This window comes from Paroedura picta, chromosome 11 (genome assembly GCF_049243985.1).
Source record: "Paroedura picta isolate Pp20150507F chromosome 11, Ppicta_v3.0, whole genome shotgun sequence".
Taxonomy (NCBI): domain Eukaryota; kingdom Metazoa; phylum Chordata; class Lepidosauria; order Squamata; family Gekkonidae; genus Paroedura; species Paroedura picta.
Window position 1 is genome coordinate 22448170 of NC_135379.1, and position 242528 is coordinate 22690697.

Consider the following 242528-nt stretch of genomic DNA (forward strand, 5'->3'; position numbering starts at 1 on the left):
TAATCGCCCAGTTTTGGTGGCAGGAGCCCCTAGCTGTACAACTAGCAGAGGCTTTCTGTGCCAATTCTCTTTGTGGGCTGATTTCTCGTTCATGATCAGGCAGCTGAGGGGAGTCCCGTCTTTCTCAGAAAGAAGAAAACAAGGAACAAGCAAATGTAGTCAAGTGATGCTATGCCAGACAAAGAAGAAGAGAAAGAATTGGTTCTTATATGCTGCTTTTCTCTACCCGAAGAAGTCTCAAAGTGGCTTACAATTGCCTTCCCTTTCCTCTCCCCACAACAGACACCCTGTGAGGTGGGTGAGGCTGAGAGAGCCCTGATATTACTGCTCAGTGAGAACAGCTTTATCAGTGTTGTGGTGAGGCCAAGGTCACCTAGCTGGTTGCACGTGGGGGAGGAGCGGGGAATCAAACCCAGATTGCCAGATTAGAAGTCTGCAGTCCTAACCACCACACCAACAAATTCTGCTGTTATGGCCAGCAGAGCCTTGTCCAGGGCTTGGACTAGGGAGCTCATCCTGACATGAATTGGCCCTCAGGATGTCCACTTATTACTATTTCCAGGCAATGTCTTTACATGAGTCTTCATCTATCTGAGTGTTTCACTAGAAAATCAGTGCAAATAGACAGTGGTCCCACACTTGACATCAGTAAATACATTTATGTTGACTAAGCAAGTGAATAGAGGAGGGTTCAAAATCTCTGGGTTTTTAATCTGTTTTGAGGTAGTATAATAGGTAAGTTAAAGGTAAAGGTACCCCCTGTGCAAGTCATGTCTGACCCTTGGGGTGACACCCTCTAGCGTTTTGATGGCAGACTCAATACAGGGTGGTTTGCCAGTGCTCTCCCCAGTCATGACCGTTTACCCCCCAGCAAGCTGGGTACTCATTTTACCGACCTCAGCCGGCTGCTGGGATCGAACTCCCAGCCTCATGGGCAGACAGCTTCAGACAGCATGTCTGCTGCCTTACCACTCTGCGCCACAAGAGGCTCTACTGGACCCTTTAACTCTTTATTATTCATTTTCCTGATTTCTCATGTAAATGAGGTTTGCCCATTGGTGGGCTGTGCAGAGGGCTTCAATTGGCCTTAATCCAGCTCTGTGGGGAGCCCTGCGTTCAAATCTTCCCTGAGCAGTGAAGCAAAAACTTCCCTTTCTCTCAGTCTAACCGAGTTCCCAAAGTTGTTTGGAGGATAAAACAGAGAAGGAAGACGATCCCTGTAGGCTTCCCTGAGCTCTTTAAAAGTGGGATGGGCTGAAGAAGTAATGCATCGATTCCACGCATGTGATTTAAGTTGAAATTTGCTTTTTACTTGGCTTTCTGTCACTCGATCTAAAAGTTCACACAAGGGGACTGTGCTAGCTGAGTGGGATTTTTTTCTTTTACTTTCTTCCTTAGAACAGAAGATCTCTATTGTTATATCACGTACTGGTTTTGAAACTCCCCTCAGTTTCAAAAGTAGTGACATAGGTGAATATTCTTCAGAAGATGAAAGAATATAACCCCATAGGGCTATAGAACATACGAAGCAGCCTTAAAGTTTTGTTTTCTCTATCAGGAGCTGTCCAGGGTCTACTGTAGAGAAAGACGCCTTCTGTCTGAAATGTCTTGAGACTTTCCACCAGATAACTCTTTGAGGCAGAATTTTACAGCTTGGCTCCTTAGGATGAGACAGCACAGGATACTTAAGGTGTTTGCGTGATATTTGCTGTATTAATAAATATACCAGCAGAACATGTGGTAGCAAAGGGACAGATGGACAGCTTGTTCTGGATCAGGTCCCTGGAGACAACTGCTGCATCGACCAACCCTCAGCTCTGTCTGTCCCTCTCTTGCTCTCTCCATCAGGGCCAGTTCCAGAATTCCCAGATTTCAGGGGGGGGGAATATTCACAGTCAAGGTAGTTCAGCAGTGGAATAGGCTGCCTAAGGAGGTGGTGAACTCTCCCTCACTGGCAATCTTTAAACAGTGGCTGGATAGGTACTTATCCAGGTTTGATTCTGCACTCCCCCACATGCAGCCAGCTGGGTGACCTTAGGCTTGCCACTGCACTGATCAAACTGTTCTGACCGAGCAGTGATATCAGGGCTCTCTCAGCCTCACCCCCCCCCTCACAGGGTGTCTGTTGTGGGGAGAGGAAAGGGAAGGCGATTGTAAGCCACTTTGAGCCTCCTTCGGGTAGAGAAAAGTGACATAAAAGAACCAATTCTTCTTCTTCTTCTTCTTCTTCTTCTTCATCTTCTTCTTCTTCTTCTTCTTCTTCTTCTTCTTCTTCTTCTTCTTCTTCTTCTTCTTCTTCTTCTGTACTCACAGCCACCTGTGTGGCCAGTAGCCCTTCCCCTAAAAGCACATTACAATGAGGCAGCTGAAAGATGGCCAGAAACATTGCCACTTACTACCATCTCCACCAGTAGGCATTCCCTGGTGGCACTGGTCAGTCTGTTCCACTGGGAGCACAGGGGGCATTGGCAATGTGTTTGCAACCAATGGGGGGAAGGGGCATATGCACGGACAATGGGAGTCATGTGCCCAGGGCAGTCTGTGGCCATGGGCTCAACTGCAAGCCTTGGGTCCCAGCAGCTGCCCCACTGTGGGGTATGCTGTCCTACTCTCCTGTCCAACTCGTGCTTCTCATACGCCACTGACAAGCACTCCTCCGGCCTCCACCCCCTCCAAGCAAATTGTCAATTCAGAGACCATCCAGAGCCATTAAGAGAGCATTAACAGCCTAGTGTCAAATCCCAGACTCTCATCAGAGGCTTGGCCCATTCATGGCAATCAGACAGCAAACTCATAACAATACAATTAGCGGTTAATACTCTGTGTTGGTCTCTGCGGCACACAAAGCGAATGAGACACAAATCCCAATTCTCCCCAGCAAATAAATTCCACCGTGGGAGCAGCACCAGCGAATTGTCTCCCTCCATTACCCTCTCCAGCCCCAGCAGAAAATATTGCAGTATTTTTAAAACTATAAAGAATGGGTTTTAAGACGCGATTGCGTGTTGATGTATTACTAGACTAGTCTAAATTGACAACAGCTGCTGAGGGCATGTGGTTTAGGTGGAATAAAGCAGGTTTAGGCTAAACAAAATGCTAGATGTGATTCTGAGGCAAGGGCATGTCCAAAGGTAGCCATCTGGTAATAAACTCCTTAATATTCTCAATATTACTGCACTTGGTAGAGGTAATGAAGGCGGACCTTCTATTATTTTGCTTCTGGGATCATTTCTATTGCATTTAAACACACATTTAATCATTCACTGCATCTAATCCTTCAGTCTAATCTTCATCTCAGGACAATTACTTCTCGGCAGTAACTCAGCAGGAAGGGAGAACCGCAAAGTGGAAGCATGCAACCCAAACTCACATCTAAGTACAGTCTTTAGTTCAGGGATGCACCAATCTCCATTAAAATGTTACTTTAAAAAAGTAAAGGTTGGTATCCTCATATCTTTAAAGATGTGCCAGAAGAATGCAGGAAGACACACACACACACAAATGGGCAGGAAAAGTGCTCAATGGATTGAAAGCACCGGGGGGGGGGGGGGGGGAGGTAGTCCCTCCTTGCCACTACTTTCTCTAATGGTACCCCGATGCTTAAGGGAGAAAGCAAAGGGCTTTTGTAATGGAGGGTGGTGGCATACAACGTATTAGTCCATTTTGTCTCTAAGGTAAACTGACGAAAAGCATTCTAATCTACAAACGATGCCCACAGACTTCTGGCTCAAGTGCCAAACCGCAACAAAAGACGTCAGCCTCCTAAGTTGAATTACAGCGTTTTTCATCCAATTTACCCTTCCCGAAAGATTCAGAAATGGTAACTTGGCAGCTGGAAGAAATGACATCTTTGTGAGCATAGCACATTACAACTATCTGAATCAGTTGGATGAGACACGCGACAGGTCCACTTTACAGCCAGCAATTTGTTTTCACATCAGATTGGGAAATAATGCTCTTAAACTCCCCTCCCCACCCTTGACAAGCCGTTGATTCATTCGTTCAATATTTTAGGATGACGAGCGCCATTTCTGTTGTAGCAAACCGACACATCAAAACTGCAAATAAGTTGAAATGAAGAGATTTGTCATGCTCTTTTTTTTTTGTAATGAAGAAAATAAAATTCTAGCCTGGAATATGCACAGCTCAACCTGAAACAGGAGGTGTCATTCATTTCAGGAAAGTGGGAGGAATGCCAGAAATCTGGAAGTGGTTCACTTTCTCTGATCAGGCCAAGAGCCAAACTGGATGAGATCCAGAGAGACCCATGCCTGGCTTCCTTTTTTCCTTTTTAGTTGCAAGCCACCCTGGGGTTCTAGAAGGTGTGGGGTGAACCACATAGTGTCTTTCTTCCTTGTGGAGCATCAAAATCACTAACATCACACACACAGCCCCGGCATGTTTTCCCCATGAAATTAGCCTGAGTGGGGAGAGGCAGCAACCCTCCCTTCCCCTGCAGTGCCATTCTGCACCCATTTGGGTTTTCCACTCTCTCTTTTTAACATGAGTGTAAACAAGTGCCATATGGAGGATGGATCAGAATTGTTCTCTCTTGCCCCAGAGAGACAGACCAGAATGAATGGGATGAAATTAATTCAAAAGAAATTCCATCTAAACATCTGGAAGAAGTTCCAGACAGTTAGAGCGGTTTCTCAGTGGAACGGGCTTTTTCGGGAGGTGGTGGGTTCTCCATCTTTTGAAAATTTTAAACAGAGGCTGGATAACCATCTGACGGAGAGGCTGATTCTTTGAAGGCAAAGGGGTGGCAGGTTACAGTAGATGAGCGATTGGGATGTAAGTGTCCTGCATAATGCAGGGGGTTGGACTAGATGACCCATGAGTCCCTTCCAGCTCTATTGTTCTATGATTCTAAGTGAAGAAGAAAGGTAACGTATTCTTGACCCTTTAATGAAAAGCAGTGATGGAGGCCTGGATATGCATGGAGCTCGGAGGCCAGAGGAAGGGGGTTAAGGCCACATAAGGCTCTGTACACTTTCCCCCATGGAGCAAATAACCTCTTCTGGGGGCAATTTGCATTAAAAATCCGGAGCTGCACCCTTCCCTCGTGCCATAGACCACCATGAAGAGATCTGGTCACAGATCTCCTTTCATCTTATTGAGTTCAGTGCTACATGTGGATTCTGGAACATTCTGTTCATGCTCTTGAGATTATTTTTTATGTTTCTGGCACTGGCAAGTCAGCCCATCTTTGAAGCAAGCTTCTCCTACTTTCCAGGATGCAGGGGGAAATTTAGAAGGGAATGATTCCACATGATCTTTGCTACCCAGTGGTGTATCTTGGGTATGGTGACCAGGCTGCATGCTGGGGAGGGTTGTCATGCAGCCCTCCAGAAAGCCTCCCACCCACCTCCCGGTCCATGGCTCTCCAGCTGCTCTTGGTGCAGCTACAGAATGAGGCAGGAGCCTTGCTGCCTGAGTTGCTCTCATTGTGCATGACCTTCTCCCCACTGGCCTGGTCAGTCACAGCCAGAAGCAGCACCAACTGGCCAGTGGAGGAGCCTTCCTGCCCTCACCCTGCACCCTGCTGCTGCTTCCTCCTCCTGCCTGGGGAGTGAATGGGGAGGCACCATTGACTAAGTGAGCTTTGACTGCGGGTAATGCCAGACAATGGGAGGGGGGTTGGTTGACTGTAGGGTTGCCAGCCCCCCTCCAGGCCATCAGTAAAGGATGGCGTGTTCCCAGCTTCAGCTTAGGAGACTCGTCTGGAGGTTGGCCTCCCCATCTGCCCTACATCACCAAGCCCCACCCACCCTAGGCATCAAATAGGCTAGATACACCACTGCTGCCATTGATGTATTGTTTTCCCACATGGGCTCTTTATCCAAAGCACAGTCGCCATCTTGTTTTTATGCACCACCCATCAGTTCAACAAAATGGCCACACGTGTTCCTTGAGTTAGACTTTAAAATAAAACTTGGGGCATGGAAAATGTCTACAAACTGTAAGATGCTGCATGGCATCTGGAATAACTGACTTCATTTTGTTTCTTGTTTGCATTTCACAGCATATGCTTTGCTGGCAAGGATTTGAGAAATGACAGGAATGGGGATTAAATATATCTAAATTGGGCACCTTGTGGACCTTAGAAAAGGAAAAAGGTTAATGGAGGAAGATACCTACGAGATTACATTGCTTCTAAAAGAAATATGCTTCATATTTCATACTCCAGCCAGCCAACAGCTGACATCTTTCTTGATTCACAATGGCACTTAAGCTCCCAGGAACAGCTTGTTCAAGGTATCACATCAATAGTTCTGGAGCTACCACTGCATAAGGCATTTGTGCCATTTGCACTCACAATCACCAGCTCTTAGTCCCAGTCCAGGGGGCGGGGGAGACATTTAGACCGTTTATGCACTGGAGGTTTCATGCCGAGCTGCAGGCTGGAGTTTTAGTTGTGGCAGGTTGCCCCACCTCTTTCTGCACCCACATGGGGGAGCATTTGGCCTGGTGCACCTCATCCACCCCCTATCTGTGCTCCTGATGGGGGGGGGGAATGGGACAGTGAAGTTCCCAGTGCATAAACGCTCTTACAGTGCAATACTAAGAAGCGTTACACCCTGCTAATCCATTGACTTCAACAGAATGTGCATAACTTTATTTAGGGGTGGCTTGATAATTACTTCATCTCCTTTTCAAAAAGCCAAAGCCATTCTTCTTTTTCTTTTTTAAAACAAAGTATGAAAGTTATTTCATAAGCAATCTTTTTCGGTTTTGAGCAGTAACTTTGACTAGATGCAAAGTTTGACTAGATGCTTTAGGATGCTTAGGGCTGATCCTGCATTGAGCAGGGGAGAGGGTTGGACTAGATGGCCTTTATGGACCCTTCCATGATTCTGTGATTCTAAGATTCTAAAGTGAAAAGCAGCAGCTCAGCCTTCCCTGGATCAATGAGAGCCAAGGCAGCATCAAGAGAACAGGATTAACTTGGACCAAAGTAATTCATTAAGAATTAATTCGTGAATAAAAAGAAACGTACATAAATGACAGGTATCTTTTCTGAAAAAGACTGACTGCCGAGAAAGATTATCTCATCTTTCTAATGGAGAAGAGTTTTTAAAATAGAGGCTATTAGTATGGAAGTCCAGCATCAGTTCTGCTTTCACTGAATGCCAAAAAAAAGGATTTTTCCAAAATGCTGTTTTGAAATATGTAATTGAATAGGCCTCACTTTTTTGTTCAGTTTTAGTCTCTAAACTCATAGAATCATAAAGGTGGAAGAGACCTCCGGGGTCATCTAGTCCAACCCCCTGCACAATGCAGGAGACTCACCACTACCTGCCCACCCACAGTGACCCCAATTTCATGCCCAATGAACATCTCCTCTTGCCCTTCTGTAATATATCCGCAATAGCATTACTCCCAACGCGCTCTCAAGTTTAACATACCCAGAAAATAATTATGCTCCTGACTGTAATTTACAGCTCCCACAACAACAATCATCAGCATTAATAAAGTCATAACAAAGCTCTTGAAAAGCTTGCAAGAACAGCAGGGCCCCTGGCAAATATTTGCATTCCAAATTGTGTACCTGTGAGAAGAATATTGACAAAATGAATGAAATCAATTAGGAAAGTAAATACATCAGAAGCAGTTTCTTATTCTTTGCAAGCAAGCAGACTTCTTTTGTATTTGACCGCTGTTGGTTGCTTTCTCTGTACAAACAGGGGATGCAAAAACAGCCTATCCTACATGCCATATTAAACTGATGTGCCTTTCAACACTTTCCTGTTGAATAAATTAACCGGAGTCGTTATCTTTCTGTAGTTTCCAACAGTCATTATTTCATACCATCTTGTTGGCCGTTTCTGATTCTCTGACAATTACATTTCGCTTTGTAATATTTACTGCCTAAGGTTTGATATTTTGTATGCCAGATAAGCTGGTTATTCATTAGCCAGTGTCCTCCAAGGCGTTGCTGTTGCACAAGAGAAGCTTCCTTGCTCAGAAGATGCAAAGTGACACATTTCACTGAAGTTTTGGCCCACACGAGGTTATTATCAGGGCCTCCCTGAGAACCCTTTCTTGGGATTAAGCCCCACTGAATAGGGTTGGTGCCTAAACAGGTCTACTCAGAAATAAGTCTCATTTTACTCCCTGCAAAATGTATCTAAGCTAAAGCAAAGACAACATGGATCCCTCCCCCTTCCCCTTCCCAACCTCAGGTAGAAGAAAGTTCCTGGCTCTATCTCAGACTGTAGAGCTAGAGAAACGAGAGGACGGGGAAGACAGGATTCTTATATCTTTGCTTCATTTGTAGCATTTGGGCAGGCCTGAGGCAAGAGCCAAACAGAGGTAGTTTGCCATTGCCTGTATTTGCATAGCTACCCTTGATCTCCAAGTAGCAGCCAGGTTCCACCCTGTTTAACAGCTGAGATCTATTGAAGGAGGGTTAATCTGGGCCATCCAGGGCTGGAAAAGGAAGAAGCTATACCTGGTGAAATCCCCTCTTCTGCATAACTATTAATGGGACAACCCTTTCTTCTTTTGTATCTAGTCAGCCTGCAGAAGACCTATAGATGGTGGCAGCCACCCTACCACTCTGTACCTCTTGGCACCTCTTGGCACCCCCTTGACTTGTGCCTCAGCTGCATGCACCAGCATTTGTGTGTAATAATTTCCCACATGCAGGCAACCCGGAAGGTTTGTTGGCAGGACATCCTGCTCATTATCCTTGAGCTGCTCATGGTAGTCTGCCTGTCTTATAAATCAGATGACAATTTCTCCGCTTCCCATAAACCACCATGATTTAGACAGGCTTGCACACCCTATCTGTATGACAAGAACGGCTCTGAGATTTTCCTCTGAGTAGATTCTCAAAATGACTTCGTAGCCTCCATGAAGAAGTCATCTGGCCGCCATCCTAAAGTCATGAGTATTTCACAGCAGAACAGGGAGAGAACATAATTTTATTTTGGGAGGGAAAAATTTAAGTCACTGTGGGGAAGTATGCTGGGGGTTCATCATACCAAGTCTCTATTGGTGTAACTTATTCTGTTACAAAGAACACTATTTTGATACATTTTGAGATCTCTTAAGTACACACAGCATTTTTTTTTCATTAGCTGCATTCTGTTCTATTGTGTTTGCCTTTTCCTATAATACTGTTAATCACAACAGAACTGCAGTAAATTGGCCAGTTGACAGATTTATGAGTTTTGTATGACTTAGGTTACCAAGGTAGATAATCGTATTTCCTCCACTGGGGTTGTATTCCTTCATCTGTTAAAACTATTCTGGTACATGCCATTTCCCCCCAAAAAAACAATTGAAGAATAACCTATTTATTATTATTATTATTATTATTATTATTATTATTATTATTATTATTATTATTATTATTATTATTATTATACTCATAGACCACCACTCTCAACTCGGCCGGCTTGTGGAGGTTTACATTAAAAAGTAAAAACATAGACCTAAAAGCATAAGACCTAATAAAACCCACAGTACATCCAGAATGGTGGCAGCAATCAACAATCTAAGATCCCCCCCATACCCACCCTCAACCCTTCCACTAGCATTCGCTGTTACCCTGGTAGATGTTTGCAGATAATGGTTAGCCAGATGATGGTTAGACTATAAAGGCTGCAGAGGCTACAGAGGGAGGGACCCAGTCTTACTACCCCAGCCTCAACCAAATGCCTGGTGGAAGAGTTCCATCTTGCAGGCCCTGCAGAATCCAGAAAGCTCTGTCAGGGCTTGCAACTCTTCTGGGAGAGCATTCCATCACGTCGGTGCTGGGACCGAAAAGGCCCTGGCCCTGATCAAGGCCAGGGGAACTTCCCGGGGGCCCAGGACCACCAGCAGATTCATACCTGCAGAGCAAGGAGCCCTGCAGGGGGCATAAGGAAATAAGCGGTCACTCAGATAGGCAGGACCCAGGCTGCATATAGCCTTAAAGGTTAAGGCCAGAAGCTTGAACCTGTTCCGAAAGCCAACCGGTAACCAATGCAGCTGTCTCAGCATAAGCTGGGCATGGGCCCTCCAAGATGACCCAGTGAAGACCCTCACAGCCGCATTTGGCACCAATCGCAATCTCCAAGTCAGAGACAAGGGAAGGCCTGTGTAGAGCAAGTTACAGAAGTCTAATCTGGAAGTGACCATTGCATGGATTGCTGTGGCCAAGTATTCCAAGGACAAGTAGGGTGCTAGTAGCCTAGCTTGGCAAGATGGTAAAACGCCATTTGGGCTACCTTCGTGATCTGAGCCTCCATAGACAGGGAGGCATCAAAGATCACCCCCAAATTCCTGGCTGCAGCATAAACCCACAACCAGCAGTACTCATGTGATGCTCTACTGGCAGACTACCTGTTTCCATCTCTGGGCACTATTGAATAGAGCAACAAAGTCTAGGCTTTTAACAGAGAGCCATATTTCTAGTTGGGATCTCAAAGGGATGGATGGGAAAATCAGGGATTTTCAGAAAACATGCACACACACACACTCATCTTGCCCTCTTGTCCAGCCACAGTGATGCAGGGATTGCTGAGATCTGTTCCTATTGTGTCTACAAAGAGATTTCCAGAAAACTATTTTGGGTGGTGAATGTCCAAAGTAAATCTAGACTTTTGTAATCTTCTCCCTGAGATGGGTTCACTGGTGGTTTTGCAAACTTGCCGGCTGCTACTTAAAAGGCAGAGTCGGTTTCAGAGTTCCAAACTTGTTCTGTTTTCATCAGTTTTTCAATTACATTCCAGTGTGGGTGGAGGGCAAAGTGAAAGCATGCTCATAATGGCTGTTGAAAGGCAACTAGGTTGTTTTTTTATACTGTAGCCTTTTAAATGGCTTTTTTTTTTACAGTTTTGTTGTTTAATTGTAAGCCACCTTGATACAGATTCTGAAGAGATGGCATAGAAATATCCTAAATAAATACATACATAAATAGGAGACTCTGGGTCTTTTGCTGGCTGGGGTTTCACTTGTCTCTCTGGGAGACCAGGATGCAGGATTTATTTTTATTTATATATGTATTTTATTTATACTCCACCATTATGGCTCAAGAACTAGTTTGCAAAATTGCAGTTTAAAGCATACAAATATGACCATAAATCTTCATCCACCATAATTTCACACATTTCGTTTTTGCATGGATGGGCACTTAAAGGTAAGAATCATGTTCATAGCTGCTGAATCCAGCCTGCTCCCAAGTGCTCAAACAGCAGCTGTGACGGGAAATGCTTTTAACTGAGCTCAGGCTATTTCCAGCTCCATCCTTCCCTGGATAAAGTGGGTCTGGCCATCATCACACATGCCAAGATGTGTCTCTATTTTTTATTTTGTCTTTAAACACAGCCTCAAAGCCAAGCCAGGATGCTGACTTCCTATCCAGCTACCATCTTGTTTCCAAAACGAGCCTGGATTGATTAAGATCTAGATGTATCGAGATACTACCAACTTTTTAGTCAACATGGCTTTCAGCCGTGGTATGCTGCTGAGACCAAACTGGTGGCCCTGACCAAGGAACTTCATGGCAAATTTTCTGGAGGAACCTTACTCATCTTGACTTTGCTGCCATTGATACTGAGGGATCTTGTAGGCATTTAAGCAACTGCTGGCAAGTGGTACTGTTCACCCTTAGCAAGAAAAACTCAGAGGATGGCTGCTCATGTGCCCATGCAAAAAATAAGAATTCCCAGCCTCATGCGATTATATTTTTTAAACCCATGGGATATAATGAATGTTTCCATGCATGCATATTGGTTATGCAGAGCTTGCCCTTCTCCCTCCTCCAAAATGGTTTGTGCATGGTTGGATTACAAGAAAAGGATTGTGGCATTTGACCCCAAAGTATGCTGATCCATTGATAGGAGATGCATTAAATAAAAACAACACTTTACGATGTGGATATCCTCCAAAGCCCCATTCACTGCATTAAGTCACAAAATTAATAAAAGAAAGAATGGATAGTTAGCATGATTTGCCATTACCAAACCTTTGGGATATTTTCCAATAGAAAACCAATTCCTGGCATAGCATTCAAAGGAGTACTAAAGCATGGGGGTAAGACTGTAAATTGTGCAATTTTGTTCTATTTTCTTTGTCCCAGTGGACATTCAGTTTGTCACAAGTGGTGAGGGGCTTTCCATTGTAACAAAATGCTAAAGTTTACCTCTCAGAAAGCCTCGTCTGGAACTGCTTAATCACGTGGGATTCCTTATAGAAAACAGAGGCATTTCCCCATTTGGCAATGTGTAATTTTCTCAGGGGAAGCTGCTGTCCATTTAGGTCTGAGAGTCCCTATATGTAATTAACTGAAATGTAAATAAGGAAAATATACTATTGACAAAAGACTGGAGCAAGAAAGAACAAGCAAGAGTTAGCTGGAAGAGTAACTTCCAGTGGGAACAGACAGAATCTCAATCTTCATTAAAGCAGCAATTTAACAATTAGAAAAGAAAGCTATGTGTGTGTGTGTTGGGGGGGTGATCTTGGGGGAGGCTGTTGTTTAAAAAGAAAAGACAGAAAGAAAGAAACAGATTTCCTCCTTTTGCTTTTTGTCTCTATCTCCCCTCATTCTTTATTCTCTCAAAACAGGCATTATTTCTCTCTCCCTCTCCCCTTTACTTTCATATCATAAAAGGGAGACAAATTGTCATGTTCCAAATCACAGTATAAACTTAAAGATCCAGGTAGTTTGTCCAGCATGAAGCACAGGATGGGTTTATGTGCTGTGAAGAGATTATGGATCATGCTGGCCAGACAAGCAGAAAGTGCCTGCTTACAGTCCCCGCACCCAGGGGAAGGGAGAAGGCAGTGCAGCTGAAGGAGCCCTCCCATGCAAGCCCCTAATAAACACAATCACTCACAACGTTTGGGATAAAATGGCCACAACGTTTATGGGTTACAGCTGCAAGAAGTCTTGGCCCAGAACGGGGCAATCGAATCCTGGTATCGACTGACCCACCTGCCAATTGACACACCTCAGCCTGCCTGCTGGGAGGGGGTGGGGGGAGACCATGTGATAGCAGGATGTCAGATTCCACAAGGGCAATTGTCTCTAAGTTGTCTCTCGTGCCACTTGAGCATGAGGGTAAGCCATTGGCAGTCCCCAAGCTGGGCATGCCCCTTGGAAACCCTCACCCCAAGATCCCTTAAGGGGATCTTCACACACCAGGAAAACAGGCACACAAGCTGGCTTTCAAAAATGGGTCCAGTCTCAGGCTGATACGACCACTAAGTCCAGGTAAAGGAGAGTGGTCTTGTAAGGAGACCAGAATGGGAATGTAGGCACAGCTGTGTCAAAGTAATGAATATCAATGGCATATGTGGGCCAGGTGCTCTAGGGCAGGGGTAGTCAACCTATGGTCCTCCAGATGTTCATGGACTACAATTCCCATGAGCCCCTGCCAGCGTTTGTTGGCAGGGGCTCATGGGAATTGTAGTCCATGAACATCTGGAGGACCACAGGTTGACTACCCCTGCTCTAGGAGACAGCCACCCCAGGTGAGATTGGACCCCAACTTCTCTGTATCCTTTTATGACTACTGGCTTTTATTTATTATTGCAGTTATTTTAAGAATTCTGAAATTCTGGAGCTAGGGTAGATCTGCCCAACAAAGGCAGCCATTGACAGGCTGTCTAGTGCAGACTGCCCATGAAATACTTTAAAATATTTTAATAAATAGACCAGCCATTTAAATCCGCTAGTTAAACCCATGCTGTTGTCTTGTGTCTTTATTGGGGGTGGGGGGCAAGGAGCAACTCCCTCCATGGCAGAAGAGCAAGTAAATCAATTTACAGCACAACATACACATTATAAGAAGAGAACTTGCTGCCTCCTGGCATTTTTTTTTACCCAGTTTACAGTTCCTCTGCCAGATTGCTCTGCATCACTGTCTTCAGCCTTAGGGATTCTTTAATACTCTCTGCTTGTTGAGGTAACACAAGAGCCCCCCAGAGTTCTGTCAGCTAATAATAAAGTAGTAAGTTGAATCAGTCTGCCAGCAGAGGCACCTTAATAACTTGCACACAGTGTTCTGCAACATGAAATAGATTAATTCTTCTTTTCTGCACAGCTTGTACATGTATTGGATATTGGGATCCGGCCTGTTCTCCTGCAGGTGAGAAGGGAAGGCAGGATTCCCTCTGATGACCCCAAAGACTTATGTTGGGGAAAAGCCATATGGAACAGGGGCTGTATAAGGCAGGGGTAGTCAAACTGCGGCCCTCCAGATGTCCATGGACTACAATTCCCAGGAGCCCCCTGCCAGCATTTGCTGGCAGGGGGCTCCTGGGAATTGTAGTCCATGGACATCTGGAGGGCCGCAGTTTGACTACCCCTGGTATAAGGAGTGGATTTGAGAGTGAATGAAAACCTTGACTGGATGCAGCATTTAGCGTTGGGGTCTGTTTAGCTTCTGATACTAACGGAGTTGTGGCATTCTGCATTGACTGGATTCTCCCAGTTGAGTTCAAAGGACACCTATGCAGAGTGCATTGCAGTAGTCTCAGGGCTGCCATGTCATGGATCTAGGCTGCCAGACCAGCCATGTTACGGAAGGGGCCTGGTTTCAAGCTAGACTGAGTTGGAAGAAACCATATTTAATCAGTACAATCACTTGCTTCTCCAGCAGGAATATCAAAACCAGTATAGCCAGCAAAGGTCAGCTGTAACCCATTGACCCTTTGAGGCTGGTCCGCAAGGACAGATTTGAACCAGTTCAACACACATCCCTTGATGCCTTCTTCTGCCTCCACATGCCTCAGCAAGGTGGCAGGTCCACTACCATTACAGCTGCGGATAAAACTGATTGTCTAAAGAATTCTCTATGTTGTTGCCACAGCCTAACGCCATCAGTCATATTTCAATGAATCAGTTTGCAGGAAAGTAATGGAATAGAGTCTGTGGCTGCAGAGGTGTGAATACATTTTGCACAAACGGATATCATCCACACAACTTGTTCAACATGGAATGGATCAAAGGAGCTACCTCATTAGGGAGGCTTACGCTGGCTCCTGTTATTAGTGGGAGAAAAGTGACAGCACAAATCAGCACGATAGCAATGTGCATCAGAGGTGCGGACAGTGCGCCTCCATATCTCCTCCTGGACTGCCCAGTTAAATTTTGCAGTCAGCACAAATTCCCTAAACCAGTGGTCCCCAACCCCCGGTCCGGAGACCGGGACCGGTCCGTAGTTCAGTTGAAACCGGGCCATGGCTCCTCCTCATCCTCCTCCCCAGTTGCTGCCTCGGGGGCTGCTCTGCCACTCTGCCACTGGCTCACCTTTGGTGCTCTCCAGCTGCCGCCATGGCAGGGGGTCCCCCTCGGTGTGGCACTCTGCAACTGCTGCTGGCAGTGCCCCCCAACAGGGGCTCAGGTGGCGGCGGCGACGTCCCTCGGCAAAGACTACGCCGTCCTGGGTCTTGCCTGCTTTAGGGTCTCCATTGCTCCGTGGAAGGGGAACATGGAAATATCCACATTCCCTTTCCCCCCGCAGATGCCATCAGCCTATGGCATCCCACAAAATGTCCCATTTGGCTCCACGATTCTTCATGGTTCCACAGGGCTGAATGGGATATGTATATATTTTTTTGCAAGAAGGTGTGATTGTGTTGTCACACTAAGAAAAGAAAAAACCCACCTCCCCTGCACAGTGGAACCTTTCCGCCCCAGCTGCATCCCTGGGAGTGCAGAAATCCAGGGCAGACCAGGTCCGCTGATGAAATTGGTCCCCCGTGGGACGCAGGAAGCTGTGGAGCATGGTGCTCCACCACAACACACCACCAGCGCCCCTAAGTGGCCACCACCATGTGGAATCAGTGTCTGTGTTGTTACCTCACATCAGTTATGAGAATTACATAGGAGGAACACTGACTGCTACCCTGGGAGGCTTAGAGCAGGGGTAGTCAAACTGCGGCCCTCCAGATGTCCATGGATTACAATTCCCAGGAGCCCCTGCCAGCATTCGCTTATCCATTGAATAGCATTCGCTGGCAGGGGCTCCTGGGAATTGTAGTCCATGGACATCTGGAGGGCCGCAGTTTGACTACCCCTGGCTTAGAGGAAGGTCAGGATAAGCAGTGAATGTAAATGATCTGGAAAGGGTGCTGCACAGCTGGAAGGAAACCTGCAGTTGGAACATTTGCCATGGCAAATGTTATGAGATCTGCCTTTGCATCCACTCCAGCGGCAAAGATCTGCTTCTTGATAGGCAAACACATGGGCTGCTGTTGCTTCCTTGCAGCCTTTTTAAGGCATTTGAAATGCAGGAACAATCCCTAAGTGGACATCAGCACAACTAAGTGATCTATAAGCAGCCTTTTTCATTTAATGAAACTTTCAGTGGGGTATCGTTTGAGCTTTTCATTTCTTTGCTTAACATTAATGCCCTGCAAACAGCGCCTGTGCACGTAATCTATTTGGACGGTCTCTTCCCTGTTAAATGTAATTCACTACTGAGGAGCGCCCCCTGTAGAATTTTTTTCTTAACTCTGTTGGAAAGACACTCCCATCAGGCTTGGGATTCCTCTGCATGATGGCAGATGGAGGAGACAGCTACATTGTCTCCGCTCGGTTTAATCGCCCAGGCTTGTAGACAGTGAGGCCACGGAGAAGCCTTGCTTTTATGGATGAAAAACAATGGAAGTGTAAACTCTTGTGGCGCAGAGTGGTAAGGCAGCAGACATGCAGTCTGAAAGCTCTGCCCATGAGGCTGGGAGTTCGATCCCAGCAGCCGGCTCAAGGTTGACTCAGCCTTCCATCCTTCCGAGGTCGGTAAAATGAGTACCCAGCTTGCTGGGGGGTAAACGGTAATGACTGGGGAAGGCACTGGCAAACCACCCCATATTGAGTCTGCCGTGAAAACGCTAGAGGGTGTCACCCCAAGGGTCAGACATGACTTAGTGCTTGCACAGAGGACACCTTTACCTTTAAACAATTACAAGCAGCTGAACTAGAATACAGTTGTTTAGAAGTGAATCTGTAGTGAATCTTCCTTTCAACTTGTGTTGAAAGTTGACCTGCTGGATCACACTCACAATTAATATACAAGGTATCATGTATTTTCAGCTTGGGAAGCTTTTAATGAAATTACTGTGAGCATTTCCCCCCACCCCTGAATGCTTCCCCGTTAAGAATGACTAAGATTAAATCATTAAGGGGGGGGATGTAGTATTTTTTTCTTTCTGGAAACAGAGTCTTGCATTTGGGCAGAAAGTTCTCTGACCTGATCCAAGTAACCAGCTTCCTCTCTGGGTGAGTCTGGTGTCCAATTTTGAGCAAGGGAGAATTGTTGCATGGTGTAGTTTTCTAAACAAATCTGCTCCTGCTTGCTCACCATCAGTGTGCTCTGAACCTCCAGCCCTAGCAGAGACAACAGGAGCCGAGTGCTTTTGGAACACCCTTTTTTGCCTACATGGATACCCTACACTTATCAGCTTCTATAATTTCATAACTCAAGCTGGGTGGAAAATGTGAACTAACAACATTGAGGATGCTTGGTTTGACCTTCGGATACAATAAAGAGCACATACCATTACCAACAATATCTACTAAGCACTTCAGAATGAATCAGAAAATCTTTTTTTTTGTAATGCTCTCCTGAACATTTCTGTTTTGCACATTCTGAAGAATGACAGGAAGGCCATTCCACAACATGTGAGCCACAGCAGAGAGTGAATACGAACAGGCAATTCCTGATTTTACCCATTCACGGGGTTGCAGTTCTCCAGAAAGAAATGAGTGAAGCTCTTGTAGCAGCTTATAGAAGGAGAGGCCCAAGGCCATTAAGGCCATTAAGGACTTTGTAGGGGAGAACTGGAAACTTGAACTGATCTTGGTAACTAATTGGTAAAAATGAACTATCTGCAGGTCACCCAAGGCAGAGGAGGACTTTCTCACTAAGTACCAACTATACGTCTACCACAGCAGATTTGTGCTCAGAAAATAGCTTCTACACACAAACTGCTAACTTTGGGCACCAAGTTCTCTTTAACTTCTTTTTAAAAAATGCTTTGGAAGGCAGAACTGCAAGAAGTAAAGGGGATAGCATAAAACATGTCTCAGGCATCTTCTTTACCCTAGAGCAAGGCTGTCTGCACATCTCAGCTGATGCTGGCTTATTTGATGTGGGAGATCAAAAGACAGTGCCAGTTGGCCAGGTCCTGATGAACAGGATAGTTTAGATCCCTATAAGTGCTGGGGTCCTGCAAAGGAGGGGGATGAATATCATGGAGAGAGGGAGCAAGAACAAAGGAGAGGGAAAGAAAAACAGAAAGAACTCAAGATTTTAGAAACTTCCTCAGATTTTGCTCCAAGAAGTTTCATGCCCTTACCTAACCCACTTTTCCACTTTGGTTGGTGGGTGGATTATGAATTTTTCATCAGTGCCAGAGAAAAATATCACTGCATCTTGAATCCCAAGGTCTCTTGTTCTCTTCCTTTCTACTTGTTACATTAGCGTAACATCACTGATTTCAACCAACCTCTTCTGGACAGTTTCCAACACAAATATTCCATCTGCCTGTGCTCATAGCTCTCAGTTCCTTCCAAGCAGGGCCACTGCAGCTCAGGGACCGACTTCTGTTCCCTTTTGTTATAAAAAGAAAGAGCATGACCAAGCATTCATCCTATTTTTAGCCTCAAATGCCAAAAGCTAAACACCGCCAGCCTCAACAAGTCAGCTTTATGGATCAGCTTAATGTTATTAGTTGTGTAGCTCTCATAGGCCTCACCTGGATTGTGCCATTGGTATTAGCATGGGCAAGTTATGGTGCCCATTATGCCATGTGCTAGTCATTTAAAAAATCATTTTAAGGTTAAAAGTATCCCCTGTGCAAGCACCAGGTCATGTCTGACCCTTGGGGTGACGCCCTCTAGCATTTTCTTGGCAGACTCAATACAGGGTGGTTTGCCATTCCCTTCCCCAGTCATTAGCATTTACCCCCCAGCAAGCTGGGTACTCATTTTACCAACCTCGGAAGGATGGAAGGCTGAGTCAACCTTGAGCCGGCTGCTGGGATCGAACTCCCAGCTACATGGGCAGAGCTTTCAGGCTGCATGTCTGCTGCCTTACCACTCTGCGCCACAAGAAGCTCTGTTAACTTATACTTACCTTCTAAAAATCCCTTGGAGATTAACTGCTGTCTTCATATCCTCCAACTATGTGAGCACCGATGGGTTTTTCTAGAAATTGAGAAACCCACCAACCCCATCTTCTCCTCCATGATAATGTTTTACTGTTTTAGGAACTTTGCTTTTAATCTGTTTATTTTTATTTGTTTGCTCCCAACTTTAATACTGAAGCTCATTGCAGTATTCCATTTATTGTAGGGGAAAGGGGGAGAATTCAGTCCCTGTCTTTGAGAAAGGACAGCAGGTTCACAGCCTGCTATCTCTCTCCACCACTCCCACCAACTCATCTCTCACGTTTCAACCTGGAAGGAAGGGGCGTATAGCCAGGAGAGATCAGGGAGTGCAACACTCCATGTAGAACAAAGATTCACCCACCGAAGAATGTCAAAAAACAGGCTGTTTGATTTGAGGCATGGTGACTTCCATCTGAAGAACATGATCTTGATTTTAGCACAGGCAAAAGAAAATGCTTTCCCCCCCTATAATACCAATGAGGTTGGTTTCTTCCAAAAGGATGTGCTCCAAACTCCACATTGAATTGATTGAGGGTCAGGATTAATTGTTCAAGAGCACACCTTTTAAGCCCACTACACCAGACCAGCTTTCACACCTCTGCATTCACAACTGAACACAGAAAACATTTGCTATATGGAGGCAGCCTAGGTGAAAGAATGAACTTTTGCTCATTTAAAGATGTCTTGGAGTTCCAAAGAATCTCAGGATTTAAATTGACCAGTTGTAATCTTTCTTTCCTTCACATATTCAAAGCTTACTGAACTCTCTCTCTCTCTCTCTCTCTCTCTCTCTCTCTCTCTCTCAAATGATACTAACAGTAAGGTCGTGATATACTGTAAGTAGGTGCTAATTGCCATCACTTGGCTTACTAAAAACTGCTTCTCCTAAAAAAGAAATCTCAGTTTTCTAAGAGTGAATTTATTTTCCTTTTTACTGAAGCCATAATTGCAGTGGTTCTTATTAATATCAGAATAATCATAGCACTCAAGAAATGCTTAGAGGCTTTCTTGTAACAGAGTGGATTTCATTGCTTCTTGTCGTCTAAAGTATTTCTTTTGTGGCAATTGTTTTGCAATGAACAGTGCTGTTGATTGTTCTCAAAGCCTCTCTCTTTCTGGGACTGTAAAAGTAGATTGCAAAAACACCTGTATAATTTTACAGTTGTTTTCAAGGACATGCTGTAATCACCATCAAGCACAGAGCCCGTCACCCTGTTGTGGCTCTTGCTGGGCAACACTACGGTATCGTGAGGCTTCAAGCCGTGGTTTCCACTAGAAAAAGGCAGGAGGAGGGGTTCATGCCCTTTTCAGGCTGTTTTGGTGTTTCAGGGAGGATTCATTGAAGCTAGGCCCAACAGCAACCATGAATGACTTGATACTATGCAATTTCTATGACTCACCCAAGACTGTCTGCTTGCTGTTGCTCAACAGCAGTCACCCCACAAAAGAAAACAAAGAGCTGCTTTCTTGCACTCACTTTTTACTGCCTGATGGAGTCTCAAAGCAGCTGTAAGCCACTTTGAGGCTCCTCTGATAGTGAAAAACAGGGTATAAGAACTAACTCTTCTTCTTGTACAATCACCCATCCTTTCTCTTCTCACAACAGATACCCTGTGAGCTAGGTGAGGCTGAGAGAGCTCTGAGAGAACTGTGACTGGCCCAAGGTCACCCAGCTGGTTGCATGTGGAGGACTGGGGAATCAAACCTGATTCTTCAGACCAGAGGCCACTGCTCTAAACACTTCACCATGCTGGCTCTCATGTAGTGTTCAGGGTTGCCAGGGACATGCTGTCTGTCATCGTACTGATGCACAGCATCACTTAGCAGGGGTAGTCAAACTGCGGCCCTCCAGATGTCCATGCGTTCGCTGGCAGGGGCTCGTGGGAATTGTAGTCCATGGACATCTGGAGGGCCGCAGTTTGACTATTATTATTATTATTATTATTATTATTATTATTATTATTATTATTATTATTATTTAATTTTTAGACCACCCTTCTCCAAATAGGTCTCAGGGCAGTTTACAACATAAATAGTTAAAACACAATAAAATCCCCATAAAAACCCCAATTAACATCAACAACAAGTCACATATAACATATAGCGGCGGTGGTCACAATTCTGATCTTAGTTACCTGAGTTCCCCCCAAGTTCAGCCTGGTGGAGAGAATAATATTCAGAAGAGGGTGGCACCAATACAATAGATCTAACAATGATCTCGATGTAAGAGATCTCAATATTGGAGGGGATCCTCTGATGGATTAGTGGGAGAGCTGCCCTGGCCTCAACCATATGCCTGGCGGAAGAGCTCCGTCTTGCAGGCCCTGCGGAAAGCTGGTAGATCCCCTGACTTACAGTGTAAAACAGGATCCCTTCATAGTCTGTTGTTCCAGGCCCTTTTCTTATTTCATGTTTTACTTCAAGTGTTGGAGTCAGGGATGGAGAAAATGTCTTGAGAAATGGAAGGCTGGGAGGGAAGACCTTCACCCACATGCTCTGTTTACTATTATGTTAACACACACACACGTACACTTTATCTGTGGACAGGACAGACACCATGACTATCACCAGCGGTTTTGGTATTGAGATATTCCTGGCAAAGAGCTATTGTATAAATATTGGACCAGCCATCTATTAGGATCATCAGGTGACTATGGATGCCATCTGTCTTAAACGGCCTCCTGTCCTTGTGCTCCTGAAGAAAGGCCAAAGGCAAACTTGGCCAAAAGCACAGAAAAATCAAGGTAAGTAGCTGTCAATTTAGTTTGTCCTGACACCATTATAATAACTGAGAGAACACTGAGAGCCGTGTGTCCTTGTGAAGGAAGACGGGTAGGAGTGGCACTGAACTGCCTGAGTGAGTTTCACGAAGGCAAAAATATAACATTTCAATAGCCTAACAGTAAATGTGGGGAAATTAAGCTGCCTACTGAAAATTTAGGACAAGTAGAAATGAAGCATTAATGGAAACAAGTTGGAGAGAAGTCATTAAGGAATCATTAAAAAAAAATAAACAGGAAAGAAGAGCAGAAGGAGGAATGAAGCCATCATGACATTCCTCAAAAGTACTTTTGAACTTACTCTTGCTAATGTGATAGTCTTTTCTTAATAAGATGATGTAAAAGAAGCTTTGAGATAATACTAATAATAAGAGCAACAACAACTACTACTTTATTTTTGTAGCCTACCATTCCCATTTGGCTTAGGGCAGTTGACAACAAAAAATATACAAAATCATAAGCTTTACATAATTAAAATAGTATATAAATTTAAGCTCTTGTGGCGCAGGGTGGTATGGCAGCAGAAATGCTGTCTGAAGCTGTCTGACCATGAGGCTGGGAGTTCAATCCCAGCAGCCGGCTCAAGGTTGACTCAGCCTTCCATCCTTCCGAGGTCGGTAAAATGAGTACCCAGCTTGCTGGGGGGTAAATGGTAATGACTGGGGAAGGCACTGGCAAACCACCCCGTATTGAGTCTGCCATGAAAACGCTGGAGGGCGTCACCCCAAGGGTCAGACATGACCCAGTGCTTGCACAGGGGATACGTTTACCTTTACCTTTTAAATTTAAGCTTAAATTACATTCTTAAAGGGTTGGGTGATCATCTGGCTTTAAGGACTGGAGGATTTACTCTGTGATCCATTTGTCTGAGAAAGTATGTATGCACTCAAAAGCTCACACCTTGAAGAAATCTTTGTTGGTCTTAAAGGTGCCATTCAGACCAACACGGCTATCCAACCTAGTTTTTGTGTTTGTATTTGTTTTCCATAGATATGCTGTGCATATTGCTTTTAAGGGAAAGATAAGATCTTTTAAAACGAATTACACTAATAATAAAGGCTGATATGTTGTTTGAACACATGTAGAACTATGCACATTGTTAGAAGTAGATTCCACTTTGTGATGAATAAAAAGAACATTTATTCCCCATGTTATTCAGGCACCAGATAAACAGATGGTTTCAGATTTGTCTGACCTAAAGGCCACCAGTGTCTCCCAGAAGAGAAAATGAACGTAAAGCCATCTGTTGTAATTTGACACCTTTAAGACAGGCAATGTGTTCTTAGTTTTGATTCGTGTAATACTTACATTAATCTGGAATATAGAATTAAACTTTCAGTACATCAAACTTTCACAAGATAGACGTATCCATGGTAAGCTTTGAACTGTAAAGCCCCAATGCTGGCGTTAACATCCAGAGTTTGACTCCAGAATTTCTGCTTCACAATTAATTCACTGCCACAAGATGTTGTGATCAAACACTCACATAAATGGCTATTTTAAAAGATGATTAGGTCAACTGTGGAAGACGATTCCATTAACTGCTGTTAGCCATGATGGCAAAGTGGAACCCCCATGTTCAGAGGCAGTGTACCTCTGAGTACCAGTTGAGGGTGCCTAAACTGGAAGAGGCTACAGCATCTGTTCCTTGCTTGTACGCTTTCCTGAAGTATCGGGTCAAACCGTGAAAAACTGGATACTGGTCTAGATAGACCTTCGATCTGATCCAGCAACGGTCATAGCATGAATGTTATGTGATGCTTAAAGATTATTTAAAATTTAGCCTATACACATACAGTAGGAATGTTATTTTGATTTTGGATTTCAAAGATATTAATTCTCATAGTGTTTCAAGTTAGGACAGACTATTCCCCTGTGATGAAGCACTCAGCTTTGAAACAACTACAACTACGGCTGCATGTGATTTGCCTGTTCAGCAATGGAATATAATTAGCAGAAAGTAAAGTTTTGCTAAAATCTTTGATTGAGCAGGAAATATTCCTCTTTAATGCCTCACCATGCTTTGTTACATAAGACGTGGTAACGCAGCATGACGTTTAAAACTTTAAAGATGCCGTTTCATTTTTAGATCAGTTGCTCATTCTCAGTTCAAACAGAACCTTCTTCAGTGAGAATATTCACTGCTTGGAGCAGTTCCTGCATGAATGAAAGATGATATCTCAGCAACGTATGAGAGACCATCGTGATTCAGAAATATGAATGCAGCGTAGTTTGGCTTTAAATTATACAAGAAAATAACTGACTTCAGATTACTAGGACAAAAGACGTAGGCATTTAGCCAACCATCTCCTTGGATCAATCATGCAACAAGAATGGGGTTGTTTTTAAATGTCAAAATAGAAGTATTTTACTAAGATCTTCATAGTTTAGTTACTCTAGTTGTGTATGTAGTGAAGAGACAGACAGACAGTAATTTCTTTGGTCATGGTACAAAGTGGTAACACAGCATACGCACACAGAATCACACACACAGAGCTCCTATACATCAGGGGTAGTCAACCTGTGGTCCTCCAGATGTCCGTGGACTACAATTCCCATGAGCCCCTGCCAGCTGGCAGGGGCCATTGGGAATTGTAGTCCATGAACATCTGGAGGTCCACAGGTTGACTACCCCTGCTATACATGAATTAAGACAGGGCATTTTCTCTTTGGTTGCTAACATACATAGCCCATGCCATAGCAATAAGTTTAAAACCTGAAATCCCTGGATTTTTAGGCTCCTGAAAATTTAGCCTATACACATACAGTAGGAGCCCTTCGCAGATCTTCAGTACAGTCTAAGCAGATTAATTTCAAGGGATTTATACTGGGCAAACTTTGCCTAGGGTTGCATCTTTAAGTATGCAGGACATGCGTTCATAGCAAAGGGAGTCTGATCATGGTGACGATCAATTAGTGTTAATTGTTAGGAGATTATCCCCTGGCAATACATCGCCCCTTTTAAGACTGGAGCTATGGACATGCTTCATTTTCCCAAGAAGGATTTATATTCAACTGGAAAATCATTAATAAACTAAAAGCTAAAAATAAGAGTGAGACAATGACAGGTACAAAAGAGACATTAGAGAGAAGGTAGCCCCGGATAGCCCAATCTAGCCTGATCTCAGGAGATCAACAAGGCTGATACTTGGATGGGAGACCATTAAGGAAGACTCTGTAGTGGGAGGCAAGGGCAAACTATCTCTGCTTCCCACTTGCCTTGAAAGCCCCTAGGTGTGGTTGCCCTAAGTCGGTTGCGACTGGACTTACATATGCCTGAAACAGTTGACATCAGGCTAACTAATATTGGGCTAACTAACATTGGACTAAGACTGGACAAGTAAAGCCAGCAGGACTTGAATTTTTGGAGTTAAAAACTTACAGAAGGAAAACAAATTGAGCTTCTCAAACATTACACAGAACTGAAAATTGAGAGTCTCAATATCCCCACGACACTAATGACCAAGAAGAGCTTTCTGCAAGTATATTATTAATCATCAAGATGGTAAAATAAAGTTATTAAAGACCATTATAAGGAAAATGCTCACATTCTAATTTATCCCATTAATTGTGATGGATCAGGTCCAGTATCTCTAGTGGGCCTGTGAAATGTAGACAGTTGGGGTCACTGTGTATGTGGCAAAAAATTTAAAAATTCATATTGGTAACAAAAGAATAAAAGCTTATTTAAACCCAATCAAAGCATTTTACTCTTATGCAGAACACAGAAAGACTGAAAGTTAACATAGTGGTACAATCAATATAGCACGTCTTGGTCTAAAAATGAGACACTGTAATTTACCTCCCCAGCTCTTTATTTAATACTAAAAGGTTGGGAATCGTATGCATCTGAAGATCGGTGGGGAGTAGATAAAGGCGAAGGCGAAAACAGACGATGAAGATGAAGATGAAGATGATGAAGATGAAGAGATCAGGTCCCTGTAGGACCTAACATAGTTCCACAGGGCCTGTAAGACAGAGCAATCCCACCAGCTCTGCTTGAGGCCTATAGACTCACCATCAACAGCTGGCCTCCCTACAAACAAACACAAATAGGAATCTGCAGAAATAACATCTAGATTCCACCTACTGACAGCTACACAGCACTCAATTCCCAGACCCCACTGGCATAAGACATGGAAACAAATTTGATGAGCTTCTACGTTTTTAATAACTGTTTTAATGCTCTAATGATTGATTCTAAATTTTAGTGTGCAAAAAAATTAACTCTTTTACCACAAAGCTGCCCTGAGCCCTCTCCCCACAAAAGACACCCTGTGAGGTAGGTGTGGCTGAGAAAGTCCTGAGAGAGCAGTTGGTTGCATTTGGAGGAGTGGGAAATCAAACCCACTTCTCCGGATTACAGTCATGAAAGTTTAAATTGGAATAAAACAGGTCAGTCTTCATTGTGACGCTTGATTTATTTATTCACTTAGCTATAACAGAGCACATGGCTACTCTTTTGAATACTATGAATCATGCACTCTGAAAGTGAAAGCACAACTGAGTCTCCATACAACAGAATACTGTGGTCAGGCTGCTTGAGAAATGAGTTCACACACACTGAGGCGTGTCAGAAAATAAACAGAAGTTCTTTATTGTAAGAGAATCCCATACCAGATTGGAAAGGCAGGGTGAAGACTCTTAACTAGCTAATGTAGGATTAAAAGCGGCAGTAGAAAGCATGTCCAGCGCTCATGGTAGACAGCGAAAGAAAACACAGTTTGAGTCCAGAGGCACCTTAAAGATCAACAAAGTTTTATTCAAGATAGAAGCCTTTGTGTGCTTAGCACACTTCAGCAGACATGATAACTTACACTCCGAATACAACTTTATAGGTCTTAAAGGTGTCATTGAAGTTAGATTTTGTTCTGCTGCTTCAGTACCAATATGGCTGCCCACTTGAATCTATCTTCAGAGAGAGGAGAGAGGAAGGAAGGAAGGAAGGAAGGAAGGAAGGAAGGAGGAAGGAAGGAAAGGAAGGAAGGAAGGAAGGAAGGAAGGAAGGAAGGAAGGAAGGAAAAATAGCTTTCTCAGTCACAAAGCAAAGAGAGAGGCAACAGGAAATGTTTTTGGAAAACATGACTTTCAAAGCCACAAGATTGTTATAATAAATGATACTTGATTCATATCCCTATTGACTGCATACAGAATGGTTCTACGTAATATAAAACAAATTTGCCTTGAGAGTTCCTATCAGTGTGCTTTAAAAAAAATTAGAGAAGCTCTCGGGCAAAAATGTACACATTTTCTGGCGCAACAAAACAACAAGCAGCTCAGTCATGCACAAAATCAGAGCCACAGGGAAAGCTGGGGTGTTGGTTATAATCATTTCTTTTTGTGAAATCCCAGAAAAAACTTTGTGATCATTGCCAAAATAACATCTAAATGTAGCACGTGACTTTGCTTGCATCTTCTAAAAGATCACTTGATTTATTGAAATGCTCTTGTGCCAGGTTGGGAAGGCTACAAATCATTTGCCCAAGACAACAGTGCTGCACTGTGGAGTTATTTGTGTTGACATCATGATAATTTGCTTTCGAGAAAGCCCAGGCGGCCCACAGGGGGGCTCCAAACTTCCCCCCCCGGCTCCCTCCCAGCAGGAGTGTTCCTGTGGGCCACAAAGCCCTGTTGCTGCCTCTCCCCCCCGAGGGCCACAATGGAGGCCGCAGCCACAAGACTTCTAGGAGGCAAGGAGGGAGGGTAGGAGCTGGAGGGGGAGGGCCAATCAGGGTGGACCTGGACGGACAGGGCACCGGACAGTCTCCTCCCAGGAGGCTTTTCCCAAATATATAAGGGAGCGAAATAGTGTTAAGAATTATGATATAATGTTTAATGGCAGGCCAGTTTGCTTGAGCCTTCTAAAATGGGGAAAGTGCCTTTTAAAATTAAAATGGCTGCTAAAGAAAACCTCCAGATTCCAGAGGCCATATATGAGGTGCTGGGAGGAAGCACCATTATGTTTGTGAGGCTTGCTATTGGAAAGGATGCTGAATTAGAGGACCACTGATCTGATATACCAAGGCAATAATACCAAAAGTAACTTCACCATGGCTGTACTTTCTAAAATTATGTAATTACTGAAGTCACCGATAATAAAACAGCAGCGTGCACTCGTAAAAGCCAATGCGCACGGCGTTATTACTCACTATCTCAGACACAGAACGGATTAATATTTGAAAGGTGGATGGGGGAAAATGTGCCTGTTATAACAAAATGGCACAAAAGAAAAACAGGCTGTGTAACACGTCCGGATTTATAGACCTACCCTCCCGGAATCCCCATTCCTCTTTGGATGAAGTCAGATATAGAGTCTATGCAATGCCATCCTAAACAGAATCACACCCTTCTAATCCCAGGGCCTCCCACAGATTTAAAGGGTTATAACTCTGCATAGGAGCGCGCTGATCTTTGCTTGGCATCCTTGGTATAAATTCCCCCGCTCTGCCTCGTGTTGGCATTCAATAATACATGAAGACTTTAATAAGTAAAGATCTGAGTCCTTCATTGAGCAGAAAGGGCCTTTAACCAATGAGGAGAGACTGAATCTATTTTACAGATAATCTGTTTCCGTCTCACTCTGACCGGTTCCAAAACTGTGGCCCTCATGCTCTCCCTCGCTGCCCAGCCATGCCATGTCATCTTCCTCTAAGCCACTGCCCCAATTCAAACTGCAGCACGCAGGATGTCACAGACATTCGTGCCCTGATTTCCAGCTCATCTGTCAGCAGGCATAAAATCATTCTTGCTTTGTCTCCAATAGGGTTGCCATTTAAAACAGAAAGGTGTCATGTAATTTTTAAAAAAATGGGTCTTTGACAGTCGTGACAAGGAATCTTCTCTACTTCCTTCGTTGGGGAATTGATGGCCACTTAATGAAGGCACTGCCCAAAGGGTAAAGCATTAAAAAATGCATTGCAAAGTAAATGTATGCTGGTACACAATACTTCATACGTTTTATGTGACATTTTTCTTTGCATTGCTTGTGGGGGGGCCAAGTGTCCTATAATGGAAGGCCTCCCACCCCTGACCTCTGAGCCCCTGCTGCTGACCAGAGCAGCACGTTGGAAGGAGAAAGGTAACATGTCATTGTAATTATGTGACCAAAGCTGCAATACGCTAGCAGTTCCTCTAAGCTCTATGGCAATTTCCAGTCATGTACCTAGAAGTGACATTACTTCCAGGAAGATTTGGAGCAGGTCTGCAGACACAGTACAGGCACCTCAAATTAATCAGCTTCCAGCCCAGCCAGAAACAAGCAGAAAGGCGTTGGAGATGGAGAACACTCACCCAGAGGCAGTAAGTCAAGCTTTGGACACTGACAGCTCTGACTCCTCTCCCAGCTCATAGGTGCAGGTGGAAGCTTAGAATAGCCCTAGAGGAGAGGCATAGATCTGCTTGCCTGCAAAGCCAACATTGTTTGCAAGACGCAGGCTCTGAGTGATTGCAGAAGCAATATCCAGGCAAACTTCAAACTGGATTTAAGGCATGCCCAGGAAGAAAGTGGCATAGAAGCAATATGCATCAACCTGTAACAGCCTGACTCCACTTGTCTGCCTTGAATTTTCTGATGACCCCGGACTGGAAGCCCGATCTGGAACTTGGAAACTGGCATCTTGATTACATGGCTCTGTATTATCTGCTTGCTTTTGGACACTCCCAGCTCTGGTAATCCCCAGGTGTTGACTTCTCTACTTGTTTCCAACTCTGCTAATTTGGATACTCTTTTCAGTGCAGCCTGTGGCTGCAGGAACTCCAGTTCCAATTCAGCAGCTGTTCCAGCTCAAGGTCTCTCCTCTGAACCAGCACTGCTGCTGTGGCAGCAGCACACCTGACCTGCCCAGCCAGCACAGTAACCTGTGACATTACTTCCATTATGCAACCACAAGTATGCTGTAGCACACCTAGCCTTGCCCTACAATAGCGATCCCCAACGCTATCCCCAATAGCGATCCCACACGTGGTCCGTCGACTAATTGGAGGTGGGCCGCGAAGGATGTCTTCTCCCCCCCTCCGGGCACTTTACTTCATTCCCCCCCCCCGGCCATTTACAACACACTTTGGGTGTCATTGTCTCCCATCACTCCCAGATGGGACTATCTCGTTGCAGAGAAACAAGCTCAGGGTTCCCATTGATTTGTCATTGTCATGAGTTAAAATTTCCATGAAAATAAAAATGTTCCTTATGTTCATTGTTGTGGCGTGTCTGTATCTTATTTTGAAGGGATGTTTAAACATTGCCATAGCGATCAGAGAGCGTTAGGGCAGTGGTTGAGAGTAGAGGAGTAAACTACCCCCCTCCCACCGGGGACCACTGCCCTACAACACCCTGTCCTTGTGGGCTGCCCTTAGCTGGCAACTCTAATTACTAGCCCCACTGCAGAAGATGCAGAGTTGCTTCTATTAAAATTTACTGCAACAAAAGGATTTGGTAAATTATAAACAGTAGGTAGAACGCACTGCAGCTCCCCCTAAAGTTCGAATGGACTAAACACACTTGGTGTTGGTATTTACATCAATCAAACGGCTTGCTTGCTGTCTCCTCTCCCTCAAATATATGCACATAAGAATCAGGCTACATTAGCAAAATAGGTACTATTACTGGATATGTACTCAGGAGGGACTCAGTGATTAACCTGTTGAGTTATTTAAAGCATGTCATTAATGCTTACGATAGACCTTTGGAACTGCAAAAGTGATTTTAGTCAGAGTGTGAAAATTGATCACGATCCTGAGAGAGAAACGTGGGTTAAATATTGACCAGAAAGTGGTTTGAAATGGAGAAAACAATATACCTAAAACGGATTGAGCATGAGGGACGTTTTAGAACGATAAAATGCATTAAATGGCAATCAAGGTTTACACTCTTGAAGGAAACAGGAAAAGAGGTAGACCCAAGATGAGAGAGACTGCCCTCATTCTGCAGGATATGAGAAAGGTTTCTAAGGAGAGGACGTTTTGAAGGACATGGACTCATTGGGGTGCCATAGGTTGGAAGTAACTCGATGACATTCGACACACATGGTTTGCAATGTATTGGAATATAAAATTTGGCAGGTGTATTTAGTTCTATAAATTGTGTTTTCCATGATGAATGGCAGAGGGAATAAGGAACTGGGGATTTCCTCACAACCCAATATCCACCCTTCAGGATATTATAAGCTCTTGAGAGCTTCAGCAAACCCACCCTTCCTCTGTTTGTCCTTTGGTTCCCCCTGTAGTTGACGCTCTACTAGGCTTACCTTTTGCAACCACCTGCCCTTGCCCTCAATCACTGGAGTAGCAGAAGGGGGGGTTATGTCACCATCTGCGATGGTCCCCCTCCTTCCCCCACAGGGTTCCCAGCCTAATATTCCACTGGCCTTGTACCTCTAGAGCACAAACCCTTGATGGATCCTTTTTGAGTCTATTGCCTTCTTTGTTTAATTTATGATGCAATAAGATTTGGCGTTCCCAAGAAGAGCTCTAAATAGGCCATAAATCCTACTTTGTATGTAAGAGACCCCTTTCCCATACCTAATGATTTTCACTCGACCAATGAACTTCAAAGTTATAATTGTACATATAAGGGACCTGTGTGGAATTCTGGGCAGGGAGTGGTGAGCCAGTTTTTCCACCTCCCATGGTTCTGTCTTCTCTTTAATTGGTTCTGAAGTTCTGCCAGTATCCTGAGGTAATAATCTCACTCCATCACCATCAGGGTCTCACAGGGACAGGGTCAGGTTTTTTTTGCAAATGTGCAATTTTATACTTTTTTTCAATGCCTAGCATAGCCTCCAATTATATAGAGCCCAACTTGGCTTACAAGTGGCGCCTTCCTCTTGCTTCATTAACATTTGCTGTTGATCTTAAACAAATAGAGAAAAAACATCAGATTAGATCAACTGAAAAGCCAGTCTGAATGGGAAAGTCTTGCGACATGTCCCAAAGAGAGACAAATTGTCATGTTGTTGAACATACCAAGGAAGGATATTCCTAGTTCTCAACCACAAAAATGCCTGACTCTCTGTACTCCTTTGCTGCTCTGAAAATAAGACATGGCCGAAACAATCAGGAAGATAATCTTAACTATTCAAAGTAGTGGTTAAGAGCGGCAGTCTCTAATCTGGAGAGCCGGGTTTGATTCCTCTCTCCTCTACTACATGCAGCCAGCTGGATGACCTTGGGCCATTCACAGTTCTTTCAAAGCTCTCTCAGCCTCACCTCCCACACAGGGTATCTCTTGTTGGGAAAGGGGGGGGGGGTAGGTGATTGAAAGCCACTCTGAGACTTCTTTGGGTTGTGAAAAGCAGAGTATTTTTTTTTTAAAAAAACAGCTCTTCTTCTTTTCCCTGTACGAATTCATGCCAGAATGTAGGAGAGAGAGGTAAATAATGGGCCATTTCCACACGGAGGGGTAAAACACGAGTGACTTCCTGCTGGGAAACACAGGATGGTAAATCTTGCATTTGTAGCTCTCCTCATGGGGAGACCCCTCCCGCATTTTTCCCTCTGCCCCATAGAGGCTTTTTGCCTCCTGACAAGGCTGCAAGGGAAAACAAGCCAAACTTCTCCCTCCACTCCTTGGCTTGTCAATCATAGCAAGCCACCAATCACAACACAGCAGTTCTCTTGTGGACTGAAACTTTCCCCCGCCAGCCCCCCAATTTTTATAAAGGTACTTTCACGTTGCTATGTGGTAATGCCACAACACAGATGCATCTTTAATAAAAATCAACACTGCCCTGTTGCTATGGAGAAGTGCCAGAACGATACAGCAGTCTCCCCCTCCCTTTTTGGAATTCTAGTGTTTTCTGCAGTTTATTTCTGTCTGGGTGGATTTCTAAGATGTTGAACATGGTCCTTGTAACCCAAGAAGACATTTTGTCCTAATGGTTGGCTTTAATTCAAACTATTCAGACCCCTGTATTATTGGGAGAAGGCATCCAGATCACACACACCCTTCCCCAGCTCATTCCCCACCACCAGAAAATAGAAACAGGGTTGTATTTTGCCTACCTGATCTTAAGAAGACTGTGGACACTTTAAAGAAGATTTTACTTCACCTTGGTAGGTTTGCGGTCCCGCTTCAACACAAATCGCGCCTTTTAAAAAAATTACTCAAAGCAGGAAATGAACAGGGGAGGGCAGCAGCAAGAGTTGGACACAGCTGCCAAAACTATCATGCATTTCCCCCTCCATATGATCTTATCCCTGGTTGCTCCCTGGTTGCTCACGGGTGGTTGAAGGGATTTAGGGTAGTAAATCCAGTTTCCTAGATTCTCGAAATCATGATTTAAAAATAGCCAAAGCATGACCCAGCTACTGGACAGCTTTGGGATGTTGGTAACATCATGTGGAGGGAGCTCTATATGCCACCAACATGCGAAGGCTGTTCAGGAACATTTTCCTCATGTGGACATGGCCTCGGACTTCTACACTGCAAGGTATTTTCAGAAAGTTATCTTAGTGTTGTTTCACTGATGAGGGCCATGGGTTAATGCAAGTTTCCTGCTTGACTATGCTTTCCTTTGTGAAAACTGTTAGTAGCTACTGCCAGGCTCTGAATGAAATGGCTTGTCTTGAGGGGAATATTCAGCGTCCTGACAATGCACCCACTGGAAATGAGCCACGGATAAAAGCGTGCAAGCCATGCTTAAGTAGCCTTGAACATAAGACAGAACAGCTCCCCAATCTGTAAGGAAAGAGAAGTAGCTATTTCAACGGAATGCCATATTTCTCATAGAACTGTCACACTGGGAAAAATAGCAGACAGGTGACGTTTGGTGTTAGAGCTACCAAGCCCATGACAATTCATAAAGAGAACTGAACCACGGAAACTGTTTCATAGGCATACACACTCACTTTTCTCACTCAAAGACTGAAATATGACAAGATGACCTTCCTGCTCAGAGAGATTTGAGATCCATGATCGTTCCCTCAAACGCTGTGTTGTCACAGGGAATCAGTTCACACATTCAGCTGCAAATCACTGAGTGATGTACAGGCATGCATGCAGTGCCCTTGAGCTCTTGAAAAAGACATATACAGTATTATTATTTAACATGTATGTTGGTGCTGCATACATTTTCATGTTTAACAGATGCTTTGCAGGCAGGAGATCCCAGGATCAGACCCTGACAACTTGAGGAGGAGACCTGTTGCCAATCAGAGAAGGAAGTTCTGAAACAGATGGACCAATGGCCTGTCTCTTCATGGGACCACTTCATACGTGGAATGGACTTTGTAGTGATGTCATCAGAACACAATGCAAGCATTGCCTCTGCCCCCCCCCCCGAGAGTGCTTCATTCACCAAACACCAACAAGCTGGTGGTCTGTGGCCCAAGGAAATCCCACCTGGCCTCAACCAGGACCAGGGCCTTTTTGCTACTAGTACCTACCTGGAAGAATGAGCTCCTGGAAGAGCTAAGGGCCCTGACGGAACACTCTCAGTTCCACAGGGCCTGCAAGACGGAGCTCTTCCGCCAAATGTTTGGTTGAGGCCAGGAGGTGATAACTATCTAATGATCCCTCCTCTATATAATAGCACCCCCCTGTTATAAAAATCAGAGGACAATGATGGAGAGCTGAGGGGCATTTATTCGTATAAATACCCAAGGCTGCTTCATGTCTAGTAATGTAGAACAATGTTTTATTTGCATTGTTTTTGTTGGAATTGTGTTGGTTTGTATGGTTGTGAGCCACTGGGAGTGGCAGGATGAAAGCCTGAATGAATGAATGAATGAATGAATGAATGAATGAATGAATGAATGAATGAATGAATTGAAAAGACAGCAATAAGTTACACTTTCCGGGTGAGAATGGCAGGGCCAAACCAATCCAAATGGACTGACAGCCCTCTCCCCAGAGAAACCAGAATATGTAGAAAGTCCGTGGTCATTGGGATGGTGACTAAAGGATCTACAGCCTTTGAATTTGTCATACCTCACTGCCAACAAATAGAAGGAGACTGGTTACACAGAATGTTCTTGACTTGATTGAGTGCTATTCTCCACATTTCAAATGTGCAAGAGTCTCTGCAGAGACACGCTAACTGCAAGAACATGACATGAACTCCTCTCCAGCAAAACAGCCCCTCGCATTCCTATTCTTCTCCAGGCGGCACTGCATCAAAGAGCAGCTGGGGTATTGCATGATTGAGTGATCCATAGACAGACGGGGAGCTAGGCTTTGTTTTATTCAAAACCTCTGTGCACTTAGGAAATTAGCATGGAGAATGATTCGAGCCTCGCCTGTTCATGAGGAATGGTCCTACAAGCACCCCTAAAACATGTAAAATTGGATTTGAGGATCAGAGCTGGTGTCGTCGGCAGAGAGAGAGGAAAAGAGACTCTTTCAGCCAGGAGTCTTCTTTTCACTTGGGAGTTCCTTTTCTCCTAATAGGACTATTTTGTTGGTATAACAATCATCTCTTGCTGCTAATCACACCCTGGGCCGTAAAGCGTAAATTACTGTCAAGATCATCTCCTTTATGGCTGCAAAGAGATGCGGGAGAAGCAGGAACAATCTGTAGATCAAGGCAGGTAGTCCGGCTCTGCTTGTCTCACACTGCTCCCACCTGCCCAGAAAACCTTTTGGAGGGAGTACCTTAGAGGTCTGACTCATAGGTTAAATCAAATGGGGGTTATTTTCTGACTGCCATCAATCTGAGGGGCAAAACCCCCAAGGAGATAGAATGAATGCCTCAGTGACAAACAAAATACACAAAGCTAAAGTTGTAATCATGTTTTGCAAGCTGTACAAAAAGTCAACAGTCCACAAGGAATCGGGGTTCGGTCAATCTCCGTTCTATGCTCTTAGATATTTGCCTGTATCCTGTTCAGAGTGGAAACAGAGAGCTTGCAAGGATTTATTTATTTTATTTTACAAATTTATACCCCACCCGGCCACCCTCATAAGGGCCACTGAGGCAGCTACTCTTGATACCCTGCCATCAAGCAATGCCATCCATATATGGTATCAGGCTACCTAAATCCACAATCCTGGAGTGCACCAGGATCCCAAATTACTGTGCCGAACAAGTTTCACTTAGTAGTCCTTCACCATGGTTCCTAAAATCCAAATTACATAAGTGAAGCTCTAAAAACCAGTTGTTGGGGAGGGAGTCTAAATGTGGGATACAGCACTGGGGAAGAGGGTGACTTCCCACTGGGCCACTTCCCCAGTCAAAGGTGCCCCTGCAGGGAAATGAGGTATTAAGCAATCTGGGGGCATTTCCTATTTAGAAGAAAGACACATATCTCCCCCCTTTTCACCATGTCACAGCCTTAACCAGATGCAACGCACATAGCTTTTCTGAGGCTAAAATTCACAGCCATAGAATCATAGAGTTGAAAGGGGCCATACAGGCCATCTAGTCCAACTCCCTGATCAATGCAGGATCAGACAGCTTGGTATAATGGTTAGGAGCACCGATTTCTAATCTGGTGAGCCGGGTTTGATTCCGTGCTCCCCCACATACAGCCAGCTGGGTAACTTTGGGCTCAACACAGCCCTAATAAAGCTGTTCTGACTGAGCAATAATATCAGGGCTCTCGCAGTCTCATCTACCTGACAGGGTGTCTGTTGTGGGGAGAGGAAAGGGAAGGCAAATGTAAGCTGCTTTGAGACTCCTTTGGGTAGAAACAAGCAGCATATAAGAACTAACTTTTTTTCTTCTTTTTCTAAAGCATCCAGGATAAGTATCTGTTCAGACGCTGCTTGAAGACTGCCAGTGAGGGGGAGCTCACCGCCTCCTTAGGCAGTCAATTCTCCTGCTGAACTATTCTGTGAATTTCCCCCCTGATAACTATCTGGTACCATTTGACACCCAGTTTCAAGCTATTACTTCAGGCCATATCATTTCCTTGCCCTCCTCTAAGTGGCAACCTTTCAAATACTTAAAGACAGCAATCATGTCCCCTCTCAACCTCCTCTTCTCCAGGCTGAACATTCCTGAATCCCTCAGCCTTTCCTCATAGGGCTTGGTCCACAGGCACCGGATCATCCTCATCGCTCTCCTCTGAACCCTCTCAATTTTGTGGCAGTATACAGAGGAATTATGACATCTTGTGATTTTGATGCGATGTCTCTCTTGATACAGCCTTTGCCTTCTTTACTGCCACATCTGCTCATATTTAGCTGACAGTCCACAAGTACCCCCAAGATCTTGTTCACACACACTGCTACCCAGAAGTGTATCACCCATAAAGTATGCATGCTTCTCATTTTTGTGACCCAGATGTAGAACTTATTGGATTGCATCTTGTTCTCATCTGCCCGCCTTTTCAGCATGTTCAGATCTTACTGAACTCTATCTTCCGGGGTGTTTGCTACTCCGCCCAATTTGGTGTAATCTGCAGATTTAATGAATCCCTCCATCCCCTCATTCAGATCATTGATAAAAATGTTGAAAAGTACCAGACCAAACACTAAGCCCTGAGGCACCCCAATGTCCATCTCCCCACAGTCAATACCATTGACAACCACTCTTTGGGTGCAATTTTCTAGCCCGTTCCCTATCCACCTAGGCATCTGAACCCCCATTCTACAGTCCTCCAGTTTACTCAACAGAGCATCATGTAGAACCTTATCAAAAGTCTTACTGAAATCCTGGTAAACAACATCGACTGAGATTCCATGTTCTAATTAGCCCGACACTTGGTCAAAGAAGGAAACTTGGTCAAAGAAGGTTGGTCTGGAAGGACCTGTTGGTGACTTCCCCGGATCAACAAATTGTCCTTCAGATATTTACAGATTGCCCCCTTTAAAATCTGTTCCATTATCTTCCCTGCAATTGAGGTCAGACTCATTGGTCTGTAGTTTTCCAGGTCATCTCTCCTCACCTTTCTAAGGACTGGGATAACGTTCAGTCTCCTCCAGTTTCCTGGCACCCCTCCAGTCTTCCAAGACATCCTAAAGATGATGGACAAGGGTTATGCAAGCTCTCCAGAAAGTTCTTTGAGCACTCTTGGGTTCACCCCATCCAGCCCAGGGGATCTGAATCCATCCAGTGCAGCCAGGTGCCTCTCAGCAACCTCATTGTCTATGTTAACCCACCACCCAGACACTATACCCTGCCTACTACCATCCTTAGATGTGTCCATATTCTTTGTGGGAAAACACAGAGGCAAAATAGGTACTTAGCCTCTCTGCTTTATCTCTGTCCTCATAGTTACTTCATCTTCACCCAACTGCAGGGCTATTGCCTCATTTACCTTACGTTTGCTCCTCACATATCTGAAGAAGCTTTTCTTGTTATAGTGGGCTTCTCTGGCCAGCCTCAGCTCACTCCCAGCTTTGGCCTCTCCAATGGCTGACCCACAGTGCCTTGTAACCTGCAGATACTCTTCTTTAGGGGTCTGTCCTTCCCTCCATTTCTTGAACATCTCCTTTATCTTCCTTAGCTGCTCCTGAAGTTCTCTGTTCATCCAGATAGGCTTCTTGGATCCCCTACCATGTTTTCCATCTTGCTGAAATAGTCATGGCTTGAGCAGGCAATGGCTCTTGCTCCTTTCTCTTTCAGCATTCTTGTCCATGGGATGATTCTCATAATGTCTCTGAATTTATTAAAGTCTGCCCTACAAAAGTCTAACATACACATCTGACTATGAACTTCCTTGCCCCACCCCCAGTCTCAAAAGGAATTCTAGGAGGACATGGCCACTCTCCTCCCAGGGTCCCCACCACCTTCACCCCATCCACCAGCTCTTGCCTGTTGGTCAGTACTAAGGTGAATATGGCCAAGCCTCTTGTAGGTTCTTCCACCATTTGATAAATGGGGCCTGTTGTGGGGAGAGGAAGGGAAAGGTGTTTGTAAGCTGCTTTGGGACATCTTGAGAATAAAAACCAACTCTTCTTCTCCACCCACTCCTGTCTAGGCAATGGGCACCTTTGGCCAGAGTTGTGGCCCTCGCTGACTGAGCGCTGAATGCACCAAAGGCTGTCCCTCAACTCACAAGCCACCTGGCCTCGATTTCTGGAGTTGCTCGGAGTTCTAATCTGCTGCCAAGTCCAGAGGGGTCCGGCTGCCCTTTGCCAATCCATGCTTCCTTTTAGTCATGATATATTCTAGAAAGTAAAAGGAGATTCTTTGACGTGTGGGTTCCTTGGAACTGAGCAGAGAGAGGCCTCGGGGCGCTGCTTCAAACCAGACCGGGTCCCAGACCCTCCGGATGCGTCACTGGCTCTGCTCGGATGACTCAGCCGGAGCCTCCCGGGACAGGGCGGCGGGAGAAAGAGGAGGGGACGGCCCGCCATGGGCTGGCAGGCAGGGAAGCCCGGAGGAGGGGACCCCCCTTCCTCCCCCCCCCCTCCCGCGGGGCCACCTGCAAGGCGAGGCTGGAGGGCAGGGCAGGTGGCGGGCGCTGCGGGGTGGGGCGCTGGCCATGTGACTCACATGCTCAAGCCCGGGACCCCGGCAGGCGCGCCGAGCCCTCCCCGTCGCCAGGACTATAAAGCGGCGGCGTTTCCCCCGAGTGCCTCCAGCCGCCCAGGCAGCAGCCGCGCAGTAAGTGCCCGCCCGCCCGCCCGCCTTTCGCGCCCGGAGACTGCCGAGTGGGTGGGGGGAGACGCGCGGGTCGGCGCTTGGATCTCGGCTGCGCGGAGAGCAGCGCGTGGAAACCCCCGGCCCGGCCCGGCCCCCTCCCCGCCTCACCCTTCTCTTTCTGTCGCCGCAGCCAGCAGGCGAGGAAGGGACTGTCCGCCGGACGCTCGACGGCTTCGCTCTCGCGGCGCGCTCTGCCCGGACGCCCCTCGACGGAGACCCGCCGGCGACCATGAAGCTCTGGGTGGCTCTGGCCGTGCTGGCCCTGGTGTTGGCGCAAGCGCTGGCCGACGAGCTGGGAGACAACGACCAGCTGGGCTACTTCGCCGACTGGTCCGACGGCGACCAGGACAAGGTGAGGCAGGGCAGCGGCAGGGGGCTCGTGCAGGCGGGCCAGCGAGAGGCAGGGAGCCCCCCCCCCCAGACCGTGGTACTTCTGGGTTTGGGACGGGGACGGGGGGTCTGAGGTCGCGCTGCTGTTGGACCGTCCCGTCGGGGAAGGTTGTTGGGTTCACCGAGGTGCGGACTGAACTGGTCACAGCGAGGCGCCTTGGCCCCGGTGGGTGTTGCGGGACGCCTCGAGTCCAGCCCGCTCCGCCTGTCCGCCTTGATCAATCCAAGCCCCGTTTCCCCGGGACGAGAGCGCCGTCGGAGAAAGCGCCTTCCGCCCCGGGAGAGGAGCCAGGGGGTCGGAGGTCCAAGAGGGACGTGAAATGGCGGGCTGGAGATACTTGGGCTTAGGAGGAAACGGACGCCGAGCGAGCTAGCTGTCGAACAAAGAGGCAGGCGATCGGACTGCACAGCTGCCGTCAAGGAACTGGGAAAGTAGTTATTGCATATGAGTGGGGAGGGAAAGTATTTTAGAGGAAGAGCTGCGGGACCCCCGACGCTGCACTGAAAAATAAATTCCCATCCATAAACATTCCTGCCCCTGTGCTTGTGGGTTCCCCAGGCTTCAGTGCCCCCAATGGCTTCTAGGCAGGGAATATGCCCAGGAGGATTGCAGGATGAGACCACCAATCAACCAAGCGTCCCAGGAGTCGAGAAGGGTCCCCACTGCCCAGGCAGGTCTCCTTGGCAGGGCGGAGAATGACCTGCCTCTCCAGGAGCCACACATACTCACACACAGAGAGAGACACCCTAGCATCTGTTTGCCCCGAGGCATCTGTACCAGCCAGCTGTGAAAGACCAGGAGGCAAGTATTGTCCGGTGGTTCTTTCCTGGTCCTCCTTTTCCCCTCTTGGCCACAGCATAGCCCCACCACAGGCCTCCATGCAGGCAGAGAATCCAGGTCATTCTCAGGTGAAATCACACCTCCACTTGTGGGAAGGCTGGAATGGGACTGAGGATCAGTTTGTCTTCTGTGCTCCAGAGCCCAGCTCCGCTGTTTTTCCCAGAAGGACTCTCAAGTGCCAGTTCATACAATGAGATCCCTCTCCCATCCAGTTCTGTTCTGGAGGATTCCCTCTGGACCACTGTGCCGTTGCCAAATTCTTCTTGGGCAACTGCCTGACAATGTATAGTGATTCGCTTTTCCTCTCACCAGGCTTTTCCTCTCCCATTCACCTCTAGGCAAAAACCCAAGTCCTGATTTAAATTTCAGCTTGTCAGTGGCTTCACTGACCCTGTGAAGGTAGACATTTGTCCAGGCTATCCAGCTGCAGGTTCACACTTCCTAGTGGGGATCTCTTTTGCTTTATTTTGCTGATTTGTGCTTCAGGTTTCTCCCCAAGAACTGAACCCTGCCTTTAAAGCCAGGCTTGGGGGTTGGGGGGAAGGAGAACCTAGAGGTAGCCAGCCTTCATCCACTTCTTCTGCAATCTGGGTGTAAATTAGAACCAAACTCATAGCAGCCTTTACGGAGGGCAAAGCCCCACCTTGAAATACATGGATATTACCGCTGAATTTCACCTGGCAGGTAAATTTATTTTTATAGAAATTATAGATCTTGGGGGATTTAGGTAGCTCCCTTTCTCTGCATCTCATTGCCTCATTCCACAGATTGGCTGAGTTTACATAGCCAGCCAAGTGCACGCAGGGGAAACATACCCCACACATGCTTGACAAGGAGATGCAGCGAATTTAGTGTGCTGATGCATGAAGTTGTTAGGCGCGACACATCACCCTGTACAGAGAGCCAGTGTGATGTAGTGGTTAAGAGCGGTGGCTTCTAATATGGAGAACTAGGTTTATTATTATTATTATTATTATTATTATTATTATTATTATTATTATTATTATTATTATTATTATTATTATTATTTGTATACCACCCATCCCGGTAACCCGGCACTGGGCACTCCTCCACATGCAGCCAGCTGGGTGACCTTGGGCAAGTCACAGTTCTTTCAGAGCTCTCTCATCCCACCTACCTCACAGGGTGCCTGTTGTGGAGAGAGGAAGGAAGGTGATGGTAAGCCACCTTGAGACTCCTTAAGGCTCAAAAGTGGGGCATAAAACCGACTTTTCTTCTTCGACATATGCACTTTAAAAAGCCCTTGGGTATATTCTTAACAGCCCTGACATGGGTGGCCAGGCAAGCCTGATCTCATCAGATCTGGGATGCTAAGCAGGGTCAGCCCTGCTTAATACTTGGATAGGAGACCCCCAAGGATGGCTACGCAGGGGCAGGCAATGGCAAACCACCCCTGTTCTTCTCTTGCCTTGAAAACCCTACAGCGTCACCGTCGTTTGGCTGTGACATGACCGCACTTCAGATATACATATGTAAGGATGTAACGGGAGAAATGTCTTGGGGTGTCAGGAAATCTACACAGAAAGGAGTGTGCAACTACCAACTCTTCCTATTGAGCATGGACTTTGGGCTTAGTCCCTCATTGTGCCTTCCTACCAAAAACAGACATATGAATAACATGGGACTAGAACGTCCAATCTACCCTTTTCAAGGTTGCATTTTGGAGCCCCTGCTGGGACTGAATCATGAATCTTGTCTTTGCTGGAGCTTGTGCCTTGCATGTACTTGGCCTCAGACTGAAAGAGAAAGATTAATGGGAATCCTATGGGATGATGAATTGATAGGTTGTCCCCCACAAGTGGATAATAGCTCCATCCTTTATAGCTTCCCACTCCAAGGGTTTCCTGCCAGGGAGAAATGGAGTCAGGGCATATTTCGCCCTCAGCTCTTCTGGAGAGTGCATGCCTTCTTCTTCCCTCCCCCTTGTCCCCTTGTATTTTGCCACGTAATTGCCTTTGCTCCCTGCATTTGAGGACCACACGGGCCTTTTTCTCCACTGGTGGTCTCTCAAAGACATATCATCCTGGCAGCCTTCCCGGCACTTCCCTCTTCCTTTCCCCCTTGCAAAGGCAGAAGCAGATAGATTACAGGGGTAGTCAACCTGTGGTCCTCCAGATGTTCGTGGACTACAATTCCCATGAGCCCTTGCCAGCAAATGCTGGCAGGGGCTCATGGGAATTGTAGTCCACGGACATCTGGAAGACCACAGGTTGACTACCCCTGAGATAGAAGACAGGACCGGATTTTAACCGTGGGACTGAGAAGAATAAAGAATCGTCCAGCGCTTCATGCCCCCCCCTACCATTATTTTAGTCTTGTTTTACCAAGGTTACCGGGGTCTAGAGAGGGCGAAACCCTAACTGGAAAGAGGATTCTGTTTCCTCTCCAGTTGTCATCCAGACGATCGGAAATTGGAACAGCTGTGGGAGAATACCGTGAGGTTTTGTACTTGCAATTCAGCTTTCGGACTGAATTGGTTTAGGAGTGTCTCTGGAACCAGTTTTGTTCCTTGTAACTTGTTGAAAGAAATCGGGAGGGTCTTGGCGGGAGTGGTTCACTCCCTAGTAATTTTGTGCAGGGAGCCAGAATCCCAGTCCCCTTCTGTGAGCAGAAAAAGGAAAGGGACCAAAACCCTCTTCTGACTGTCGGAGAGGATGCGAAGGACTAAGAGCGCTGGCAGATGGGTTTTAAATATAACTTTAAGCATTGCATATACTCAAATTGAAGACTAGTTTCCCCCCCCCCCTCCCACAGGCACACCATCAAAAGGTAGAGGGGGGGGGGGGCGCTTACATTCACCTAAGAGTTACAGTTATAGCCAATAATTTTTTGTGTATAGCATTTTTAAGGGGGTCATCTTACATTCTGGGTCGTCTTCCTTTTGAGTAAATATGCCACTACTCCTCCAGCGTGCTGATCTTACGTTTGGTGGGGAACCCATTTGCTCATTCAGTAACAGGGCTTATTTCATGAAGGAGAAGCAAATCTAGGGATTCCAGTACGTATTTAAGTGCCATCAAATTGCAAGTGAATTCTGTGGACTCCAGCAAGGGGCTTTCAAGGCAAGCGAGAAGCAAAGGTGGTTGGCCATTGCCTTCCTCTGCAGAGTCCTCCTTGACGGTCGTCCATCCAGGTACCATGATCAGATCAGATGGGGCTATTCTGTGCCATCTCCCTTCCTTAGACTCTAGTGTAGGGGTAGTCAACCTGCGGTCCTCCAGTTGTCCATGGACTACAATTCCCATGAGCCCCTGCCAGTGAATGCTGGCAGGGGCTCATGGGAATTGTAGTCCATGGACAACTGGAGGACCACAGGTTGACTACCCCTGCTCTAGTGCATCTTGAGTAGTGAGAGCCAGTGTGGTGTAGTGTTTATGGTGGATTAGGATCTGGGAGGGCAATGTAGTGAGGATAAACGAGGAGGGAGGGCAATGTTGCAAGCATTTTGTGGTCTCCACTGGGGAGATCAGCAGGATGTAAATATCTAAAGAAATAAATGCTGCTCCTTATATTTACTTGTACCCTGGAGTAAATGCATACCAGGTCAGGAAAAAAAATCATTATTATCTACTGACCAGAAACAAGTAGTTGCTGAAGGAAGAGAATTGAGGTTGTCTGAATCAGTCTTATTCTATGGGAAAACCTAGTTCGGTTTAGTTTATTTGATTTATTGCCCACCACTCCCTTACGGCTCGTGGCGGGTTACAGTAACTGGGTAAACCCCATAAAACCCCCAATTAAAACCCCAATTAAGATCCCAGTATAAAACACACACAGTAAAAAGCTCACTAATGATGCGCGGTGGAAAAAACAATATCCTCAAAACTCAGTTTATCCCAGTAACACCGAAGTAAAACCCAATGTCCCAAGTCCCTTATTACATGATTCCTAAGATTACTTTGTCTTTTTCCTAAACGTAATTTCCTAAATTTCGCCCTTTTAACCGTAATTTCCTAAATTAGTTTGTCTTTTTCCTAAACATAATTTCCTAAACATAAATACTTGAACACACACATAGATACTTCCTTGTACTGCATCAGTCCTCTGGTCTGTCAAGGTCACTGTCGTCTCCTCTGACTGGCAGGGATTCTCCATGGACTCAAGTACAGGCCTTTAACATCATTTTGCCAGGATATGCCTGTAATTGAACCTGGAACATTCTGCATGCAAAGTGGATGATTAGTCATGGCACCACACACACACACACACACACCCCAGCATGAGTTCATGCATACATGTTCAGCCCTTGAGGCACGCAACTTCGGGATGACTCAAATACGTGAAAAAGCCATCACAGAAGAAACATCTTTCTTCACACCTCAGATGCTGTACACTTCGATGGAATCAGTCCGTACATTGAGCTGAAAGACATCAAGTGACAACTGACTAAACATGAGATCACAAGTGACATGTGTGCATGTGTGAGTCAGCCCATTAGCCGGCTCAGAAAACTCTCCCCCCCCCCCACCACCCATTGCCAGTACTCTGTCAACGCGAGGATCACAAATTCATTTTTAGTTCAGTTTTGCTGCAACGACCTTAGGAAAGAATCTGACAAAGCTTGCACTGTATTTGTAGCTAATTTAGGACCTCCCCATTAAAACCATCAGTGTTACCTGTCTGTTTGGCATTCTAGGTGACTTTCAGCCGATCACTCCTTCTCAGTATAAACCCTAAAGAGAGTTGTGAGAATAAAAAGGAGAACTCTTGGGTTTGTCAGAGGAATGATGGGTAGGGCTGCCGGATCCAGGCAGGGAAACTCCTGGAGATTTTCGGCTGAAGCCTGGGCAGGACAGAGACCTCAGTAAGGAGCAGTGCTATAGATTCCATCCTCCAAAGGGGAACTGATCTCTGTAGTCTGGGGATGAGCTGTAATTCCAGAGGACCCCCAGAGCCCACCTGGAGGCTGGCATCCCTCATGGTGGGGCAGAAAAGATGGTTGACTGGCCATTCCAGCCATTTCAAGAAATGAACAAGGGCTTTGGTACCAGTTGCAAAATCAGACCTTCTGACGATATTATGTAAAGCAAATAGGCTTGAAGTCATGTGGGCCGGAGCTATGAAAACCTTAAAGCAGATTATATGAAAAATTCAACTGTTTCGAACAGTGGAAGAGCGTTCAATGCTCGACTCCTAAATGCACGACCTTCAGCGGGCATTATGTAAAGCAACCATCCTGGGGAAGGTTATGCTGCGCGGCAGAGAGAAAAGAGCCACTGCGACGGCTGTCTCCATTTGCAGCACAGGCATGAGTTGGTTATCCCTCCTGAAGGTTTGTCCTTTGTGTCACCCGCTGCTTTTGAGAGAGAAGTTAAAAAGTCACCCAGAATTAGAATCACACAGAGCTGGAAGAGACCCCAGAGGGCCATCCAGTCCAACCTTCCACCTTCTTGGGACTTAAAATCATACATTCCTGACTCTCTTCCAATGCTCTTCCAATCTCCTCCTAAAAATCTCCAACGGAGGAGACTCCACCACCCTCTGAGGCAGCATATTCTATCTATGAACAACTCTCACCATCAGAAAATGCTTTCTAGGATTTAAGAGAGACCTCCTTCCCCATAATTTGAACCCACTGCTCCTAGTCCGTGTCTCTAAAGCTGCAGTAAAGAAGTCGGCCCCCTCTTCATCATGTCTGGTTTTTACATAGTTAAACACAGCTGTCCTTTCAGCCCTCGCCCTCCTCTCCTCCAGGCTACCCAACCCTCTTTTCCAGCCCTTCAACCATTCTTGTCACCCTTCTTGGAACATGATCCAACTTATCAAGATCCTTCTGGTCTTAGCCCAATTCTTCTCCATTGTTGTGGCTCGACAGACACCTATTCAGACCCGGTAGTTTGATGGAACAATGGTTTCATCATCATCATCATTTTTTTAAAAAATGTTTTTTTTAATAATTGTGCATAGCGAGGGCTGACCAAAATTGCAAGCAAACTATCTGGCCTGCTTCACACATGCACGTAGATCACTTGTTGAGGAATGAGACCCTTCAGGGGTTTTGCTCCTCAAGGGGAAATAGCAGCTGCCGAATAAATTAAGGAAAAGGAGCAAATGTATGCATACTCCATGATTTTGGATAATTCATGTAGATCACAGAATGACTCTCTCTTCTACTTTGCACACTGAATCCTGTTTCCATTGGTACCAAATTGTTGTTGTTGTTGTTGTTTAATATACACAGCTCTGCTTCTAGATCTTGAAAAGGACCAGCTGATACAATCTTATAAACTATGGCTCAATTGCAAAGCTGAAACTGATCTGTAGAAATGGTTGTTTTTAATGGCTGGGCTCCATTCTGGTACATATGAATTAATTATAAAAGGAAGCCCATTTTGGAAATGTATGGAATGCCTCTTCCCCACTATTGATTAGCCACACCACACATTTGGGGTTGAAGGGGAAGTTTCCAGATTGGAAATTACATTAGTCACGTCAGCCCTGTCATTTTAAAAAATATATCAGTTTTCTAGTTCCTCTAAAGAATTTGGTATGTTTAAACTTTCATACAGATGGCAATCCAACAGATATTTGTAATACTACTGAGGATGTGGCACAGTGGACTGGCTTGTGGCCTTAACGTGTGCTTTAAGACAGCTGCTTGTGGGAATTCTCAAAGGTTTTCTTCCCCTGAGGCCCAATTCTGCATGTGGCAGCTTGAAAACAACATTGAGCCCTGACTCACTGCCTGTTGCTTCAGCCCATCAGGAACATGCCACGAGGGTGGGACTGGGGCACCTTAGATGTGCCCCCCCACACACACACGCAGACACTTCTTTATCTGAAAGTTAGCTTTTGATCCAAGCAACTCAGTCCTGCAAAGTCTCCCTTGGCTACAATGGACATGACATTTCTTTTCCACCGTGGGTCCCACGTCAAGAACTTCAACATGTGCAACAGCAGCTCCAAAGTGCCTCTATCACCAAACTGCAGTAGAGTTCAAGGGCCGAAACCCCAGACGTGTTATTTGGCTCTTAGAAACAGCTGGTTGGGTGGGGTTGATATAGAATACAACTGTGGTGCTGGGGATAACACTTTCCTCACCCTTTTCCCATTTGCAGAAGTTTTCCCACTATTTAAAAACCTGGTTGGAAGAAAAAGACATACATATAGTGCTTATGTAGTATCTATAGTGCTTTTCCCCTTGATGGGGGCTTAAAATGGGGAAAGGCATTGGCTGTCCTCAAAGCTGTGGGAGATGTCATTTTTAAAACTTTCGGCCTCCTCCTGCAGCTGCTTTTCGGGGCAGGTTGAACAGCTGTAGTTTTACAGGGCAAATCCTAAAGGGAAGGATGGCTTAACCTACTGAAGTTAATGAATCTAGAGGGTGCAGTTTTATGCTGCCAGCCCCAGAACTCTAGTATCAGGAGCAATTTGACACGAAATGTCAGATTCATTATTTTGTTCAGATTTATTTATTCATAGTTCACCTTTTTCACAGGGACTTAAGGCATATTGCACCAAGTGAGTCAGTATGATCACAAAAATGCGGCGTTGAGTAATCAGTGCGCTGGGATTTTAGAAGTCTGGCGCTACTAGAAAGAACATGGTGCAATAAGCAGTACAGAAATTACATAACAGGATCCCCCCTACATCCCCATGCAGTCAGCTGGGTGACCTTGGGCCAGTCACGATTCTCTCAGAGCTCTCAGCCACACCTACCCTGCAGGGTGTCTGTTATGGGGAGAGGAAGGAAAGAAGCTTGTAAGCTTCTTTGGAACTCTTTCAGGTAGTAAAGAGTAGGATACAAAAAAAGCAACTCTCCTTCTTCTCTTCTTACAATAAGCTATAAGGAGTGGTATAGACCAGGCGTAGTCAACCTGTGGTCCTCCAGATGTTCATGGACTACAATTCTCAGGAGCCCCTGCCAGCATTTGCTGGCAGGGACTCATGGGAATTGTAGTCCATGAACATCTGGAGGACCACAGGTTGACTACCCCTGGTTTAGACCTCAATCATTTCTTCAAGTAAGTTTGTGAATCCTTTTGTACAGTGCAACCCTGGGACTTGTGCAGGAAAGCTCTCTTGCATAGTTTAGGAAAGGCAGGGCGAGTGGGAGCTTTCCTGACCTCCTTGGGCAGGCTGTTCCAAAGGGCAGGAGCTACAACGGAGAAAGCACGTGCACAGGCAGTTGTTGATTTTGGCCACTTGGCACTTTCAGAAGCCCCTGCTGATTTGAGTAAAGTTGTCACGGTGGTGCATTGGGAGACAAGCTATTCCACAAATAAGAGGGGCCAAGACCATGCAGGGTTTTGACTGAGGCAGCAAACACCTTCAGTTGGGCCTGGTTGCAGATGGTTGAGCCAATGGAGCTTCTGCAGACTGGAGGGGGGGCGTTACAAGCATGTTCCATCTCACTTCCACTAACATTTGAGCCATGGCCTTCTGGACCAGTGAGAGTTTCTGAGTCGCTTTTGAGGGGAGATAAGTATAGTGTAGGAGCCTCTTGTGGCACAGAGTGGTAAATGGCAGAAATGCTGTCTGAAGCTGTCTGCCCATGAGGCTGGGAGTTCAATCCCAGCAGCCGGCTCAAGGTTGACTCAGCCTTCCATCCTTCCGAGGTGGGTAAAATGAGTACCCAGCTTGCTGGGGGGTAAAACAGTAATAACTGGGGAAGGCACTGACAAACCACCCCGTATTGAGTCTGCCATGAAAACTCTGGAGGGCGTCACCCCAAGGGTCAGACATGACTCAGTGCTTGCACAGGGGATACCTTTACCTTTACCTTTAAGTATAGTGTGCACGATCCCTTATGATTCTTCTAAAAGCAGCCATGGAATTGACAAGGTGTCACTCTCTTGAGAAAAATATGCTAAATTTTATTGCAGTGGAACTCAGCATCTCACAGGTTGTCTGAGAGTTGTAGTAAATGTAGTAAGATGTGTGAAAAATGTGGGTAAGGCACAGGAATACAGTCCTGCAAAAAGTCTAAAGACAAGAGACAATGCAGATAATTCAGAAACAATACTGAGAGCTAACTCAGTAATTTCCTTGTTGATCTCTTTGCAATCTTCCAGAAATGTCGGTGTTCATTTGCCAGACAGATTTTTGCAAGACTGAGTTTTGTAGCACGTTGGTCAATGCCAGAGATGCCTGATTGGAGCTCTTCAGCACAGCCCCTGTGGGCACCATGGTACCTGTTCATGTGCTTCCTGGTACCTCCTCCCCCCCCCCCCTGAGTTCCAGGGAATGGCTTTCGATGGAGCAAAAGAAAAACAGGGATCTTCAGGCCTTTCCTTGCCAGCTGGCTGAATACCAAAGAGCCAAGCTCATCCTTGGCAGGTGCATCAGAAGCTAGGGATGCCTGACCATCCCTTGGCATTGCTTGGAGTGTTAGGGTGGGGCAAGGGGCGGAGATGACGACCTTCAATGTGTGACATCATATCCAAGCAAAACCCCAGCTGTGTTGTTAGTGCATATAGGGTGACACCGAAAATCCCCAGAAACCCGATGGTAAATGTCATGGGGGGAGCCCTCAGCATCACCTCACATACTGATGTCACTGAACAGCATTTCTGCCCTGGGGATTCCTCCCACTGGTCCAGTAAGTGAGGATGGTACACAAACTTTCTGTTATTTCTGGGACTGGCTAACTTTTCCTTAGCTTCACAAGGAGCAAATCCTCCATGTTCTTTGGAAACAGTAAACAAACCTGGAAGTGGTTCAGGATATCCGGAAGACATGAACTTTGCATCTACAGGGAGCACCCATTTCAGGGGCAGCTGTCTTCAGCATAGGAAAATACTTGATTTGGAACCTCCCAACATTGTGGGGACCATTTCAACCTTTTATGATCCGCCTGAGCCCCCTTGGCAGCTATTTCGTATTGGGCCCCATCCCCATGGCAACCATTTTGTGACTTGTTCTGCCACCTACGTCAGCCATTTTATGAGGGTGTCCGCAGCCCTTTCTCATAATTCCAAAACTGCCTGCAGGCTCAACACATGCATAATCCTAGGCTGAGACAATGGTTTGTTAAATTTGCTTGCATCTAATATATGAATTTAGGAGGTGTGTTGAAAAGTCAATAAATGTAGGGCAAAGTGGAGATGAATTAGGTTGTTGGAGAATTCTCAGCAAAACAGTATTCATGGTAAACTCTTGTAAGAAACCTTATTTCCTCTCTTTTTTTTAAAGAAAAAGAAGCCTGTTTCTCTTTCTCTGTATTGTTCTCTTTGTATTATTACTGAAATAATAATTTTAAAATAAGATAACAGCAGTCACAGGGAAGGGGAGGGGAAACCAGACCAAAGCTATAGCGCTGGCAAAGAAGTATGTAGCCATTGGACCCCATGCCACTTACTAGTTCTGGTTGACCTCCCTCCTCCCCCTGGGTATTTTATACATGAGCTGAGAGACAGGAGGCATGAGTCTGACCTTGCATAACCACAGTTGTTGTGATAGTAGCCTGATGTGCACCGAGCATCTTCTCCAATTTAAAGCAGCAAGTGTGGCACAGGATTTGGAAGGGAGAGTTGCCTTAACCCTCCACACCCAGGGTCATTCTTCCTGACCTGTTAGAGCAAACATAGAGCCATATATGCAGAACCTGCACCTTCTAAGTAGGGATGTGGAATAGTACAGTATCAGCTGATCTCGTCCTGGAAGCTAAATACTGAAGCTAACTTTCAGATAAAGAAGTGTGTGGGTGTGGGGGGCACATCTAAGGTGGGTGGTAGATGGGAGACCACTAAGGAAGACTTTGCAGAGGTAGACAATGAACCTCTGCTAAATCATTTGCCTTGAAAATACTATGGGGTGAACAGAGGTCAGCTGCAACTCAATGGCTCTTTGTACTTATATCCATCTTTTCTCTAATGGATAAACAGTGGCTACATTGGGCCATTTCAGTTTGGAAGATGAACCAACCAACCAATGCCCCACTCCCAGATCTTCAGTTGCATTGCAGCCCTTGTCTGAATCCTGCTGATGTGGTATTAAAACGCATGCACGCACGCACATATGCTTATACATGGAGCTCCCAGGTTAGCGTTTGTTTCAGCCCAAGACGGCAGTTCTTTGTGTTTTCTGACTCTGTATTTCCACTGCCCCCTCGTGGTCCCTTTCTAGAAGAGCAGCGGGGTTCTGATTCCCAATTAACAGTGAAAAATTGTATCTGGATTCTGCCTCGTTCACGATCTGGACTTGCATGGAAGATAATCCTTTGGGAGGGCAATAGAACAATCTCTTCCATGAGATTTCAGAAAGGAACAGGTCAGAAAAGCGAGCAGCAGAGGCCACAAGGCCTACGTGATACGGGATAACCGCAGGATTTACGATGCCCTGGTCTGTCTTGCTCCCTTCGGCCATAAGTACCGTCAAGTCAACTCATCATGCACCGCTTCTATTTCAGGAGGAACTGCCCTTTCCCTTCGAGCATCTTCTCCAGAGAATCGCCAGGCGACCCAGACCTCAGCAGTTTTACGGCCTAATGGGAAAGCGAGATGCTGGTGAGGCCCATTCGGGATTCTCTCTTTTTAAAAACAGCTCGGTGGATTTACTCTGCGTGGGAATCTTGGCTTAGAGGTGCCGCTGCTGAGCCACATTCTCTTTTAAATTCTCCTCTCTGGAGAAGACTGTGGCTTTTTCCCGAAAAGAAAACCCTCCTGCTATTAGCATGCCACATTTATGAAGTAGAATCAGGGTGCCCAGAGACAGGCAAAAGACAGAAGCAACTGATTTCCTCTCTGGCCAAAGGATTCTTCTTGTCAGCAGTCCCGGGGTGGGGGGAGGGGGGGCTGCAGTCATGCATTTTCTTTTCTTCTCTCATGGGCAGGTCCAGACTTAGGCCACATCGACAAGCGGTTCAGTAGGAGAGGCAGGCTGGAGACGAGGGATTGAGAAATCCCTGGGAAGAACAGTTATTATTCGGCAGCCTGATAGCCCAGCCTAGGCAAGGTTCATCAGATCTTGGATGTGAAGCAGGGTCAGCCATGCTTAGAGCTTGGGTGGGAAACTACTGTAAAAGAAGGGGCTGCTACACGGAGGAAAGTATTGGGAAGCCACCTCGGCTCCTCTCTTACTTTGAAAGCCCCATCATCCTGGGGATGCCATGAGTTGGTTGCAACTTGACAGCACACAGTTATTATTCCTGAGTTGCTCCTCCTGTCATGTTGTGGTTCCCAAACAGAGTGCAAAAGACATAACGGAGCAATCTAGATATGGCCAAGCTGGGTCTAGTCCATGCTTTAAATGGGAGAGAGGTAGCTCCTGACAGGGGTAGCTCTATCGTCTGGACAAGTGAGGTGATCCCATCAGGCATAGGGTTTGGAGAAGCAGCAGTTTTCCTGGATGCCCCCCTTTGTGCACCACCTCGTTGCCCACATCCCAAACCAGGAGTGGAGAAACAGCACATACCCTATAGGGCTTGCCGAACTCTCAAGATTTCTTTCTCAAGTCTCGTGGGAAGAAGGACTCTTGAGTGAGCTTAGGAAGCCCTCCGACATGCTCAGATTGTTTGGCTTTTTAAGCAGCAGCAGCCCGGGAGCATGAGGAGACATAGAAGATGAGATGCCCCGGTAGCACAGCTTCAAGCAGCACTACGGCTTCAGCTGGCACTGCCTCAGGGGAGCCCCTATGTTCACTGCCTTTACTTCCCCAGTAGAAAGTTCAAATAGAAATGACATAACAATAAGAGAATCCAGTGGTTGGAATATTTCCACCCTACCCCTCCTTCATTCATAGGATCTCCAGAGCAGTTTAGAACAAAGCAGTACAAAGCTATTAAAATTTCATGTAATAGTTCTGTCAGGTAGGGTTGCCAACCTCCAGGTGGGGTCTGGAGATATCCTGGGATTACAGCTGATCTCCAGACTACAGAGATCAGTTCCCTTGGATAAAAGGGCTGCTATGGAAGGTAGACTTTTTGGCAAGGTGTCCAACTGAGATTCCTCTTTGCCCTAAACCCTACCCTCACCTGGCTGCCTTCTCAAAACTACAAGAATTTCCCAACCCAGAGTTGGCAACTCTAATGGATTACGGCTGTTCTAGAAGCATTCCATTGAACTACGTGGGACATTTCCCAATAAATATGTTTATGGTTCAAGTGGAGTTCTTCCAAGAATTGTCATTTGGTCTCTCCATGAATCAAATCCTCAACACGATTATCCCCTCAGTGATGCCACTCAAGCAAACTGGTTTGCACTTTAGATTTATTGCGTCAAGAAGGCCAGACAATGGTGTTTATAGCATTGTCTCTCCTAAAGCAAACATGAGGAGTACAAGAGACCATTCTCTTTTTCTAATTCCGTTGGGCAGAGTCCAAAGGACATGTCAGCCCAAGGACTGGTTTGTGCCTCGTAACCGGCAGTCCTCTGTTTGCCAAATGCAGAAACAACTTTGTCAGTGGAACAAACGCAGAAGACCCATCGCCGGCCCTGAATGGCTGGGGCATGGCAGCCCTCTTTCTCTAGGAGGTGGTAGCTGGATTAGGCCTCCTTCAGAGGATTATCCCTCTCTAGGTCCCTCGCTGCTCCTGCCAGGCAGCCATGATGGCTCCCTCCCTGGACAAGGCAAGGTCTCTGCCTTCCACCCGGTTGCTCAGGCGAGTGGGAGAGAGCAAGCCCTTTGGTGGACGTTTTCCTGGCATACTGTGCCCCTTGTGACATGGCCATGAATTTCTCAGGACTGTTGCAGGCAGTGGAAGTGCCCTGCAGAGAAAGTGATCTGCCCCCCCCCCCCCACCTCCAGAAATGACAATAATACAATGACACTGTTTGAGCACCAGGCATAGCTAATGTCTAATTTTTGCTGTGTTTCCTTCTCAGGATATGGCCCCCTGTCTCACAAAAGTAAGTTGACATACGTTTATTGCTTTCCCATTTTTCCTGCCCGTTCACCCATTTCAACCTTCTGGCTGCCTGACACCTGATTCTGAATGCTTGTCGGCCAATGCAGCCGTTGAAATCCTGCTGGGTTGAGCATGAGCAAGAATCACTCTGGGTCAGGGACTCTGCGTAAATGCAGCGGGACTGTGTGCCAAGAACATACCCCAGCGAGTGACCAGGGTTGTCTGGGAATGCCAGGGCCCAACCCAGCGAAAGGACGCAGTGACTTGCCGTGCAATCCTAAACAGTGTTGCGCCCTTCTAAGCCCAGTGATCTTAATGGACTAAGATGGGGGGGAGTGTGCTGTGGGTTGCACTGCTGAGTGAGGTTGATGTGACATGACCATTGGTTTCATGAGCCTCCTAAGGAACTGTTGTGTCTCTGACAGAAGGCTTCACCTTAAAGGGAAAGGCTGTCAAGGAGGAGAGAGGGGCTTGCCCTATTGATCACAGCCCTCTCAAGCATGCTTGGCTTCACTAAGGGAACCTGATGGGTACCTTGGGTTGCCAGCTCCAGATTGGGAAAACTCTGATGACTTTGGAGGTGGAGTCTGCAGAGGGTGGGGTTTGAGGAGGGGAGGGATTTTGACAGGGCAAAATGCCAATACAAGTCATTTGAAGGGGTAGGGAAACTGAGGGATTTAATGGCTCACAGTCATTTAAACTTAATAGCTTGGTGATTCAGCTGGTCAGCTATTAGATTTAAATGGCTTCTAGCCATTTAACCCTTCTGTTTCATTTTCTACCCCCTTCGAATGGCAGAGAAAGAAAACTAAAGGGATAAATGTCTGCTAGCCAGCTATTTAAACCTAATAGCTAGCCAGCAGACCCTTCACCACTCAGCTGTCAGGTTTTAATGGCTGGCCCTGAACAGCAGAGCCAAAAGGGTTACAAATCTGGTAAATGTTTGGGGAAGGCACCTTCCCTGAACATCAGTTCATGAACTGGAACTGGCCCCAACTTGGGCTGAATTTCAGTTTGCGAACTAATTTGTGCCCATCCCTACTCACAATTTCTAAAGATGTCCTTTTTCTCCCTCCTTTCAAATTGTTCCATTTACATTGCCAACCTATGCAGAGTTGCTCCAGTTGCTCCAGCGCACAATAGGTTTAATATGGAGTCACTCTGCATGGCACGGCACTGGATTCTGACTTTATGCCCACTGGTTCCCATTTTAGAATTTTCAGGCTCTTATGTAAAACACAAGATCATCCCTAAGTATAACTCTTTCCATCCTCATCTGTGAGAAACTTGGCAACCACCCCACATGTACGCAAATGTCACCGGGTTTGACTTCATGTCAAAATCTAAATCCAAACTTGAGCTAATCATCATAATTGAATTCTCATATGGGGCACACAAGGGATGCACAGGCTATTACATAAGCCCGTTCAACAGGAGCTTGGACTGTTCCACCGTATTTCCCCAAAGAAGAAGCACATCAATAGTGACACGTCAAGCATATTTCCCCTGAAGCTGCTTGGAGCTTTCAGATCAAATCCAGAAGCTGGGATTCCAATATGACTGATGTTGCCAGACAGACATGTAGTATTATGCAGCACCAAAGATTAGAAGGCTCCCGGAGTTCTTGACTGGTGGCTGTATTAAATCCTTAGATCGCCTTCTAAACACTTGTTAAAGCTGTCTCATTGAACTCTCCTCTCCGTACCTCCTGGCTCCTGTCAAAATGCTCGTCTGCGAGAGATCGTTCAAATACAAAAGAGGTTTGAGCCGTGAAAGCCTTGGCATTTATTCTGTATTGATTGATCCTGTTGATTGGGCAAAAATCTCTGCTGAGACAGATGCCGTTGCAAATCCGAGCCATTTAAAAAAGAAAACAGCAGAGTCTTTTCATGTTTTGTCATATTAATCCAGATGAATTTTCACAGGGTGCTTCCTCTGAAGAACAGAAGCTCAGAGACTGGGGGGAGGGGGACTGGGTATGCTGAGCAGGCAAAAGGGGGCAAAAGCAAGTGTCCCAGCAGGCAGCACCAGTCAACTGCAGCATCGGAGCCTTAGAAAGTGACCACGGTAATTCCTCACCCTTCAAAAATAGCCCTTCCAGCATCACTACCAGAGTGCAGGGAAAGTATTGAAATATAGTGAACAGAGGTGGATTCCAGTCCTTCAAACCAACATTTTCTTGCCACATTCAGTTTTCCACCCGTCTGATACTAGACTGTATCAAATTTAAAGGGAAGACAATTTTGCAAGAAGAACAGTAAGACTCACAGAAATAGGACATATCGCACATAAGTCAGCGATGGTCATCTCCTGCTTTGCTGAATTTGTGGCCATGAAGCCTTGGCATGACCTGGCTGTGCTTCAGCAGGGAGGAAGTGAGGCAGAAGGAAGCCAGGGGCAAGTAGAAAGTTGGGAGGACAGAGATGGCACAGACAAGGGGGTGCCAGTCACTGCTGTCATGGTTGCTAAACCAGCGCATTGCCAAAACCCTGGTGGCTGGTGGGGAGAAATATTCCCCGGGGTGCAAGAGCAGCAATCAGAAAGATCCCTGACCCATCTCCTCTGCAAAGAAATGGGTGGAACATGTTGGATAATGCTCTTTGAATATGCTTTTGCAGCTGGATTTTCCTGCGTGAAACAGGAAAATCTACTTCTAAAGTGCATTTTCCAACATTTGCAGAAAGAGATGCTAGCATGGGTGGTATCCTGCATCTGCTCCATCGCTGCTTAAGGTTTTAAATTTTTGTCATTCCTCTATCCTTACAGCAACTCTCATAGGTAGCCTCGGACACGCGAAGAGAATCTCATCCCTCTGACAGAGACACAGTTTGTGACTCTCTTAATACAAGAGGAAGTTAAACTTATCCTCCCCAAAGGACTCTGAAATGGAACACATTCTTATATGCAGTTGAATTACAAAATGCCTTCCCTGTGAAGTCTCTTTGGGCAGGGGTTGTCAACCTGTGGTCCTCCAGATATTCATGGGAATTGTAGTCCATGGACATCTGGAAGACCATACGTTGGCTACCCCTGTCTTAGGGGAGTGCAATGCATGAACCAAGCTCTTGGGCCCATGCAGCTTAATTGAGAAGCAGCTCCATATAAGTGAGGGCCCATCCTCTCTATTGATAGAAACAGAGAAATCCTTTAGGGACAGGCGTGCCAGGAGCCTATTTCTGAGGCCACTAATGGTCATAGGATTAGATAGTTGACCATGAGAAATGGTAGAGAAGCACACCGCTCAAAAAAAAATCCAGGGTACTTTAAAAGAAAGAAATATACCAGGTGCCTCCAAGCTCAGTCACAGGTTTTGATCTCTTGTTACTGTTCAAAGCCATTTTAAATAAGTGAAAATTGGCAACTGCTTGTTCAAGGAATAGATCAGAGCCTGTGTGCATGGATGGGGAGACCTAGCAAGGGAGCAAACTGGATCAGTAGCTCAGTTTTTTCTAGCACCTGATTCTAGCTCATATTCATGTTGAAAACCCAAAACCGCACAAAAAGGCATATTTTAAATGTTTTTAAATACCCCAAATATATTTTTCAGGACATAAAACAGATTCATTTGTTGGACTCATGGGCAAAAGATCTTTAAATTCTGGTATGTATGAACTACAGATAAGTCTTAGAGTTCAACTTTTTTAATGTACTGTTTTTATTTTTCTAGGGGTTTTGAGAATATATCCTCTGACAAGAAAAGGGAGACTGATATTTTGGGAGTAGATGAAATCTTGAATAGTACCCACCCGAGTACAAACTCAATCTCATTTCCTCAAAGTGCCTTTAGTCCAGTTTCGCCTATTCTACTACCTTTCCCTTAGCAGATGTCATTCTTCTGAATGTCTTTGATACCAGTACATACCTCTATGGTTAAATCTAATGACACATTAACCTGGTATTCTGATGATACTATTTTGTTATGATTTAATTTACAAATGTAGAGTATGAGGACTACTGCTAGTCCACAAGGTATTTATTTAACTACACCCCTCAAGAGATTATTGACAAACATGTTAAAAAGACTATGAGGGAGAAGTGAATCTCCATTATTTCTTTACTAGCTTCAAAGCCCGTTCCTAAGAATGGGCCTTGAAAGGGTCCCCTCCCCTGGAAGGCAACTTAAGGTGGCTTTGGGCCGCAGCTCGCAGCCCGATCAAGTGGGGTGGGCAGGGGCTGGCCAGCTTGTTAGCAGGCCCAGGACAGAGCTACTTAGCAGGCAGTAAGCAGGCCAGGAGGCCCTCATTAGCAGGCCCTCCACCACGACCCTCTGCCCAGGGCCCTCTCCCCTTCCCTGCTGCTGGCTCCAGGCACAGAGGTGCATATGAGAGCAAAGAGGCTAGAGTCCAGGGACGGAGGGCGGGAGCTGCAGGGGCTTTGCTGGCTGCACCCTGATTAGCCCTATTCCAACTTGGACAGCCGGACACGTTCTACCCACCAGGCTGTTTCACAAATATATAGAGGAATCATGGATAAGGATGTGGATTGAGGAGCCAATCACCTAATGGAACATCTGGAACCATTAATCTTGCATTGGAGATAGTTTTTTTAGCATTACAACGCTTGGTGACTTTATTCTCAGCCTACCTGCTTCCTTCCCTCAATAGTATATATCCTATTTAGTTTTACAAATCACCAGCAATTGTGTGAAGGGTTTATTTGGAGAGGAATAGCCATTAAGATGATTGTATACTCGGAAATACCAACCGACAGACTCAACTGGGATTCACTTTCTGTGATGATGAGTTGTCTGAAAATATAAGACACAAGATATAAACACCCGCTTTTTAAATAAATTCTTATTCTTTCAGAAAAGCTGTAATGGATATAAGAATTTCTAGCTGCTCACCTGAAGTGAGCATGAATAATTCATAACCATACTAAACTACTATATGCCAGCCCTCAGACTAGGGCAGGGGTAGTCAAATTGCAGCCCTCCAGATGTCCATGGACTATAATTCCCAGGAGCCCCCTGCCAGCAAATGCTGGCAGGGGGCTCCTGGGAATTGTAGTCCATGGACATCTGGAGGGCCGCAGTTTGACTACCCCTGGACTAGGGTTTCCAGGTGGTGTTTTTTTTTGGGGGGGGGGTTGTTTTTTTTTTTTTAATCAGACTTACCAAGGCCCAGCATGGAGCAATAATTGCTGCAGTGTCATGCTTGGGTAGGTTGCCAGTCTCCTGGTGGGACCTGGGGACCCCCTACCATTATAGCTCATCTCCAGGCAACAGAGATCAGTTTCCCAGGAGAAAGTGGCCGCTTTGGAGGGTGGGCTCCACAGCATTATACTCCACTGTGGTTTCTTCCTGCCCCGAATCCCACCCACTCCCAGATACACCTCCAAAAGGCATTTCTCAACCCAGAGCTGCCATCCCTAATGTCACCTCAGCGTGATTTCCTGAAGGGGTGTGAACTCTGAATTGTGACCGAGTTATAAATTCACCAGGCAAGGTTAGCGTTACCAGTATTTCACTGGAAACATTAAAAAAAATACCTTGAAGTCCCTATTTCTGAGTCATGCCATAGGACGTCAAGGACAATGTAGTATATTGCAAATGTCAAAAGACTCCATAGTATCATTTTATCTAAGTGTATTTTAGAACATTCTTCCCCCACCCAGATAACTTCTAACTGAATTCCCAACTCTACTTGGATATTGTGGATATTTTGAAAGGGGGGGGGGAGTTCCCATCTGTGCTCCTCCCACCACCTGTTCACATCACAATTCCTGAAGACCACCACTGATTGGCTGTGATGGACACTGGCTTGAGGTGCATCTGGTCCAGCACGATATCCCTAGGAGGGCTCCCTTTTTTGAAAAGGCAGATTCATGCCTGGAACAATATCATGACAGGCGGAGGGATGCTTCATTAACCTTTCCCCGTCTGCTGCTGCTTCTCTCCGAATTTCCCCGCCTCCTGCAGAGTTCCAAATACATTTTTGCCTCAGTAATGAAGGCGGCATTAGGCTGACCCATTTATTGCCTGTCTGAAGTGCCAATGCCTCTGAAGAACTGCAAGTCATTTGATTCAGTTCTTTTTCATGTTACGGATCAAATCCTCTTAAGATTGCTTGGGAAACTGAATGCAGCTTGAGCACTTCTTGAGCGCTTTCTGACTGATTTATTCACTTGGAGAGCTTGTAAGTCAAGAGCTAATTGTGAGAACATCTCTTAGCAGGGGAAGGCTTGGCTGGCAGCACAATGCCGAACACCTTGCCAAAAAATGTTGATGGAAATCGTAACTATTCCGGAAATTCAGAGTATTCAGGGAGCTCAGTGGCTCTTTGCGGTTCTTGTGCTGTATGAACGTCCTCTGGTTTTTGGCTCATGTACCTTTTTACATCATTAATAGATATATGGATTCAGACCACTTATGTTTCACCCTTATCCACCTCAAGTGTCTGTGTCCTCACAAACATGGATCATAAGACTTATTGAAAAAATCCACCTAGGTCCTAATCATAAGCATAGATTCAAGTGGGCTGTGTTCGTCTGAAGCAGCAGAACAAATTCAGCAGCACCAACAAAAGGTGCTTTGTTGGCACCTTTAAGACCAACAAAGTTTTATTCAAATTGGTAATCTTATTAACATCACTCATCTCTATTTATGAATGTATGTATTTATTTACTTAAAACATTGGTATACCACCTTTCCATCTTATTAGGGCTCTCAGCAAGTGTTTTAAAAATCAGCTTTTAAGGGCAATTAAAAACAAGCAAGGAGGAGGATCAGTCATGGTATCCCAGATTAACCAAATTCCTCACCTGCTGGTTGAAGGCCCAAAGACAATGATCAAAGAAGACAGAGAAATCTCCCTGAGGAAATTATATAGCAATGCTGTTTGGGAGAAGGGATCATTCCTGTTTAACTAAACACCTTGAACCACTGAATGTTTTGACCTTAGACAAACTGATACAGCCTTTAGTCATTGTGACTATCTGTACACCGCCCGTGGCGCCGCGGGCGCCACGGACTAAATAAAATAGTAAGGGGTTCTGGGGCGGGATGTGTCCGGGATGAGGAAGGGTCCGGATTGGACCCTTCCTCATGACAGACAATCAGAGGGACCAATCGGCAGGTGCTTCGCGCCTGCCGATTGGTCCCTCTGATTCCCAGCCGTGGCCTCCGAGAAGCAGCAGAAAGAACCCACCCCACCCCAGCCGCAGAAGATCAAAAAAACGCAGAGGAGCCGCCGCAGCCCAGCGCACCATGCCTGGGACTCCCCACCAAAAACCTTGAGACGCCGAGGAGCCGCCACCCGCCTCCTCTTTCAGGTAGCCTGTCCCTTGCTCTGTCCCTCGCCTGCCGCTCGCTCTGGTCCCTGCCTGCTAGCGCCCATTGTCTTCTGGATACAATGGGCTTTTTTACTAGTAGTGAATATATTTCTTAAATTAGGGAGGAAAAGATCAGGGAGATTTCAGAAACTGCTCCCCCTCGTTGCATTTTTACTCACTGAAATTCATACCATTATGATGAAAAATAAGGAAAGGGGGACTAGGAAGAGGCAGTCTGAATTCTTCTTAGGTTTTCTGCCCTTTGCAGCTCTCATGGTCATTCCCCCTTGTAGACTTTTGAATATTCGGTAGTAATAGAAGGCAGTTTGCTAAGGAGGAAGGCAGCATGAGCAGCAATGCTCATGTGGAGCTGCTTTTCCTACTTCAGACTGAAGGTGGGATGTGCCACTGCAGAAAAGGGCAGCAGCATCTAATGTCAGAGGCCTTTTGCGTGACAGGCTAGTCCTGAAACAACAAGGAGTCTGTAAGGCAGGGAACAAGGAAATTGCGTGCCAACATTTAATCTTCCCTGCCCCGTCCTGTCGTGCTATAGCCCAGCCAGTTATCCAGCCAAAACAGTCCATTTACCAAGCAGGAGTGCTCACAGTTCGAACATATGGTAACGAATGCTGTTTGCGCTAGTGGAAAACAAATTGGAAATTAGAGCACAGTATGAAAGAATGGGAAAATGCGTACATAATAAGGACTGGCAGCTGCTCAGGTTTTAATGATAGAGCAAGGTGTTTTAGTGCAGGGGTAGTCAACCTGTGGTCCTCCAGATGTTCATGAACTACAATTCCCAGGAGCCCCTACCAGCGTTTGCTGGCACTAGCTCGTGGGAATTGTAGTTCATGAACATCTGGAGGACCACAGGTTGACTACCCCTGGCCTTTGAGGACTATCAAGCCTATACTAGTGACATCCGTGAACTTAGAATGGGGCAACTTTGTCTGGGATTGCACAATCAGGCCCTTCCTGACTCTAACATGAGCCCTCCTCCTGCCTTTATTAACTCTTCCCACTTTGTTGTCATGTCTCTTCCTTCACAGGATCTTCGGAATGGAACACAGCACAGATTTACGAAAGGAGACGCAAATGAGACCATTCCTCCCTCCCTGCTCATTATTTATTGAACTTTATTTGTTTAAATGGCCAATTTAGTGTAATATAAAATAGCCATTGTATGGGAGAGTTCTTTATTTAATACTGGTCATTGTAAATTCAATAAAAATTATTTTTCGCCTCCTACTGTGGCAGCGATACATGCAACATAGAAGTCATGTGGTGGGTTCTGCTGTGACAACACCTGACAAAATACAGAAATCGGTTGGTGTTTCACAACAAAGCACATTCTTTGATATGGTCTGTAAAAGAGATGTTCACCAAATTCTTTTTTTTTTTTTAAGTGATAAAGAACTGATTTTTTTTTTTTTGCTGGTTTCAAACAATTATATCTGCTTCACTACCAAGTTAAACTGGTTAAGAGTGCCTCAATTTGTGTGCATAGCAACAGTGTACTGTAATTTCGGTAGCCAAAATATATTTGTATCATTGCAGCATGAGTTTTTATTTTTGTTTTGTGCCAATATATATAAATATATGGGCGGGTTTCGTTTTTTTTAAAAGAGAAATTTAAATGTGAATTTAGACGTCTTCATGTCATTGACTGGCATTTTACAGTGTCTAACATTTTCAATATTAAAAAGCTACTTGGAGGATTTTTGCAACATATATTCCATGGAGAGATGAATGAGTTAAAGCAGAAAGACACTTGAGATAAAGAATTGAAACATGTTGGTAGTTTGTATTTATGTGTGGCAGATCAGATATCAGGTTGTTTTCTCTTATCTCTTGACAGTGCTATAAAGACACAAAACATTATGGATGCAACAGACATCACAAAGAAGGCAGATCTCTGTCAACATATTTAAAAAGTAAACTGTGTACAGAGCTACAACACAGACTGTTGAAGATTTAACCCTTTCAGACCCACATGGTTCTGCTAATTCAAAACCAAACATTCATAATCAAAATGCAAAACATCCTACAATTAAAACTTCCAGTCCAAGGAAATAGCACAGTGGCAGCCAAGATTGAAATATACAATTGTAAGGAGCCCTGGAATAGGTCCCCCTGAGAAGATTGTCCCCTTCCGTTTGGCTCCACATCATGATGTTTTACACTTTCAACTAAAGACTCAAAACCCCTGGAACTTGGGTCAAACCCTAAGACCTAGCAATGGTCTAGAGACAAGCAGGAAGTAGGGAAGTCACCTTCATGGGGGACTAGGGGATCCCCTGGAATTACAATTCATCTCCCGACTACTGAGATAATTTCCCCTAGAAAAAAATGGATGGTGGACTCTATGGCATTGTACCCCACTGAGGTCCCTGTCCTCCCCAGACTTCACCCCAAATCCCCAGAAATTCATCACCCTGGATCTAGCAACCCTACCTCCTTATTCCCCTACCAATGGCCAGGGTGGCGGCCTGTTGTGGTTGCTAGGGAACTAGAGAAATCAACAGGTGGCAGTCACCTTCCAATTAGCCCTCTTCTAAAACACATCAAAGTGACCTGGCCTGATTGACCCATGCAGTTTGAGGACAGTTGCTTGGCAACCGATCACCAAACTCATTTACTCCCACTGGTTTCAACTGAATGCAGGCAAGGATGGTTAGGAGTTAAGGGAATTAAATGTTACAATTTGAGTAAGCAGGACAAAAAATCCTGACTTATCTGCTCTTTTACCTCAGGCAGTGATCTGTAAATGACTCAATGAGGAGAGCATTAACCCTGAATCTCCAGCAAGAACTTACATAAACCGTCATTATTGAACCAAACCTTGAGAAGAACAGGTAGGTTCAGTCAGGAAGCAAAACTTTGACAACCCACTAGCCATACAGAAGCAGAACAAACAAAGCAGACTATTAATTTACAAGAGGAATATTGTTGGGCTAAGGATCTGATTCAGTATAAGGCAACTTCGTGGGACAAAAATTCCAACTAAAAATTCCAAGGCCTTTATTGCTACCTTTCCAAAACCTCCTGATGCTTGGGCAAGATCCAGTGGGAATAGTGACTTGTCTTCAGCACATGCTCTTTTCACCCATAGAGGACTAGAATGCTGAACCCTCACTGAACGGCAAACAAAACCGCATGCTTTGCTCAGCACGCATAATGCAACGGATGGCATCCGGCTGTCCTCCACATTTTGATTCTGCTGATCTGAGGATTTCAACTACAACAGCCAGACACTGTGCTAAGCCTTTCTTTCACCACTACTGGAGAGTCACTAAGAACCTATTCACTTCTGCAAAATGATTTTGTGACTTCCTGGTGCATAACAGAAAGAATGTAAGCCTCTTCCCTACCCACATTGATATTCCACTCCGCTCGCCTTGGAAAATGCTTTCATTGCACATTGATTTTTACAGTGTGGGCAATGACTCGGCCAACTCTTTTTTTAAAAAGTTTACATGTGTTCAAATTTTCGTGAAAACACTCTCCTCTCCCACAGATCTCTAATCTTTCTAGTAATGCTGGTACCATGGATGGTTTCATTTTTGGGAGGGTGTTGCTGACAGATGCATCTTAAAAGTTTCATGCCCTGCTGCCATCAGATCTTCCACTGTGCAAATTGTCACCTACCAAGACAGCGCCCTCGGTTAACTACTGACAGGTAACATCACTTCCAGCTGTGTCAATTCACATCCCTGCCCACCTGCAAAATGAGGAAGGCCACAGGGAGCAAAATGACAAGTCATTTGAGGGGCTGTACCCTATTAGTATGTCCAGAATGGGTGGGAGGCAGTGAATGGCAGAGGAGAAGGGTAGGAAATTAAATAGACAGGGCATTTCAGAACTGAGTTTAAGCACCCGCACAAGAAGCTTGATTCTCATTACTCCGAGGGTTAAAAATATTCCTACTTTAATAGATCTTAACATTGTGGAATGTTTGCCAGATTGGGAGGGGGGGGCTTAAGAGTTAATGCAGTGCAATTCCCCCCAAGTATAGGAAGCCAAGGTATAAATCATCCTGAGTGCAAACAAAACAAAAATAGTGGACTTAGCTGAGAATATTCCGTGTTGTCTCAAGTAGAAGAGAGGGGAAAGAGCCACAATGGCCTGCAATGTGCTCTAGAGCAGGGGTAAGTCAACCTGTGGTCCTCCAGATGTTCATGTACTACAATCCCCATGAGCAACTGCTGGCAGGGGCTGATGGGAATTGTAGTCCATGAACATCTGGAGGACCACAGGTTGACTACTCCTGTTTTTAGAGTGGTGGCGGCGGCACGTCCCACCTTTCAGCCCATGAATTCTGGTCACCTTATTCTACATTAGAAGTTCAAGGACTACATTAAGTGGGAAAGAGAGGCTGAAGGGGTGGAGTTCCATGTGTGCATTAGGACTTTACCATCTAGGCATTGAGGCTTTTATGCTAACTAAGCTGTTGACATGATTCCAGAGCATATATCAGTTTATTGCTGACGCCAAAGCACTAACATTCAAACAAACAAAAGCATAAAATACACATCACAGTAGGCAACAAATAACCATAGTCGTGCTTCGTCCTCAACACAGAGTGAAAATAGAATCAGTTAAAAGTTGTGAAACATCGCTAAAAAGTTACTATCACAAAATAAAAAGATGAAATGAAAGAAGAATTATGCATGGCCTACAGTGAGGATTCCTCAGCCGTACTAGAAACAAACCTTTTCTGAATAATGACGGGCGAGGAAATGGACTTTGCAACCATTAAGGTGACAGGAGGGAAGACGTCTGCCAAAAGCAATATTATTTTATCTTCATCGGGGACAATGCTGTTGAGCATGTATCAAATTTTAAAGTGCCTGCAAATTAAAAAGTGACCTGCAAAACTGACTTTTCAGCACCCGTTCTCTAAGAGACCTTGAAACACATTTTTCCCGTATGAAAACAACAATTGGCAGACCCATACAAACAGCAGTTGCTCTTGTGGGTAAAACAGAATCGCAGAACTATCTTCGTCTAACAGCTACCGGCAGGCTCTTCGGCTGTTTGTATTAATGCTGCACTCTGGGTCACTTCCCATGAAAAAGCTTTCTGTACCTTCTGAGCAACCAAGGCCACTTTACCGCATGACTGTTCTAACAGTCCCTTGAAGATGCTTCCATTGTCCTTGAGATCAGCTGACAAAGTGATTAAAAACCGATTTTACCAATAACTAGCTAGAGAGAGAGAGAGAGAGAGAGAGAGAGAGAGAGATTAGCTCTGTTTCTTAATTGTTTTCTGTTCTGCATTTTCAGCAACTTCTTCATACTCCCTCCCCTTGGAGGTGAGAGAACCACCATCCCGAGTTGAATTATGTTCCTTATACAGGATTAGACAGATCAATGGAGGGAAGGTCTATCAAAGGCTACTAGCCGTGGTGACTAAGTGGAACCTCCACGTTCACTAAGCCTCTGAATCCCAGAGCTAGGAGGCAACTCTAGAGAAGACCCCAGTCTCTATGCCCTGTTTTTGGCCAGTCAGAGGAACTAGGTTTTGCATAATAATTTCGCTTGCCAAACTAACTGAATATTTTTGCTTCATTGTCTGCTCTATGCAGACAATACGCTGCTGTTATCATGCACTCTGCTTGGTTGACATAAACTATAAAAAGCAAACTATTAAAATAATACTGTGTAAAAGGACTAGGCATAAATATGCAAAAATAAAGAAGTATGGTGTTTGGTAATCTTATATCCCCCAGTATATAATTGAATCATAAAAAGGCAAGCAATTGAACAGGTAAAGACATTTGGTTATCTTGGGGTCATCCTTCAATCAAATTTGAGCTGGAAATTTTATTGAAAATTCAGTATTAGATAGTGGTCCAAAGCGACGGGCTGAAAGCTGGAGAAGCAGGGTTGATTCTTTGCTCCACTACATGAAACCTGCTGGTTGATCTTGGGCCAGTCACAGCTCTCTTAGTTATCTCTGAGCCCCTCCTACTTCAGCAGTGCAGAGATGTGGAAAAAATGAGTTATAGGTATCACCAAGTTTTGCTTCATGGGGAAGTCCTCCAGGTTCCTGTTCTGTGGAGAAGGAAGGGAGGGTAGGGAATTGTAAGCTGCTTTGAGACACCTGAAGGTAGAGAAAAGTGAGGTATAAAAACCTACTAGACTCACCAGTAATGCAAGTCATTCTTCACTCAAGGTAGCAATTGCAGAACAGGTGCTATTCAGGTCTTCAGTGCTGTGGTAGTATCCCAACAGTTGTATTGAATGGTGATTTTGATAGAGGTGGTGAATGAATCATTAGATCACCTTCTATGACAACTTAGCCACAAGATTTGTTACATACAAACTGCTTCTAGTCTTGCTCTTAGAGCTGAATTAGCCCAGAATTCACTGAAAGCTTGTGTGTGTATCTTGGTAACTACATTAAGGTAAAAAGTCACCAGTGGGAAGAAAGGGATTTTTAATCTTATTAAGACAAAGCCCTGGAAGGTGAATAGACTCCAGTGGCTAGGATTTGATGATAAATATATGGACACTGTGAAACAAAGAAAGCTCAGGACTGACTTTAGATAGAGCAAGTATCTTATTGTGGGCATGATGCCTATGTTCACGAGCGTTTCCTTCTCTTGTGCAACTCTGGACTACTTAAAAGAATTAAGGAGCCCTGAAGAACATTTATGTTCACTTGGTGACAGCGCCGCCTGCCGCTGCCGCCAGCACATTGCCCCCCCCCCCCCGGCGCAGCCAGCCAGAAGCCACCGCCACTGGAACCTTTGGGACCGCTGCCACCAGCTGTGCCCTGCCCCACGGACCAACAGCCACCCAGCTCCTGCAACGCCAACACGCCAGGCACCAGGCCCACAGGACGACCCTGCCCTTGCCGAGCAGGGCCGCACAGCCCCGTCGCCCTCATGGTGCGCCCTGCTAGTGCCCACTGTATTTTGACTGCAGCGGGCTTATTTACTAGTACCTACACAATACTGGCTGTCTCAACTTAACCAACCATAATGTTACTGTGAAAAATGAAGCATAAAAGAACTATATAACACCCTGAGCTCAGCAATCTTGCCCTCCCCCAGGTCAAAACAGGTAACTGGCCCTCTATGTTTAACAGATTTATTATTCTAATCTGGGTGACTGTCAGTTCTTGAATGGAAGCTTAATGGGTGATGAGGGAGGGAGGGAGGGAGGGAGGGAGGGAGGGAGGGAGGGAGGGAGGGAGGGAGGAAGGAAGGAAGGAAGGAAGGAAGGAAGGAAGGAAGGAAGGAAGGAAGGAAGGAAAACTGATGCTGTTCTCAATCTGATTTCTAGCATAAACTCTGTAGTTGGGCAGAAATTTGAGCATGAATGATAAAAATCATTTAAATATATCCAGGGTGCCATCTTGTGGTTTCAGATTTCATTCACCATAGAATAGCTGAAAATAGCAGAAAACACTTTTTAAAAAAATTGCATTTACATTAAGATTTGCATTTTCATTCTCTCGGGTTATTTTATTAAAACATGGCACGGTTCCTTTGCTAGATTACAATTTAAGGCTCAAAACTAACTTTAACTTCTTAAAACATAAGGTATCTATAAATCATATGTAGATTTCACTAGCCCTGCACATTTTAGAGGGAATGCTCATACATGTTGTGCGTACGCATTCACTAGTTCGTAAGAAATGAAAAGAATGAAAATGGGGGCCAATACTTGGGCATATGTGCAGTTTCCACTACACATTCATCTGTTCATCTTGAATGCAACCTGAAAATTATTCAGTACATGTACAAAGAAAAGTGTGTACACTGTACATTCATTGTAAGTTGCAAATGGGGCTTCTACAGTCACTACTATCAAGAAAATTGCATTTCTATTGATAAAATCAGCACATCTTCCAATAACATACAGTAGAAAGTGCAGTGGTCATTCTGACAAGTTATTCAGTTTGTCCTTGAAGCAAGAGATCCATTTCCAGGCTGCACTTCCCCAAGGTCTTAATGGGGGGGGGGGATTTGGAAACAAGAAAATCTGAACATGTGCAGTGATTGAGGCAAGTAGATGCAGTAGAAGAGATCCTGAATTTTTTAACAACTACGTCAAAAGGAGAACTCTAGTGCTTGATCATGCCAGTATTTTTTTTCAAGAAATACCATACTGACTAAAATATACTTACCTAAACAACTATTTAAAATTAGGGCACCATTATTTCCAAACACTCAAGACAAAACAACCTCCTATAGTAAAAGCACTGCTCGGTTTATTAAAAAATGTGTGTGTTTTGCATTAATGATGAGAAGACCAGATTATGACTACAAGCGCCTAGATGAGAGATCTGACTATGAGAAAAAGCTATGGTACCACGGCTATGGTAACTAGCATGTAAAAGGCACAGTGATAGTTGCAAAATTGTACTTAGAGGCTGCAATCCCACACAATTATAATGCAATCCTAAAAATGAGTTCTTGTAAATAAGTTCCACTGAATACACCCAGTAAGATTCTGAGCAGACCTATTTGGGATTGCTCTCTTAGGCTGCTTATACCACCTGTTTATATGTCACTGAGATTTAAACACAAGACCTGTAGGTTACGGTTGACAAATGCACTTTAAGCAGAAAATGGAAGGAGAAGAGTTGGTTCTTATATGCCGCTTTTCTCTACCCAAAGGTGTCTCAAAGCGGTTTACATTCTCCCTTTCCTCTCCCCACAACAGACACCCTGTGAGGTAGAAGTAGTAGAAGAAGAAGAGTTGGTTCTTATATGCCACTTTTCTCTACCAGAAGGAATCTCAAAGTGGCTTACATTCGCCTTCCCTTTCCTCTCCCCACAACAGACACCCTGTGAGGTAGGTGGAGCTGAGAGAACCCTGATATCCCTGCTCAGTCAGAATAGCTTTCTCAGTACTGTGGTGAGCCCAAGGTCACCCAGCTGGCTGCATGTGGGGGAGCAGGGAATCAAACCCAGCTCACCATATTAGAAGTCCACGCTCCTAACCACTACACCAAGTTAGCTTATGACATGCTAAGGCCCTGATTTATGTTTAAGAGGAGCCATAGCATTATCTCCTTCCCCCAAAAAAGTAAATACTTTTATATTATATCTTTGTATTGAGAAGTTTTTCATAATCTTAGACCCTAAACTGCAGTTTATTAGTTTGTGCTGAAACCCAGCCTTGACGAGAAGAAACCTCAGCAGTGTTTTAAATCAACGATAAAGCCCCCCTTCATCGGAAAGGATCAGCCCATTTATTTATTCTTAAATCTTTGTTTGCTTGTTGTCCTTTTGAACCCAAGAGAGCCACACAGTAACCAGCAGGTAAGAAGGAGAAACTTTTGAAAAGTCTATTCCTTTGGAGCTGACTTGTAATGTTGCAACGTGCGAGCCGATGGGTCGGTGGCTTTGATCCATCTGGGCATCCAGTAGTGAGGGAGCCAACTGGAACTTCCTGGGTAGTGCTTCTCAAAGATTTGGCGGTAGTAATATCCTTCTTTTGTTCTGGGGGGGTTGAATGGAAACTTCTCCGCTGCCTTCTCCAACAAACTGTCCTCAACCTGCATGTATAAAAGGAAAGGAATCGGAAACTCAAAAACTGCGCTGTAGAATCACAGAATCATAGAGTTGGAAGGGGCCACACAGGCCATCTAGTCCAACCCCCTGCTCAACGCAGGATCAGCCCAAAGCATCCTAAAGCATCCAAGAAAAGTGTGTATCCAACCTTTGCTTGAAGACTGCCATGAGCTACAAGCAGAAATACTGTCGTCTCCGGCATCCTGTGCATGGCTCCTAAAGGCCTGAGGCATGTGACTTTGTCTCCCTCTTGAAACGGAAACTCAGGGATGTTACAGGAGAGCCATAAATGACCTGTGATGTTCTTCCTTGGCAATTCACATCGAGACACTCTTTGCCAATAGATTTTAAAAGGTTTGGTTCCAGTTGTGTTGTTTAAAGAAGGAAAACAACCCTATTATTACACAGTGGATGAAATTATCTCCTTGATATGCTGCATTTAACCCAGTGCTTGTTTTAGCAGGGTGCAGGGGAGGAGAACATGCCAGTAATCATGTATAAGGCTGCACTGATTTCCAGAATTTCTTCCTCAGGACTTGGGAGAGCTCCCCTGCCCCGCCAAAGGTGCCAGTCCCAAGTACTGGGGACTACCACCACAAAAGAAGCCCCAATTTAAACTGTCCCTCAGATGTCTTTTTAGTTGCTGTAGCCATCACTTCTAGCACTGTTATTTTTCTAAAGTCCTCTTATAATCGCAGCAGAGCACCTGCTGCTCCAGAGCCCGATGTGTAAGGAAATGACATATATTTAAAAGGAAGTAAGGTAAAGGTAAAGGTATCCCCTGTGCAAGCACCGAGTCATGTCTGACCCTTGGGGTGACGCCCTCTAGCGTTTTCATGGTAGACTCAATACGGGGTGGTTTGCCAGTGCCTTCCCCAGTCATTACCGTTTACCCCCCAGCAAGCTGGGTACTTATTTTACCGACCTCGGAAGGATGGAAGGCTGAGTCAACCTTGAGCCGGCTGCTGGGATTGAACTCCCAACCTCATGGGCAAAGCTTTCAGGCGGCTGCCTTACCACTCTGCGCCACAAGAGGCTCATTAAAAGGAAGTAAAACCCCCAAATTTTAGAACCTCAAAGAATAACAAGGCAGTTCACCTTACATTGCAGCAGGTTTTTGCCAAGCTGTGTTTACAGACATAGAATCTGTGAGCATACAGGAGAAATCTGTGCAGGTGCAAATCATATAATCCCTTCATGTAACACTGACTCAATTAAGAAAGAGGTTATACTGGATCCAGCATTACTACTGGAGAAGTTAATACAGCAGCAAAAAAAAAACCCTCGTTCTTTCTTCCAACTTAGAACATGATCCCTCCATGCTGACTTGGCCAGTCTGGCTACCTTGATCCATGCCAGGGTAAAACTGAGACTAATCCCCTGTATGCTTACTACACAAGTCTTTCCTTGAAGGCAGCTCACAGACACCAGAGCTGGTGCAGAATGCCACAACTTGGCAATTATCTTGAGCTAGACAGAGCACACATATTACACCCATTCTGCAAACAGTCCTTTAGCAGCCCTTGTTACCAGGTTCAGTTCAAAGTATGGACTATCATTTACTAAGTCCTTCATGGTGTTGGACCCTCCTATCTGTGGGCCCCCTGATGTCCTATGTTCCACCAAGACAGCTTTGCTAATCTTATTAGGGCCTCTGCAGATGCCACCTTGCAAACAGGCAAGATTAACCGCTGCCTGTACATGTGGTGCCTCCCCATAACATAGTCTGTGCTGCCCCCTCTCCCTCTCTGTGGTGCCCCCCCCCCCCCGACATGGTCTGCCTGATGAGGTCAGGAAGGTTCCCACACTCCTGATGTTCCATGAACCACACAAAATTGAATTATTCATAACAGCTTTCACAAAGGTAATAGGGCTATATTACAACAAATTGATTCAGGACAACATGGTTGTGAGTGTCCTGCATAGTGCAGGAGGTTGGACTAGATGACCCATGAGGTCCCTTCCAACTCTATTAATATATGATTCTATTATTCTCTGACACTTTAATAAAGAGAAAAGGCCCATGGATTATACTATTGTATATAGTGTGTACTCCCTCTTGCTGTATATATTATCCTACCATGTAATTTCTCATTGCATGTCAAGTTAATATTTATGCTTTGTTTCAGATGTCTCCTATTGTTTATTGGATGTTCCATCCAGTTGACTGCACTGGGTAATCTGTCTGGAGTCTCAGAGAGAAAGACAGACTTTAAATAAAAGGAAAACCAAAATAATTTGTCTGCTGTAATTCATGATGTATGTTACGGAGCATTGCACCTAGCAGAGAGACTGTCTGCTATGATCTCAAGATTACCATTACACACAAAGGCTAGAAGTTATATGGATGCAAATGTTATCATCCATGGAAGCACAAATTCCCTGCCTTCCCCCTCCTGCTGCAGCTTAAAATGCCGCTCCTAGGGACCATGAGACCCCGGGAATAGCCTTGGAGGAGAAGGGAGGTCCCAGGTCTGCCACAGGAGGAGAAAAGTGTCATAAATGTAGGACCCAACCTATTATGAATCCCATGGATACACTGTAAATCCTTAAATGTTCCTCATGAAGTTTACACTCTCAAAACAATTAGAAAATATATTCAAATTATAACATTGTACCTGAAGGTCAATATAATCTTGGAGTATTGAGAACCAGGATTTCTTGACAGAGGTTAATCCATCACTGAAGGCTTCTTTGGGTCTCCAGAGGATTTCTTTGGGTATTAAGTTTGTATCTTGAAAGGCCTCTCTCAAGAGATGCTTTTCAATTCCATTCTGTTAGAAGACAGATGCAGAAACTCCATCAATGTTGGCCACTGAATTCTGACATTTTAAAAATTATTTTAAAAAATCCGATCCGATCAGGAGCACCTAAACTACATAACACTACATTCAACATAATAAAATCTTGATCCGCTGGTGAGATACAGATTCAGATCTAAAAATTGCCCCAAGACAGAAGGCATGACTTTGGGCCAGCCTTCCTTTTTCTGCCTTAACCTATCTGGCAAAGCTGGTGCAAGGATAAAATGGAAGAGGGACAACCATGGCTGGATCCTTTCCAATATTTAATGAACAGAAAGATTTCCATAGGTGAAAATATTATTTCACCTCCTCCCCTCTGCAGCTCAAAACACCCCCTGAAGTACTGCTCCAAGGGGAGAGTCAGAACTCGGCTGTAGGAAGGGGGAAATCAGGGATGGAAAGCCCTTACATGCAAGAAGTCCAGCCCTCTTGTAGGAAGGGCAAGATATAAATGCCACTAAAATAAAATTGTGAAGTATGGTTCATCCATTATGCCCTCTGAAGCCAATTTCATCCATCATGGATGAGTCTACTCAGAATCACCACCTTAGTTTCCTACTTGGTCAGGCAAACAGTACATGACCCCTGCATTGTTTTGGGCCCAGAATCCTTTGAGGATCGCCTTATCTCCCCCAGACATCTAACTGCTTATTAAGGTCATTCTGAGAAGCCATGCTTCATATGTCCACATCCCATTCCTTACTTCTCAGCTAGTGTTAAGGCTCCAAAACTAATGTGGTTATTGTTGTTGTTGCTGCTGCTATTATTATTATTGTTGTTGTTGTTGTTGTTGTTAGTTATGGTGATCTGTTGTTCAATTTATTTGTTAAAATTTACACAGTGATCTTCCTAACCTTTGTTAGCTGCCATATCGATCGAGCATCAGAAAGACATGGCAAGAATCTTTTACTAAACACAATACAAAAAGAGTTCACCTTTGGTATTCTGAGTTCCGCAGGCAGAGACAGGTAATAAGAAGTAAAGCGGTGATCCAAAAACGGAACTCTCAGTTCAAGGCTGAACACAGAAACAGAAAATGGGGAAGGGATCAGACTGCTGACTCGCAGGTTGACAACTGCTAATATATTGCTCCAGTTCTAATGGTCTATTTTTGCTTCTATATAATTTATAAAGTTCACTATCCGTGAGTACAATTACAAATAATCCTATTAATGGAAAGCCCGAGGAACCAATAAATCTTTGCTCATCTTCCACAAAGAACCTCAAGATCTAACCACTTAACTGACATTCAGGAACTAATTTCACTTGAAGTCTAAGCAGGACCGTGATGGGTCTCTGTAATTTGTAAGATTAAAGAGAGACTGAAAACAAATATATTTTACTAAAAGAAGCTACTGATCTGGCGACTGGGCTTTTAGTAGCAAATGCAGCCCATTCCAGTTTTTCCACTTGTAAAGGTGACTTATGCCAAGCCGAATCCTGGACTGAATGGCTCAGGCTGACTGTATCTCATCAAATCCCAGAAGCTCAGGTGACCCCTAGTTAATGTTTGTATGGGAAACCAGGAAGGAAGTCCAGGGCTGATTCTGCAGATTGATTTGAACTCGGGTATCCCTCTATCCCCCCCCCCCCCGAATTGAAACAGAAAGTGTTCAGCACTTGATTGGGGAAGCCCAGAACAGGGAGGGGAGCCAATTGCAGCAGGAGTCTCTTCCTTTCTTTTCTTGAATGGGGGGGATTGGAGACAGCAGAGGAGAGGAAATAACAAGAGGCAAATCTCTGCTGAGAGAAGTTAGGTTTTCTGGAGCACAGTCACTTTAAGGGAATCCTTGGAAGTAAGCAGGAAGTCTTTGAACTGACGACCTGGCCAATCAGGTAAGATTGCTTTGCTCCAAGGCATGAAGCAGTGAGTTAATTTGCAAAAAGCAAAAATCTACACATTTACTCATGGTGGTTTTTGAAATATCAAGGCTTATATCCACTCCAGGATATCATGGGGGAAAGGTAGGGTCACCATGAATCAATCATGCATGTTGCAAAGGGAAAATTTAAAGCGCCCAAGTTCAAAATGGAAATCCAATTCAGTGTAGACTGCAGGGATTCAGTCTATCTGAGAGTGGGTAAAATGCTCCATGCAGATTACACCCAGGATTGCTACACAGAAGGGGGCAATGGCAAACTACCTCAGAATGTCTCTTGCCTTGAAAACCCCACAGGGTCACTGTACGTCGGCTGTGACTTGACAGCACTTTGCGCATACCCATGTCAAGCCATTGATCCTAGCAGCTGTTCTCCGGGGCCTCAGCCAAAGAATGTGTTCCCCACAATTTCTATCTAGAATCCTTTAGCTGCAGATCCTGGGGGTCGAACCCGGTGATACATAACGTACACCACTGAGCTGCTGTGCCTCTCAACATCCGTGCAGCACCCAGGAGCCTACAAAGGAGAATTACCCATGGGCAGCAGTGGTTCTGTCCGCACGAAGAACATCAAACAGGTAGAGTTCTTTGAGAAGTCTCTCGCTTTCCTCCACAGCATCTTCAGGTGTGGGTGCCTGCCACAAACACACGTACGGCACATAGGTGAACATGCATACTGAGACTAAGGAAACACTGCAGGGAGACAACAACATTCCTTCATGCTGATCCAAAGGGCAGTTATTCTACTGCAAGGGCAACATCATTGCTAGTCCCCCCCCCCTTGAACACGTGCAAGGACACATTTGATTCTCAGGCCAACTTCTAACACACTCAATAATGTGCAACTGCAGAAAGCAGCCTCCCCAAAGGGAGAATCTTACCCCTGTAATAAAATCTCCCAAGTTCCACAGAGACTGACTGACACTTTTCACCTCTGATATTTAAATCAGAATTAAATAAATCTCACTGGGATTTATTTTTGGCCTTGGCCCCAGCCTGGTGGAATGCTCTCCTTGGTGAGATCAGGGCCACCAGAACCTTCAACCTTTATGGAGGGCCTATGCTTGAGGCCAGGAATTTAACACTGAGGAAATGCTGGCCTCCCTGCCTAAGAATCCCCACCCATAAACTTTCTGACTTTCACCTAATCTACCCTCAGTAAGGTTTTTAAAGAGGTGGTTTTTAAAATAACTTAAATTTTTATATATACGTCAGTATATCATTTCTATGTTATATTTTGTTGCAACCTGCCCTGAGCCAACTGAGAAGGGCAGGCTATAAAAATAAAATTTATTATTGTTGTTGTCATTAAGATGATTAAAAGGATTCTATCACTTATAAGGTTTAGTCCCTAGACCTTTTGATGGAAATGTATTTAAGATTTCCTTAAAACTCTGAATTCAGCAAGAACTGGAATTTGCTCTAATGAGCCACATGCAATACTGGAGTGTAACACCTTCAGTGTAGGTTTTTCTTGTTAAATTCAAAGCAACAAAGGGACTAATGTCTTCCCATTTATGGAAACGCTCTTTTCCCCAAGAGACTCTTCTTATGGCATGTTCATACCCAAGGATAACCATCACTATCTGGAGAACCAAGTGGACTTACCTTATGAAAGTAGATATAGCCTTGGGTCAACTCATCTGACCCTTCTCCTGAAAAAATGACCACACTATCTGTGTTCTTTCGAATGTACTTGGAGACCAGATACATACCTACAGAGACAACGTAATTTCCAAAGTGATTTTGTGTGCAGAGGCAGCCGTAGGCTTACAAATAAGACAGAGGTGTTTTACAACTTCTTATTGTAGTATACATTTTGTTAGATGGAGCCATTCCGCAAAGAATTTGAGAAATATAAAATGGTTACAATATAGAGACACGGGCCTATTCTGCACAAATAGATAATGCGGTTTCAATGCACTTTAGAAGGAGATTTTCCTGTTCTGCACAGGAAAATCCAGCTGCCAAAGCACATTGAAAGTGCATTATCCTATCTGTGCGGAATGGGCCATGGTGGCTTGGATACCACAAAAGATCCGGTCCAAGTGGAAGACACGTCCTTCTTGGGCAACAAGGGCAAGTCTGATTTCTGCTGGCACCATCAGCCACCCATTTGGAGGGCTGCCCTAAAACTCAGATTTCCAACAGGCACAAGGGGAATTGTGCTCACAGTTCATACAACACAAGCCAAAGGATTTAATGCAATAATCCTTTGAATTATTAAGTCTTATCCAAATTAAGCGAGCTATTTAACATGGCAAAATATAAGTAGCTTATTATTTCGAATTTAAGGATTAATGCTATGTGCACGACCATGTTCAGCTTAAGCTAAGCATTCCCTGGATGGAATGCAGAGTAGAGACAGGGGAATGGAAGGCTTGTAAAATGCCCCTCCCCTCCACACAACATGAGCTGAATAGTTTGGAAGTGGATTTTAGAATATATGTTACAGCAAATTAGTGCATTAAAAAAAACTGTTCATCATCATCAACTCTTGGAAATCACTTACAAAAAAGGATTCATATTGCAATAGCACAATAATCCACTTTTCTGTTTAACCATATTTTATGCTTCTTATTTACTACTTTTTACTCATTTGATATTTGTATTTATTTAAAGTATTAAATTAAACCTGCTTTCCCCTGGGGACTCACTTATTTTATTAATTCTATTTCAATTTATTGTAAGCTGCTTCCATCATAAACATATGGAGAAGTTACTGAATAAATCTGCCAACCAGTTTTCTAGGGAATGACATTATGCTCTCCCCAATCTCAGACTAGGATTTATTATGGGCAACATTAGAATTTTACTTCTGAAATTTTAGTTTAGTTTCAGATTGCATTTTATGTAATTTTAAATATGTTTTAATCCGCCTTGAGTGATCTGAGACAGGGTGGAATAGAAACTTAAAGAATAAATAAATTAAATAAATGCGCAACACAATTATGACTGGACTGGGGGGAAGGGAGGGGATTAAGAGCAACAAGTAAGAATCATGTACGTTCCCTGCTCCTTTGCTCATCACGTAAGAGCAGAAATGAAGCTGCCATTGTACAGAATCAGACCACCGGTCCAGTAAATACTGTCTACTCAGGCAGCAATTCCCCAAGGTCTAACGGGGAAGTCTTTCACATTACCTACTTCCTGATCCTTGAACTGGAGATTGAACCAAGCAGATGCTCCAACCATGGCCCCTCCAGGTTTCATAAATTCACTTACAAAAGATCTTACCTACTGAAGCTCGTATGGTTGTGATGTCATACGTTTCCAAGCAAATTATAACATCTTCTAGTACTTGAATCCCTTCTTCAGAATTAAAACTGACCTCATGGTGTTCACTGCCAATGTGAGCTGCCACCTGCCCACAACAATTTATATATTAAATTTGCAAAGAAGCTGGTATTGAATTACAGAAATGATCCTGCAGCTGTGCTAGACTATAAACTCATTATTTAGTAAGGCATTATATATTCTGGCCTGAAAATACAAATACAATTCTGCTTCAAAATAGACTCAATATTGACCCAAGGAAAGCTGTATCCTGTGATTTCACACCCAAAAGGTTGAAATAAAACTATGCTGTCTGCTTCCACTAGGCATAAAGGTAAAGGTAAAGGTATCCCCTGTGCAAGCACTGGGTCATGTCTGACCCTTGGGGTGACGCCCTCCAGCGTTTTCATGGCAGATTCAATACGGGTGGTTTGCCATTCCCTTCCCCAGTCATTACCGTTTACCCTTCAGCAAGCTGGGTACTCATTTTACCGACCTCGGAAGGATGGAAGGCTGAGTCAACCTTGAGCCGGCTGCTGGGATTGAACTCCCAGCCTCATGGGCAGAGCTTTATAGACAGCATGTCTGCTGCCTTACCACTCTGCGCCACAAGAGGCTCTTTCTACTAGGCATAGAGCAGGGAAATAAACATGTAGAGGCACTTAACTTCCACTCCTAGATTATATGAAATCCTTTTCAGCCTTCGCTTCCAGATTCTCTGGTTTCATGAATCACTCTGCCTTTTCATTCTTAATGTCTAGAACTTGGTCATGCAAATATAAAAGCTATGGTTCCTTTTTGCCTGCAGCTGCAACCCACAAAGAGCCCTACCGGGTGAATAAATACTTGTTCTTGAAAACACCATTATACCTTTCTTGCAGCCAGAAGGTCAGGACTATCTTCCATTCCAATGGCAAAGGTCTGTAAGGGGTAGGGAATGTCTGCTTCTTTCATCAGTTTAAGAAGCACTGCAGCAACCAAGCTAGAATCCAAGCCACCTATTAAAAAGACATTGTTTTTGTGTCAACCCAGCAGGTGTTGTGCAGATTACAATACAGGGCTTATGTTTTAGGTGAACACACTCTCCCTAATGTGTTTGTGTGCATCACAATCTGAAACAACAGAAACAACTATCATTTCTTTTCACAACTGGGAAAGCGTCTGCCATTAATTACTAACCTTGACGTTTTTATTTTTCCTATGTTTTTGTGAACTACAACTGAACCCAAAGGACTGATTAGCTTTTTTAGCAAAGAATTACCATACTGAATAATTCGGATGTTATGACACAGTTTACTAATCTGCTACTAATTTACTTTTCCTTTATATCTGTACTCTTATGATCCTTGTTCCATTTTGTCTGAGGAAGACTGCATGGACTCGAAAGTTCACACCTTGAATAAATCTTTGTTGGTCTTAAAGCTTGACAATTTTACTGAGCAGCAAAAAGTTTCATAGAATGCATAGAGCGCAAAAATAGTATTGTAATATATATTTTTTAATTTCAACATAAGTACAATTTGCCAGGTACCCCCAGATGTCCCTCCAAAAATGGGACAATCTGGTCACCTTAACCTAGACAATAAAATCAGAGTCCAGGAGCACCTTTAAGACCAACAAAGATTTAATCAAGGCGTGAGCTTTCGAGTGCAAGCACCCTTCGTCAGACTATGATCTTCTTACATGACAGGAAATATATAGCAAAAGTCAGTTCTGTTACACCTGTGTCACAACCAGATACAAAGCTAAAGGCTGGAGCCTGAGACTCACTTAGCAGAAGGAGCTTGTAGAATTCAATTTTTAATTCTTGTGTGGTCAAAAAAGATTATGCTCAAGTGGTTACTAAATAAAATTTGTCACAAAACAAATAGCCTAAAATGCATCCCAAACATCCTCCAGTCAAATGTACTGTACTAGAGAAGGCAAACATATTGGTGACTATCACTTATTTTTACCTGACAAGAGGCAACCAATCCTTCTGTGAGACATCAGTCTTTTCCTAACAGCATTTTCGAACAAAAGACGAATGTTGCTTTTGACCGTTTCAATATCAAAACCTATCAAACAGCAAGGGGTGAGAGAGAGGGGCTTAGAAAGAGCAGGCAAAACAAGAGCACACAATTCTTTATCCAACAGGAATGATTTCACTCAAAGTTATTCAAAATGTAATCTATCCACTATCATGCTGAACCCCACAAGGTATCAGATACATCTACCACACAATCAGGGATGTTTTCACACCAGGGTGATATTCCATTATAGCCCAGTTGCTGGTGCAATTCTGCATTCAGCTGCCCTTGCAACATATATTCCAGACAGCAAAAGGTAATCAGTTTTCTCTCCACTGCTAGCCATGGTTTCCCTTTCACACCTGATATGCACGGAAGCCCTACCCACACTGTGTTATTACGTGGCCTTCAAGAGTCTCCACCCACTCTCTTTTTGATTTTATTAATTTTGAGGAGTGGGGAGAATGCAGTGCTGCATAAAAATAATACAGTATTTTTTGTATAAACTAAAAAACAAACAACCACATATTTACAAAGACACCTCCAACAATCATTCCCCCCATCTCAAAAAGGCAGGCTGAGATGTGGGCAATTTTCTTCTTGAATACTGCTAAATAGGAATAACACCTTTATAACCCTTTTAAAAAGTCATCCTTAAATGATACCCTCTGCTATCAGTTCACAATTTTTTTATTTTACAATTTTTATTGAAATAAAACATACACAAAATAAAAATTGTTGCAGAAAACTAAGCATCTAAAGATCCAGCAACAGATCTAAGAATTTGCTTCTAGTTCTTTTTAGGTTGTCGTAAATAGACTGATTTAATCATTACGTAAATGTCTTTAATCGTGACATAAATTTCTTTAAGTTTATCTGTTGGTACAGTATCTAGCAAATGCAACCCAAGCTGCTGTAATTAGACTTAGCAGAATAATTTGAAACTTTCTTGGAATCATAGAGAAGTTATTAAGAAGCAGTACTTCTGCCTTAACAGAACATCTAAACCATTACCCAAGTTTAGCTTATCAGTAACTTCATTAGTGACCACCTGCCACACATATGAATAAAATCAGCATTTACCCTTTCCCTCTGCCTAAATGGCAGGTGATCCCTTTCTGTTATGTTTAACAAATTTGAAAAATATATTCAAAATTAATTCCCACCCATTCAGGAAATCCTTCCACTGCAGCCAAGAAACCCTGCTCTAAGAGAAAAAAGCCTGCTCTGAGAGGTTACAAAAGGTTACAAAACCTATTCCAGGTTCACAGTTACCTGAGGACAGATTTTGTAGTGAATCGTAATCAGTGTGTAGAGGCTTATCTTTAGGGCCATGAAATTTTACCAGTTCCACTGATCCAACTTTGCCATTTGTCTTTAGATCCAGCACTTCATAGTGTCCTGGAAGGAAAGGATCTACCTTTGGAGCAAAAGACATTGAGTGCTTCAAGTTGATTAGACCTATACAAGGATAGCAACAAAATAAAGAGTGACAAAAACAAATAGTAGTGAGTTTTTAATCAGTGAAGGAACATCCACCATAACAATATTTAAAACTACCTACAACTACAGTACAACATGATGTCAAGTTGCAATCTACTTGCGGTGACCTCAGGGCTGCTTGAGATTGTCAAGGCAAGAGGTGAACGGAGACAGTTTCCACACCTAGATAACACTAAAGGCATTTCCGCACATCTTTATTGAAACACCTATGCATCTAATCATAGATGCATAGTGATTTTTGAATTCCACCCATTATGGAATGACAAATCTTGAAACTTAAGAAAAATAACCTCGTTCCTGATTTTGGGGAGAGGGTCTTTAGAGAGACATGCTTTGTGTGACAATTTTGGGAAAAAATTATTTTTGGCTTTGCCTGCACACTTGCACACCTATTCATTGCTCCAGGTAGTTCACTTAAAAAAAAACAAACTCCCATTCCCGCGAGAAGGGAGAGGGAGGCGGATGCAAAGGCGGGACATTGGAGGCGGAGATAGTGCTTCTTTGCCTCCATACATTTCTTTGGCTGGTGGCCTGCTGGGTGCTCGCCTGTAGCCCGCGCTACATAGGTTGGGGAATCCACTTTATGCAATTCCCCATCTACCACTATAAAATGGCGGATATAGCGAGACACTTACTGCCATAACGCGGGATGTGGTTGACGTCATGCGAAACGCTAAAAATGTAGCGTCTTTGAAAGGAAGGCGTTACACTATATTCATGGCGTGCAAAATGGCCCTAATTTTCAGAAGAACATAAATCTCAAAAAAACCACCTCTTACTAGAGAATTTTAAGAAATGTGAATCTAACTGAGTGCTGACACAACAATATTAAGAAGGTTTACTAGTGGAGTTATCTGCTGAAGAAAACCTGGAAGCAAAGGGAAAAGTAGAAACTCAGAAGTCTACATAGACAACAATCTGAAGATGTGTGCTTCTTAACAAGCCAACCAACTATTTGGCCTACATATACTGGATCAAAGCTGCCAAGACAGGGAATATTTTTATTCCATTAAGACAAATCCAAGATGGAGGTTACCTTTTGCCTCAGAACAGGCAGCAAGGAATCCATCATCAGTCAGCACCCTGAACAGTGGACGGACTCCATATGTATCTCTCCCCAGAAAGACTTTCCTGTTTGCCGTGTCCAACAGAATGAATGCAAACACGCCGTCAAGCATGGAGGCCGTCTGCTCTATTCCTCCTCTGTTGTAAAGATGAAGGATTACTTCTCCATCTACCAAGGTCTGGTAATCGAATCCAAATTGTTTTTGCAACTGAGGAAGAAATATTTTTTAAAGAAACTAGTTAGCATTCAAAGATTGGCCTTGAAAACAATGCTTATTTTTAAAGTGCCTGAAAGGTGGCTAGTCAATGCCAACCCTTCAGCATATGATCTTACCTTATGAACAAATCATACAATGAATGCAAAGGCATTCATTACATCAGGATAATGCCTTTGTTCGCAAGTTTCACAGCAATGCCGAAACCAAGTAGTCAAAATGTTCTGAATATGACTGGAAGCACTTTAATGTTAACAGAACGATTAATGGGGAAGAACATGTAAACTACAACTGGAAGATGATGATGGATCTTTCTCACTTCCCCCAACAGCCCTCTGCAAACCCATGTCTGGGGGACCCTTGTGGGAAAAAAGCTACATTGGTTGGTGAGCTGTAGTGAGAAGGAATCTAATGAAATTGGCCTTACTCATCCTTCTTCCCCTTGTGGACTCTCCTGCAACAGCAAACGGTCCATTGGCGAAAGAAGGGAACAATTTTGACCCATTCCGTCTCCTCAGTGAAGCCCTCCCCAAAGCGAGGCTTGTTGTTCACAAGGGTCCCACAGTCTCCAGCGTCAGCTTTCCAAAAGCTGCAGAAGGCTACTGCGGGGCGGACAAGGGCTATGCTAGCCACCCCAGGATCCAACCCATATTTTTACTGATATTCACCAGAATCTCATGGGCCCAAAGCCAAATAATTTCTTAGTGTGATCGAACAGGTTTTCCAGAAAATGCCTCACATTTCTGCTTGAGAATTCTGGTTCCCAGAAGGTAAAATTCCACTGGCTTCAGCTAAAGAGCAGTGAAAGAACGTGAAGTATGTATGCAGAAGCAATCTGCATTGTGCTCTTCTGGCTTTGGATGTCCTACATCAAGTAGGGAATTTGACTATTCTAACTCTGTGAGCTAGCCATATAAACTAGGATTGCCTTCCTCTCTGTACATGGTCTACCTAAGCTACCTTAGACTGCTTGTTTTTCACAAGTTATTTGCTCCCAACTTTGGTCAACAGATAAACAAAGCCAATTTTTCTTGACTGTTTTGTTCTCTCTTCTCAGAGATGACCCAAGAGCATGAGCGATCCTTTGGGGATTTTATTTGCATCCATGTTCTGTATTAATTTAAATTTCCTAAATTACCCACACCCCCATTTCTAAATACTGAGTGTTTAAAGCAGTGATATCACAGATTAGTTCACTAGACAGAAGAGGCACAAGAAGTTCTATAAAAGGCACCTGGGTGGACATAGCTTCTATCTGTTTTCACCTGTTTGTAGTTGTAGATTTCTCCATTGTAACACAGCCATAAGTAGGGGAACTTCTTCACCCGTAGAGGCTGCATTCCATACAGCTGGTCAACAACTGCCAGGCGGTGGAAGCCAAAACAGCAGTTGGTGAATCCATTGACATTTTCAAAGCGAAACGCGTCTGGGCCTCTGTGGCCTATTTTCATAGCACTCAGACATTGAATGGAGAGGCATTCATCACTTCCAAACAGGGCCCAGATGCCACACATGGCGGTTTCTACTGGATGCTGTAGAGAAATATATAAGAGGAAGGGAGAGTGTGTTGTTAGGGAAGGCTGGGGCATAAAAGTAAATATGAATTTAAAAATTAATGTAGTTTGTTATAGCTACATAGATTAACCCGACCTGGATAGCTCAGCCAAGCCCGATCCCATCAGATTTCAGAAGCTAAGCAGGGTTGGCCCTGGCTAGCCCTTGGAAGGGTGATCTCCAAGGAATTCCAGGGTCATGACACAAGGGCAGGAAATGACAAACCACCTCCGAACATGTCTTGGCTGACAGCCAGACCACCTTAGGATCTCCTGGCTCCACTACACACAAGCCATAAATAATAATAAATAAATAGGAAGATTGCTTTGTCCAGCATACCTGGGGGACTAGGAACTTCAGCATGTATTTAAACGGAACAAGAAGTCCCCTCTGACCACCAAAAAGTCTGTGCCAGAGGAGAAATCTGCAAGGATGAAAGCCACGTAGGACAGGGGCTAAATTCAAGAGGAGAACTGAACAAGACAGAGTGGGGGGAAAAAACTGGCTAGATCCAACTCAATGGACTGGCTCTCGTGGATCTGTCCTCTGGTGGCAAGCCTACAGTGGCAAAAAGAGATATGCCAAAGAAGGAAGGAAGCAAACAATTTTCTGATGAATTACATAACTGCACTTCGTATTCTTAAATTTTCAAGTTGCCAAGGATAATTTGCACAACTACTCCAATGCAACACACTCTGGCTCAATACTGACCTTATTTGATTTCTATGCAACACCATAAAGCAGTAGGCTGAGTTGTTTACCGAAATTGCCCATCAACAAAGGACCAATTGATCCTTTCAATCCAGCAGCTGTCAATACTCACTAGTTTACATAGGCTCTGTTATACACATGTAAATAGAGCCACAAAGTCCTGGGATAACGCTAGAAAGATTTGAGGAAATTTGGGGAGCTGCAGAAAAATCCTCTATAAAAGATTTTGTGGAGTGAAATGCCTTTAAAGATGAGGTTTTACTCACTCAAAATATGCAAAAAGAAAGCATTTGGGACACTACAGCATTAGATTACGATAATTCTTATGCACACAACACACTTTCAAACATATGTCTGTTATTTAAATGTGACTAATTTAAATTTAACACGATAGCCAAGCATGCCGATAATCTTTCTGTAACTGTTTCTGTGCTAATAACATAATTTTGTTTGCTACGAAAGGGTCTCCCCTCCCATTTTCAACTTTTACTTTTTCCTGCTTCAGGAAAACAAAGATACATGTGCTACAGAAGCACCTTCTGTTGACGTTCTCTGCAGGCAGCTCTCTCTCCCATGCATTAGTTATATGACCAAAGAGTAGAAACACCCAAAGAGTACAATTTAGCATGCTAACTTGTAAACTATGAATGTTTACACTGTAAAGCAGTGAAAACCAGATTAATTGTGATAAGAAACATGTATATATTGCCGTTTTCCCCCCAAGTTTCTATTTTTTTCCAGGAAAAAATCCCCCATATGGCTTCACAACTTGTTGATTTCATATCTCCTATATAAGACTAACAAAAACTTTGCAGGCTACAAAATATTTTTTCCCTTTCACACAGCAATGCTCTATATCTATATATAGTGACTCATTAGTTTTTTTAAAAAAAACATTCCTTGCAGGGTTCATGACACATAATCGGTGTTCTACACAAGGTGGGGCTGCCATATTTCCAGGGAACAAAGCATAGCCACAATCAAAAGAAACCTCTACAACCCTGTCACAAAACTCATCCATGAATGGCTAGTGTCCAAAACCTACCCTGTTTAAAACCCGATTGCCCAGTTGAGAAAGTTCAGGTATTTTATAGCTGTGGTCATGCTGTCAAATGTTTCCACATTAGAAAAAAAAAATTAATGGCCTGACGACTTATTTATTTGCTGGGTGGCAAAAGTAATGGGGGAGGGGAAATTTCTGGAATAGATCTTAATCTCAAAAGTGAGAAGAGCACAGCTGGTTGGAAGATGCGGTAGGCTACCTGGCATCTTACCCACTTGCAGGGGGCTGGCTGGGTGCCTCTTCCACCCGGCTCCCTTTCCCCACCGGCCAGAGGAGCGTGCAGGACTCCTGCAAACTCCCCCGTTCCCCCTCCCGCCCCGGATCAGCGCAACGCCGTGCCAGCCTGCGCGGTGGGACTCACACATCCATGGATACGGAGCTCTCCACAGAGATCACTCAGCGCCAGGAATATCCCCGGGAAAGCGAGGAGGTGATCCAAGGATCCCGACACCGTTTCTCCTTTTACTTATCTATTTTCTCCCTCCCTAAGGAGAAGCTGTCACCTCAGCGCCTTTAACAGATGCGCGGCCAGAAAATCAACAGGTGCAGCTTTTGTCCCCAAGAGAGGAGGCACAGCTGCTGTGCAGGCGGTAACCGTTGGCTGGCGGTCCGACCCCGAAGGCGGCGGCAGGAACAGCAGCGACCTCCCTGTCCCCACCCCTGGCGGCATCCCTAGGCGCTCCGGCTCCCCCGAGGGCAAGGCTACCTGAGCGGTGCAGAAGGGTCCCAGGCCGGCCGCCTCTGCCGCTGCCGCTGCCGCGCGTGGTGCCGCTGGCCGAGCCGAAGCGCAGGAGGAATCCGGAAGAGCCCAGGCCGACCTCGTGCAACGCCCGGCCGGATTGCATCATGCGGCGCTCCGCCCTCCCGCCCGGGCTGCCTGGCTGCTTGGCTGCTGCGAGCCTTGCGCGGGTTTGGCGCTCGCCCGCCTTGCCTCCGCTTCCCGGCGCTCGGAGGGCTTGCGGGGCCAGAACCGGCCCGATCCTGGGCACGTTCCTTTGGGAGCAATTAGTCGTCGGAAATACTATAGAGGAGGACCCCAAGATACCTCCCCCCCTAGGTGGCAGGGCTGCAAGGGGCTTGCCGGTTTGCCGGGCTCCCACTGGCCAATGGAAGAAGAGGGGTGGAGGGTAGGGTTGCCAGATCCAGGTTAGGAAACTCCTGGAGATCGGGGGATGGAGCCTAGCCAGGGGGCGGACCTCGTAGGGATGCCGACCCCGAGGTGGGAGTTGGGGGTCTCCTGGAATTACAGCTCATCTCCAGGCAACAGAGATCAGGTCCCCTGGAGAAAATGGCTGTTTAGAAGGTGGAATGTCTGGCTTTATGCCCCCTCAGTCCCTCCCCAAACCCGACCTTCTGCTGGCTCCACCCCCCAAATCTCCAGGGTTTTCCCAACCCGTAGCTGGCAACCCAAGCAGAATGCAATGGCCACAGAGTCCGCCCTCCGAAGCATCCATATTCTCCAGGGGACGAGACCTTTGTAGCCTAAGTGTCATTCTGGGAGATCCCCAGGTCCCACCTGGAGGATGGCGTCCCTAACTATCAAGGGTTGGCTAGAAAGAGGGTGGTGGGACCATGAAAAAAATAATTTGAATGGTATACTAAAACTTACATGGAGGGGAATTAACCCCACTGGTCTGTGTTACTGGGTTGCCAACCTCCAGGTGGGGGCTGGAAATCTCTAGGAATTGCAGCTCATCTCCGGACTCCAGAGATTTCTCCCCCTGGAGAAAAGGCTGCTTTGGGGGGTGGGCTCTATGACATCATGCCCAGCTGAGGCGTCATCCCCTCTCTGAACCCTGCCCTCCTCAGGCTTCCCACTCAGATCTCCAGGAATTCCGTCCTCCACAAGGCACACAATGTGACAGCTCTGAAAATATAATAACAAGAACCTGGCAAAATGGTAAACGCCTTGCAGCCCTGCCACCCAGCAAAGCGTAGCTGTAAATGGGTGGGGGGAAATCTGGAGGTCTCACTCTATGGCAGGGGTAGTCAACCTGTGGTCCTCCAGATGTCCATGGACTACAATTCCCATGAGCCCCTGCCAGCGTTTGCTGGCAGGGGCTCATGGGAATTGTAGTCCATGAACATCTGGAGGACCACAGGTTGACTACCCCTGCTCTATGGTATTTCCCATGAAGAGGAGGTTGAATTGTGTGGATGAAATAGTGTGAGGAAGGTTGCTAGTCCTAAATTGTCATCCCAATATCATGACAGCCCTTAAAGGTTTTTGCCAAAAGAGATGTCACAGGAGCCTTCCCAACCCCCCTGTAGTGAATTTCCTGCCAGGACAATTCTCCATAAAACCCTTTCCTCCCCATCCGCACAGAAGGGATTATAATATTGTCATACAGCTATTTTAAAAGACAGACAAAGGGACAAATGCTGTTTCCTTTACAGTGAGCCTGTCCTTTCATCTATCATACACTGATGAAATATCTCACTACAGTCTCTGAAAAGCAGTCTATAATATAATTGGCATATCAATATACCATTAGCTCTACATTCTCTGTTCTTGAATTTTTAAAACTAAGCAGAGCAAAGCCCTGGTGGTGTAGCAAGGGCAGCTGCTATGGGGCCTGGGGCTGAGCAAATGGCAAAGAGGTGGGTGGGACTGAGAAGATCCAGATGTGCAGGAGGTCAGCTGGTGACCAAATGGTATAACTTGTGAAGAATTGGTGTGATGTCAGCATATTGGAATGCTGATGATTCTGCCCCCTTGTTTTTCTCCTGCTGCCCAGCTGAGTGACGGTGGGAAGGGGCTGCTAATGGTAGGAGAGATCCTGACCCCAGCTGGCAGATGGTCATTTGTAAGGCCGTTTTATTTGTAAGGGCTTTGAATGAGTTTCGAGCTCCAGGCATTTTCTTGCATCAATGGAGTTTTACCATATTTTGTATGTTCGTAGTGTTTGGAATTGTAAGGCACCTTGAGCCACAAGGGAAAGGCAGGGTATAAATAATAAATAGGTACACACTATACAGGCCTGTTCCATTATGTTGCCATAGACCACAACCAACTGGGTAGTTGATGGACCACGAGATTTTTTAGAGCCCTGGGTTGCAGTCGCCACATTGTCCTACATAACCTCAAACATGCCTAAATTTATGATGATGACAAATTATGGAGGCTGCACACACAACTAACTGGAGCATTTGGGATCACTGTGTAGGTTTGCAACTGGGGGGAGGGGAGGATCCCTAGAAGCACTCATAATAATAATATCAAAATTGTGACCCAGAGGAGTGGATGTATATGACCTGTAAGAAAAGAAGCAATTACCTTGTTCAGTCACAAGAGAGAGCTAGTGAGGTACTTGCTCCAATTCAGCTGGTGGAGAAATAAATGTAATGCACCATGTAAAGTGTACATTTCCAGCAATCTGATGCAAAAGGACTTGCAGTCCACCGTTTTAAATAAAAAAATGTGCAATAATTTATGCCAGCTTTTCTCACAATAATTTTTTATTACTGACCCAATGTATTGGGCAGCAAGAAATGCTGAAATGCTGAAAGCCAAGCTGTGTGTTGTGTATGTGTTACTATAGTGTGGCCTTTTTCAACCTTTTGACCATGGAAATAAATTATCAGGCTTTGAGGACCCCCGGAAGGGATGCCAGCGGGTAACACCTCCCAGCCATGCCCCTGTTAGTGACAAAACCCTTCTCCTTCCTTTTGCTCCCTCCCCCTGCCTTTACTGCTACTACAGTGGCTTCACCTCATGTAGGCCAAAAGAAGGGCAGGAGCTAAGAAGACAGCCCTGACCACCACCACCCCATACCACTCCGTAACCGACTCCCTCCCTTTGATTTTTACAGCCCGGGCTACTCACTGAGCCCTTCAGGTGGCAATGGCCAGTTCCCTAACTTATGGCCAAATTCATTAAAGCAGGAGGGGAAAGGTCACGGACCCCCTCTGGAGTTCTGTGGATCCTTGCTTGGGAATCCCTGCTCTAGCAGCTCATTTTTAAGTTAGGAAATTATTCTAGAGGGTGGCTGAGAGTGAAGAAGTGTAAATTGAACCCTTCCTATGGCCACTGTTTCTCAATCACAAATGACCCCACTTGATCAGAGTTTCAAACTGCATGTTTGCTCTCAGATGCGCTCTCCATTTCTCCCCCACCTGCTTTCTTCTCAGTTGCATATCCCAAGCGGCTTTTCAGCTTTAAAAGGGAGAATATGCTACAGTTACAGACATTTGGGGCTGGATGTGGGTACAGACCAAATAAATCTTTGTCCTCAGGTTTCTGTGAGTAAAAATCAAATATTTGAAGCTTACTTCACAGGGATGGCCATAAAACAACATTTTCCTTGAAGAGAAGGGAAAGTGGAAGTTCTAGAGAGCTTTTAAACATTCTTCTTATAACTCCTAGTGCAGATTTAGGAAGAACAGAAATTTCTCGTATTATTAGTGTACATACTAAAATACACATCATTTGCTGAACAGCTCTCAGTGTGTCTAGCCTCATAGGATTGTTCTGCTAATCATGAATTCAGTTCGATCTACGTTTCTAAAGTGCTGGGCAATCTTTACGTCTGATATCTGCGTAGTTTAGCCAAGCATGATAAATTCAGGAAGTAGCGTCTGTTTGATTGGGGAAATGGATAAGATCTTTGGAACAAACAAAGGGGAAAGGGAAACTTTACTCACCCCTAAATCTGATAATACTGCAAGCATCAAGCTACATCAAATAGAATAATATTGAATTAAATATTTATTATATGGAGTACAAAGTAACAAAACTAAAAGCATAGGGTTTGAATATCAGGTTGCATTAGAAGTCAAAACAAACTTCACATAAGCTTGTCAAATGACCAGCGTATGCACTTTGGCTTCAAGGACCTTCAGTGGTCAGTAATATGAACATTTTCAAAAAGATACACATACAGAAAATACTATAAATCAGTTCTGACCACTGATTCAGCTGGCCCGTGCCGAAGCTGAGGAGTCAGGGCGGAGGTGGGCGGGGGGGGGAAGTCTTCGGTGCAGCCACAGGCCCGCCACGGGGGAGACCCAGCGGCCCTGCTCCTTGGCCCGCGTAATGCCGCATCAGACCTTTTTGGGGTGGGGGGGCCTGCCAGGAGGGCTGCCCGGGGGCCGGGGGGAGGAAAGGGGATGCTAGCGCCCATTGTATTCACAGATACAATGGGCTTTCAATCTAGTAGTAACAATCATTTAATAAGTATCCAAATGCACTTTCCTTATTTATACAACCTTTAGAATGTAATAAAGGGAGAAGTTTTTTATGAGGAACCTCATGAAGCTGACAATCTAGTATGAGGTGTTGGGTTGAATCCAGTAAGTCTGCAGAACATAAACATCACCACTCCTGAAATGGGACCTTCTAATGTCTCCCAGCTGGTTCCTTTCATCCTCGCCATCATGAAAGCTCTGCACTGGCAAGGGTTGTCAAGACTGTAGAGACAGTGAGCCACCTTACATGATGAATTTGTAAACCACACTACACTTGATCTTAGCCAAAAGGCCGAGAAGGAAAAAATTTTTCACAGTCAGAGTAGTTCAGCAGTGGAATAGGCTGCCTAAGGAAGTGGTGAGCTCCCCCTCACTGGCAGTCTTCAAGCAAAGGTTGGATACACACTTTTCTTGGATGCTTTAGGATGCTTTGGGCTGATCCTGTGTAGAGCAGGGGGTTGGACTAGATGGCCAGTATGGCCCCTTCCAACTCTATGATTCTATGATTCTATTATTCTAAGAAAAGAGATAACTACATGATAGATTACATGCCTGTAATGGTTTGATTAATTCTATTGTCCCTTTTATCACGCTGATAAAGACTAGATTGAATTGAATTTGTAAACCAAAGTGGATAGGACAGCATATATGAGGTTGAACAGGAAAAAAATCTGAGTATTCAAAATCTAATAATCTCTGTTTCAAAGCACAAAATATGGCTGATTCATTTGAAAGTAGGAAAAAATCTACTGAAAATCCAATTTGGGCAATTTCAGACTCAATAACAGAGAACCAGTTGGCACAGTAAAAATCATTTTTCAAATGAGAAATCAAACAGCTCGGAGGAAGGTCACTTGAAATGAAGTCTCAGGTAAGCAGCACAGAGAAAAAGCCTAGAGTGGATCTCTTCACAGTGTTTTCCTCAATCTTCGGGGGGGGGGGGGGAGGGCATGAGCTGCTCTGCAGCAGCCAGACTCCTACTGTAGTACAAATAAAACAGTTTAAGCTAAAAGTCCCATCCCATCAGGCCTCATTCTGCTTGATCCAAACACTTTTCTTAGCAGCTCCTTCAGTATGCAATTGCACAATATGTGTTACTGTGAAAAAACATGCCGTTTACATTCCCCATTAACTGTATTTTCAGTTAAGTGTGTATTTAGGATTTAGTACATGACAGTTTTTAGTCATCATTTCTGTTGATCCCATCCACTAGAGTGCTCAAAAGGCTTACAGCGGGGCTCATGTAATTGAAGTTTATTCTGCTGCGGTTTTGGAATCTGGCTGGCTGTGGACAGGCCTGTCCTCCAGCTAAACTGGCAAGCCTGGAGAGAAGGAAGGGCCTCCATTGAGAGAACATTAATGGTCTGTAACAACTGTGGGTGTTCCTTCAATGGGCACTAACTGTTAGGTAACAGCTCTGTTCAAATACCCCTCGGCGTTTGGTTCCTCCCAGTTGAAGGGAAAGGCAATGTTGAATAGTGCAGAGAAATGGAACGAGCTGGTGGATTGTAGGCTTGAAGCGGAGTTAAAAGTCTTCTAGCAAGGCAATTACAAACAAGGCTGCTCAGAAGCTTACTGTGGTATTCTCAATGAGGGCCTATGCCCAGGGAAGTAGATTTAAGATTGCACCGTATATCCACCTAAGTCAATGGGCTTAGAAGGGTGTCAACACTATTTAGGAGGACAATGTTTGAGTCCGGCAGCACCTCTAAGACAAATAAAGTTGTATCCTTGAGTATAAGCTTTGAAGTGTACATACACATGCACATGGAAGTTTATAGCCAGGAAACAACTTTGTCTTAAAGGCGCCACTGGCCTCAAACTTTGTTCTGCTCCTGATCAACGCAGCCACCCACCTGAACCAATCTGCTATTAAGTATTCTGATGATCAGGATCTCTCTCTTATGTGAAGCAGCAACACTGCTCCCCTGTGCAAGTATTCGTCTCTACCTGAGTTCCACTTTGGAAATGCAGAAACAGAAGTCTCCGGTGTAGAGTTCTTTGAAGGGAATTGACCCAAGAAGCACCACCTCTGGAACTAGCCATTGGGGGGGGGGGAAAGGCTGCATCCCTCCACCCCCTCATCCAGATCATTGATAAAATGTTGAAAAGTACTGGACCCAGCACTGAGCCCTCTTGCACCCCAGAGCCAGCTCGGTGTAGTAGTTAGGAGTGCGGACTTCTAATCTGGCGAGCCGGGTTCAATTCTGCACTTGCCACAGCATTGATAAAACTGACCGAGCAGTACTATCAGGGCTCTCCCAGATTAGGGAGTTGCAGCACCTTCCTTATGGCCAAAGGCTGAAGAGTCTGGGACATTTCAGTTAAGAGATAACTACATGATAGATGTATATGGGTAATGGGTTTAAACTACAAGTACAACGATATAGGCTAGATATCAGGGGGGGAAAATTCACAGTCAGAGTAGTTCAGCAGTGGAATAGGCTGCCTAAAGAGGTGGTGAGCTCCCCCTCACTGGCAGTCTTCAAGCAAAGGTTGGATACACACTTTTCTTGGATGCTTTAGGATGCTTTGGGCTGATCCTGCGTTGAGCAGGGGGCTGGACTAGATGGCCTGTATGGCCCCTTCCAACTCTTTGATTCTATGATTCTATATAAAATTATGCATGGGGCAGAGAGAGAATTAAAAGAATTTTTTCTTCCTCCCCCAAAATACTAGAATTTTAGGGCATCTCATGAAGCTGATGGGCAGTAGGCTTAGGACAGGTAAAATGAAATACAATTTTACACAGAAAGTTATTAAAATGTACAATTCGCTGCTAGAGGATGTAGTGATGGCCGAAGGCCTCAGACTCCATGCCCTGTTGTTGGCAGTCCAGACCAGCTGGTTGGCCTCTTTGGGCCATTATGCACGGCCGCCGAATCGGCGATTTCGGGTCGCATGGAAAACGCGGAGGAGGAAGATGCGAAGCACACCGGTTATGCACGGGATGGGGCACGGCGGCGGCAAAACCCAGAGTAACCAATTATGCACATGGTGATCCCGGCGCCGCTTCTGGTTGAGCCCCGGTCACCCGGAAGCTGCGCTTTCTTCCGCGTTTCGCTAACGCAGCTTTTTCGGCAGCATGCATCGAAGCTGCGGCCAGTTGCAGCCGGCACCGTGCATTATCGGTGATTTTAGTCGCCACCATTCCACCCCGAATGTGCGTTATTGCCCCCGTGCATAATGGGTCTTTGTGAGACAGGACACTGAACTAGATGAACCAACGGGCTAAGTCAGCAGGGCTTTTTCTTAACAAGCTTTCAAAATAAATGGATCTGAAGTTGGAGCGTCTCCCTGCAGTCAAACCTTCTGCATTCTTATGTTAATGAACACAAGGAACTGAGCTGTAACTGTTGACCCACTCTTTGCTTGCCACCTAACATTACATTTCAGGAAGAGCTATAAGTAAATCTGCCCTTAAACACAGTTCCGGTTTTACTGTTGATTCATAACAATGGCTTCTCCTTTGCTGGAAAGACAAACAGGATCTAGATAAAGAAAAGTTTACAAAAGGTTAATTAAACAGGTAAAGATAAACATGGTTCGCAATGCCATTTTATTTTATTATAAACTTTCCTTTGCTAGACAAACTGTAGATATCCTAGTACACCGAATTGTGTTACTTTTGGCCAGCTCTCTGATGCTGAACCCATTTGATCCTCCTGAATTCAGTTCAGTGTGACTTGTCTTCATGCAGAGTTCTTAAGACTAGGGTACATGAGAGGGTTCCCACACTTCAAAAGAACATAAACTTCCACCATTTACATGGGACTGATTTTTGTTTGCTTGTATGTGTGTTTGTCTCTTTAAAAGCTGTAAGAAGCCTAACAATACAACATTTCTTGGCATGCCAATGTAGCAGTTGGGGAGGCTGTTGAGATTTTGCCTTTCATACATACTAAAGACTCAAGCTTGGCAAGCATCAATGTAGTGCATTGATGCACTCTAGCATGGAGAAATGAAGTTAAATACATCAAAGCAAAATAGAAACCTGCCAGTGCACTCCTGTGCAGTTTAGGATCCTATGGTAAGGCTGCCATTGTGGCCCAAGTCTGGGGGGCTTTCCGCACCGGGATCCTTGTAGCAAATTGTTTGCTGAACGAAAAATCGCCATTTAAAATAGTGCAATTCATCATTATGCATACCTCACTTTGTAGTGGAATCCAGTTGCGTTTCTATCGTTTCCCACAAGCTTCCGGTCTCAGCAAAAATCGCTAGAAAGGAAGCGCTATTGCCGAGCTCGTCCCGCCCCTGGCCGTCAAGCAGCCAATGGACAGCCATTAGCATGCTCCCAAACAGCCCCTTTCCCTTTAAGAAAGGTTTTTTTTAAAAAAAAAAAACACCCATTGCAACAAATATGTGTTGATTCGTTGCAACGGAGAGACCCATCAGCTGGTAGGTGTGTTTGAGCTGTCGTTTCATCGTTGCCACGCTCCCCCCAAGTGAAAAAAAAATCCCCCCCCCTCACGGGCCGGATTTTCGGCCGAAAACAGTGTAAAAAATAAAGGGAAAATACATCAGCAAACGGGCTTCTCTGTTGTTTGTGCTTAGTGACTAAACAGCTCTGGGGAGGGACTGAAGCCGGGGAAGCCTCTAAACAGGCTTGCTGGTGGGTTGAACTTCGCTCGCTCGGAGAAAAAAAAATGGCGATCGCTTCGCCGGAAGATCAGAGGAGAGAGCCAGGGGGAGGGACTTTGTAGAAACCACAACAATGGTAATGCACAGAACTTTCCCGCTAGTGTTGCAGATTGGTTGCAGGAGTGTAGCGCTTTCCGGAGGGTGAATCCACTTTTGGGGATTTCCCTGAAAGCGCTACAACGAAGCGCTTTTTGCGGATCGGTTTCAGGTGTGTGGCAGATTGTCAACGACATTGTGCATAATGGCAAATCAGTAGCGTTTTCAATTGGCAACCATTGTGCGATTTTGAAGGCGTGCGAAAAGCCCCTGGGTTTTAACACTGAAGAAAAAAAAGGGTTGGATTTCTTTTCACCTCATCCACAATCTGCAACTGTGCCTTTCTAAAAAACACAGCTGCCATTGTCATGGTGGATGGGAAGCAAATGGACAATAGGATCATTGCCAGCATATTCTCTCACTCTGCAGTGAGTGAGTGAATGTGTTTGCCAAGCTGAGCAGTGTGTTGCAATGGCAGAAAATGACACAACAGAGCAGAATTTTGGAACTTCAAGTGCACTGGAAAAGAATCTGTCAGGATGCAGGCTTGGGGAACCCAGGCTGCCAATTTAGCATGTAGTTATTTAGCTGCCCTTGCCCGTTCACCTCCTTCCTGCTTTCAAGACACCTGGGCAACTCATGCTACATTTCTCTTCCTTTTCCTGCAACCAAGTCATTACTCATTTCTGCTTTCTTGGCAGACCAACAACATTCAGTTGAAATACAAATGGATGTATTCCAAGCTGTCTTCAATGGCAGACTAACATAAAGTGTGTTGCAGTAATCCATTCTAGTGTTACTAAGATGTGTAACAGCGCACGATCAGGCCGACTGGAAAATGGTGCTATGTTTCTGTGTTTGAAATGCTCAGATCTTTTCATTCCAAGGGTAATGCTAGCCAGAGAAAATGTAACCCTAGTACCAGGAGTAAAGCAGCACCTTTAAGACCAACAAAGTTTTATTCTGGGTATAAGCATTCACGTGTATTGTGCATCTGATGAAGTGTGCATGCATACAAATCAAACTTTGTTGGTCTTAGAGATACCACTGGATGCAAACTATGTTCTGTGGAAATTTTGGGTTTGCCTCACGTTCAGTGTATGGGACGATTAACTTCAGTAGTGGGATCTGTCCTAATTACACCTTTATACCTTGCAAATTTAATCAAATGCAGATCATTAAGTTCCTCTCACCAGGCAAACCAATGTTGCCAGTAGCAAGAAGGAATACTTGCCCGACCAGCTCAAATTCCAGATAGGCAACATTGCCAGTTTTTTAATTTTGTTTTTCAGATTTGAAACTGACTAAACCAGGGGTAGTCAAACTGCGGCCCTCCAGATGTCCATGGACTACAATTTCCAGGAACCCCCTGCCAGCTCCTGGGAATTGTAGTCCATGGACATCTGGAGGGCTGCAGTTTGACTACCCCTGGACTAAACCATGGGTCTCCAAGCTTACAAATGGCAATGCCCTTTTGCCAAATATTCGTTCATTTAGATTTAGATGCACTTGGAAACACACTTAGATGCAACTGCTACATCCCCACGGGTCCTCTTTCAGCTTTGCCATTGCTTGAAGAAACCAAGAGAAGGATCATTTCACCATCTGCTCTGGTATCAATTGCTTCTGACTGATTCTGCTCTTGCCAGCAACTGCCTCTGCCTGTGAGTTTCACCTCTGATATACACAGCGTGCCCGGCTTCCTCTGCAGTTCGGAAACCCCGACGGACCCGGCTGCTAGGAGCGAAAGCTGACCGTGCTTTTAAAAAGCACCATAGCCCGATCCCGTCAGACCCGGGAAGCTAAGCAGGATTGGCTCCGGTTTGGGTTTGGGTGGGAGACCCCCAAGTGCTACCAGGGTGGTGCCTACGGGGTCGCCAGAAGGCAGCTGTGACTTGACGGCACTTTGCACCACCAGCAAACACAAACATGTCTGGCAAGGAAAGCGGCCGGATATGTCCTCTGTCGCCACCCACGAGTCGCCGAGGTGTGAGGCGACGTTGCTGACTAAGCGAGATCGTCTGGCGGAGGGACGTGCATCGGGCTGCCCTAGTTGCAGGCACGTTTCCAGGCCTCCTGGCACCCTCCGCGACTCACGGCGCCATCACGTTACTTGCACACGGCCATTCAGCCCCGCCGCTCCGTGCACTCCAATCTTGAACGTTAAAATCAGAGTCCAGGAGCACCTTCAAGACCAACAAAGATTTATTCAAGGCGTGAGCTTTCGAGTGCAAGCACCCTGCGTCAGACTCGAAAACTCACATCCTGAATAAGGCTTCGTTGGTCTCCAAGGTGCTCCTGGACTCTGATTTTATTGTGCTACTTCAGACCCACACGGCTCCCCATTTGGATCGATCTGGAACGTGTTGACATTGGAGTCGATCGAAGTACATTTTACTTTATTCAGTGTTGAAACTCCGAGGCTCTTCGGAGGGCGCCTTTACAGTCGCCTCCCTCCCCCTGCCCACCCGCTTAGGAGCCAAATCCCGGGCCCCGGCTCCCGTCTTGGGGCAAAGGCCGGGCTGCACCGCCAAGCCGCTGAGGCGCCCTTCGGCTCACGGCGACCCTGGTCCTCGCCATGCAACCTGCTAACCTGAGCTCCCCGCCCCAGCTGGACACACGCGGGCGCCCCTGCCGGGCCCAGCGCTGCCAAGGGCCACGAGGCCCCCTGGACCTCCCCCGCCGCCAGTGGCTGGGGTCCCTTCGGGGACGGGCCCGGCCACGGAGGTTCTTTCCTCCCGCCCGTTGCTTGGGCAAAGGCCTGGCTGGGGAACCTTCTCCGCTGCGCCCTTAAAGTCCCGCTCCAAACCAAAGCAGGAGGGCAGCGACAGGAAAGGGGCGCTCGCCGCCGCGCTCCGGCATTCTTGTCCACGGCTTCCCGCAGGTCATCGGCGGGGAGTTCGGCCTCCGCAACCGCGTCCCCCTCGAGCAGGCCTCGGGCCGGGCCAGCCCCCCGCTCTGGACGTGGCGCCGGGCCGGCCTGACAGGCGCCTGCCCGCCCGCCTCCCCCCATCCCCCATCCCCCGACCGACGCTGCCCGTTATTTTCCGCCCTCGTCGCGGGGTCGCCGCTCCGCCTCCTCCTTCCCGGCAGCCGGCGGCGGCAGGGGCTGGGCGGGGAGGCGGGCAGCCAAACGCCGCCCGGGCTGCGGCCCTGGGCCCAATGAGCTTGAACGGGATGGGCCGGGCGGCGGCTGGAGGCCGAGGATGGGCGCCGCGTCGCCGCTCGCCCGCTTCGCCTGGGGACGGATGGCGCGGCTAGGAGCGCGCGGAGCCCGGCGGCGTCTTCCTTCCTCGCCCGCGGCCGCGCCTGCCAGGCTCCGGGGCGCCTGAGGGCCGGGCCGCCGGGGGGCTCGCCGGGCCAAGGTGAGAGGGGCCCGCGGGCCTGGGCCTGGGCCGGCCGGCTGCGTCACAGGGGGGGGAGGGAGGGGGGGACCTCGCTGGGCAAACAGCCCCCCCCCCACACACACACACGGAGCAGAATGCCTGGGTGGCGCCGCCGCATTTTATGCTGGGGGGGTTATTCATTATAATTTTATTATAATTTTATAATCATTGATTTTCCGCATGGGGGGCCAGGGGGGTGGAAGGCAGCGCGGTGCTCAGGAACCGGAGTCCGGGCGCGGGAGGCCCTTTGCTCAACCCCAAACCGGAAGGCGGGCCGGCCTTTTCACGCCCGCGCTCGGCAGCCACGGGCAAGCTTTCGACCTACCCAGAGCCCTTCGTCAAGCCGCGTTTGCAAGACCAGAATGGGTTGGGGGCTTGTGTGAGGCCAGAAACTGCCCGTGTGACAGACAGGCCCGTTGGTGTGCTGCATTAAGTGAAGTAGATTGTGGCCGGGCAGAAGGGTGGCCTTACGATGGCTTTTGTTTTAACTTTCCTTCAACTTTCCTGTACGTTTTTGGAAACTGACGTTTGCTGGTTTATGTTTTTCTTCATAGAACTATTAACATTGGGACCCTCCTCCCCAGTCCCGCACACACAAAACACTTTCTTTTCCGTTTCATTAAAAAAATTGGGGGGGGGAGCCCTGTCAGCTTCCGTGGTGTAAACGTTGGCCTTCCACCTACTCTGCTGTTTGGGGAAATTTAAAAGCCTGAGGGGAAGTATTGTCAGTTTCAAATTTGCTTGCCTGCCATTGCTGCTCTTCCCCAAGCAGTGAGAAACAGTGGTTGTTTCTCAAAAAGATGTGTATGAGTTCCTGTGCTGGTAAATGCAGTAGTGTGTCAGTTTTTAAAAATAAGAAACTGGCAAAACCTTTCCTCCCGCCTTGTCAGTCTCACTGGGGTGCCCAAGGGATGCTGAAGGAAACAGTTGTGAATGGATATCTGTGGGATTGCGTTAGAATGTCGTCATGGAGAAATAGAAGCCAGCTTCCTGGTAGGTAAGTAAGGGAGTGCCTTTTCCTCTACTAGATGAAAGAAGTGTATTATATGGAACAGTGGTTCTCAGGTGATAATCAGAGCACTTTAAAATACAGGTGCGGCTTGGGCTAGAGACCATCTTCAGCATGTAACACTAAAAGGCCTTTGAACACTTCTCTAGCAATTTTTGTTATGTGTATATAATTTAATGTGGCACAGACAACAGGAGAGAAATTGGGTGGAGGATCTAATAGAAGTTTAACATTTGCCTCATAGACAAGGTTTTTTAACGTTAAACTTAGAATCATAGCCAATTTTAATTTTTTTAACCAGCCATAAATAGCAAATCCTCACCCCATTACAATTACTACATAAGTTAATAATTTTGTTTATAGAGATAAGATATATAAAAATACATATCTCTAAGTAATACACATTTGAACACTGATTCAGTAAGGCACGTGTAAAGAATATTCTGATTCATAATTCATTAAGACAAGCAGCATATAAATAAAATTTGCCAACTCTCTAAGCTACAAATCTTGATTAACTTGCCCACACAGATACAAGAAATAGTCATTTATTACAGTTATCGACGAGTACAGATACAAGAAAAGTATATTATGAACATGGGCCCATCATAAGAAAAAGAAAAGCAATATCTTGTAGCTATTTTTGTTTAAAAGTAAACAATAGTTTATAATAACATTAAATCTGTTATCCCTTAAAATATAAATACCACACAGAGTAGCTGATAAAAAAACATAAGGAGAAAATCCTTCTATAGCCTTATAATTCCAGAGTGTTATGAGCGTAGCATGATAAGATAACATTACATAAACCTATTTGAAATGTCAGGAGATTTTCTTTATTCTTTGGTGGTAAGCTAATTTAATAAGCAGTACAGTTTCTGAGACAGAATTCAGCCAGTCTCTTGGAACTGGAGGGTATGATTTTTTTGCATCTTATCAGCAAGGATTAATTTAGCAAGTATAAAGAAGGGTTAAGACAGGCTCAAAGTCTGACAAAGTGACATAGAATCATAGAGTTGGAAGGGGCCATACAGGCCATCTAGTCCAACCCCCTGCTCAATGCAGGATCAGCCCTAAGCATCCTAAAGCATCCAAGAAAAGTGTGTATCCAACCTTTGCTTGAAGACTGCCAGTGAGGGGGAGCTCACCAGCTCCTTAGGCAGCCTATTCCACTGCTGAACTACTCTGACTGAAATTTTTTTTCCTGACATCTAGCCTATATCGTTGTACTTGTAGTACATAATATTTAATATAACCTAATATAACATTTGGATTATAACTAATATTTATATCCTTAATGAAGTGGATTACAAAAAAATAGCTATTTTAAGATAAAAAGTCCATTGTGGATTTTCCAGGAGAACAAAAAGCATGGGAACAGTGTGTAGTTTAAGAACAGTTATGGTCTTTCCACAAATGTTTCTCCTTTTCTATAAACTAAGCATTTTGTTATTTTTCTAAAACATCATTGAGGTGCATGCCTGAATCTGACTTCTGAATTTCTGGATTTGTTTTATGATACTCTGACATCTGGCTTGAGAAAATATGAGTCTAGTAGAAATAAACCTAGGAAATTTGTAGCAGGTTGGTTTTGACTTAGGTAGTTTACTTTTTGCAAAGAAGTATGAGGACCATGTTTGAGTAGCTGTGAGATGCCATACTAGCTTTTATTTGCACCTTCAGTTAAGTTGATACTCTGTTACAGTTTTCATTTTCTTGGTGAGCACTTTTAGATCCTTTTTTCTTGGCATATTATAAGATCCTTCCGTTATCCCAAACGATATATAATACTATGCAGTGGACAGTTGAGAAATTAATCTGGAACAAATAGTTGAATCTAGCTTCATATGTCTCTATGCTCTTTGAATTAGAACATTAACATCAGGTTTTATTTGTTTGGATTTTCACCCCACCCATTCAGGGTTCATCCCAAAAGACAGCTATTCAAGTGTATGCCGGTGAATATAGGATATTAGAGGGTTTTTTTTAGAAACATGTAAGCACTATAAAATATTAATTATTGAAGAGCCTTAATAGAAATGAAACATTCCCGCGCTTTGAATCCATAAATTCCCATTGTAGAGAGCAATCCTGCTCAGATCAATTTATTGGGGGTTACTCCCAGGAAAATGTTTGTAGAATTGTATTTCTGGTCTCAAATCCAAACTAACACCATGCGTGCCCCATATACTATTTTTTAAATTTCTTCCTAAGCTTCCTCCTAGAACTAAAGGTGGAAAGTATAAATTCCCTGTTCTTGCATTAACAGGGGGTTATGGGGTGTTGGGGGAGAAGGTTCTACCAATTCCCTTTCCCACTGTAGCACTCAATGCAAAATCCATGCTTCCTGAGCATCCCCTGAGCCTCAGAGTGTTTTCAGGGAGATTTAGAATTCTTTTGTGCTTATTCCACTTTTTGTGTGTCTCCAACCCAATCTTTAGTCTTCTTTGAAGGTAAGGTGTTGCACAGGACTGTTTCCCCCCCCCCCCCCAGAGTATTCTGTTTCAGTTCTTGATGAGACTTTGTTGTTAAGGTTGAATGTCAAAGTGAAATGTTATATTAAATTATGTTAATATTTAAATTACATAGCTTTCATCTGGGAATTTTCCAGTTTAATGAATTTGCCTGTTTGACTTATGTTAAGAAGTAAATGTCATTGCAGTCAGGTGATCCAGACCTCTGTTGCCATGCAAGAAACTATTTAGATGATGCATTCATTCATTTTATTTATTTATTTGATTTCTATACCGCCCTTCCATATGGCTCATGTGCTTAATTTGACAGCACATATAATCTTGAACAAGGGTACCAGCTTTCCTCCAGGATGGCAAATTCAGCACTTCTGCTACTTTAGCTAAGAGAAGGTGCAAAATAACCAAGCAATAACCCAGGCACTGTTTCTAATGCTCGTTACGACATGTTCCTTATTATAATGTGATAAAACCTTCCCAGTTTGTCAAATTTATACATTGACTCAAAACAAACAGGAAACACCACTTACGAAATAGCCCTCACTGGAAATGACTACACAGGAGGAAGTATATGCTTGACTGTTGAGCACTTTAACAAGGAAGTTTCACTCCCTCCCACCCCCCAAATGTGATGGAAAACTGGGACTCCTGGTGTGGTTGCTCAGTGTCATTCTTTTTCTTTAGGGGAAGAGCTGTGACTCTGGTAGAGCATCTGCTTTGTATGCAACATTCCCAGGTTTAACCCTGGCATCTCCCTGTTAAAATGTAGTAAGGTACATAAAAAACCCTCACGATCTGCTGCCATTCAGAGTAGACTGTACTGGGCTTGACAGAGCAGTAGTCTGACTGTATAAGGTGGCTTCATGTGTTCTTGTGTGTTGACAGCTCTCCCCTCTCTCTACAGAAACTCTGTACAGGAAATGGCCATTCCTAAATCTTTGCTGAATTCCCTGACCTTTATCTTTGGATCTGCAATCGGATTTATCTTATGTTACATGCTATTCAGCTTAGTACTGGAGGAACAGGTTAAAACTGAGCCTCGCATCCTTTACAACAATCCCCATGGACGTCATTTAGATGATGATGATGATGAAAGTGATCCACTGAATGGGCAGATGAATTTCAACGCAGATGCCGGGCAACATAAAGGTATGTTCTGTTAGCAGCAGCTTATTTTATTGCTTTTCTTCACAATAGAACTTCATGTTCTTTACTGACACATGTCACCTGAGTATCTTTCCATTCTTTACAATCACTCTTGGACTGCCCGGTTGGGCAACTCAGGGCACAGGGTTGGATCCAGTGGCTCCCTTTGGTGAAGTGAGCATTGCTTTGTATAGGGTGGTGGTTGGTGTTAGTGGAAAAAGAGTCCATACTGTGTGCAGTATTGTGGGAGATTATGATTTTAAAGTTTTTATTAACAATGACTTTTGCTGACTACTGATGGGTTCAGTTGTCTGCAGTCCTTTTAGCTAAGAAGAAAACCATGCCAATTGTGTACTCCTAAAGTTGCTTCCTAGGCAGTAAGTCCCATTGAGTAGGATTCTGAGTAGACCTGTTCAGGATTGCTCTCTGAGCTCCTGCCAGCCTTGGATACAAACTAGAAGAGGAAAGTCACCGATTTAGCTTGTCTTTATGGCTGGCGTTGTTGTTGGCTGTCAATTTGACTCAATGGTCCCCAGAGGGAATTTTAATCTCTCATTGAAGATTCTGTGTGGATGTAATTCACAACTTCAAGCAACTTTTGCACAGAAAAAAGTGAAGTTATCTCTTGATTCCCATGGCCTCAGTGCTGCATACTTGATTTTGGAATGAATACACGCATAAAACATATTGTCTTATGCACAAAAGGCTTCTAAATAAGCATTTTTACGTTTTGTTAACCTACCTGAATGTCTCATTCCATGAATAAAACCTGGAATTTAATTATGGTGTTTGGAACTTGATTTCCCCTCCCTAATAGATGAAGACAAAAATATTGCCGAAGAACTCTACCAGAAGGTGAAAGTCCTTTGCTGGGTAATGACTGGTCCTCAGAATCTGGAAAAGAAGGCCAGACATGTCAAAGCGACTTGGGCCCAGCGTTGCAACAAGATGCTGTTCATGAGCTCTGAGGAAAACAAAGACTTCCCAACAGTGGGCTTGGAAACCAAAGAAGGTAGGGACCAGTTGTACTGGAAGACCATTAAAGCTTTCCAGTACGTCTACGACCATCATCTTGATGAAGCGGACTGGTTCATGAAGGCAGATGATGACACATATGTTGCACTGGACAACTTGAGGTGGCTTCTTTCGAAGTACAATCCTGAAGAAGCAATTTATTTTGGAAGAAGGTTTAAGCCTTATGTGAAACAGGGCTACATGAGTGGAGGTGCGGGCTACGTGCTGAGCAAAGAAGCCCTGCGAAGGTTTGTAGATGCTTTTAAAACCAACAAATGTTCCCATAGTTCTTCCATCGAGGACTTAGCATTGGGCAAATGCATGGAAACCATTGGTGTTAAAGCCGGAGATTCCCGGGATACAAGTGGCAAAGAAACATTTCATCCTTTTGTGCCTGAACATCATTTAATCAAAGGTTACCTACCCAGAACTTTTTGGTATTGGAATTATAACTACTACCCTCCTATAGAGGTAAGGCATTTGCAGAGACTCTTTCACTATTCTTTTTGCAGCCTAAAATGTCATCTAGAATATTATCTATTAAGTTTGTTAATAGATACAATATTTCTAGTAGGATCCCATAGAAAACATTTGCTAGTTTCCCTCTTCTTCCCCTACTCCCACACTTTCTTGAGTCCTGACTCCCAGAAATAACATCTCAGAGGGCATTTTGCATTGCAGTGGAACATGGGAGAAAATAGGGATGGGAAGGGAAGAGATGAAACATTTTCTAATTAACCTTCTTGATGGTTTTCCAAATTCCTGGAGTTGTACTTGCTAATACTTAAAAAGAGCAACCTGTCTTGGCTTTCATTTTTCCCCCTTCTGTTTTGCTTTCCCTTTTGGTAGGGCCCTGGATGCTGCTCTGACCTGGCAGTTTCTTTCCACTACGTTGATGCTGCCACCATGTATCAGCTGGAATACTTGATTTATCATCTCCGCCCCTATGGTTATCAATTCAGGTACAATCCTGACTTTCTTAAGAATTTAAAAAAACAAAATTTAAGTGACACAGCAAAAGACAATGCAAAACACAAAGCCGAAGGTCCTCCAAAGGCCTCCAAATAAAATGACACCCAGTGCCCTGAAGAAGCCTTATGGAATGATCAACTAACACACCAAGCCCAGAGATGACTAGATAGATTTATTTTTTTAAGAGTCCCTTCCAGTGGCTGCAGACCGCGGATGGTTGCCTAAGATGTCAAGAAGGAAGTTTCACATGCCCTGAAGGCGAAAGGCCAGATTTTTTTACCCTCCGTGAGTTATGAAACCTCTTTGGTGATGTATGTACATTGGCTTCCTGCTTCCAGATCCACATCATTATGCAGTATTGTAGATCTCTGAATCAGCAGAGTCTGTTCTTGAAAACTTGGACTACTTGAGTTCATTGCATCCTGAGAAACATCTCAAATGGATTCATGCATGAAAATGTATTTCTAGAAAATCTGTTAAATAAACTGTCTGTTTAGATGCTGAGGTTTGAATTTTCTTCTGATGTTCTCTAGAGTCAGTTTTAGTTCAATCTGCAGAGAAAGTCAGAGTAGCCTTTGGCAGGAGGATTGGTGGCAACCTTCAAGAAATATTCTCAGCTCATGATGACGAGAACGGGCACTTTCTAATGAACAGATTATAGATCTGTGCAAAATAAATTCCCCTTGTGCAGCTTCTAGAAAGCTAGTTGCAGAATTAGTGTTAAAGAAAGTACAAAGACTTTGATGGCCCTTTGTTAATGCTGATTAGTTGTTGGCTCTTTATTTACATTTTATCTTGCTTATAGAACTGGATAGGTTCAGGTGGGTAGCCATATTGGTCTGCAGCAGGAGAACGAAGTTTGAGTCCAGTGGCCTGTCCCCAGAATAAAACTTGGTTGGTCTTAAAGGTACCACTGGACTCTGCTCTTCTAGGACTGAAGTTATTTTGCTTATAGAACCAGCATAGCTCCTGTTTGATTTGGAACGGGAGTTGTTTCTTGGCTTACATTTTGAACATTCTTTGTTTCTATGCCTAACTGGCTGTAGCGTTTTAATTTAGCTAGTACAGTGGACTTCTTTTTTGTGTGGAGTCCCTTTAAAACATCTTTTGTGTATCTGGTTTTTATCTCACTGTTGTCTGAGGCCATTGGAAAGCAGATGGAAGAACTCTGTGCTAAAGTGTGAATTGTAGTACTTTGTAGCTATCACGTTCCTCCACCTCCCTGTGCCCTACATAGAACTGAGCTGTTTTGTATTATCCCTGGTATTCAGGCTTCTTGTCACATGACTGTTCTACTTACAAGTGGTCAACTAAGGGTTTTTGTTTTTTGTTTTTGCTTTAATTCATCATATTGATGTTTGAAAGTATTTACTCAAGTGTTGAGTGAGCAGTTGTCTTTGCCAAGTATCATAACTGGTTATGGTGTGCTCTCTAACCCCAACAACTCCTGAGCTAATAGTGGTGCCTTCCTCCAACACAAGGAAGTCTCTTTGAGCCTCTCTTATTGGAGGAAGGTTCCCAGTGCTGGAGGAGGGTGCTGCCATTAGCTCAGCAGAGTGGTAGGATCCATCCCATTGAGGTGTATCCTGCTGCTTCAGTGAGCAAAGCCTTCCTTCAGTCGCTGGAGCCTTTCTCCAGTGGCTCTTCCTCCAACCTAAGATTTGAATCCATATAGCTATCACACAGAATCGTTGCTTCCCATGCAACCTGTCCCTCTATCATATCCAACCATGGGTATCTTATCTCTCCCCTCCGCACACACACCACACACACACTCCCCTCCGCACACACTCCCCTCCACACACACACCTGGTTGTATGCCCTTCATGAATGCACAGTATTTCCTCATAGAGAAGCAGGGCTTACCTCATTAAAAAAAAAATTTAACTGAACTAGCTGTTTTCTTCTTTGTTGACCTGTGGGGAACTTCTATAAACTACAATTACATTGAGAAGCTCAGCTCTAGACTAGAAACAATGTTAATGAGTCAGACTTGAGGACAAAAATGCAAAAAATAGTTACGCCAAATTGTCAAAACACCTTAGTGGCAGATGAATGGTTGAGAAAAGCATTTTACTTATCAGTGGATGAATCTTAAGCTTAAATGGAGTTTAAGGGGGTTTGTTTAGTTCATTTAGATCTCTTTTCTTCCCAGTGTAGGGCTAAAGTGGCTTACACCATTCTCCTTATTTTATTCTCATGACAGCCCTATAAGGTAGGTCATCTGAGAGTGTGTGACTGGCCCAAGGTTATCCAGTAAGCTTCCGTGGTCGAGCAAGGATTTGCCCCCTGGGTCTCCCAGATCCTCGTCTGATACTCTAAACCAGGGGTAGTCAACCTGTGGTCCTCTAGATGTTGGCAGGGGCTCATGGGGCTTGTAGTCCATGAACATCTGGAGGACCATTGGTTGACTACCCCTCTCTAAACACTGCACCGTGCTGGTTAATTGACAATGTCAAGCATGTCCTGCAGTTTTTTGTTCTGGTGTTTTATGTTCATTATTGCTCATGACATCCCTCCATTGTATCTACCTCAAATATTTTGCAAGTACCTGATATAAATTGTCAGTGCTGCAGTGAACTGTGTGGCAAATATAGGGAAAATTTTGACTGTTCCAGGCTTTTGACATTGAAGTGTGAGGAACAGTACATTACAAATTTCTTTGAAAAATGGGCTGCTTTGTCAATCATTTATATTGGCATGGCAACCATAGCACTGTCTGGGACAAGGTTCTCTTTTACTCGTCCACTTGTCTCTATTTTGCGGACTTTAGGACTGAGGGCTTAAATCCTGCTTGTGGCAGATATCCAATTACCCTCCTTTCGCTCCAGCTCAGTGTTGGCAGCGTTGTGTGCCATTTCAGAGCTTACAGAAGGGGGAGGGGTGCTGAGGATTGTGGTGGTTAGGAAGTCCAGTATATTCTTGGTGGTACACATCATAGCTTTTTAATATTGAAAGCAGAAGGAATAACTTTTAGCTGAGCACTTATTTTCTGATTAGTCAAGAGGCACAAGATACCATCTGAGAGCAAAATTAATCTTTGGGATTCAAAGATTTCCTTCTATTCCTAAAATGTAAGTGTTGCATATTATATGGAGATGCAGTAAAAAGAAATCTGTCAAATTATTCTTCTGGACAATTGATATCTTACCCTGCACCTTGGATTTTTTCTCTCCTGGAGACTGTGTTGGCGATGATGATGTTCAATCAAAAGTCCAGAATTTTTAATATCTAAGAAAACACATAAGTTTCTAAAAGCCCTGAGATTAATCCTTTTGTTATTGTTGTCTATGTCCAAAGTGCTTTTGAGTTGTATGTTAGTATTGGATATAAAATTATCTAAAAATGGCTCGATTGAACTTTTGAGCTGTATAATGTATTGATTATTTTGTATAATATATAATCTGACTGTCCTGTTTGAATGATCAGCAGTGTAGCTGATTATCTTATTTTCATTTGTCACCAAATACCTTGAAGATTCCTGTTAATGGGGAGGGGTATTTTTATATCCTCAGTTAATTTATAGTATTCACTGTTATGTTAAAATTTTCTCTATATTGTGTCAAACTTTCTTCTCTGATTCCATTTAAGTACAGTAACAAAGTTTTTTTGTGACATCTCTTTAATTTATCTATGAAATGCTGTAAGTGGTTAAAAGCTGCCATATACAACTCATTGTAAGGCTTATTTTTTATCTCATGTTAACAATAAATGTTGTGAACTCATATACAAGGCAAATTCAGTTTAATGTATATTGCATATAACATATGTAGTGAATCTCCATGGCCATACATTTGAAAAGACTAATTTTGACTGCTGAGCAGTATGTTAAAACAGTGAATGTTTTGAAAATTTGAGACAAGGGAATACTTTCTTTCACAGGAAATAGTGGTTGACTTGTTCAACAGATCAAAAAAAAATCAGAAATTTTGGAGAGAAACTCTTAAGTGCCTTTCACCAGTTTTTTTTTAAGCAATTAATTTAAATGAGAAGTGCACAAATAAAACTAATTTATCACGATTATAAAATGTCTCTTGTCGTTGTGAGCATTTGAATGTCTTTGGATTCAGTAGGGAATGGGATAGGCGTGTCATGTTTAAGCGTGTGAACACATGTTTGCCAGACTTCTTTCTTAGATTTTTTTTTTAAATAAAGGAAAACACTTTTCTGGAACCAGGCTGAGGTGTTAATCTGCTCAGATGACTGCCACAGTTCTTTGCAAGTCCCTCCCACCTTGGAGCCTTAAACAGAAAACACAAGGGATTGAACCTGCTTTCTTCGATGAGCAGAGAGACACTGAGCAAGAACAAAAGGTGGCAGAGTTAGGTATGTGTGTTTCACATATGTCATGAAGTCTAAACACATGCACATCAGCATTGTGGGAAGCAGCTCCTGGATTATTTTACCATCCGTATGCTTCATTTCAAAATTACTGTGAACTAGACAGAATAGTTTAGAATCTGCTCTGGTTAGAAATGAAAATGCTTAAGAGTGTAACCTAAGCAGAGTTGTACCTTTCTAGGCCCTCTAAAGTGGTGTAAACTGTTTAGGATTGCATTAGCGTCTGTTCTCATCTAGTTCAATTGTTTGCGCTGCTTGTCTAGGATATTGCAGTACGGGGTTGGACTTCACTCATTCATCTAAGCAACAACCTTCTACGCTACGTCCAGTGTGGTGATGGCAAACTTCCTTGCATGTGTGCTGTCTTAATTTCGTTAAAGTGGCTTATCTTTTTGCCGTGTCTTCATTAACATTCATTAACTGGGATGCCAGCCTGGGGGGGGGGGTACTGGGGATCCCCCTGGAACTACATCTACAGAGATCATTTCCTCTGGAAAAAATGGATACTTTGGAGGGTGAATATGGCATTGTACTCTGAATTCTCCAGGCTCTATTCCCAAATTTCCAGGAGTTTCCCAAGCTAGATCTGGTAGCCCTTGCCCCCTTGTTCCCTGCTAGAGGCATCTGGCAACCCTATTATGACCGTTTATGCCCTGGAGGTTTCATGCTGGGCTGCAGGCTGGAGTTTTAGTCGTGGCAGGTTGCCCCACCTCTTCCTGCACTCACATGGGAGAGCATTTGGCCTGGTGCACCTCATCCGCCCCCGATTTGTGCTTCTGCACGGGAGCTGGGGCAGTGAAGTTGTCAGTGCGTAAATGGTCTATGTGGAGAATTAAGCAGTCTTTCCAAATAAGGAACAACACCTGTCTTGATTATATGACCAGTTTAATTGGTCATCAATTTTAGCTTATACAGTACATGTGTAGGGTTAACATTTGAAAGGAAAACTTAGTAGGAAAATATACACTTTTATGTACATCATTCAGTGCCTTTTAAGTTCCTCTACAATGTTTACTAAGTTTTATTTCACTCTTTTGTACAAGAGCCCTGAGACATAAGAATGTGTATGAATGTGAACCTCTCCAAATCAGTTAAAAATACCTGGCCCTGATTCAGTAGAAGAGATCTGTGTCTGTAAGCAGTCTTTGGTGGGTGTTTCCAACATAGATGTATGACCTCATTGCGATACTCATCTGAGCCTTGCTAAACTGGCTGGTTTAGTCTTCTGCTGTGCACAGGAATGCACAATGGGGCCCAGGGCTACCTGTTCTTGCACATGGGTAATTGCCTGTTGTGTCAACTGTTCTGAGGCTCCTATGTATTTTCAAAATGTTGTTATTTTATTCTCCTTTGTGTAATATTTAGCTGCTAAACTGAATTTAGCTATAATGGGAATACAGGCTGCTCATAAATCAGCCTCTGAGGTGTTAAAGGGTTGCATTTTTTACTAATAATCTAAAGGAATATTGAATGGGAAAAAAATGGTTTTTAAATTTGCACCAGTTTCAGACATTTATTGTGTAGAATTGGGGTGGGATTGCTTTGCATGATCTAATAACAAACCCTGTTCTAATTAAAGCTAGACAGTAAAATCCCTGGTATTTGTTTTGTTAAAGTTCCTGCAATACTAAATAATAAAGGATGTTGCCTTACGTAAGCAAAGCCATCAGGTAAATACTCTATCAAATCTATATATATATGCCTTATTGTAAAAAGTGCAAGATACAGTACACAAATAGTTCTTGCATTAACACAGCATTTGGAATTCATTGTAGGCTCCTGAAACTTTTGCCACCTCAGCTGAAATCCACTCTGCAAGAGGAGAAAAGGCACAGTTATATTAAGCATACCTGCATGTTTGATGAGAAGGAGTATATGCTGCCCATTCTAACAAGAATGCAAAGTTTGCCACCTCTATACTTTTAGGGACTACTTTTTCCAACCCATATAGACTGCCTTGTAAACATTGTCTGTAATTATTCAAAGCACACCCCCACCCGCAGAATAGGGAAAAGTTCTTCTCCCTTTTTTAAGGCTGTTATCTGATATGCAGAGAATGTTCTTGAGCAAAATGTCCACTGTTGTCATTACATACTTGCTTACTCTTGAATACAAGTCGCCCGGCATTCTTGTTCTGTCTCAAACCGGTTATGGGTACCTTGACAGCCACCATACCAAAATCGGGCACAAGAATTGGCATCCTTGTCATAGTACCATTTCACTTGGTAGTTTCGACAGTCACCAGGCCTCATAGGTTCCAAGCACCTAGGAGCTGCAAACAATGGAAAAGAAACTGCTGAACTTCTACAGATAGATGAATCATCAGCTGTGTCTAAATTACTATGGTGCTGCACAGCAGTGCCAGCGTGAGCCAGAAAAAGAGCTCTGCAGAGTCATGCAATTTGATCAGAGCCAGTGTTTTTTCTTATTTCTCCCTCGTTGGTCTTGTATTTCATTACCACCATGCTCAGGTCTAAATAGGTGGTGTGTGCAGCTAGGTTAGTTTGAGGTTTACATAGCTGATTGTGTTCAAACTGCTTTTTCAAAGTCTTCAGTGGTCCTCAAAGGCACACTGGTCCCCTAAAGCAGTGCTGAAGAGAGTCATCCAAGCCATCTAGTCCAACCCTTTGCTCAATGGAGGATCAGTCTGAAGTATCCCTGACAAGTATTCGTACATCTGCTGCTTGTAGACTGCCACTGATGAACTACTACTACTGTAAAGAAATTTGTAAAAATCCCTAAAACCCATCAAGTATCTTCCTGACCGTAATTTATATGCATTATTGCCAGTCCTATGCTGCCAACAGGAACAGCTCCCTGCCCTCCCCAATTATTTACAGAGAACAGTCATGTTTCCCCTCATCCTTCTCCAGACTGAACATTCCCAAGTTCCTCAGCTTCGTTCATCAAACAAAGAATAAACCCTGCAGGCAAAACACATCAAGGGACATGAGTCTCCCTGACCCACCTTCTACCTTCAGGAGAACCTCCACATACCTTTTGCTCCACCTATTACTATCCGAGGCTGCACAATGGCTGTTGTCGGCCGCAAAGTATGAGTTAAATTAGGTGAAAGAGGAGTTGCTGGAGTGTGGGTTCGGGGTTCCCTATAATCTTGTCTATGAGTAACCGGTGTATGCCTAGGAGAAGTTGTAGTGGCACTGTGTTCTCTATGTGTCCAGGGAGGGTATACCTATGAAAAAAGAATAAATACTAGTTCAGCTTAGATACCACACCAGATACTCAGACTGGGCATTACTTCTGTTGTATAAGCTTCCTTATACAAAATTTCATAGTTTGACCATGTTGCATGTGGAAAACGGCCTTTAGCCTTACTCCCTGTGCCATGTTCACACCGTGAAACAGTTCCAGTAATGCACTGTTTGGACACAGACTCTATCTGTGCTTCATAATGTGCGCACTGACCATATGTACTTGCCCAGTACTCCTAGCCCAGTCAACCTCTGTATTGCTCCAGAGATGTCCCTAAATAACATAAGAAGCCCTAACTAGGAACTTACTCAACAGAGTGTGCCAATGCCTAGCCAATCATTGTTTCAAAAAAAAACTTTGGAAATCGTCCCCTTACAGATTTTTGTGTACGTAAGGACAGGTCTCTCCAAATTTCTCATATTTCTGCTGTAGAGGAAAATTTAAAAACTTGCTGCTCCTTTAGTATATTTCCCTGTGCTTATCCTGTCCAGTGAGGATAAGAACTGTTTCTTTTTGTACAACAAAACTTTGAGTCCAATGGCACCTTTAAGACCAACAAAAATTTATTCAAGCTGTGAGCTTTCGAGTGCATGCATTCTTCCTCTGACAAAGAAACAAGGATCTTAAGAGTATAGGTATAAGGAAACAGTACATTAGTAGCAAATTTATAAACTCTCATAACATCCAAGTCCCTTGGGTTCACTAATGGAACAACACTACATTTGAGTAAAAAAACAGACTTCTTTTTTAGCTCACCCAGGAGTTGAGAAGGCCTTCAATTCCAATACAAAGACAATCATTGAGATTTACTTACATATTCTATTTCGGGTTTGGATGGCGGGATGTACGGCTCTGGAGTCTGTGCTCGAGCAAACTGACCCGTCCGTTCACCTTCAGGGTAAAGTGTTGAGGATGAACTCAGCACTTTCTTAATATGGTCAGCAGAAACATTTTTACAAATTTGTTTGAAGATCTTTTCCTCAAGAGCTGAGGAGACGGCAAGAACAGTATGGTCAGATGGAAATGCAGCAAGGTGCAGAATAAAGTACTGTCATTTAAAGCTACATGTTAACTGAGAGAGGCCCATTTTTTCAAACCCATTTTAAAATCACATATAAAACTAAAACAAAGGGGGGGATTTTTTACCGTCAAAGGGTGGGCATGTGGATGATGCCGAACCCTTTATGCCTCTGCTATTTATCTTCCCATAAGTCTAACCAACATCCTGCTTGAGTGTTTTTCCCCAGCTCAGTCGACAGTTATTATTAATTAATTAATTATTGTATGGCATTTTCTGGCAGCCAGGCAAGGGATGTTTGGAGGTGGTTTGCCATTGCCTGCCTCCACATCAGGACCCCTAGTGTTCCTTGGAGGAACTCCATCCAAATCCTTGGATGTCCCCCATTGAAATACTACCAGGGTCAGCCCTGCTTGGCTTCCAAGATCAGACTTGCCTGGACTATCCAGGTCAGGGCTAAGTCCACATGATTAGTAGTTGACTGAGAAGAAAAGGACTGGGGGAGGGGGGGCGAACCAAGTGAGAACTAAGCACTGACTTGGAAGAAAGTTCAACTTCCTCTTGGTTGATTCCAATTCTAAAAATTGGACCCCAGCACCCTACTTTATATTTATGTAGGCAAATCTGAATTTACCCATCTCCTACCTTCACATCTCATTTGGCCTTTAAAAAATATTTTGACACATATATACAAAGCAACAGAACAGTACAGTACAAATGAAATCTAAATGGATTGCATGTCATGTACCTGTCCTAGTAATTAAAAATAGGTTCTGTCCTATTAATTAAAATTTTTATATCCCACCTACTTTTTGTAACTCAAGGTGGCTTTCAATATCAAAATGTAAAACACACAGAATACAATAAAGCCCTCATTAAGCTGCTTCTCAAAACAATGTCAGTAGCTTAAATCCCATTAATAGTGACTGCATACAAAACAGCCTTACGGCATCTCATAAAGATTTCTTAAAATGGTGCCCACCCCATCTTATGAGATAGCCCACCATGAAAGATGGGAACCACTATAGAGAACGAATGTACTCTAGCAGAAAATAAAGCAAACTGCCTTATATTAGGGACCAACCAGAAGCCTTACAGTAGACATTTGATATGCATTTGATTATGTGCCATGTGCTTACAGCATATACATTACCATTCTCTCATGTTGCATTTAAGTACCATGCAAAAGCTAAAGAGCAAATATATACAATATTGTACTAGTATACCAGAAAATCGGCTTTTAAAAAGGCAATTTAGTCTTACATCGTAAACCGAAGAAATTATGTATCTCGCAGATATGGTCGCCGTCTGGGTCTGTAGCAATGAGCTCCATTTCTTTCCGCATATTCTTATAATTGGAACTATTCTTTTGTACCACTCCAATTACAAATATTTCGATGCTGCGGTCATGTGCATGTATGACTACATCCTCCAACTTTTCATCGCGAACGTCGGCTTGCCCATCTGTTATGACAATGGCCACTTTTTTCACCTCCGGTCGGGCCTCCTGGAACATCTCAATGGTTTTGTTGAGAGCGGTAGCTGTGTATGTGCCCTCTCCTAAATAATGCATTTTATCCACAGCGATATTCAGGCAGTCCTGGCTGGTGCATTGTGGCAATGTAGACACCACGTATGCTTTGTGGCTGAAGTTGATTATGCCAACCCGGGCTGCCACTGGATCGACTCGGACTTTGTCAATGGCTGCTTTTACAAAACGTTTGATGAGGTCAAAATTGGCGGGCCCCACGCTTTCAGAGCTGTCAATCACAAATACAAGTTCCAAAGGACTGTCCCTGCAGTCAAACCCACAGCCTGAAATAAAGGGATACACACTTTTATGATAAATTTAAGAGGTCTGGTAACAAATATTCAATGGTTTTCATTCCCAAGCTCCAATATCTGAACTAACCCTTATAAGTGTATAATGTATTTCCCATCCCCATAGACATGAACAGTTTGTGTCCCAAATTTCTGTAACATCTTTAAATTCTGCGGCTCTAGGGTTCCCATAACCCTCAGAAGCAGCTTTTAGTGGGGAATGAAAATTAGAAAAAAAAATTCATACATGTGTACCTATTTGAATCCCAGCCCGACCAATCACATCCCACTTGGAATAACTGTTCCATATTACATATGGTCTTTTTTTTCTGTGTCTAATATTCTCCACTCCACCAACACATGGGGATGTGTGCAAAAGAGTATACCAGGCCTATTTCAGTAATGCATCTTTACTGACAGTGCCAGCAAAAAGGCTAAATTACGCATGTACAAGAGCCCTTTCCAGACACCCAATACCAAACATTTTGTTTGTTACATCGTTTATACATGTATCCAAGGTAGAAGAAACTAAGCAAAAGCAGCCCCAAATGACACACACTAAGCCATCCGTAGTTCTGTTTCTATTGTTCAATAAGCAGAACAAATCCTAAATTTTAGTTTCAATGATAGCTCGATGGTATGTCCCATTGTTAACTGCATGTAAACAGCTTAGCTGCATGTACTCCCACTAGCTGGAGAACGGTTTGGATTCTTTTGTCAAAAACCAATTAATTATTTTCTCCCAAGTGATGAACCTCAAGATGGGACATGGGGTTCTCCTGTAACTACAACTGTTCTCTATTAAATTCCGATGGAGGAAATGCCAGTGTTCAAGAGCAGACTCTATGATATAACATAGAGTCTAGGAGAAACAAAAGTCCTAGAGTGATACTACATCTCCATGAGCTCCCTCCTCTGCTCAAACTCTGCCCTCTCCAGATACCCTAAATCTCCAGGAATTTCCAAACCTGGGGTTCTAGCCTCTCCTTACATAGATCTTACCACATATTTCCATTATGAGCTTGATTATGTCTTCTTTCTGCAACAGAAAGTATCCATTTGAGTTGGCTTTTCATATTTGGAAATACAGTATTAAATCCAAATTTTCAAGGATGGGTTCATGGGGGAGGAGTTTGCTAACTGTGCACATTTGCTTTGCACGACACAAATAATTTAATTTTGTAAACATTTAATACAGATACATTTTCTTATACATATAATAAGATAATAAGGTTCTCATCTGATATGATGCACAACAGAGTTTGTGAGAAGTGATACTTTTTACCAAAAAATGATCTGATATTGTATTTGCTGTCAGGAAATGTGACACAGATGAAGAGCTGACTATTATGCACAGTTATGCCTTCTAAGTCCATTAAGTTCACTAGGCTTAGAGGGGTGCGACTGTGCTCAGGACAGCTCTGGAAAAGATCCAGTGGTGTTATGTTAAGTAAGCTTGTTCCTGTGTTACCTTGCATATCACTTGCATCCTGGCTACTTGCAGGCCTCCAGTCTCTTTTTTGTACCTCATGTGATGTCACTGTGCTGTTCAAAGTGAGCAGGCTTGATCAAAGTGACTATGGGCCCACCCTCAACAAACAACAAGTGCCCGAGCCAACTGCTGAAAGAACACTAGATTGTAGCTTATTATGAAATAATATTATCATCCACTATGGGAACCCCTAATATAAATGCTTCAATAAATAAAAGGAAAGCATTTTAGGCAGTGAGATGTATGGCTTCTCTGTCCTAACTCCTCTAGTTCCAGGCTGGCTTTCTAAGGGCTTATTGGTCAAAGAGGATCTGTTGAATTCTGATGACACAGAGAAGAGGAGGAGGAAGAGGAGGAAAAACAGGACAATTTTGGCTGCCCTATAGGTCATACAATGGGATGGGTAATAGAAATTGGTTCATTGCTTATTTGACAGCAAAGTTCAACTACCACAGTAAAAGCAATGTGACATTTTGCAAGGTACATGATTCATTTGTTTGTTCCTATCAAACCAAAACTGTGATCAAGCAGCAGGGTTGACCTAGGAAAATCATGCTTAGTGCTGTTTGTTTTTCTCTTCACAACAGTTTGGCCAATGTGATAAATGATACTCTGAACAAGGTTCTCCATTCCCAATCTCCTAAACTAGGAGAGCCTCCTCATCCTGGTGGCAGGAAAAGAGAGTGTGGGACATCCCAGTATGCTTCACCTTGTGGCCTCACTCATACCCAGCTCCTGGTGGTGTGCGTGTTTGTGGGGGTGATGGGGCTTACTCTATATCCGTTTTCTTCAGCAACTGCAGCATTCAGCCTGCAACATTAGAAGCAGGTTAGAGCTTCCAAAAGAACCATAGCTACATAAGAAAGACTGATGTTGCTTTAAAACTTTACCACACACAATTTTTTTAAATAGAGCCTATGGTTTGGATTCTCTCCACTTTTCGTTTGTGGAAGAGCTCCTTTTTTCACCAGAAAGGCTAAACCATGGACTATGAGACCCATGTGGACAAAAGCTGTGTGGAACAGCAAGTTCAAACAGAAAGTGGCAAGAATCCAGTCCTACCATTTAATTATAATTAAATCATTGAGATGTACTTACAGTAAGACCAGGTTCACCTTTAGCTCCTAAAAATCCCTAAAAGGTTATAAAAATGAGATCAGTTATTGGTCATAACATTAATTTTGTACAAATTATGTTTACAGATATTAGGACATACCCTTGGTCCTGCAGGTCCAGGTTCCCCAATCTCTCCTTTGTCACCTCTCTTTCCTTGATCCCCTTTATCTCCATATTCTCCCTAATTAAAAAACAAACAAACACACACACATACATGAAATAATGAGAAGACATCCTTTGGTAAAGTCATTTCTCCTAAACTATTCCTCTCAAAAAGATATAAAAAACTCTGGCTTTGCCATGCCAAAGTGTGCTTCTGATCCAGGACCCATTTGGATCACCCTTCACACTGCTGGCCGGTTGTGTCATCTCTCTGCTTCTCTGCTCTCCAGGATTGGTAAATATGTTCCCTGATTCCTTGCAACTCTTTTCCCTTTTGAATTCCCTGTCCGATATTCTGTTAATGTGCCTTATATATGTTTTCTCTATTTCTTTTATTATTTTCTTATAAATAAAGATTGGTTATTATTTTATTACTATCTGTTGTCTGCCTTGAGTTCTAACGGGTTCAATTACCTGGTATACATAGGCATTCAATCCTTTTGCTACATTACCAACCTCTCACAAGCCATTCCCCATGCTAGATGTGTCATTTACGTAACATGTCATAGTCACATTCAATGCAGAACCTGATCGGATTTAGTGTAAAGAGATGTGTTTTGTATAAGCACAGGAACCCTTCTCCTAAGGTTACACTTCTCTTATGGAACTACAGATTATGTGATACTTTGTATTTTGGGGAAAGACAGTTCTTTCCTCAGGTAGCCAGCCTCAGAAACTGCAAACATTATGCAGAATGTGGTTGTACAAATGCCACAGATATCTGTTGGATATCATATATTCTCTGTTCTGTGTTAATGTTATTTTATTCTGTTTACTTGTACTGCAGCATTGGTTCATTGATGATGTGAGCCACTCTGATTACCTTACAACTGGAAATGCAGTTGATGCCTTTTAACAAAAACAGTGACAATAATAAAAACCCACAAATAACTGGCTCAATATGACGGTTGAGAGCCATTTTGCTTCTTAAACCATTATTTTGAGCAGATAATAAAAAATCCAGCTGAAATAATATTTTAGCTGATTTAATAGTAATAAGGTACTTTGGGATACCATTCACTACCTGTCTGAATACAGAGGTGGTCAAGCAAGGGCTATTATACATGGTACTCACAGGATTGTTATGCGACTGTTCTAATAGTGCCATTCTAAGCAAAGGTACAACCTTCTAAAACCATCGACTTCAATGGATTTAGTGGAGTATAACTCAGGTTAGGATGGTGCTATAAGTTTCCTTTTCCTGTGAAGGCTCAGGGCTTAATAAACAACTTATTACTGCGGGGGAAGTGGTGTTTTCAGATCACACTAAATAACCTGGAACAGCTTCACATTTTGCTAGCAATTCAATGACTGCTGTGCAATCTGAAATCCAAATCTTTAGGAGATCACAATCAGACAGAATTCATTTCTCTGTGATACCTAACCTCTCACATAAGATCACAATCAATAGTACTCTTGAAATTGGAAGAGAGTTGTCTGGAACACCCACTGCTTGAAGCAAGTTTTTCTGATTTTTTAAAATCAATATTATCATCTTCTTCAGAAAACTATGCTTCTTGTTTATGATTCTGGTGAATGGGTGGAAGGAATCACTAGCTGTTTTTAAAAATTGACTTCATGCTGAGAATCTATCACATGTCGCCCTTCCTTTCCTCTAAGCAGCAAGCTCAGGTTGGCATACAAGGTTGTCTCTATTTGACCCCCCCTTGAATAGAATTACGCTTGGAAGAAAATGAGTTTTGTGTCTAAGTGGAGACATTAACGAGTTCTCTCCAGTCCTAGGCCCATTATGCACACCTAGATAATGCACTTTCAATGCACTTTAGAAGTAGATTTCCCTGTTCCACTAAGGAAAATCCAACTGTCAAAACACATTGAAAGTGCATTATCCAACATGGAGGAAATGGGCCCTAATGGGCCCTAAAGTAAGCCTCTCTTTAAGATGTAAAATTTGATGTTACAGGATTTTCACACTGATGTTACAGGATGATCACTATAAGTTAATGATCAAGACATCTTATTTTAACATTTAAACTTTATTATTATTATTATTATTATTATTGCAGGCAAGCACAAACTCACCTTAGGGCCAGGAATTCCAAGCCCCATGGAGCCTTTTGATCCTGGCAAACCTTGAACTCCTTGTTCTCCCTGAAAAAAATACAGAATAATACAGAAAACTTTATTTATTTATTTATTTATTCATTCATTCATTCATTCATTCATTCATTCATTCATTCATTCATTCATTTCTAGCCCACCTTCCACCTAAGACTCAAGGCAGATCACAATATACCCCCATAAAAACCCCAATCCCTTAAAACTAGATTTTAAAACATCACAAACATCAAGATGGCTAAAAATCCTCCTGCCTCCCCATAGTCATCCAAAAGGGGATTCACTCAATAATATAGCTTTGCCATTGATCTTTAAAACCCGGCCTCAACCGAAGACCTGGTGAAAGAACTCCATTCTACAGACCCTACAGAACTTTGACTGCTCCCCGTCAGGGCCCTCAGCTCACCTAGGAGCTCATTCCACTAGGTCAGGGACAGGACCGAAAAGGCCCTGGTCCGAGTCAAGGTCAGGCATATCTCTCTGGCGCCAAGGACCACCAACAGATTAGTGCCCGCAGAGCAAAGAGCCCTGTGGGGGGCATTAGCAGACCGAAAGCTTCCCAATCATGACTTGCACTGCAACATTCAACAGACTTAAACTGATATTATTCTGTTATTTAGATTCCTTTTGACAAAAAAACAGACCTCATTCATATATCTATATCTATATCTATATCTATATCTATATCTATATCTATATCTATATAGATATAGATATAGATATAGATATAGATATAGATATAGATATAGATATAGATATAGATATAGATATATATAGATATATATATAGATATATATATAGATATATATATAGATAGATAGATAGATAGATATAGATATAGATATAGATATAGATATAGATATAGATATAGATATAGATATAGATTAGATAGATAGATAGATAGATAGATAGATAGATAGATAGATAGATAAACATATATATATGTGTGTGTGTGTGTGTGTGTGTGTGTGTGTGTGTGTGTGTATGTATGTATGTGTATACACATATATATATATATGGGTTTGTGGATGTAGATTTATTAAACATACAGAAAACTAACATATCACTACCGTGACAGATATTTAGCTTCAACATCAATCGTGGACTGAGTCATTAAATTCAGCTGGATCCCCATTCCCAATCCCTCAGGCTCATTCTGGGACCTTAAGCAGCCATAAAATGTTTCCCCAGCAGCAGTGTTTATTTACTTTGCTCACAGACATGATGATACCTATAATGACAATGTCTCAAATGACAGGAAATAACTAGCTGTTTTAAAATTCTGGCTAGCCAAACCACTGAGCCCTGGAGTTTTAGACACACAAGGAATGCCATAACTGTAGTGTTTGCTTAGCCAAATTTTACAGGACTTGCTGTCCAAATTTTGGAACTCTCTGCAGCAGCAGCAGAACCCACCAACAACGATAGGCATGTTCATAAGCTGAACTTTCATGTTCCTGCCTCCTTTCCTCTCTCTCTCTCTCTCTCTCTCTCTCTCTCTCTCTCTCTCACACACACACACACACACATTCTGAATACACCACATTCTCATTGTCACCACAGTTAGCATTTCTACAGCTGTTTTCAAAGCATTCCACATATATTGGTCTGGGTTCAACTTTTTCGATCGATTTCATCAAATTCCCCTCCTTACTACACACCCAACCACCATGAGGTGCACCGGGCCAAATGCTCCCCCGTGTGGGTGCAGGAAGAGGTGGGGCAACCTGCCACAACTTAAACTCCAGCCTGCAGCCTGTCATGAAACCTCCAGTGTGTAAACAGTCTTAGGGAAGAAAGTTTGTTTCAGTGAGAGAAATATCCTGTTCCAGGGCCCTATAATCCTAACTTGCCTGTGCAGGTTCTGCGAAGGAGAGCTCTGTGTGGTAAAAGAGAAGCCTTGGATCTGTTGTGGTAACCTGACTAGAGAAAGGGGAATTTAAGTTTCCCTTCAGGGTTTATTTAATTTACTTAAGAGCCAGTTTGACTTCATATATTCGTCATACAAATATAACAGTTACATTATTAAATACTTGGTTGTCTGTTAAGTTTTTTTTCATTTCCCCCTGCACTGTTTACTCAAATACCTAAGGAAAAGGTGGTTTCTATTTATCTCACAAATAATTACAGCCTTGGTTTCCAAATAAGATACCCTTAGGGACCACACAATTTATCTGCTGTCAATCCTTTAGTTAAAGCTTCTTTCAGCCAGAGTGGTTGGTTTACAACTTAAGCCAAGGCGGTTTACTATTTAAACTGGAAAATATAAATTAATTTTCTGACCCTTATCTTTAAACAACTGTTATACAAATCAATTGTATAGCTAAGGGAAAATAAGTTATTTTTCAGAAAAAAGCTCCTGTGTAATCATTCTTACCTTACTTCCTTGTGTACCATATCCAGGAGGGCCCTGTGGCCCAGGCAAGCCTTTCTGCCCCATGGCACCCTATTAGAATAGCCCAGGGTAATAGAAGAAAGAAGACATAATAATATGGAGTGAATTCCAAAGTGAAGTAGAATTTCTTGAGGTTGAACAAAACTTTGTGTCCATCTCTACCCATTCCAAATATAAAAGATAAGTCCCCACCTCCAAAAAAAGCCTTTTTATACTATACATATTAACAACAGGATTCATAGGACAGTGGCTGCCAGTCAGTTCAAGCCTTGAGTTCATGTATTTTTCTCGCCCTCTTGCTCGCTACATGTCTGTCCACCCAGTTTCCTTCTTGACTTCAACCATTTCTGCACTGGCTATCTGCCTCAGGTTCAATGCTATTGGGAACTAGGCTTTTTCCTGCTCCCTACAGCACCATGGTACATTCATACACCTCCCAGGATTTTCCCAGGTTTTCTCCAGTCCTTCTCAAACCTGCTTTGCTGTACAGTTTGGGGAAAGATCTCAGTAAAGCCAGAATGGCGGCTCTATGGGTGGGAATGTATGGAGGTGAATGTATGCCCACACAAACATTTCCCTGAATAAAGAAAAATAGCATCACAGGACTAAGGCTTAGCTGACCCCTTCTTTGTGGCATGCTAGTTTTCTATGTATGGGGAAGTTTTTTCCCTATAGAGAAACATGTTAAACCCACCCACTGCCTGCCCCTGCAGCAGCCAGAATGATATATCCAGGAGTTGATTCTCTTGATTAAACAATCTCCAAGTAATGGCAACAGATAAGCACACCTGTATACATCCAGCAAATCAGGCTCCCTGGCTGAGATAGACAGACACAGAGAAAAGTAAACATTTACTTGCAAGATAGCTACCAAACAACTATATTTAAACCCCCTCAACCAAAAAGAAAAGAAAAGAAAAACCCAAGAGGATACTGAGTGTCAGCTGCTTTGAGTATTTTTACTGCAACACAGGGTATCATTAAAAAAAATAAATATCTAAATACAAAAAGGGTAAGAAGTAGACTATGGTGACAACTCTAACTGCATTGGATTTGGGGACAATGTAGAGTTTGCAGACTTCTAGAAGAGACTCTCACTAACCTTTGGCCCAGGTATTCCGATTCCTGGTTGCCCAGAAGGCCCTGGGGGTCCTCTTGTTCCAGGTTCTCCCTAAAAGGAGGGGGAGAAATCCAATATGAGCACTGCAATCATCATTTTATAATGCTGACCTCTAAGGATTTTCTTACCTTTTTCATCCCTTGCCAGCCTTTGTGTATTAAGGACAACATATAATATGGGGTCAACTGAGTACCCCATGCCAATGGCTGAAATAAACCTAGCATTTTCAGTGGAATGAAGCACAGAACACCAAGTATTTTCTGTGGAATGAATAGAAAATGACAGTGCCGAAGCATTGTCCTATTATTTTACTCACCTTTGGTTTGCAAGTATACAAACCAAGCATAGAGCTTGCCTATCTGGGTACACCTCCACCTCAGCGAAGGTCTGCTTGGGGGAGGGATTTTTAGGCCGCCAATCTTCTGTGGCTACAGGGGGCTTAAAGTCCCGGGTATAATACGTTTTATGTGAGGATTTTATGGGGGGGGGGGGGATTGTCATAAGCCATCACGAGTCTTTGGAAAGTGGTGGGATATAAGTTCAATTAACAATAACAATAACAATAATTTCAACTGGGAAAATTTAATATATCATTAATAAATCAAGTTTAATTACACCAGACAGCTTCAAAATATGGCAAAGCAAAAAATAAACCCAATAACAATTAATGTATAATAATTAGTCTGGTAAAATTAATTTCATATCCTAACTTTCCTTACTCTACTGCTTATATCTGCCAAAAGGAGCTTTGACTCTCAAAGGCTGGCGTTGATCTTGAAAGCCCTATATGGTTTGGGACAACCAACCTGAAGGATTGTCTGCTCTGTGAAATACGTCATATTGACTGTAAGCAAGTGGTCAACTGCTATATTGTGTAAGAAAACACAAAGAGCTGGATCCAGGAACTCCCTTCTGCTGAGTGAGGGTGGTTTGCCTCCAATAAAATAAGTGTTCTTTCAGCAATACAAGCCTCATTCCAAGAAATCATGATACTTAACCTAGAGGAAGGTAGTATCTGGATCCAACCCTCTGTGTGTAAAGAAGGAATTCGCCATTGTACATGTGCTACCAGAAGGTGGTGCCAAAGGATTCTAGAACTTCCTCTACTTTAACTTGGTTTTCATAACTCTATGCATTTGTATCTTCAAATCTGCCAAAATTTAGGCTGCAGACCTAGACACAATTATGTTAAAGTTAGCCTCAGACATCATCTCCTGCTTATGTTATATCCAATTTGGGTCATTTAAAAGAATATTGTGGATAAATATTTTTTCCCTTAACAACAGACAGGCCAAAAATGCTTGTAGCTATTAAGGATATGTCAATTTTCTTCTTATTCAGTTTGCTATCATTAGCATATTTTTAGGGAATGTTCCACTCACCTAATTCCCTTCGTATATAATAGGTAGCTATATACTTTACCCCAATTAGCAAGTCTGCCAACCAGAAGCCATTCCTTATACATTTTTCTGTATAATTTTGTGCAACTATGGAGGGGGTACTGTTTGCCCCATCTTTAAATCGCCCGTGGCGCCGCGGGCGCCACGGACTAAATAAATGGTTAAGGGGTTCTAAGGTGGGATTTGTCCGTGATGAGGAAGGGTCCAGATTGGACCCTTCCTCAGGACAGACAATCGGAGGGATCAATCGGCAGGTGCTTCGCGCCTGCCGATTGGTCCCTCTGATTCCCAGCCCCAGCAACTGCGAGCCGCGTGCAGCGCAGCTCGCAGTTGCTCCCTTTCCCGCCGGGCTGAAGCTGCATAATTTGTAATTTGGCCTTAATTTTACATGGGTGCTACTTTGATGAGGGACACAGTAGGTAGAACAAGAGGGGCTTCAGGTATATTTTGGGTCCAGATTTGGCCCAACAGCTTTCCGTAGCTGATTTTTATTATAGAGGTTTCAGAGTAACATTCATTTGCACATATTTTCCTTCGGCTTTTTATCAAAACAATGTGTAATGTACACTGTGATCTTCAATATGAATATTTTAGTGCTTAAGTAAAGGTGAGTACAAAATTAATTTGTACTTAATTAAAGCCCAGCCTTAACATGGCCTTTAATGGAAAGCGTTCTTTAACTCTAATGGGATTCTAAACATAGATTAACAGAAAGTTTTTTGGCACCTTAAAAGCTTATTGTGCCATACATTTTCATGATTAATGAGATTTGTTATTTATATACATATATATACACAACATCTCCCAATGTCCACCTTATGTTTCTGGCTCTTTTGATAAATATACTTATTATTATTATTAACCATTATCGATAAATGGCTGTTTGAACAGCCCAAGGAAATTGAGCTCGTGGGTGGTAACGGTGTAGGACCAATAAAACAGCGAGAAACACCCATCTCTGTGCTGGACTGAAGCCTGAGTTCTTACAGGCCAAGATTTTAGAAAGAGACGCTTCCTGCAGCTGGCTGTGTCTGGACCCTAGGGACCATGTTGGTGGTTTCAGGCTTTGCTCTGTCCTTTATAATTTGAATGCTGGAGTGGGTTGTTCTTGCTGCCGTGGCATGCAGGGCATGGTTTAATTAAAGCCCAGCCTTAACATGGCATTTGCATGCATTTTAGATACAGTTGTGATTATAGCTCAGTCCCCTTTGCCCTTAATGTCTACCCTACACACAACAAGAAGACTGCCTATACTGAGTCCCTCCCACGGGCAGCTTGGCATGAATGAGGCCTTTGTTAACACACAAGCCCTCTCCTTTGCTGTTTGCATGTGCAAGAGATCATGCAGACCAGAACACTGCTCCAATTGAGCTTTAAGGAACATTCCTCAGTAGTGGGATTCCGACATCAGTTGTATGTACATTTATTACTTGGAGGGTCTTTGGTTAAACAAAGCTGTTTTTAAAATACAGTAACATTTTTCATTTAGAGTTGTGAGTTCCTGCATTGTGCAGAGGGTTGGTCTAGATCAGTGGTCCCCAACCTTTTTATCACTGGGGACCACTCAACGCCGGGGACCACTCACCGGGGACCACTCAACGCCTTTTATTGAGGCCCGGTGGGGGGGGGGGGTAGTTTACTCCTCTACTCTCAACCACTGCCCTAGCACTCTCTGATCGCTATGGTAATGTTTAAACATCCCTTCAAAATAAGATACAGACACGCCACAACAATGAAGTGTGTTGTAAAGGGCTGGGGGGGATGAAGTAAAGGGCCGGGGGGGGGAGAAGGTGTCCTTTGGGGCCCACCTCCAATTAGTCGAAGGACCACATGTGGTCTGCGGCCCACAGGTTGGGGATCGCTAGTCTAGATGACCCTGGAGATCCCTTCCAACTCTTTGATTCTATGATTCAGTAAAGTATAGAAAAGAACCGAAGGGCTTTTTTTTTTACTTTCAAGCTATTCATAATAATAAAAATAAACGAACATGAAATCTGCATCACAACATGTTCTAAATGCTTCATAGACATTATCCCAATTATATATTAGCAATATCCTGTAAGTAAAATGCTAAAAAAAACTTTGTATTTATTTCATTACAATTCTGTAATACAAGAACCAACAGGGATTCTGCAAGCAGACCAGTCTATTTTCCAGCAGATGCTTGTGTCCCTCAAAGTTAAAATGCATCCCGTACATGGCACATGTAGGTTGCCAGTTAGTGTCTGGCAACTGGTGGGAGTTGGCAAGCAGGGACATGGATGGCGCCATTGGGCAATGACATGCTATTACTTCAGGGATGAACCAGGAAATGACATCATGCCTTTCAAGGAACTGCTGGAGGGGGAAACAGTTTCCATCAATTTCTAGACTAGAGTGACATCACTCAGTGTTTTCCGTGGAGGTGATATAACATAATCATTCCATCAGCAATTTTCCCCTTCCTGCCAGCTTCCAGAACACCATTAGGCAATGGGAGCTAGCTGAAGCAGATCCCTGGCTTTCTGTCCTTATAAGAACTAACAAGGTGGCTAAGAAATTACATAATATACATAATAAAATCACCTTAAGAACCGGTAAAAGCAACAAACATCATTAAAACTGTTCAAAACAAGCTAAAATCAAACAAAAGCAGCAATTAAAACATTAGGCAGGAAGGGAGCATTACTGAGAGGAAACCAAACCAAATAAAAGTCGTCATCTGATGGCAGAAGATAGCAATAGAAAGAGACAGAAAAGTCTTCCTGGGGAGACAGTTCCTGAGTTTTGGTGCCATGACCATGACCAAGAAGAGCCTCTGCCAGGTTGTCACTCTCCGAAGATGGGGGCACCTGAAGCAAGGCTACAGAAGATGACCACAGTAATCTGGTAAATTCATAAGGTAACAGGTGATCCTTCAAGTATGTTAGTCCCAAACCAACATCACTTTCTAGGCATCCTAGAACTTTACAGTATGATCTAACAATTTCAGAATGCATTGAAATATATGGTTCTTGCTGAGTAAGGACCAGCTGTTTCTTTTGTAAGGAGGGACTGAAGTTAGCCCTGTTTATGATATAATCATTTTAAAAATTACATAGTGGAACAGCAGGGGTACCTTTTGCCCTGGGTCACCTGCTCCTTTCAGACCTCTTGGTCCCTGAGGACCAGGTGCTCCTGGCAGTCCCTAAGAAGAATAAAGGTCAATCAGTTTCACACAACTTCAGCATGTTCAAATAGTGACATTTCTGCCTTAATTTAGGGATCTTTCCCCCCAATGTTTGTATGGTAAAGGGACCATGCCTTCCAAGGTATCAATGGCAAGTTGTTGTCTTTACCAACCAAAGAAATATAGACAATATTACACTTACTTGTGGACCTGGAAAGCCATCTCCTTTTGGACCTGGTAGTCCACGTGGCCCAGTCAGTCCTGGAATGCCCTGGTTCATAATATAAATGTGCAAATATGACATCAACTATGTTAACAAGGTCAGAGTTTGTGTGAGGATGCAAATCAGATGAGTGTTAAGTCACAGCAGGGAGCAAAGAAGTTCCCTTTTCTAAACCGTCCTTGTATTGTTGTAAGACAGTACAGAGGGAGGGAGGCAGAAGTTACTGCTTATTGGCAGTCAGGCAAAGCTCTCAAGATCTAGCCTCTGAGGATTAGCTGACAGGGCCAAGAGTGAGGACTGGCAATTCTGTAGACTCACTGGTCACTAACTCCAAGGCCCACACTTTAATAAGGGATCTTCTATTGACTGTTGCATCATTCTCCTCTCTTTTCCATTTCAGAAGCCACATGTAGTATCAGAAGAAGCCTACAGTTCAAATAAAAATGGCAGAAGACCTACTGGAAGTGTTCAAGTCTTTGAGTGCCTGTAAAAAAGCTCCCTGGATAATTGACAGTGCTTGAATTGAATACTGAAAATATTCATTCTTTCAGTAAAGAAGGAAATCTAAGGGCAAGAGGTTGCATCTGTATTTTGGCTACAAATTCCAGTGCTGGAAAGAGTTGCCAAACAGATGTTCACACTTAACATCCAAAATAGATTAACAATACTGTTCTCTAAGAACTGTCAAATATCTTTTCCCTGAAATCAGAAGGAACAGTGTTCTAGTGCTTTCATTACCCATTATCCTAAACCTAAAATACACATCAGAAGCCTCGCATGATGTTTTCTGTTGCTAGACTGTCAACGCAATTCTAGGCAGTTATTTGCTTGGGATTCTCTGATGTCATTCCTGTTGGGCTTCTTTCCAGCCACCATGAGGGGTATCCTCTGCAGCTAACACTTCTAAAGAGCAAGGACTCCTTGGAAAACATTGTCCTGCACACATTGGGGCTGGCCACAATGCTAGAAGAAACTACTGGACAGAAAAACTGTGGAGACCCACAATGTAGAAAAGATTGGATATGGTCTAGGGCCACTGATGGCTTGGACCATTATCCAAAAGAACAAACTAGATGGAGAAGGTTGAGCAAAGGAGATTATGATACCATAAGAGTCATCTGCTGCTATAGAAATTTTAAGCATGTCTTCTCCATGTGGTTTAGCCCTAGGAAAGTGTTTTTAAGATTGTACCCTTGGTATATTAACTCAAGGATTGGGCCCATTATGGATCTGCATTCTTGGACAAACATATAATTTTCCTCAGATAATAAAATTCAGGATGAATTAATTCTTCCTGCTAACAAGTAGAAAGCAAAGCTCTGACTGGGTGGTTCTTGTGACAATCACCATGGTCCTTTGCCTAGCAGCCTACGCAGAATGATGACTAGCTGGCCCTTGTGGAAATCATTCTCCCCTCCACAAGCAATGTTTCAAAGGTTGTTTTTTTTTAATTTTAAGACTGACTTTTAAAAAAGATGACAAATAGATGTTTGGACACATGGTGATGGACACATCAAAGGCCTAGAAAAAAAAAATCCAAGCATCTGTTTACACATGAAGGGAAAGATGACAATTTGAAGAAAGATATGTACATCAGTACACAAGCGAGTGCAGAGGGGAGCACAGCGAGGGAAAGCTCACATTCCCAGCAAGGGAAAGCTCACATTGCATGGAAGCCCTCTAGTCATCTTGTATTGTTATACTGTCAGTAGCAAAATGCAGAGAAGTGACATTTCTTGCATCAACTTGCTAAATGTAGTTTAGGCCCTGACACAAACATTTGCATATGCTTAACCCCAAGCATCTCACGTTTTTTTTTCTTAAGTGTTTGGGGGCAGGAGTCTAAACCTTGTCCTGTAAACATGACGAAGCAGTTTACACACTGCTAGGAACACTGGGATAATACATTGTTTGTGCAGAATTATGTTCATCTGGAGTTTTATATCAGTTTGACCCTGACATGTTACTGATAAGAATAATGATAAAAGCTGCCAAACAAAACCAGCTCAAAATAACAGCAAATCTACTACAACAAAGAACCCTTGGAGCTAAATAACAAACAACACTCTGTTCTCAGAATCAAGTATTCCCCTCATCTTGAAAAGAAGAGAAGAAGAAGAGTTGGTTCTTATATGCCACTTTCTCTACCCGAAGGAATCTCAAAGCAGCTTACAGTTGCCTTCCCTTTCCTCTCCCCACAACAGACACCCTGTGGGGTGGGTGTGGCTGAGAGAGCCCTGATTTCACTGTACAGTCAGAACAGCTTTAGCAGTGCTGTGGCGAGCCCAAGGTCACCCAGTTGGCTGCATGTGGGGGAGCACAGACTCAAACCCAACTTGCCAGAATAGAAGTCTGCACTCCTAACCACTACACCAAGGGGGGGGGGGGGGAATGTTCCCAAGGCAAGAAGGATAGTAAGGCACAATTAATATGCATGAAGGAATCAGAACCCTTTACAGAAAACAGCAGCTAAACTTTCTCTGACTGCCACCTGCCCATTCAAAACAACCAATTCAAATATTCCTTTATACTTCACCTATGGTCATATTAAATTCATTATTTTTTAAACACTTCATACCATAGGTCCCATAATGGAATTTCCAGGACTTCCATCATTTCCAGGAGGCCCAGCAAATCCTTGTTCCCCCTACATATATACACACAAACAAAGAAACCACATCAGATTCAATTCATTCATTAAATATTTGATTCCAGTAGTAGGTTCAGATATCCCTAGATCATGCTAGATTTTCTAGAGGTATTTCAATCTGGCCTCGGTGTGATTTGTAAACTGAAACTGCCTTTGGTTGCCATGATGGGAAAGTAACAGAAGGGTAAAATAATGGCTGTGGAAAGGACCCTCAAGCATATAGTGTCCATGACAGAGGGGATGTGTATAATATTGGGAGGAAAGGGGCTGAAAATAAAACAGTCATCATAATCATTTACACCGTTCTATGGTGTTTCCACACCTGGGTCATTTGGTTTATATGTGAGGCCCTGACCTGGATAGTCCAGGCAAGCTCAATCTTGTCACATCTCAGAAGCTAAGCAGGGCCAACCCTGGCTACTATTTGGATGGGAGACCTCCAAGGAGCACCAGGGGTCATGATGCAGAGGCAGGCAATGGCAAACCACCTCCTAATGTCTATTGCCTGGCTGCCAGACAATCCTAGGCTCTCCTAATTGTACCACATACATGCCATACAATAAATATTCAAGTAAATAATCTCTTTGCAAGCCCACCTGGAATGAAATGGGATTGCACAATATGGAGAAGGTTCTACCTGCAAGTAAACTCACCTTGGGACCAGGTGGCCCACGAACTGAAGGTCCAGGGTTACCAACAGCACCTTTGATTCCAGATTCACCCTGCAACAGAAAAGAGTTAGTGACTCTCACGCATGGGCTGGAATGCCTGCACTGGTGGCGAAAATCCCCGATTATGCATGCCCTCGCCGTCAGCGCAGGCATGGCCAGCCCAGGACCATCGAAGGCACGTGTTATGGGAACGTGGGAACTTCTGCAGTCCCTGGGATACTGCAGGCACCGGCAGGGGCTGGCGCCGTACATAATTGACAGCGCCGGGCCTTTCGGCCCGCCCTGCCCCAACCTATACTGTCCCTGTAGGGACACCACATGTCCCTGCGAGCTCTGCGGAGCCAGAAGGGGTCTCCCTCCGCCCATGCCATAGCATGTGGTGGGGGGCCTGGCCCCTCCCCACTTCCCCCCCGGCCACTGCCACTGCCACTGCCACTGCCACTGCCACTGCCACTGCCACTGCCACTGCCACTGCCACTGCCACTGCCACTGCCACTGCCACTGCCACTGCCACTGCCGAGCAGCGTCCCAGGCTTCCCGGCCTCAGCACACAGCGTGTGTGCACACACTATGCCGGGGCATCCATGTACTCCGGGGGAGCTCTGCTCCCGTACATACACAGGGAAGGGAAGGGCAGGGCATCCTGCCCCACCGCAATGGCACGGCAGCCACCCAGCATAGCAGCCGCCATGCATAATGGGTCATTGGCAGGTATCCCTAAATGAGTACCTTCACCATGTACACTACTTATTCCTCATTTATTTAATCATCTATATCAGGGGTAGTCAACTTGTGGTTCTCCAGATGTTCATGGACTACAATTCCCATGAGCCCCTGCCAGCGACCGCTCATGGGAATAGTAGTCCATTAAGATCTGGAAGACCACAGATTGATTACCCCTGATCTATATGGTCAGAGGCTGGCTTGGGCAGATGATAGGGACCAGACACATTACAGAAGTGTTTCTAGCACATAAACTACAAACAAATATGTTATAAAGTCTATATAGGGAAAGGGGTGAAGCAATGCAGGGAACAAGCGAATATACCTTTTGCCCTGGGGGGCCTGGTATTCCTCTCACACCAGCAAATCCTTGCTCTCCTTTCTGTCCCATTTCACCCTGACCAAAAAACAAAAGCAGCATCAGTGCAGAGTTCTGTATGTGGTTTACTTGGAGCAATCTAAAATGAAAACATGGAAACTCAATTACAGCTGAACTGTCCATCTGTGATTTAGAGACACTACTGTAGAATGGAAGGCTTGCGCTCCTGGGCCTTAAGGGGCGCTAACAACTAAAATACATTTGGCAGCCCTGTTCCCAAACATTTTCTTGCCTCAGCCCTCAGCAAGCTGTTTTGGTGGTTCCCACTGAGGATGCCATGAATTCATTTGTGGTTTGTCATCCTACCTTGTAGTTGTTGAACAGTAACAGGTGTTTCCTACCTGCCACTACACAATGAGCCCCATGTCCATTCAGGGCTGAAAAACAGCCCTGATTTTTCAGGCCACAGGAAAGGAAATACACCAACCAGCAGACTGAGGCAGCTGCAGAACCAGCAACCAGCAGACTGAGGCAGCTGCAGAAGCAGCAAAACATGAAGACAAATTGAAAGATTTGCTGTCTTAGACAAAAGGCAAGAGCTGTCTTGGAATATTTCCTTAAAGGCTCTTCAGATAAAAACTTTTAAACTGGACTCAATAAAAGCATTTCTCTGGCTTTCTAGTGGTTTATATATATAATGCGTTCTTCTTCAGACAATATTGTTATATTTAATACTAAAATATAAACGAGATTAATGATGACATGGCACCTGTTTTTAAAAGTGCCAATTATACAGCTTTTTGAACAAAAGCATGTAATTCATCACCCCACCCATTCCAAAACATGTAATATTGAAGTATACCTTGAGACCCATTTCTCCTCTCCCAGGCATTCCTTCTGGGCCTCTTGGTCCAGGAACTCCTCGTTCCCCCTAAAGTAAATAAGAGGAGAATGTTAATATTCACACAATTGAATATAAATGGGTACAGAGGCTCCTCTAAGATATACATCATCACTGTGCAACTCCATGAATACCATGAGGACTAGAGGCAGGTGGAGGGTTACAGTACAGCCCTAGTCACCCTTATACCAGTCTAGGACCATTGACTTCAGTAGTTTTAGAAGGGTGTAACTCTGCTTAAGACTCCACTTTTGGACACCACTCTTAAAACTGGTCATCCATATTTCTTTCCAGGACCAAGATCATCTTGAAAGAATCATGTTAAGACTTATATTGCTTGCTCTTCAACCACTATCAGCAGTGTTACCCAAACTTAAGCATATGCAAATAGATTTTCAGGTTCCTATTTCTCTCTGAATACATTCCCTGCAATCTGCTACACCTATCATCTTCCTCATATGTACAAATGGGTATTTGTGTGGCCCTTTAATTATATTTAAAGTCCAAAATCATGCAAGAGAGGTAAACTCACAATTTTAAATGTAGATCTGCCACATTCATGTACATAGCAAAGGGGTGGTGGATGGACTAAAAAATACTCCTCTGTATCCTGCCTTGTCTGTCTGCTGTCTCTCCTTCCTTCCCTTCCTGTCTTTGTTTTCTCCTTGGTCTCCATGAGAGAAACATGTGATCTCAGAATCTCCCTCCATCCTATAATCATACAGGCTTTCTATTCCTACACCAGTAGGGATTTCTTTAACAATAAATAGAATACATGTCTTTTCTAACAAACCTTGTTTTCTAACAAACCTTTCACTCATGTACAGCTAGCTCTTGCTAATATGGGTCACACAATAAAGTGATTTTACCACTGTCAGATATTACACGCTTTCCCCATCACCATTGCTCAACAATGTGCTGTGGAAAAAATGATGCGAACTAGCTCTCCAGTTGGGCTATGAATGGAGCACTCAATTACTATCCTTGGGTTGAATTTCAAAGCTGTGTTCCACTGCCAATATAAAACATTTCCACCTGCAGAGTAGAATGTTTCCATCTCTCTTCTTATTTCACAACTCACTGAACATCCTGAAATACTGCTCCTAGGGGATAGGAGAGATGCTCTTCTGAAAAGAGATTGCAGGGGAGGATTGTAGTGGGATGGAGGAAATCAGCAAAAATATTCCTTTCTCCAGTGGTCAAGTAGGACATTTGGATCTAATCCAATCTAAAAAATTATAAATCTTTAGACAATAAGTATAGAACCAATTGTACCCCCATTCAAATTGTCTGAACCTCTGGCCTCATAAATCTATCTGTTAAGAAAATGCATGTAATAATGCCATTGTTCTTTAAATTCTTGTGTTGCCTTCCCGTTGACTAGGCAGGTTAATCCTGTATTTTTAAAGCTAATATAGTCCAGTAGATAGGCCAGGCTAGCCTGATCTCATCAGATCTTGCAAGCTAAGCAGAGTTGCCCCTAGCTAGTATTTGAATGGGAAACCTCCAAAGAATATTAGAGTTGCGATGTAGAGACAGGCAATAGCAAAACACTTCTGACTCTCCTCTTGAAAACCCCATGGATTTGTCATAAGTCAACTGTGACTTGACAGCAAACAAACAAACAAACCCTAGTAGTGTAGCTGAATAAATGAGTTTTTTCATCACAGCTGCTCCCAGTTGTCCATGTAGACTGTATCCTGTAGACTGAAGCTGGGCCTTTTGTTTAAGAAAAATATGCATAGGTTTAACAAACACAACTGTCTTACCTTTTTTCCTATTTCTCCAGTTAACCCAGGTTTCCCATTTTCTCCTGGAAATCCTGGTGTTCCTAGATCTCCCTTTGAAAGAAGTTCAAAACAAGGTTATTTCTAATCTAGGTTTATGGTGGAAAGCGGTTGCCTCATTTATCTTGAAAAAAATATGTGACAACCCTTATCCACTCACACCAGTATTTATGACCCCCTACAACCTCTCTTATTCAGGTTACATGTTACGTATTATATTTATTTATACTAGCATTTATTAACTGCCACTCCTGGACCCTGCCAGCTCGTGGTAGTTTACAATTAAAATCCATAAAACAATAAGAACTACAACAAACGCTAAAACAGTGATGATGGTGACCCAGTCTAATTCTATAACCCTCCCACTCTCCCCCTCCATGCCCAGTAAGCAGCAACACCCCACAGCCCTCGGGGAGGTAGTCCATGCCCAGATGTCCAGCATATGGGGCTTCTACAGGAAGGGACCCAATCGTCCTCAGCCTGGCCTCAAATATAAGGAGAATCATGACCACCTCAAACATCGGATCCTCTCTTTTATTCTCAGAGACATCCACAGGCAGAGTAGACCAGCCCCTTTTAATCATCAGCCCTCACTCACAGAAGGTTATTGGGGTTGTGGCACAAACACTGTTCCAATCACTCACTCCCATCATTCATCATTCATCCGTATCGTATGTGTGCAAGATCTTAACTTGTGTGTGTACTTTTTTACACAGCCCACAGGTTTAATCAAAATAAGAACCTTTTTTTTTTGTAGAAGAACAAAACATTGAGGGAAGTAAAGTCTAAGAAACAGGTTTCACTTTCACTGAACTTCTGAACTAAGATCCTGAACCTACAATTGGGATCCTTTAGTTACAGATTTACTATTTTTAGCCTGTTCCAAGCAGTTCTTCTATGCAGTTCCCATCGGTCAGAAAAACCCTCTTTTCACGTCAGCACTTAAGCTGTCTATTTGTCAGTTGCTAACCCCTAACTGTCATTTTTCAACTGCTGTTTTCAAGTCTCCAGTTCTCTCAACATTCCATCCGCTCTCATTGGCTGCCCTTGGGGAGAAGTGAAACCTAGCCTTTCCTTCACAAATGCCTTGTTCTTTTAAACAACCTGGAGGACTATAATATTTTACTGCTTATGACTTTAAAGTATGTTGCCTAGAAATGCTGCTGTTTAAATACATTTCTTCATATACAAACAACATAAAGCTCATATATATTGTACTCTGGTATTTGTACCAGAGTACAAAAATTAACATCAAGAAAGAAAAGAAAAAGAAAAAGAAAAAGGATATAGCCATTGTGGGGACATAACTAGCATGTTAGACTAGCATGTGGGAGACACAGGATATAACTAATTTATATATGTGTGACATATAGAAAAAGGGTCATACTCTGCTGTTTTATTGCTTTTAATGCTTTCATAGATTTGAGCTCTGGAATAAAATTCAAAGGAAATACGTTTATATCTTTTACAATTCTCAGCTCTATTCAAGGTTGGGTTTTCTCCCCCTCCCTTTTCGTTGTTGTCATTGCTGGTGACTCCCCACTCTGCCATGAAGCTTGCTTAGTGGCCTCGGGCCAGTCACACACTTGCAGCCTCACCTATCTTACATAGTGGTCGTGAGGATAAAATGGAAAAGGGAGAGTGTTGTAAACCCCTGTGGGCCCCAAAGCACAGCAGAGTTGAGCGACCAAACTCTTGGCCTACCTCCTGGCAACTACAAGTTTCCATTTTCCCAGGGCAGAAATTAAATTCTAGACATAGGAATAGAAAAGAGGGTAGCCCACCTTAGGTCCAGGAAGTCCAATTCCTGGTAGTCCTATGTCTCCTTTCACTCCAGGTGCACCATCTTGTCCCTTAAAAGAACATGTATTTTTATTTGTAGTTTTTTTCTACTGATTTGCAGTTCGTATAATTGTCTTATTCTGCAAGCAGGGGGGTGTCAGCCTTTGGACAGTGTGAACAACTTCGTGGGAGTCTGTAAATTGTTTTTCAAGTCATGTCAATGTAACATTCTTGTATAGGCCTGCCAAGCTCCCAGTTGAAGCCAGGGATTTCTCTGCCCCCAGCTCCCATTTCCTGCCACTGCTCTCAGTCGCAGGAGAAAAATAAAAAATAGCCATTAGCCCAACAGCATGACATCACTCCTGAGGGAAATTCAGATCAGGTCTGTCTATGAGTCCCTATAATTCTCTGGCTTTCCCTGGAAGTGACATTGCATCACCCCACATCTCCCCTTCCCCATCTCCCATTGGTTGCCATATCTGGCAACCCTATTTCTGTGGGATATAATATTCTTTCTTCAATTTTCCTGATAGTGACTATTTTATCTACTGTTACCTCAATGGATATTTTTTAAATTATTCAGTTTTCTTTTGTTTCCAACTCACATGGTTTTCTTTGATACCCAATCTTGCTCTTTTATTCCCTGGGTTATGAAAAAACTTTCAGGCACATTGCTAGAAATCGCGTGGTATAAAGAGAGGCTTGAGGGACTAAATAATGTTAGGTGTACAAAAAGTCAGCTTCTACAGAGGGAGCAAAGCTAGTTAGATGATGTTATGGATGCTAGCCTTCTTTCGAATCTGCCAAATTCTGTTTCCTTGTTCTTCCCTAGAATATAACTCTCAGGCTGGCTTCCTGCTTCTTCATACCCTCCTTTTCTTGTTATGGGGCAGAAGGAAAATGCAGGAGGGCGTCTCTCGTGAGGAGGGCTGCAAATGCATCCCGTGTGGAAATTGACAAAGACTTCAGTCTGTACATTTAAAAAAATATCTTCATGGGATAAGAGCTTTAAAAAACTCCCCTAATATAACCCCAAGCTAACAATGAAAGCAGAACAGTCACAGAGATCTGAGGGTTACCAGCCTTCAGGAATGACAGTACTAATACAGAAGAAGTCCTCGCAAAAGAGGAAGTCAAGAAGTCCACATTTGTTCCAAAGGGCCTTCAACCTCGAACACAAAAGCCTTCAAAGACACCAGAAGAAATGAAACATGGTAGCCCTGGTCATGCAACTTCTCACTATTCGTGTCCTGGTTAGCAGGAAGCATGTTACAATATAGTCTAGAGCAGGACCCCATGAGCTGTGCTTTTCAGATGTCTCATTATATCAAGTACATTTATTTATACCCTGCAATCCACTTTGAGTCGCTGTAAGGCGGACTCTAAACATTGTAAATAAATAAGTTAAATAAAATAAAATGAATTAATAAATAAATAAAACTTAGGACCTGCTTATCCAGTGTATCTCAGTGGAATATCATCAACCATCTTACAGTATGCATACTATTTGGGGGGGGGGGGGGCTGGGAAAGAAAAGTGTGTTATCAATGAAGTAAATAAAAAAGTAAACTGTCATTTCCACCTAGATTCTAAGTATGAATGTATCTGTACAGTAGCAATGTATATATCTGCTTTAAATAGTACCTTTGGTCCAGGTAGGCCTACGCCTCGTGAGCCTTTTATCCCAGGCACCCCTTTCGGACCTTGAATTCCCTGAAAAGAATGATTAAGTTAATAATTGTTTCTCAGGGTGAAATTAGATGTGAATTGATGAGGAAATTGGGAGAGGGTTTTTTTCCCCGTGAGTGAAAGGGTGAGGAGAGTTTTTTCTCACAGTGCTCCACTCTTCAACGCTTTTTTCCCCTTCAGTCCAGCTTCAAATGACAGTATATAGTGAGGGGTCAGACAAGGGGGAAGGCAGAGTTTAGCTCCCCTTTTTATTTTTAAGAGATCTCCTGCTTTGTACATGGCTGGAGATAAATACTGTTCCCATCTATTGCATCGTGTGTTATCAATGCTACCGACAACGGAGTCAAGAGGAGATATCTAGAATTATATTCATGATAAAAAGTTCACAGGTTTGTGTTGTGAATCCCTGTGTGTGTGACAAATTAGCATATTAAGCTCAATCTTATCTATAAGATTGTTTTACCTTGTACTTTGTATTTACAGCAATAGGTTAATTACATTATAAGGATTATGATCTCCAAAACATCTGTTCATACATCATCTGTATAATTATGTTTCATTTTGGCTTACAAGAACTGAGTGAATTTAAATTGTCAAGCCTTTGGGGTCACCAGCTCTAACTAAAAGAAAACAATCCATAACTGAAAGCACTGCAAACGTGTATTGTTACAGAGCCAAAGCAACACTTTAAAATAAACAAATTAGAAAGTACGAACCAATGAAAGTCAGGGAATTTTAAAGAAAATAATGGAGGTCTGTCACAGATTTAAAAGGCAGTCACTGTTATGTTCAACTTCATTATGTACTTTATACAAGCAAAGGAAAGAAATAGAACTTATCTTCCTGCCCTAAGGCCAACTTGACACATACTTACAGAACTTCTGAGATATACTACAAACTGCTACCATGAGCCAAAACTAGATTTTTGCCACTTCACCCAAATTTATTCAAAATACTGTATATTCATTGTTTGAATAATCCTGCAGAAAACAAGATCATTTTTGACACTGGATATTTTAAATGCTCAGTGTTACATTTAATGTCGAAATGGTGCTTTCTGCTACCTGAATCGATAATCAAGAGTCTCTCTGAGTAGAATTACACCCTCCATTAAAGTCAGTAGACTTATAAATGTGTTTAGGATGCTGTTTCCCCACCCCCCTCAAAAAAGAAGCTCCTTGTAACACTTACTACAGAATGTTTCAAATTCAGTACTATAAGTTCAGTTTGTGGGGATGTCAGTCCCCAGGTGGGACCTGGGTTTGCCCTAGTTTTACAGCTCATCTTCAAACGAAAAAGATCAGTTCCCCTGGAGAAATCAGCTGTGTTGGAGTATGGACTCCATAGCATTATACTCCACTGAGGTCCCAAATCCCACATACTCCCAGCTCTACCCTCAAAGCCTCCAGGTCTTTCCCAACCCAGAGCTGGCAACTCATCCATCTGTCTGGCAGTCTGTTGATGAATAATTCTAAAATAACTGCATCCTGATTTTCATTCCTAAAGGATTTGGATTTTAATGACACTGTACTGGCTTAAATCCAAGTATTAGATTATGAATCATGCTGCAAACATGCAGGAAGTAAGAACAACAATAACAGCACTGACTTAATTTAGTCAAAGATGGAAGTGCATCAGGACTGGTCAGTTCCAAAGGGGCTAAATAAATTCTGTTGGTCATGATTTGGCTAACTGTGTGATGTTGTCGTTCTCAACAAAAATAACAGGGCAACAGGTTATGACCCTATTTATTCATAAAGCAACATGCCCAAACTTGGTACCAAACTGACCCAAACACAGTTTGTTTTGACTGGCCCTGATGTCCATTTACCTGAACTCCTTGGATACCAGTTCCAGTAGGTCCCATCGGGCCCTGTGGTCCATCCATCCCTCGCTCACCCTGCATGCAAAATGCTCTCTTTAATAAAATATTGTGAGTTTTAATAGAAATATAAGTAACTGTCACCATACTATTTTTAAACCCCAAATGTCTTTCCCATGTTCTTGAGTACATACTAGCTCACCAACTATTCAAAAGAAAACTCCCCGGGGGTGGGGGGAGACAAGATGATGGAATTTAGAGTATTTGTGGAAATGATGAGATCACGGCAGGATACAGAAAAATGGAACTTATGTTTGTTTGTGACAACGGGTTGTATCCTGCCAGCTTTTTCTCTCTACATCACCTAATTCCCCTTCCCCATCCCACTTGACTTTTGTCCATTCAAGCATCATAAATTTCAATATAGTCCTTCTTGTGCTCAGAGTGGATTCCATCCTCTCCTCCTTTTCACTAGTAGAAGAGCTGGCTGGATCCAACCTAACACATCTAGGCCATCCCATTTCTCCTGCATTCCTTATTCCACATGTCCTCCATTTTCCTTGGCGTATTCTCCACATTGGTGTTTCCATGTGTTCTATGTGTTGTACCTTATCTCCTTTGATGAACTGGCCTGGTGCTCCAACTGGTCCTGCTGGCCCCTCAGAACCCTTTTCACCCTGGAAATATTGAGAGTTCAAATAGAATAAAGATTTAGGAATGAAACCATAAGAATCAAATTGGAATCTATCAGCAGGCATTTAGTAGTTCATAGTAAGACATCGATCTTTAGCCTTTAGCTTTTTAAACAAATAATCTGATAATCTCAACAGATAACTTAAAAAGGCATTATACTGCAGGATGAACCAAACTAGGTTCCTTGCTTGCACATCTCATCTTGAACAACTAGTGGTCTGTAGATTCCCACTTCCAACTGCAGTCCCTTGTAGTGATTCCACACCAATCCCAAGGGTCTTCAAATTCTGAGTGGGATTTTGAAGGGTATACGAAGGACACCACAAGAAAAGAGATGGCACCCCAATTTCACATGCAAGGATCGCTTTTAAAAACATTTCTGATAAATCCTAATAACAAAGTGTGGAGCCCAATTTCAGTTACTGAAATGGAGCAGAAGCTCTCTCCTTTCTTAGCATGGCCCCAATGGAACTGGCCTTTGTACTTTACAAACAGATGAAGACAGTGACCTTCAATGTACCTTGTTTTGCCCTGAAAAAATTATCTCCAGACAACCAGCCACCAAAGCTTTCTCAAAGTGGTAGCTATTTCCTAGCTAGCCACAAATGACTAACATACGTGTGTTCTAACTAGCGTGCTAGTAAATGCATTTTTGGACTAGTAATTTTTGTGCATTTTTAAGGCTATTCTTGTGTCTCATCCAGGGCTAGGATTGCAGCTTTCCTAGGACTGCAGCTTTCCTTCTAGTAACAACCTCTCTTGCAGGAACTCAAAAGATGCAGCAGAATTGTCATGCCACTTGATCTCCTAGAAACAAAGAACAAGCCAGGAACAACTTCACCTGCCTCCTTTTTTTTCATATTAGTATGCTGTAGCAGGGCCAGTACAAAAGCTGGCTGATTTAACCAGGGCCAGGACATGAGACTGAAAATAATAAAACAACTTTCCAAAACATATCAAACCCAATTTGGTAATCTGTGTACTCTCTTTGGTCACCTGAATGCTCTGTGCGGACTGTGGAGGAGAAGCTGGCTCAGGAGGAGAGTATCTGCTTTGCACACAAGAGGCCCAATGTTCATTCTGCAGCATTACCAGTTAAAAGGGCCAGATGATATGAAAGATTACGATCTGAGATGCTGGAGAGCTCCTCACAGTCAGAACAGAAATACTGACCTTAATAGATCAATAGATATTATAGGGCAGCTTCCTGTGTTCACATGATTGGGATATAAATCAACATCTTTAACTTATAAGGGTCAAAGAAGACATTTTTAATGTTAGGTATGGGCTCCTCACTGTCCACATGAAGCCCTCCTGCAGGGCAAATAATGCCTTCCGGGGCCATTGCAAGTTAGGGAAATGGCATAGGGGGGAAAGCAGAAATCCCTTGTTCTCCTATGCCATAGTCCCAATCTGAATCAGAATCTTGTGGGCCTTGCAAAATTGGTTGGCAACAGTTGCTATCTGACTGAGGGGAATGAGTCAGGAAACCCACGCCAGCATTTTAAAAAATCACATCTACGGTGTCCTAACAAGGTATGACAAGTTAGAAAAGATTTTAAAAAATGCAGTACTACAAGGAGATGGCCCTAATCTTTAGTAATTTGGTTTTTGTCCAAGCATAGTAAAAGATACAGTAAAATATTTAGTTAGAGTGCACCGAGTAGAAGATTTGTATATCTAAGAAGAACCTTTACTTTTCAGAAGTGGAAAAATATGTAAACTATCCCAGACAGCAGGAGGCTGTGAATCTTCTGGTACATGTCTACCAGGACAGGACATATGTGGGAACAGGACAAAAGACTAGCTTTAATTGTCATAGTTAATCATGTTGCTATCTTTGAATCAAGTTTGTTACTCGGTAGGCTTTTCACATCCTTTGTTTCCAGAAGCTTGTGATAGTTCATAGAGACGTAAGAGTCCATACATTGCTTTAGCCTCTAGATTTCTGACAGTGGAACTGTAAATGGGTTCCTTCAGAGTGAAATCAATGTCAAATGATGTGTCTGAGAAAGCAGGAATATTCTGAAAGTGTAGGGAGTTACTAAGATATGCTCCTGGAGGCGGTTGCCCAGAAGGAAGGCAGTTGCCCAGTCACAGAAGGAAGCCTCTTCCAACAGTAGATTGTGTCCTTTAGATGCTACGTAGAGCTGCACAAACTTTTGTTTCTTAATGTTAAAAGTTGCTGGTTTTATTTTCTTTTGGGTGTCTTGGAAGAGTTTATAAACACAAAATTAAAACAATTTTAAAGAGATTGGAATATTTAGTTTCTTTTAGCACTTTCTTTACCATTCGGACTCATAAAGCTGCCTGATACTGAATCAGATCTTTTGGTCCATCAAGTCAATATTTTCTACTCAGACTGCCAGCAGGTCTTCAGGATCTTAGATGGAGGTCATTCATACCACCTACTACCTTATCCCTTGAACTGGAGACTGAACCTGGGACCTTCTGTATGCCAAGCAGGTGCTCTACCACTAAGCCACCATTCAACTGGTGCCTTCAGCATGCATACCTAATGCTTAGAACCGTAATTATTCTGTTCAGATGTAATGCCAAAATACAATTTCATGTTAGGTGAGCTTCGGGCTCATATGGTCCCTCTTCCTTAACTTTTATATCTCAATTTCCTTTCTGTTTTGAAGCAAACTATAATTGGATGTTACATGCCATTGTAAGTCACTTGAAGTCCCTTTTTCAAGAAATGTGAGTTACAAGAAGGGTTGCCAACTCCAGGTGGGACCTAACAATCTCCCAGAATTACAACTGACCTCTGCCCTACAGATATAATTTCTTCTGGAGAAAATGGCTGCTTTTGAGGGTGGGCTGTATGACATCATCCTCCAGAGGTCCCTTCCCTCTCCAAATCCCACACTTCTCAGGTTCCTTCCACCCCAAATCTCCAGGAACTTCCAGACCTCAAGTTACAAGGGACATACATTTTAAAAATAAATGAATCATTTTGCATTTGACTTCCTAAGCAGACTTGCAAACCATGGATTGACTATGGTTTTCAACTTCTGGTTGGGAAGACTAGAGCAAAACACAGAATGCTAGTTCAGATATAGACTTTCACTTGGATTCCATGGAGAATTTTTATGGGTGGAGGGGGAAGTATGATTTTCACCCATTTATCTTCTATTCCTGCTGGTACTGTTCCTGTGGGTGCCCTTTTCCCCAGCAACTCAGGGGACATTTTGGACAGAGGGGCATGTGGACAGAATACCCTCCATCCATGACCGAATCCAACTCTGAAGCTGCCTCAAAAGCAAAAGTATCAGAACATATGAGGGAAGGAGAAAGCATCCAAGTTCAATTCTTCTTCCAAAGTTCTAAGCCACAATGAGCAACACATGTGGACTAAAGAAATGTACAGAATGGTGGAGCTGAATAGAGAGCTGGCTGGTCCCTGAGGAATAATTGCATGTTAATGGACACAGAAAAGGCAGACTGCTCCCCCACCTGCTCTGAGGCTTGTTCCAGTCTGGTGCACTGGTTAAGAGTGTTGGTTAAGAGTGGCTAGGTGTCTTGGAACCTGAGGGACCCAGGTTTAAATCCCCACTTGTACCATAGAAGGTCATTGGGTGACCTTGGACCAGTCATAGTCTCTCATTATAACCTACCTCACGGGGCTGTTATGAAGATAAAAGGAAGGGCAGGAGAATGAATTAAGTTGCCTTGGCAGCCACTGGGAGAAAGATGGAGTACAAATGAAGTAAATAATTTTTAAAAAACTGAAGAAACCTTAGTAGAACTAAAGTTTTTTTACAAAAGCATAGAAACGTCTGCAGAAAGAAAATATCAAGGAATCAAATGTCCACCTAGAAATGTGAAGAGATAACCCCATTTTTGTTTATTTGCTTTTTACCTTCTGTCCTGGAATTCCTTCTCCTGGTTGACCCCTTTCACCTGGCATGCCTTGAGGACCACGGAGACCCTGAATTTGGATCAGAAAAGTATGTTTCAAGACTGACATCCAAAGCACTGTGGGACTCTGATTCATACAGGAAGCATACAAAGCAAGGAGCTGCTCCCATTCACTCCAGCCTCATGGGATGCCCCACATGTGCAGTGATCTGTGCGCATTGCTTCTCCTGATGCTGAAGAGAATGTGGGCAGCTCCTATTTGCATACCCATCATCTTTGACTGGAGATGAGACTGTAGGTACCCTAAGAATGGTGGCACTACACTGAATGCATAAGGAAACCCCACTGTTATAATTATAAGATGAAAATGATAAAGGCCACAATACCACTCGACAAATGGACCCCCTTAACAATGAGCTTTTTGGGTAAAGTTAGCACTTTCGATTTAATGTCAACACATTGGTTCTGGTCCAACCTTCTGGAGTGACAGAAAAGAACTCTGCTAGATCCTCCTTATGATAGTCCCCCAAATACTTGATAATTGCTATCATACCCACTTTCAGTCATCTTTTCTCTTGTCTAAATATACCCAGCTCCTTCAGCCTTTCTTGAGTAAAAAAATCATCAAAAAGAAAACTTTACCAGTTCTAAATTTTGTAGTAAATACAAACATTGCATTTAGTCAGCGGGATCCTAAAAATGTTACACTTCAGAACTTGCAAAATTCACTTACCATTGAGCCTGGCTCGCCAATTCCAGTAGGTCCTGGTGGCCCAATTCTTCCTTCCTGACCTCTCTCACCCTTATAAAAAATATAAGGGAAGTATTTATTGCTGTTCTGAATGCTACATTAGGAGCAGAAAGGAGTCAGTAGAATCACGCCCTTCACCCAGTCATTCAAAGAAAAGGCATGACAGTAGGATTCAAATCACCCCAATATACTTTTGGACAGTTATATGAATTATATATTCTAGGTTGCAGATTTATTTGTAGATTTCATTTTTATTTATTCTAGGTTTTAATGTTAATGTTATGCTTATTTCCATCAGAACAAATTCCACTAAACACAATAGGATTTACTCCTGAGCAAACCTAGGCATGATTCTGGACACCTCCCTCACAATTGAAGCCCAGATCACAAAGGTAGCGCGGCTGGCATTCTACCACTTCCGCCAAGCCAAGCTACTAGTGCCCTACCTGGCCATAGTGATCCATGCGACTGTCACCTCTAGACTGGACTTTTGTAACTTGCTCTACACAGGCCTGCCCTTAGTCTTGACCCGGAAACTACAGCTGGTTCAAAATGCAATGGCCAGGATCCTCACTGCAACACCATGGAGGTCCCACATCCGGCCCATTCTCCATCAACTGTAATGGTTGCCAGTTGAATTCCGGATCAGACTAAAGGTTCTGGTAATTACCTTCAAGGCCATACATGGTCAGGTCCCAGTGTACCTGAGGGATCGCCTCCCTGCCATTGCCCCCAAAAGAGCTCTTCGCTCCACTGTTACCAACCAGCTTAGGATCCCTGGCCCTAGTGAAGTCCGCCTGGTCTCAACCAGGGCCAGAGCATTCTCTGTTCTGACCCCCACCTGGTGGAACGAGCTCCCGGAGGAGATCAGAGCCCTGACGGAACTTAAACAGTTCCACAGGGCCTGCGAGGAGGAGCTCTTCCACCAGGCATTTGGTAGAGACCAGATATTACCAACAGCGACCAAAGGGCCCCTGCTCCCCCCCCCCAAAACACCACCTATACACTCGGGACCTGTTTGTATGTTGCAACGTTGTATTGTTTATTGGTTATACAATTATAATGTTATATGTTTACAATTATCAGTTATTATTGCACAGTTATTCAAATGTTTTATAGACTGTTCCATGTATTGTTTTTATGTTATTATGTAAACCGCCCTGAGCCCCCGGGGAGGGCGGTATATAAATATAATAAATAAATAAAATAAAAGCTGTGGCCTGTTTTCATTCCATAATGCTGTGTTATATGTTTTGCATTTCTCTGTAAGACCACCCTCGGCCTGCAATCTCAGATCTTCCATTGCCCCGTCCTACAGACAGAGGGATTAATGAGTTCATAAATGAATGAGTTCCACAACCTTTAGTTTTCACACAATATATAAAATATTCAGGGATACAAGTCATGTCTTTCTATTCTGGCAATTAAAATCAGAATTACAGGACATAAAACTCTAAAGAACCAATACCAGATATATTCAGGTGAGTAGGTGGGTTGATCTGAAGCAACAGAACAAAGTTTGAGTCCAGTCCCAACAGAGTTCAATTCTGCATGCACACAAAAACATCTGTCCAGAATCAAGTGTTGTTGGTCTTAGAAGTGCCACAGACTCAGTGTCAATGAACTCTTGTGAGAATCTATGTCTCCTCAGAAGACACCACTTTAACTAACACAAATCTATTGTCAGTTTCCTATCTGGGCCAGGATGTTGCCACACAGGGGCTGAGATGGTTGTCCCCTGGACTCTCCCTTTCCTTCCTTGCCCTTTGTGCATTTACAATGTGCATTTACAATTTACAATGCACAAAGATGATGTGCATATATCATCAGTGAGGGTTGCAGTGGAGAATGGTTGGCTGCATATTTCTTGCAATTAAACAAATTGTTAGTTTCAGCATTTCTCTGTGTAGTTTTTAAAAAAGAAACAACAATAGATAGATAATCTTAAAAAAATGCATGCAAAAACTAATGTTCCCTAAATATCAATTTTGGAACCCAAAGGTACATGGTATAAACGCCATTGTGAGTCATTGCTATAGATTGTGTTTGTTACCTTAGGTCCCGGATAGCCAGTCCCAGGAACTCCTGGAGGCCCATAAGGACCTGTTGGCCCTGGCTCCCCCTTAAAAGAAGCATAAAAAAGGCATCTCACTTACTTTGAACATGACATGTTAGGCATATTAGCTTACAGAAATGATAATATTTTCCTCTGTAGTAAGTCTTCAGTTTGCAGCATTGTCAGGTTTATTTGGTGTGCCCAGTATTGTTTCAGATTCCTGAAATTAAGATTAATATCTGTACCCCCTCTTTTTCCTGTGGTCTGCTCTGGAGTGTACAAAAAAAGGCAGTCACATTAACCCATATCCTGTTTTACTGCTCTCTTTCGCCCCCCCCCTCCTTTTTGGCATGGACAATGGGACTTCATCATAGCCTGCAAAAATCCATTTTTTAAGCATGCTCAGCATGAGATCATCCTACAACCTGAGATGTGCGCATCCCGACAAGGGTTTATATACTGCTGTGAACAAACTGTGACTGACTGCATAGTTAGCTGGGACCTTAAAGACCATCACGATTGTGTAGGCAGAGCACTAAGAAGGGGGTCAGTTAAGTTTCCCTCCCATTGAGAACCAAATAAAAAACATGCCATCTCTGATGCAGACATTATGGTGGCCTTTTGTGTTTTTATCATCATTGTTTAACATTATAAATTGTTTTGAGTTCCGTATGGTAGAAATTGGTTAATAAATGCTTTTAATGATAAATCAATTAAAATGGGAGTGGCTCTATTGGTGAAAGATCTTATGATGCTCCTGCCCTCAGTTACACTCCACCAACATGAACACTCCACCTGCAGTCACCCCACAGTTCCTTCTTTGAGACAGATCAAAAGAGGCCCATGACTCATATCAGCACAACATCACGTGGATGCTTCAAATCAAAATAGTCCATGTAGGCATGATTCCCTGGGTCCTATGTAGTTATTGCTATTTTGACACTCGTACCTGGGAATCTTTGGATTCATCTCCAAACCTATCCTCAATCAAGATTAATCAAATGCATTTTTAAATGTCAATTTATAGTATTTTATATGTGCATCTTTTGTGGTATCATATGTGGTATCTTTTGTTTATATTGGTTAAAACTCCTTATGAGAAAAATGAGATTTTAAAGATTCTACAAGTTCTACACATTGTTATGTTGAGGGGTTAAGATGTTAATATGCTGAAGTTAATGTTGACTAGAAGTCTTTATTTCCCATCAGCAGGAAATATAAGGACAGCCAAGAATAACATCATATATTTGTGTAGTTTCTAATTTTCTTGGCAGAATTTCTTCTGTAAATACTGTAGCATGATAGGATTTGTGTAATGAGGCCATATAAAGACATTACAAATAATACTTTTTATTCTAAAAAGAAGAGATCATTTTTAATGTAACTAAAGATACCACATTCCAAAAATTCTACCTATGAACAAAATGAAGTTATTAATTAACACACATCTCAAATGGGTTTTAAAGTTTTGTATGATAAATGTTTCAGGTTATGGATAATGGATATAAACTGTATTGCTAATTCATATAGAGCTGCAACAGGCAGTCTCCTGTATAGGTTGATACATCTCATGGTCTTGAAATTATTAGCTCAGCCCAACCAAATGGGATTCCCCTTCAAGGACTTTTTATGCTCCAAATATTTGCTAAATGACTGAAGCAGAACTTTTAATCGGTGGGAGCAAAAGGAAGGAAGGAAGGAAGGAAGGAAGGAAGGAAGGAAGGAAGGAAGGAAGGAAGGAAGGAAGGAAGGAAGGAAGGAAGGAAGAAACCAAAACCCTATTTTTGGCTTGGTACAATTTATTAGAATTTTCTTCAGCACCACTATGATATTAGGATCTAAACCATAAATATAGTCCTCGTCAGACTATTCCCCTTAAGCCAACACCCCAAATCTCTCTGTTGACATAAGATAATCACTTGATATTGGATTTGGCAAATTCCTTGTTAAGTGGGCTTCCTGTATTCCACATGGATGTTCTGTTTCATAGATTTTTCCAAGAATGTTCGACCCAATAGAATATTTCCTAATATAAACACTGGTTTGTTCTTGCTTGGGGTGGGGGGTAGGTCTCTATGCATGTATGCCTGAGTGGAATGCAAAGGGCAGCCCATGAAGGTCAAATAATTTCAGAAGATTCTTCTCAACTGTATAAAACACACTCAATTAGCCTCTTTCAAGTAACCACTGGATTCTTACAGTTAGCATATATGTCACCATGAACATTTTTCTGCATTAAGCTGAAATAAGTGTAACAACAAGTATTTCTGTAAAGAGCATGGGTCCTTCCCCTTTAGTAAGTTGCTTTAAAGTAAACATCTACATTTTAAATATGACATGTGGGTGACAACCTGGCTTCCCCCATGCACAAAATCAGAAACCACAGAATGATAAGATTTCATATTTTGACACTATGCTTCTAGTCCTTGTGGCCACTTAGAGAAAACTGAAAATAACAACACATATTGTTAAGTATAACAAACAAATGAGCAAATGAAAAAGTCCAGCCCTACCCACTCCTTGGAACGTGTGTGATCAGGTAACTACAAAAGCAATCCTAAACAAGTCTACACAGAATCCTATTCAAGTCTGTGCAGTGGGGCTTACTTCCAATAAGGAATGCAAGTTAAACAAATTGGCACAAAACTTACAAATCTGCATTAATTATATTGATGTGCAAAGTTTACTATTGTCACAGAATATCAGCCACTGCAAAATTTAACTTTGTAAGCGTGGGAACATCTGTGGCTATAAATGCACGCTTGCATCATGAGAATGGAATTTTTTTTTCTTTCTGTCCTTAATGAAAATGCTATGCAACAGCATTTCTGCATGCCATATTTGTACTCCCATTGAAAAACCAGCCATAGCTTCTGCAGGGCCCCATTAATTCTGCCATTATTTCAGCTATACAACAACAGAAACATCTTCCATGGAAAGTGACTTACTCTACTGGCCTTATGTTCAGAACAGAATGATTATTTAAACTCTTGGAAAGAGTGGCCATCATATAAATAACTGCCAGACTTCGAGTTCATTCATAAGAGTCTGGAAACTTCATTAAAAAAAAGAGAAGCTGAACTATCTTTGTATAAACAGAATACAACAGAATTTAGAGAGGCCACAATGTCTATCTATCAGAGAACTTGTAGGAGAAATGCACTGACCTTTTCTAGCTGAATGGGTATTTATTGAGTTGTAAACAACCACTCATTTTATTGGGTAATTTCCTCCCAAGCAAGTTCTTCCTTCTGAAATTTAAATAATGTGGAGATGCAAGCCTCAGTCTGGATCAGGCTAATTAAAAAGAGTTGGCTTCCATTGTGCAGTTTCAAATAGAAAGAGTAAACAATGGAGTTAATCAAACATAAATAAAGGCTTGCCAAGTCTTAACTGAGAATAAGCAAATATTAGGCAGATAGAGTCTGCCATATCCTTCAGAGCCAAATTGACTTTGTTAAGCAAAAACCTGTGGTCTGTCTTCATCAGACTAATAAATACGGCGGCTATCAGTCTCCATGAAGAAAATGCTCAAGGACTGCATCTGGACTTACCCAGGGCCACCTTTGGGGCTGCAAGGCTGGGGAGCAAGCAAAGGGGAAAGATTCCCCTTGGCTTGATGGTGGCAGTGAGGAGCCATGTCGGCTGGTTGGGGAGAAACGGAGCTTCAGTGGATCTTGAAGTCATAGTTTCCACTCTGATCTCCCTCCCTCATATAGCCAAGCTTGCTGTCAAGGCTCTGCTTGGTCAACTTCTGCTTAATATGCTTGGAACTGTTTATAACCTTCACAAGTGGACAGTATATGAGTTTTTTTTTTAAAAGAGGTTCCCATTCTTGAACTGGATTCAGTAATCTGATGTTTCTCACATAGCAAACATCAATCCATTTTTCCAACAAAAGCACCATTTTCCAACAATGATGGTGCATGTTATGGGAGGGTGGTGGTATTCCTCTCCTCACAGCAGACACCCTGTGAGGTAGGTGGGGCTGAGAGAGCTCTGACAGGACTGTGACTAGCCAAGATCACTTAGCTGGCTGATGTGGAGGAGTAGGGAATCAAATGCGGCTCGCCAGATTAGAAGCTGCCACTCTTAATCACTACAACAAGATGGTACCCAAACTGAGGGGTCCAATTCTATGGACTCCTTAACAGGTGCCTCCATCAATCCTACTTGCGGAGTAGGAACCTGCCTATGCGAAGGAGGGAGGAAGGAGATGGAATGAGCCCAAACTGCAGCTCTGCCTTCTCTGGGCCACTGCCTAGGAAATTAAGAGAATCAAAATAAAACAAGCTGCCTGCTGCTGATGTTAAACACCCAAACATGAAACACTACACGGATTTTTTTGGAGAGGAATCATAATGCCTAAGAATCTCAGATCTGGGTAACCATTCTGAAAAATCATGGCAATGAAGCAGCAATTTTTAGCTTGGGAATTCTAGGATGCACACCAATAAACATTAACCTTTCCCTTTCCATACAAACACAGTTTGTGCATGTGTCTGCTGATTGATTATCGGTTGCACAAATACAAGTGTATGTTCTGTACACACAAGAGCAAGCAAAACAGCAAATACCGGATAGGAGTTTACAGTAATACATTATATTCAGGCAAACATGAAAAGTCTACAAAGGAAGGATATTTGCATTTATTCCCCCCCCCTTTTTTTTCCCCCTTTCCCGGCTGAAAGACTGAAAAATTGCTTTATAAAAAGATGGCAAACAAAGAACTTTTTAAAAAAGCAAGGGAAAAATGCAAAGGAGGCCAAGATTCCAAAATTGTTTCGTGTCCCAAACATTTTCCACATATAATGCAGTTCCTGTGTGTCTTCAAATGTTCTGGTTGCCTCAGAAACACAGCCAAGATGTTTCACACAATACACACCCACATTTAAGGCAACAGAAGCTGCATTCATTAGACTCCTAAGGACTTGACAGTCAACTGTAATGTGGTGTTATTAACACCATGCATTCTATGGCTAAATGTTTAGCTGTCAAATGTTCAAATACAGAACAGCAGCATAATAATAATAAACATGATAGGGTGCCAGTATTAGGTGAGAGGGGAGGGGACTCCTGAATTCATTACCAACAACAACTTCCATTTGTTATATTGCAAACATCTTTTCAAATTCAGAGAGAACTTCAAAACCTGTTTGCAACTCTGCCGGGTAAGAAAACAAAAAAGCTTTACAAAGAATGTAAAATATTTTAGGGGATGTGTAAGGCTTCTTGTGGCCAGTAAATTGCACATTTTAACTGATCTAACATAGCTTGCATTAAATTTATTAAAAGAGCTGATGCCATTTCAGAAGAAGAAGAAAAAGAGTTGGATTCTTTGTGCCGCTTTTTCTCTACCAGAAGGAGTCGCAAAGCGGCTTACAGTCGCCTTCCCTTTCCTCTCCCCATAACAGACACCCTGTGAGGTGGGTGAGGCTGAGAGAGCCCTGATATCACTGCTTGGTCAGAACAGCTTTCTCAGTGCTGTGGAGAGCCCAAGGTCACCCAGCTGGTTACACGTGGGGAAGGAGGAGGAAATCAAACCCGGCTTGCCAGAATCAAACCCAGCTCATCAGCAGAAATGATGTGCTTTATCTGCAGTATACTCTATTGTGATGTCACAAATCTATATTAGCGGTGACTCTGCATTAGCAGTGACAGGGGTAAGATGGTGCCAAGGGTACCAACTTATCTACCTGTTTGGGTTACAGTTTATTCAGTCTGAGGGCATAAACAGGGAGAAAGATGCTATACGTTCCGTAAAATAAATTACAAAACAATGCTATCATCCACAAAATTAGCTTCCCAATGAAAACATGCATGTTAAACAATAGTACTCTATAACTTTAAGGCAACCAGGGCTGATTGATAGATCTGTGGGTCCCGCCGTATGACATCTGGCTGCCTGTTCTTCCATCATAAGCTGTTAATGGCATGATACGGGTAGTGGGATGGGAATTGGGGAGTTGTTTTTGGTTTTTTGTCCACTATCTGCCTTGCTTTGTCATTTGTGTAGTTTGATTGTTATGTTTTAATAGGGGTATGTGTTGATTTTAGTGTTTTTATTGTATTTATTATTGTAAAGGCCTTTTATTTGTAAGCCACCCCGAGCCGACTTGTCGAGAGGGGCAGGGTATAGTTTAATAAATGAATAAACCCCAGTATGGAGGCTACTGGGTCATGTTGAAGGGCCTTGGCCTTGGGTCACCTTCAGCAGATGGCCACTGGATCCTCATTACTTTTCAACCTGCAGTGAACCTCCACCATGTTATATTAATTTGGATAGGCCCTATTTGTTCTAACAGCTGCTCTAGCCCCTGACCTGTGCAGGTATCCTCTGGGCCCCGACTGGCAATCATTAACACTTAACAGACTCTCTCTATTGCTCCATGTTTCATGGCTACTCTATTAAGCAGAATTATTCCTTTATTTAACTCTGTTCTACAAGTACAATAATTTCTGGTCTGCAGCTGAAAAAGTTTCCCTTTGAACTGAAACACACCATTTGCCAATGCTCATGGCTTCAATGCAAGAGTTTGGGTGGTTTAACTTCCATCTTCTGCCAGATGCAGCAAAGTCTGGCATCTGTACACAGTAATAGGTGGAGCTTCTACAAACAGATCATCAACCCACTGAAAGACAGAAGGTCTCAACTGACACAGCTGAATTCACTAAAAGAAAACAAAGTGAGAGGGATGCAGTGGTTTTCAAAAACTGAAGCATGGGTTCATTAAAATTAACATGTTGCATCTTGCCTCGGGTATGGATTATCAATAGCAAGCTTTGCGTGTTGTATTTTAGCCATAGAAAAACATCTAGGCATGTAAATAATTGCTAAATGATTCATATGCACATGGAATTTTCCAGTTCTCTCTCTTTTGACAGTAGCTCTGCACTTTGTTAGACCTCATATAAAATTACAAAGCATGCATATCTTACCTTTTTTCCTTGAATACCTTTTGGACCAGGCTCACCTGGAGGGCCGGCAATTCCCTTAAACAAAATATCAAAGGCAATGCATGATTTTTCCCAATGGACGCTTAAATAATGACTTTGTGCAGTTACAATAACAAAACACAACCTCTACAATTGTAAGTGAATCCTTCTAAAAAACTAGGATCCAGTATCTGTGCACTAATTTTTCATCCGTGGTTTTTAATTCCATCCTACTTTCCTAACAAGCCTCCCTTTCAACATAATTCACTTATCTACACACTTTAAAATGAAATTATGACATGGAAGCAAAAGGTAAAGTTCATAACAAAAGTAATCTCCAAACCCAGGAATGAATGGGTTTCTGCTCCTTTATTGTTCAGGAATGTCATTCCACCCCTTATAAATTCCAGATTCTCTATGAACATTTCTGAAGTTGATTTCAAAAGTGGAGCATCTATGTTGCATCTTTCAGTCCCTCCAGTTTGTTTGCACATTTTCCCTCCCATTCTGCATTACTGAAAAGCAAGCACACATTGGGAGACCCTTCAATGAATGGGAAACAAAAAGCTCCCCGATTATCACATGAATCCTACGCTTAGTTAATCCATTCTAAACCTATTGATTTCAATGGGTCTAGAAACTGCATCGCATTGCACTAATATGATTCCACTGTCACTGCATGTTTTACTCATGACTAGGCATTATGGCTATCATAAAACATCAGACTGATATGAAAACAATACTACATCTGCAGTCAGAGAGACGCCAGGGCACAGTAGAAAGACTCTGCTGCCTATCCTTAGACAATTAATTTGCAACTAAAGGGCAGTTCACCTCCTTTGAGGTTACGGTGTGAGAAGAAGGCTCTAGGGCAGTGGTCCCCAACCTTTTTATCACCGGGGACCACTCGACGCTTGACAATTTTACTGAGGCCCAGTGGGGGGGGGAGTTTACTCCTCTACTCTCAACCACTGCCGTAACGCTCTCTGATCGCTATGGCAATGTTTAAACATCCCTTCAAAATAAGATACAGACACGCCACAACAATGAACATAAGGAACATTTTATTTTCATGGAAATTTTAACTCATGACAATGACAAATCAATGGGAACCCTGAGTGGCTCACCTCCAATTAGTCAACGGACCACATGTGGTCTGCGGCCCACAGGTTGGGGATCGCTACTCTAGGAAACAGCACCAATTTTGAAACACTTTGAAACAATTTCCAAAGCTTGATACCAGCAAGTCACAAAACCCATTCAGAATATGCTAGTACTTTACATATACCCTGGAAGTTGACCAAGATTTTTTTGTAAATAGATTTGGAGCAAAGATGTTATAGATTTGGAGCTGAAACTGAACCTGCGTCAATCAAAGATGAAGCCGATCTACGGCTAATCAATATATCATAGATAATTAAACTAGAACCTAAATCTTGGCTAGGATGCAACCATATAATAACATAAGATGCTAGAATAAGTTGTTCAAAGCACTGAGAAAATCCAGTTTCGGTTTCCCCTGAGGTATGAACAGGATTTTCCTGTGGCATAAGGCTGTCTACCCTGAGAACTCCTCTCAGTCACCGGAAAACATTTATGGAGAAATCTTAGACATTTCCCTGCTGGCTCAAAGATGAAGGAATTGGGAGGTGGGGGGGTCAACAGTTCCACTGAGAAAGGCAAAAAAATGTTCTCACAGTTCTGCTTCAAGCTACACACTGTGGTGCAGGACAAGATGGTGACCTTTTGAGTAAGTGACAAGAACCAAGAAAATGAAAGGAGGTTCCCCTTGAGAGCCATAATTTCAAAACAAAGTAACAGGAGGCCAGCTGGAAGGCCCGAGAACGTGACAGCACAAACCCCACAGTTGACTAAATTCCTAGGATACGAAAGTCCTCATGCTAGCAAGCAAGAGCACTCTGGTACTGAACCCTCAAGCCCAGCATCTGTCTTCTGGTGGAGGAAGGCCTGATGCCTCCAAGAAGCCAGCAAGCAGAGCAACAGGCCCTCTCTGGTCCTTTGTTCCCCTCATCCAATGTTCAGCATGCTGCTAAATAGGAACATGCCATCATGAACATGGGTTGATATAATATCATGAATATGGATTGATATTATCAGTCACCCTTGTGCTGAAGAATGCACTGGCTGCCTAGGCACATGACTCAGAGCCAGTGAGGGGCCATCTCTACTTGCCAGCTCACCGATTATGAGCCTCTTGAAAGCACTGCTGCCCATGCCCCTTTGGACAGGGAGGCCGGTGGCAATTAGAGAGCCAAATTTTTAAGTCTGACACTTAGCCTTTGAAATCACTTGCCCCCACACCCGTACTAATAGAAATGCATCTCAAAGGTTGGTTCCACATGGAGCTCTTGTCCTGCCTCAAACTGTAGTCATTCTTTGGGGGGCTTCCACACAATACTGTCCTGTTATCCCCCTCCTAGATTTTATCCCACTCTACCGCAACTTTACGCAAACCTACTTTGGTAGAATCTTCCCTACAACTTCATATCCAAAACAAATTTGGGGAAAGTGTGAAGTGGAGAGTGCAGATTTCTTCTTCTCCTTACCTACATCTACATCCAGCACCATTTCTCCTCATGCCCGCCATCCCTGCCCCCACCATCACCACAGGTGAGTTTTTTGCTATTTTTGAACAGTCAGTAGTAGTTATACTGCTATAGAGATACACTATAGTAGTATCTTGGCTAGCAATAACAATAAAGGCAAAATGCCTCCTGGAGACAGGATGGAGGAAGGGTATGATCAACAGGAGAGGAAATCAAAGGGAGGAAACAGGGAATCGCCCCCATGCAGATACCACCAAAGGAGGACTCAACTACATGGGATCCAGGAGATACATGACTGGATCGCCCTCTGTTTTTATTTTGACTTCAAACAGCCACATATCTTTGAAGAAGATCAGAAGAACAATGCTAAATGAAAGGGTGTTTATGTTTTGTTTTTTTGAAAAATCATTTTCCCTGGTGCTATTTTTCCTGAGTTAAATTTTCCTTTCTCAAAGCTGCTTCTGGCTCCACAGCAGGGGAAAAGGGGATTCTTCCTTCTTGCAAAGGGATGGTTGTTTAAATTAGGGAAACAACATAGTGGGGAGGGATAAATCTTGTCTCCCCCTAGAACTCCATCTATAAGCCACCTTGGACTCCCTTACAGCAGCTTTTGAAAATAGTGGGAAATCTGATCCAGTCATCATAGATTCCCCCCCACACACACGACATCACAGGACTCTGAAAATAATACAGTCCAGACATAGCCAATTAGCTCTGGGAGAGTCTCTAGTATTAAACAGACTTACCTGAAGGCCTCTCGGTCCCTTCGGGCCAAATGGGCCTTCCTGCCCCTGTGCAAATGAAATCACAGAATTGTATAAGTAAAAAAAAACCTCTCATTCAATCATATAGTTTTATAGTAGCACTCAGGCAGTGCTGCTTGGTTCAGCATGTTTCTGGGTCGTTTTGAAGCTGCAGCCTATCCCAGTATGCCACACTTCGAAATCAAAACTAGCTCAGTTGCCATGATGGATATGGGAATTTTTGTCATCAGGCTGTTATCAGAATTCATAACACCCCTAGGAAATTAAAATTTCTGGAACCTCTTGGCAGAAATCACGACCACTAAACCTGTTTAAAAATAGGTTCACCGGAAAAAGGAATAACTATGGATGAAATTCATTCATTCATTTACAAACAGTATATAAGATATTTTCTTTCCCATCCCATTTCCCATAGGAATTTTGGCTGCAATCCTATACATCCTCACTTGGAAACTCAGTGCCCACCCTCACCCTCACCCCCCAGTGACTGTAATTTCTATTAGCAAAATACTTGTTCCAGCACCACACCTGATCTCACCCTAAGTAAACACCCACCAAATTGGGCGCCATATCTTTTGTGCAACCTCCAAACTCCATAGGAGAATATTTCTTCCATCCCAGACCCAAACACTTCATGGGAAAAGCAGATAGGGAGGCAAGGGCAGAGATGCGTGGATTGTTGTGGATGCCTTTCTCTTGGTCCTCTGGAATGGGGGAGGGGATGAGGCACATTTTCTCCTTTACTCATTTCTGCTTGCTACTTGAAAAAAAACGCAGGCAGTTCCATCACCAAGACAACAAAACTATTAATAGGGATACATAATCTTGAGCTCGTTCTCTGTAGACTCATCTAGTGCATCCATATCCGAAATGGATTCAAGCAATCAGCAGTTATTTGCCCTGTGAACTATTACAGTGTGCTGATTGGCCTTTAGAGATACCCAGACTTCTGAGCAGTAGGAAATGCCAGTAAACACTGCTGCGCTCCAGGCTGTAAATCAATCTTTTTTTATTAGATAGAAAGAATGAAGCTGTGCCAGGACATACAACAGGGCCATCCGTTATATTGCTATGCCCATCTGTCCAGATTGAAGATGCACTTCTGAATACTGAGACTGTGCTCCCAATCTTTTAGTCTGTATTTCTGCAAATCGTGCCCCATGTCTAGCTATTTTCCATTGGCATGATCTTTGCCATTCTGCGAAAACATTCTTGATTCATGTTTGGCCACGGTCTTTTCATCTTCTTTTGCAAGTGGGAATCCTGTGGGTGATGAGAAACCCTGTACTGTTCAGTCTCTTCAAGTGCTTAATCCATTATGGCTTCTAATCCTTTACAGATGTCTAATTTCTTTTCCATCCTTGTCCTTAATAAAAACTGAGTGACAGACAAGCTCTTTCTTTACATTTCTGCAATCTTGGCATATGGCTTCTAAGTCCAATTTTCCTGCCAGCTGCTCTTTCCTTTCCTTTTATCTTAGCACACACACATTTCATAGGATCCCCTACTTCCATTATAGGCTGCTAGTGTAAATTTACACTGTGGATGTGCAGGCTAACCATTTTGACAGTTCACGCTGATTCCTTTTTAGCAAACCACACCATCGCCCAATAAGTGTATTTTGGGTGGTCCTGTAGCTTTGACCACAACCCAAAAGGCTGCCCATAAGAGCCAAGTTTATCCTCACGGGATGGTATTCCTTGCTGTTGACACTGGCTGACAATTTTTCAGAGTCGAAAGCAGTCCAATAGAATCTAGGCTTGCCTGTATCGTGCATGCATCCTTTGTCACACTGATCAAACACATTTCGCAGAATTTTTGGAATCAATACAAAATTCTGCAAAACCTAGAAGCAAATGTAGGAAGAGGGAGCATACCATACTCATAGTCCTCTGTCTTTCAGACTGCACTGGAAACAAGATCTTGAGCCAAGAGGCATGGCAGGATAAAAATGTACCTGTCATCTGGTTGGTCTCAAAAATCAAATTGATCTACTGTTTCCTCCTGAATCAGTTTTTCTTTCCAGAAGAGTACACAAGCTTTCAAGATACAAAACAACTGTCCTCCCAATATGCACTGTCAATAGTTTTGTATAAGTGGAAAGTTCTCACATCATCGGATCTGTTTCTGTGACCATAACTATTTGTTCCTTAGTCACCCTTGGCCATTTCATGTTAGTACAAATTCAGAACATGAGCAAAACAGACACTTGTTTAGTAGCAATAATCAACTGATACTATTTTTCAACTTACTCTGTCTCCTTTTACGCCTGGTATCCCGCAGTCTCCTTTGTTACCCTACAAAAATATACATATGGTTGGCATGGTTTTATAATGATATTTTTACAGAAATATTTATTATAACAACTAAAAATACATTTATGTCATCAGAAATGGTGATGCTTCCAGTACATAGGCCTGGCTGTCACATTCTTTGTGAATAACATTCAGGATCCAAGATGCAGTGCAACATAAGATGATGCATAACTTAGAAATCAGTATCAGATCAGATTGTGACATAGCAATTACCTGCTATCAGAATACAGAAGCTGATGGTACCAAAGACCCTTGAACTTAAGGCTGTTACTCAACCTCTGCTACTTTAATCCTGTTCCATTCTACTGTGACTTGACAATCCATACCTAATAATTATAGTGTAAACTTCTCATTACAATTTGAAATACCCTACCTAATAATGTGTCAATGAATCACTTAATGACAATCTTACCTTTTCTCCCATTAAGCCAGGACTTCCCTGTTTGCAAGATAATGATGATAATAATAATAAAGTTATTTGATTTTGTCTAGTTAAATATGAACATAAAGAATATTTCAGGCTCTTTAATCAGAACAAAATGGGCAATAGTAACCAGAAGAGTTAAACCGGGGTTAAAAATTACAATGAAAAGAATTGTTGTTAAAATAATGGATCTCTTTCCAGAGTTTTGTGTGTATTTGATCTAAGCACCAAGTTTTATGTACATGGAAATCTCCATTAATTTTGAACTATCGAGCTAATCGTAAGCAAAGGAATGAAGGCCCAACTTGGTTCCAACTATCAAAATGTACAAGGGCGTGAAATTGTTTACATTAAAGTTTAAACACCGAAGAAAGAAGGCTGGGGCAATCATGGATGTGTGTTTATACCTACTTGTGAAGAAACCATCTGAAATCAATGCAAATAGACCCATCTTGCACCCATGTGCCCTATATGTCCAGTGTATTAGAACAGATGGCATCTGTCTGAAGTTGCTCAAACAAGAGAATTATTAAATGTCATTCAAAGGCTTCCAGGAACCCATGACTGTCTGATTTAACAAAAGTTAGTTGCTGCCTTTACAATGCCAATGTTAAGGTCTTCCAGTAATCCTTGATCAATGCAAATGAATATCATTAATATGTAAAATCAAGATTATGGCAGCCCAAAACGTTGTGACCCTCTTGATTGCAAAGCCCTGCTGGTGACATAAGAACACAGTGGCCAGTGGCATCAAGAGAAGAAGGGCAGTTCAAAAAGACAGAGAATATCTTTGGTGAGAATCCAAAAATATAACTCTGTGTGCTGTAAGCTAGTCCACAATAGTCAACTTCTTTGTACCTCAGAACCTTTTTCTCCAGAGTCACCTTTTACAGACTCGCCCTAGAAAGGAAGAATAAACCAATGAGAATTTGCATTTTATGTTATAAATACATGATTGTTTTTCTATTACATCTGCCCTCCTACAAAGCCCAACTTGGATTGTGATACTATGTACTGAGTTCCATCAGTGTGCATGGCTCTTTACAGAGGGCAAATGGCTTAGAAGCCAGTGTTTAGCATAACAGGGACACCCAAAGGAGAGAGGGGTCAACGTGTGTTCTCTCCAGTCACATATAATTGACGGTTTCCATAGCGAAGGAAGCAGATTTGGAGAAAATGAGACATATGGGATCATGTAGATGCTCTGGGAACAAGCTCTAGGCACAAGGGAGAAAGGGTGAGCCATTTGAGGGAAGAGGAGCCTTCAAACGGCTGAGGGGAGTGTTGGATCTTCCATTGGGAAAACAGGGTGGGAGGGGCAGCAAAGATAACACTGAGGACTGAAGCAGGTCCCAAGGCCTCTGAAAGAGATCCCAAATCCCAGAGCCTGCCTAGGTCTCCTGAAAAGCTCAGAGATTCTTAGGACAGCCTAATTCTCACAAGTCATTAGTTCAGCAGCAGCAGGCTGACCCATTTAATCAGCTGATGAACAGTTCTGTCTACCTTTACTGTCCCCCCAAAATACTACGCATTTTCATAGATTTCTGCTTGTACTAGAACACAGCATTTAAAAATCCTGTATTATTGGGGGGACCTTCTGTTCATTTACCTTTTCTCCTTTAGAGCCTCGTTCACCCTTCTGCCCTCTTTCACCATGGTATCCCTTGGATAAAACAAAGAGAGAGAAATCTTTGTAACAATAAGAATATATGGCCAATGTTTTGAAAGTACTTGGATGGCAGGAGTTATTAAATGATCACAGAAATAATAAGAGAAATCTTATTGTTTCTATCACAAATCTAATAGACTAGGTGGACATGTAGAGGAGATCAATTAGTAAATCCCACCCCCCTCCCAAAATAGCCCAAAATAGAATTCTCTAACTCTCAAGTAGGCTTATTCCCATCTTTCCTCCGATTGATACTCCAATTCACACATTATGGAGTCCACAGATTGGGTCCCAGGACTTCATCTTGCATGACCTATGTAGCACACACGGAGGTGCAGGTTTTCAATTCCTCATTGCCCACTGTCCAGTTCAGAAACTACATGTGGCACATGAGGAGGAGTGTCTTCAAACCCCCTTCCCCATTTTTCTACCTGCAACAGTCTTGGCAGTGTGCCACCTGTCCCATTGGAGAAACCCCAATGGATGTTCATCGTATTCTCCAAGAAGCCAAATAGCGTTTCCTCTCCTTTCACCCCCATTCCATGTCTGGTTAATGGTGCAAGGGGAATGTTGATGTTCCTTTTCATATATGCTACAGTCATGACCTGAATCAGGCACCACAGATTTTTTTCATGATAAACTGTAGTCTTACCTTGTATTCTCTATGTAAGTATGACTAGGCTCTGAAACGTATTTGTTTCTGATGAGCACATTGGGTAGAAATATTTTTTTCTTTCTCCTTCAGGTTAATTAACAAAAACCTATTTGTCTGAACTCTTGGGGAGTTCCTGTAGTATGCAGAGATCTTTATCTTCTCCGTGGGTAGCCCTAATAGATAGTGCTCATGAATAGCACAGATACCAATCACATTACTATAAGATACAACAATGCTCCTATTCAGCTTTCGTTGGATGACTTTGCTTCTACTTTTCTGGTAGAATAGTCTTCCACATATTTCCCTGTCTCCACTCCATTGTTGGGATCCAATGCTGCAGATCCTCAGCTATGTTGGAAACCAAGAGCTTCGTTCTTTCTTTCTTTCTGACATAGCAAACTGGCTTCAGAATATGGGGCCACACAGGCAAGATGACTTGAGGGGAGGGGAAGTACATACAGCAGGGTTAGTCAACCTGTGGTCCTCCAGATGCCCATGGACTACAATTCCCATGAGCCCCTGCCAGCTGGCAGGGGCTCATGGGAATTGTAGTCCATGGACATCTGGAGGACCACTGGTTGACTACCCCTGACATACAGGAGTCTAAATCACCTTCTTATAGCTTCAATGCTTTCCTAACTTTTCTGAGCACACTGCAAACCATTCCCTCCCCCCGACATACTTTGTGATTTTTAAAATTTAAAATAAACAATATATTCCACTTTAAGCTTTACCACAGAAAATGGATTCAAGTGGAGAGCCGTGTTGGTCTGAAGTCGCAGAACAAATTTAGAGTCCAGCGGCGCCTTTAAGACCAACACAGTTTTATTCAGACAGCTTTATTACGATTGAAGATCAGCATTCCGATATTTAGGAGCAGCATTTCAAGTAACCGGCTCATGGACATCATGCTCAACACAACTAGGCTCAAAGAATGTCTGCAGCAACCATAAGATTTTTTTTAACAAAAGGGGACTCACATATTACTTATGCCTTGAAAATATTCCAAGGAGAGGTTATTTATGACGCACACATTTGCATGTATAATGCCTATTCAAGGTGTGAGTTTTTGTGTACATGCAAACGTTGTTGGTCTTAAAGGTGCCACAGGAATCTCAATTTGTTCCACAGAAACTGGAGACAGTTTTATCTTAAGCAAAGATTTTGGAGGCCAAACAAAAATATACTTACAGCAGGTCCTGGGGGTCCTGGCTCTCCCTTCTGGCATTCACAGCGCTCCTGTTCGCAGCGATCCACCTCACAGCACTTTTGTTCATTAACAAGAACAACAGCCACAACAAAACAGCAACTGAGCTTCAGATCTCCAATGAGGGTCACAGTTTTAACACATTTAACAGTTTTCCAGTGCCATCATTAGCACAGTAAGTCCCTCTCTACTAGGTACTTTCAGATATGTCCAAAGCCATCCTAATCAGATCTCCTTAGATCTCAGCTAGTTGCCAGTGGTAAGTGCTGTCTTTGAAATCTGGGGTCTACTTTAGTGCAAAATGTTAGGCTTCAACCACACCCACTTGGAGCAGCAAGTCTTTCTGCTTGTGAATAGCTATAAAGCAATACAGTTTCAGATACCCCACCCCAACTAGAGAGAAGAATTTAAGGAAGAAACACAGGTGGGAAAGAGTTCAGCGCACAACCCTGCTTGCTTACTCATGCTACTCTATAAATTAACCTTCTGTCCACCGTTTATAGGAAATTGCAGGCTTCCCCATTTATGCTTCTGACCAAGAAGACACAAAAGCAAAACATGTGGCCTATGTACAGGTTACTCAATTGTTTCTTAAACAGAAATGCTTCTCCTTGTAGAGTTGGCCTTAAGTGATCTACTTTAGGGAAGGGAATCTTTTTGGCTCCCCTCTAGGTGGGGCATGGAAGCTCCCCTGGATAAAATGGCTCCTTTGGAGGGTGGACTCTATGGCATTATACCCTCCTTGAGATGACCCGCCCCCTCCCCAAGCCCCATCCTCCCCAGGCATCAGCTCCCAAATCTCTAGGATTACCATCTTCAGGCTGAGAAATTCCTGGAGATTATGGGAGTGGAGCCTGAGGAGGGTTGGGGTTGGGGTTCAGTGGGATATAATGCCACATAGTCTACCTTTCAAAGCAGCTATTTTTTGTCCAGGTAATCTGACCTCTGTCACCTTGAGATCAATTCTCATCTCAGGAGATCTCCAAATACCACCTAGAGTTTGGCAGCTCTATGAATCTTGCAACTGCACTTGGCCCTCTTACCCTCCTTTCTGTTTCCACTGCCTGTTCTTGTTGATCTTTTGCTACTCAAAGCATTTTACCCTTGTCAGGCTGTATCGCCCACTCATGTATCTGCTGGTGTTGTGATTCCAGGCTCAGGGCCAAACAACACAACACAATCAGACCTTTCACTGTGTTCTTTTGATCCTACAAAACAGCTGCAAGGGAAATAATTTCAGATTGGGGGGCACAGCGGTGGGCACCTTGAAACTTTGCAGGTTCTTGATTCTGTGTGTCTTCAATTTCAAGGATTTCTTCGAAGTATGTTTTTAATTTTGTGCCATGTTGTTAATATGCGCTTTTTAATGTTACACCCTTTTAAATCTGTAATCTATACTTTTTATCCAATGTACTAATTAATCTCTGCATCTTTTTATTCTTTGGATAGCTATACTTCGTATCCTTGCACCTAGTTTTGCATTGGATCTGTAAAGATAACAATGGTTTGGAGAAAAATTCAACGGACTTCATTTTCCCTCCCAGACCATTTTCTTGATCAAAGCTTCTTTTTGGGTCTGCAGTCAGCCCTGGTTGGGAAAGAAGACGGGCAAAGATAGGATGCCTATCTTCATACTGTACTGAGATTACTGGAGACCAGGAAGTGGTAGGTTCAGCTTGAGAACAGCGTGGTGGGGGAAGTCTTGGCCTTTCCCAGCCCAGCGCTACGACCTCAGTTCAAATCAGGGGCACCACAGCTGCTTTCAGAATCAAAAATACATCAAAAATCTTATAAGAGAGCTCCAACATGGTATGGCCTTTAAACAGCCATCTGCTGCCAAATGGGATGCCAATTGCCCATTGAACTTTTAGCTTTCTCGATTTTCCAAAGACTTCCACGCTGGCTCTGCAACTACTTTAGTTAGAGGGATAGAGATCAATTGCTATGCAAGAAGGCGGGAGGGATCATGTTGACAATTATATGTAAAAAAAATATCACATGATTTCATACATGGGAACATGCTTTCCCCCATACCAAACTTATTTTTGTACAGAAAATTTCTGAGCACCCAATAGAAAATCACAGCTTAATGGAATGCCACGGTACAGTCCAAACCTGATAAACTTACCTTCTGATTAAACAAAGTTTCCTGGAAAAAAGAAGAAATAAAAATATATATTTACTTGATATGCCACTTCATGTTAACACTCTTTTATATGGGATACGGGCTGGAATGAGGGTTGCCAACATCTTGGTGGGACCTGGAAATCTCCCAGAATCACACCTGATCTCCAAATCATAGAGATCCACTCCCCTGAAGGACATGGCTTTTCTGGAGAATGAACTTTATGGATTATATCCTAATGACATCTTTCCCTTCTGCGAACCCTGGCCTCCATAGGCTCTACCCCCAAATCTCCAGAAATTTCCCAACCTGGAGTTGGCAACCCTAACTAGAACAGGCAACAGTTTTAAAGCACTATTGCAGATACATTCATGCCATTCAAGTGTACCTTGCTTCTGTCCTATTCTCGTCTCTGGTCAAACATCTCTGGTCTTGCGGGTTTCTGAAACACTTTAAAGCCTGCAGCAACCCTATTTGCTGCATAGTACCTCTGACATGCCACAACTAATCTTCTTTTTTGGGGGGCGGACATATTTGCACTATTATTAGTTCTACTGCTACAAATGCTTTTGTTATACTAATGTTTGTGCAACTAGTCCAATATTACTTCACACCAAAGAACTCCTACAGTACAGTCATCTAGCTCTGAATGTAAACTAAATGATCAAGAAATAGGAAACACAACCTAACTAAGAGGAGATACATTAAACTTAAAAACCACCCCTCTAGGGGTACCTTTGACACCACTGCCAGCCTCAGGTTTGGAAATTGGCAGAAACATTCTAGTTCTGCCAGGATTTTGAATTCAATGTTAGTTTTCAGTACTTAGGACTTGTAATGGTTTGGAAACAGCTGGGAAAAACCATTTTGGAAAGCAGAGTACAAATTTAGCAAATACATGAAAACAAAGCTGAAGTCAGGAACAATAACTATTGACCCAGATTCCCAAATTCTGTATGAATACTAGACTGAATTTATTTATCTTGGGTTTTTTCATAATATTTCTCTTCCTTGAATTCTTCAGGTCCACTGAAGACTTGCTTCCATTTATTGACATGTTTGCCTCTATATACCATTATCACTTGTTGTACTCCGTTAGGAACTCTTTTGTTTTCTACAATTTCAGATGTATCTGGCTTCTGACCCAATCACGTCCTGTTTTTGATGTGGAAACATCTACTGGCGCGGTCCCTCAAATGGAAGTCTATGGACGTGACATCCGTAGTCCCGCCCCCAGGGACCGCACCAGTAGATGGAGAGCACGGGCAGCCTCAAAGAATGAGCGGCAGTGGCAGCTGACAAGGCTCAGAGCCCAGCCCTGTTTGCTCAGTTTTGAATCCCCACTTTGGCATGGAAGCCTCCTGGGAGACGTTGGGCTGTCATACATGCTCAGTCTAACCTATCTTGCTAGGGTGTTGTAAGGATAAAATGGAGCATAATGAAAGTTGTTTTGGGTTGCCACTAGGGAGAAAAGCAAAGTTTCTTTAACCATTAGTGGCTCTAATATTTTGGCATATCCACTATGGGAGGAGCAGTGTCCAGGACATGTCTGGGTGTCCAGACACCACTTCCAGCTGTATGGGCCAATCCAGGCATGCCCAGCAAGTCTGGGCACACCCGTATTGGGTCGGCCCCTAGAGCACCTGCCCCCAGAATCCGGCTGCGAGGCACGCTCACAGCCTCGCAGCCAGATGCTCCCTGGCTGCAGAGGAGAGCGATGCCACGGTGCCTTGCCCAGCCTGCTGCTCCAGCCACCTGCCAGCCCAGCTGGCTGCCGGGAACGCCGCCCACACTACAGCCCGGTAGGCCTTGGAGGACAACGGTCCCGCAGTGCCCTGTCCAGCCATGGGGGAGAGTGGTCCCGCAGCACCCAGCCTGCTGCTCTAGTCACCCACCAGCCCAGCTAGCTACTGGGAAACTCGCCCACACCACCAGTACCACAGTCAGGTAGGGCAACAGCACAGCCATTGTGGGCTCCCATTGCTAGCGCCTGTTGCATCCCTGGGTGCAACAGATTTTGGCCTAGTAAAGGAAATAAATAAACTACCCAAAATATCACTTACCAACCGGTCCCGGATTTTATCTGAAAGGTTGAACTCATCCAAGATCGGAACAGGCATCCCAGGAGAATCACCAGATATCAACCGCAGTTTGGCTCGATCAACAACATTAGAAAGGCCAACGGTAATGAAAGATATGCCAAGAGCTCTGGCATCATTCGAGATGCCCTGAATGCCAGGACTGTTTGGATGGTCAATGCCGTCAGTCATTAACAAAACCACTTTGATACTTTTTTCCCGTCCTTCTGTTTGGAAAAGGTGAGTAGCATTGGAAATAGCATAATAGGTGTAGGTGCCATGTCCAATAAAGGACATCCTAGAGAAGGTTTGCTTAAAGTTCGGGAGGCCTCTCCAGGATCGAAAGTGATGGTCAATAATGACTGAGCTGCTGAATTGCATGATTGCCAGCCGGATATCGTACCTTTGAACTCGAGTGGGCCTCAGGCGGAAAACTTTGTCACTTAAGAGGCTGACAAAATCTTTCTGGTTCTGAAAAAGGTCCCCTCTGGCACTTTCAGAAGTGTCCAGGATAAAGAGGATATCAATGAAGCACGTGGAATCTGTAGGAGGACAAGACATTACAGATGATCAAACCTGCTTGAATAAACAAATGAAAGGATCCAACAGAAGCAGATAAACAAGAGAACTAATTAACATTAGGATACAATGCTTAAGCAGGTCTACTTAATGGTACATGAGGGACAGTCTCCAATATGATGTAATTTAACTGGCGGAGCAAGCCACAACAAATTCCCTCATGGGTGTGTGCACAGATGTTGTCCTTAGCTGCTCATACCCAACTCTGCCTCAGTTCCTACCCCTCATGCATTCAATAAATCTCATACACCGCACAAGTCCAGAAGAATCTATAGAAGTCAGCTGTGTAATTCGCTTTAACTAATCAGAATCAAACCCAATAAGGTGAGGCTAGTGTTAACACAGCCAGATGCATGAATATAGCAATAATTGTTTCAGTTATTTTTCTAAAATTAAATGAGGGTTCATCGCAGCATCTTTATGCAGCAATAGGTTTCAGGGGAGATAACCCCTGGTTCATACATTCTGCTTGGTTTGATGTTAAAACAGCAGGGTTTATCCTACTACTCTGCTCAGAACAGTTGGCAGTATCCTAAGTAACTTTTCTTCCAGTCGTAGAGCTTCAAACTTTGCATAATGGAGTGGTAGAGTATAAGCCACTGTGGATCTAGCATTGCCAGGCTCCCCTCCCCCTAGCTACTGGTAGGGGATGGGGTCTAGAGTTGCCACATTCATGTTGGGAAACTCCTGAACATTTGGGGATTGAACCTGGGGAGGACAGGGTACATAGAGCCCATCCTCCAATGCACCCATTTTATCCAGGGGGACATCTCTGCAGTCTGGAGAAGAGATGTAATTCAGGGGATCTCCAGGGCCCACTTGGAGGATGGCATTCCATGAGGAATAAGTAAAGAAGAGCTTCTTCTGATGAAGGGCATTTTCCTGGGATGGAGGAAGATTCTTTATTTGGCCAAGTGGAGTGGCAGAGTACAGCCAAGGAAGCAGTGCCAAAATGGGTTTGGAACACTGCCCAGGGGGGAAGAATGGTTCCTGCCTTTTCTCCAACTGGTTTCCCCATGTTGAAACAATGTTGGTGGGAGTAATTTCCCTGTTTCTGCTGTACCATGTGGAGTATTCTGTGCACATGGAAGAGCAACAATGGGGGGGGGGGGACTCCTGCAAAACTGGGGTGGTATTCCAAGCTATTAGGGGGATCTCTTTTAATTTTTAAAAGCCATTCCCGCTGCAGTTGCATGGCTATGGTTACCCATCTCATTAAAAACCCAACCGTCTAGTTTGGGCCTGAGAATGCAAGGGAGAGCTTACATGAGCAGAGAGGTTTTGGAGCCGGTTGGTGCTAAAAAGAAATCTCCACTGCTGGATAATCATACATTGCCATACTGCTGCTCCTCTCATCATGCATACAAAGACAGGCAGGAAGCATAGTGTTCTGGCATGTGCATGACAAGCAGATTCTTCCAAAAGGAGCCAAAAAAAAAAGTCAGTCCTTGAGGTGGCTTATGATCTAGCAGATGGGGACCTGTCTGAAAGTCCCAACCCAGGAACTGAAGACCTAACAGATCAGTACCTCATTTCAACCCTACATAAACAGTACTATATTGTATCCTACATGTTGGACTGTCTAGCAATCTGGATGTCTTCCAACCATTATGGTCGTCTTTTATAGAGTTTTGAACAGCACATTCCATGCAAAATTTCTGTTCAGTTTCCTTATGTACAAAGAGATGCCCATTTAGGAGAGAATAATAAAGCTCCTTGTCGTCCAGTATTGATGGGAAACATGCAACCCCAGAGAATCCAGGACTTATTACCAGCGATACAAAATGCTTATATATTAGCTTTCCATTTCCGCAGAAATTATTCCACTAGGCTTGGAAACATTTCATACAGTGAATTCTAGGAAAACGGCTTTACCCTGAAGATTGTCTTGTCTTGCTAGCAGAGAACTTGGCCTTTGTCCCTTTCTTCTGGTTTGTCCATATGCGATGCAATTTGTAGCAATGGCCAAAACAAAAAGGGAAAAGACAAAATGTTTTTTCCACATAGTGACTGGGATCCAAAATCCAAAGATTGCTCACTGCTCCTGTTCATACAAAAAAAAAAGCTATTTTAATATACATACCAGCAAACCTGTATAAGCATGATACAAGTTAATGTAGGACAACTTTGTTAACTGGATTACTTAATTTTAACAGGTTTTTAATTAAAACATTAATACATGAAAGGTACAGATATTTCTTCAATGCAGTAGGTTTGCTGCTATGGTTCTGGCATCTATTAGAACATGTTTCAAAGATGGCATATTGATCACCATGTTATCTCTTGCACTTTAAACATACATAAATACTGCTTAGTTATATCTTTCTCTATATAAACTACTGTATTGGTAGCTGGCTCTGGCAGATGTACAAGACTGACTTGAGAATTTCTCTGCCTAAATCCAAACTACATTCTACTGAGATTACTTTTCTGGCACCCCTAATATAGAAAGACAACGTGGGTGTCCGTGTGAGAGTATCTTTAAACTGCATATTTCTGTACATAATAATGAGGATTCTCATGCATTTCTCTTAATGTTATATCACATATATATTAGAAATAAAATTAAATGTGACCACAACCATTTTTAATCAATTCTAGCAATGTATCTACAAAATTATCCATAAAATTATCCATAAAATTAGCCAAAAATGCTAATATTCCTGCTTGGCCCATTTATCACTTTCTGGATTACCAGGGATTTCTGAAACATACTTATTTCTAAAAATCATAGCAAATTTGTCCAAAAATTCTTGCTGCTTGAAGATCACATTACAACAAACAATTCCTGCTACTTATTAAACCACATTCCGATTTAAGTACTATTGCTAAACTCCACTCCAGACTTTGAAATAATTCATTCAATCTTTCTCCAAAGACAGAGGATCTGTGACACCCAAATTTTAAAAATATGACAGCTTTTAATTTCAGGTTCCATTTGCTTTTCTTTTACCAAGATAAACTATTTTGAAATTATGTTGTCTTACCGTATACAGCACAGCAACAATACACTGCAGAATAAATAAACTATGCACAAATATTAACTGGAAAATACATTTTTTTGTTAAAGGAGAGCATCTTTTAAAGAATTAATTTGTCTTGGTGTAGATCAGGGCACTTTGCATCTGGATCTTTCATGGTCCTTTAGTCATATTATATTAGTCCAAGTTAATGCAGAGTGGTTAGGCATTTGGCCAGGTCTAGAAGTCTGGGTGGGAGCATCAACTTTAAAGGAACAGCTGATCTGAGAGAGTTCTTTACAAACAACCAGCTCAATATAATGTAAATGAAAAAGCAATTCTTACCAAAGAATTCTGTTCATTTCTCTGACCTTCTCTGTTGTACTTCTATACCCCAGCATGATATTATTTTAAGATACTTCCTGTAGGACACAATCAAGAAACAAACATATAATAACTATATGACACTGGAAGACCAAAATTCACTTGTAAATATCAACAATCCTAAATGAATTTTGGGGATGGGTTGGATCCAATCAGTTTTTTCTGCTGGTGGAAAAGGGAGGAGGGGACCTCCCATTTTGACCAACAAAAGGATTCTGCTGGGGATCATGAGACCAGCATGCAGATTGGGGGCTGTAGATGGGAGAGGAATGAGGTGAGACTCAATGAAAAAACTGGATGGATCCAAACCAAAGTCCAAAAACAGATATGTCTTTCCCTTTTGGGGGACATACAATAAGGAATGTTGAAAATCACTGTTAGGTGAATATATCAGTTTGAGTGTTCAGTCATTCACCAGATTCTTAATGTCCACAGGTAAACAGCAAGATTTACCAAATTACAGAGTTTCACTTTAACAAAAACATGGTTAAATCCAATAGACTCAATAAACATCAGTGCTTATGTTAACATTATGTACTTGGATTTCCTAAAATGTTTTGACCAAGTCTTTCACTAGAGTATTCTGAGTGAACTTAACAGTTGTGGGATGAGAGGATGTACATTCGTCTACGCTAGGTTGGGAAATTCCTGAAGATTTGGAGTTGCAGCCCAAGGAGGGTGTAGTTTAGGAAGGGGAAGGACCTCAGTGGGATAAAAGTACAAAGCAACCATTTTTTCTAACAGAACTGATCTTTGTCATCAGATCAACTGCAATTAGGATTTCTAGCCCCACTTGGGCCTGAGACCCCCCCCCCCCAGGGTTTGGAGCCTCTCTCCCTGTTTTAGGGCTCTCAGAAATCGGGGGGGGGGCACTTACCAAGCATGGAGAGAGAAGCAGGAAATAAACGGGATGTGCTGACATGTCTCAGAAGTGATACAGGCAATTCAGTGACATTAGGGGGCAAAGATCTGTTTTTGAGCAAATGGTATACAGTTTTTGCTCAAAAGCCATAGCGTTGCCCCCTCAGCATCACTTCTGGGTGATGTCAGCACATCACCTTAATTTTCCCTACTCCCAAAATGCGCACCCCATTCCCCACCAGCAGCTAATGTCAATGCTGCCATTCTGGGAGATTGCCAGGCTCCACCTGTAGGCTACCAACCCTAAGGGGTAAGTAAGAGGATTTGTAACTGGTTTATTGACAGGAAGCAGAGAACAGGAGTAAATGGACAGTTCTTACAACTGAGAGAAGAAAACAGAGAGACCCCTCAGGTCTCTCTTCTTGGAATGCTGCAATTTAATTTGTTCATAAATAATTTGCAAATGAAAGTGAGCAGTGAAGTGAACAAGTTTTTGGATGATACTGAATTATTCAAGATGATGATGAAACCCAAAACAGATTATTGAGTGCTCCAAGAGGGTCTCTCCAAATTAGGTGAGCTGGCAACAGAACTTGAATGTAAGTGTAAAGTGAGACAGTTTGAGGCAACTGCCCTAACAACTTCACTTGGACTCTAATGGAATCTAAAAGAGATGTTGGACCAAAACTTGCTAAGGATCCCCACCACGAAAGTGAAATTGACCTTGATCAGGGACTTTTTGGCCTTGCCCCCAGCCTGGTGGAATACTATTCCAAGAGAGATTAGGGTTATTGTTATTATTATTACTAGCAAGAAAACCCATAGCAAGCAGGAATGCAATGAGCGCTAGGACCCAGGGGACACTGGCAGGTGCAGATCTATGTCTCTCTCTCTCCCTGCTTGTCTCAGTGTGCCAGCAGGAGGCATAGATAATCAGGGCTGGTTTGTAGGAGGGAAGGAGGGCTGGTGTGCAGTTTGGGACAGCTTTGTCTGTCTCTCGCTCCCGCCGCTGTAGCAGGGGCTGCTCTCTCTGTGTCTCTGTCAGCAGCTTGGAGCAGCTCTCTCTGTGTCTCTCTCAGCCTCCCTCGCAACTGGAGCGATAGAAGGGAATGAGGGCTCGTGTGCGGTCTGACAGGGCTCTGTGTGTGTGTCTCTCTCTCTGGTGTGTCTGAGAGGATCATGGCTAGTGTCCAGGGAGGGTGGGCGGGAGCTGTAGGGGCAGGGCCAATAGGGCCAATTGGCCCTATTCCAACTTGGACAGCCGGACACATTCCACACCCCAGGCCGTTTCACAAATATATAGAGGGACCATGGATAAGGATTAAAAATAGAAACAAAAGTCTTTGAAACCCAGCTGCTCCAAACTAGCATTTGAGACAGAATCACAATTAAATTAGACAACATGCTTCTGCTGCTCATGCTTCTGCTGTAGCGTCTTAAAGTAAAACTTGTGCATCTTGCTTCTAGGGAGATCATGGACTGCCAGCTAGACTACAGAAAGCCTAGCTGTTACAAGTACACCCCCTGAAGTAATCATGTAATCAATGCCATTAGAGCCAGATCTGCAGTTTATTGGCGAATGAAAAGTTTTGATGTCTAATTGCTAAGAATTGCTGCATTGAGACAGAAAATGGAATATCTTGACATAGATTGCCCACAGCATCTACTTGTGATTACAACCTAACCAACAGTGGCCTACAGTTCAGTCTCACTTTAGTGAGTATTGAGTTTCCTTGAGCTGTGTGGCTTTTCTGTGGTTGAATGCTCAGAATCATGTTGAATGCTGGTGGGTGTGGGGGTTTACTGACTGCATGCGAAGGACGAGGGCAATCATTATCTGGAGCCAGATGTGTGATGAATGCACTCTTTCAACACAGAAGGGGGCAATAGATATGGGAGTTGGATTTATCAAAATTGGCCAGTTTTTAGCAAAGGTGCTTGCTGCCTGTTTAACCTCAGCAGCACTCCAAGAGTTGATGCCACAAAGACCCCTATTTTCCCATCCTCTTCACTTATACTGTGCTATACCAGAAGTGAAGATTAAATCTGCCTCCTTCTCCAGGATGTTACAGGAGAACAAAACTGACCTGCCTTGCACAGTGGAAACATTGCTGGAAGTGAATGAACGTATGTCTATCCCAACTAACTCTGCCTGGTTATATGTGCCCCTACCTACCTTGCATAGGTGGCTGAAGCGGAGGGGTAATTATTATCTTCAACTTCTGCAGACTTCCACTACATACTGGCATTGACTGTATGCCCCCTATGGTAAGGACTAAGACTAGACAGGACAGTCTGCTTATTTGCTGGTGTCCCAGTTCCCCAGAGGGCAATCTTTCTGCATTTGCAGAGATGCTCCTGGATGTGCTGATGGTACCATGACTCATTGTTTTGGGTGTATTCAGCATTCATGCAGAGTGCTCCTTGTCAGTGCTGGCCCAAGACTTCTGTATCACCATTGACCTGAACCCTAGAAATTATTCTAAACACTAATTTTCGGCCATAAATTGTGTTAAACTGCCCTCTTTCTTGAAGGTTTGACAAAGATGGGGAATAGAAGTTTACCATTTACAGAGTTGGGCTCCACCTTGTGGGCCCCAGTGGTACCTCATCCTTGTCACAACTTTATGAACAAGTTAACTTTAAATTCTAAATGCTTGACAGCATTTCTTACACACCTCCATTCCAAACACACACCAGTCTCATTTTTGTCAGTCTGTTTATCAGCTGCTTAGAGTGGCAGTTACAGAAACAAGCTGCCTGCAAGACACACATTCTTCCCCATCCATTTAAGGAGATCCATGTATGTAACTAACAGTTGCTGGATCTGCAGGCATAAACGTGATACACTTCCAAAGGCATGTCGCATTGGTCACGGCTCAATGGTACAGCATCAGCTTGGCATGAAAGTCTTGGCTTCAATCCCCAGCATTTCCAGAAGATAGAATCAGAAAGCAGGGTATGTGATTTCTGACAGAGACCCCAGCAGGCAACTGTCAGTCTAAGTAGCCAGCACTGATCGTTATGGGCCACAGTAGTCAGTAGAAGGCGGCTTCATATGTCCACAGTGCAGTTGCCATCTCTTTACAATTGACTACTTTTTAGAAGATGGCCATTTCCATCCATACTCTGAATGTACATTACACATAGGCCGTGAGGGGTGGGGGTCTTAATTGCCAGGGACGCATGCAGAAGACTCTCTGTGATTATGGCCTTTTAAAACGCATGCAACTAATCATTCCTGGCAATTAACCCATCGCCACAAAGTAATCGTTGAGGCCATTTGGTTCTCTTGTATCTGAGGGAGAGGTCGTGCAGGCGAAAGCTCAAACCTGGCACAAAATCTTGTTGGTCTTGCAGGTGCCGTTTTATCCTGCTGCTTCAGACCAACACCCACCCGAGTCTATACGCGTGGGACTGCAGCCACCACCGTTGGACACACTAAAGCAGGGATAGTCAACCTGTGGTCCTCCAGATGTCCATGGACTACAATTCCCATGAGCCCCTGCCAGCAAATGCTGGCAGGGACTCATGGGAATTGTAGTCCATGGACATCTGGAAGACCACAGGTTGACTACCCCTGCGCTAAAGGGCTCAAATGGCAACACTGGGCGGCCTAGGCAGGGCCCCCTCCTCCCTCTCCGGGAGCCTGAGCGCCCATCCAGCCAACCCCCCCCCCTTCTCTCTCCCAAGGAAGCCGCGCGCCCGTCCCCGCGCGAGCCCTTCCCGCCGGAAGGATCGTTCTCTCACACCGGAAGTGGCGTCTTTCTTGGGGCTCTTCCTTCCCTGAAGGCGGAAGTGGACCTTTCCTTTGCGCCTCTCCCCCGCCCCCCCCCCGTTCCAGGAATCCCCGTGTCAGAGGGGTCGTGGGGGTGAGTCTTCCCCCTCGTGTCGTCCTCGTCGTTCTCCGCGGAGAGAAGGTGGGAGATGTCACTCGCCTCGCAAGTCCCTGTCGGAGGAGTCAGGCGGCGAGAGGCTGGCTGGAGGGCGGTCCATGACCGGGCGTCGAGGGCAGCTCCTGCCAGCCTGGCCAAGCCACAGGGTCAGCCGGTGCAGGCGCTGTAACCCAGGGGCGGGTCGTCCTGACGCCGTTTCTCTCGCAGGTGAGTCGGGGGCGAAGGGGAACAAGCGGCCGCTTCACTTGGGAAGGCACGACGGGTCGAATGGCAAGGTGCGCTGCTCAAGAAGTTGCATCAAAATAGTGCGGGGGCCACCCTGCGTGGATGCCTGCCAGGCAGCAAGTGCAGACCGAGCTGAGGTTATGCTTTGTGGGGCGGTTGCATTCGTCGCCTGGCCTAACCCGTGCGCAGTGAGAGAATTGCGAAGTGTCCAGCCGTACCAACTAGCCTGCAATGTGTTTGTAGACAATCACTTTTCTTTTTAAAGGGAGTATAGAAGACTTATTTAAGAGGATCTCTTAAAGTTCTTTATAAAGCTCTCAGGAGGCAGGAAGTACCTGAATCTGGATAAAAGGAATAAATTAGCAAACCAGCAAATGGTAGGAGCTAGCTTGTAAGAAATAGTCCACTTAAGCTCAAAGTCCCAAGTTACGGGAATTGAAAACCACCCCAAAAATCACTAGTGTCCTTATTATGTTTTGTGTTATTCAACTTAGCAAGTGCCAGCGTGTACATCCATATTTGTTGTGTAAAGTGCTTATTGGCCTTTTAAGATGAACATGGCAGTTATCTCTGGCATTTGGGACAGCTTTAGGTAAAGCACAGTGAGCCATCTGAAGCTGGGAGAGGTGCAAATAGCAGTTCTTTGACGCACCGCCTCTGGTTTGCTTAGGTGCCCCATACAAAGTGAAGATGGGTTGTAGGCCCTGTGCTGGACCTAGGACTCAGATAAATACCAACCTTGTATTTATTTTGGAACTAAGCATTATTTCATATCTACAGTTAGTGGTGAATAGATGGCCCATGGCTCTGTAGTTCTCTCATAACTGCCATGTGGTCTGATGTTCCAATGACTGGGTACATTCCAGCACAGTTTTAGCTAGGGGTGGTGGTGGGAAATCCTTAATATGCACATATGGTTTTCACTGATAAAAGATGTAAAGATGTTTGGAACCATAGTGACTTTATCAGTGGTGATATTTTCTTCTTGCTACACATAAATAATCTTTGACAACTATCAGAAAGAAGCTACAGAAAATAGCAGTTGCAAAAAAGTTATGAAAACATTAACTGATTTCCCTAAGGATTTGGGGAAATGAAAAGTCAGAATGATATTGAAATATTTGTTGATTCTAATCTAGATTTGCTTTTCTATTGTATGATGTTCTGTGTTTTTTTTTAAACAGCACCTAATGAATGAATGTGGCTCAAGCTTTCAAGCATCATTTTGAACTCTTTTATACCAATTAGTAGGAAGCAACCATGAGTGGGTCCAAACCTGATATACTGTGGGCTCCACATCATGTTAATAGATTTGTTGTGTGTGACTCTGAGCTGAGCCTCTACCACATAGAATCTGCTGTAAGTTCTGAACTCAAAGCAGGATCAATGCGTTTATCAGAAGAAACTACAGCCACTCTGTTGTCCATTAATTCTGATACCCCGTATATGAAATGTGTGGCTTGGTACCCCAAATACGATCCTGAGTGTCTTCTGGCAGTTGGACAGGCCAATGGCCGAGTTGTCCTTACTAGTCTTGGCCAAGATCACAATTCAAAGTCCAAGGAGTTGATAGGAAAAGAATTTGTTCCAAAACATGCCCGGCAATGCAACACCTTAGCATGGAATCCACTGGACAGCTATTGGCTTGCTGCTGGTCTCGATAAACATCGGGCTGATTTCTCAGTACTAATCTGGGACATCAGTAGCAAATACACTCCAGAAATTCCCGTGGCGTCTGAAAAAGTGAGGCTTTCTTCTGGAGACACAGAAGCAGGGCTGGTTGTGACAAAGCCCCTTTATGAATTGGGGCAGAATGATGCTTGCCTTTCTCTTTGTTGGCTTCCACGGGACCAGAAGCTTCTTTTAGCAGGGATGCATCGGAACCTGGCAATCTTTGACCTGAGGAATATAAGTCAAAAGATGTTTGTGAATACCAAGGCTGTTCAAGGCGTCAGTGTTGATCCATTTTTCCATGATCGTGTGGCTTCCTTCTATGAAGGCCAAGTTGCCATATGGGATCTTAGAAAGTTTGAAAAGCCGGTTTTGACCCTAACGGAACAACCGAAGCCCTTAACAAAAGTGGCGTGGTGTCCTACAAGGACTGGATTGCTAGCAACATTGACCAGAGATAGTAATATCATCAAACTCTATGACATGCAGCACACTCCCACCCCAATAGATGAAACGGAACCTACAATCATCGAGAGAAGTGTACAGCCTTGCGAACACTATATTGCTTCTTTTGCCTGGCATCCCACAAATCAAAATCGAATGGTGGTGGTGACGCCAAACAGGACCATGTCAGATTTCACTGTGTTTGAAAGGATCTCTCTTGCATGGAGTCCAGTTACCTCTTTAATGTGGGCATGCGGGAGGCATTTATATGAGTGCACTGAAGAAGGAAAGGCCAGTTCCCTTGAAAAAGACATTGCCACCAAAATGCGTCTGAGAGCTTTATCCAGGTATGGCCTAGACACAGAACAGATATGGAGAAACCATATTCTAGCAGGAAATGAAGACCTGCAGCTGAAGTCACTCTGGTACACTCTACATTATATCCTTTAAGTGCCAGTGTGGTGTAGTGGTTATGATGTCAAACTAGCACTTGAGTGTGGGCCAGTTACTATCTTTCACACAGATGCACTGGGCTGCTGTGACGATCAAAGGGAGGTGGGAGAATGATATACATTGCCCTGAACTTCTTGGCTGCATACAACATTATTAAAACATTATTATGTTCTTCTTGAACATCGTTGGCCTCCTTCTCTTCCACCCCCCCCCCTTTTTTTAGGGAGGGGGGTAGGAAGGGGATCTTATTATTGTGCTGCCATGCTGTGACATTTTAAAGTCTTTTAATGGGAGTTTTATGGGGTTTTAAGACACTGTAACCCGCCACGAGCCATTTGGGAGTGGCAGAAAATAAATTGAAATAATGATGATGATGATGATGATAATAATAATAATATGTGCCAGAAAGATGTTGCAAAATCACACAGAGCAACATTTATACTCTGATGGCAAGTGAAAAGGATGCTCCTTTCCCTTAATTGCCTTGATGCATTTATTTCTGCTGCTCAGGCTGGTGGGAGGGTTGGTAGCCTAGTCCTCCAAGGGACAAGATTGAGGACAAGACTTCCACTAGTGTTGGGCAAGGACTAATAAGCATCCAAAGGTTCTGCTGACATTGGAGGCTTCACTCAGTGAGGGGTACAATAGCAGTGGGATGCTGCTTGTGCCAGAAGAATGCCCACTGTTATTGAATGGAACCCTTGGATCGTGTTCTTATTACTCAACCAGCACAATTCTTACCAGCAGATCTTATAAAGCATCTTAACAAGAAGTTCATCATGTATATACTCTTTTATCTCCACCAGGAATATCTCCAAGTTCATATAGTATCATTCACAGCAGCACGGTACCTCCCCCCACCTTCCCTTAAACGCTGTTAAAATTTAGTAGATTTCCTATACCTGGCAATACTTATGAAGCAGTATACAGAGGACATGGATCAGAAATTCACAGGCAACAAGGGTTCCTTAGTTTATGCTGGCATCAAATCCATTGTGAAGGCATCTATGGGTAAGTAGACTCTGAACATTTAATAACATTGTGGCTCACAGGCTGAACATTGGCTGTGTATGCCAAAGATCCTACAAATGGAACTTTCATTTAAAAGGATCAGATAGTAGTTGATGTGAAAGATCTCTACATGAGACTATGTTCAGGACGTTTTGATGTGGAACATCTACTGGCACAGTCCCTGTAATGGAAATGATAATGGAGTGTGAATCTTTGTCAGTAGATTTCTTTTTAATGAAGGAGATTGGCTATGGTCACAAGTTGACAGAGCTTCCTTATTGTAAGGCGGAAAAATAAGTAACCCATCTTCTACTGTGGTCCTTGAGGTAATGCTTTTTAAAATAAAATGTCTGCATCCTTTGAATGCTCTGTTTTTATTTTCCAAGTGTGCCTTCTGATCCTTCCCTCTAGCCCAGAAGACACAGTGATTGGCAACCTACTATCCCAAGTCAGCATTTTAAGTCTGCTCAGATTCTGGCTCCATGCCCCCCCTCCCCCCAGTGTGGACACAACAAGAAATGCTACAACAGTTTTTAGTAGCTGGAAATTCACTTTCTGAATACCAAACATGTTTCCGTGCCTTATCAAAAGGAGCTTTTACAATGTGTCCTACAGTTTGGACTCCCAGCCACTTGTATCAGGAAGGTTTCCCCTGCCAGAAGAAGGTGCCTGCACTGATAGAAAAGATCTTAGAGGTCCAATAATGATATTGCTTGCTATGGAATTTGGTTACTAATAGCACAACAACATAGTAGGCAAATTGTGAATACGGTGAAGAAAAGTAGATTGTGCAATATGTGTATTTTATATTTTAGCTGTGTGTTTTTTGTGTGCTAAAAGTTTGCATTGTCCTGTGTGTACAAACAATTATTTAGGAACAACAGAGAACCTCAGGCATAACCGGAGTGGATCAGACAGACAGGCCGATATCATTCAGTATCTAAGTGAGGAGAGATCACTGGCTTTGCAGCTGTGTGGCTGGATCAAGAAGGGTACAGACATCGATGTAGAGCCTTTCCTGAACTCTTTGGAGCAAGAGGGAGATTGGGAGCGAGCCGCTGCAGTGGCACTGTTCAACTTGGACATACGGCGAGCCATACAGATACTGAACAAAGGAGCTTCTTCAGGAAAAGGTGCCATTTTCTAATTGGGTATTAGCTCTTTGTGTGTGTGTGTGTGTGTGTGTGTGTGTGCGCACGCATGTGTGTGCACTTGTGTATGTCAGGTCTTGATAGCACAGAAATTTAAGTGCCAGACTAGTTCCTCAGCCTTTCAGAGCTTTGTGTTTTAATAACTGTATTTTCCAGTTCTTACTAACCTAAGCCTAACCTCTTCACAGTTTCTTGTAATTTTATTCAAACAATGACAAAAGTGTTGTCTATAAATAAATCTAGGGGTAAGCCTGGTTGGCACCACAACAGAAAGCTAGCCTCCTAATATAATTAATCCCCAATTTACCATCATTCCATTATTGCTTTTAAAAGCTCAGTTAATCTGAATATTGGAACCAGTGAAGAGTGCAACTGATTAAGGAATTAATTAATCTATCACCATCGAATGTATGTGTAACCAAGCAGTGAAAACAACTTCTTTCACATTCTAATGTGAAATGACAAATAGGTTTTGGTGGTCAAAAGGACCAGTTTCCCATCAGTGGAATCCAGCTGGCTCCAGTAAAGTGGGGGAAAAACAAGGGCACTGGCTGTCTGCTTTAGGGAAGAGGCAACAATAAGCAAATGGGCTTGATGTCATGTTGGGGATCCCTGAGATGGGTACATCTGGCTTTTAGACAGTCAAGTCCTCAAAGTGGCTCTGTTTTTCCTTACAAAGTTCTGTTTCAGGGTTAATGTCAATTGCTGTTGAGTCATTAATGAGTAATGCATTTGGGGAGAATATCTGCCTTAATTTCATTCCCAAGTGGGATTTGTTGGTTTAAAATATTGATTTACCTTGGTCTTTGTTGTTTCCGCTTGTGCAGGAGATCTCAATCTCAATGTCGTTGCCATGGCATTATCAGGCTACACAGATGAAAAGAACTCGTTGTGGAGAGAGATGTGCAGCACCCTGCGGTTACAGCTGAACAACCCTTACCTGTGTGCCATGTTTGCATTTCTGACGAGTGAATCAGGTTCCTATGATGGGGTTTTGGTAAGTCCGGTCACGAGATAAATATACGTATGTGTAAATTTGGGAAATCTTGGATAAAGAATGGGGAACCTGCCCCACCATGGCCAGTGTGTTAAAACACTGTGTCCCAGGCAGCCACTTAACCTCCTTAGCATTGTTCAGGAAACGATACATAGGGTTCAGTCCCCCACAACCTTCTCTGGTGTAAGTTGAAGGCATTTTTGCTCAGGCAAGCAAAGGGTCTGCAGTTTCTGCCATTTACACCGCCATCCCTGTTACAGACTTCCAGGCTGCATCTTGCTCTATTTCTGAGGGCTCTTTGACCTTCAGGAGAATTGGGGAGGGCAGGGGAGAGGGAGGCTGCAACAGCACAGGAACATAGGAAAGAATAAGTTTTCCATGTGGAACTCCACTCTTGGTTCATAGGATCCAGTGCAGGATATTATAGAAGCCATCAACTTGGCCGCAAGTTAACAGAGCTTCCTTTTGGTATATGCAAGGGCAAGGATTTGAGGATGGGGTTTTATTAGGTGCCCTTTTATTCTACTGGATTGCTCAGGGCAGCATACAACATTCTTCCCTCCTTATTCTCACAACAATCCTGTGAGGTAGACTAGGCTGAGAAAGAGAGAGTGAATGGCCCAAGGACATCTAGCAAGCTTTCATGGGAGAGTGGGAAGTTGTCCAGTGCTATGACCACTACAAACCACAGATTCTCTTTTAAGGAGCAATAGCTGTTGTCTGGCTAATGCTAGCATGTTTTGTATTCTTTCAGTATGAAAGCAACGTAGCTGTACGAGACAGAGTGGCGTTTGCTTGTAAATTCCTCACTGATGCTCAGGTAACACTCTCAGATTTACTATTGTTTCCCTCCCTTTAGTCTAGATTGTTTCCAGAAAATGAGGTCATAAAGGCCACAACCATCCATGCCAGTTTTTGTCTTGGGACAGAGAGGAAGGAGAGATAAGTAGGTGCTCCCTCCCTATTATGAAACCAAATGTGGATAAACAGGCTCACTTTACTATTTTGAATGACGCCTTGCACGAGTCTTTAAACAAGCACTTGTTTGTGGCAAGGATAAGTGCCTTTCAGTGGGAAGTAAGAACATTCTCCATTTGTATTCTGTTAGGCCCGTAACTGAGGAACATCCAGCAGGTGCAGGGTCTGGCAGAATAGTTAAAGAAGCATCTTTGTGGAATGGTTTGCAAAATGGCCTGTGTACAGCATAATGTAGAATCCGGTTCTGATATGTTTCCTGCTGGAAATGTTATGATGGATAATCTTTTTTTCTTTAACCCTTTGTGCAAAATATTGATCATGTGATGTTGTAACCTGAGGCTCTTGATGCTGTAACGGAGCTATCCTGCTTAGCTGTTCCACATTTCCAGATGGGGCGGGGAGAGACATTCCCATTTTTGGTCAGCATTTTCTTTTGTTTTTATAGCTGAATAGATTCCTTGAAAAGTTAACGAGCGAAATGAAAGAAGCTGGGAACCTGGAAGGAATACTCCTGACGGGACTGACAAAGGATGGGGTGGATTTAATGGAAAGTTATGTTGACCGAACAGGCGATGTTCAGACAGCAAGCTATTGCATGTTGCAGGTTTGTATTACTCTCTGAAATAAATCCATAATCCCAAATTCCTTTTGATTAATCTCTGCTATGCACATTGCCCAGATTTATACTACCTTAGATTGCCGTGCTTAATAAGACAGGGCTTAGTTTTCTTGATAAAACACTTCATCTCTCCCAAGTATTTTGGAATGTGCCTTTCTAATACCTGTGGCTGAGTCTGAAAATGATCATAGTACACAAAATACAAACAGAACCCTGCTTAACCTTAATCCTTATTTTGCTCCATCAGCAACAGTATGAGGGGAAAAACTTGTTTTGCCGCGTTTACATTGTGCAGCAAAGTGGAGGGCGTTTTCCACGTTGGTGCAGTTTTGGCTGAAAAGCCAAAAATTTGCAAAACCAATACTTATCCCAGTATATTGGTGCTGAAAATATTGGTTTGTATATATCCAACAAAGTACAGTAAGAAGACATGGCAAAACCAATTTTTTATTGACTTTACACAGGTTTTGTCCTCATACTATTACTCGTGTACTCATTTTCTTTTTTCCCCATCAGCAACAGAGGCAGACTTCTTCCAGTATAATCATAAGTATGTTTGCTCAGAAGTAAAGCCTGTAGAGTTCAATGAGATTTAGTCTGTAGTAAGTGTGCTTTGGATTGTAGCCTTCATCTGCCCTTCCATCAAAATCCTGTTCTGTGTACATTTCTTGGCTGATGTTTGCCTGTTTTCAGGGCTCTCCTTCTGATGTGCTTAAAGACGAACGGGTTCAATATTGGATTGAAAACTACAGGAACCTCTTGGATGCGTGGAGGTTTTGGCACAAACGAGCAGAATTCGACATCCATAGGAGTAAGCTGGATCCTAGTTCAAAACCTCTAGCACAGGTAAACATAACAGTGGTTGTCCTGAATAAGTATGATGGTCTAATATTGACTAAGATAATGAGTATTCTAATGGTAAGTAGACTCGCACTCGTAAATGTACCATTATAGAAAATGAGAGTTGTCCACCTCTTCGCTCTAATAAATGCTTGACATTGCTGAATTTTGGCCAGAGGGGATTCGTTGTTGACCAAGGTAGCATTCCTGGCAGAGAGAGAGAGAGAGGATGCTGCTGTCCATGTAAAAAGAAGGAAATCCATCTGTTTCCTCCACTGCTGATATCATGTAAAGTCACTGTGTTGGATCCAGCCAGCTTTTTCCCCTTAAATCTATTACCGCTGGGAATCACCTGTGGTTATGCTGAGGATTGCATATGGCTTTTGCCCATGCAGGTCTCATGATCCTCAGCATAGCCTTTTTCAGTGGTCTTTATTTATTTATTATATTTATATACTGCCCTCCCCTGAGGCTCAGGGTGGTTGACATGGAACTGGAATAAAAACAGTACAGATAACATGTATCTTTATCATTAGAAGAAAAGTCAGTTAGATCCCGCTGCTTGGATCTGTGTTCAAATAGGAGGTTTAAGAAAGATGGGCATTCTAATAAATGTCCTTTCTATCCGCCTTTATTTTGATTTATTTAAAACACTTATTTCATTACTTTTCTACTGAACATCTCAGGAGCCATGGCTAGAAGTAACTACATTTTCTCAGCAATTATAGAACCATTCTGAAAGCATTCTCAGCAACTGTGATAACCAGAAGCATCCCAAAGTACGTTAACAGCATAGATTCCCCACCCACCCCCAAAACTGCAGTTGTAACAAGTCAACATCGCTTCCTCTAGAAAGTATTGTGCTAGTTCATCAGTAAAGCTGCAATGAGTAACCTGGGTATTATTATTTAAAAATCATGTCACTTTTATATTTTTTTAATCTGCAAAGGTGTTTGTAAGCTGCAATTTTTGTGGAAAGTCAATCTCCTACAGCTGCTCAGCCATTCCACATCAGGGCCGAGGTTTCAGTCAGTATGGTGTCAGTGGGTCTCCAACCAAATCCAAGGTCACAAGTTGTCCGGGTTGCCGCAAGCCCCTCCCTCGCTGTGCACTTTGCCTAATAAATATGGGAACTCCAGTTTCCAGCTGCCCAGGTATGATTCCAGTTTTGATCAGTTTGTCTGTGTTAATTCATAGGATAGCACTGATGAACAGAAATTTAATGATAATTTAAAATTTTTTAGAACTATCAGAATGGGAGCTTTTTAGGATCAGCTGCTTATATTTGTTTTTGGCCTTGATCTGCATTTTATCTATTTTGATTCTTTTACTGAATACTGTTGGGATATAGACTCTCTTAAGGCAGTGGTCCCCAACCTGCGGGCTGCGGCCCGGCGCTGGGCCGCAAAGGCCATGGTGCCGGGCCGCGGCTCCCTCTCCCCGCCCCCCCCCCCCGCAGCAAAAAACTTCCCAGGCCGCAAGCTTGCGGCCTGGGAAGCTACTTACTGCGGGAGGGTGGGGAGAGGGAATCAGGGCCGGGCCACGCCCGCGCGGCCCGCGGATGCGGCCCAATCCATGGGTGCAGCCTGCGGGCGCGGCCCGATCCACGGGTGCGGCCGGGTGCGGCTCGCGGGCGCGGACCGAAGCGTGGGCGTGGCCCACGCGGGCGCGGACCGATGCCCTGCCGGTCCCCAGCCTAATAAAGGTTGGGGACCACTGTCTTAAGGTACTTAGCAAAACTTTGACTTCATCTGTGAGCCCTGTATACCAATTGGCCTTTCCAGAGTATTGTTAATGACCACTGAACAGACTTCTTCATTTTAAATTATATGAGTTTTGACCATACAGGTAGCAGGTATTAGTGATACAGGTTAGTATCAGATTCGTCTTAGGAACAGCTATTCTTTTTCTGAGACAATCATGAATAAGTATGTAAATCATCTTTAAAGGTAAAGGTATCCCCTGTGTAAGAACCGGGTCATGTCTGACCCTTGGGGTGACGCCCTCCAGCGTTTTCATGGCAGACTCAATAAGGGGTGGTTTGCCAGTGCCTTCCCCAGTCATTACCGTTTACCCCCCAGCAGCAAGCTGGGTACTCATTTTACCGACCTCGGAAGGATGGAAGGCTGAGTCAACCTTGAGCCGGCTGCTGGGATCGAACTCCCAGCCTCATGGGCAAAGCTTTCAGACAGCTGCCTTACCACTCTGCGCCACAAGATCATCTTTGGGACCCAGTAAACCTTTAGGAGCACTCAAGGGCTTGGGCACACCCAATGGGATCACTGACTTATCATTTAAAGATGAAATCTCCCTCCCCCGTGCTTCTCAAGAGGGTTGTCATGTGGCTTTGGAAGTGGCTGTTCAATGAACATATCCAAATTTTTCTCAGGCACGTATAGCCAGCTATGCAGGTCTATAGATCTAAGTTCATGTACAGCTGTCTCACACATCTGATTTGTTGCAAATACCAGGAAGGATTATTGACTGAATGTACATAAGAGTGAAGTTGCCCTGTGGCCATACAGGACTAGATGGATTTTTTAAACATGTTTTCTATTGCCTGGAACCTGAAGAATCATGTTTGATTTTCCACATGCAGCCCGCTGGGTGACTTTGGGCCGGTTGCCGGTCTCTTAGAGCTCTCTCAGCTTCACCTACTTCACAGGGTGCCAGCTGTAGAGAGAGGAAGGTTAGGCGATTGTAAACTGCTTTGAGATTCCTTAAAATAGAAAAAAAGCATGATACAAAACTAAAAGCTCTTCTATATTAAAACTGTGTAACGTTTGAAGGAGCCTGCATTAGCCAGTTTTAATTACTATGGAAACAAATGATCAGAATATTGTTTTTTTTCATGCACAGGAGGATCCAAGTCAGATGAAAAGGTAGATCTCAGCAAAGACAAAAAACTAGCTCAGTTCAACAATTGGTTTACTTGGTGCCACAACTGCAGGCATGGTGGACATGCTGGACACATGCTGAGCTGGTTCAGGTAAGATAGCTGAATTAATGAGTCACATTATCTTCCTGGATTTGTACACCAGCATCTCCTGCCAAGACTCATTCTGCAAAAGGCTAAGGACAATAGCTCTGAGTACAGGTCCAAATTGTTGTCCTTGTTTTATTTTTAATGAGCATTTACATATTTTGCTATTCTGAACAGATAGTTTCTGAGATGTAGATTTAAAAAAAAATTATAATGTTAATTTCTCTTCTTTTCTAGGGATCATACTGAATGCCCAGTCTCTGCATGTTCATGTAAATGTATGCAATTGGATACAACAGGGAATCTCATTCCAGCAGAGATGATCCAGCCATAAAATATTAGAGCTTGAACAAGGACCTTCAGGGGCTCTAATAGAGGTTCTTCACAGCCAAAACACATACCTCAGAACAAGTCACTCATGACTTGCCTGTAATAGAAAAATAAATCATCCGAACTCATCAGCAATTTGATGTGTGGTTGGTTTTGATGGGCTTTGCATATCCAGGTATTGCTGGACTTGAGCTTTCATATGTGTCACGTGCATCATGCTCAGTGGGTTGTGAAGCAATTCATTTCACAAGCATTTATAGAAGCTTCATTGAAATTCGAAGTAGTCTTCAGGAAGATTTTCAGCTTTTATGCTGTCCAGGACTTGAACATTTCACCTGCAGTGAACCAGTCTCATATTATTGTATTTCATGAACTTTCAAAAGACAGTGCCCAAGTTGATTTATTATATTCATATAATACTGCCACCTTTTTCTTAGACACAAGCAGACTGCCATGCTGTTCTGTGACACTCCTGTTAATACTCATCAGGTGAATCAAGTTCTCTCTGCAGAAGTAAACAGTAAGGTTCCATTTCCAACATAACATGTTTCTGGGGAACATTTACCATTTTCCCATAAATAGCATTAACATGCTTTAGGTCAGTTAGAAGCATGAATGTCAGCTGCATGACATCATGGCCAGCCAATGCTGGACAAAACAGCATTTGAAAAAGCAGGAACTGGCTGCACACCTAAAAGGTATTCCAATGTTACCTTTTACGTTAGAACAAAACAGTGTAAATATGCAGTTTAGATGAGACTGTGCTAGTTTCATAAAGGTTTACTTACATAATTCAAATAATACTGGATGTCACCAGTCATGATGGTGACTAGCTGTTAGTTCCAAATGTTAACTTGGATCCTTTAAAGAATTTCTGCAGTGCTATGGTGTGTTAATTTGATTCTCCCTGAGCATGGCAGCCCAAATTGCTGCTGCTCTTGTGGCACAGGGGACCCACTAAGGAGTTGCTGGGGGTGGGAAGGTGGAAGAATCAAGAGCCTGTGGGATTCCTAAGTGAGATCTCGACTGTTATCAGATTTCCCCCAAACAAGGTATTTGTTTATTAATGTATGTGGCTATTACAGAATCTTTCGGAGCAGGGGAAATATGTATTTATTTGTAAAACTATGTAGAAAAAAGTGCACAGAGAAAATGTTAATATGGTGATGCACTGCTATAATCAATATAGATTTAAGTTGCAACTTAGGTCATAGATTTCTTTGGTTAATTGGCAGCAAGGTCAATTAATGTAACAGTACATCCCTAGAAAGCTGAACTTTTTCTGTACATTTCCCATGCAATTTTGTAATTATTTAGTGGTTTATAATTGCCTACTTGACAATCAAACGCAGCAGTTTTAAATACACTGTCTGTACATGTACCAGGGAATTTTCTGCCCCCTTTCTTCCTGCAGTCCCTGGCACTCACACACCCTTCCCCTGGTCTTCTGATTGTGTGCAATTTCTTAGAAGTGTGAGCTGTACAGTTGGGAAGGGGAAATCAAGGCAGTAGATCCTCTGTCTTTTCTATACATGGACAGATGTGATTTCCCTTTCCAGACTGGACACTTGCCAGGCCCCCATATTTGTACACACAGCACTGAATAGGGGAAATATGAATCCTTCATAGAAGTAAAAACCATTATTTAGTTCTATGTATGCAGTTGTGCTGGGTTTTATATTGCCGTGGCTAATTCCAATCAGAATAGCATTTTTATTATTGAATCTTGTAGTGAGATATATATCACAATATCCAAACTGTTACTCTGATCTTTTTGTAATGTTGACAAAAAATAAACATTTGCTTTAAAACAATAACATTTAACCATCTAAATTATTAGGAGGACATTTGTTGACTTGATTTTTGTTTGCCATATATGAAGTATTAAGAGCATGGATACTGTCTTCTATCTGTTACTAAGCTAGAAGTCTAAAAGCAGTATTTTATGACTTTTTAAAAGGCTAGTAAATAAAGGCAACTTGTTTCTTGTGGGATTCCTTTGCATCATCCGTTCATTGAGTACCTTGTGTCTTCTGAACTGTACTATTTATGTATTTTATCCCATTTATCTGTGTATTGGGACAGCTTATAAGGAAAAGCAAAAATATAGTTCAAACAAAACTGCATGAAACTGAGCTGATCCACTGGGACAACTCGGGGTTACAGTCCTCAAGTCACAGGCCAAGAGCCCTTAAGATCTTGCCTCTTAGCCAAGGAATTGTAACATAAGGGAAACAACCTCACTAACTAGGGCTAGACTGCCCTTAAAAAGTTCCATATGGCAGTGAACACAAGAAAACTAGAATCTTCAACACAATCCACGCATCTGAGTATGTCTTGAATCCTGCATGGTATCTGTAGATCAATCCCCTTCCCACTTAGCAGACCCAATAAGTGCTAAAAAGGCAATTCCAGGTGGATTCACATGGGCAAACAGTCAAAGGCTGCTGAAGGAGGAAGAAAAAGCAGGCAAAATCAATCTGCCTCTTCTACTGGCATAGACTTGTCCCTGGAACTGAGGGACAGGAGCCAAGCTGTTATGTCCACTGATGCTCTAAACCCAAAGAACAACATTAGCAAAACCTTACTTCAATAGATGCCCAAGACTTTATTTTTCCTCTTTCCTCAAAAAGTAGCACTCAGAAATCCTAAAGTGGTCCAAATACATATGGTAGACAGGTGGTGAAAAGTAGACAGGACTGGCATCAAACCTGTGTCCCTGCACATTTTGATACTTCAGCATGTCAAACAAAACATTTCAGCATTTCTTCAAATAGGTTTTTTAGTTAAAAGGTACATGTGTGTAAGAGGGGGAAATACAGCAAATTGTTCTGAAATTTTCATTTGTCTCTGCCATTTTCACTCTGGTACACTTGCATGCATATAATTAGACCTTGCCCATTCCTCTTAATCTGTTAACTGAGTTCTATTAAACTAGGGACCAAGCCCACTGCATTCAGGAATACAACACTAGATTAGGGGGTGGAGTGGAAGAACTCTACGGATGGCATCCCCCTCCACCTAGGACCTGGAAAGGTTGCAGGCAGCTCTCACGCAGCAGGGATCTGCAGCCTCCAAGCCTCAGAGGAAAGTGGAAGGAGGAGGGGGTGGTTGGGTGGGGGGCAGAAGATGATTGGCTAGCCGCTGTACAGACAGGTAAACCAGTTGGCAGAGGAGGCACTCAGGGATACAACAGCCACCCTGAGTTGGTGTTAAGCGCCGAGTTGCACTTAAGCCATGAAAAACACACCTCCAAGGCCTTACCTGAAATATATAGAACAGATAGTAGTTGCTTCAAGTGACCAGCACAGCATGATCATCACATCTAATAATAGTCCTCCCTCCTGAGTTTCCATGAATACTTCCCATAAGAAAAAATTGGAGAAACTGAAAAGGCTCAGATAATTTGTGGATTTTTTAAAATGTACAAGTTAACATTTTCTGAATAGCCAGGAAATTGTCTCCCCCTCTCTTCTCCACCTATGACCTAAAATAAACACAAACTCCAAACTTGTGGGGGTGGGGTTTTAACTACTTTCATGACAGCAGCAGAATCATGATGTTTGCTATTAGAATAAATACTTTTTTCCTGGTTACCTTTGATAAATACATGATTAGCTAAAAAAGACAAACAGGCAGACAAAATAAAATAGATATTTTTAATAATTTTATCCCAAGCCCACTATACCTGGATGTCAGTCTATTAACAAAACATTCACTCATTTATTGAGAAATATTGCTTTTCACTTGAAACAGGTTTTCTTCAAGATTAAGTTTATATTCCCACAGATAATGAGCATAGTAAATATCACACAATTGTCCATTCTAAAACTGTAAGAAAAGCCATCATTTATGCCTCGAGTCCAAAAGGATAATACTCAGAAAATTCATGGATAATTTTCAGAGCCTCATTATATAGTGGAAGATCTAGGGGAAAAGAAAAATGAATTTACTAGCACATACAATAACAATATACTAGATTATTAAGAAGTACTAGTTAAACTTCACATCTTATTTTTAAGAAATTTCTCCTCATTTAGATACTGCAAGTATTGCAACCATTCCCCCCCCCCGAAAGGTAGCTTTTATACTATAGTTGTGTTTAAATCAAGAGAAACTATCTGCTAGGCCTTCAAATGACTAATAATTTGCTACATTTAAAAGTGTATTCTCTTTCCTGGGTAAAAATCAAATGAAACAGTAGAAGCCTTTTGAGCTGTATCATGATTCTGTACTTAAACAGAATTACGTGGGCTTGTGTTCCACGTAAAATTTCCACAGATAGGGAAGACTTCCTATCTTCTTCCTTCTGCTGGATAAAAGGAGACCCCCCAAAAAATTGTGGAGGGGTCATTGGTCTTTTACACCACCATTGTCACTCCAGTCTATCCACAGAATTTTCAGGTGGGATCCAAGCCCCAATCTGGATAAACAGGTGCAAAGATAAATTCTTCTAACATGATAAACTAAGCAGCCTTGCTCCCTGAAAACAGCTATACGAACTCACCAATAAATGACTTCTGTGATTGGAGTGCCAAAGCACAGAGCCATGTGGAAAACATTATCCTGGAAATGAAAAATCCACATGGATTTTCAGTTTTGACATAATGTCTTTCATACAGCTGCTTTTATGGGATTCTTTCCAAGAAATACTTTCATGGAGAAAAATAGTACGTAAAAGTTGGCCATTAATATAGGAGCCTTCAAGATTAGTTTGTGGAATCAATTACCTACAGGGCTGGGAACATAATCAAAAATATGGTAGTTATTAATAAGTTACAGTTTTCAATTCACAAGTATTTAATTTACTTACCAAACATGTTTTTATCTTCTTTGAACTGGGCATATGATACACACATGATGTTGGCTTGATTTGTAACTCTTCCCACTACTTCAATGACTCCTGAAATCTCTTCATCCAGCTACCAAACCATATAAACCAATTAATGACTCCAAACTGCCCCCCCAAATTTTTGCATTTAGAAAGAAAGCAATGTGAGATCTTGCTTCATAATCATTAATACCCATTTAACTTAAGAGTGTTTTCCAAACTAATTAAAAAAGATTTCATCTTTTGGATATTCCACATATGCAGGTTGTATAAATGACAGGACAAGCTGCATTTGTGAAATGGTTCCAAAGCTTTGTTGTCCTATATCTGGAATATACTCACAAATCACCTACACAGTACTTTTGCTTCCTTGAAACCCTACCTGAAAACCAGTCTTCCTCACATATTTAGCAACCCCCTACTCTTATGCCTTTTCATCCATTACGCTCCTTTACATTTTAAAAGTGAACTTCATGGAGCAGAGATTTCTCTATCAGACATCGGAAAGATTTTTTTTTTGCTTATGATGCTTTAAAAAAATCACATAGTGATGGAACTTATACATTGACTTTTTAAATGCAGAAATAAAAATGTATAGATGGAGTTGGCTCCTACCCCCTTTTCTATGGATGCAAGGGGCCCTTTCAACTCCTGGAAAGGTTCAACTCCTGAAAAGGTTGTGATAAAGATCATATGACAACACATGTTAGATGGGGGTACTGGAATCTCCTTCACCCCTCTTCTGCTTGCAGAAATGCAGGCAGAAGTCATTGTCTGGTAATGGAAGCCAAGTTGGTTGGCCACTATATGTCAGAGCATGCTGGACTAGATGGACCATTGGTTTGATCTAACATAGATGTATTGTTTTATGTATTGTTCTCTGTTATGATGTAAACCGCCCTGAGCCTCCGGGGAGGGTGGTATAGAAGTATGATAGATAGATAGATAGATAGATAGATAGATAGATAGATAGATAGATAGATAGATAGATAGATAGATAGATAGATAGATAGATAGATAGATAGATAGATAGATAGATAGATAGATAGATAGATAGATAGATAGATAGATAGATAGATAGATAGATAGATAGATAGATAGATAGATAGATAGATAGATAGATAGATAGATAGATGATAGATAGATGATAGATAGATGATAGATAGATGATAGATAGATAGATAGATAAATAAATAAATAAATAAATAAATAAATAGCTTTTCTTATGCTCTGAATTCCACCCAAACACCCCTTATGTTGTTCTTGAGGGTCTCCTGTCAGTAGGAATAGAATTTTATGGCTGCAAGTTTAGACTTCAAAACCAATGCTAATCAAATATTAAAAACCCTACAAAAGATGCTCTTACTTACAGGCTCATTCAGCTCAATAGTTGCATTTTTACCATCTCCATCTGACAGAAAGAAAAATTTTCCAGATGGGTGGATCTACAAAGATGTAAATGCACATCATTTTCAGACATATACTCTCCATACAGAGAAAGAGCCAATATTAAGAACAGTAACATTACTGGGTACACGAACGGCTGATATAACACCCAGTGACTTTTATAAAGTAACATCAAGTAACCATACAGTTAGATGAAGTGACAACGTGGACTGATTTTAAATGCTTCTCTTCATAAGCAAACACAATGTGTTGTGAGGATAAAATGTAAGGCAAGAGAATTAAACACACTCTTTTGAGCTCCTCAAAAGGCATGAAAAAAATTAGCATAATAGAAACCTCACATAATAGAGCATTCATTTATTCTGCACCAATCTACCATATATGATTCCTAAGGATCTTTAGATTTAAAGTGCCTTTCTTTCAGAATTGCCTTACAGGCCTGTAAACAATTCAAAAGAGAGCAGCATATGAAATGGCAAACGGAGCATAGCTTCAAGTCTGCATATAAACAGGTTGCAGGTCAAAAGCAAGATCCATACGCAAAAGCTTTTCTCTAGGAGTAAACAAATGGATATAAAAGAGTGGGCGAGCTTTCAAATTCTCCAAACATTTAATTGGGTTGGGTAGTTTGGTTGTACAAGGTCTCTCAATATGGTCCATTAACAGGACATCCTAGAAACTCCGAGGAAAGAACTAACGCCCAGAACAGCGCAAACTTCACTAGCCCACCCATGTCTGGCAAAAACAGGGGCATTAGCAGGCCAGAGGCGGAAAGCCAAAACAGGGAAACGCCTTTGCAGAACGAAAGCGCAGGGTGGGGGTTATTTCCTCAGCCCTTCCCGGGCAGCGCTTATACGGAAGGAAAAAAGCAACCGTCAGATGAAGCCCCTACCTTTTCCACACGCCCCACAAAACAGACGGCTTTCCCAATGTATTGCGCCAGGTGACTTGTGGCTATGCGCGGCCGAGGCCCTTCAAGTACGTCCGCCATGTCAAAGCACCGGCGCTTTCCTTAGACCAGCCTTGGCGGGAAACCTCCACTTCCGCTCGCCTCAAGACCTCCGGTGAGTTACCACCGCAACAGAGACGCGTGGAAGACTGACACTTCCGGCCGAAGCTGCCCCAATCATCAGCGAGAACTTTCGCTCGATGCAAGTTAGAGCGTGTAAACGTCATTTCCGAGTAGCGAAGAAGCGCCCCTCCAGAGCTTTTGCGCATGCGCGCGCGCTATTTCTTCCGTCTCCAAGGTTACTTTCGTTTAGTCTTCAGGATACATCGCTTGTGAACCCGGAAGTGACAGCTGTAAGGGGAAGAAAGCGGCGGCTGAAGGTAGGTACACGGGAAGAGGGAGAAAGAAGCCGAATGCTGTTGTGGTGAAAGTGAGAAACAGGCGTAACCCTCATGAAGTGCGTGAGGCACCTCACTTTGGGGGCTTGAAGACGGGAACTGTCATCCACTGAGGCGGGGGTTGGGGTGCACGCATGCGCAATCTCTATTTTGAAGGGCTATGGTGCAGTGACGTCATGGCTTGGCGGCTGAGGGGCGGGGTTCTTGGTCGGGCAATGATTAGCCAACGTATGACCTGTTAGCCCGGTTTGCAGTGTTGGGGGGCGTCACGCTTCTTGGGGCGGGTTTGGAAGCGGGGTTGGTGGCGGCCTTATTTGTCTCAGGGTGAGGCTTCCCTCCTAACAGGGGTGGCCAAACGGTGGCTCTCCAGATGTCCATGGACTACAATTCCCATGACATCTGGAGAGTCACCGTTTGGCAACCCCACGGGAAGCAAGAGGTCGCTTAAACGAGTGGTCCCCAGCTCCCAGTCCGTGGATCAGTCGGTACCGGGTCCGTGGCTCCTCCTCTCTGGCTGCTGCCTTGGGGACCACTGGCTTAAAGGAGCCTCATGGCCCTCAGTCTGCGTGACCCTATTATGCCTGGGATGTTTGGGAGACAGTTGATCCACAAGGTCACCCAAAGTTGGCAGCGGCTTAACGTCGTTTAACCCATGCACGAGGCCCGCCTAACGTACTGGAATGTGGCTCCAGCAAACTGCAAGCGATTGGAGCTGGCGTGATGTTGTAAAAGATTTCTTCATGGGTTTTAACATATACAATACTCTGAGGCAGTGGTCCCCAGCCCCTGGTCCGGGGACTGGTACCGGTTCGCAGATCAATTGGTACCAGGCTGCGGCTCCTCGTCCTCCCTGGCTGCTGCCTGGGGGCTTCCCTGCCACTCTGCTGCCGGCTCACCTTTGGTGCTCTCCAGTGGCTGCCATGGCTGGGGCTTCACCTCGGCGTGGCACTGCGCAGCTGCTGATGGCAGCGCCCTCCAGCGGGCAGCGGGAAATCAGGGGCACCAGCAGGAAAGCAAATGGAGCAGGGGCTCAGGTGGCGGTGACGTCCCTCGGCAAAAGACTACCCCCCCCCCCCGGGCCTCAGTAAAATTGTCAAGCGTTGACCGGTCCCCAGTGATAAAAAGGTTGTGGACCACTGCTCTAAGGAAGTGGTCCCCAACCATTTTATCATCAGGGACCGGTCAACGCTTGACAATTTTACTGACGCCCAGGGGGGGAGTCTTTTGCCAAGGTATGTCACCGCCGCTGGCTGAGCCCCTGCTCCGCTTGCTTTTCTGCCGGTGCCCTGATTTCCCACCGCCCACTGGGGGTGCTGCCAGCAGCAGCTGCACAATTCCATGCCGAGGGGGAGCCCCAGCCATGGCAGCTGCTGGAGAGCACCAAAGGTCCAGAGTGGCAGGGCAGCCCCTGAGGCAGCAACCAGGGAGGAGGACGAGGAGGAGCCTTGGCCTGGTACAAACTGATCCACGGACCGGGAGTTGGGAACAGCTGGTGTAAGGAGTGCAACTGAAAATGATATTGGCTGGGGCCCAAAATAGTTTTTGTAATCATGTATGTAACTTCCGCTCTCAGCCTACCCGGGTAAACAGCTGGGTTAACTGTGCAATACAGTGTAAGAGTTCCCAGTGCAGATACTGGTGTCCCCAGTTAAGGTTGGTGATTGACTCGCTAGGTCTCCATTACGTGAATAGAAACTTTGTAAGATGCGGGACGTCCTTCAACCTGGTGGCCAGAAAATTAGTACACATTCTCACTTAAACATGAAAAAAAAAATACAAAGTTATTTGAACCTTAAGCATCGCTTGTTCTACTCTGTCCTCAGTTTGGTTCTCTGGTATTGTGATCATAGTCTATTTACAAGAGCAAACAGCATTGAAAACAGTGGGATTTACTGCCAAGTATCTATGGAAAAAGGATTTTAAGCACTTCTCTGCAGAATTTGTATTTCTACTGATATGACATTCTTTTGGGCTTGAGAATAAAAAATTGTGGTCTGGTATTTCCACGGCCTGTTCAAGTAGCTGTTCAAGCACATTTACAAAACCTAACTTTCTTGGGATATAATAGTAGCTGCCTGTAGTAGTGATTTGTATTCTAGAAAGAGAAAGGATCACATTTTTGTATATTTTATAGGTAGAAGATGTACACCCCGACCTTCCTCGAGGGGCTCAGGGCAGTTTACAGCAATGTTTAAAACATAGTAATTACATATAAATCTCAGTCTTAAAATTCTAACATTGAGTTTTTATACAGAATTGTTCAGAAAGCTATAGCTGCCACATTTTTATACACATTTTTGTACTGAAATAATTACTGAACTGGGGGGAGGGGGATTCTTAGGGGGTTGCTTGATCACTATCAGCAGTTCTTATTTGTTACTTGTTCAAGGCAGGTAGTTTTTACAAACAATAGAAATGGTCAGGATACAAATTGGGCCCAGATTTCCTTCCCATTGCTAGAGTTGCAGTCCTTCTCAAATTCCATGTCCATTTTATCCATCCTCTGAGAGCCTTCCTCTCATTCCTTCTCTGCCACATTGTAGCTCTCAATCATGAGTCTAGGTTTATTAGCTGAAAGCAAATTGATTTAGCCCTGGACTGCTAAAGGGAGACTAGTTGATGTCAGCTAGTAAGGGAGGGGAGCGGCAGCATAGAGCAAAGATCTGCGCAATGCCACACCATTTAACCCATGCACGAGGCCCGCCTTTTTTTCCTGCAAGTTTCAAGGTATTTTACCATTTACAGAGGCTTGCTTCTATTTTGCTTGATCCACCATTACCTGACTAGTCTGTGTTCAGGCTGGGACTTCAAAAAAAATATCAGCAAGGGTGTACATGTAGCATTTTGCTCCTGTTTTGCTTGATCTACCCTTACCTGTGACAGTAAGCCCTGTTTCTCAAAGCAAATTAGGAAATTTGATGGAACTCTGGAAAAAACTGCCTAGGAAATATTTTTCATATTTGAGTGAGAAAAACCTTGTTCTAAAAATTATTTCACTCATCCCATATGTATAACATAGATATAAGAATCTGAGGGCTTCCTCTGTTTTCCAGTAGGAAATCTGGGAGTGCATGGGGGGGGCTCTTGTTTTTGTTTTTGTTTTAGAATTAGTGGAGCACATCCTAAGATAGGTATGTTCACATACACAAAATATTCACATACACAAAATGTAAAAGTCTGTAGACTTTTTCAGTTGTTCCATACTAAAGGGCTTATTACAGATGCTTTACAGGAAGGGAAGGGATCAAGGTGGAAAGTTGCCAGTAATTCATATGTGGATTTTAATGGCATGGCATTGAATCAATGACACAGGGTGCTCCCATGTATATCACTACTGTGAAACCTTGTTTGTGGCTCTTCTTACTTGAGGACTTGCAACAAGCAGTATTTGGGATGAAGAAACAGCAAGCTTAATTTCTAGTAGATATTATATTATAGTTGGCTGCAGAGGAAAGGACATGCAGTAATGGGTTTAAACTACAAGTACAACGATATAGGCTAGATATCAGGGAAAAAAATTTCACAGTCAGAGTAGTTCAGCAGTTGAATAGATTGCCTAAGGAGGTGGTGAGCTCCCCCTCACTGGCAGTCTTCAAACAAGCACTTTTTGAATCATTTGCTGTTTTTTACATGGTTTTGGTTCTTTAATTTTAAAGGTTACCAATCACTATCATAAATTTTTCTTTTCAAAAGATGTTCAGCTTCTTCCGAAAAAGCCAGGATACTAAGAAGATTCTAGTGTCAGAAAAAGAAGCAGATGGATTTGTTCTTGTTGGTAAGTAAGTGATTGTAAGAAATAAGAAATACGATTTTCTGGTTATTTCCCATGGAGGTGAACTTGTGAAATAATTTTGGAAGGTGTTTTGTTTTGAAAAGGAAGCACAAACATGAAATGATAATTCAGATATTTGGTTGGAAATATAGGCCAGAAATAGAACTGGTTCTATTTGGCATAACTGTGGTGGGCTTCTTGCTGCCATTTGTGTGCATCATTCACAACAGTATCTATCTCACCACATTTTTATCTCACACTTTTCTTGAATAGCTTAGGATGGTGTCCATGATTCTCCCCTCTTTCTTTTTGTCAACACAACAACCACAGACTGAAAAGGAATGACTTGCCCAAAGCCACCCAGTGAGCTTCAAAAAAGAGTAACAGTTCTTGGCATTGTGTGTATTATTTATTTATTATTTATTTATTTAATTTATATACCGCCCTCCCTGGAGGCTCAGGTATAAATCTATAGGTATGCAGTCTGTGGCCCATCTGCTCACATGACAAGGATTGAGCCTTTTCCTGATGTTGTGACCTATTTAAGGTGGAAAAACAAAACTAAAACATAAGAGATGTGGTGGGTGTTTTTAATATTATAAGACTACATTAGAGTAGTTTATTATTTTTTTGTTTCTGAATAGGTGACCAATGGAAGCATACAGTTATATACACATATTTTATTTGTTTCATAAAATAAAATTGAAACACAAAGTACTTAGACATGTTTCTAACTTCTGTAGTTATTACAGATTGAGAACTGTAATGTGCTGTACAGCCAGATATCATGGCATAGATGTTTAACAAGGGTTCTTTTTATGCCATCTTGATGCAGAGGCAGCTTTTTCCAGAAGTAATCCTCCTCAAAGTCTACTATTCAGTGCAAAGATTCTTGCTACCTATTGCATTGTCCCTATTTGCATAGGGATTACTGTGGCACAGCTATTTTGCTTTTCTGTGTTTTGATTGAGGTCTAGATATAGTACAGAATCTGCACGAACGACAACTCAGTCACAGACTCAAGAGAGTAAACAGGGAGTATTCCACTACTTGATTGTTTCCATCCCTAATTTGCCTGTTACATTATCTCCCCGAGGGATGACACTCTTCTTCTTCTTAAATAATCATGAATGTTAGACTTTGTCAACTAGTAAGTTAGCAAGTTCTCAGAACTGTTTCTCATGAGAGTTTGTGGGCTGCGTCATGCTCCAGCTCTCTGTGGAATTTTCCTCTGGAGAGAAAGTGGAATCTATTCCAATCATGTGCCTGGGGAATGAAATAGTAATATTTCTTGCTGTACGTTGTTTGTCAGTAAAAGTCACCTAGTACCTGAGTATGTGCGCTCAAAAGGGTACGTTCTCATCTGCATCCCACTGGGTATGCTGTAGCTGATGATTCTGAAACTTTTAAGAACTATTCACTTTGCAGGAGAACCGGAAAACAAGGATGTTGCCCATGTAGTTAAATGGAAGTTTTAGCTTTTTCATTTGGGCCTTGTTTGTGTTTAGCTGTACTAGGTGTCATTCATATAGTTACGCATGATGATACGTGCAGTTGGATGGTAATGTTTAATACAATGGGGATTTCTTGTTTGTTAAAAGAGTCAGCGTTGGCTTTAATTGTGTTTTTCTCTTATGTTCCTATGGAGTGTTCTGAATGTGATATTATTGTTCCTTATCAGTTAGCAGACTGAATGAGGGCTACCCTGTGTGACACCTTATCCTTACTGGCGGCTGCTTCTATCTGGCAATTCTCCACACCTTGGCTGCAATGTCTGGCATACATAGCTTCCCACATAGATCTTCTTGATTATGCAGAGAGTGTTTAAATGCTTCCAGATTTTCAACTTTATTCTTTACCAGGATTCAAAACTGGTTAGGAAACCTTGCTTAAGAGGGAACCTGGTTGCTATTGCATATTCCTTTGCCTTGTGTCAGCTCTTGCTCTGTTCGTGCAACAATAGAGAAGAGCAGTATTGGAAGAAGGAGCAACAGAAAGGGGTAATAGTGAAGAAATAGTGAAGATCCTATCCCCCAATGGTCTCATCCACAATTATTTGGATTCAGGTCCTGGGGTCAGTGTCTCATAAAGAAAGCGATGGCTTGTTCCCCTGGAAAAAGTTGTAGGAAATGAACATGTGGTTTTCTTTTATTTTTTGAGATTGACTGACTGTCCACTTTACGTCGCCAGATATGCATGCCCTGCAATGTGTGCATGTATTTAATGGAACATTATACACAATGAACTATTCCATGTAAAGCCTATTCAGAATTTGAGTAGGGATTGTCGTTTCTTTGTATGTTAGCTAAATCCTGGAAGTGAGGTTTTTATATGGTTTTCTTTTTCATGCCTATTTTGTGAGTAACAGGATAAAAAACCATGTGTCTGATTACTGTAGTTTGAGTTCAGTGGGCAAATGGATGAGGGAGACCAGAAAAACAATCCTCTCCAGTGTTGCTGATTTCTAGTCGCATAAGGAGATAATTGCTACCCCTTCATTCAGCACAGAGTCAAAGTAATCCTCTTGGGTACTGGTTTTACACAAAAACAAAGTGCAGTATTCTTTTACATCATTAGATGGCATCTTTCTTCATGCACATGTTCTTTTCTGCTAAATTGAATATAGTGTTAATTATCAGACTAACTAGTTTCCCTACTGCTGGTTTCAGGTTTGTAGAATCCCTGTTTTGGAAGCTAACCTGCGTAATGCCCTTTTTTTAAGTCCACTAGCAGGTATGAAGTCATGGCACCCCAAATCCAAGTGCTTTCTATTTCCTTCAAAACAAAGCTGCTAAAGAGTCGCCTAACTGCAGCATAACAGCAGAAGATGACATTTGCATAGCATGCAAGGGCAAAAAACAGGATGTAACTATGCAGATAGCTAGAAGTAGACCAACATGGCTTCCCATTTGAAGATTACTAGGAGTGTCAGCCTTGTGCTATATTCTAACAGTTGAAAAGTACATGCAAGAGTACAATTGTGTTTGAGCTGAATGAGCTCCGTCAGCATCCCCCATGCAGATTAAATGAATTAGGTTACAGAACAATTGAACTCAATGATGCTTTTTGGTATAAGCAGATGTATTTCTTAAAAGTAGAATATATTAAACACTGCTTTCTCTGGACTTGAATAGTGCCGTGTCTACATTTTGGCATTGCCCTTTGCAAACACAATTATCTGTTCCCTGAAATTCTTTTCATAAACTCAGCATATATAACTTGCAGTTTTGTATGTACAGTGCATGTTGCCTGTATGAAAGAACATTTGGATTATCACATTTCTATTTTATGGCTTGCTAACCATATTGAAATCTGTTAAAAATCATAAAACTGGGTGTCTCACTAAAATAACACATAATTCAGCTGTAGGTAGAGTTTTAGGGCTGGTACCATCAGTCTTTTGGTTTAAGAACTGAACATTTTTCTTCCCCCACCCCCACCCCCCAAACTATAAAGACAAGTTTGCCTTAAGGCAAACTTTGTCTTAAAAGCCAGGTCCTTTAAAAGTCCAGTGCCTGAAGAATAGTAAGGTAGTCATCAGGCTGGCCTTAAGGGAGAGGGCACTTTAAAGGTCTCATGCCTCCACTGATAAGTCTCAGTGCTTGGTCACCATCTGCCTCACCTCTGGGGGACAATAGGCTGTTAAGCCTACTATGAAAGTTCCCGTGGGCAGATGCCCAGGCAGGCACTCTTTGGAGCTGGCCCTCCCTCTCTAGGAGATGGGCGGTTAGAAGTTGACAAGCAGATGAGAACTGGTGGCCTTTCCCCTGTGTGAGACAGTTCTCCCTCTCTTCTCCTAAATTAGAGGGCTGGGTCATTTTCCCCCCTCCCAGTCCACCCTGTTTACCTTTGCAAGAGGGAGTACAGAGAGCAAGGCTTGCAGAGATCTGGTCAGTACCGAAGGAGTTAAAGTTCCTCTGCCAAAGATAGTAATCACTTTGCGCAAAAGGATAAAAAGCACATTCTTGATAATGTAGCTGCGGTTACTTATGCAGCATATTTTGACAGTAGCCTAGTCTTCCTTGTTTAGGAATGGCTGTAGCTGGTGAACTAAGTTTAAGATGGCAAAAATCACTCGTGGCTATTCCAGTGACCAAGATTACCCCAGGAGCACCCTCACACTGTGTCTCCCAGCAGTGGCCAGGGTAGGTTACATACCTATCCTGTGGTCATCTTTATTCCCAACCCACAGTGCTTCGGTCTTGTTCAAATTGAGTTTTAATTTGTTCAACTTTTTGTGGCTTTCAGGTATTGATTCAGAATGGCTACTGTGTCCCTAGAGTTATATTAAAAGGACCAGTAGGGCTGTGCATCGCCAGCATTCTGATGACACATCAGGTCTACTGATAACCACTTCATATAGATGTATAAAAAGTTACTTCAATTAATGTTCTTAAAATACTTTGCATTTTGCAGTTTAATCTTGGCTATATCCAAAAAGGAAGCCATTGAATGTGGCTGAGAACTTCTGCCCTTCTTTCCTTTTCCCAGTCCTATCTGAAATGGCAACATTGCCTTTAGGAAAATTTTTGCTTTCCATATCTGCTGCTGAAACAATGGTAATTCACATCAGATGCTTCTATGAAAAGGTATGTTTCCCTCTGAAGCTTCCAGTCTGTAATGGTGAGTTCAGCCTTACTGAAGGAGACCATTTTCCTCCTCCTTAAAGATGGGCAAAATAAATGAACATGGGCAGGCCTCAAATGATACAAATTTTCCTAGAAGTTGGTTTTATGCACTCATTATTCTATCTGGCTTTGACCAATGAGTGTGCAACCATGTCTTTTTTTCAGTCATGCTTTGACTGTATCACTGCAACTACTTCAATAAAGACTTTCAAATAATGATCCAGGTCCTACTCAGATGCTGGGGAAGGTATTCAGTTTAACCTTCAGACCAGTTTTGACCATAGTTGAATATGCCAATTATTTATATATTTATTATCTTGCTTGCTTACTTACAGGCTGCCACTCCGGGCCTGTCAGTTCACAATGGCTGACAGTTCCCAAACAAACAAACAAAGACACCCCCCCCCAGCCTGCCTCCCACCCTACCTCCTCAGATTTACATTTTGAGGAATACAGCTGGGATGAATGGTAAGGCAATCATGAATTTATTTGCAGAGTTCCCTTACAAGCAAGAATAAAATAATCCTCTAACAGAGAGGTTTATATTAGACTATGGCTTGAAAAGAATGCCACATGTTATTTTTGGTCTTTTGCTTTGGAGTCTTTAAGGATCAGGATTGTGTTGTGACTATAAATTATTCACAGCTGCACAAACCAATAAGATTCAGGCTCTCTCTAGAGTATGGCAGTTGAAAATTGACAGTTGGGCTGGCAGGTGAGAGCAGGTGGCTGTTAGTAGACTCTGGTGATAAGGTTTGGACACCTTTTTCTGATATTGACAGGAGAAGGATTTAGAAATAGAGTAAGCAGATACTGTATGTTCAGATGGAGGTAGCTAGGGACTCTGATACTTTTTTCAGTTCAATAACTGATGTATTGGGCCTGCTTGGAGTCAGACTGCAGAAAGGTTAATTCCATTTTCTTTGGGTTTGAATGATATATTATGGTTCTAAATATATGCGTCTGCATCTTTGTGCTGAACCCTATGCTGAGATCTAATCTGGGCTACTGGATAGATGAATATTTTAACCCCTGTAAATGCCTTTATGATCCACTCAGGGAGCAGGTCTTTACAGGTAGGAGATCCTGCAGTGATCCCAGAGTGGAATAGATGTTTCCAGGAGAGGGCACATCTACATTATTGCAGTAAAGTAATATAGAGCTGTATTTAATCTTACAGTAGAATCTTCAGTTTTATACATTTGGTTTGACCTTGCAAGATACGTATCCCGGTACCCTCATGGAACATGCCCTGGCAGAATGAAATAGATCTTTATTTTGATGAAGTCACCTTCTGCTTCAGATTTGTCATAGGGCTATGTTGTAAGTTCAGCCTGTTCTTTCATTGCTGAAAAATGTTTTGGCTTTGGCATAATGCAGTTCTCCTAGTATGTTTGCCATGTTAGTATCAGCCTGTATGTTGGGACAGGTTCTGGACTCTCATATTAGCAATATTAACTAGGCCTGTATTACAAATTTGAGTCCAGTGGTACCTTTAAGACAACATCTTGAGCAATCTCCATATCATTACATCTGTAGTTTCTTGTTCATTTTCCTGATCAGGCCTTGACTGCCATCAAAGTTTCATTTGTATGGTGCAGTTTTCTTGAAGCTTAAAAATCAGAGGGCCAGAGGCTACTGTCAAGATTCAGATTTAGAAATGCCTATTTAGTGAAAGGGTAAACTAAAAAATAATTAATTACATGGAGGAAAATGATGAGGATCTTTTTGAGGTTGAATGCCATCAGAAAATCGTTTAACTTCTGATTGTTCTTGTTCACTGCCTTTAATATCTAATAATAACATTTAATGTTTTCAGTGTCTAAAGCACTTCATGTACGTTGCTGTCATTACAACAACCTTGTAAGGTATACCTGTATTAGTATTTCCTGCATTGCAGATGGTGAGGTTGAGGCTGAGAACTACTTGTTTGCCTAAGGCCACTTGTAAATTGCCAAAGATATGACTTGAACAAGATACCTTTATGGATTACAGCTTAGTCAGTATGCCACCGTTTCTCTCTGATTTATGTATTTATAAATAACAATAATCCGTTGGCCCTTTTTGTGGCTTCTGAAGATAACAAAAACATAAATGTATATTTAAAAGTATTTCTGTTTTATGTATTTTACTTAAACTTCTGAGAATCACTCTCATGAGCTAAGGGCTTTTTCGCACACACAAAAAATCCAATACAACTCACAGCTGGCTAGGTAGAGCTCCTCATTCTGTGCCCAGGTTATTTTTCAGCTGACCTGTTGCTGGCTTGGGCATATGACACCAGGGTTTATCTCACTGTGCAGCCAACTGTAAAGCTACACTGAATTCATTAAGAGAGGGGCTTTGTGAATTTGGGGTAGTGGGAACTGCTGAGTGGCTTTCTATTCCTGGGTCTAATTTCCAAGTGGATAAGTATATAAATCTTTCTCATGTTTCCATTTTGCTTATGGCCCATTGCTTTGGTAACAACAACCTAATACAATGAAGACAAGAAAGAAAGCGGCATATTAGGTTGCAAAACTAAAGACATATACAACTAGTTCAGAGCTTTAGAGAATTGAATTAACCTTAACTTTTAAAAATTAAAATGAGTTTAATGCCTAAACTTAGTTTTAACAAAATAACTGGAAACAACTGAGATCCTCCTATAAACATCAGAAAATTATGAATGGGTCTTAATAAATATGCCTTAATGCCATGTATAAGCCAATCTCAAAAACATTGCTTAAAAATAGCCAATTTAACATCCACCCATTTCTTGCACATTCTTGCATGTTTGTGTTGTGTGTGTTATAAGTAAGCAAATAATTAGCTTGGAAACAGAACAATTGGATCTGGTCTATAGGACAAGATAATGTTGGACATACATGCACACTGATACAAATAGGCAGCTCTAAAATACAAAGTGGGAAAATAAATGTTGTGTGAAATGTGATATAAAACACAAATGAAGCATAATTAGCAAGGGACAGAAAAATGCAGAATAGTAACAGACTATTAATTTCTCACAATGGGAAAACAGCCTATTGGTTGTTTGTAGTGGCCCCACAACTGACAAATTGTTTAACACAAAATCTTATCCATTGGAAAGGAGCGCGGAAGACTTCTTTTTTGCACAATTCTTTTCATTCCTAACAGTTTATTCTGTGGCAGCAACATAGTCCTCATTCCTTTTTAGTTTAGTATTGTTATATTTATTGCTGTCTCCAACTGTAATTTTTATTTGAAAGGAAGCAATAATACATCTGCTAAATAAGCATGGTGTGAAAAGTGTTTTTAAATCTTAGAACTAAAGCAGTATGGTAGTGGAAAAAGCTTTGGACTTTAATGGCCTTCCTCCATACATGTAGAACTGCCAATGGAAATGAGCATGCACAGGAATAATTGCCAACAGACATAGTCTTCTTCATTTATGCAGTCTCTCTATCCTTTTTCAGCAGAAAATTCATGTGAGCGGGCCCTGCTCTCAGAAATTTTTGTTCAGATTCCCCTTCATATTAAAATATTTACATGTGGTGAGCAAAAACACATGAACCAAAAACCTGTGCCCCAGCACATTTACATCCTAAACATACTAAATAAATGCAAAATATTTGTGGTGCATAGCAGCAAAATTAATAGAAACAGCAAATATAGATCCATCTTCTTTTTTACCAAGCTATTTTGTCTTTCTGGACTATCTGTTGATGGCACACCAAGGCCTATTGCAAGTCAGTTTGAGCACAGAGATTCAGTACTACAAAAATACTTGAATAAAGAGATGGGGAAGTATGTATATATGATTCCATTAGTAGTGAGCTCTGGTCCAATTGGAAAAAAAAACCCTGTGCTTTAAATACAACAGAATTTGAGTTCAGTGGTACCTTTAAGAGCAGCAAAGATTTATTCAAGGTGTGTGCTTTTGTGTGCGTGGACCCTTCCTCAGACAATGGAACAGTGCTCATAAGAGTACAGATATAAGAAGAAAGTAAATTAGTCTCAAATTAGTATTATATCTGTACTCTTATGATTTTTGTTCCATTGTCTGAGGAAGTGTCCATGCACACGAAAGCTCATGTCATGAATAAATCTTTGCTGGTCTTAAAGGTGCCATTGGATTTTGTTGTGCTACTTCAGACCAACATGGCTATCCACTTGAATCTATACTTTTACTAGTATTCATACATTTTCTTATTAACTTTGTAAGGAAAGAAAGATTGCACCACTCTACTAGGCCTTCTGTTGTGTTCAGCTACTCCAACAGCATTTCTCCTGCTATTGAATTTTGAACTCTTTGGTTTAGATCCAGGTGCCGAGAGTTTTATTCCATTTAGGAAAGCCTTCTCTCAAAGAAAATCACTCAGAAAAAGAGAATCTTTGAATCCAACATAGTGCTTCAGATCTTTCCTTCAGTGATTCTATTTCTAATATGAGTGATTAAAAAGTAAACTGGAATAAATCACACACATGCATATTCACCTATGGACATCAACAGAAAATGGCAGCAATTAAAATTAGCTTGTGCATGTTGAGTTATTTTTTTCCTTTAGAAATGAAAGCCTCTCCTAAGCGGGCCTTGGTAGTAGTATACTTAATATAGTCTTCTTTTTGCTAAGTGTTTCTACAATGTGCAACACTGCGATTACAATCTGTTACTGTGGCGGAATTTTCTCCCTTCATAATGTAATGCTAGATGACCTTGAAATGGAACATAGAGTTTGCATGTGTTCCATAGCTTCAGATCAAGAACACTCAAAATGTATCATTGAGTGAGTGTTTTACTAGTGAAGGGGGGAGCCTGTTTCCAGTCAGTTAACTGATTTAATTTGTTATATTGGGAATGGGAATGTAAAGTGTTCCCCCCCTATAATAGTTATTGATATGTTGAGGACCTGTCTTGCTCTCCAAATATCAATCAAGAGGGGGGGTATGTTTTCTTAATTTTCTTCCACCATTATTAAGATTACATATATATTCTGGAAATCTGAGCAGATTTCCAGATAAACTTTCAAAATCCTGACCTTTGACTGTCTACCTGAAATCCAGTCTGAACAAAAACTGCAAAGTTTTATGATGTACCCCACCATCCTGCATTCTGTGCAGGATCAGCTACTGAAATGTCACATATTGCAAGTGTAAATTCATATGATTGCACTCTAAGGCTTTTTGATAGCCCCAGCAAACTAGTAAAATGGGATTATTCTCATCTTTTTGGCCCTGGCCCCAACCTGGTGGAACGAGCTCCCGGAAGAGCTAAGGGCCCTGATAGAGCTATCAAGGTTCCATGGGGCCTGTAAGACGGAGCTCTTCCACCAGGCATTTAATTGAGGCCGGGGGAGTACATGGAGTTACAAATTAGGGTCTCACCCAACATTGGGTGCTGCACATCTGGTGCAGTAGATCTGAGCCTGAGTTTTTTTTAGATCAAATGTCACTGGATAATTGTAACAGCTCACTGGGATAGAGGGCAACTGCTGTTTTTTTACCACCATCTGGGGTCTTATGTTGTTCAATATCGTTGTATGCAATTGTAATTTTTAATGTTTTATTAATTTTATGGAGTATATTGTTTTTATTGTTGTGAACCACCTTGAGATGACTTAGTCAAGAGAGGCGGGGTATACATTAAATTATAAATAAATATCTTGTAATCATTTCTCATATCCATGTGTAAAAGCATGCAGATCCCTCAGCTCTGTGAGTAAATGGTGTTTTTTTAAATCCCTAGTTATGTGTGATACTCCAACCTGCTGACAATGTGAGCTTTATCTGATTTTGTGACCTGCTGATTCCTTATTTTCATCACATTTCTTACTAGTATTCTTACAATCCTACAGTATTTAAGTTCCCAGATAACCTCCCAGCTGCTGTTTTAATTAGAACAGGGTTAAGCAAAGGGGGAAAGTTCTATAAACATTTTTTGCCTCTTTGAAAAACCTCTCTCCAAATTGGTGTGATACAAATGCTCATGGGGAAGCATCAGCAACCAGGAGTGTGCTCTGTATTTCAGTGCACTGTTTCTATGCTAAGTTGCTGTCAATGGAGGTTGTGCTTGAATATGTGTGATATGAAGGCAGTACAACTTTGTTGGCCTTCAGTGATATCACCTTGTAATTAATTCTGATTGGCTCAGAACATAAGAGCTTGCTGCATGCTAAGGCCATCTACTCTGCCTGGCTGTACATCTCTGATGTCTGTTCTGTGATAGAGGTTACAGCAGATAACATCTAAATGTCCTTTAACAGTTGGGGACTAAATGTTGGGACCTTTTTTTGTGTGCAAAACATGTGCTCTAACATTGAACCATTACCCCATCGTGTTCTTGATATGATTCCTAACCTGAGTCATACAGCGAATAATGAAGAAACCCTCTGGTTTTTTTTTAGTCACTAAAGTCTCAAATAGACATGAACACAGCACAGAATAGAAGAAGGGGGTGAGATGGTTTTTTTGTATAATCTTGAAACTGTTTGGAAGCAAAACTTTAGCACCTTTCCACAAGTAATAGCTACCTGTTGGCCTTAACAAGAAAAAAGATTTTTTTTTGGGGGGGGGGGGATAAGAACAGGATAAACTTGGTGGCTCAAAGCATCTTGTGGTCATTTTTAGAATTTTGAGAATAGGTAGAGGTGACTACTACAGCAAATGGCAGTCATAGAATTCTGAGAGGTACAAGCCAAACAACATCCTGTAATGGAAGCAACTGCTTACAAAATGGATGCTGAAGCCCAGCCCCTCAAAGTTTCCTGAAGCTCAGCTCCTCAAAGACAGAGGTGCTGTGGTTGGGTAGAAAGGGGTTGGACAAGGAAGTGTGCCTCCCCAGACTGGACCAGTTGCAGTGATAACTGCACAGACAGCCAGGAAGCTGGAGGTGATTTTTGATGCCTCTCTTTCCATGCTCAAGTCACAAAAGTAGTGCAGTTGGTGTTCTTCTGTCTTTGCCAAGCTAGGGCCTTATCTGGCCCCAGAACACATAGCCATGCAAAGGTTACCTCAAGGCTAGACCTGCAATGGTCACCTCAAGGCTAGACTGCTGTAACTTGCTCTATATGGATCTTCCCTTGTCTTTAATTTGGAAACTACAGCTGGTCCAAAACACAGCAGCCTTGGAAAGCCCACATCCAGCCATCCTCCGCCAGCTGCATTGGCTCCCAGTGGAATTCCAAATTTGATTCAGTGTACTTATTTTGACCTTTAAGGCCAAATGTAGTCTGGGCCTGGCATATCTTAAGGGACCACCTTTCCAAATACACCCCCGAAGAGCATTATGCTCGGTGAGAACCAGCCGCCTGGTAGTCCCCAGCCCAAAGGAGGTACACCTGGCCTCAGCCAGGGCCTTTTCTGCCCTGGCACCCTCCTGGTGGAATGAGCTCCCAGAGGAAATTAGGACCTTGTCAGAGCTCACCAAATTCCACAGGGTCTGCAAGACAGAGCTCTTCTGCCAGGTGCTTGGTTGAGACCACAGCAGCAGACAGGATCTAACTGCCCCCTTTCCCTCCTCCTAATCTATGTAATTAGGGAGGGGCCCTGAAGCTGATGATATCCAGTAGCAGGCTGCTATAAATCTACGGATTTAAAATGTTAAATTGCTGTTTTAACTATTAAATGTTGTTTTTACTTAATTATTATGGCTTGTATTGGCCAATGCTGGTCATGTTGTTCACCGCCCCAAGATGGCATTTGCTGAGAGGGGTGGTATAAAATCATAAAAAAAAAAAAAATTCTGCCTGCTGAGCTCTTCTGAAGTAACTCTGACTACAGAAAAGTAGATACAAGCCAGGGCTGAGTGTGTGCTTGGGAGGGGAAATCAAGTGGGCAGTGAGAAACGTTAATGGATTCCACAGTACTCATGGGTGTCATGTTGGTGATCCCCAAGGTAAGCATTTTCCTTTATAGAAAAGGGCTATTACATGTGTTCATGTACCATGTCTGGTACTTTTTACCCTTCCTGAAGCTACACCAAAGCACACTTGTATTAAATAATGCCTAAGTAAAATTTCCTTTCATAAGTTGTTTCATACAGTGATCTCTACCAACATTTTATAGGCTTCATTCATTTAGGCTTGAAGACCAGCATTTCAGAGAACTTATGCAAATGTTATGGTTTGAATATGTAACTTGTGATTGGTTGGGAGTGTGTGATGCTGCGAGATAGCTGAGGTGAAGTGAACAACCACCCAGTCTACTCCTTGGTTGGGAGAACTTTGAGAAACCCACATAAGAGCAGGAAATAATAAATTCTTTAAAATGTCATCTTATAAAGTTAGCTCTAGTTTCTGATGGGAAGTAATGTACTTTACTGATTTTTCTCAAAGAATTCTCACTTCAGCTCTTGAAGATTTGTTCTCTTCAGTGGCATATTGGGACTATTGCTAGTGGTGATAGTTCTAGCTAACAAGGCTTCTAATTTTCCAGTAGTTGCTGAACACTTCTGTCATTTTATGTGGAATCCCATCGCATTTCTTACTATGGGGGATGACTCACTGACTACACATAATGATGCAGTACTGCTGCAATCAGAAAATCAGAATTAGAGCTTTAAGACAGTTGAGATCTTTGTTTTGTTAATGATTGGAGGGAAGGAGGAACAGAAAAGAATCCTAATTTTGTGACACTCGTAAACATGTCAACAAATTCTTTTCTATCAAGAGTTATAGGCAGTAATAACTCATCGTATTATTGGCTATAGATGGTAAAGGGTATTCTGGCTCGAGGTTAGGCAACATAATTTGCATCTAATGCATCTGGAAAATTAACACAAACTGTTGCTGTTTGTCATTTGCATTGGTTATGTCTTTGCATGCATACAGGAGATCAAGGGAGAAATAAAGAAGACAACAAACCATAACGCTTTCCCCCATGTATTAGATCCCTTTTTATAAATGGTTTTGCAAAACTGAAAGTATTGTGGTTGTGTTTACTGTGGAACCTATCAGCAGAGAACAATTTACAGTCAATGCCATTCTTCACAGCTGAATGGAGAAGAGGTGCCTGTTCAGTGAAATGGAGCAGCTGCACCCGATCTAGCTTGTCTCACATTAACATTTGCTTTTTAATCAAGACTTTCACAGTCCTCCAGTACAGTTTTCACAACAGCAGTGGTCAGTAATAGGCAGCTGTAGCATAATTGAAAGTGTACATGAAAGCAACATGAAAATTGGGTGGGGAAAAAAAAACTACTGAAAAAGGTGGTTACTTAGGGCCATTTCGCACAGAGCTCAAAGTTGCTATTTGGTTGCCGTTTGTGAAAGCGCTACTTCAAGTAGCGAAATGTAACTAGCCGTGCCCGTAACGCACAGCTGCGGTTTTTGCGGAATTTGGCACTTTCACTTCTCGCCACTTTCGTAACCCACAGGCTTCCGGTTCTCCGTCTTATCGCTACAAAGGAGGTCCCTTTTTAGCGCTTCTGGCCTCCCGTGCCCGTCAATCAAACTGCAGGCACACCTTTGACCTCGACCCTGAAGCCGAACTTGTCGGGGTTCCCTTTTTTTTTAAAAAACCCAGGAAACCCCGTAGCAACGCGTTATCGTCCGATCATTGGCGCCCTTGGAACGTGTTTTCTATTGTTTTCTAGGAACCAGATGCATTGACATGTTTGATTGGTTAATCCCCGCCCACAGTACACGCCCACAGGTTACCTGCTTATATGCACCTGGGCAGACACGCGGTCGGCCTCACTCTTTTGTTTGCGTAGCCTACTGCCCGCAGCACAGGTCAACGTTGCAATGGAGAGGCTTATTTTTCAATTGCTGGCTTACATGCTCGCGGTGGTCCAGCGCATGAATACCGCCTTGTCGCGTCGGACGTATGCTATCGCGGAGTACCGAGAACGGGTGGCCGGAACGCTGACCAGCAGCAGAAGACGTTCTGTAAGGGTAACCATGGCGGCCAAGAAACGCTGGCAAGCTCTGGCAGAGGTCCGGTTCCCCCCCCGGTTCTGGGTGGACGAACGATCCTCTGACTGGTGGGAGAATTTTGTGTGGACTCGCTGGGATGATGACCACTGGATTGCCAACTTCAGGATGTCGAGGGGGACATTTTTTGAACTCGTGGAGGCTCTACGTGGACGCATGGAGAGGCAAGTCACTGGCATGCGGCGCCCCGTTCCAGTTGAAAAAAGGGTGGCTGCCGCATTGTGGTACTTGGCCACCCCTCAGTACTTCCGGACAGTAGCCCAGCAATTCGGACTCGGAGTCACTACGGTTGGCGATATCCTTAAGGAGTTCTGCCTCGCCATGGAGGCGGAATTGTTCAGCAAAGTCGTGTGCCTCGGAGACCGGCTTGGAGCGGTGAGTGTCATTCCATCCCCTTTGCCCTTTAAATTTTTTTTCTTGTTTGACAGGTCAGCAACGAAGACGCGATACACCCCACGCTGACATGCCATGGCTTATATTCTTTTCTTTCCCTTATTCCAGAGTATGGACGGGTTTGCCAGGCTTGGATTCCCGCATTGTTTTGCGGCCGTCGATGGAAGCCACATCCCTATCCGTGCCCCCGGGGGAAGCATAAAAGAGTACGGGAACAGGAAGGACTTTTGCTCTGTTCTCCTGCAAGGAACAGTGGACTTCTCCGGCCGGTTTATCGATGCCGAGGTGGGGTGGAGTGGCAGGAGGCATGATGCCCTTGTTTTCAGGGAATCCAACCTCAGGAAAGCCATGGACGAAGGGGTCTTTGTTCCAGGAAACCCCACCGCCACCATTGAGGGCGTGCGTGTGCCGGCGTTGGTCCTCGGGGACGGAGCCTACCCATTACGACGCTGGCTCATGACTCCCTACAAGCGGCCAAGGACGGACGTGCAGAGCCACTACAACCTCAGTCACTCCCGGGCAAGGAATGTAGTGGAGCGTGCCTTTGGACGTTTGAAGTCACGGTTCCGTTGTTTAATGTCACGACTCCATGTACATATTGACAATGTGACTCCGCTGATAATCGCATGTGTGATTTTGCACAACATATGCGAGGACAAGGGACATAACATCCCCTTCCCTGAGGACGAACCTGAACCTGTAGTCCTTCAGGATACACAGGACATCCCTGAAGCAAGGAGAAAAAGGATATATGCTGAGGGGTGCAAGGTTCGGGACGCCATAGCCACCCACATCTACAGAAACAGGAGGCGTGTTTAATTGTTTTTCCTACTCTGTTGTTGAATAAAGTTTTGTGTTCTTTGTTTAACCTTGTCTTGTGCGGTTTGTGTACTTTGCCAGCAAAAAAACGGGGATTCTCTGGTCCAAAAGCACTTTGACAGCCCTAAATGCTAACTCCCCACTGAAATTGACAAACACAATACGGAAGCGCTGAATGGGGAAAGTTCGGGGAGGCGGGTAGCCAGGAAGTATTGGCGACCCCTGTCAAACCGGAGGATCAATCCACTCATGTTCCAAGGAATAATTTTATTGGTGGGCAGCTTTGATACATTTAAAAAACGGGGTGGTCGATCGGAGCAACGCACGTTCGTTCCCTAACCGTCATTCCGAAGATGCCGAAGCCACGGAAGGGCTCCTTCTGGCAGCGCGCCGAGGCTGAGGCACTTCTGGAGCTGGTGCTACAATCAAAAAGTGTTGGCCGCCTAATGGCCAGCACCCATTGCCACACCAAGGGTGCCTACCTGGTGTTGGCTTCAAAGCTGAGGGAGAGGGGCTATGTCCGGACCTGGGAGCAGGTCCGGACAAAATTCAAGCGCCTTAAGCTGGACTTCCTAAACAGTCTGGAACAGTGGGGGGGGATCCCGCAGCCAAGTGGGAGGACGGTCTTCCACGACCAGATGGTGAAAATATGGGAGAAGGCTGGGAAGCCCCCCCTGGACATGAGGAGGCATATGGGTGAGTGCTGCCCTCGTTGTGTTTTGCCCTTAAACATGCATGGAATGACTAGCTGCCTCTTTCCCCTACTGTCCCCAATGAAATTCGAGAAAGTATTTAGATGCTGTCAACCCCCTCAGACTTAGCCAGCCAGTACTGTAGAACCACTTTGGTTATGCGCTTAGACTCTAACTGTGGTGTGTCCACCAGCTGTGTTTCATCTCTGTTTTGTGTGCTTTTAATTATGATTTGTCTTTTTCTTTGCCCAGCCACACAATCACCATCCAAGCTGGCAACAGCACCTGAGCGTGAGGAGGGGGAGGAAGAGGGACCTTCCACCTCGGGACAGGCTGCAGGTGAGAGTTTTATGTCTGTGAGGGAGACCCATGTGTGTGTACCCACACGGAGCCATATGGGAGCCTGATGTGATGCTTCCTTTTGGAGTGTGATCAAATTCTTTGTTTGATTTCTATAGCTGAAACTGTGGAGGCAAGGCTGCGTGCCATGGAGGCCAGAGTTACTTCCCTGGAGGCTCAAGTGGCGGAGCTGAAAGGGGAGATTGAGCAGCACAGGCAACAGAGGGAGGCGGAAGAGCGTAGGTTATGTTCCCCACTGCCCAACTCTTCTCACACTGTGGCTAAGGCCACTTAAAAGTGTATGCATGTAAACTAAAGAAATTTGAAAATATGTGTGGTACTAATGTGTACTTTTTCTCCCTCCCCACAGTTAAGAAGAAGGAGGACGAAGAGCTCTTCCGGCGCAAAGTTAGGGGGACCGTGGGACGGCTGTGCAGGAGAGTTAGGGCGATGGAAGGGGCTGGGGAGGGGAGCGGTGGGACCTGAGTTTTGTTTCCTGTTTGTGTTTTGGGGTAGGGGTTGGGGGGGGGGGGCTCCAAGTTTCATTCCCCAATGTTTTTCCCCTGTTAAATGTATACTTTTGTTAAAAAAAATTGGTTTTCCAGGGGGGTGGGGGGTGGTGGTGCTGGTGGGGCTCCAAGTTTCATTCCCTAATGTTTTTCCCCTGTTAAATGTATACTTTTGTTAAAAAAAATTGGTTTTCCAGGGGGGTGGGGGGTGGTGGTGCTGGTGGGGCTCCAAGTTTCATTCCCTAATGTTTTTCCCCTGTTAAAATGTTTTTTAAAATAAAATGTTATTGCAAATTTTATAACAAGACTCCAGTGTGACTTCTTAAACTCGCACATATTTAACCCCACACCACACTCCTAAAACTCCTTGAACTAACACCCCTCCAACCTCCAACCCACACAGCAGAACCACAATATACACAATCACTAGAGAGGCCGCTTTCAGCCTTGCAGATTCTACAGTAGGGTACACAGAGACAGAGTCAAAAATATAAACTTTATTCAACAAACAACAAAACACAGATAACATGAAATAGAAAAAGTGGGCAAAACTAGGAGGGGGAGTACTTGTCTGCTGGTTTTATTTTTCTCTTTCCGAGAATAGTCCTCCTTCTTGTTTGGGTGGAGGCATTCTGAGAGGGAGTCGGTGGGGTGGGTGCTGGAAGTGGTGGTGTTGGTGTGGGTGGTGGTGGGGGGGCGATTTGTGGAGGGTAGGCCCTTTCCATGACCGCTACAGCCCTCTCCATGAGTCTCCTTATCAGACGCACCTCCTCCACGCCTTCGCGTAGGATTTGGTTTGTCTCTCTAAGGACTGCCCTCAATTTTCTCCCCTCCTGGGCAATGAGTGTGAGCATGGCTTGGTCAGCGGCCGCGGCACGCCGTGACTCCTCATAGCAGTGCTCAAGGAGCCTCTCTCCCACGCTTGTCAAGACGGAGACGCGCCTCAGCCTGCCGCGTTCCCTCGTAAGCCTCTCCTCTGCTGGGAGCGCACCTCTAGGTGGTGGGCTGCCTGGAGCCAGGGGTGGTTCCTCCTCCTCATCTGAAAGAACCTCTGTTGGCAAAAAATGAGAAACAAAACTGTTAGTAACATCCAAAAAGTCAAAACACACCATGGTGGACATGGTGTTCTTTTTTGTCCCCGTGTTTTCCTGCCAAGAATTTAAACAATCCCCGGCGAGCACATGGCTATTGTTTGTTTGCCCATGGTGTGCTTTTACTTTTGCCTACTTGCACAGCAGGACTCTCAACAATTAAAAGGGAGCACATGGTTAGTGCCTAGCGACATTGTCCTGCAGCTATGGCTCGAAAGGAACAGGTCATGCACGCTCACCATCTTGAATCTGTATCCGCCTGCGCCGGGCAGGAGGTCCAAGCACCCTAGGCTGTTCCTCCTCCTGTGTTCCGGGTATGAAATCTGCAAAAAAAGGAAAAAAAACAGATCTAGGACCAAAGGGTGGCAAAGCCAGCTTCAAAGCCTACACCAGCAACGCAGAGGGACTCTCTTCTTTCTCTTAGCAGTGCTGCTGCCCTGCACAAACAGAAAAGCACAAAGCAGTTAAAACAGCCCCCCCCCCTATTTTTACTAATACCTACCAATGTTAGTTGATGCCCCCGAATCACTATCCACGTCAGGTGCTGCTGGAGACTCTAGGGGCCCCGTCCCTGGCAACTGTGTCTCTGTGGACAAGAGCAGAAAATAGTGAAAAACGAGCAAGCATACACCATGAACCACAAAGCAAGCTCCCAAAGTTGTGAGCCAAAGTACTGCAGAAGGCCTATGGGCGAGGCATGCTGCAAATATTTTGGGGCTGTTGGTTAAACATGACCGTTTCAAATACTAACCACATCAAGCACTCCACAGCCAACCATCTTAATAAATCTTTTAAAAATTAAAATTAAATTATAAAATTAAAACCGTTTCAAATAGTAACCACAGCAAGCACTCCACAGCCTACCTTCTTTTAAAATCTTTTAAAAATTAAATTATAAAATTATAAAATTAAAACCGTTTCAAATAGTAACCACAGCAAGCACTCCACAGCCTACCTTCTTTTAAAATCTTTTAAAAATTAAATTATAAAATTATAAAATTAAAACCGTTTCAAATAGTAACCACAGCAAGCTCTCCACAGCCTACCGTATTATGCGTTGCAACGAACACACGAGAAAACGATGCCCAAACGTCAGAACACACATTTGCTTAAAAGGAAATATAAAATAAAAAGAAAATCACTTACCGGAGGCAAGGGGCGTTTGCTCAGGAGCCTCCTCTGGCTCCCCAGGAACGATGGCGATCAGGTCCAGCGTTACCGATTCCGCGGCTCGTTGCTGGACGGGGGGTGGAGGGCGAAAGCTGGAGGAGGTTCCCTCGCCGGGATCCTCCTCAGCGGGTGGTTCCTCGACCGGGGCAGCCGGCTTCCGAACCACCTTAAGGCTCCGGCCGACGCGCTTCGGCCTGCCGGATCCTTCCCCGTCCCCGTACAGCTGGCGCTGCTCCTCGAAGTAGGGGCAGGTCACCTTTTCGTTGCCGGAACCCTTGTTATGGTTCACGGCTCTCATGTACTCTGCCCTCATTGTCTTCGTCTTCGACCGGCATTCAAGGCCGGTCCTGTTGTGGCCCAGGGCGCGCATCTTAATAGCCACTTGTTCAAAAACCTCCCTATTCCTGTGGGAGGACTGGAACGCGTCCTGGATTTTCTCCTCCGAGAAAATCCCGATCAGGTCCCTGATCTCCGCGTCCCTCCAAGTTGGGCCACGGCCGGTTGCAGGGACGGACGAGGCTTGAGAAGACGATTCCATGTTGCTTTTGCTAGTAGCTGAGCAAAATGGTGGTGGGAGGTGCAGGGTGCAACGGATCATATACCTTCCCGCACACAAAGACAAAGGGACTAGCCGGCTCCTGATTGGTGGAGGGCAGCAGGGGACACGCACATTGGCCACATCAGGTCACATGTCACGTTCAAAACTCCTCGCGCGGGAACAGGATCTGCTCCTAATGGCCAGATTGGCGCCCTTGTTGTTTGACTTAACGCATGCGCGTATTCGTTTACACGCGAGAAGAGCAGTTTGAACATGCAGCGGGAGCCATTTTAGGAAAATGTCCGCCATTACACAAACGCATGCCGGTGTTCAACCGAGAGCAAGTGCGGCAGTACTCGGCAGTTCCCCAATAATATTCACCAGCCACAGCATAAATCAACCAAACATGACATGTAACTGGCGTACGTTCGTTGGCACGCTCAGAGGAATGTTTTTTAAAATGAACGGGGGACGGCGACTCCGCTTGCCGGAGGTCTAGCCGCCAATGGAAGGGGTTGTCCGCACCCAAGCACAAGCACGCACCGGGAACCACACAAAGACCCACTACACATAAGCCGCCCCTCATGATATCACCTCGAATCATGTCTATTGAACCCCTGTAAGCTAAGCAGGAGACTGCGAGCGGCGACCGTTCGTTGGCACGCTCAGAGGAAAATTTTTTAAAATGAACGGGGGACGGCAACTCCGCTTGCCGGAGGTCTAGCCGCCAATGGAAGGGGTTGTCCGCACCCAAGCACAAGCACGCACTGGGAACCACACAAAGACCCACTACACATAAGCCGCCCCTCATGAAATCACCACGAATCATGTCTATTGAACCCCTCTAAGCTAAGCAGGAGACTGCGAACGGCGAATGTTCGTTGGCACGCTCAGAGGAAAATTTTTTAAAATGCTCCCTGTACGTTGACTCCGCTAGGACTGGCCGATGGTAGACGGGGTTTTAAGCTTTGGGCAAATTTTGGGAACGTGACGGTGTGTGCCACTGTGCTTGTGAAAAACTCTTGTGGTGTCCGGGCAGAATTTCCGAAAGTGATCGTGCTTGAAAGCCAGTCGCTGTCCCGTTGCCTCGTAGATCCCCGCTCGCTCGGAGAAAAAAAAAATGGCGAACAGTTCGCCGGAAGTTTGGAGGACAGGCTCGGGAGGAGGGACTTTGAAGAACCCGCAACAATGGTAACGCACAGGTCTTTAGCGCTACTGTTGCAGATTGGTTGCAGGAGTGTATCGCTATCCGGAGGGTGAATCCAGTTTTCTGGATTCCCCTAGAAGCGCTACAACGAAGCGCTTTTTGCGGGTCGGTTTCAGGATTGTTGCAGATTGTTTACGACGTCGTGCGTTATGGCAAATTAGTAGCGTTTTCAATCAGCAACCATTGTGCTATTTTTAAGCCGTGGGAAATGCCCCTTAATGTTCTCTGTTTGATTCTAAAATAAATTCAAATAGCAGAATTAAAAAGCAAGAGAAAGAAATGCCAGAAAATAATCTTTACTATTGCAAAATGGAGATTATTTACCACTTTAAAAAATTCATTTGAAGAGAACTTCTATGATTGAGAATATTGACAGACTAGATACCTAGGTTAAAACAGTTTTATCACTTTGGTATCTTGTGGCATATTTAATCCTATGCAATTGCAGTATTTTAACATTTAAGGCTTTTATTAATGTTTTCATTTGTGTCTTGCGGTGTTCTAGGCAGACTAGGTGGTACTCAGAATTCTTTAAAATTATATCATTATCTATCAGTATTTCATTTACAATCTGAAAGAACAAGTTAGTGCTTTTTCCCAATAACAGTCAGGAAGCAGAGAATTTTGATTTCAATAAAATTATCTGCATAGTGGCCTGGACAGACTGGCAGAAAAAGGTTATTCTAGGTGCCTTGAGCCACAAAGGAAAACAGGGTATAAAAATCGTAATGGATACAGTTATGCTTCATATCTGTATCTGCATATCTTGACATCTCAGTGTGTTAGGGTTACTAGACACCCCAATAGAGGTGTAAATCTTCCACTGCCAGGCCACAATGCCCCACCACCGATGAGCTGGCTGGTGAAGGGGGAGTTATCCCAAAGAAGATCCGTCGGACATGCAGCGATGTGTCTATATCACTGCCCGTATTATGCAGAAGTAGCACCATGGCATCTGCATTATTGGAGTGAAACTATGGTATTTGAGCAAAAACTTTATGGTAGAAGCCAAATTTACTGTAGAGTGTTTGCCCAGATAATAGAGTATCACCTCAGTGTCCCTCAACATGGGCAGTGATATAGACACACCGCTGTTTGCCAGATGGGCATTCCTGATGCTCTTGGTAAGTTCCCACCCCACTCTCCACCTGTTGCTAAGAGGGACATGGCAGACCCACAGTGCTTACTTAAATGACTAGTATGGAGAGTAGTTTTTTGCCTGGAAGCTAAATCACAGAATACAAATAGAAGTTGTATTCAGGCAGTCCAAGACATTTGGTTTTAATTAGGGAGAAATTCTTGGAACAGATTTTAGGGTTGAGAACCTCTTTGGAGTGTTGATGCTGAAGTAACATTTTATGTTTATTGTGTATAGTAAATGTCTAGATTTTGGTAGGGTTAATACAATGTAAAATGTAATGTTTTTACTGTTCTTTTAGAAAGCATGTTTCATTTATGAAAATAGCAAAATAATATTTGCTAAAAACAAAAAAACCTTGCCTTAACTCATTAGCTGTTGTAATTTGGATTTGTTGGGCTACATGCAAATTACTTTTTTAATTTTTTTGCTAAGCTGGTCCCTAATAATACAACTGTAGGACTGGGAAATCACCTAGCTTCAAACTACATGATACGTTTGTACATGAATTAAGTCTGGGTTTCTGTAACCTGACTGGCTTTCCTCATAGCTGGACAGCAGATTTCAGGATCTTGTTCCATGTACAATAGCTTTTAATTTCAGTCTGAACCCAATTCAAGATACTGGTAATTAACCCTTAAGGCTCTGTACATTTGATATTCTTTCACTGGCCCTCTTTCCGGTTTATGTTTTTAATTGATTTTTAATATTAAATATATGTATTTTTTAGGATTAAAATGTTTTGAATTAATATTTCCACCATGTTCTCCCAAGCTAAAATGGCCCCATGATGGCATTTAGTAGAGGTTCCTTTTCTTCTCCACACCACAGTATCAGTCTCCTAACTGGACCCTATCATACATGGGAAATAAATTCCCTGAAGCTACTGTCTGGCTGCAAGGAACACTAGTTAAATCAGAGGTCTACTGACCTGACTCATGTCCAAATGTTACATACAGCTTGGACCCAAGCTAAAAGACTGTTAGCTAGTTTCTTGAAGCAAAAGAAATCCCTATGGCGTCACCATAAGTTGGCCACAATTTGATGGCGCTTTCCACCAACACCAATGCCTGCCGCTTACAACCTTTCCTTTCTTGTTGGAAAAGCCATTGTGGAAAAAGATGTACAACTCTTACCTGGTAAGCAGTATTTTAATCATAAAGGAGATGTTAATGCAGTTTTTATATTGTGTCTTCTAGACAACACAACCAATGAAGGAAGAAACGAATTTAAAGATAACATGTCTTGCAGCACTGGGCTTGACCAGACTTTACAGGTCAGAAAGTCTTCCTGTTAACTTTATTAAGAAAATACTATAGTTGTTAACAAGGGTTGCTAAATCTGAGTTAGTTCACAATAATGGCAATGGGTATGTAAAGGCCTCAGAAGCCTGATTCTTTCTTCAGTATAATAAGTCTTCCAGGGGAAGGATAAGGCTTTACAGTAAGTGATAAAAAGCAGAAATGATAAGTTATACCTGATGCCACACTTCTGCTGATCAGCAGTAGGTCTAACCATACTAACCATTCTATGATGCATCAGAAAACTGGCTCAGCTTTATTATGACAGGGTGGCGCTCTACTTGTTCATGCAGTCTAGTCCACCATGTGCAACTCCATAGTTTTCTGTTAATCACAATAAGATTTTTGTGATACGCGCTCTGAACTATTGCTTTTCCCAGACATTTCATCTTAGCAGTGAGCCAAAAATACACGATAATACACGATAATTGCAGATAAGAATCAACTGGAATCATAGCAACTTCAGACCAGAATATGAAAACCTGAGATCTACAGTATGCAAAGTTAATTCTAAGCACTGAAAATAAATCTCTAATGGAATATATGAAAACAATTTAAAAGATCATTATCATTAGTCTATTTTTAACTGAATTACCGTTGATTCGGGATTTTGTTTTATGATAAATTGAACCAAATCATAAATCATGTTTCTAATATCACCATTGAGTGTAGAAGGCTAAATATAATGGCCTTACATTTAGTAAGCATTACTGATAGATAAAACAGCTATGAAATATTGTTAAAGTTAATAGGAATCTAGAAATGATAACAATTTCTGAATGTTATTTTGGAAAATCAGCTCAACCAAAAGTCATGTTTTACTGTACAGCCAAGATATTTCCAATGCATTGCAGGTTAGAACAAATGTTAAAACCCATGAGAATGCACATAATAGTGGGAAACCCGTCTCTCTTGGTGTCCCTTGTTTCCGCCTCTGTTGTTCTGTATAAACATGCCATCCCCCCCTTCCTTTGCTCCTCAATCCATCCAGTTGCCCATTTTATCCTCTTCAGTCATCTTTTTGTTTGTTTTATGTATATGAAGTATGTACAGGCATTAGCAGGTTACTGGGGGGATAATCCCTCATTTTTTCAAACCTCTTATATTTTCCTGCACACATAGATATTACCCCAGGTTCTTGGAAACATATGCCTTAGACCAGTGGTCCCCAACCTTTTTATCACAAGGGACTGGTCAACGCTTGACAATTTTACTGAGGCCCGGGGGGGGGCAGTCTTTTGCCAAGGGACGTCGTCACTGCCTCCTGAGCCCCTACTCCGCTTGCTTTCCCGCCAGCGACCCTGACTTCCCGCCACCCACTGGGGGAACTGCTAGCAGCAGCTGCGCAGTGCCACACTGAGGGGGAGCCCCAGCCATGGCAGATGCTGGAGCACCAAAGGTTAGCCGGCGGCAGAGTGGCAGGGCAGCCCCCGAGGCAGCAGCCTTGGAGGAGGACGAGGAGGAGCTGCGGCCCAGTACCGACTGATCCATGGACCGGTCCTGGTCCCCGGACCGGGGGTTGGGGACCACTGCCTTAGATCATAGTATCTGCCTCCTTCTGAAAAATCAAGCCTAGAAGCATAGAAGAATTGCTTTGCATTCAAAAGGGTGTTTTCATACAATGGGGAAAAACAAGGAATGCAGAAACCTTGAGTGAATTACAGGCAGATAAAGACTGATCAAACTAAGTTTGTATGCATGGTGTCAGGCAAGACTTGAATATATTTAAACAACCAGACCACAAAACCAACTTCACAACCTAATGTGATGATTTTTTCCCCTGCTGTCTATTGCCCAAACCCTGCTGCAGCTGCTGTTTGTCAATGATAGCTGTCTCTTGGTGTGTGCTGCCACTGAAATGTTTTGTTTGATGTGCCTTTGCAAAACGAAGGAAAATTAAGAAGACAGCCAGCAGTAGCAATAAAGCAATAATTGATCACTGAAATGCTTGCTTAGGAAGGCCAGTTTCTACATAATAGTTGCCCAATTCTGTTGGTGCTTCTGTAATGGTTCCTACAGAAGCATACATATGCAAATGATTATATTGGGACTGTCATTCATGCGGCTCTTTCTGGGAGGATTCCCTGACCAAATATACTAGATTCTTCCAGGTCTTGCTCATGAGATCATACTATGGAAATAAACACATTAACAGGGGTATCGTATGCAGAGCTACTCCTTCCGAAGCCCCTTGACTTCCATAGACTTATGCTGAAGTGATTCTGCATTATTACCCAGACTGTGTGTGCTCTTCAATTCCACATTCTTACTACATATGCACAGACAGTGGTTTGGGGATGTAGAATGTACGGATTGCAGGCTAACAAACATGGACACCCAGTTCTTTCACGGGCGCAGGTTGGATCGGAAGAGTGAAAGTCTTATCCTTGCAGGGAGGAGGTAAAGTTACCAGGTAGGTGTAGGTTCATGTTCTGGAATTCTACACTTCCTAGGTGTGCTTGAACCTGACTTGGGTCAGGTCTGTTGTGCACTGAGAGACTTCCTCTTAGGGTTGCCAGCTTTCCTGCCCTGTTTTCCCAGGCACACATGAACGCCAACCCCAGGTCAATGGAAGCAGCAGATCTCTGCTTTTATGTCAATGCCAGGAATAGCCTGTGGCCAAGCCCATTAAAGCAGATAAAGGCAAAGACTAGGGAGCTCTCTCCGAGTCCTGTTGTAGAAGATGGTTGGATCCACCCCACTATATTGTTTGATACGTGATGTCATTGCTGTGTGTGATTCTATCCCATACACCAGAGGTAGTCAAACTGCGGCCCTCCAGATGTCCATGGACTACAATTCCCAGGAGCCCCTGCCAGCGAATGCTGGCAGGGGCTTCTGGGAATTGTAGTCCATGGACATCTGGAGGGCCGCAGTTTGACTACCCCTGCCATACACTTTTCTGTTCCGCCAACCTGTTCATTTGTGAATTGTCCTTAATTTCTTCATCATTCTTTCCCAGCCCTTGTCTAAATATTTGAACGTTTTGGAACACTAAAAATCTGCAGAATAACCTTTGTACAGCTCTATTCCCTACATAGAATTTGGATTTCTGGCCAAAAAGCACAAATAGCTCTGCCTTTTAATAAGGGTAGTAAACTGCAGTGCCAGAGGGTCAATGTGTGGTTATAATTTATTTTTATGTAAGTCTGTCAGAAAATTAGGAGCATTATGTATTCCTTTCTTTTTGGCAACAAAGTATATAGTAGTTAATATTTGTGAAGACCCATGAAGAATTAGCTGACAGATGGCATGTTTATGAATGAGGATTTATAAAGCTTATCAAATGTCTGGGTTCGGGAGCCTCTTGGGATAGACTGATTATAAGCAACAGTGCAGGTAATTGTAGATATAACTTATATCGTTCATATTTCTTTTCTGTCACCTTGTAAAAGTAGCTCATTGTTTGACATTGTATTGTGTACCGATGGCCAGCTGTGTGCTCCTTAGCAGATGTTGGTAATCTTATTGGTGTTATTAATGTTTCCCTTTTTTTCAATGGCATCCAAATACAGTTTATGTAAAACTAATAGGTAGTCTACGTATGTGGTCCTGCTTGCTTGTTTGCTTATTTGTTTATTACCATATTTATATACTGCCCTCCCTCGTGGCTCAGAGTGGTTGACAATGATGCTTTCATAATACAGTACAATCTAGTGAACATTATGATTTGAACGTGTAAAATTAGTTTCTTTGAAAAGAAACCAGTGATTTCTCCTTGCAAATCATCTAATAGTATTTTTGATTTCCCTATACTTAGCTAGGCCATGAACTGTTTTTTTTTTGAAACACTGGAGGATTTTGCTAAATTTGAGATGCACACAGTCTCATACATTCAGCTGGAAGCAAGGTACTAAAGGCATGGGATAGATTGCTTATAAAATTACAGTAGAATAATACCAAATATCCCCAGTAATTGGTGCATTCTGTGGTGGTAAGCAAATCAAAATTCTGTGTTCCAGAACCAGAATTCTATTTCAAGAAGGTCTGGATGCAGTGACTTCTACCATTTAAGCAAGTGTTCATACTTTGCATAATTGCTCCTGCTCATTGCTAGAAGAGACAAGGTGTTAATTCAGATCACTGAAGCCTTGCTTCTTACCACTTAAAACTGTCCTGAAGTTTCTCTGACATTAGGAATTGCCCTGTTTCTACAGTCATACAGACTGAAAAACATATTGCATGTTATACCCATGCTAGGTTTTGGTATTTTTTGTGCTGTGCCAATATTACAGAATATATACAACATTAGATGGATCTGTGCTGCTTACATTCAGAACTGTTAAAAAGGTATATCACTGTTGATGAGCAGGCTAGCAGAGGACTGAAGTAGGCTGGTCTTGGATTGAGGTCTGTATAGTGAACCTTTTCATCCTTCATTAATAGCTGATTGATAGGCTTAGAAAGAGTTGCAAGGAGTTTTAACAACAGCTACAGTGAGACAAGGCTAAAGAACTAGAAGGGACCAAATTGTTGCCATTTAGTCAATATAGTTAAAAATGATAATATTCTGATGTTTAATCTTCCGATCCCTACTCCCCAGTAATGATTAAGATGAAGCAGAGGAATTATTGACCATATGATCTTCCCCAAACACTTTATCATCACAATGTCTTCCTATTTTTCAACAGGCTTTCCAAATATTTTGTAATCAGATGATGACTTCAGCCTTTATTTGATTTTTTCAGCTCCCTATATAGACCTGAATGGGGATGGCACTCAGGTTGAGAAAAAAATAAGCTGCACTGCTACAGTTTGCAAGCTCAGGTTCACTAATTGCTGCTGAAAAGGATCCTGCACTTTCACTTGTGTTGAGAATTATGACCTGCTCCAGAGTACTGATACTTGCAAGGCCATTCAGAGAAACATATAATCAACTAACGAAGCATGAGTATTGGGGTGGGGTTGCATGGTATTAAAGTTTTCAAATACATTATTTCCATTAAGGGCAGTAAAATAATTCTCCTTTAGATAGTTTGATATTTTCAACAGTTGACATATTTCTGCCTGTTAGAGCTAAGCTCAAATTTACCTCTATATTCTGGTAGTACTTCCTGGATACCTTCCACATTAACCTGTGTGAATTTTTACAGCACTTTCTTGTGGAGAATATTATGGGCTCCATAAGTAATCTTGTGTTAAGAGCTTCCTTTTGCACCTCTGCCAAGATATCTGAGCTATGTAAAATTCGAAGTAGTAGCTTGTTTCTTCATTTCAAAGAAAGAGGCTTAAGGGGCCCTTCAACCTGGTGAAAGAAACCTTCTACCAATGTAGGAATAACACCCATCGGCAGAAGACCCTCTTGCATCGGGATAAAATTCTTTCATTTTAAAGAAAGGACATTTGCTAGTGGAATCTAATCCAGTAGCTCAACTTTGTGTCTGATTTATAATAAAACTTGCTTAGAGTTACATGGAAGGTACTGTAGTATTTCTTCCTTAGCATTGCACTGTAGTCCTACTATTGGAACACCTTGTTACTTCCTAGAGGATGTTCTTAGGTATAATGCTGACTGTACTCCATGAGTCCCAAAAGAGCAACCATTCTCATGAGTCATCTTGTATTCAAATTAAATCTTCCCAAGAGCATCAATGTCTTAACTGTTCTCTCTCTTGTAGTAATGCTGATTGTTTAAAATAAAAGATGACAATATTAAATTGATATTATTTATATCATTTTGCTTATCTTATAACAGTTACAGGGGGTGCTAGGCAAGGGGGGAATGAAAAGCAAAATTAAAGAAGACTCAGTTAGGGAAACAATTAAGTTATGACCCCTTATCAGCATTCTGAATTGCATTTTCTTCTACCCTGTAAGAATGCAAATATTCATGATACTGTGGTTGGATAATTTAGACAGAGCCTAAGTCACAGTGCTATCGGGAAGTCGGAGAAGAACCAGGAGTCTTGTTTTTTTTGGTGTTGCTACAAAAGATTTTGTACTCAGGTGTAGTAGTTAAGAGTGGCAACTTCTAATTTGGCAAGTCGGGTTTGATTCCCAACTCCTCCACATGCAGCCAGCTGGGTGACCTTGGGCTTGCCACACCACTGATAAAGCTGTTCTGACCGAGCAGTGATATCAGGGCTCTCTCAGCCTCACCTACCTCACAGGGTGTCTGTTGTGGGGAGAGGAAAGGGAAGGCGACTGTAAGCTGCTTTGAGCCTCCTTTGGGTAGAGAAAAGTAGCATATAAGAAGCAACTCTTCCTCTTCTTCTACCTCATAGGGTGTCTGTTGGGGGAGGAAAGGAAGGCCAATTGTTAGTTGCTTTGAGATTCCTTCTGGAGTAAAGCGGCTTATAAAAACCAACTCTTTTTCTAGTCCTCTTAAAGTATAGTGCTGTATAAATGATGTGAACAATGGGCAGTATTGGTCTTCCGGATCAGCCAGATATATAATTACTAATTATTTTTTCTTGGTCAAAAAAAACGTAGCTCCAACACCATAAAGTGATTTCAGAAGCCCTGGGCTGGAATATACTCGTTGCTATATCCTGGTTTCAGTGTATGGCTAGAACACACTTGATGTAATTGCCTTCCTGGAGCTATTAGAGCAGTGGTTCTCAGCTTGGGGGTCGGGACCCCTTTTACAGGGGTCATAGCAAGGCGAGCAGCTTGGCTGGGTGGGGCACTGCCACTGTTTCCGCTCCTCCTGCAGACGGAAAAGAGTGAGATCGGCATGGTGGGACAAGAGGCAGAAGTGAACTGAGAAACCCCGGGGGGGGGGAGGAATTATATACAATCATGAACTCTTGCATAATTTTATGGTTGCATAATTTTATGGTTGGGGGTCACCACAACATTAGTAACTGTATTAAAAGGTCACGGCATTAGGAAGGTTGAGAACCACTGTATTAGAGGGTGAGAGACTACCTGAGAATTCTTCAAGCCACCTTGAGTTCCATGAAAATGTGATAAAAAGAGCAAAGAGAAAGGTATTTCACATTACATCCATTTATTGTCCTAGCCCTGGACCACTTAGCTTCATTAATAGAAGGGGGATTTCAGTCACAGGTTTGTATATCCACACCTAGTACTTTCGCCATTATGTTTCACTGTTGTTAGTGTCCATGACAACACCATAGAATGGAACACTGTGCTACATTTGAAGGACTGAGAAATAATTAGCCTTAACTGTTGTCTGTATTTTCCACAGTATTTTTCTCCATGCTCAAAGGCTTCTCGTATTTCTGTGCACATCTCTTTGGAGTCTGAAAGCATTTAAACCCTTGAATGCTGCAACCATTATTAAAGATGAGAAAAGTTTGCTTTTGTGGATAAATGTGTAGTATTTTCTGTAAATACGATTTCTTTGTGGCTTGTGATTTTCAGATGTGAAATTTTCATCCCTGTTCTAGGTAATTTTAATTAACATTCCATTTTAGCAAGAAGTTGTGGTAAGCCCTTGTAGTGTTTTGAGCAGAAAACTTCTAAATATGATTTGAGTATCAGCAGTGGTATAAGCTGTGTTAAGTAGAATCAGCATTGTGTATTCAACCATTAATGGACCTTGCAGAGAACTTTATCACTTCCCCATCTTGCTACAGTCCAGTGACCTCCTCACAAGTTATGGGTCTGCAGGAGGAAGAAGAAATTGCTGGAAATTCATTGGTTGAACTTGCCATCTCCTCTTCCACAAATGAAAATGCTGTTCCGTCAGAAGAACTGAAAATGCTGTGCACACAGAAGAACTGCATGGTTGGATACAGGCCAGCATGCCTAGTGTAGAATATCAAATTCTCCAGACATACTGCTATAAATAATGTGCTTGAAAGATAGACGCATGGAAGCACCAGCCATTTTATATAACCGTGACTTTGTGCTCACAGTTTATTATGATATGCGTATTTGAAACAGATTGATAACAAGTTTCCATAGTCAATGCTGCTTGACTTGGCATAACATCTTAGAGTTGACTTGCTGCCCTTACACTTGTCACTGAAACTGTTTGCTCAGAATGAGGATGGAAAAGCATAGTGCAGCCTTTCTCAACTTTTTTTACTGTTGAGAAACCCCTGAAACATTCTTCAGGCTTTGAAAAACCACAGAAGTGGTGCAACCATGAAGAATATGGTTAGGAAGCATAGCTATATACATACCTACCCAGGGTCCCTCCCCTTTCCACCTCCTCCAGGCCTATCATTGGCTATTTGGGGAAGTGGATTGACATGACTATATATGATCATATCACCCAATAAATGTTTAAAAATTTAAAAAATATATAAAAAATTAACTCCCACCCATTTAGGAAACTTCCAGGACTGTCAGGAAACCCCCAGGTTTCACTTAAACTGGTCGAGAAAGCCTGGCATAGTGCCTGGGTAGAGTTGGGATTAGGCTTGTGCGCTTTGGCGGCCATTCAAGCCCAAGGCAGCCAGCAGTGTATGGGGGAGGGACAGCGCCGGTGGCAGCACTGCCCCTCCTCCCTGCGCCATAGCATTGGCCACCTCGGGCTTGAATAGCTGCTGAAGTGCGCCAAAGTGCACAAGCCTAGTCAGGATAGATAATGCCATCCATGTTTAGTTTAAGTCACTTCTTAACACTAATACCCAAACCTCTGAGCTAATTGGGGTCTTTCAAATCTTTGCCTTCTAAGGAGTGGTAATAGTGGATTATGTACAATTTTAGGGGCCATTTCGCACGGCTTCAAAGTAGCAGAATGGTTGCTATTTGGAAACGCTACTAATTTGACATAACCCACGACGTCGTAGACAATCTGCAACAATCCTGAAACCAATCAGCAAAAAGCGCTTCGTTGTGGCGCTTTCAGGGGAATCCAGAAAAGTGGATTCACCCTCCGGATAGCGATACACTCCTGCAACCAATCTGCAACAGTAGCGCTAAAGATCTGTGCGTTACCATTGTTGCTGGTTCTTCAAAGTCCCTCCCCCTGGCTCTCTCCTCCAAACTTCCGGCGAAGCGATCGCCATTTTTTTTTCTCCGAGCGAGCGGGGATAAACGCACCGGCGAGCCTCTTTCTGTTTAGAGGCTTCCCTGGCTTCAGTCCTTCACCTTTAGTCACTAAGCACAAACAACTGAAAAGCCCGTTTGCTGAAATAAAGTCCCTTTATTTTTTACAAATAAATTCAGCCGAAAATCGTGCCCGTGAGAGGGGGGGGGGATTTTTTTTTTTATCACTCGAGGCAGCGTGCAAATGATCATACAATCAAACGACAGCTCACATTAGGCAGCTGGATGGGTCTCTCCGTAGCAACGAATCTACCTAGATTCATTGCTATGGGTCGTTTTTAAAAAAAAAAACCTTTCTTAAAGGGAAAGGGGCTGTTTGGGAGCATGCTAACGGCTGCCCATTGGCTGCTTGACGGCCAGGGGCGGGACGAGCTTGGCAATAGCGCTTCCTTTCTAGCGATTTCTGCCGAGACCGGAAGCCTGTGGGAAACGCTAAAAAACGCAACTGATTCCACTACAAAGGCAGGTATGCATAACGACGAATTCCACTATTTTAAATGGCGATTTTTCATTCCGCAAACAATTTGCAACAAAGATCCCTGTGCGAAAAGGCCCTAGGTTTGTGTCAGTATAAGAATTCAATACAGCTATTTGCTGTCATATTTATGCTCATGTGAATATGTAACTGCAGTGTGTAATGACTGACCCCAAATTTCTATCTTGTCTAGAGTTTCCTATATAGTTTTTTTTTTAACTAAAACCTCAAAAACTGAGCCAGAGCATTAGATGTCCCTGTGGGTTATGTTGCCCAGAGAAATTTCAGCATGTCACGGCCATAACTTTGGGCCAGCCTACATAATTAACATTCCTTGCAAGAAGTCCATAATTTAATTAATGATATGTTTATTGGATACTTCAGTTGAATAGCCCTATATTATACACTTTGGGGGACAGTACATTTTCAGTCAAAGAAAACTAAGCTGAATAGAAAAATGGCTAATTTAAGAAGCAGAATTGTACTGTGGATATGCAGGACAACGGTCTTGTATTGCTTAAAGTTATAATTGTGATGTTTGTTTTCCACCCCGTAATGCTGTTTACTCCCTTCCTTGCTCTTTGGTAATGTCCATAATAGTTTGTATATTACGACCAATATTTGGCTGACTCCTCTACCCCCGGGGGTGTGGTTCCTTTCTCCAAAAGGCATAAAGAAGCACAATAAAATGATAGTCAATATAGATCTATAAAAACTAGTTCAATAAACCTTAGACACTCCTCAATAATATGAAACAATGTCTGCAAATCTGATAGCGCTTCTGACTATTTGATGAAAGAGGTCATTCGGACAGACATGGAATCACCCACGGAATTACTCTGCTCAGAGATATTGCTAGCCTGATGGCTGGATACAGAGTTAGGTATCCCTGGACAATGTAAATTATGGAGAGAAGTAAATATTTGTCTTATGTATAGCTCCTTTCCTTGCGTTTGTGGGTTTGAATTAAGTGTATCTACACCCTGACATTTGCTATTTTGATCTTGTCAGATCTCAGAAGTTAAGCAGGGTTGGTCCTGATTAGTATTTGGGTGGGAGACCACCAAGAAATACCAGGGTTGTTACACCAGGGCAGGCAATAGCAAACCACGTCTGAACATCTCTTGCCTGGGAAAACCTAAGTGGTTTCCATAAGTCAGCTGTGACTTGGCAGCAAATAGCAACAACAATAACTTGCATTGCTAACAGTAGACAACTCAAGTAAATTCATTTCCTGTTTTTATAGATAAGTTTGGTTGCTAGTAAAAGAGTTCAAAATCTTCCTCACATCCAACTTCTCCCCTAGTATAAGTGAACAACGTTTCACATAATAAACTATTTCCTGATAGAGTAGTTCCTCAGTGAAACAGGCTTCCTCAGGAGGTGGTGGGTTCTCTTTCTTTGGAAGTTTTTAAGCAGAGGCTGGATAGCCATTTGACAGAAATGCTAGTTCTGTGAATTTAGGCAGATTGTGGGTGGGTGGGGAGGGGTTTTTTGTCAGTGCTTGGCTTTTGTGGCCATTTCCTGCATTCTTCAGGGGGTTGATCCTGGAGATGATCCTGGAGACCGCCTCTAATTCTATGATTCCATGAAAAGCAACAGAGAATGTGACAATACATGTCCAGTTACTCTAGTTAAGGATAGTTTCATAGGATAGCTATGTTGGTCTGCAGTAGACATGGATTCCCAACCAGGGGTCTGCATTTCCTGCAGTAGACAGGGATTCCCATCCAGGGGTCTGCCTTAATAGATTTGTTCACAAGCTAGGGAACCTTTTTCTTCCATTGCTCCCATTCCTGAGCATAAGTGAGTTCTCTCATGATTTATGCACCTGCATGCCTACTTCTGCCTTAAGCTGCCTCCTGGCTCTCCCCCAGGTGAGGTCACTTCCAGGGGGCATGGCAGGGATGCATAGCCATCAGATATCACTTCCTGGGCTCTTTAAAGCCTAAAAAAATAATTCAGGGTCTCCTTCATGGTCAAAAGGTTGAAAACGTCTGGCAGCAGAACAGCTAGAACCAAGTCCAATAGCACCTTGGAGACCAGTTATCTCTTGAGTATACGCTTTTGAGAGTCAACACTGTATTCATCAGGTATAAACTTTCAAGAGTCAAAGTTTTCTTCATCAAGCATCTGAGTTTACACTCAGAAAGCTATGCCCTGAAAATCTTGTTAGTCACTAAGGCACTGCTCAAATCTAGTATGCTTAGATTCAGAAATAAAAGGCCATTATTTTCTGGTATGTAAGACTGAAATAGTTTTTTTATAACATGTTGTTACTTACCATACTTCTGTACACGGAGTAGGCATAAAATATTCATGTCGGTGTAGCATTTCCTGAGAATAACTGGATTCAGTTTATTTGTAAAGAAAAGAAGTGAATGGAGGAAGACCAAAATATGTACTGTAGCTTGCTTTTTTCCTGCTTTTTTAAAAAAGCGTTCTCAGTTTAAAACTGTTATTTACCCCACTGATATATTAATCTGAGTCATTATTTGAAGTTCTGCATTTATATTCAAGAGTTAAGTTGTAAACAGGTGACATTTAACAAACAAACAAGACTTTGGGAATTAAAAAATATTTTATACTGTAAAAGAAAGACAGCATGTATGGTAGCTCATTTTTATATGGAGGAAGGAGAAGATAGTGCCGGGCTAGACTGATCTGATCTAGCACCAGACCTAACTAGTCAAAACATAAGTCTGGAAGCATGTCTTTTGGGCTGCTATAATCACACCAGTCATGCACAATAATGACAGTAGTGATGAATACACTGTCTGGGTTTTCAATCAAATTTTGTTGTTTGATTTTTTTTAAATGTTCAGTTCCCTGTGACGCTCTAAATTTGTAAATGAAAATGTATGGCTTGAGCACCACAAAGTGATACAAAGGCACACATACCGAACACAAACTGATCATATGGAATGGTCCTGTTAATCATAGTTAAGACTTGCTGCGCATCTCAAGGGGCTGAGCATTGCAAATGGATATTGGAACTTCTGGCAGACTTTGAATCAAGTAGTCATTCAAAGAGATGGTCTGTGTGGTATTTCCCCCCAAAAGAATGCATTCATTTAAAACCTAGTGCCAGTGCTGACATAATATTGACTGTCATTTAACTGCAAGACGGCATACTCTTTTGCACAATTTTTCTTGCACTCCCAGACATAATGTTCAGTATTCATAAGGTATGCTCGTTTTTATTACCATTATTGTTTGATGTTAGCTTGAAACATTGTCATGAGTCATCCATTTAAATTTTGAGCTGTTCCAACCACTCTTGGTTATATCTGTTGTGAACCTTTCCAAATGCATAGTTGATTTTTTTTTCTTTTTCTTCCTCAGAAAAATTCAGACAGTGGATCAAATTTGACTGAAGCAGGCACTGCTATGAGGACAGAGAAAAATCAGAATGTGGAAAACAATCCTTTGATTTCTGAACTTCTCAGTGATGTACCTTTCACTCTTGCACCTCATGTGTTAGCTGCCCAAGACGCCTGTAGTGATTTACCCCAACAGTTAATTTCCTATGATGTTAATGATAATCTAACAAGATTTTGGTATGATTTCACACTTGAAAATTCGGTGTTGTGTGAGTCTTAGTGACTGAATCAATTAAATACGTTCCTTGATCACTTGAAGTAATATCATAGATGTGTGTCATGTAACTCTTTCGGTGTGGTGCATCATCTGCATAATGTTTAGCTAAAAATTAACACTTTCCATCCTCTGGGAAATTTCGTAAAATAAATTGAAGCGGCTAAGTCAGAGCTGGCAATTCAGTGACAACAATCAGGCTGCAATTGTCATTCCTTTAAAACAATCCAGCAGCATTTGTGTTGTCTTTTAATTCCATATAGGTTATGCAGATGCTAACATCATTTCTGGGCTGAGTATTTCAATGGGAGATGAGTTGCATATAACATTAGTCTGGCTTGTCCTTTGATTTATAAATGGAAATGTGTATGCGAAAGTGTATAAATCAGTTAATTTTGTTGTCACAACCCATAAATATCTATTAGTGTATAATTTTGTAGAAATGTTGTTCCATTTTATCCCCTTACACAGTTGATTTGGCTCTTCCACAGTGTTGGATGGTGGCAGTCATATTATTGGCTCCTGTTCAGGGTTTTTCATACAATATTTCCTTGACATGTGCTCGTTTACACATGGGTTTGTGCTTTATATGTTGATCAGTTTTTTGTCCATTGAAGAAGACTTCTGTACACACTAGATAGAGAAATCTGGACGTGTGTTTACACATGTGTCTTATTAGTTTGATAACATTTGTTACCAAAATTGATAGGGTTTAGCTAGGGGGACAGATCAAATAGATCCAACTAAATTAAATCCAGCTAAATTAAATATAAGACTGTCCAGGTATTCAATTTAAGTTCTAGATCTTGTCTTCCAGTCAAAATCTAGCTAAGTTTCTCTTTGCTTGTTTATTTGATTATCATGATGTCTAGGAATAATTTGTTACATGCAAGATTTATTTATTTTTATTTTGGGGGACTGTAGGAAAGGATATGTCAATATCAAGAGTGGCCAAACTGTGGCTCTCCAGATGTCCACGAACTGCAGGTACCATGAGCACTTGCCAGCTTATGGTAATTGTAGCCTATGGACATCTGGAGAGTCACAGTTTGGCCACCCCTGATCTATACTGTGCCAAAGATGAATTTTCTCATAAGAAATGTTATGTATGGTTAGCTCAAAGCAAAAAGAATGGTTTTCCACATTAATGCTCTGTACTTTGCTTATTATAATAAATGTTCCCTACGGTGGGCTAGATCCTGTAAACCCATTCCACTAATGGCAGTGCTTACCCGGGTGGAAGTGCTGTTGCTGCTGGAATGGTCCCACAGGCCTAACCAGTGTAACAGTATTAAAAGATTGATGAGTGCTTTTTTCTCTCTTGGAAAACCTCTGCATTTTATAAAATGTGGAAAATGTATGTATGTCATGCTTTGAAATATTTGTGTGTGTTTGGTGAATAAAAACTGATTAAATATGCTGTTTCAGAAATTGGTAATATATCACTTTGTGCTTCCACATCAGCAACTCTATGGCCAAGTTTAGTATCATGGGGAGACTAAACAATTTTTTAAAAGTAAAATCTGTAAACCATGGATGGCTGTACATATTCAATAATTTGGTTTAAATAATCTAATTTATACTAATTTCTAATAATATTGCATATACAATTGGATTCCATATTCAAGGATATCTTTTATATATGAGAAAAATATACAGCTTTAATTCTGCAATTCTAATTTGTGCCTACTGGCTTTCATGGGGGCAAGAACTTTAACTGCACTCATTGAAGTGTTGTGCATTGAACTGTTTTTGTGCCTACTTTAAAACTAACGGCTATTATTTGTTCAAAAGCAACACTGCTGTTGATTTTAACTTTCATAAATAGTTCCTTTTATTTTTTTCCCTTACAACTGCTGCTTTACAATTTACACTACCCGTGATGGTATTTAATGGCCTTGGAATGATATCATCCCTATATGTTTTGCCCCATTTGGTTATTAAAATAATGATTTCAAAATCTTTTCAAAGCTGAACAAAGGGCAGACACGAAGATATATTCTTAGATTTGGTCTTTCTTTCTTTCTTTCTTTCTTTCTTTCTTTCTTTCTTTCTTTCTTAGAAGATGTAACTGTGGGACCCATGAAAATACTTCTCACACTGAAAGGGCTTGGTTGATCTTTAACTTTGTGGTCTTTGCTGTGAACTGCTTTTGAGTTTTTCTTAGGCAAAGGAGAGTAGCAGCATGTGTGTTTAAAATAAATATGCATAACTGTGAAATTAGATCTCTAGTGGGCTAATGAGAGGGGGTGGGGTTTGTTTGTCTTATTTGTGTTATCTCTATCTTAGGTTCTTGAGGTGACTTGCAACAGTAAAACAATAAATTTAAAATCTGCAGCCCAAAAAACTCAATAAAATTAGCAGTAAAATGCCCTACCAGGAGATCATCAATCACACTAAAATAGGAAAAAGCCTTCTTGGCTATGACACTAAAACTTTGGAACTTCCTCTCCTAAGAGAAATTTGTCTGTCTCTATTGTTATCTTCCATGAGTGGGTGAAGACTAGTTTGTTTTATTTGGAATACCCTCAGTAACTATTATTGGCCTTCCTCTTTAGTTTCAGTTTTATACACACACGCACGTACGTTATTATTTTAAATGTTTTTAATGTTCAAATGTTTTGACGTTTGCTGTCTTAGGGAACCTAGTTGGGTGCAAAGATTTGCATGAAAATATGACATAGAAATGTTTAAAATAAAATGAATAAGTAAATCTTAAAGGGAACAAGATGGAATTCTGTAGAACCCCTAAGTACAAGTGCCTAGTAATCAAACATTAGCTGCCCCATCACTTTTTATATCCTCCATCCAGATAGGAACCTGTCTATCTCATCTTACTGGTCCAGAA

General features: G+C 43.2%; 8 protein-coding genes across 15 annotated transcripts; 4 read left to right on the forward strand and 4 right to left on the reverse strand.

Annotated features, from left to right (window-relative positions):
- The first annotated feature begins 39232 nt into the window (after positions 1-39232).
- TAC1 (tachykinin precursor 1) lies at positions 39233-63446 on the forward strand. Of its 2 annotated transcripts, XM_077302948.1 has the most exons (6): positions 39233-39382; positions 39552-39773; positions 52024-52120; positions 54437-54460; positions 58007-58060; positions 62781-63446. In XM_077302948.1, the coding sequence occupies exons 1-6, from the start codon at positions 39272-39274 to the stop codon at positions 62828-62830; spliced, it is 558 nt and encodes a 185-aa protein (XP_077159063.1). In that variant the 5' UTR covers positions 39233-39271; the 3' UTR covers positions 62831-63446. The 2 variants fall into 2 exon arrangements, with proteins under 2 accessions (XP_077159063.1, XP_077159065.1); XM_077302950.1 differs by lacking the exon at positions 58007-58060.
- Positions 63447-69178: 5732 nt separating this feature from the next.
- Positions 69179-88211, reverse strand: ASNS (asparagine synthetase (glutamine-hydrolyzing)). 2 transcript variants are annotated; one of them, XM_077302946.1, is made up of 12 exons: positions 88050-88211; positions 85281-85547; positions 83772-84009; positions 82508-82693; positions 81179-81280; positions 80094-80221; positions 79185-79311; positions 77556-77662; positions 76482-76582; positions 75003-75084; positions 73882-74037; positions 69179-71247 (listed from the first exon to the last, which is right to left on the reverse strand). In XM_077302946.1, the coding sequence occupies exons 2-12, from the start codon at positions 85527-85529 to the stop codon at positions 71038-71040; spliced, it is 1686 nt and encodes a 561-aa protein (XP_077159061.1). In that variant the 5' UTR covers positions 85530-85547; positions 88050-88211; the 3' UTR covers positions 69179-71037. The 2 variants fall into 2 exon arrangements, with proteins under 2 accessions (XP_077159061.1, XP_077159062.1); XM_077302947.1 differs by lacking the exon at positions 88050-88211 and adding an exon at positions 87705-87846.
- Positions 88212-100215: 12004 nt separating this feature from the next.
- On the forward strand, positions 100216-107707 carry C1GALT1 (core 1 synthase, glycoprotein-N-acetylgalactosamine 3-beta-galactosyltransferase 1). 2 transcript variants are annotated; one of them, XM_077304790.1, is made up of 4 exons: positions 100216-100572; positions 104978-105222; positions 106037-106704; positions 107083-107707. In XM_077304790.1, exons 2-4 carry the CDS (start codon positions 104994-104996, stop codon positions 107299-107301), a joined length of 1116 nt encoding a protein of 371 aa, XP_077160905.1. In that variant the 5' UTR covers positions 100216-100572; positions 104978-104993; the 3' UTR covers positions 107302-107707. The 2 variants fall into 2 exon arrangements, with proteins under 2 accessions (XP_077160905.1, XP_077160904.1); XM_077304789.1 differs by lacking the exon at positions 100216-100572 and adding an exon at positions 101081-101590.
- Positions 107708-112412: 4705 nt separating this feature from the next.
- COL28A1 (collagen type XXVIII alpha 1 chain) lies at positions 112413-175185 on the reverse strand. Of its 3 annotated transcripts, none has more exons than XM_077304787.1 (36): positions 175069-175185; positions 173639-173807; positions 171170-171726; positions 169110-169130; positions 166966-167040; positions 165060-165113; positions 164309-164350; positions 163439-163465; positions 162964-163008; positions 160694-160738; positions 157384-157437; positions 150442-150510; positions 148371-148439; positions 147639-147707; positions 143686-143754; positions 143087-143155; positions 141211-141279; positions 139569-139637; positions 137767-137838; positions 135959-136027; positions 135103-135174; positions 134037-134105; positions 133312-133380; positions 130713-130781; positions 130460-130528; positions 125945-126013; positions 124825-124893; positions 122412-122480; positions 120307-120387; positions 120189-120224; positions 118601-118637; positions 117041-117592; positions 115574-115746; positions 114544-114739; positions 113650-113818; positions 112413-113358 (listed from the first exon to the last, which is right to left on the reverse strand). In XM_077304787.1, the coding sequence occupies exons 2-36, from the start codon at positions 173766-173768 to the stop codon at positions 113343-113345; spliced, it is 3489 nt and encodes a 1162-aa protein (XP_077160902.1). In that variant the 5' UTR covers positions 173769-173807; positions 175069-175185; the 3' UTR covers positions 112413-113342. The 3 variants fall into 3 exon arrangements, with proteins under 3 accessions (XP_077160902.1, XP_077160901.1, XP_077160903.1); XM_077304786.1 differs by lacking the exon at positions 175069-175185 and adding an exon at positions 174751-175009; XM_077304788.1 differs by lacking the exon at positions 175069-175185 and adding an exon at positions 174751-175008 and having other exon boundaries at positions 113642-113818.
- A 6141-nt stretch (positions 175186-181326) lies between these two features.
- Positions 181327-193560, forward strand: MIOS (meiosis regulator for oocyte development). Its single transcript, XM_077302869.1, has 10 exons — positions 181327-182643; positions 183570-183668; positions 184544-184801; positions 185647-185816; positions 186571-186636; positions 187240-187398; positions 188107-188259; positions 189203-189407; positions 191113-191242; positions 191474-193560. The coding sequence occupies exons 1-10, from the start codon at positions 181350-181352 to the stop codon at positions 191568-191570; spliced, it is 2631 nt and encodes an 876-aa protein (XP_077158984.1). The 5' UTR covers positions 181327-181349; the 3' UTR covers positions 191571-193560.
- Positions 193561-195211: 1651 nt separating this feature from the next.
- On the reverse strand, positions 195212-198935 carry RPA3 (replication protein A3). Its single transcript, XM_077302736.1, has 4 exons — positions 198697-198935; positions 197768-197842; positions 196380-196488; positions 195212-195493 (listed from the first exon to the last, which is right to left on the reverse strand). Exons 1-4 carry the CDS (start codon positions 198793-198795, stop codon positions 195417-195419), a joined length of 360 nt encoding a protein of 119 aa, XP_077158851.1. The 5' UTR covers positions 198796-198935; the 3' UTR covers positions 195212-195416.
- A 7-nt stretch (positions 198936-198942) lies between these two features.
- Positions 198943-241111, forward strand: UMAD1 (UBAP1-MVB12-associated (UMA) domain containing 1). Of its 3 annotated transcripts, XM_077302734.1 has the most exons (5): positions 198943-199133; positions 202845-202926; positions 219601-219687; positions 219807-219926; positions 220058-220196. In XM_077302734.1, exons 1-5 carry the CDS (start codon positions 198954-198956, stop codon positions 220171-220173), a joined length of 585 nt encoding a protein of 194 aa, XP_077158849.1. In that variant the 5' UTR covers positions 198943-198953; the 3' UTR covers positions 220174-220196. The 3 variants fall into 3 exon arrangements, with proteins under 3 accessions (XP_077158849.1, XP_077158848.1, XP_077158850.1); XM_077302733.1 differs by lacking the exons at positions 219601-219687; positions 219807-219926; positions 220058-220196 and adding exons at positions 226540-226616; positions 239429-241111; XM_077302735.1 differs by lacking the exons at positions 198943-199133; positions 219601-219687; positions 219807-219926; positions 220058-220196 and adding exons at positions 199160-199210; positions 226540-226616; positions 239429-241111.
- On the reverse strand, positions 220093-225152 carry LOC143820354 (uncharacterized). The gene is made up of 4 exons (XM_077303038.1): positions 225051-225152; positions 221790-222033; positions 221527-221610; positions 220093-221247 (listed from the first exon to the last, which is right to left on the reverse strand). Exons 1-4 carry the CDS (start codon positions 225150-225152, stop codon positions 220748-220750), a joined length of 930 nt encoding a protein of 309 aa, XP_077159153.1. The 3' UTR covers positions 220093-220747.
- Positions 241112-242528: the final 1417 nt, after the last annotated feature.

Excerpts from the sequence above, each read along its gene's own strand:
- TAC1 (XM_077302948.1), top strand. The coding sequence starts at position 39,272 with ATGCTCAAGCCCGGGACCCCGGCAGGCGCGCCGAGCCCTCCCCGTCGC. Across the intron at positions 54,461-58,006 it reads TGGCCCCCTGTCTCACAAAA|GACATAAAACAGATTCATTT; the intron begins GTAAGTTGACAT and ends TATATTTTTCAG. Across the intron at positions 58,061-62,780 it reads CAAAAGATCTTTAAATTCTG|GATCTTCGGAATGGAACACA; the intron begins GTATGTATGAAC and ends CTTCCTTCACAG.
- ASNS (XM_077302946.1), bottom strand. The coding sequence starts at position 85,529 with ATGTGTGGCATCTGGGCCCTGTTTGGAAGTGATGAATGCCTCTCCATT. Across the intron at positions 77,663-79,184 it reads AACCATACGAGCTTCAGTAG|GTATGTATCTGGTCTCCAAG; the intron begins GTAAGATCTTTT and ends TTGTCTCTGTAG. Across the intron at positions 71,248-73,881 it reads AAGATTATATTGACCTTCAG|GTTGAGGACAGTTTGTTGGA; the intron begins GTACAATGTTAT and ends TTATACATGCAG.
- C1GALT1 (XM_077304789.1), top strand. The coding sequence starts at position 101,394 with ATGTGTATGAGTTCCTGTGCTGGTAAATGCAGTAGTGTGTCAGTTTTT. Across the intron at positions 101,591-104,977 it reads AGAAGCCAGCTTCCTGGTAG|AAACTCTGTACAGGAAATGG; the intron begins GTAAGTAAGGGA and ends CTCTCTCTACAG. Across the intron at positions 105,223-106,036 it reads AGATGCCGGGCAACATAAAG|ATGAAGACAAAAATATTGCC; the intron begins GTATGTTCTGTT and ends CCTCCCTAATAG.
- COL28A1 (XM_077304787.1), bottom strand. The coding sequence starts at position 173,768 with ATGTGGAAAAAACATTTTGTCTTTTCCCTTTTTGTTTTGGCCATTGCT. Across the intron at positions 164,351-165,059 it reads GAGGCTCTAAAGGAGAAAAG|GGCGAGTCTGTAAAAGGTGA; the intron begins GTAAATGAACAG and ends CTTCCTTTCTAG. Across the intron at positions 130,529-130,712 it reads ATGGCTTTCCAGGTCCACAA|GGACTGCCAGGAGCACCTGG; the intron begins GTAAGTGTAATA and ends TATTCTTCTTAG.
- MIOS (XM_077302869.1), top strand. The coding sequence starts at position 181,350 with ATGAGTGGGTCCAAACCTGATATACTGTGGGCTCCACATCATGTTAAT. Across the intron at positions 182,644-183,569 it reads ACTCTGGTACACTCTACATT|TTATGAAGCAGTATACAGAG; the intron begins ATATCCTTTAAG and ends ACCTGGCAATAC. Across the intron at positions 189,408-191,112 it reads TCCAGTTTCCAGCTGCCCAG|GAGGATCCAAGTCAGATGAA; the intron begins GTATGATTCCAG and ends TTTCATGCACAG.
- RPA3 (XM_077302736.1), bottom strand. The coding sequence starts at position 198,795 with ATGGCGGACGTACTTGAAGGGCCTCGGCCGCGCATAGCCACAAGTCAC. Across the intron at positions 197,843-198,696 it reads TTGTGGGGCGTGTGGAAAAG|ATCCACCCATCTGGAAAATT; the intron begins GTAGGGGCTTCA and ends ACATCTTTGTAG. Across the intron at positions 195,494-196,379 it reads AGAAGATAAAAACATGTTTG|ATCTTCCACTATATAATGAG; the intron begins GTAAGTAAATTA and ends CTTTTCCCCTAG.
- UMAD1 (XM_077302733.1), top strand. The coding sequence starts at position 198,954 with ATGCAAGTTAGAGCGTGTAAACGTCATTTCCGAGTAGCGAAGAAGCGC. Across the intron at positions 199,134-202,844 it reads GAAGAAAGCGGCGGCTGAAG|ATGTTCAGCTTCTTCCGAAA; the intron begins GTAGGTACACGG and ends TCTTTTCAAAAG. Across the intron at positions 202,927-226,539 it reads AGATGGATTTGTTCTTGTTG|ACAACACAACCAATGAAGGA; the intron begins GTAAGTAAGTGA and ends TGTGTCTTCTAG.
- LOC143820354 (XM_077303038.1), bottom strand. The coding sequence starts at position 225,152 with ATGGTGCTACTTCTGCATAATACGGGCAGTGATATAGACACATCGCTG. Across the intron at positions 222,034-225,050 it reads CTTCACCAGCCAGCTCATCG|TATTTGAAACGGTCATGTTT; the intron begins GTGGTGGGGCAT and ends TGATGTGGTTAG. Across the intron at positions 221,248-221,526 it reads GCGGATACAGATTCAAGATG|AGGTTCTTTCAGATGAGGAG; the intron begins GTGAGCGTGCAT and ends TTTTGCCAACAG.